The 269,387-nt window shown below is 35.0% G+C and overlaps 26 protein-coding genes, 2 long non-coding RNA genes and 15 pseudogenes across 35 annotated transcripts; 18 read left to right on the plus strand and 25 right to left on the minus strand.

Moving 5' to 3' along the window:
* Positions 1 to 552: 552 nt before the first annotated feature.
* On the minus strand, positions 553 to 8,467 carry LOC120201684 (MACPF domain-containing protein At4g24290-like). 2 transcript variants are annotated; one of them, XM_039202251.1, is made up of 8 exons: positions 8,069 to 8,467; positions 7,219 to 7,457; positions 6,942 to 7,143; positions 6,540 to 6,726; positions 6,193 to 6,359; positions 5,485 to 6,011; positions 1,140 to 1,141; positions 553 to 695 (listed from the first exon to the last, which is right to left on the minus strand). In XM_039202251.1, exons 1-8 carry the CDS (start codon positions 8,330 to 8,332, stop codon positions 568 to 570), a joined length of 1,716 nt encoding a protein of 571 aa, XP_039058182.1. In that variant the 5' UTR covers positions 8,333 to 8,467; the 3' UTR covers positions 553 to 567. The 2 variants fall into 2 exon arrangements, with proteins under 2 accessions (XP_039058182.1, XP_039058181.1); XM_039202250.1 differs by lacking the exons at positions 553 to 695; positions 1,140 to 1,141 and having other exon boundaries at positions 5,236 to 6,011; positions 8,069 to 8,463.
* On the minus strand, positions 1,147 to 3,379 carry LOC120201685 (annotated as a pseudogene).
* Positions 8,468 to 16,876: 8,409 nt separating the features above from the next.
* On the plus strand, positions 16,877 to 18,395 carry LOC120201691. Of its 2 annotated transcripts, XM_039202259.1 has the most exons (4): positions 16,880 to 17,013; positions 17,344 to 17,482; positions 17,519 to 17,674; positions 18,037 to 18,395. In XM_039202259.1, the coding sequence occupies exons 2-4, from the start codon at positions 17,443 to 17,445 to the stop codon at positions 18,273 to 18,275; spliced, it is 435 nt and encodes a 144-aa protein (XP_039058190.1). In that variant the 5' UTR covers positions 16,880 to 17,013; positions 17,344 to 17,442; the 3' UTR covers positions 18,276 to 18,395. The 2 variants fall into 2 exon arrangements, with proteins under 2 accessions (XP_039058189.1, XP_039058190.1); XM_039202258.1 differs by having other exon boundaries at positions 16,877 to 17,013; positions 17,344 to 17,674.
* Positions 18,396 to 19,598: 1,203 nt separating this feature from the next.
* On the minus strand, positions 19,599 to 22,165 carry LOC120201686 (phosphoribosylamine--glycine ligase-like). Its single transcript, XM_039202252.1, has 5 exons — positions 22,059 to 22,165; positions 21,509 to 21,827; positions 20,726 to 21,099; positions 20,102 to 20,632; positions 19,599 to 20,006 (listed from the first exon to the last, which is right to left on the minus strand). Exons 2-5 carry the CDS (start codon positions 21,789 to 21,791, stop codon positions 19,599 to 19,601), a joined length of 1,596 nt encoding a protein of 531 aa, XP_039058183.1. The 5' UTR covers positions 21,792 to 21,827; positions 22,059 to 22,165.
* An 839-nt stretch (positions 22,166 to 23,004) lies between these two features.
* Positions 23,005 to 28,409, minus strand: LOC120201688 (shaggy-related protein kinase kappa-like). Of its 3 annotated transcripts, XM_039202255.1 has the most exons (13): positions 27,620 to 27,697; positions 27,006 to 27,245; positions 26,744 to 26,836; positions 26,593 to 26,652; positions 26,229 to 26,501; positions 25,015 to 25,089; positions 24,692 to 24,748; positions 24,469 to 24,609; positions 24,339 to 24,389; positions 23,786 to 23,881; positions 23,612 to 23,695; positions 23,404 to 23,506; positions 23,005 to 23,192 (listed from the first exon to the last, which is right to left on the minus strand). In XM_039202255.1, the coding sequence occupies exons 2-13, from the start codon at positions 27,150 to 27,152 to the stop codon at positions 23,104 to 23,106; spliced, it is 1,269 nt and encodes a 422-aa protein (XP_039058186.1). In that variant the 5' UTR covers positions 27,153 to 27,245; positions 27,620 to 27,697; the 3' UTR covers positions 23,005 to 23,103. The 3 variants fall into 3 exon arrangements, with proteins under 3 accessions (XP_039058186.1, XP_039058185.1, XP_039058184.1); XM_039202254.1 differs by lacking the exon at positions 27,620 to 27,697 and adding an exon at positions 28,163 to 28,409 and having other exon boundaries at positions 23,404 to 23,695; XM_039202253.1 differs by having other exon boundaries at positions 23,404 to 23,695; positions 27,620 to 27,710.
* A 3,093-nt stretch (positions 28,410 to 31,502) lies between these two features.
* On the minus strand, positions 31,503 to 35,400 carry LOC120201689 (annotated as a pseudogene).
* A 2,539-nt stretch (positions 35,401 to 37,939) lies between these two features.
* On the plus strand, positions 37,940 to 40,752 carry LOC120201690 (KH domain-containing protein At1g09660/At1g09670-like). The gene is made up of 7 exons (XM_039202257.1): positions 37,940 to 38,153; positions 38,334 to 38,419; positions 39,011 to 39,150; positions 39,266 to 39,400; positions 39,474 to 39,590; positions 39,940 to 40,083; positions 40,168 to 40,752. The coding sequence occupies exons 1-7, from the start codon at positions 38,053 to 38,055 to the stop codon at positions 40,324 to 40,326; spliced, it is 882 nt and encodes a 293-aa protein (XP_039058188.1). The 5' UTR covers positions 37,940 to 38,052; the 3' UTR covers positions 40,327 to 40,752.
* A 4,459-nt stretch (positions 40,753 to 45,211) lies between these two features.
* Positions 45,212 to 47,397, plus strand: LOC120201692 (annotated as a pseudogene).
* A 758-nt stretch (positions 47,398 to 48,155) lies between these two features.
* LOC120201693 (ras-related protein RABD1-like) lies at positions 48,156 to 53,450 on the minus strand. Its single transcript, XM_039202260.1, has 8 exons — positions 53,337 to 53,450; positions 53,155 to 53,227; positions 52,890 to 52,937; positions 52,747 to 52,794; positions 49,548 to 49,619; positions 49,030 to 49,185; positions 48,712 to 48,815; positions 48,156 to 48,403 (listed from the first exon to the last, which is right to left on the minus strand). Exons 1-8 carry the CDS (start codon positions 53,348 to 53,350, stop codon positions 48,316 to 48,318), a joined length of 603 nt encoding a protein of 200 aa, XP_039058191.1. The 5' UTR covers positions 53,351 to 53,450; the 3' UTR covers positions 48,156 to 48,315.
* Positions 53,451 to 55,058: 1,608 nt separating this feature from the next.
* LOC120201628 lies at positions 55,059 to 56,157 on the minus strand (annotated as a pseudogene).
* A 961-nt stretch (positions 56,158 to 57,118) lies between these two features.
* LOC120201694 (probable serine/threonine-protein kinase At1g09600) lies at positions 57,119 to 63,349 on the minus strand. The gene is made up of 8 exons (XM_039202261.1): positions 62,618 to 63,349; positions 62,038 to 62,322; positions 61,290 to 61,607; positions 60,378 to 60,605; positions 59,403 to 59,503; positions 58,451 to 58,565; positions 57,825 to 58,310; positions 57,119 to 57,518 (listed from the first exon to the last, which is right to left on the minus strand). The coding sequence occupies exons 1-8, from the start codon at positions 63,098 to 63,100 to the stop codon at positions 57,333 to 57,335; spliced, it is 2,202 nt and encodes a 733-aa protein (XP_039058192.1). The 5' UTR covers positions 63,101 to 63,349; the 3' UTR covers positions 57,119 to 57,332.
* Positions 63,350 to 66,295: 2,946 nt separating this feature from the next.
* LOC120201641 lies at positions 66,296 to 67,877 on the plus strand. Its single transcript, XM_039202212.1, has one exon. The coding sequence runs from the start codon at positions 66,579 to 66,581 to the stop codon at positions 67,686 to 67,688; it is 1,110 nt and encodes a 369-aa protein (XP_039058143.1). The 5' UTR covers positions 66,296 to 66,578; the 3' UTR covers positions 67,689 to 67,877.
* Positions 67,878 to 69,661: 1,784 nt separating this feature from the next.
* On the plus strand, positions 69,662 to 74,414 carry LOC120201696 (annotated as a pseudogene).
* Positions 74,415 to 75,048: 634 nt separating this feature from the next.
* LOC120201611 (30-kDa cleavage and polyadenylation specificity factor 30-like) lies at positions 75,049 to 76,266 on the minus strand. Its single transcript, XM_039202192.1, has 2 exons — positions 76,179 to 76,266; positions 75,049 to 75,708 (listed from the first exon to the last, which is right to left on the minus strand). Exons 1-2 carry the CDS (start codon positions 76,179 to 76,181, stop codon positions 75,049 to 75,051), a joined length of 663 nt encoding a protein of 220 aa, XP_039058123.1. The 5' UTR covers positions 76,182 to 76,266.
* A 1,125-nt stretch (positions 76,267 to 77,391) lies between these two features.
* Positions 77,392 to 79,253, minus strand: LOC120201697 (cationic amino acid transporter 1-like). Its single transcript, XM_039202262.1, has one exon. It carries the CDS (start codon positions 79,206 to 79,208, stop codon positions 77,415 to 77,417), a length of 1,794 nt encoding a protein of 597 aa, XP_039058193.1. The 5' UTR covers positions 79,209 to 79,253; the 3' UTR covers positions 77,392 to 77,414.
* Positions 79,254 to 86,497: 7,244 nt separating this feature from the next.
* LOC120201698 (protein ALTERED PHOSPHATE STARVATION RESPONSE 1-like) lies at positions 86,498 to 90,043 on the plus strand. The gene is made up of 6 exons (XM_039202263.1): positions 86,498 to 86,671; positions 87,108 to 87,939; positions 88,324 to 88,505; positions 88,712 to 88,932; positions 89,036 to 89,366; positions 89,444 to 90,043. Exons 2-6 carry the CDS (start codon positions 87,153 to 87,155, stop codon positions 89,876 to 89,878), a joined length of 1,956 nt encoding a protein of 651 aa, XP_039058194.1. The 5' UTR covers positions 86,498 to 86,671; positions 87,108 to 87,152; the 3' UTR covers positions 89,879 to 90,043.
* Positions 90,044 to 90,282: 239 nt separating this feature from the next.
* Positions 90,283 to 97,813, minus strand: LOC120201699 (annotated as a pseudogene).
* A 5,977-nt stretch (positions 97,814 to 103,790) lies between these two features.
* On the minus strand, positions 103,791 to 104,472 carry LOC120201701 (photosystem I reaction center subunit psaK, chloroplastic-like). The gene is made up of 3 exons (XM_039202267.1): positions 104,354 to 104,472; positions 104,202 to 104,282; positions 103,791 to 104,115 (listed from the first exon to the last, which is right to left on the minus strand). The coding sequence occupies exons 1-3, from the start codon at positions 104,432 to 104,434 to the stop codon at positions 103,888 to 103,890; spliced, it is 390 nt and encodes a 129-aa protein (XP_039058198.1). The 5' UTR covers positions 104,435 to 104,472; the 3' UTR covers positions 103,791 to 103,887.
* A 2,783-nt stretch (positions 104,473 to 107,255) lies between these two features.
* LOC120201612 lies at positions 107,256 to 111,241 on the plus strand (annotated as a pseudogene).
* LOC120201700 (zinc transporter 1-like) lies at positions 109,695 to 115,191 on the minus strand. 2 transcript variants are annotated; one of them, XM_039202266.1, is made up of 4 exons: positions 114,498 to 115,191; positions 113,249 to 113,398; positions 112,288 to 112,608; positions 109,695 to 109,705 (listed from the first exon to the last, which is right to left on the minus strand). In XM_039202266.1, the coding sequence occupies exons 1-3, from the start codon at positions 115,119 to 115,121 to the stop codon at positions 112,303 to 112,305; spliced, it is 1,080 nt and encodes a 359-aa protein (XP_039058197.1). In that variant the 5' UTR covers positions 115,122 to 115,191; the 3' UTR covers positions 109,695 to 109,705; positions 112,288 to 112,302. The 2 variants fall into 2 exon arrangements, with proteins under 2 accessions (XP_039058197.1, XP_039058196.1); XM_039202265.1 differs by lacking the exon at positions 109,695 to 109,705 and having other exon boundaries at positions 112,205 to 112,608.
* Positions 115,192 to 116,144: 953 nt separating this feature from the next.
* LOC120201613 (carbohydrate-binding X8 domain-containing protein-like) lies at positions 116,145 to 118,827 on the plus strand. Its single transcript, XM_039202193.1, has 4 exons — positions 116,145 to 116,266; positions 118,238 to 118,317; positions 118,390 to 118,420; positions 118,587 to 118,827. Exons 1-4 carry the CDS (start codon positions 116,145 to 116,147, stop codon positions 118,825 to 118,827), a joined length of 474 nt encoding a protein of 157 aa, XP_039058124.1.
* Positions 118,828 to 122,670: 3,843 nt separating this feature from the next.
* LOC120201702 lies at positions 122,671 to 124,911 on the plus strand (annotated as a pseudogene).
* A 39-nt stretch (positions 124,912 to 124,950) lies between these two features.
* LOC120201704 lies at positions 124,951 to 125,694 on the minus strand. Its single transcript, XR_005523663.1, has 2 exons — positions 125,665 to 125,694; positions 124,951 to 125,341 (listed from the first exon to the last, which is right to left on the minus strand). It is a non-coding gene; the product is annotated as an uncharacterized LOC120201704 (long non-coding RNA).
* A 2-nt stretch (positions 125,695 to 125,696) lies between these two features.
* Positions 125,697 to 127,572, minus strand: LOC120201703. The gene is made up of 3 exons (XR_005523662.1): positions 127,486 to 127,572; positions 125,870 to 125,938; positions 125,697 to 125,763 (listed from the first exon to the last, which is right to left on the minus strand). It is a non-coding gene; the product is annotated as an uncharacterized LOC120201703 (long non-coding RNA).
* A 2,057-nt stretch (positions 127,573 to 129,629) lies between these two features.
* LOC120201705 (GTP-binding protein ERG-like) lies at positions 129,630 to 134,036 on the plus strand. Its single transcript, XM_039202269.1, has 8 exons — positions 129,630 to 130,281; positions 130,367 to 130,456; positions 130,856 to 131,001; positions 132,212 to 132,370; positions 132,471 to 132,537; positions 133,199 to 133,306; positions 133,459 to 133,598; positions 133,727 to 134,036. The coding sequence occupies exons 1-8, from the start codon at positions 129,760 to 129,762 to the stop codon at positions 133,812 to 133,814; spliced, it is 1,320 nt and encodes a 439-aa protein (XP_039058200.1). The 5' UTR covers positions 129,630 to 129,759; the 3' UTR covers positions 133,815 to 134,036.
* Positions 134,037 to 134,963: 927 nt separating this feature from the next.
* Positions 134,964 to 136,229, minus strand: LOC120201707 (protein UNUSUAL FLORAL ORGANS-like). Its single transcript, XM_039202270.1, has one exon. The coding sequence runs from the start codon at positions 136,227 to 136,229 to the stop codon at positions 134,964 to 134,966; it is 1,266 nt and encodes a 421-aa protein (XP_039058201.1).
* A 3,615-nt stretch (positions 136,230 to 139,844) lies between these two features.
* On the minus strand, positions 139,845 to 155,864 carry LOC120201708 (protein NAP1-like). The gene is made up of 24 exons (XM_039202271.1): positions 155,744 to 155,864; positions 154,843 to 155,288; positions 154,657 to 154,731; positions 154,268 to 154,348; positions 153,899 to 153,979; positions 153,641 to 153,723; positions 153,030 to 153,114; positions 148,197 to 148,322; positions 147,928 to 148,035; positions 147,297 to 147,341; positions 147,075 to 147,217; positions 146,220 to 146,352; positions 145,702 to 145,812; positions 145,372 to 145,450; positions 144,687 to 144,880; positions 144,025 to 144,170; positions 143,449 to 143,530; positions 143,258 to 143,368; positions 142,878 to 143,003; positions 142,659 to 142,798; positions 142,487 to 142,583; positions 141,213 to 142,204; positions 140,688 to 140,900; positions 139,845 to 140,570 (listed from the first exon to the last, which is right to left on the minus strand). The coding sequence occupies exons 2-24, from the start codon at positions 155,260 to 155,262 to the stop codon at positions 140,057 to 140,059; spliced, it is 4,185 nt and encodes a 1,394-aa protein (XP_039058202.1). The 5' UTR covers positions 155,263 to 155,288; positions 155,744 to 155,864; the 3' UTR covers positions 139,845 to 140,056.
* Positions 155,865 to 160,773: 4,909 nt separating this feature from the next.
* Positions 160,774 to 163,008, minus strand: LOC120201711 (glycine cleavage system H protein 2, mitochondrial-like). Its single transcript, XM_039202274.1, has 3 exons — positions 162,856 to 163,008; positions 161,308 to 161,567; positions 160,774 to 161,094 (listed from the first exon to the last, which is right to left on the minus strand). Exons 1-3 carry the CDS (start codon positions 162,932 to 162,934, stop codon positions 160,966 to 160,968), a joined length of 468 nt encoding a protein of 155 aa, XP_039058205.1. The 5' UTR covers positions 162,935 to 163,008; the 3' UTR covers positions 160,774 to 160,965.
* Positions 163,009 to 163,907: 899 nt separating this feature from the next.
* Positions 163,908 to 181,670, minus strand: LOC120201712 (glycine cleavage system H protein 2, mitochondrial-like). 2 transcript variants are annotated; one of them, XM_039202275.1, is made up of 4 exons: positions 181,661 to 181,670; positions 166,051 to 166,169; positions 164,289 to 164,548; positions 163,908 to 164,177 (listed from the first exon to the last, which is right to left on the minus strand). In XM_039202275.1, the coding sequence occupies exons 2-4, from the start codon at positions 166,127 to 166,129 to the stop codon at positions 164,049 to 164,051; spliced, it is 468 nt and encodes a 155-aa protein (XP_039058206.1). In that variant the 5' UTR covers positions 166,130 to 166,169; positions 181,661 to 181,670; the 3' UTR covers positions 163,908 to 164,048. The 2 variants fall into 2 exon arrangements, with proteins under 2 accessions (XP_039058206.1, XP_039058207.1); XM_039202276.1 differs by lacking the exon at positions 181,661 to 181,670 and having other exon boundaries at positions 166,051 to 166,181.
* LOC120201709 (tyrosine decarboxylase-like) lies at positions 173,376 to 175,215 on the plus strand. The gene is given in 2 exon segments (XM_039202272.1): positions 173,376 to 173,917; positions 173,919 to 175,215. Coding segments are annotated over 2 exon segments (1,527 nt in total). The 5' UTR covers positions 173,376 to 173,458; the 3' UTR covers positions 174,987 to 175,215.
* Positions 178,645 to 179,674, plus strand: LOC120201710 (BAG family molecular chaperone regulator 1-like). Its single transcript, XM_039202273.1, has 3 exons — positions 178,645 to 178,870; positions 178,975 to 179,231; positions 179,303 to 179,674. The coding sequence occupies exons 1-3, from the start codon at positions 178,660 to 178,662 to the stop codon at positions 179,600 to 179,602; spliced, it is 768 nt and encodes a 255-aa protein (XP_039058204.1). The 5' UTR covers positions 178,645 to 178,659; the 3' UTR covers positions 179,603 to 179,674.
* On the plus strand, positions 180,705 to 185,543 carry LOC120201713 (annotated as a pseudogene).
* Positions 185,060 to 188,827, minus strand: LOC120201614 (annotated as a pseudogene).
* Positions 188,828 to 189,426: 599 nt separating this feature from the next.
* Positions 189,427 to 190,800, plus strand: LOC120201630. 2 transcript variants are annotated; one of them, XM_039202205.1, is made up of 7 exons: positions 189,427 to 189,597; positions 189,688 to 189,814; positions 189,908 to 189,951; positions 190,081 to 190,197; positions 190,278 to 190,370; positions 190,447 to 190,553; positions 190,638 to 190,800. In XM_039202205.1, the coding sequence occupies exons 1-7, from the start codon at positions 189,578 to 189,580 to the stop codon at positions 190,709 to 190,711; spliced, it is 582 nt and encodes a 193-aa protein (XP_039058136.1). In that variant the 5' UTR covers positions 189,427 to 189,577; the 3' UTR covers positions 190,712 to 190,800. The 2 variants fall into 2 exon arrangements, with proteins under 2 accessions (XP_039058136.1, XP_039058135.1); XM_039202204.1 differs by having other exon boundaries at positions 189,466 to 189,572.
* Positions 190,801 to 191,036: 236 nt separating this feature from the next.
* Positions 191,037 to 198,604, minus strand: LOC120201615 (annotated as a pseudogene).
* LOC120201717 lies at positions 195,788 to 196,851 on the minus strand (annotated as a pseudogene).
* Positions 198,605 to 200,831: 2,227 nt separating the features above from the next.
* LOC120201715 lies at positions 200,832 to 203,228 on the plus strand (annotated as a pseudogene).
* A 1,392-nt stretch (positions 203,229 to 204,620) lies between these two features.
* LOC120201719 lies at positions 204,621 to 207,793 on the minus strand (annotated as a pseudogene).
* Positions 207,794 to 217,565: 9,772 nt separating this feature from the next.
* Positions 217,566 to 220,440, plus strand: LOC120201714 (ATP synthase subunit beta, mitochondrial-like). The gene is made up of 9 exons (XM_039202277.1): positions 217,566 to 218,095; positions 218,444 to 218,519; positions 218,609 to 218,697; positions 218,865 to 218,982; positions 219,064 to 219,167; positions 219,258 to 219,416; positions 219,512 to 219,736; positions 219,848 to 220,159; positions 220,321 to 220,440. Exons 1-9 carry the CDS (start codon positions 217,613 to 217,615, stop codon positions 220,432 to 220,434), a joined length of 1,680 nt encoding a protein of 559 aa, XP_039058208.1. The 5' UTR covers positions 217,566 to 217,612; the 3' UTR covers positions 220,435 to 220,440.
* Positions 220,441 to 221,803: 1,363 nt separating this feature from the next.
* LOC120201718 lies at positions 221,804 to 222,549 on the minus strand (annotated as a pseudogene).
* A 10,573-nt stretch (positions 222,550 to 233,122) lies between these two features.
* LOC120201616 (auxin-responsive protein SAUR61-like) lies at positions 233,123 to 233,512 on the plus strand. Its single transcript, XM_039202194.1, has one exon. The coding sequence runs from the start codon at positions 233,123 to 233,125 to the stop codon at positions 233,510 to 233,512; it is 390 nt and encodes a 129-aa protein (XP_039058125.1).
* A 1,301-nt stretch (positions 233,513 to 234,813) lies between these two features.
* Positions 234,814 to 236,785, minus strand: LOC120201617. The gene is made up of 6 exons (XM_039202195.1): positions 236,392 to 236,785; positions 235,435 to 236,273; positions 235,320 to 235,334; positions 235,130 to 235,204; positions 234,956 to 235,088; positions 234,814 to 234,908 (listed from the first exon to the last, which is right to left on the minus strand). Exons 1-6 carry the CDS (start codon positions 236,783 to 236,785, stop codon positions 234,814 to 234,816), a joined length of 1,551 nt encoding a protein of 516 aa, XP_039058126.1.
* Positions 236,786 to 245,649: 8,864 nt separating this feature from the next.
* Positions 245,650 to 249,894, plus strand: LOC120201720 (LEAF RUST 10 DISEASE-RESISTANCE LOCUS RECEPTOR-LIKE PROTEIN KINASE-like 1.1). The gene is made up of 4 exons (XM_039202278.1): positions 245,650 to 246,444; positions 248,295 to 248,327; positions 248,436 to 248,693; positions 248,776 to 249,894. Exons 1-4 carry the CDS (start codon positions 245,685 to 245,687, stop codon positions 249,750 to 249,752), a joined length of 2,028 nt encoding a protein of 675 aa, XP_039058209.1. The 5' UTR covers positions 245,650 to 245,684; the 3' UTR covers positions 249,753 to 249,894.
* The last annotated feature ends 19,493 nt before the right edge of the window (positions 249,895 to 269,387 follow it).

Genomic DNA, 269,387 nt, shown 5'->3' on the forward strand with positions numbered 1-269,387 from the left:
AAACAAAACAACTACTAAAGTTTAATAACTAAGACTTAATTTTACATTAATCCTAAAATCATTGTCTCAAGTAATCATTAATCAAGCCACTCGCTTTCTATCTTTTTATGTATTTGTTTGTAATGATTGATAGGGGTATAAATCTATTTGGTACCTTACTTTTTTTTATTATATTTTTATTTTAATCATCTAATTATTTTTAGTAAAATCATATTAAATAATATATTTTTATTTTGGTCTCTAGTCGTTAAATTTAAATATTAATTGGATGAAAATAATGATATGTTATGATATAATAATAATTTTAATTTTTAAAATTTATTTATTCTATCAATTTAATTATAATCTCATTTTATGTTAAATTCTAACAAAATATATTATTTAAATAAATTACAAATGATAAATATTTTTAAAGAAAATATAAACTAGCATAAATTGTGATGTTTGTAGCTTCAATACCATCCTCCCTTACCTCAACTTCAGAGTTTACCACTTGGAATCCAATAGTGCTTACGGTAAGATGTCGAGATCAAATCGCCAAGCACTCGATTTACGTCAGGATTTACCCTAAACCCTAGGCAGAGTTAGTAAGGAAAATTTTACCCTTAGAGCAATCTTGCCTTTCTCCACAGCCAGTCTTGCACCGGAAACAACCCAATAACCAGGAGGATCTTGTGGCCCTCTTGTAATCTCAGCTTTATTGACAAATTTCTCGAGTTTCGGAGTATGATTCGGCTTAGGAGGGCCACCGGGGTAAACTGCAGAATCTATATATATCTGAGGTTGTGATTCATCAGACTGGGTTACAGCTACAGGGACTATGGGCTCAGGTGCAAATTCCCACTCCGGACGCCTTACGATCACCGCTCCCGAAACGGTGGAGAAATGAAGTCGTAAGAAGAGAACATTTCGGAATCCATGTTTCCCCACCACCAACTGAGCTCTAGTAACTATCCTATCATCATTGGAAGCTTCTACAGGAGCTGTACAAACTCCAGAGTAGTTCTTCCATCGAACTTTTTCAATACATCTTTTATCATGGAACTCTTGATCAGGGAAGGTATCATTAGGTTCATCCACAAGTTGGAAGTATGCCGGTCGAGAACTAAGGTGCTGCATGCAGATAGCCAACCGATTACTTCTTTTACCCTCCAGATAGAGCCCAAGACCTGTAACCGGTCTCATCCCTACATCAACCTGCCATGAAAATGATAATAATATTAACTTATGATCTTAACAGAAGCAAAATGAAAACAATTGATAGAAGTTCCTTATGCTGATATTTAAAATATGAATGAAATCACCTCCCACCGGACTTTCTTGTAGCAAAAGAAACAGGAAAATGTTAATCTGACTAATTGTTACGAATTGAAAACTTCCCTACCAACTAGAGTAACTCCCTTATATTGGATTTCTAGCAAAAAACAGCAGAGTTTTAAGAGGATGAAGAAAACTTTACCTGAATGGTTCTAACATGAAGCTTTGGCCCCATGAAGCTGAACTGCAAAGGTGTGGTGCTTTGTTGCTTCCATTGCCGACCAAGAGGAAGTTCACTGTAAGTCGGTGCCCACTGTCTCGGAAGCTGAAGTTCCAAAAACGGGTGTAGCTCGTCAATTGGTGGTTTATCTGTATCATTTGCAGCAGTGAGCAAAATGAAGGAAAATGAGGTGGACAGACAGAGTAGGTCTTGCTTACATCGCAAGTATAGGTATATGGCATGGCTCAGATATCCAACACCCGGAACACCATTCAACAGAGAAGTAATAGAGATGAAGGACATCGAGATTACATCAGGCTCCGACCGAACCGTTTCTAACCAGTCATTGTGAGAAAGGTTTGTATCATCACTTCCACCTCTCCTTTTGCAAATGCTTATAATATCCTGCAAACTTTAGGTAATTATTAACAACATTGAAAGAAAACAAATTCTGCAAATGGTTCCGTTGTAAGGAAGATTAACAGAAAGATTAAAACCCATAAATAGCTCAGAAATATGCAAATGAAGAGCTATAATTTCTTTATTCTGTAGAGATTAACTAATCTCTAATAACCAAAGGCTATAGCAATCAAAGCATACAGTGTCAAAGTAATACAACCAAAAACAAAACTGCCAACATAAACATTCAAAACAATTTCCATACTAATACCCTGCCTTCCTGGCCAGTCACGAAGATCGTACACTGTTGTAAAAGAATAGTGAACTAGGAATATCGATTTCATTCCACCAAAACAAGAAGAAGCATGATTTATCTAGACCTACAGCTATATTCTAGATGAATATCATTGAAGTATATTGCAAACCTTGTCACCCTGGAAGACTTGTTCAGACATATCCTTCGATCCATTGGAGTCTACAAACCTCTTATCAGCCATATCATTCAATCTTTTCTGGATATCAGCAGGTTGAAGAGTAGAGGGGTGCTGCTGTTTTGTGTAAATAACATCCTTCCCTCCCATTTTCACACCAATAATTATATGGGTGCCATAAGTGCCAATAAACCTGAGATTATACAGCAGAGAGTAGATAACATTACATAAAGCACAGTAGGCAACATAAAATTCAGTCACCAACACAACAGGCAACAGCATTCTTCATACTTTCATTAAGAATATTCATGTTGAGCTACTATTAAAAGAACTCATTCTAAGAACTCAATGATAAAAAATGTATCGGAATTCACCTTGCCAATGCTGCAGGTTCCCATGTAGGTGGGACTGCTTTCTTGAATGATCCCACAGCTCCAGTTGGTATCGCTCCATTGCAACCGAGTAGACGGTGACGAACACCCCATTGAAAGCAAGTGCCTTGGTATTAGAAGCATTTTTTTGCCAGAAACCGGAGAATTCAAACATCGAATTGAAGAGGCCTGAAGGTATTCTTCCGGGTAAAGAAAGTTCTTGGTTGAAATACTCTGACATCTGGAGAAAATAAAAGAAGAGAAATCAGAAAAAACAGACATTCATGACTGACAAATTAGTATGAAAACATAACCAAATTGAAGACATTCATGCCACAACAACTGAATCACAATATACATATATGGATATTGATAGCAATGAACAAACAAACTATTACCTGTTGGAAAGAGAGAACATCGGATCTGAGCCGTGTACGTTCTCCTATAACACATTTTATTGAGTTGGAAACATTGGGTATTGAAATCCCACCAGGTAAAACAATCTCATGATCTCCATCTTCATCAAACTCAACAAGACGTGAATCTTTTGAATGATTCCCTTTGCAGTTCTTCAGCTGAAGATCCATTACAATATCGTATCCACATCCAATGGACCCTATGGCAATCTCAGCCGCCTTCGGAGCTGGCAGCTTAAGCGCCATTGCTCAGGCTATCACTCTTCTTCACCAAATTTGGAACCAAATTCAACCAATCCAAACTCTACAAATAGCTCAACATCTAAGAAGAAAAAAGAACAAAACCCATCATTCACAATTTTCTTTTCAAGTATATATTGATACAGAACAGATCACAGGTCCACAAATAGCTCAAACATTCAAATTCATATCAAACAAAATAAAAAGAACGCGTACGCTGCTGAAGAACAAGAACTACAGTTCATATTTGTGAATAATGTAGACTTGGACAATATTTTAAAGAGAAAAAAAAACTTTTTCCCCGAAAGTCAAAAGTTTGACAATTCAAAATATTGTGACGAATGAAAAATTAAATTAAACAATAAAGCAATTATATATCTATTAATGATGTATGATAAAGGATAGAATCAAGATATCAACTTAAAAGAGATAAAGTGTAATTATAAATAAATGTAAAAAGATAAAACTAAAATAAATTAAAATTAAGAGGTTTAAGTAGATATATATTTATACACATTCTTTAATAGTAAAAAATTTAGGATAATGATTCGATTCGATAATATTTTTTTTGTAATATTAAATTATTATCTATTTAAGACATGTTTAATATTATTTTTGAAAAGTGTTTTTGAAAATTGACGTGTAAAATTACTTTTAAAAAGTTAGATTTAAAATTTTAATGTTTGACTTTGATGTCATAAAATGATTTCATTTTTTTAATAGAAAATATCTATTTTAGATATAATATTATAAATTAACTAAAATTATATCTAATTTTATTAGTATTAGAGAAAATAACTTCAGTCACCAAAAATACCTTATAATATATGATTTTAACCAATTTTTTTGGATTTACCAAAATGACCAACTAAATCGCAATGCGATCGATAATTCGCAACGCGATCTCCGGTATCGCAAATCATAGTCGACTATCGCAATGCGAACTTGGAATATCGCAACGCGAACTTCGACTATCGCAATGCGAACTTGCGAACTTGGACTATCGCAATGCGAATATGTAAATCGAATACTATCTTTTTAGAGAAAATTCTTAAGAAACAAATGCAATTTCGCCAGTCGTTGCGATTTTGGACTATCGCAACGAATTTGGAATAAATCGCAACGCGAACTTGGACTATCGCAACGCGAACTTCGACTATCGCATTGCGATTTACATATTCGCATTGCGATAGTCCAAGTTCGCATTGCGATAGTCGAAGTTCGCGTTGCGAATCTGAAAACTGATTTGTGATACCGGAGATCGCGTTGCGCATTATCGATCGCATTGCGATTTAGTTGGTCATTTTGACAAATCCAAAAAAAATTGGTTAAAATCGTATATTATAAGGCATTTTTTGTGACTGAGGTTATTTTCTATTAGTATTATACATATGAAATAAGCCGATTTGAATTAAATAAACATGTAAAAACTGTTATAACGCATTAGTAATATAAATAATTATACTTTTACATGTATTAGATAAATAACTTTTTTATTCTTTATTTTGGATGACTCATAGCCCATAGGATTAATACAAATAATTGTCGTATGAGCTTTGAAGAATTTATAAGATCAACTTGCACAAGATTTTCAACTATGGGTTTTATCTTTATTAAATTTAACTTACTAAACAATAATGATAAAATCGTTTAGGGTTATCATTGCTGATTATGATAAAATCGTTTTTAAAATAATAAATTTTATTTCGACATAATAATATTATTTATTTTTATTTGATTGTTATAATCATGGCTAATATCTTCATTTTGCAACAGTATTTTTACTAACATAGCACAAATAAATTACAGTAGTGGAAAAAGAGAAAGTGAAGACCGAGTAATATGCCCTCTCTCTAGAGATGACAACTAGCCGGATGAAGGTAGAAATTGTATGTCGAGGACTAGGACAACTGAGCGTCGATACACCTGTCTGCCCCTTTTGGTTTCGCCCGCAGTGGCCACGGCTTGCCTAGATTCTCGTCAGCATAGTAAAAATGTGCTAATGCTCGTACGGTATCTCATCGGTTAACACGGCAGTTAGTAAGGAATACTTTACCCGTAGAGCAATCTTGCCTTTCTCAACAACCAGCCTTGCCCCGGAAACAACCCAGTACCCAGGAGGATCATGTGGCCCTCTTTTCATCTCGGACGTATCCACGAATTTCAATAGCTTCGGAGTGTAATTCGGCATCGGGGGGCCACCAGGGTAAACTGTAGAGCTCGTTGTATGAGGCTTAGGTTGTGGTGGAGGTGGCGTTAATGACTTACTCAACAGATCAGATAGGACACCGGACTGAGGTGCGAATCCGAACGATCCATCCCACTCCGAGTGCCTCATGATTACCGCTCCCAAAACAGTGGAGAAATGTAGTCGTACAAAGAGGATGCTTTTGAATCCATATTTCTCTACCTGTAGGTGTGCTCCGGTTACTATGGAATGATCGTTGTCAGCCTCTACAGGAGAGGTACAAACTCTAGAGAAGTTCTTCCACCGAACTTTTTCGAAGTATCTTTTATCATAGGACTCTTGATGAGGAAATGTATCAACAGGCTCATCGACGAGTTGAAAGAATGTCGGTAGAGAAGAAAGGTGCTGCATGTAGATAGCCAACCGGTTGCTTCTTTTACCCTCGAGATACAGCCGAAGACCTGTAACTGGTCTCTTACCTACATCAACCTGTCATGGAATTGGTAACAATAGTAAGTATTGATTTTAACAGGAACAAAATGAATACCACCTACCACAAAAGGACTTTCTTGAAGCACAAGAAACAAGAAAAATGCTCATCTAATTGTCATGAATCGAAAAGTAAAGAGAAAACCAGCAGAAATTTGAAGAGTATGAAAAGAAGCTTTACTGGACTGGTGTTAACATAAAGCTTGGGACCCCAGAACTTGAATTGTAAAAACGAATTGCTCTGTCGCTTGTGTTGTGAACCACGGGGAAACTCTTTGAAAACTGGTGCCCACTGCCTTGGTAGTTGAAATTCCAGAAACAAATGTAGCTCTTCAAGCGGCGGTTTATCTGTCATATAAATTTTTGACAGTCATGCATTTGATATAGTCTAAAATCTTTATAGTATTAACATCACAATGTTTCCTGCAATAAATGTGTTGATAAACTTGATGTCTATAAAACCAACAAACCATGACTGTTACAATGGCAGTAAATTAACAAACAATAGAGAAAGTCCATCGTGCTTACATCGTAAGTAGAGATTTATGGCATGGTTCAAGAATCCGCTCATCGGGATTCCACTTAACAAAGAAGTAATTGGAATGAAGGACATTGAGACCACCTCAGGCTGAACCTGAACAGTGTGTAGCCACTCAGTATGAGATAAGTTCATTTCCTCTTTCCCACCTCTCCTTCTGTAAATTACAGAGATATCCTGCATATAAAATTAACAAATAAGAGCATGCACTATTTGGAAAGAAGGCGTATAAGAAGAAGATGACCGGGATTTGTATTCGACAAACTTCCACAGTGGCTCTTTGAACAGGACTGATCCGATGGAATCAAATAGATGTTTGATAAATGTATTGCTTGATGATACAAAATGGTGAATCCATGGGTAAAGCACAGCATGTTTAGCATTGTAATAACCTGATTATTTAGCTTCACTTGTTCTGACTCGATCCGACTTTGTATGTTTTTCTTTGAAAACTTCTCATCAGCCAACTTCTTTAATTTTAAATATACATCGGCTGGTTGAACAATCGATGAGTGCTGCTGTTTTACGTATATTACATCCTTTCCACCCATCTCCACACCAACTATAATATGAGTTCCAAATGTCCTGATGAATCTGGAATGACAGAACCAAATGATCACTCTTGCATCACATATGATTGTAAACACATTTCGAATTCAATTACTTCACCTTGCTAAGGCAGCAGGTTCCCATGATGATGGAACAGCTTTCCTAACATGATCACGGAGTACCATTTGCGATTTCTCCAGTGAAGCCGTATAAAGTGTGATGAATATCCCATCAAAAGCTAGGGTCTTAGTGCCGACTGCATCTTTGTACCAACAGCCAGAGAAGTCGAACATGGCATTGAATAAACCAGAAGGAATTTTGCCACTCAGAGACAATTCATGGTTGAACTGTTCCGACATCTGCCTAGAAAGAGAAAAAAACAAAGGAAAGACTAATTAGAGAGAAAAGAAATAACAAATCATTCTGTGCTTTTTTGCCAGGCCAAAGACAAATGTTCCAAATAGTGAAAGAAATCTGAATTGGTACATTTGGGAAGTAAGAAACCAACAATCATCTGTTTTCAAAAGTTTAAGTGAACAATAAGAACTCAACCCCAAAGCCAAACCATCCTAATTTCCAAGTGCAGTATGTCATGGCCACTCATATATAGGGCCATGACCGAGTAATGTGCCGAGGGCCACACATGTATACGGCCATGGCAGGGTAGAGGAACCAAGTGGAGTGGCTAGATCTTTTGCATTTAGGAAATTCTCCCATTTCAAACGTTGTAAAGTTTCCTGAGAGATCTCTTAAACATCCTGGGATCTTCATAGTGATATACAATCAAAGGTTACGGGCAGCTCCACTGGTTAAGGTATGTTCTAGACTCACCATCGAGGGCTGCCCCAATGTCCCGATTATGGTGTGGGTAATCTTAAGTTATGGGTAAGCTTATGTTACTTTGGCTATCCTAATGCCCCTTACTATGTTGGAAGAAACAAAATTTACCGGCTGAAACAAATGAATTTACCTGCTGGAAGGAAATAACATCAGACTTGTTCCTCATGCCCTCCTTGCCTTGATTACATCTGATCAACTTTGATACATTCCGGATGGAGACTCCACCAGGCAAAGCTACATCATAACACCCGACATCTTCAAACTCGATCAACGGCGAATCCTTTCCATCTTCATAACAATATTTCAACTTTAAATCAAGAGCTAGATTATATCCACACCCAATAGACCCAACTGCAATCTCAGCCGCCCTCTGAGACGATACCTTGTGCACCATTTGACAGGTATTTGACCAGTATATCACTATTCTTCACCGAACAAGACTCCCACTCTAAACTTTATGGATAGATTTGGAACCCAAACCAAGCTCAAATTAACTAAAACCTGCCCATTTTTCACGAACACTAACAATTCAGAGCTCACCCAATACATTAGACAAAATATATCCCCATATTCCCAAATTTTTTAACCCCAGTTCACCTATGAAGACCTTTTGATTATAAACATTGACCAGGCAAGTGGACTTGCCTCAATGAACCAAAAATCTCTGGTGCATGAACATGGATAGACGACTATATGTATATGCATGCATGTATATCTGTACCCATCATACTAAGAATCTGAAACTAACCCAACCTTTGAGCTACTACTAGAAATGAAAAGCAGCTGGTTGTTCCTGATACCCATCTTCATTTTTCACCAGAACACACCAAAATTAATTACCATAACAGTTTTTCAAAGAATCAAATTTCACCATTACAAGGAGTATTTGGTGGATGTATTCAACTCCCAAGGATCCAAATAAATTACAAGGAAAATACAAAGAGAGAAGAGGTGGAAGAGATTACAGTTACCTGCCAGTGTGAAAGTCCAGAATGTCGGCAAAGATTGCATTGAATTTGTCTTGCAGACAAAAATATAAGAAATAATAGATGGGGTATTCATTGCCACGAGTTTGACTTTTCACTAATATATGGTTTAGTTTCATATTACACTTGGGAAAGAAAGCGAGTGTGGTTTTATAGGGAAGATGACGCTGAGCGGCGGGGATCAAAATGCGGTGAAGCAAACGTGTCCGTAAACTATTGACTGGGGTGGTGCGGTTTTGGAGAGCGGTCAAAGCCGAGGCGTTTGATGTGGTTTAGTTTCATATATATATATATATATATATATATATATATATATATATATATATATATATATATATATATATTGATTTTCCAATTTTGCCGCAGTACAATCAAGTTGCCATTACAGTTTCCATTAAGTGAGAAATTTCCACATTACATTGGGGCTTTGCACGGAAAATACTCTTTATTGACTTTTCTACCCGAGTTTTTACGCTTAAAAAATAATTCTATACAAAAAAAAAATCGAAATTTATTAATTGATCGATTAATGAAGAATATTTATGTTGCTTTATTTTGTGTGCATTAATTATTCTTTTATTTTATCTTAATCTTATGTAAATTATATTTTTATCTATAATTTTATAAAAATCAATATCATAGTTATGATTCGATAATTTTTATGATCATAAATTATTATTTAATTTTACAGAGTATGTTCATGAGATCAAAGACATGAAAAAGACGTGTCCAATATAGGAAAAGAATTCCAATTGATTCAATGTTGTTCCACTAAATTGTTGATAAATAGAGAATTGATGTTGTGAAAACGTTTTATGGAGATAGATATCTCAATTGATCTGATAGTGTTTTGATGAATTTATCATTTTCAGGCCTGCATCAGTGTTATATAAGATTGGAAACGAATGTCGTTAAAATTGTTTTTAGGTTCGAAAAATAATTTTATTTGAAAATCACTTATATTTTAAAAAATTGGAGTCGTCAACGGTTATTTTAGATTTAGTATGACCGAGCACCCATAAAATCACTTTTTCAGGAAAAAAAAAATCTTATAAAATTTATCTTTGAAAAGATAATTTGGCGGTCCACTTTCAAAACTATAGTAAGCTTGTGCTCGGGAGTCGGTTACGTGCATAGAATGTTTAAGTCCTATAACGTCCAAAGTTTTAGTACCTTTGTTAAAAGCATGTGTTGTCTCTATTTTTGAAAAATTATGAATATGAACCAAAATTTAATCTATAATCCTTTGAAATTAAAATATGCATGCAAGAATAATGGTTAAATTGACAAAATATGTAAATATTAAGGGTCAAGTTGACGAATATAATTATAACCATAATTTGTAGACATTCGAACAACTATTACCATAATTAAGCATTACAAAATACAATTGAACTAATAATAATCAAAATGCATATGAACTAGGCTTATACATAATAAAACTTATTCATTAACCATTATAAAATACAATCAAATTAAAAATCAAAATGTTTTTAAACTAAACTTATTTATAATAAAATTTATACGAATAAAACTCAACCTTTAAGATATCAAAATTTTAAAACCTTAAGCTCACTATGCAACTATGGACGAACGAAAATTTATGTACTAATTTTAGATATTATTATCTATAATGGACGTGATTTATTTTATGTTGGGTTAAAAGGTAATTTAAATTATTTTACAAATTAATTGATTTTAATGATTAAAGATATGAAAAATCGGAAAAGAGATTTAGTGAATTAATAATGAGAATTTGGAAAGACCACAATTAAAGAGTTCAATTGAATTTTTTTTGAATTTTGATAAAGAAATATTAAATTAGAATTTTATGGAATAACAATTTATCAACGTTAATATAAAATTCAATAAAGATAATTGACACCTTAATAAATTCATGGGCCCATTATTTTATTGAGTAAATTATGTATTTAATACTTAAATTATTATTTTTGGTTTATTTTAGTATCTAAACTTTCAATTTTTTTCAAAACCATACGTAAAGTTTAGTTTTTGTTTTATTTTATTACCCATCGTCAAAACTTTAATTTTTTATTTCATTTTAGTACCCATTCAAAATTTAACGTTAAGTTTTGAAATTTTCTGAAATTTTAGGTACTGAAACAAACAAAAACTGATAGTCAGGTACTGAACGCGTTAAATTTTTAACGAGGGGTATCAAAATGAAATTAAACTAAACGTTAAATATAATTTTGAAAAAATTAAAAGTTTAGGTACTAAAATGAATAGTTTATGTACTAAATGCATAGATTACTCTATTTTATTTTACAATTTTTTAATTTATTATCATAAAAATAAAAAATATTATAATAAAAAAATTATTTTGTGGGCCTTAAGCGGGCGTCTCTCATACTCTGATTCAGGGCCGGATCTATAAACGATGTATGTAAAAGTATTTAAACGTTTAATGTTAAATGATTAAATTTTTTTTAAACATATATTATATTATAATCACGAAACTCGCATTGATCGACGAACCACGTGACCCGTGATGAAGACTTGTCGACGAAAATGACACGACAGGTTGGAGGATCTGGCGCATCTATTCAAAGATACCGCGTTTAGTCAAACATATTTACTTACTAATTAATTCACAACTCACAAGCCATTTTTGTTTATGCATATTTTATTAACTATAATAATTCATTGTAGTGTGGCATACAATTATAGTTTAATGATTAGAAGTTTAATATATTTTCTGTTAAATGTCTCGAGTTAGATTTTATAAATGAATGCACGAATCAATCATCTCAGTAATTAAAGAATATTTGTTGTTCATAGAGATTTCAAGATTGAGTATGGGAAATTTTAAAATTGTTTGAGTTTTTACTGTCAATTGATTGTAAATTTTTAAAACATATACTATATTATTATCATTTTGGATTTATCAAAATACAATTTATAAATGAAAGAATTTGTTGAATTGTTTCATTGATAAAAGAGACTATTATTTTACTTATAGGATATGAGTTTGAACTGTTGCATCTGTAAGATATATATGTGACTAATAGTTTAATAAAAAAATTAAACAAATATTATCTTATAATCATTTGAACAGTTTAAAAAAATAGAAGATTATAATTTTATTTATATTTTATTCACTTGAAACTTAAGTGTTTTATTCAAATCTGAATTAAAAGTAAACATTATTAGTCAAATATTAGAATTTCATAAATAAAACTGGTAATATATTGGGATATTAAAAATTGAATCCATTATATACAATAGTAAAATAGATTTGAATAATAAAATTTAAACAATACATAATTATAAAGCGTATATTCACTTCAAATCCATTAATGTTGTGAATTGATACCTCTAATTTAGTTTCTATAATTTTTTTAATATTGAGATCATATATTATATTTAATTTAAAATTTTAGTCACGAACCAAACGACTTCAGTGATAAATAATTTTTTTTCCGGGTTTGAATACTAGAAATGACTAGGGTATGAACATTCAATATCAAATTGACGGGTGTTTGTGTTTATAATTATTCAGTATGTCCATTCCGATGGATTGTATGAGCTTATTCATTAATCATACAATTTCCCTTTTCAAAAATTATTTTTTTAATCTTTATTTTACATCTTTTATCAATTTTATAAACTTTTAAAAAATTGATAAAATTTGTAAACATATTATATTATAAAGATTATTGTACATTTCTTATAGCTGCCAAAGTTAAAAAATTAACTATAAAATAAAATAAAACTGAGAGGCTTTTTCTTTAAAAAAATTAATTCAATAAAAATTAAAAATTTAAAGTAATAAATATATATAAATTAAAGTATTTTTTAGTAATATAAAATAATTACAAGATATTATATGTTAAAAAATTTTAATTTATCAGTAAACTATACATATCTTGTAAATATATTTACTTGAATCCAAAAACTTTTTAAAATTTGTTTTTATCACCGACTCGACTTGTTCAATTATATATTTATATCAAAGGTTAAAACTCCCCCAAAAGTTCACCGGCTCGAGTCAAAGATATATGCGGCAACTGTGAAAAGTGCAGAACCTTTACTTTCGAATCTACATTCAGTAAAAGATACCATGAATCTTTCACTGTGAACAGTGCAGAACTTCCGAACCTACCTTCAGTAAAATATACTACGAATCTCTCTCTCTCTCTCTCTCTCTCTCATCTATAACATGCGTCTGGAATTTTTTTTAACCTTGTTTCCATTTCATTATTTGACCCCACTTTCACATCATCTTCCATATACAATATATATATATATATATATATATATATATTCGCCATTGCTATGCTCTTCTATGATCTCCTAGATCAAACCTCTCTATCAAACCCTACAAGCACAAAAAAATGAATGGATATCCATACTCAAAGATCGGAGGCGAAGTCGGAGGCCATGAAAGTTCCATATCCATGGAGTCTTCTTCTTCCTCAGATCTTATGCCTGAAACCCCCAAACCCACTTCTAATCCGACCCCAAACCCCATCAAGAACTCGGACCCCAACACCCAATGCTCGTCCGAGCAAGAAGACGATGCTAATGATCGACCTGAGGGCAAGGACAACAATATGGGGGAGAAGATGTTTGTTGTTGATCCCACGCTGAGAAGAAACAGCTCAGTTTCTTCGGTTTATGCACTCCAGCTCCAGGCTGCCGTGAAGAGAGCGTTCTCGATGCGAAGATCTTGTTCGGTATCGGAAAGTTATTGTAGAATCCATGACCAGCATGTGACTTTAACACCTCCCTTGGATGAAGATGAAGTATCGGATGTAACTAAAAGATCTGTGAAGAAGAACACAAGAGACAAGATCCTTAAAGCATGGAAGAAGATTTTTAGACTGTAATGTGTCTTTTAATTACTATAAACATTTTATATAACTACCCTTTGAATCTGCTTAGCACTTCTTTTTTATTTCTTTCTTTCGTTTAACAAAACAACTCCTTTGATTATTGCACTTTCCCTTTTTTGTATTTTAAATAGTGTTTTCTCTATTCCATATGGTGAGTATTTATATAATAAAGTAAAAAATATCTATCTATCTATATATATATATTGAATTGTGAAAAGGAAGACTAGATAGACATAGTCATACAATATGAAGGATCATATTCGTCTTGATCTAGTAATGCTAAAAGATCAGTAGGGGGCGAATCATAAATAACTAAAGCTGTGGAGGTTTTACTAGCAAGCCAAGCTTGGCCAGAGCATCGGCAGGTTGATTCCCTTCTCTTGAGCTCATTTGAAGTCAACAGTCCAACCTAGTATGGACCTAGAGGGGTTGATGTGATAGTCGTCAATCCCTACAAATTTTAAATTCCTATATATTTTAGATATTTTCTATTGAAAATATGTTTTTGTCATCTTAAAATTTTATAAGTTATTTCAGACTTAAAATTTTATAGGTTTGCTTCTCCTAATATAAAATTTTACGTCATTCCCTGAGTCAAAGTTCGACGAAAACGATTGATTATGGAGTGTATATAAGATAGTATTAAAGTTTTAAGTTAATTGACATTTAAATTATCGTAAACCTAAAATAATATTAACAAACTTTAAAGATCGATGTCCTTTCCGATGCTTCCATAATTTTTTTTAAGAAAATAATATGAGGTAAGTAAATAGATTCATTCGTTTATTAGCGGAGTCAAAAAAATATAAACTATGATGTCAAATTTTTAAAAATTACTATCAATATTCTTTTAAATTTACGTAAATTTGTTTTTAATATTTTTATAGAAAATTTATTAAAATATTTTAAAAAATTGACACCCCGATTTCTCATGTGGCTCCTGTTGTTATCAAACTAATTATCCTTTAATCTAACAATATTCATATTATTGATCTTTTTATTTTCAAGAAAATATAATTAGATAAAAATGAACCTTTTTAGCAAATAATTATATAAGTACTTTGTTTATAATTTATTGAAAAAAATATATTTAGGTCTCATTATATAAGTGGCGTAAGTGATTGAAAGTTGATTTTATCGTTTTTATTTTATGAAAAGAGACATAGAGTACAAATGAGAATCAAATGGACAAGACAAGACCATTGAATAACATGTGAATCTACTTAGACACATAAAAAGAAATTTAGTTTTATTATAAAGTCCAAAATTTCGCAGCATTTTCGTGTAAATATCGAGCATCGGATACTCTTCTTTGTGTAGAAGACAATACCTTGCATGTTGTTGTACCACTCGTTGGTAGTGTCCTTTGTCGTCGAAAGTTAGCCTCTAAAGGTTGGTCCGATAGCTCGGTCGAGGTGGCGGTGACTGCCACACCCGAAGGGAAAAAGAACATTTTTTTATGGTAACATGCCTGGTGTTTCGTAAACAAGAAGAGCATTTGATTCTTCCTCTTTGATCCCTACTAATGGTGGAGGTGGTGGCTGAAAGCCACGAACCCTCAGTCTATCTCTCTGGATCTGTTGTGCTAAGTGAAGTTGTTGTTCTTGGTGGCTTATGGCCGTTGTTCTCTCGAAGCCATCCGAGAAGCTGAAGACGCCAGCTACTTGGTGGTGGTCGAGGATCGTAAAAGAGTTGAGTCAAGTTTGAGTATTGTTGAGTTCGACTCGACTCGAAAAATTTAAAATTGAACTCGAATCGACTTGAAAATTCGCGAGCTTAACTTGAACTCGAAATAAAAATTTGAAACTCAATTCGACTGAAAAGCTCGCGAGCTTAAAATTTTCAAGCTCGACTCAAAATAAAAAATTAAAGTTCGATTCGAGCTAAAAAATGCTTGAACTCTAAACATTCTCAAACTTAGCTTGATTGAAACTCAAGCTCGAGCTCAAACTTGAATCTTAAATACATGAAATCATTATATTGTTTTTTTTAAAATAACAACATGTAAGTGTTTATATAATTAATAATTTAATTTAAAAATCTAAAAGTTTAATATATTATTTTTTTCGAGTTGCTCACAAGCTTTTTGAGTCAGATATCAAGTAGCTTACTTCAGCTCGTTAAGAATTCGAGTAGAGTTTAAACTCGAGACAGGTTTATTCAATTCAAATGTTGGTCAAACTTTGGCAGAATCAATCTCGAATTGCTCACGATTTGTCTTGTCTCATTTAGAACCCTAGTACTGGTGGTAATCTTGGGACATTGAATTTTGTAAAAAAAAAAATTGTTCTTCTTAAATTGAGAATTTAATTGTAATCTTTAAAATTTAATGAGTGGTCTTAGTGATAAAGAAAAATATTATTTTAAGATGTAAGTTTACATAGTGTGTACTTTATCAATAAATTAAAAAAATTGAATAAATAATATCTTGTAGTCATCTATCATGTTAAAAAAATTTATGATCCTTATAAATGAGTAAAATATATGTTCACGAACACTAAATGAACATGTTGATGGATATAAACGATATGTTCACTAACGCTAAATGAGTCAAATATGAACATCTTCAATAATAAATATATAAAAAACATGAATATAAATTGAACATGGCCATCTTAAAAACAATGAATAAACAACATGAATATATTGTTCCTTCAAGCCCAGTTCGTTTATACCCCTAGAAAATGTCAAAGAGCTAGAATGATAATAAATTGAAAGTTGAAGGGTTAAATTGATCAAACAAATAGTAAAAGAGTTAAAGTAAATTTCACTAAATTAGAGGGGCTATCTAAGATATTAAGCCTTGTATTTACTATTTTCGTTTACCGCCAATCTATTTTTCAATCACAATATAATTTCATCGAGAGAAAAAAGAACAGAATTCTGTTATTCATTATTTTCTCTAAAAGGAAAATATATCGTTTTTGCTCTGCTACAATTCAGACTCAGTTCTCGCCATCCAAACAACTAGTAATTTCATTTAGTTCTATAACTTCTTTATTTAGATTTTCTAAATTTAATTCAATATTTTTTTAATTTTAGAAATGCTTGCTCAAACTGATTTTTTTTCTTCTGGAAATGTAAATGAAGATTCTCTGTGATATTATCCGTTCAAAATATATACACACATATTAATTTGATGCAATTTATTTCAATAGATTTTGAAGGAGGCAATTGCTATAATTAAGTAATTGGTATTTGGTAGATCGAAGCAGCCTGAACTGGAATCGGTGAGTTTTTAATTCAATGCAATCAACTTTCTGGGTGTTAACCAAAAGGCTTTCATAACAAAATTGGATACGTTAATTTTCAGTTAATTAAAACTATTTGTTTCAATTAATATTATTCTATTTATTGAAATTACGGAGCATTTCTGATTTCTCATCTCAGTTTAATTCGTCTAATTATTTCAATAGCAGATTCATTTTTGAAATGTGAATTTTCTATTGTATCCGAAGCTTTGTGAATTTTCGGTTGTAATTTATTCCATTGATTAATATGCCTTTATTTCTTTATATTGAATCATGTTTAAATCAAATTATTTTCATTAAAAATCGCAGATCAGGGAGGAAAACGCTGACAGAAATAGATTTGGCGATCGGATGCGTCATTGAGAAGCAACGAATCCCCGAGTTGAATCACTTGGAGAGGTGACCCAAATGACGGCGAGCGAAACCTTTGTAAGCGATGAAGGGTTGGCTTCATTGCCGACGAATCCTTCGTCGCCGATGACTCCTTCATCCCCGATGAATCCTTCCTCGCCAAGGAATAGGATAAAGTTTCTTTGCAGCTATGGCGGGAAAATAATGCCCAGATCAAGCGACGGTAAACTCAAGTACGTTGGTGGAGAAACTCGAATGGTGGCGGTGCCGGGGGATATCAATTTTTCAGGTTTGCCCTCGTTTCATCTTTGTTAAGTTTTATGCCAATTCGACTTATTCCCAATGGTACTTTGGTCCTTGTTACGCTTCTCTTTTTGATACTTATAGAACTAGAATGAATTTTAGATTGATTTAGATTTCAAAAAATTGGTCTGTCTAATCATTTTCCCACTTTTTGGATTGATCACTTGTATTTCTAAACTTTAGTCGACAAAGCCACAGTTAGTGCTTAAAGATACTTTATGTTGGCATTTTGGCCAAAGTCCAAATCTTAGTAACCTTTCTACTCTTCAAATTCGTAATAAAAAAATGTATGTAAATTTAGAAGGAAAAAGAATCATAGCAATATGAGAAATATCTTAAAAGCTGAAGAATTGAAGAAGAAGGTGAACGGTATGGTAGAGGGGGACGTGATTCTGAAATTCCCGATTATCCCCGAGGAACTTGATGCCTTGGTAACTGTAAAATCTGATGAGGATGTCAAACATATGGTTGATGAGTATCGTCGTCTCGAAAGTGAAGGAATTCCAAAACTACGTGTTTTCTTGTTCCCTTCGAACCCGATCGTAGTTCGAGAACCAGACGAACCCTGTAGATCCCTACGCCATTGAGCAGCGTTACATAGAAGCCATCAATGGCATACATCTTCAGAGTTCAAATAATACTAGTGGAAGACAAACCTCTGTCAACCCAAGCAGCTCCAACTTCAGCACCTCTGCTTGCACTTCCCCTACATCAGCTTCTCCGGATGCTATGGCTAGCTCTTACCCCATGGAGCCATCATTTTTAGTTGCAAACCAACACAATAAACCCCCCATGCCTAAAGTCCGCAGTTCTCCTAGCCTTTACAACCTCCACCTGCAAAGTAATAACAACCATAGCAATCACCAAGTTTACCAGCTGCATCATCAGTATCACCAAAACCACCAGCAACCACAGCCCTATGGCATTCAATCTCCAGGAACATCCCCAGATTATTGGGCTGAAAAGGGTGCTATGGGGCACGGTCATGTTCCGGTAAACCGAGTCTATCCGGTAGGCAGACATAACATGGGGAATGGATACCAAGGATATCCTTGCTGCTGTGATGATATCATGGCTTATTCAAGTGGAGGGTCTTCTAGGAGAGGTAGCCCTTCTACAAGTGGAAGGCTCGATAAAACGGATAGTCCCAGTCACAAGAACCATATGCCGGAATAAAGCAGTGGCATCAATCAAGTAGTATATTGATCATCAGACTGAAGAACTGAAAGATAGGTACATAATCTTTTTACTTGTAGGTTATTTGCTACCCAAAGATGGGTAAGACGGTAAAGAAAGGATCTTTTATTTCCTTCCTCAATACATATCTGTGGTGTGAGTTTTCGTTTTCCTTTTATCCTTCGTTTTGAAAACTTGGTTCATATAAATAGCCAAGTTGAAGTGCTAAAACAAGATTTACAGATTTGTGAAAGATTATGTGCATTATATGATATATCTAAAGAACTTGACAGTTGAAAGAATGAATTCCTATGCTCTTTTGTTTTTACTATACTATCACTGTCCTATTGTGGATAAGTTAATTCATATCTCCCCCTTTTGATTGAGATGACTTGATTATATATAATAAAAAAATTCTTCAATCAGGTGTAATCAAAGTTCATAAATTTAATTGATCAGAAAAAATTAGACTTAATGAGCCCTTAAGCTTGAATTATACCTGCCTTTAATATAGCTTTAATTTCTCATTTTATGTAAGCAAGGATGAAGTAGGAATTTAGTACAAGAGAAAACGAGAAAAAATTATAATTTTAAAGAGAAAAAGATAAAGACTTAATGCACCGGAACAAGTATAACACTTTGGGTATGCCATTCATTCTACGGAAATTTAATTTGAGGTCACTTCATTTCTCAATTGGGGCAAGAGCCAGTTATTATGAGAGAGATTTTAATGTTTAAGCAAATTGCTTTTGAGGAAGTGCTCTCCATCCGATATCCTTCCGGTAGAATCCTTCCGGCCAGTTGATTTCTTCAACTGCTAGGTAAGCTTTGTCCCTTGCTTCTTCAAGATCTTTGCCTTTAGTAGTAATCCCAAGAACACGACCACCTGTAGCAATGAAATTTCCATCTGAATGGAGTGCAGTTCCGGCATGGAATATCTCGACCGAAGGGGCAACATGTTCGGCTTCCTCAAGGTTCCTAATCACAGTCCCTTTCTCGTATGAGCCGGGGTAACCCTTGCTTGCCATTACTACGACCATGGCCGATCCAGGAGACCAGTTCAGAGTCACCCCTTTTAGCTCTCCTCTACAAGCTGCTAGCAGAACTTTCGCGAGATCGGACTCTAAGCGGACCATCAGAACCTGTCGCAGAGCAAACCACAACAAACACCATCTAAGAATCTATTGGCTCATTGAAAAGCTTTAAAAGATGGCACATAAACCAGCTTATCACTGACCTGACACTCCGGATCTCCAAACCGAACATTATACTCGATTAGTTTAGGTAAGCCGGACTTCTTCTCTATCATTAGTCCAGCGTATAAAACCCCGACGAATTTGCATCCCTCCATTGACATGCCCTTCACCGTAGGGAGAATAATAGATTCCATGACCACGGATTGAAGTTCTTTAGTTAAGACTGGTGCCGGGGAGTATGCCCCCATCCCACCAGTATTTGGACCCGTGTCACCTTCTCCAACCCGTTTATGGTCTTGTGCAGACTCGAGTGGTATGGCATTCTCGCCATCCACAAGGGCAAAGAACGATGCTTCTTCTCCTTCAAGAAACTCCTCTACAATGACCCGGCAACCAGCAGAACCAAAAACGCCCTCTACAAGCATCGAATCAACAGCTTTGTATGCCTCCTCTATCGTCATAGCAACGGTGACTCCTTTTCCGGCAGCCAGTCCATCTGCTTTGATAACAATAGGTGCTCCTTGCTCTTCGATGTATCGCTTTGCAGCTGATGCATCCGAAAAAGTTTGATACTAAACCAAACATTTAAAAGGAGCATTAATCCAATGGCAAACATGTCTGATAATGTGTAATAACTTTTTTTTGGCAAAAAATTGAGATAAAACCTTAGCTGTTGGAATCCCATATTTGTCACATATAGTCTTCATGAAGTTTTTAGAACCTTCCAAGGCAGCAGCCTCAGCTGAAGGGCCAAATGTGGGGATCCCAGCCATTACCAAGTCATTAGCAAGACCCGAAACAAGGGGAGCCTCTGGTCCAACAACAACCAAACCGACACTCCATTTGCGGCAAAACGAAATCACGGCTGAGCTATCCGAGATGTCGAGGTCAGGAATACTAGTCGCATTCCCGGAGGCGGAAATCCCGACATTGCCCGGAGCACAGAAGACGGCATCGCAAGATGGTGACCGCTGCAACGCATAGCAAAGGGCGTGTTCTCTTCCCCCTCCTCCGATAACTAGAACCACCACTCTCTCCGCTGTTGCAATTAGCCAAAGACAACACAGTTTAGATGAAATTTTCACTCACTTCAAAATCATCTGCCTTACCATTTGTCCTATGGGTTGGATGATAATATTACTTGAAATTGGTTTAATACTATTAACTCCATCCGAATTAAAGATTAAAGCTTCAGTCGAAAACATGCCAATTAAATCAAAATTTGGCATATTGATATTTAAAGGTTTGATTTAAAAATTAAAATCCAACGGAAATAGATGAACTGCAGTAAGGACTAAATTTCAAGTTTGGGGCAAATTTAGACCCCTGAAATAAACAAAAAAGATTAACCAAAAACAAGAACATTACAGAAAAATGGAGGAAAAGGGTAACAATAAAAATAGATAAATTAATGGGAAAAGGGTGCTTCAGAGTTGTTGTTATCATACCGGAAGCACCATTACTGCCATGGTCATCGACCGAAACGGAGAGCTCTGATTTCAGGGAAACGCGTCGGAAGGCAGTAGAGGACCATCGTGAGCCGTCGCAATGAGGCCGAGACGATCTACGATGATCGACGGTGAAACTAAGGGATTCCACTGAGAAAGAAGAAGTCCCAAGGAACGATTTTGATCGTAAAAAGGAACTGTGAAAAAATTGAGAAGCAGGGAAGCCATTGTTGTTGATAGCAAGCTTAGGAGAAGGAGAGAGATTAATGGTCGTAAAGGCCATGCCTTCTTTGCCCACTTTTCTTGTTTCTTCGGAATTCTGCAAAAGGAATAGTCGTTACTGAAAATTCATTTTATGGGCTTAAAGAAACATACCAAGCCAGTTTTTGCACTAGGGTTCAAGGTTTTATTGTGGTTTTTTTAAGAAACTAATTATTTTTTAATCAAATCAAATATTACAATTCATATAACATAACCCTCAAATTCATAAAATTTAGCATCTCATAATTTATTAGCATATAATTAAAGAATAGAGAGAAAGGGAGCGTACCAATGAAACCAAGGAGTTTAGAGATAGCAGATTAGAGAGTGAACAGGCATAGAGAGAATTAAGATATATAGAGATGCGGGCATTGAAGAAACAGTGATCGTAGTAATGTGTGCTGCTTTGTTCCTGTGTGCTGCTCTCTGTTTTGTATTTGCCTTTGCATTTACCAAGTCTTTGAAATTGGAACCAAACACACAGGACGTTGATTTCAATCTCACCGTTGTTTTTGGGTTGAAACCAAAACCACTTTGTTTCAATTCTATTTTCACCAACACTTTCTCAGATACACCTTAATTTCAAATTCCGACAATTTGGTCATCTAAAATACAATTAAGGATATTATATGCTGCTTTAATGCTTTCCGTTTTTTTTCTTCTAAATTCTAATATCAAAGATCAAAGATTAAGCACAACCTACCTTATATTTACCCCAGAATAATAATAATAATAATATCAAAGATTAAATTTATTAATTTTTTTAATTAAAATAACATTTTATAAACGCTGAGGACTAAATTATTTTTTAATACTACTCACCCAATTCAAAATTGAGAGCTAAAAGATTTTTTTTAACCAAAATAACCCCCTAATTTCTAACAAAATTCAACTAAATTATTTCTCTTCCTTTTGATAGAGACTAACTTACCTTTTTAATTTTTTATTAAGCACGAATATCAAATTCTGACAAAATATAAATATATATAGCAGAAAATATTCGTTTCCATATTATCCAATTAAACCAAAAAAATTATAAATATTAAAATTTGATTTGTACAGTCATAGAATGACACATAGAGACGGAGATGAACTTAGTAAAGCAAATAAGTATACAAAGAGGGTTATAGAAATTAAAATCAGTCTTCAGGACTTGACAAGAACAAAAAAATAAAAAACCAGGCTCTTCAGCAATCAAAAGCACGGATGAACGACGATACGAGTGTGGGACATTTTTCTTCTTTTTACATGATGATTACATGTATGATGATGCAAAAGAAAATGGCGTGGCACCGATATTGGCTCGTAGAAGCAGAATAAATTTGGAAAGGTTACTACGTATGCAGCGCCATGAATAAATTCTGCTTACGAGCATGCTCCGGAATAAGTTTCTTCACAACATCAGGGGGGACGCCGGAGAGCTCTGCATATTTAAGGGGAATAAAGAGTAGAGAAAGAATTCAACCATGTATATGTTGTTAGAGTTTTGTTTTTGTACTATTTGTACTGTATTCAAGATACTGCATGCATATATGTAACAAGAAATCTGATTTCTCAGTAACGTAAACATGCAGCAGTGTATCTTGATGGCATAATTTGCTTTCAAGTATTTTTAACTACCAAATAAACCTCACCTTGCGGCTTAAAATTGAAGAGTGGTGGGAGAGGACGGCCATTGGGAAGTCGAGTGTTCGGGTCCCTCAGTTCATCAAAGAATGGGTGAAAGCAAGCCTCCAACTGCAGTAATATTGCCATCGGAATATAAATAAAAAAGCCGATTACTGAACGATAATTTTTGAAGTTACCACTCAATGCAGCATAAGCAAGAATATCACAACTTACAGCAGTGCATCGCAAATTGGGAGAGTACTGGAAAAACCTACAGACAAGGTCCACTGCTTCCGGAGGCAAACGCTTTTGGAAGACCTTTTGCAAGAAAATGCATTATGGAGTTTGATACGAAAGCTTATGATAAGGAGGCCATAAATTATGAAAACGAGAAAACTGCACACATACCTTGTGCCATGGATGGGGCTTTATCTGGGGAAACTTGAATTCAGTGTAGTTTGGATTCATGCACTTGATCTCCTCCCTGGTTGGAGTCCCCAAAACCTAAACAAAACATTCAAAATCATAGACATGTTATCGATCATCCTTTGGGAAACTTTGATGTACATGATTCCACACATTGTGTCAAAAACAACGGACAGACTGCATTCCGCAGCAAATGAAACTTGAGTTTTCTTCTATTTATGAAAAGGAATAATTGAAAAAAAATATTAAATTAAGCAACACTGTATAAACTCATTTGGAAATCAGAAAATGTAAAGTTATCTAGAATGTTTATCAAAGCACTCGAGCACATTTAATTTAATTCTCAACATAACCGAGTTTTAAGCAAAAGTCTAATAATTATCAAAACCTATGGTTTACTGTTGAGATATAATAAACTTCAATTGATTTTTCAAATGTCAGCAAATGTGAAAAGTAACTAATACTCTAATAGATTAATCATGCATTAAAAGCAAGTACTCAAAAAAATTATACAAGGAATGATAGAAGCCATCACCTTAATGATTTCAACAAGTTGGTCGACCCCACTTTCACCAGGAAACAGTGGCTGCATAGTATGGTAGCAATCAGAAACACGGTTAATGAAGAGATCAGTACCCTTATTAAACAAACTAGTCTAAAATTACCTGTCCAAGGAGCAATTCAGCCATCACACAACCAGTAGACCATATATCTATAGCAGTTGTATATTCAGTAGCACCAAATATGAGTTCTGGAGCACGATAATATCTTGAGCAGATGTAAGATACATTGGGTTCTCCCTTCACCTGAAACAGATAATGCATGCAAACTCGGGTGGTGAAACAAGATCCGGCAACAACAAAACAATTACCATTCATGAAAACTTACAAGCACTTTTGCACTCCCAAAATCACAAATTTTCAACTGATGCGTATGTGGGTTCACCTGGACAAAAACCATAGAAGTTGAGTCTCTCACCAAACCAAGGACTCCAAATATAAAATCTCTAACCAGATAGCATTTTTCTCACATGGAGAAAACAAAAAACAATAACATATAAAAGAAGTCAATAAATCTCAGGTTATTCCCAATATGGTCAAAAGACTTGATCGGCTAGAACAACAAACAATACAGTTACATGCAGGTGTACACTATTACATGGCTAATACGTACTTTGTAACAAACGTTTGATTCCTTAAAAAAAGACTTACAAGTAAATTCTGAGGTTTGATGTCACGGTGACATATACCAATGCAGTTGTGTATATAGGCAAGTGCTCTGCATATCTGCATCCCAGAAGAAGACAATTAGCCACAACTTTATCCAATAGACTAAATTTTGAGAGTTAAACTGAAGAAAGGGAAAAGAAAAGTAAGTTTATCTCTAGAAAATCTGAAATATTTGACTTATCTAATGTGAAGGTAATAGTTCAAACCAGAAATTGAAAGATGATTTCTCATTCCATTACCATATGATATAGCAGCAAGACCAAATAAATCATGACAATATATCATATCTGAAACAATTCTGGTCCATTCAATTACTCAATAAAAGGTTTCGCTCATAAAGAGTGTCAAAAGCGATGAGAATCCGAGTAACAAATTGGGGTTGCACACAATGGAGGCTGTGGATCAATCAAAGTTAAATATCGTGGAGCATCTAACCAATAAATCAGTTGATCATTCTGATGGTGTTAGCCTCAGGTCCTCGGAAGATGTTCTTATGATGGGTCTCATTACTTCTCATGGTTCATCTAGTGACACATTTCAATTAAAGGAAGATTCCCCAGTGGTGCCTATCCCTGGGAAATTAAGAACTAATCGTGTGGCGAAGAAATGCAAGACAAAGAAAAGAGTTCTGAATTAAGTGGCTAGGATACATTGATTGAAGGGAAGGAAGTGTGGTTTTGGTTATTTGAAGATAACTTATCGAGCTGATTTTTTTGGTGGTTTTGATACATGTTGGTATTTTGTGGAGTTCCCTTCAGAGGCGGATGTTTTTGGTTTATTGGTTTTAGGTGTTGTTTTCATGTATGTTATGTCATTAACTGTTGGGTTGTTTTCCTATTGATGGAGGTTTATCTTAGGTATAGGGTGATTGCCTTTGATTTTTGTGGTCGAGAAGGTGAGAGTTTTAGGTGATTATGTTTTTTGTAATGGTGTTTATCCTCGTTTGAGGGTATTTCGTATTTTCATATGTAATGGGTGTTTTATTCAATGAAATATGAGGTACTCTTTTCTTCCTTCCAATGTTCGTTAACATACTGCTTAGTATGTGGACGAATACGAAGGGAGTTTTTAATGAGACCTCCAGCTTCTATCAAATAAATAAATAAAAGGCTATTGGGAGAGAAACATAATCCAACACCATCTTTCCATATATCAATATAACATATAAATATATGCTTAATAGGGCAGAGAAGCACCTGATAGGTATAGAGTTTAACGTATATTAAAGACATTCGTGTGTTCATCCTGCTGTAGCTTCTAGCTGTACGGTGAACAGTTTCAGGTACATACTCAAGCACAAGATTGAGGTAGAGCTCTTCCTTGTCTGTTTTTGAGAAAAAGTAATGCTTAAGAGAAACAACATTTGGATGATCCAGCATTTGCATAATCTGCAACTCCCTATTCTTGTAGCGCTTATCTTGAAGAACCTTCTTTATGGCAACAATTTCTCCAGTTTCAGGACATTTTGCCTTCAGGAAACGGTCAACTCATTCAAGATTATAATCTAATTAACACAGTCAATTAAAGATTAATGATCAAGAATATTATAGAACTTCTTACTTGGAAAACAACACCGAAAGAACCGGTTCCAACTGCATGCTCAGCAATATAACTAACATTCTGTCAATCCAACAAAAAATATAGGTTAAGAATAATCCAAACAAATGTAGAATCTTTGGAAATTTTGCATGCTGATTTATTTTCTTTCAACCTGTTTTGATTGACTGTTTCGACCGCCAATGGTTGTTCTTATCACGTGTCCTGTTTCAGCACCCACTCCATCAACTATGTCTGGTTCACTATCCTGAATGGATAAAACATAAAGGATCATCTATAAATAGAGAAGCATCTTGCCGAGATTATAAAACTATGTTCAAGGTTTCAGTAGAACCTTTTAAAGCTACTTGAGAAGAAATTTTGACAAGTTAAATCCAAAAATAAAATAATAAGCAACTATAGATTGAGCTTCTTACTCTATCTTCATCATTTTCCACCTTGTCTCTCAGTCTCATTTCAAGCATTTCTCTCCCCAGCCAATCAACAGAACTAGATGAACTTTTGAAACCATTAATGGACCTGGAACTACCCACTCCTCCATTTCCTAGACTTGCAGATGCCATAATTCAGCCAGGTAAACCTTATAGAAACTAGTATTGGCTATCCACTAAACACTCCGTAGTCCAGCTGCCCATCTGATCCAAGCGCCTATCTTCCTAATAGATTCCCAAAGAAGAAGAAAAATCATTAAGGGAATGTAAAATAATTAATATAATAGGTTCCATGCAAAAATAACATATACGACCCACTGCCAAAGTGAGAGATCAGAACAAAGAAAAAAAGTGCATTAAAGAAAATAGTTTCCTACATAACACCATACAATATTTAATTCCTCAAATAAAAATAACTACAAGCTCTGGGAGATCAAAAACATATGGGAATCAAATGTTAACAATTACTTATTTTCTTCATATAGCATACAGAATATAAAGTATAAACTATTGCAGGGTATGAGCGTCAGAAAAAGAAAAAGAAAAAGAAAACAATTAAAACAAGGAAACAATAAAGAGATTTTCAGTTAAGAAACAACCTGTTAAGACAAATAGTCCAAGGTTTGACTTCAAGTTCAAACAAGTGAGATCAGCTACATAGAATATTTTGCCTTCGAACAGTTAAAATCCATGTCAGATTCTCTGAAACATACCCAAAATTCATTCTTTGTTTAAATCGTATGTCCATTACCATACCTTTATAAATGAATTTTCATCCTAGTGAATTAAAGCTTATTTTATCCTACTAGTTCCCAAAAAAATGTTGATTTTTCCATTGCTAAAACCATCAGTGTGATCTAATAATAAACGAAATAAAGAGGAGCAAATAGTACCAAAATTAATTACGGCGTGAAATTATTTGTTAATCTTACACGGAGCAGCGATCAGATCTAACCCTAATCTAGCCAATGAAAACACCAGAATCCACATAATTTTCCACTCAGGATATGAATTAATGAAAAGAACCCTGAAAATAAACCTTTACATACCATTTAAAAGAAATCAATTTTCGTCGAAAATTAAACCCAAACTATATCACTTCAAAAAGAACAAAAAAAAAGGATTCCCGTTTGAATACTTACTCGGAACGGAACGAAACCGAGAACAGATCAAGCGCATTTCTTTATCCTCTGAATTCGATTACAAAACTCTAGTTAGTTTTTTTTTTCAAAACAAAAAATCACTTATGGCATACAGCTACGAAATGTTTCTGATCTGATCAAAATTGCTATTTTCAAGATTTTCTGATATTTCCTGTAATTTTCCCTATATTTCGAGTGGAGACCGGAAAGAGAGGGTTAGAGGAAGAGAGTGTTCGAGCTTATGGATTTCTTTGGGGAATATATACTATAAATGAAAATTACTTATCTTTCATCTTATTATTACATTATTTACATTATTTTATTTCGGTTTAATTTCGCTCCAGTCCCTATAAATGAAAATTACTTATCATTTTCTAAGTTCGAAGTTATATTTCTTCAAGAAGGGTGCAATGCTTGTTTATTCACATCGCTTCATGCAACTTTAAATTAATCATACGAATAATTTTTTTTATAAAAAAACCAAATACAATTTAATAATTTTTTATCGTTAAAGAATAAGTACGATCATACTATTGATTACATATGTAAAATGAATAGAAATCAAATATAATTAATAATAAATCTGAAAATACTTCATGCATAATTTATACTTTTAATACTCAATACTAGACTTTAAGTACAGAACTTATAGAATTAAAAGTAAAGCGAATAAATTCTAAATGAATGAAGAGAGAGTATAGGGACTCAACACGTAGTTAAACCTTTTTATTTTCTAAAATTTAAGCTCTGAACTCATCAGACAATAATTAAAAAAATCAAGGTTTTACTATTATAATGTACAGGGGCCGTATAATATTAAATAAATACAATAAAGCAATCGAATTTTATGTGTGGGTTTCTTCCTATCCAATCAAATTATTTTTTTATTAGAATATTTTATAATATTCTTTTGAATTTATTGTATATTAAACAATTTATTTTAATTCAATATAACATTAACACAAATATTACATTATTAGTTATTTTTAATAATCAACGCTTAGGATGCGTAACTTATAATATTAGAGTAGATGATTAATTCAGATTGCTAGTTAATAAATAATCATTGGATAAAAAGTTAAAAATGTTAATTTGTTTCCTTTAATATTTTTAACATTCTTAATAAATTTTATTTTTCTAATTAATTTTTTTTAAAATCTTATTAAATTTTATTTTTTAAATAAATTAATTTTAAATTTTAAATAAATCTCCAAATTATTTTGTCAAGATTTATATAACTGATTTTAGGTATAAATAATTTAGTTCATGGATCTTCAAACTTTTTTCAATAAAAATACTTAAATATTATTTGTAGAATTTCCTTAGTATTATTGTAATGGCGAAACAAAATATTTTAATATATATAATAAATTAATGATTGCAGGAGGAGAGAAATTTGTCAAAGTTTTTTAATTCAATAATTGACTGTCTACCTGCTCTGCTCATCAAATTTGTTTTATTGCGAACCTTGGTCAAATCTATAATTGCCTATGAATTTCCCTTTTTATTATAGGTAAATGTACTTTTACATAATTTAAATTTCGATTTTAAAATTTTATATTCTGCAAGTCACTTTACAATTAAATTAATAATTTTTTTAAAAAAATTTTGAATTAAAATATATATAAAGTTAAGTGAAAATAAATCATTATCTTATGGTAATTATAAGTGTTAAAATCAACAATTAATTTATAAGCGTTAGAATCAACTATTGATTAACTTATTGGGATGAGATATTAGACAATTTTAAATTTTGGTATTATAAATAAATTATATTAGATTAAAATAATTATTTATATAATACATTTTTTATAATATCTGATTTAAATTAATTATTCTTAAAAAAATAGAAGAGTTAAAGGAGTGTCAAATGGCAACCTTCAAAGATAAATAATACTACTGAAATGAATTTTTTTTCGTCAATAGTCCAAACAAATCGAAAGCAATGCCATTTTCCCTGACACGTGGCAGTAAGATCAGGAGAGAAGATGACGAGGTCCCATATAACAAAACAAAGCAGAATATTTAGATTTTAGTTAGTAATTTAAAAACATCGCTTTAATGCATTAAATTAAAATTTAAGTTTGATTGAGTTGGCAAAGGTCTTAAGACGGTGCATGGAATTTCAATCTAAATTAAATATCGTTTTTTTAATAAAATTAAGTTAAATTGTATCAATTTTTTGTTACAAAAGTATTTTAAGTTATATTATAATTGATGTTATAAATATATTTTTGTAATTTAAATATAATTAATATACTTTTATAAATATATAATTAATTTTAATTAGAATTTAATTTAAATATTATATTTTTAACAGTATAATCAGGGATAGATACAAAATTTTATATTATGAGTGACGAACTTCTAAAACTTTAGATTGGAATGAACTTATGAAATTCTAGGGACGAAAAGATATTATTGGTAAAAAATATTTAAAATATGTTATAATTTAAAATTTTAAGGTACGATGGACCTAACTATTCTCTCCTCAATCTATCCTAGAGTATATCAACTTTCTTTTTCTTTTTTTATATAAAGAGTATAACAATTTTCTAGTTTTGCATATTGATTGGGTGATAGACTTCCATTTTTATTATTTATGATTGAGCCACAAATACAATATGTATTCTAATTATTTTCCTAAAAGAATAAGATGATGATATATATCATCTTATATGATTATATAATAAATAAAAATTTAATTAATTAATATTTTATTAAAATAATAATTTTTTTATTAAACTTAAAACATTAAAAATGATTTTCACATTATATGAAAAATAATATACAATTTTCCAGTTCATTCCATCCATAGTCGATTTATAATAATATGATGTGGAACCCATACATGATGTTAACTTCCTCAATCTTTTCCTGCATAATTCCAAGTGAAAAAGTTAAAACAATTTTTTTTTTAAAAAAAAAACTAAAAGCTGTATGATTTGTTCATAAAATACTATAAATTTTACTCGATTATCGAAATTTGAATTTGGACAGTTCCATATTATAGTAGCTATGTGACGGTGGTCCTCCACGGTTCATATGTACAGTCCCCATAATAATGATTGATTTTCTTACTTTCTTCACAACGAAAAAGAAAAAAAGAAGCATTGGGTCCTTTAGTGCATCAGAAATGGAAGGTAACATCTTTCATGTCCACCTCAAGTGACCATTTTAAGGAAAAGGAATGAACTTGAATCATAAACTTGTAGTTGGGAAGATCATGCTCGATGATTGTAATGATTGATTCTAGTGTTACTGATCGTAATTGTTGATATAATTGAAAGTTACAAATTCGAACAAAATCGAGGCTCGAAACAAGAAGGAAATTACTATAACAGTTGAAAGTTGGAAAGATTTTAGGAGTATTCAGATTCCGATGGCATCGAGAAGTTGGGAGTGTTGAGAAACCGATACTAACGAGTTGGCAACGATGGCACCACTAGCAGCGACTGCAGGAACTCCAATGCCGGGAAAAATCGAATCTCCACAACAATAAAGCTGTGGAATGGGTGTCGGATGTCCCGGAAACGAGCCTTGACCGGCTTGTATAGCCGGTCCGAAGGTTCCTCTATTCCTTCGTAAAAACCTTTGATGTGTCAATGGAGTTCCAACCAGTTTCACCTCACATTTGTCGCGGTTGAAGCCCAAGCCAAGTGCACGTTCAACTGCTCTCCACATTACCTGGTTTACAAAGCATCAATGTGCACAGGCTTTTCACTTGGTTTGAGCTTTGAGTTCTCTTAGCTATGGTTTTTCCAGAAACAAGAAGTAAAATATAAGCTTATTAGCATCAGAAAGCACAATTTGTTTACCTCCGATCGTTCGGCTTTAAGCTTTTTGTATTCTTCACTTCTACGGTCGAGTCCTTCCCACAATTCGAATGGTTCAGTTCCTGGTGTATAAGCATGCAGAACATGTTTACCTGGTGGTGCAAGATTCGGACTAAGTACGCTAGGTAAAGAGATTAAAACAACATTCTGATCGGCGTCAGACTCCTCGTTCCCATTCATTAACAACAATGTGATGAATTCCCAGATCATCGCGCAGACCCTGGACATTATGATGCTTAAAAAGGTTAATAACATGCATACAGATGAACAAAATTCAAAACCTTGTAACATATGCTAATATCTCCAAACCTCTGCATCAAAGCCTAGATGGAGATGCATGAATGATTCACATTGTGGTGTCGTCTTAACTCTATTGATGTATGTCGTCGGAAGTTGATCCTTAGGTAGCAGATTTAAAGTGTTCCACATGAACGCATTGCTGACAACGGCCTTTTTAGCACGTATAAACTGCGGGATCAACATATTTTTCCGGTCAATACTATTTCAAGCAGAGATCATTTGCTTAAGTCAATAGAGAGTTTAGTTTCCTCTATGTTCAAACTATGTTTACCTGACCCCCTTTCAGCTTAACTCCGGTAGCTTTACCATTCTCAACGATGATCTTTTCCACATGACTTCCTAGGGATATCCGACCTCTGAAGTTTTGTAGTCCTCGAACAAGAGCGTCGATAACAGCCCCACTTCCATTAAGTGGATACTCTAGAGTACAACCGGGCTTGTACCATTCTGCAAACATATAAATTTGCATAGACGATGCATGCACATTCATAGCATTTCACTCTTCAAGCATGAAAAAGAAAAGTAATTCGAGTATAGAAGATTCACAATGACATTCTTGGAACATAATTCGAAATAGTCGTTTTGGACCTGTTGCATGCTAAAGCAGACTGATTAAAATCTTTAGAAAGGAAATCTAAAATCTCAGATATCCATATAGTTACCATCTCTGCTGAGAGTATACCATTGGATTTCACCCCAGCAAGCAGGAAAGCTAAAAGGTCAACCCAATTCCTAATAATAGGGTCTTTCAGCTCCAAAGAATCCATGATTTCCGAGAAGGGTCGCAGAAGTTTAGGTGCGCCGAGAGCCCCCTGCAGTCCCATTCCAATAAACGATTTCAACAGAGAAGGTGCATATCTGGTGGCAGCGGTCGAAAGAATGCCCAAATCTCCCCGGATTGATAATGGAGGCAGGGCCATTGCAGCTGCTGATAATGGAAGTATTGCATCCTGCAGCCAAATTCCATTCTGAATTTGAGAAATACTACCTAGTCTTAAAGCAAAAACGAACCGATCAAAACAACAGTTTCACCTCCCTATAATTGATCTGAATTTGACCACTGACAATAATATGTAAAATTATCATCGGTACTCACAAGTAGTTTTTTCCATTCTTGCACTGCATTCCGACTAGCATACTATTCAAGGTCCTGGAAAAACAAAATACTCAGCATAATGCCCCTTTGGACATAGGATATCTTCATTGCATGATGCTTCTCTTACATTTGCTTCTCAAAAAAATGTATCAAGAACCAATGTCATAAATATTTTCAAAGAGAACTTATACGGTGTAAGATACTGGCTAATTACATCAAATAGTCAACATTCCGTTGACAAGTTTCAAGGCTACACAAATCAGAAGCATGAACCCTTGAATACTTAGATGTGGTAATCTTCTAGTTCATGCCAAAAGGTTCTTTGGATGCAGAGTAATATGAAAAAGGCGTAACCTCTAACAAAGTTAACAATGGCAGCTCACCTTGTAGAACTCAGTTGGACCTATGCGTGATAAGAATTCACCTTCAGGAATGTAAACCATCCAAGAGTCATTTTGCGCATGGAATTGACTCACCCAATGCATCCAGGACCTGCAACTCAAACATATATACATATAATCAAAATGAAGGAATGCAGTTCCCAACCAATATCAGCCAGGGAAATCATAGCATAAATTGGCGATACTATTAGATTGTAAATGAACCAAAATTAAACGAATAAGGTTATATTCATGTTCATTTATTTATTTTTGAATGTATTTATGATCGGTTTGTTTAAATTTTTAATATCCATATTCATTTGTTTATTATTTTGTAGTGTTCATATTCGATTCGTTTAATGTTTGTGAACATATTCATTTAATGTTACAAACAACACTCTTTTCTTACACTTTTGTTTGCAAATCAAAAAAATGATTAAATTATGCTACTAGTCTTTAATTTCCTTAGGTTTCACATTTTGAACTCCAAAGTTCAACGTGTTCAATTTAATCCATACCTTCATCCCAATTTAAAATATAAAAAAATAAATAAAAGTATAATAAGAATCGAATAAAGGAACTTATAAACAAATTGATAAACGAGCTTACAAATAATATAATAAACGACTTGTTCATAAACATAAAAAAACCAGACACACATGTTTTTTTGTTTATTAAATAAAATCATTTATTTAAATTAATAAACGAACAAAACAAACATTATAATAACGATTCACAAATAGTTTACTAAACACTATGTTAATTTACACAATGCTATCTGACCAATTGTTTCTTTTCCTTTTCAGGTTCATAGGGGAATTATATCGAACAGGTATGGTCTGACATTCACACTCAACACCCGTATAGACAAGATGAAATCATTATGAAGAAAAACCTTGAAAATGAATAACAGATAGACAAAAGACCTGTGCAAGAGGATTGGCCTGGAGACCTCTTGACTGGAACCCAGAGAACAAAGAAGGACCAGAATCAAATTTGTAGCCCATAATCTCAAAAGAATGGGCAGCACCACCAGGAAGATCATGACTTTCCAACACCAGCACATCCTAGTTGTACCTAGCAAGAAGTCCAGCACAACACAGTCCACTAATACCACTCCCGATCACAACAACATCAGCCTCCGGCTTCCCTGCAAAACTCATCAAGCAAGAAAAAGCTCAGTGTAACCAGTGATGGACCGAGGTGTGATTACTCTGAAAATTTCAAATTCTCATATATTTTAGATATTTTTTTTATTTTTTCTATTGATAATTTATGCTCCTCGCGGTAGTAGAAAGGGGTATGTGTGAATTTAGAGAGAAAGAGATAACCTGGGACAGATTTAGTAGGAGGCTTGACAGAGAGGGAGGTGGAGGCAATGGAAGAACAACGAGGAACGATAATGTTGTTTGGGGTCAAAACGGTGTTTGTGGAATTTGGGTATTTGGAACCTGGGAACAAAGGAAGGCCAGATTGATGAATCGATGCCATGGACGTGTAAAGTAACTTGAAATCAGCAGCGACCGGGAACGGGAAGAGACAAGTAAGAGATGAGATAATTGAAAGGAGGTGTTCATTGTTTCTGCTAAAGAAACTAGCCACGTCATTCCAGTTCCCACCCCAGATGTTTCAGAGATTGCCCATTAGTCCGTTATCCTCTATATGTCTCTACCGTCATATAACTCTAAAATTTAAAAGTTCTACACATAATGTCATTCGGACTCGTTTATGTTCCATCTTTATGTCTTAATGACATTTTCTTTTAAAGAAAAAACAAACCTCTTTATTTAGTTCACAAAAAAGTACAAACAAAAAATTTAACAAATTTTTAATCGTCTTTTATGATAATTTTTGATAAAAATTTTCAAAAATCCCTTGTAATTTTAAATTTAAAATTGATAATTTTTGGTAAAAATTCTCGTAAATTCTGTATAATTTTAAATTTAATAATTATTTTTTATTATAAAATATTTTTAAAAGTAACATGACTGCTGTCTACCGTTAAACTTTTTACTCTCCACAGTAAAAAATGAAGGAATGATGTTCCCAACCAATATCAGCCAGGGAAATCATAGCATAAATTGACGATACTATTAGGATGTAAATGAATCAAAATTATACGAATAAGGTTATATTCGTATTTATTTATTTATTTATTTTTGAATGTGTTTATGATCGGTTTGTTTAAATTTTTAATATGCGTATTCGTTTGTTTATTATTTTGTAATGTTCGTGTTCGGTTCGTTTAATGTTCGTTAACATATTCATTTAATGTTACAACCAACACTCTTTTCTTACACTTTTGTTTGCAAGTCAAAAAAATGATTAAATTATGCTACTAGTCTTTTATTTCCGTAGGCTTCACATTTTGAACTCCAAATTTCAATGTGTTCAATTTAATCCACACCTTCATCCCTATTTAAAATGTAAAAAAAATAAATAAAAGGATAATAAGAATCTAATAAAGGAGCTTATAAACAAATTGATAAAGGAGCTTATAAATAATATAATAAACGAACTTGTTCATAAACATAAACAAACCATACACACCTCTATTCGTGTTCATTCGTTTATTAAATAAAATCATTTATTTAACTTAATAAACGAACAAAACAAACATTATAATAACGATTCAAAAATAGTTTACTAAACACTATGTTAATTTACACAATACTATCTGACCAATTGTTTCTTTTCCTTTTCAGGTTCATAGGGGAATTATATCGAACAGGTATGGTCTGACACTCACACTCAAATTTGGAAGCAACAATCTTCCTTGATACATAAATTTTGATTTTTTTTTTATAATTTCAAATGCACGTATGAAAATTTGATTATAATTCAACTGAATACATTTTAAGAAATAAATATAGTCTTTTTATTTTTATGGTGGACGATTATAATTAGGACTAAACTAAAGAGATTTTATCAATTTGACTACTAAAGTTTAGAACACTTGAGTTATAGTTTTGGACTTTAATTTTGGCTTTAATTATAGTATTAAGTCACGTTAACGGTGTGATGACGTAGTCGTTTTCTCCTATGTGAACTTTAGTTTATGTATCGATTATGTTATTAAACTTAAAAAATCATTTTATACACTAAATTTTAGTTTATGTATCATTTGGATCCCTGTAATTAATTTGATTTTCATTGTCGATCAATCATCGTAGGTCACGTCTAGTTATTTGCAACAAGATCGATAGTAAAATATTTATATTTCACTCATCTTTCTCCTTCTCATATTGATTTTCCACGAAGTCCACTTAAATCGACAAATATCTATCTAAAGATTTGACAATCTAATACTCTGATCTCCTATGATGACAATTCGATGAGGCTAATTTTGAGGTGTGTTGTTTGTATTCTCAAAACAATACTTCTCATCATTTGAATTTAATAACGAGCACCCTGAAACCCTTAAATATGAAGCCCATCAAAACCCGAAAATTAAAGAATTATTGTTCAAACTTTATACTATTTAGTCTTATCAGATCGAACAAATCATCATAATTGTGAACAAATATAATTCAAAATAAAAATAATCAATTATTTTTTATAGTTCTATTGTACGGAGGGGAAACCTAATACTAATTTGTGATGGATTTTAACATAAAATATTATTTTATTTATTTTAAAATGTTACACAATTGATAATAATTCTGATTACAATCGAAAATGAACTTTGTGTTGAGTTTTAACTTAAAATGTTAACATGTCTACTCTGAAAAATTACACAACTAATAATAATTTCAGTTACAACTAAGAATATTACATGAATTTTTAACGATAAATTTTTAGGTTATAATAATTAAATTTACGTGATTTGTATTTTCAATTTCAGCATAAAATGATACTTAATTTAATTTAAAAAATTAATTACTTAATAAAAAAATCTCAACTACAACTAATTACAATCTCATCTTATATTAACCGATTATATTTTAAACTCCCTCGTCAGATTTGCTTTACATATCAAATATAGAATAAATCAATGATTATTGAAACGTATGTATAATAAATAAATAAATAAATAACATGAAAATTGGAAAAGAAAAGGGAGAGAAAATGGTAAGAAATTCAAGAGGGGGAATATTATACATGTTATTAATATATATATAGAAGAAACCGAAGAATGGAAGAGTCCTCTTGGAGTAGGGCTTCGATCTCTCATTGACACTCTTCTCCTTCACATAAAGGGGCAGCAGCAGTCTTTGCTTCAATCTCTGCCCCTTCTCTCCCTTTCTCTTCAAGCCTCATCAAAGTAAGTTTTGAGTGATGGGAGACAGAATACTACCGGGAAGTTACTTTCAGTACCCACCTTCCGGACTCCATGCTTCTACTCACAGGCCTTCTTCTCTTCCTTCAGATCGTGAAAGGTTTGTCATTTTTTTAATCGAATTGCTTGAATCAATCGAATCCCATATTTTCTTTTGATTTTGGGAATTTTTTAATCTAATCATTGATGAGTTGTTTTGGTTTCATGATCAAAGTTGGTTATTGGCTTACTGTGTATTGGTTTTTTTCAATCTTTCTTACAATTGAAGTAACAATGGCAGGTATTTAGCTGAATTATTGGGTGAGAAACAGAAGTTGGGGCCTTTTGTGCAAATTCTGCCTCTATGCACCAGGCTTCTTAATCAAGGTTATTGAATTATCTGTTTATATCCTTTTTTGTTTAATGTAGGATCCATTAACTGTTGGGATTTGTATAATCAGAAATCGGGTGTGATCAAATATAAATCATTCTTAAATGATTAAACGAAAGCTATCATATCAGTAAATGTTGCATTTACTCTTTTGAAGGATGTCAAATCTTGCGCCTAAAGCTTACGATTTATATCATCTTCTAGTTAATGTATGTTTCAATCTGCCAGATTCTTATCATGTATTCATTACCATGGTTGTTCTGTTGATTCTTTTCCTTCGAGGATAATCGCTCGCATACCGATTGTCACCAAATGAACTGAAGTTCCAGACAAATAACAACATAGAACTAGTTGTCATCCTGTCTATAATTGTCCTATTATAATTCTTAACTGGCAAAACATTTGGTTTTAAGTGATTACAAGCTGAAGTATTCTTAAGCTAGATACTTATACACTCTTTTATGTGCTTTTAAAGTGAGTTCTACTAAAGCATGTAATCAAACATAAAGCCAAATGACGACTTCTACTGCCAAACATGATTTGGACAACATATCAAGTCACTTCTGTTTTTTCTTATATCGCTGCAGAGATTAGAAGGGTCTCGGGTCTTAACCCTGGTTTTGCAGATCATGAGAGATTTAAGCATGATAGTCCTTTAAGGTCATTGGGTCAACATCCTAATGGGAGACAGATGGATTTGGAGGGATGGTCTGTAATGCAAACTGAGGTAATGCCATTTAATAGTTTATATAGAAATTTGTTCTCAACATAAATGATTTCTTTTTCATTAATGTTGAATCAAAGGAAAATGAAAATTCTTTAATGTATTTTTCCTGATTCAGGAAAACAGGCATCTGCAACAAGTTGCTTCGATTCAAGATGCATCAATGGGTTGGCCTGGTTTGCCAGGAGTCCCTACAACACCAATTGTAAAGAGAGTTGTTAGACTTGATGTACCAGTGGATAAATATCCGAATGTAAGTTATTTTTAAAGGTCATTTTTTGTTTACCTCCTTTTAAGTTAACAGTTCCGACTCTGCGGCTTTTCAGTATAATTTTGTTGGCCGAATTTTGGGACCACGAGGGAACTCCCTGAAGAGAGTTGAAGCCGTGACCGAGTGTAGGGTTTACATAAGAGGCAAGGGTTCCGTCAAGGATTCCGTGAAGGTATGGATTCTTTTAATACCAAGATGTGATTTTGGTAACACATTGTGTAGTTGGATGTATATCTTATGTCAAGTCTTAAGCTTCTTCTTGCTCTGTCATTTGTTCAGATTCGGATTATAATGGAAGTGTTGTCTATTTTCTTCAGTATTGTGCTTAGTTACTTGCTAGATATACAATTATGCATAAGCAAGTTCTAACCTAATTAAAGATAGGCAACGGCTAGCTAAGCGAACTGCAAGTTGAAGTGGAATGTTTATGAGATTGAGTTTTCCATCGTTGCTTTGCTTCAGTTGTTATTCGTTTGTACTTCATTTAAAATTCTCACAACTGGTTGGTTCCCTTTCTATAGGAAGAGAAACTGAAAGATAAACCCGGATACGAACATCTTAACGAGCCACTGCACTTGTTGGTGGAGGCTGAATTTCCTGATGATATGATAAATTCTCGTTTGGATTATGCTGTTGGCATACTAGAAAACCTTCTGAAGCCTGTGGTACAAACAAAAGCAACTTGTGTTTCTCTATTTTATGTTACCCTTCTTTTTTCTATTTGTTCTAACTCTTCCTTTTATCTCCAGGACGAGTCCTTGGATAACTATAAGAAACAGCAGCTTAGGGAGTTGGCTTTACTCAACGGTACGTTGCGGGAAGAGAGCCCGAGTATGAGCCCTAGCATGAGCCCAAGTATGTCACCCTTTAACAGTACCGGAATGAAACGGGCCAAGACAGGAAGATGACCTTTTTGACTATAAATCTTTGTTTCTTGCTGGTTCACTACATCTGCTAATTAATTGCGATCCCGATGGCTGTGTGATGGATTCTTTTTGCCTAAACTTAAGGATGTTGAATTAGGAAGATCAAGTGAAACTCCTGTCGGTTTCTGCACGTCGATGGTTCTCCATCTCGGTTTCCTTATCTGTTGACCCCTGTTTCCTCACTTCCCACCCCCTCCATAAAGTTGACTATATTGCTTTATTAGTTACTGCGAATAGCCTCTTCTGTAATTATTTTAGTCATGTTCTTTCCGCTTCCGTGTCTCTAAACGCCGAATATACTTGAATATTCTTTTGCATTGACAGTCTCACAATATTTCCATGCATATTTCTACGTATGCATGCCTTTGATTATAAGATAAGGTCAGTCATTGTATTGTATTTTGACTTTACAATAAGTAATATTGTCTCTATTGTGTTTATTTTGGTTTCTCTGCTTGCAACTGAACTGAGATGTATGTATTTGGAATGCATCTATTCATAATAGCAGAACTTCAGGAATTTGTTTTCTGGAGGGGCGGATCTGATTTGGTTTATATTTTAGAGAAAAAAATAGGCTTAAATATAAAAAATGTGTCCAAATTATGCCTTTTTTTAAGTTTAGCCTAAAGTTTATTTTGTTTCAGTTTTATAACGTTTCATTCCGTTACTCAAAATGAGTTAAGCCGTGACGGATCGTTAGTTTTCTCTATTAAGTGACACGTGTTACAATCTGATAATTTTGAATTTTTTGTTTGTTAAAATATTAAAAATATTATTATATTTATAAAAAAAACTCTTACAAAAAAAACCTCAAAATCTCTAAAATCCTAACACTAACTTGTTGTCGCCGCCGCCGCTGTCCTTTCCGGCCACGACCACCGTCATCGATGTAGTCATTGTCATCACCTAGTTATAAGTCGTCGTAGTTGTCGTCGAAATTTCTTGGGATTGCGATTTTTATCATAGGGTTCACAGGGTATAAAACATCGATTCACCATCGACCAGTTACGATTTCATAGGGATTTTGATCGCTGGGGAGGTAAGGTTGGGTAGAGCTTTATCGACGGCGAAGGGCGACGGTCAGCGTTAAATTAAGGGTTGAAATGATTTTTTTTTTAATTTTGGGATTTTTTTAAAATTCTTTTGTTTTATTTTTTAAAAAATTTATAATTTTTTTTAATTGTATATAAGAATTTTAAAATTATCATATTGTGACACGTATCACTTAACGGAAAAAACTAACAGTCCGTCACAGCTTGATCCATTTTAAGTAACAGAATGAAATGTTAGACACCAAACTGAAACGAAATAAACATTAGACATTAAACTGAAAAAACAGACATAAATTAGACATCTTGTGTATATTTCAACAACAACAAAATTTGGTAAATTTTGTAGTTAATGTTCATACTATTTTGTTAAGTTTTTCTCCTTTTTTAATTTTCTTTTCGAACTGTCTTTAAACCTTTTGAAAAAGTCATAGCTTTTTTTAACGAAAATATTAACCAAAACATTAAATCCTTAATGGTACTAAAGTAAAATTCACATGAATAAAGTGAACGTAGATTGAACGTTTAGTTAAATCAAGTGAATGATACAACAATTTATGTCGTTAAAGTGAATAATGAATTAAATTGAGTGACAAGATTTTAAATTAAAGATATTTAAGTTGATTGAAGTCAATTAAAATTATCTAATTTAAATTTAAAGCTTAGAGAAAATAAATTTAAAACCATTTGTTTGTCTAATTTAATTTTTTTTCCAAAGTAATAAACTCGAAACTCTAATTCTACGGGAAATCCTAATCCTAAACTCTAAAGCCCGGAAATGAGGTGGCTTTCATTTCAAGCTTTAACTTTGGTACGGTAGTACACACTTGAAGTCACAAGCAAATGTTTTATTACTAAATTGAATCAGAGGCAGACAATGAAGGAAACTCAACCACTACAGGATAAGGGTACCTCCCCTCTGAACATGTGGTTGCATATAGTTTTACAAAAAGTGAACAATCATTACCAAAAGTACAGATAATGGTTGAAAATTTATCTAACCTCACCACTGGGAAGGATGATATATGGCCACTAGAAAACCAAGTTTTCTAAAACAACACGAGCCAGCGATGCTATTTCAGCGTGCAAATCAAAAGTTAAAAAGATAAACATAAAGGGAGGATAAAATGCAAAACCAGAAAATGTCATCAGATAACAACAATCAATGAATAGGATCAATATGAAGTAGCCCAAACAAAAGATGTATTTTCTCTACCACCTTGCATGGATTGGAACTAGAAGAACAGACTGACAGATGCATATGGATATGACTTGAGTTTCAAGCTTTAAACATGCATGAGGAGTGCATATTATGTTGAAGCTCAAATTTCCATATCAGTAGAAAGAATTATGATGTTCTTCCTTTACCATTTACTCAATCATTACGTGGTATTCAACTACTAGAATACAGACATGGATAATGAAAAACTATATCCTCCCATCAAACAAAACAAGGGATGCAACTAATCTAAATAATTGAGGACCACCGAAAAAGTTTACGTACACACCTCAAATAGGACGAGCTCAATTTACAATGATGCTGTCAGTCCCGAAGGCCAAGTTCAAACTCAAGTTCATCATCTTCTTCAAACAACTTCAAAAGACGGGCATATTGTTCATCTCGTTTCTTCTTTTGCCACAACTTGAAAAGGAAAAATGAAATCAATCCTACTACAGCAAGCCCGAACAATACGATGACTAATATGGCCGCGGTATTACTATTTGCTTTTGAGCTGTTGTCTGAATTTTTGGAGTCATCAGAAAAACCTGAAGAAAAGGAAACAATTCGAAGCAAATTGTTTAACAGATTCAATATGAACAATCTTTACTTTTAATGTCCGTTCCAGCAACTTAACCAGTATCCCAATAAAATTCAGCTGCAAAAAGGTTCAATGAGACTAAAAAGCACGTACACCAATAATAAAGAACAAGGAACCCTTACCCTAACGAAGTATGCAAGAAAACTACAAGGACCTATTTCAAAACAAATAGTTTCATGTCGACTCCTTTCAATCTAATACCAAAATTTCATGGAAATTGGATTAAGAGGGTTAAGTTTGAACTTTGAAGAAAAAAACTTAACCTTAATCATGCTACTTATACCGCTACATAGCAGATTTATTATATAGTTTGAGATCCACAAAATCAGGTAAGATCTCGGAATCACATTACATATCTATTCAACCTTCAAAGTAAAAAAAAAAATCAACATTTTATTAGTAAAATTTCTCCTAGCAAACTGTCAAAAAAAGAACAACTCAAGTTATAGAATTTAATTAAAATAAAAAATTCTTTCCACAAATCTCACGAAAAGATGGGTACAAAATGCTTTAATTTTCACGTTCGTTCTATGTTCATTTCCTTGAAGCCAAACAGATAATACTAAGCAATATTAAAAAGCAATCAATACATAAATCTTCCGATCTCGATTCTCGAATACGTAACCTGAACGAATTGACAATACAAATAAACGTGATCTTCACGCTGTCAATGATTCGAATGCGGACCAAAATAGAATAATGTTTCAATTAAAGAATATAAAATTCTTTCAAACAACAGCAACAAACAAAAGCGAGTAAAAAAAGTGATCTAGAAAGAAACCTGGAGTGAATTGTAGATAAACGGAAGCGAAAATCAGTAGGAAACGAACCGATCTACTCCTTGAAATTTCAGTCATTCTCTCAATCTCTCTTTCCCGCGGCAGAGAAAGAGGAGTCGGTCTTTTCCTCGACCTACAATCTTCCAAATTCTCTGACAAAAGAAGCCGATTTTTGCAATGTTGCCAGGCCTTTTATATATATTTTTTTAGTAATTATTATCATTTTTTTTAATTTTTAATAGTTAAGAATTCAATAAAAATATTTTAAAATTAAAATTATTATATATATTTTTTAATAATAGAGATTCAACAAAATAATATTTTAAACTATTATTGTATTTAATACCTTTAAATTTTAAGGTAAAATACATAAATAATACATTGACTATAGATATTGCTTGTTATTCTCGATTAAAAATTTAAAAATGATTTTTTGACTATAAGACGTTTTGTTGAGTTTTCCGACAATTAAAAGTTATAAAATGATCAATTGACTATTTATATGTTTTTAATTTGTCATTTTCTTTAAAAAAATGACGGTAGTTTGAATTGAATGTTAACATGCTGACTAAGATATAATAAAATTTGATTTCATCATCTCAAACGACTATCATATCTCAGTTAGCATGTTAACGTCCAGCTCAAACAACTATTAATTTTTTTAAAAAAAAAGAATAAATTTGAAACATAATGAATAATCAAATGATCATTTGTTAACTTTTAATAGCCAAATGACTTAACAAAACAATATTTTATAGTCGAAAAAATATTTTATAACTTTTAATAGTCGATGGACTCAATAAAATAATATTCAGAAGATCATTTGTTTACTTTACCTTAAATCTTATTAAACTCATTTTTTATTAAGTAAAATCAAATTAATAACTAAATTGTATTTACACATATTATTTATATACGGTAGGATTCAAATTTAGGATATTAAACAAGTTACTAATTATTTTCTTACCACATGATTTTTGACATCCATAATAATGGTAATTAACCATAATACTAATTTTCGCAGAAACTACGTCGTATTACTTTTTCCTTTTACCTATTCTAAATCATAACTAATTATCTATTAAAAAATAATTCCAATTTCTCATATTACCCCTAACAGCTACCGCCGATACGTAGAACTGTTTAGGGCCTTTTCGTCATATTGCACACCAAATCATTATCAACGCGCAACATGAGCGGTATATTTGGCACCAATTCCAAGTTCTAACCAAAGACGTAAACGAAAAAAATGGCGAGGAGAACGGACGACGAATACGATTATTTGTTTAAGGTTGTATTAATCGGCGATTCTGGTGTAGGAAAATCTAACTTGCTTTCCCGATTTACTCGGAACGAATTTTGCTTAGAATCTAAATCTACCATCGGAGTCGAATTCGCCACCCGCACTCTACAAGTAACAGTTCTCCCTCTCCCTCCCTCTCTCTCTCTTTTTCATTTTTGTTTTTATTTTTAATTAGTTGTATTTTTCTAATGAAGTATAAGTTTGATTTCTTTAGGCAAATTGTTTCCAGTCCTTAACATGCAGTAGATCTGATTAGTTGCTTGTCTATTTGAATTTCTCTTAATATTTTTGTTTGGATTCCAATAATAGTGTAAATCGAGTGATAACAAACATCAGTGTAAGATTCTTGAACATTTCTTAAATCTATGAGTTTGTTGGATGTTTATTAGTAGTGAATTTGGTAAATTCATGGTTTTTAGACTTTCCGAATATTCAAATTTATTGTACATATATGCGTTTCGTTCTTACGGTTTTTATAGCAAATGAAATCCTGAATTTTGAATTCGTGTTCACGACATAGTACTAAATTGTGGTTGTGGATGTGGTGTCGCGGTTGCGGATGTTGTGAACGTTACAGCATGTTTTGTTTCCTAAAATTAACTATGTTTCTAAAATACGATTGCGGAGTCACGGCAACTTAAAAAACATTTACGATGTTACAATTACACTGCCTTGCGGCCGCAATTTAGTTCTACGGTTTCGCGAACATAACATGAAGAAATGAAGTTGGTTAAATCTTATTGTTCTGGTTTGGTCATCTTTAGTGGGTTCTCTTTGTATTATGAATTTATGATTGGAAATTGGGTACCAAATAGTGTTCCTATATGAGAAAAGTATATGTTTGAAAACATAAATTTAAAAATTCGGGTTCGGATTTCATATGCTATATGAATTGTGAGAAAGGAATTCATACATTCTATATAATTTATAAAAGTTCAATATCATTATTGTGATAGTATGAATTTCGATTGCACAAATATGTATAGGTAATTCAAGTTCATTACTGAAAAAGCATCACAAATCCATACATTTGAGAAATAGGTGTTGTTGATTGGCTAGTTTATTCATCATTTATCACCTCAAGTTCAGGAGATGATTATGGTCTTATTTTTGTAAAAGAAATGCATGATAAAGTGATAGAACTCTGGCGATGCTAATCCACATTTTGATGTGAAAAAGTATGCAACTGGTGTTTAAGATTGAAGGGTATTCTTTTAATTACTAGAACATGTTGAATTTGAGTTGTAATTTTTCATTTGAAAGGGTCCCAGCTTATGGTGCAGTGATAAAAGTCTTGCGTTGTTGCTTTCGAGTCATGTTTGTCATTAGGTCCAAGGTTCGACCATCTTAAAACTGATCGAAGGTAAATAAGTTTAGATTTTAGTCCTATTCATCTCGTTCGGAAACGATATGCGTGTGTTGATCTGTCTTTCTTTTTTTGCTTTTTTCTCATGCATGTTAGCCATAAGAAATACAGTCATGCCCCGAGTGTGATAAGGCAGATGTTCCTCCTGTCAGGTTGAGGGAAGAACTGTGAAAGCACAAATATGGGACACTGCCGGTCAGGAACGGTACAGAGCAATAACCAGTGCTTACTATAGGGGTGCCCTTGGAGCTCTTCTGGTCTATGATGTTACCAAGCCGACAACATTGAAAACACTAGCCGATGGCTGAAGGAACTCAGGGACCATGCAGATTCTAATATTGTGATTATGTTGATCGGGAACAAGACTGATTTAAAGCATCTCCGAGCAGTTGCAATGGAGGACGGTCAAAGCTTTGCCGAGAAAGAGGGACTTTCGTTCATCGAGACGTCTGCACTGGAAGCAACAAATGTTGAGAAGGCTTTACATACCATTCTCTCTGAAATATACCGTATAATTAGTAAGAAATCACTTTCTTCAGATGAACCGGCACCTGCGAGTATTAAGGAAGGGAAGACCATCGATGTCGGAACTTCGGAGGTCAACATGAAAAAGGCTTGCTGCTCATCATCCTGAACATGATCTTTTTATTCACTACAATCCTCAGTTCTTTTTGGGTATTAAATTTGTGCTTTATCGTCCAAGTCTGTATTTTTTGTGACTATTACAAACATTTGAACCATTCATGCGCTTGTATCATTTCCAGTTATTGATGATTTTGTTTTGAAGGGATGGTATTTCTACAACCTTTTTGTAAAATCCAAACCCAAATTTATTTTAAAATTTCAAAATTGTTATTTTATTTTCACTAAATTTAAATATTAATATTTTAATTTTAATCGATTAAATTATTTACCAAGTGTCCTCATTCATAAAAGGGAATATTGTTCTCTTTTGAGATCTTACAGCTACATCTCAAGAAGAAAAAAATATTATACGAATCCACAAGCAAATCAGATATCCACCTAAATTATAAAACATAACATCACTTGTCTTGAAAATTTTACTCTTTCTAAAAACAAGCCTAGTGAACTGATTACATGCTAATCCAACAGAATAAGACATTAGACCATTCAAGTAAAATTGATCATATAAATCTTGATATTTGAACGGAAAAAATTAAATTAAGAAAATAATATTTACAGTAAATCTTTGTAATATCCAATTTAATTCAGCCAATCAATGACCCAAATTCTGATGACAATACCAAAACTACTTCTAGTGAAATGTGTCAGCTTATATGTCCAAAAATAAGTTTCCTTTTTTAGCAACTCTTTCTAAAATGCTTTGGCTTAATAAAACGGAGTTACCAATAAGGAACCGTTATTTGTAAATTGTAACGGTTTGAATCGCTCTGCCCATTGATGAGTTGGGAGGTCATAGCAATCCACTTCAGTTCCATTTAAATTTGGCTTAGTTTAGCAAAGATACGCAAATGGTAAGTAATCCAAATATTAAGAAAAAAGTTATTAACAAGCATCACAACTTGTACTTACAACAGAGGGTTCAAGAAGGTAGAAGTTTTAGTGTCTGAAAGGTTCATATGACATACATGTTTATGGTCTCTAAAACAGAGTTATATCGTTACATGGTTGACTAGCCGCAGCAGTTGTTCTTCTCAATCGGCTGTCCCTTCATTTCAACGGCTCCGGTTGACCTGTTCGCAGCTGGCTGGCTACCCATTCTGCAAAGATTTTGATAACAAACCATATAGGTAAAGTTCATTAAGAATATAAATAAATAAATAAAAGGTGGAGATCTGGACAGGAATGAAATGATTTTTTGGACAATCTAGGCGGGTGAACTCCAGAAAAAACAAGCAATGCAAGAGCCAAGTGCTATGAAGTGCAGTGAGGAACTATTGGTCAGTGACAGTGGTGAAATCTTACTAATAAACAATAATCAATTACTAGCAAACAAGTAAATAACTCGTAGCAATTTTTTTTTCCAAAAAAAAAAGAGGAACATATGGAAGAGTTGAAGTCATCTTACTTTTTCTTGATTTCGCCGGCCATGGTTAAGAAAGCCTGCTCCACATTAATTGAATCTTTAGCACTTGTCTCCAGGAAGGGAATCCCAAGTTCATCAGCAAATGCCTGAAGTTCATTGAACAAAAAAATCGCCAATTAATCAAATTATGATGCCTGCAGTAAGTTCTCATCAGCAGCAGCAGCAGGTTGCATTTGTTTATCAAATTTCTTATTTTAACAATAATCAATATCCACTAGTTTTGAAAGTAGAGGAACATCTCTGGCAAATAAGAGAATTAACCTATGATAGAAGTTTAAACATTAAAGTAACAAAATATACCTTCACTGTTTGCGTGTCAACAACCTTGTTCTCAACTAAATCACATTTGTTGCCAACAAGAAGCTTGCATACACTGTCATTCGCATATCTATCGATCTCATTCAACCACTGCTTGACATTATTGAAGCTCTCCATCTCAGTAACATCGTAGACAATCTGTTGCAATCCCAATACACAAAAAGGCTAGTGAAACACTTGAGCAGAGAGAAAAAAAAGTGAAATACAAAAGTGATATCCTTAACAATCATTTCACAAGAAAAAAAACATAATCTTGTTTTGAGCTCTTCAATATGCTAAGATCTGAAAATATCTTAAAAAGTAGACCCCTTCTTTCACCAACTTGAGAAATGCATGATAAGACAGGCAGTTCTGGAACAAAATCCGTATTTGCAATAATAGAAATCAACTAAAAGACTAAAAGATGATCAAATTTGTTTGAAACACACCCCAAACCCACCACCAAGGTCTATTTTGATAAATTTTTATGATTCAAAGATCAGTCGGCTTCAGTTTCTTACTATTATCCCATGTGCTCCTCGGTAATAACTGCTCGTGATAGTTCGAAAACGCTCCTGTCCAGCAGTATCCCACTAAACAAAGAATAGTAAAATATCACGTGTTAACACTAGACAGCCATGGTCAATTGTCAGGGAAAAAGAAATTGGATAAACAAATTAAACCTGTCCTATAAACACCACCAACACCATCCCATTGGCCACAACTAAAATTCCTGCATCAGTTACACAATTTAACTCTCTTCTTAGGTCATCAAAACTTAGGTTAGTTTAGCTATGAAAGCCCTCACTTCCTATTAAACTCATAAGTAAAGACAAACATTCATAGTGGCCTGTGGCCCTTTAACATCAATGCTGAAAAATATAGTATAGTTCAACCACATAATATATAGGCATAGATTCTTTTTTATGTTATAGTGGCTAGTGATCTGAGGGGGAATTCTCCTCCTCTCTAGGTTCTCTCTAGGCAGTGATCTGAGGGGTTTAGTGTTCCAAATGGCTCATAGTTCAGGGAAGGAAGGTGAGATAGTAACTTTGTTTGTGCAAAACATACCACCTTCTTATCATTGGAGTGGGTTGAGACATCTTTTCGGGAGGTATGGTGATGTGATTAGTTCTTATATAGCAAGGAAAAATGAAAGAACAGGAAAGCGCTTTGGCTTTGTTAGATTTTACAACAGAGGTGACACAGTTAGAGCAGTCCAAAGATTAAATGGATTCTGGTTATTTGGATACCGTTTATTAGTCAAAGAAGCTCGGTATGGAGCCAAGAATCAAATTTGGAAACTGAAATATCCTTCAAATTCCAATGCTACAACCAGGGTAGATCAAGGAACAAGCGTTAGTGGAGAATGTCCGGAGGACCTAGCAAGAACGAGGACCAGGTTAATACAGGGGGATGTAGATGAGGAAGTTGTTCGTAAGCTCCAGAAGTGCCTTGTGGGAACGATGGCAACGGTATGCTCTTCAAGTCAGGTAGATGACAGACTACAAGCAGGTGGCCTAGGAGAAATTAAGACCAAGTTCCAGGGAGGGAGAGATTTCTTATTACATATAGTTGATGAAGAGTTATTCAGGACCTTGAAGAAGGAGAACTGGTCGATTTTAAATGAAGTTTTCTAGGTAGTCCATCCTTGGTCAGAATCATACAGAGCATCGGAAAGAGTAACATGGATTAAATTGTTTGGAATGCCGCTACACTGCTGGAACCACAACACTTTTAAAAGGATAGCACAGCAATGGGGAGATTGCTTAGCGATGGGAGAAAACGCATTTCAAGAATTGGGTTGCGAGGAGATGTCTATTCTGATAGCAACTAGTAGGAAAAAACTAATTGATGAAGTGGTAGACTTGGAAGCAGGTAGAGATATATTTAGGATTAGGGTAGTGGAATCTCCCACAATCAGTAGTGATTCATTGTTTCGAAAGCGAGAAGAAAAAGGAGGTGCGTTTGTAGTCGATTCTGAATCTTCGACAGGAAGAAGTGCGGACTCATTGGAAGAAAAGAGTTTCGTGAGGTGTTCTGAGGAAGAAGACAGTCAATTTTGCTATATGGGGAACAGAGCTAGAGGCAGTATTTTGTCGGGTGAGGACGAGCAGGAAAGGAATATAGGGGAGGAATTAATTATGGGTTTGAGGAATATTGTTGTTGGTCAGGGGAAGGCTCAAACGCAAATCGAGGTAGCGGTGGAACACGAGGATGTGTTGGAGCACGCGGAGAGAGAGGCAGAAGATGACAACAGGAAAAACTGTGAGGATGCACGTGATTTTGAGGGAATGAAGGATTATTTTATAAATTTTCCCATCTTGGATGGTCGATTAGAGTTAAAGGTGGGGGAGGATGTGTCTAATATGGGCCTTTCAAATATTGGTGCTATCAATAGATCCAAGGGAGAGGAAGTCCAATAGGATGGGGCTGTGGTAGATTGAGTGGATGGTAAACCCAAATCGGGGATGTTTTGTGAGGACTTGGACTAAAGCCTTTGCTTGTCAACACAATTGAGGGCCAATTTTTTCACAAACAATTCCAGGCATAACCAGAGAGCAAAGGAGGGGAAAAACAATAAACATAGCTCTCTCCAAATAATTCAAGAGAAATTTAAGGCTCCTCAAAGGAAGTCTACATTCGGCCGAAGTAAGAACAATCAGAAGAAGGTGCAACGTGAGGAAGAAGTGGGTATAGGGTCTAACGGTTCACAAGTGTTTTTGATTTCGGAAGACTATGGTAGTGGAAGAATTGGAAGGTGTGTCACATTCCCTATTTATTGATCTCTAGCTGTTTTCAAAGGAAGTAGATTGAGATGAGGATCTTAGCTTGGATCATACGAGGGATGGGCTCAAATGTTTTATTTTTCTGAACTGAGGAGGATTGTTGGATACATAAGTATGAGATTGTGATGACTCAAGAAATAAAATGAAGTGAATATTTTCAGGTGATTCACTTAAGTTTACTGATAATGGAGATGGAGGGTCAAATGGTCTCCGACAACAAGACAAGCATTTAGTGGTAGAAAGGCGGATAGAGTGATTTCGAAGCTTGCTTTTTGGTACACATATCGTGTGGAAGTTCATGGCTTTTGTGTTAGAATTTGGCTTCTTTGGAATGAGTCAGTTGATATTTTTGGCCTCTATTATAGTTGTATTGTTTTGCGTTGTATTTCAGGCCAAGTTTAGGCTTTAAGCCTTTTTTGGTGTTCTTAGATTGATTATCTAGTTAGCCGAATTAGAGGCAGTTGTTGTAGCTAAGATGGATTAGGTTGTGTTAGTGTTGTGGTATAGGGTTGTTTTCAGTTGGTTTTGGTTTTATGTTTATGTTGGGGGTGGCTCTCTGGATGTATCTTATGTAATTTTTTATGTTTAATGAAATCTTAAGGCACTCTTTTCCACCTTCTGCTGATTAAGGAGCTTATCTACAAGCTCCTTTAATCAAGAAGGAGGTTTTTAACGAGTCCTTCAATTCCTATAAAAAAAAACCCACATAATATATGTTTTGGCATATTATTTCTTCTATGAAACCATCATTCGAGAGTCTCACAGTTCAACTAGCTTTACTGGATGGAATGTAAAATTATAAAGTCTCGAAAAATACTAATTGAACAAGTTTTGAGCAGAAACAAACTTCAAAACAACAATTTTAGGCTTAAATGAGCATGATCCCGAATACCTAGCACCACTTTCTTTGAAGAAACATGTTTATACTCACAATTTGCAGCTTGATTGTCTTGCCATCCAGCCCCACAGTTCTGATTTTCTAAATATAAACAATTAAACAAAATAAATTCTCACATTCTTTAATACATGAAACAAACTTCCATGCATTTGTGCGACAGAGAGAAAGAAACTCACAAAATCAACACCAATGGTACTGATGTAGCTATCCACGTAAGAATCATCCTGGAAAAATTAAAGAGGGAAAAAGCACTTAAAGTCCTTAGCTCCTAATTAACGTAAGATTAACCTTAAAATCAAGCTCATCAATCACTATTCTTAATTAAACGATAAAAAATTAACTAAAAAGCAAATCTACGATGTCAAAACAAGTAAAAATAAATAAATGAAAAGCAAATTTAAATTTAGAAAAACAATAACAGTTACAAGAAATTAAGCTTACAGCGAATCTGAGAAGCAAACAAGATTTCCCGACGGAGGAGTCGCCGATAAGCAGAAGTTTGAACAGATAATCGCTAGAAAAAAATATACATATATGGAGAGGGAAAAGAGCAAACAATCAACTTTTTCAAAAGAAATGCGAGTAGAAATATACAGAAAATAAAATTAAAGAGGAAGGCTCACTATTCGTTGCTCATTTTGAGATCCAAAAGACTTGAAGATTCTTTAGACGTAGTGTTGAGCAGAGAAAGGGAAAGTTCGTGTTTTTTTTTTTTTTGGATAATTATGTTTTTAGTTTTTATGTCAACACTGAGAAGTTTTCTTTCGATTTCCGCTCTATCAGTTTATCCGTCCAACATTAATTATTTGGGTAAACTACAGTGATAGTCACTTAACGTTTAGAATGAATTCACTTTGATCATTAAAATCTAGGGGGGTGTAAATGAACTGAGCTTGAACGAACAAGACTGTGATCTTGTTCCGTTTAATTATTTTTAAAGGTTTTCCTGTTTGATTCGTGTTTGTTTAATTTTTTAATATACTGCTCAGGTTAGTTAGTTTATTTTTGAAGGTATTTGTATTCGTTCATTTAGCGTTCACAAATATGTTCGTTTAATGTTCGCAAACATATTCGTTTAGCATTCGTTTATTTGTCCATTTATATATTCGTGAACATCTTCAATTAGCGTTTGCAAACATGTTCATTTGTAAGCTAAAATGATAAAATTATGTTACATGCTTAAACTCCTTAAGCTTCATAGTTTAAAACTCTAATTTTTATCATGTGCTCAATTTAGTACTTACATTCACTAATATTTAAAATGTAAAAAAATAAAAAAAAATAAACAAACTTCTAAACAATCCATTAGGCGAGTTTGTTCATTAACATAAACGAACGAGCCGATAAACAAGTTTGTTCGTGAACATAAACAAACTAAACACACCTATGTTCATGTTCGTTCGTTTGTTAAATAAACATAAATTTTTTGTTCATATTCATTTAATTAGTTACATAAATGAACAGTTCACTTAACATCGTGTTAATTTACATCCCTATTAAAATCTAAAAAATTTCACTATAATAATTGAATTTAATAAGTACTTTTATTTCGATTAATTTTACGTTAAAAGCTAAGTCATCATGTTCACATATTTAACGTTAACTTAAACAGCATGTCTATTTATCATTTTTCTTCTTTTATTTTGATCACATGTCATTTAATATCAATATATTATATTTTTTATAAAATAATATCCTCGAAATAAACACATGCAATTTTTATTACGTTTTATTTATCTTCTTCATTATTTTTTAGTTTACTAATAGAAATTTTAAATAATTTTTATAAAATGAATATATTTTAATTTATAAATATATTTTTATAATATTTTATAATTTATATTATAATTAATAATTTTTATAAAATAGAATTGATTATTTTCAAATATAATTTAATCTAAATGTTATTTATTTCAATTTTATAATAAATATCTAGTTTAAAATAATGATTAAACATTAAATTTCTTCAGGGTATCATTACCATATTTAATTTATTTTTTATTGACTAATAAGATTGTAATATTTTATTACTTTATGGTGACATGTCAACATCATCGTTAAGTTTTTAATGGCAGGATACCAAAATGAAACATAAACTAAACATTAAGTATGATATTTAAAAAAAGTATGGGTATCAAAATGGAACAAAAGTAATAGTTTAGGTACTAAACATGTAATTTATCCAAAAAGAAATAAAGACTATAAAACATGGGATTTATATTTTTATTATAATTTCTGCGGTTCTAATATCTCAGATCAAAGAAATGTGAGAGAGCTCATGCAGCATCAGCATGCATGCATGGACAGCAATTTGCACTCCGATAAATAATGCTATGCTTCCTATTTTCATTTGAAATTAATATATAGATTCCAACAAAAAGAAAGGGATAATTCCCCACGAGACAGCATCAATCAGCAATATGATAAACTTGTAAGATCATCACTCTGGGCAGAATGGCCTCTCCAAGCTATCCTTGTGGTTAGGGATTCTGATGTGTCTAAGCCTCCCTTCTTGCTTTTTCATGTACCCTTCACTTAAGAATGCCATGGATAATTTGTCTTCGATGGCTCGGTTCACATCGTTCACAAACACATCGGTCTCGCCTTTCTCTTTATTCCTCGCCATCATACCCGCGGTGTATATGGCGTTCATCCTCCCTGGAGCGTCCTCGTGGTTCCGGTCGGGGCGTCTACCATTATCAAGTCCCATTTCATCTCATAAATTTCACTTGGCAAACCTTTCAATGCAAGTTGGCACATTGAGTATTTAGGGTCGACGATCGCCGCGCATTCGGATCCTCTGCATACATCCATGAGATTATCGGCTTGGTTCACCTTGCTGTCATATGTGACATGATAGGATTCTAACATGGGAAACCGACGACGGATTTGATCGATCCAAGCCTCGTCTTCTTCGAGGAAAACTGTCCGTCTACCGAAGTTGAGCGAACTCCACATAAGGCTGTCGTGGCCTAGGCCGAATATTAGGAAGTTGCACGGTGACTTTTTCTCTAGGATTTTCGCCATGACCGAGATCTCTTTCTGCGTTTGCTGTGGAGTGATACTAGAAGTCGCATAGTGGATGAGAGCTCGGGCGAGAGCGCGGTATCTTGTCGCATGACGGCGAGCAATCAGCCGTGCTTTTGCTCTCTTTGACAGCACTAGATGTTATAGCCGGTGCAAAAGTTCGTAATGTGCTCGTAGACAATGTGTTTTCTTCATAAGACGACGATAAACTTGATCTCGACACAAAAAGGAGGAGAAAAGCAAAGAAAACCCCCAAGAGAAGGACCTTAAAATTGAGTTCTTGACTGGTCTTAGGCCTCATGTTTTGTCTGAAATGTTTGAAACAAACAAATATTACAAGAAACTCGAGAACTGGTTTGGCCTTTTGTCCCTTTCTCTGATATTTTAAACAAAAATGGTGGTGCAGGGTATGATATTTGGTTTCATTATGCTTGGAAATGAAGTGAAGAAGCATCAGATACTTGACGAAGACATAACATCTACAAGGATTGTGAATGAAGCGACACTGTGGTTGGCACACATCTACAAGTTTGGTGGATTTCATTAAATTAGGGTTCTTCTTTTGTTTCTGTTTGGGATTTCATGGATTTGACATGCTTCCTCTCTTAATACCCAAATTTGTTGCTTTATGAGATCATTCATTTTTAAGGTGTAACAGCAATGCTTGATTTGGGAAGCCTTAGTTTTCAGAATTTGTTGGCTGAATGATATTTCAAACAATAATAGGTTATTGAGTATTGATACGGACTTGGAAGTTAAATTTTCTATTTCAGCAATGGAAACTTTCATGATATCCAATCTCGATTCGAAATCAAAATTAATAAAATTGGACTCACTCAAGTTAAATCAAATTTGGATCAGATGAGGCTGATAACCTGCCATTGGAATAAATTAAGTGATAGTACATTGTTTAGTGATATATATGCTATTGTCTTGTACAGAATTGGTTAGTGATATATATATGCTATTGTCTTGTACATAAAGCAAGACAGATGACTGCAATAAAAAGTAGTGCATCCTTGTACAAAAGCATGACAAAAATATGCTACAACAAGTTTGTAAGGGTAAAAATATCAACTGAATTGAGTGATACGAAAGCTCAATACTTGTTAAACAAGGTCTCAAGTTCAGGTTATAGCCTTTAAGATTCCAGTAAATTCGAGATAATGATTCCGCCATTACAAAAACAAATGCAGTGATCTTAATAAATTTATACGAAAGCCAATTTAGCTGTACAAAGCATAGTTCTGAAAGTTGGAACAATGACAGGCCTCTAACTAAGGTAACAACAAAATGGCCTGTAAGTAAATTTCAAAAAAGATAAATCACCAATTCCCCAAATAGCAATCAATATTGTCGGTCGTCCGAAGGGTGGAGGGGTTAGAACTTCTGAGTGAACTTTGGCGGGAAAGGTTATCCTTGCTGCAGGGTTGAAAATCCCTGGGAATTTATTGAACATCATCTGGTAGCAAGATTTGTCGAACCTCCAAAAGAAAATAATTCTTCCTAATAACTATACCATGATATACTGCTGAGCTTCTGGACCGGAGTGGAAGCTTCTTACCGGTTTGTCTCCTGCCTTTTCTCAGGTGTTAAAGTAACGATTCAGTCTGTCCATTGTGATCAAGGTTAGTTTTCAACTTTTTCTTGTCTGAACGAGCTCTGCGGAAAGCATTCTGAATCCGTCTCTCTTGCTCTTTAAGCATTTCCTCAAGGTTCCCACCATGAGGCAACAATGGTCCAGAATAATGGATTCGGTTATTCATGGAAACATAGCCCTAGATTCACAGACAAAACAAGTGTTAGCAACTCCAGACAGTTGAAACTGATAAATTTTGTGGTTCATTGCTCCACGAATATTGTAAAAGCAAATGTTATAAACTATTTTCTTTGCCAAGAATTTGCTTTCACCTTCAGTTATCATGGATTTTCTAGGAAATGGCTATCACATAAAAACCTTATATTCAGAAATCAGTTGTCACAATAATGGGTGTTGAAACTATCAGTAAAGGAAAAGAAACAGGATGTCTAGGGCAAAAAAACACGAATGATAAAAACCGATTCTGTTTACCAAGTTCCCTTACCACTGCTGATTCCTTGTAAGATGGTTGTTCATCCTTCACATTCGAACCCTTTGGCCTATTGAGTAAATGATGGGACAATTCATGCTTTTCAGAGGACTCCGCATTACCCAGAAGGTTATATCCGGCATTAAAATGCTCCTCTGGCCAGTGAGGATTTATGCTATTCTCTTTCGTCATATCAAACCGTGAACTGCCTCTAACTGCAATTGAATTAGAAAATCTGGACAATTCCAATGTTGCACGATGGACATGTGTTGTTTCAGATCTCAACTCTTCAAGCTTCCTAGGAGTACCAAACGCTTGAGCTGATGCCTTCATAGACTCAATCTCATTCGTTTTCTTATTCCGTGAAGAGCCAAATCTACTAGGCTGCATTGAACGGTTTTCTGTTTCTTTTGGAGGCTCGATAGGGAATGCAGCACCCCTGTCTTCTTCAGTGTAGCATACTTCACTGGCACTTTTTCCATTGAACTGTCCTCGCCGCTTCTGTATCAAGCAATATAGTAAACATCAGTTCTGACCAAAAGACTGATTTTCTGTTGGAAAGTGTTTAAACACGACATTGAATGCCATCATAAGCATATGCATTGCGCAAAAGCAAATAAATCTTGCAAGTAAGAAAGAACCTGTATGGATGTTTGTAACTCAGCATTGAAATCTGGGGCAGGAACAGCTATAGATTCTCTTGAAACCCTTCTAACAGTATCATGTGCATGTACTTTTCCACCAGCAGCTCTTTGCCTGGTTTTCCAGTTAACACAAACAGGAAGAACAATTGTTTTATACCTTTTTAAGGGAAAATTTAGAGAGCAAGAACATAATCAATAACACAAACCACGAGTCAAATTGAGAATTTCATCTCTTACATGTGCAAATGACAATATAACCCAAACCAGTTGGGTTACGCTATGCCTCGCCCGACTCTTTAGGGTCTTTTTCTTTCCGGAAAATTGGCTCAGGAGATGGGGTGGATTTTAATTAAAAATTTTCAGTATGGGGTGGGCATGTTTAAATCAAACCCGTCAGCAGCGAAAAGTTTATCAAAATACCCCTCTTTTAATTTTAGAATATTTTAATTCATATAATATAAAAGACTTATGTGATATTCTGAGGCAGGTAGAATTGGATTCGGGAGAGTTTTTCTTTTTTTGGATCGGATGTCGGATTTAGGTGTTCAAGTTTTTTTTTTTAAAAAAAAAATTGGGTTCAGGGCAGAGTCAAGGAAGAAGATATACAAGTGAGGTCAGTGGCTGGCTGAGCAAAAAACAGTCCCACCGCACTCGGTTGCTATCCCTACTTTCTTGTGGAGGAGAGATTTAGTACGTTCAGTTTCCTTCCTTAGTTTTTAATTAGCCATCAAAGTTTATGTTTAGGATATGATCCAAAAATATAACAATTTTCCTAATTCGACACAATGTCCAATGTAGATCACAAATAAATTACAAATGCTTCCAGCATAATGAACTAAATGGCCAGAATATCAGTAAAAGTTTAATAAGCCACAATACAATTTTCACACAATCTTGTTTAAACATTGATTAGATAAAAAAATCAATACAAAGTAGGAGCAGATAATACCTTCTAGATTCCTCTTCTCGAAGCTTGACACCAAACTCCTGACTAGGTGGATACTTCGGCAAACTAGATGGATCACAGGGAAGAGGTTGTGTTGTAAAGAACTGGAAGAGAAAATTTGGATTTAAAACAAAATAACTAAAATGAAATATTTTCAATAAAAAGAATGTTAAGATGAAAAGGTAGGATAATCATAAGCAAGCAACATAGTTGTCATTCTAATGAACTACCCAGCAGGACCAAGACACAAGCTGTGCAGTAATAATTTCATAGTTGACATACCGAACATGTTATTTCTCAAGTAAGAGAAAGAGCTAAAGGATACCAATGAACCAAACAAACTGGGCAACTATAAAGAAGCAACTGATAACATTTCAAGCGCAGAAACAATATGCAAAGAAAGGCTTCTTGCTTACTATAAACAAGAATTTCTTCCCATTCTTAGCAAGTTAACCAAAAGGCATATTTGAATTCCCAACCATGAAAAAACATTATGAGTCAAATAATTAGTTGACCCTTAGTCTTAATTTGGTAAATACTTGTTCCAAGTTCACTATATAATTGTAGATGGCACTAACTTACGGGTATGTGAAATGTACCAAATGTACTCTCCCCCTGTTCTCTGATTTCTTCTAAAAAATCGCTATCACTTATCTCTTCCTTTCTTCTTTTTTCCTTCTTGCTCACTGTCTCTTATCTATTGTCCATATGGGATTGCATCTGAATTAGACTCTTATGAAGATTATGAATGGTACTATGTTCAAGGCAACAACATAGGGATTGAGACTTGGGATGATTCTTTTATCTTCTTTCTTGTATAAGAAAACTCACCAACTTAAATAGTTCTCAAGGACATCGGTTGAACTAACAGACAGATTGATCCCCAAAAAGGCTGTAAATATGGTAACAAGTAACAACTAAAAGAGCTTTGTTCTTGATGAAAATGCACACCTTAGAGGAATACCACATTAACTTTACCTCACTCTGAAGTGCTGAAGCAGCAGTTCCACGACACTCAGGTTCTATTGCAAGAAGAACCTCCAATAGGACCAAAGCAGATACAGGTAAGTCCTTGAAAGTCTCAGGGACACTACGTTTATAAGGACGTTGAGGTTTGAAAATGGTTGCATGTGCCAATTTTGATCTCTTCCAATACTCTTCAGAAGGTGATCCACATAGTTTGAAGATTTTATGCAGTTGTTCAACCTAAAAAGGAGAAATGATCATATGTCACACACGATAAATTAAACTACAAAGCTCAACTGCAAGTGTACTTCTATGAGTAAGTTTCAAATAATACCTTGTAGCTCAGATCCAGAGTAGATATTCATTGCATAATCATGCCATTAGAATGACAATTATATGGATAAATGTTGAATAACTTGTAGCAGTACATCAATTAAACCATGGTCCAGTAAATTATCAACTAAATTAGATGACCTCTGTTGGTTATATAGAATATGTCTACACCAGCAATACCCCCACCCCAAACCCACCTTAAAAGTAAACACAGACCCAACACAAACACATAATGAGAAAATAATTGGCTTCAAGATTATGTACCTAGATCATTGCAGAGTGCTGCTAGTATGACTTTCATGATTAATTTTGATATCTAGGTCTACCAATGTCATAATATAAAAAAGGGGCCCAAAATTCTTGTTGCATTTATATTTTTCCATCTTGTTAAGCGTGAGAACCAACATGCACACATCCACAAAGACACAACTAATATATATAGCCATGCATATACAAATGCAGTGATAATTATGTCATCATAAGAAGGAGGTTTCTTATTTCTATCATAAGAACAAAAACCTTCAAAGAAGCTACCATGCACTAGAAGTTTGAAATTATAGGTGTCGACACCCCAAAAAATGAAATAAGTACCTCAGTTCTTCCAGGCATGATAGGCTTCCCAGCAAATAATTCAGCAAGTATGCAACCAGAACTCCACAAATCAACAGCAACTCCATAATTTGTAGAACCAAGCAAAAGCTCAGGAGGGCGATACCATAAGGTTACTACACGACTTGTTAAAGGCTGCTTCTGATTGGGATGGAAAAATGTTGCCAGTCCAAAATCACCAATCTTGAGGTTTCCATTACAGTCTATCAAGAGATTTGAGCCCTTGATGTCTCGGTGCAGAACACCATGACTATGGCAATGGTTGAGTCCTCGGAGCAGCCGTTGCATATAACATTTGATCTGCACAGTTACACATAAAATTCAACACTTGAACACCCTAACAACCGAGTCCCATGTCTTTCATTTGAGTGAAAAAAAGGCTAAATATAATTCTTCACCATCAAATATAACACAGTATAATTAAAGGGTGCAACTTTGACAAAAATTGCTTCTATTTGTACAAGCAGCTAATAACTAAAGAAAGTAGTTTCAACCAAATTTGCTTTCCTTTTTGAGTTGTTAATTGTAACCATTTTTATCTATTTGCACAATATGTTCCATCAAAACCCAATGAAAAACCCCTCACAGTTCACAGTGCCACAGACTTCTAATGAAATTGTTTTCTTCCATCATGACTATACTCCTTTGAAGTCCAGAAAATTATAGGATCACATATTTTATGCTGATCTAAACAACATTAATCAAATAAACATCGAAGGTATGAATATACCTGAGTTTCAGTGAACTTAACCTCAGGTGCTGCTAAAAGCCCTGCAAGATCATGCTCCATGTATTCAAATATAAGGTATAGGCTTCCAGATGCCCTAGAAGTAATTAGACCTTCAAGCTTCATGACATTAGGATGATCAAGCCGACGCAAAATAATAATTTCTCTTGCCATGAAACAAACACTTTCAGGGTCCATATTAACAAATCGAACTTTCTTCAAGGCAACTAACTTATTTGATTCAAGGTCACGGGCTTTGTACACACTGCTGTAAGTTCCTTGACCAATCTACATTATTTGCAGGACTGTTAACTATATTTACTGAAAGAAGAAAAATAGTATACCATAAAAGATTACATCAATAAATCAAAGAACTAAACGACCTTACAGATTGCCATAATTTGTAACAAGATGCACATTAACAAAACACATTTTCATTTTGTCTGCAACGTAGTAGCTAATTCATGTATTATATATTTCAAAGCAGATATGCATAAGAAAACCCCGAATTTCTGGAATGGACAGAATACAAGAATCAAAACTATAATAAATAAGCAATAAAAGATAAAGCTATTGAGCAGACCTTCTCCAACTTCTCAAATGACTCTGCCTTCCGAGGTATCCATCCATTGATAGCTTCCCCAGCTACTGCTGCTAGCCAAGAAGGCCAACCGGCGACCACCTGTGCACCTCTCTGGCCACCAGTTGCATTCACAATCCTGGATATCCTTGGCTGCCCTTGTCCACCCATTGCCTCGGTCTCCATTGTTGAATGCGTTTGCAGCTGGGATGGGGTCCTCTTAGACCTATCAACAACCGCCGATGCTGCCTTCTTTTCCTCATCATCAGAAGAGGGTGAAGGCCCTGAAACGGCACTATTGTTTGGCTGTTGATCCGAGATCAACCTTGCAGTGGCATCTATCTCAACTACCCCATTGTCCCTTTCAAACGAAACAGATAGCTTCTTCGCGGTTTTTCTCGAGTTCTTGTGGGCCTTGTCCCTTGTGTCATGGCTATTTTCAACATAGTCATTTGCTCGAGCGCCTTTGGAGCAAATGCAGCCCATAATTTAGAGCCCCTGTAGTTTTTCCAACCAGAAACTGCCTCATTCAATGTAGTCTCCGTCTTTGTTACTATCGGATTCGATTATCCTCAAAGAAAATGCGTCCTAATTTTCTCTCTTAAAAGAAATGCAACTTTCTCTAGTGAATGAGAAAGACCCAGATCCCAAATCAAAAGGATATCCCAAAGAGATCATTAATTCGACAGATCCCAAAAAGCTTATAGCCAACTCAACAAAAACCCAGATCTCCAAATAAAAAAAAATCCCAGAAAACGGATCAAACTGAGAATTTTATGAACCAAATTGCAGGCTTTGCTAAAAAACAATTAAAAACGATAATACATATAACTTAAGCAAAAATGAAAAAAGAAGAAGCAACAATTAGTTTTCTCACAATATCAATAATTGAATTGTCTACAATTGTTGAAGACATAAAACTGAAGTAAATGCGTCATACAAGTAAATTGGAATTCCAAAAAAATTGGTTTTTTCTTTTTACTTTGACAGATATTACTCTTCTTTTTTAGAACAATTCAAAATGTTTAAAAGTTCTTACAAAAGAAGGAGATGAATACGGATCTGCATATCAGTCCAGAGGTTAGGAATAGCCATTGAAAAACAATATTTTTTGGTTCCCTTCCCTCCTTTCGTTTTACAACTTGAACAAAATCAGATTTTATCTATTTTTAATCTATAAGACAAGAAAGAAGAAACTAAAATGAATGTAGTACTGTGTTTTGAAACGGAAAGAGATGTGTTGCTGTGGTTTTTTGTGTTTGGTGGAGAGGAAAATTAAAAACAGAAACAAGAGGAATGTTTACAGTGGAGGAGTATAGAGGAGAGGAAGGAGAGTGGAAGATGGAGGTTGAACGCGCCGCACGAGTGGAGGGAGAAGGTGGTGCAGCGTGGCGTGTAGTGAGGGCCAGTGGGACCCGGAGAAACAAACGACCATAAATATCGTGGCTGACAACGACGTGACTGTAAAGTGTATTTTCAACTATTTTGTCGGCCCACGTAATTGCCTTTGGGTTAGGCACTTAGCCTGCTTCACTTTCGGATCTAGAGCCTAACGATTGTGATCCAATAATATGAGAAGGCTTAATACTATAATAATAATAATAATAATGGGTCGGGTTAGGTTTTTGATCCACTCGATTTGAGTATAACATCCCTCTGCCTGTTACTGTATTTGGACTTGAGGAATATTCAACTGACTCAAAATTTGACTTGCTTTAGAGGGTGAAAACTCGCACCAAATTCAATAATTGATAGTTATCGATCGTCTTTCGCAACTGATGCCATTAACAGCTAATGATATCAAAGCATATTTTATTTCAAAAAATTTTAAAAAGGACAGTTTAGTTTTTTAATAATTTTTTATTTTAAATTATTTTAGTTAATGACACGGCAATGTGAAGAAACTTTTTCCACGTGTCCTGTTTTTATTCGTGTATAAGAGTTACGTAGGTACGAGAAATAAACGAGCCTAACGCTTCGAGGAACTCCGAAGCAAGAGGTTCGAATGACATAGCTCGCGACAGTCTGTCACCAACAAAATCCCACGTACCTAACGGTTGTTCCCCTAAGGCCCTAACTACGTTCTTCCCTATATCTTCGTTTATACTTAGCAACCAGTTTTTAGGGTTCCTGGATCTTCATTTTCTACGTTTCTGTCTCCTGGCCTCGCCGGATCAAGATTATCCTCTTTGTAAGCTCTTATTTTTTATGAATTTTTCTTCATTTCTGTTTTTTTTTTGAATTTTTGAGTGTGTGTAGTATTATTGAACTTTTTGGATTTTGTGTTAAGAAATTTAGTAGCATTTTTGTTTAATAGCTGTGTTGCATGCACTGGTGATGACAATGAGCGTTAGAATTTTGAAATTAATTCGTTTATTTTTTGTTTATAATTTTTTGCACGTTTCTTATATTAGAATCATTTGTTTCCTCAAGGGATATAATTTTTTATTTATTCGAGTAATTTATAGTTGACGTCAAATGAAAGGAAAGGAAACGAAACGAATAGAGATTTATACATTTCGCAGCTTATCACTTGTTAATTCTTATTAAAATTAGGGACAAACTTCTATCAAAAAAAAATTAGGGACAAACATGCTTGTATAATTCGATGCCAATTCTCATAAATTGGGAAAATTGTTTGGATTAGCGATGTTTTATGCAATTTATGTTATGTGTTTCTTTGTGACTTTTAGAAACAAAGTTGCAGGTCTTATCATGGTGAAAATTTAATATAGGGAGGGACATTGATATATGTAAGGTGAAGTGTTGGTTTCAAAATAATTCGTTTGACTGTTTGATTCACATGATATTATGGTGCTATTTTGGGTATTATTAGTTAATCATGTTTTCAGAGTTGTTTGTCAATTTTTTCTCATAACCAATTTTGATATTTTAGTCGACTATATGCTGCATAAGTTACTATTATAGTGTTACTCTTTATGGTCAGTGGCCGATTATCAAAAAGTAATTTTTACATCATTCTCTATATGGTAATGTGTAGATTTTGATTTACTAATGTATGAACTTTAAGTTGTCTTTCTTACACAAACTATTTAATTAAATGTTTACGATCTTACCTAATATTTTTATTCTCATCTAGTCAACACACAATGTAAATTTTGTTTTTGTTGATGTGGAAACTTAGGGCCTTTCTTGTGTCTCCTTTTGTTGTCTTAAATATTCAATTAAGATGACATGCATGTGTTTTCCTTGTGACCTAAGCCATTATTATGGAAATGAATGGCAGTAGATTCTTGTGTTTTCCTTATTATAAATGAAGACATTTCCTGAATGCTTATATAAATATTTGTGTATAAATGAGACTATCATTTATTTTGATTTATGTGTTAGCCCGAGTGAGTTGACAAATGTGAAGTCCCTTATGATAATGTCTTGTGTATTAGGTGATTGTGCAACTTTGTCGTAATGGCTTGCTATGTGGTCATATGAATCTAAATGTTCTTTATTTTTTATGAAAAATTTATAAAACCATAAATTCTGGGAACATTTTTTGTGTTCTTTGGAGGAAAATGCATGCAGAAAGTGGTGGATTTGGCCATATCTTATGCATACTATGGATATTTTTATTTTTTGTTATCAAGTTTTATTCATCTTTTTTGTTTTTGGTTATTAGTTTATTTCTTCCTCTTTCTTGTTCCACAGGTTCTTGGATCAAATGATTAAAGTTGAGCTAAATCTTGAAGATTAGTTGTTTCAACAGCAGTCTAAATGTGAAATTTATATGTTTTGAATTAGTTAATGTTCAACTGACTTGGATCTGGTAGCCTGGAAAGAAGATAAGGAATTCTGTTGATGATGCCTGCTTGGTCATCTTCTCACACTGTTTATTTCAGTACCATCTAATACTAAATTCAGTTATATCAGAAGGTAGCTTGTACGCTATCAGAGGATCCTTTTGTATCCATGCTCGGAGAGGGCATGCTTGGAATCTGTGTTTTGGGTAATGCCCCTGACGAGAAATTCTGCCGAAGCATTCGGTGTGTTGACAATTTGTCTAGTTGCTCTCCTTATTCTTCTTGGTTTAGTGTGCATAGGATACTTGTTTTACCTACGTTCGCATGTTCTTAGACAAGGATTTGTTCAGGTCAATTATTTTACCGGTCCTTGGATCATCCGAATCACATTCATTTTGTTCACCATCTGGTGGGGTTTTGGTGAAATTGTAAGGCTAAATTTTCTAAGACGACAGGGAAGAGTGTTGAATGCACTAAATTTGAAAAGGCAAGAAAACATCTGCAAATGTTACATTGTCTTGAATTTAGGTTTTGCAGAACCTTGTATCTTCCTCACTGTTGTTTATCTTCTTCGTGCTCCACTACAAAATATGGACACTGGAATTCTACGCAAAAAATGGAGCGGGAAAACTGCAGGCTACGTTCTTCTCTACTGTCTCCCGGTTTTTGTTCTTCAACTCATTATTATTTTGATTGGACCAGAGTTACTCAAGGATAGGAGAGAATGGCCGCCATATTTCACTAGAGCAGCCACTCCAGTGATGCAAGACTCCGATAACATCGCTCTTTGCACTTACCCGTTGCTGAATACAATTATTATCGGACTTTTTGTTACCTTCTTCACTGCCTACTTGTTTTGGCTTGGAAGACAGATTTTGAATTTGGTTATCAACGAGGGTTTGCAGAAGAGAGTTTACAGATTAATTTTTTCGGTGTCGAGTTTTCTTCCATTAAGGGTTCTGTTACTTGGTTTATATATTTTATCTAAGCCAGGGGAATTTCTCTTTGAAGCTCTTGCGTTCTCAGCTTTTCTTGTCCTGCTGTGTTGTGTTGGGATTTGTATTTGCATACTTGTACGTTGCCCGGTCGCGGACTGTTTAGCCTTGGAGAATCTTCATGACCTGGAAGCTAGGAGAAGGTTGGTTGTTGATGATCAAAATGACACTGTTTCTCTTATGGCTAATCAGAGGAATTCTGATGCCTCTTCAAGGCCTGGGTCAATTTCTTTACGGACTTTTGAACAAGATGCTACAGCGGCTGGGGCCTTAATGGAACCGAGCCTCTTCTTTCTTAACCGAGATGCAATGCCACCAGGATAACCTCCTCTTTGGGACTGGCCGATGCGACCTTCAACACATGTTCATGTACCCTAAAAGTAAGCAAGAATCTGAGTCGCGAATATTAATTGTAAAGGGTTTTAGCTTCGATACATGGTTTGCTTTTCAAACATTAGATATGGTGATTTTGCTTGATGGAATTTATATCCCCCCGACATTAACATCTGAATAACCCAGTTTTTATATGCATTAGATTTTTGGTTTATTTTGGTACGTAAATTAGTGGTTTGATGGTTTTGATCGCAGGTAATACGACACCTGCACTGCCTCATCAGAAATTAAGGATTATGCTTGGTCTCTCTCTATGAGGCAAAAGTCTTAACAATATTTTTGAAATATGAAAGTCCTGATTTAGACAAATAAAAATAAATTAAACCCTCTTATAACTTTTTCAATAAGGGATTAATATCTGAAATTTGAAGAACAAAATAAAATAAAATTTAAATAATAAAATGTACTTATAAATTTAATTAATTTAAAATTTTCACTTAATTCGATTAAATATTTCATTCTAATCTTAAAACCCAAAATCAAGTTCATTTGTTTCTTTCCTTTTCTAAATTGTCCTTTTCTTGGGGGCAATGGGTAGATAATGGTGATTGGTGAGTGGGAAATGAAAGATACTTTTCTTAGAATAATCTACACACGATTTGAATATGATTCCATTATTCAATTGTTTTCTTATATAAATGAATATGATTAGCTGATGAAAACTTTATGCAAGAACATCTCTTCCATTAATGAAGGTTAGGAACAATTGATGACACAGAACCCAAAATAAGATGATGCAAGACGAACGATAAAATGGTAAAAGCATTTGTCAGTTCCTTTTATTAGGAATTATATCAATTTAGTCTTCTTTATTTATTAATAAGATCGAATCAATACATCTATTATAAAAACTTATTCACATTTTCCCCTCTACTATTAAATGAGTTAACTTAGTCCTTATACTAGTAAAAAGAAATAATGCATAAATTTTATAGATTTAACGTTTATAGTTTAAATTTTGATAGCAAATATAATGGTCAATTCTAGAAATTTCAAAAGTTTGATGATCATTTTGTAATAATTTGATAAATTTAATAATTATTTAGTAAATTTTAAATTTTAATGACTAAAATAATCATTTAACATATGGGTAGCATTTAATGTGGTAGTTAACAAAATTAATAGGATTACACATTTAATTTATATTAGATGGTGACATGTGTCACTAGTGCATGTCATGACACATCATCAAATGATTGAATGGTTAAATTTACTGAATTAAATTAAAATTAAGGTTAAATTGATTAAATGTGTAAGTAATATGGACTAAAAGTGTAAGTATATTAATTTTATAACTACCACGTTAATTATTAACGATATGTGACTTGATTGGTATCATTTAAATAGTTAATTGATATGATTGATAAAATTAAATGATCAAAGTCAAATTAAAATCTCCCATAATGGTCATGGGTGTAGTTTATCCTAATAATGAAGGAGATTAAATTGATCTATTTGATAATATAGGAACTAAATTAATATGGTCCTATAATAAAGGGACCTGACATGTACTTTGACCATCACAAAAGATAAAGACGAACCTTGCAAAGGTTAACCCCTTTCCTCTTCTGCGCATGGGTAAAGTGAAAAAAGCTCGACACGTGGCGTATAAAAGTGGCGAGTACAGAATGGTTGTAATACTCGACGGACCACTCTCTCTCCATTATCTCCCACGTTCTTACAATATCCCGTTGAAACCGGCGCGTGCGTCTCTTTGTAACTTACAAGCTTTTACGACGACAGAGCAAAACGCAGTAGAAACATCATAAAGGAACACGACAGTCAAAGCAAACACATTATATTAAAATAAATATTAAATATACTCAATAAAAAACGGCTTTTTATTCTAAAACGACTCCATCTCTTCTTCTACCTCTGCTCAAAATTGTTCTTTTTCTGTGAGGATTTTTACCTTCGCTTTCTCATTACGACGCCGTCTTCTGCCATTGCAGAAGTTGACTACTTTAGACTTATCCTTTCCCACCTTTTCACTCCTTGCTTTTTTCTGTAGACTTTCTCATGTTGTAAATTATAGCCAAAAAAGAAAACTTTTCGTTCTTTTAAGTTCGGGTATCTCTCTATCTCTTATCTGGGTATTGATTTTTTCATGCAAAGAAGATGTCTTTTAGCTGTGTAAGTTTCTTTAAAACTCTCTGTTCCAGCAAGGGTTTGATTTTTTCCCCTTCCTTTTTGGTGATTTTCTGCTTCAGTTTCGCTTTTTTTTTTGTTAATTTTAAGTTGAGAGATTAGTACTTAATAAAGTGGGAAGGTTTGATTTACTAGTCTTATACTCTTATTCGGTTGCTAAGAGAAGAAAGAGCTGTAGCAGATTTCACAGCAGGTTGAGTCTTACAGTTGCTTGTTGTTTTGTCAATGAGAGAAGCCTATTCGGTTTGGTTCATAGTTCAATTTTAGTTCTACTTCTCAGTTTGTGGTAATTCATCTGCTTGATTGAGGTTTATTTTAGTGCAGTTCTGTAATCCATTGTTTAATTGGAGCCTGGGGGAAGATGAGAGAGCAAGAAGGATATTGAATTTTGAATATATTATGATGTTTATCATTTGCTATTAGCCTATTATGATAACTAGAACTGACCAGAATCTTAAATTGAATGAAGATATTATCTTGAGATTGTCAGTTTTTACTTGGATTGTATTGTTTTCCATGATGATTTTACCTGTGACTTGCCTGATTTTCAGTTGGTGGTCTCCGTTCTTTTATGTTTGTTTACGTTTGTTTGATCAATAATTTCTTGGACAAATTTAAAAGATGCACATCGACTCGGCTGACAGTTTTAGGATGTCTCAAGAAGTTTGATAGTTGCAATCTTAATTTGAATGAAGATATTTGTCAGTTTTTCCTTGGATTGTATTGGCTTTAAGGATGATTTTACCTGCGGCTTGCCTGATTTTCGTGGTCTCCTCTCTTTTATGTTTTTAACATTTGGTCCATGGTGATTCGATCAATATTTTCTTAGTTAGACAAATTTAAAGGGTGCATTTCAACTAGTTGATTATGTGAAAAAGCTTGTAAAATGACTCGAAGAAATTTGATAGTTTCTCTGTCTTAGGACTTCCTTTCAGGTTTTCTTCCTTTATTTTTTTTTCTGTCTTATTTGACTATCTAATCTTTATAATGGTATGGAATGTGAATATAATTTCCTCTGCTTTCCATTACAGGCTTCTGCGATGTCGGATTCAAAGAGTAGGGCGTGCCTGTGCAGTCTCTTTGTTGTAGCTTCTTTGTTTTATGGTGCTTATTTCATTGGTAGTGGATTTATCGCTAAGGAATACAACGATGTATGCGTTTCTGCTTTTGCAATTTATTTATTTTTCCTGTTGGAATTTAATTTTTCCTTTCTGGTGAGGAACTGTTTTATTATACTCAGTGATGCTCAAGGAATGTGAAGAGTAGTTAAAGCTGATATAGGTTCTTCTAATTCTTTTAACTTCAGCAACATGGTTGTGAAGTTTAAGTTTGGTTCCCACTTGATGCATGAAATGCATGAAAGCACAATATCACCTTTTATTATCGGATGAAAATCGAAACTATAAAAACTTGTCGCGGATGGGAAAAAATAGCACATGCACACATGAAAGGTATCTCACACATCAAATGAAGTTCAGAACTTGAATTTAACTAAGAATCACCAAAAAGGAGACTTTGCGGTTCAATGTGACTTCGACTTTTCATGAATGCTCTTTTTCTTGGATTACCAGGGCTGAAAGATTTTTATCTCATACTATATATTTCTGAATCATGTATTCAGAGATTGTCGAGATGGGAGGTTATTAATATGCTTCAAAATTCGAAATCTGCTATGTGCAAGGTTGGTCTTCTTTTTGAAAAAAATAGTCTTTAGGATAGTGCATCAAGTCCTTTTAAATGTTTTGTGATATACTATTCTCTTCTAAATCTTGTTCTTTTCCATATAGGTTCGGTGTCGGCCTCCTGGAAGCGAGGCATTACCGGAAGGAATTGTAGTCAAAACATCAAACCTGGAAATGAGACCTTTATGGAACGACACTGTGAAACCTGTACTGTTGAAAATTTTCTATACTGACACGCTTCAAACGCTTTCTTCTGCTACTCGGTAAACATTGTTTGATTGTCTTTTATGCTTACATTTTGAGTTTAGGGCAATCTAGAGCCATCTGCAAACTTGATAGCCATTGCTGTTGGAATAAAGCAAAAGGAAATTGTGGATCGAATCATTAAAAAGGTACCTCGCTTCTCAAATGCCTTTTTTATTTCAAATTATCATTTTTATACTCGGGCTTAACAATGATCATCGATTTACAGTTTCCTGCAAGAGATTTTGTTGTGATGCTTTTCCACTATGATGGTGTTGTGGATGAATGGAGAGATTTGGAATGGAACGACAGGGCCATACATTTATCTGCAGTGAATCAAACAAAATGGTAAATGTCGCTTTTTCCGGAGATGTTTATCTTTCTTGTTCACTTCTGGCTGCATGTGCAAGCATGTCTTATACATGCTAATCAGCTGGAAAGATATGTTGTTCTAGGTGGTTTGCCAAACGTTTCTTGCATCCGGATATAGTTGCCGAATATAAGTATATATTCCTCTGGGATGAAGATCTTGCTGTAGATAACTTTGATCCGACACGGTAAGTATATCCTACATTTATGTGATTAAGATTTGATCTTCCTTAAGTTTTTCATGTCATAGTTTAGAGTTGGCCTCTAATCGTATTCGAGTATTACAGACGTGCATGCGCACAGAAACTGTGTCCCTGTTTGTTTTTCACACATTTGTTAAGTCTGAATTTTGGATTCTGAGCTTAAAACGTATCAAACTTTCTGTAGATATTTGTCTATTATTGAAGACGAGGGACTTGAGATATCACAACCTGCACTAGATCCTGCTAAGTCCGACGTGCATCATCAAATCACAGCACGCAAAAGGAACTCAAGATTGCACAGGTTCGTTGTGTAAACCAGTAGGAAATGTCCTTTCGGAACAGTTCTCCTGTTTTACTTAAAAGACAAATTTAGCAGGGAAATTGTACTGACTCGGACCCTATCAACCGTTAACAACAGTTCAAAATAGTTTCTTTCAAGACTCATTCTTTGTGTATACTATACCGTTTTCTAACAAACAAAGCTGTCTTATGATCTCGCTTTCCATGAATATCAGACATGTATTTTCCTGTATTTCTTAAGAATGTTCTATTAATCTTTGTTAGTGAACGATACATTCAATTTATCTTGTTCGAACAGAAGGATATACAAGTTTAAAGGCAGTGGAAGGTGTGAGCACTGCTCCTCCATGTATCGGGTAAACTAGTAGTAACTTCACAGCTCTTGGATGCTATGTTCGAAATTCAACACCTTTTGCATTGCGATAACTTATTGTTATTCTTCGGCAGTTAACAAAATATGTTTTGCAGATGGGTGGAAATGATGGCCCCGGTGTTCTCAAGAGCTGCCTGGCGCTGTGCTTGGTATATGATCCAGGTACGAAGTATTTTTCGTGAGTACAGTCATATTGGTCAAACATTGACCGAGTACTTTTTTTCACAATGTGATACTTCTGATAAGATCTGTTTACATCTGCCTAATATTCCTTTGGCCTACAGAATGATTTGATCCACGCTTGGGGCCTCGACAAGCAGCTCGGTTATTGTGCACAAGTAACTTTTTGAATCATATAATATAAAGTTTGTTTCCAATTCACATGGGCACTCGGGTGATATTTGGACTCTCATGCAGGGGGATCGTATGAAAAATGTCGGAGTGGTTGACGCCCAGTACATAGTTCATTTGGGTCTTCCAACACTAGGCGTCGTGGCCAAAACTGAGGCAAGTATTCATCGAAGCCCATGTAAATGGAAGGGGATCATAGGTCTAGACAGAAACTCGACATTATACTATGAAAACGACTAGAAGATAAAATAATTCACTTTGGAATTCGAAGTTGTTTAACTTCAAGCAAGCAAGACACTCTTACCCAGCATATTCGTGTCGAATTCGCTGTTTGTCTCTAACAGTCTTTCATCTTCTTGGTGATGCAGTTAAATTCCAGGCAAGTGAACATTACTCGGACTCGGACGGAGCACTTCTCTAAACGAGAAGCATCAGTATGTTTTTGTGAATATCATTTTGCCAAACATAAGAGCCATTTTCGACAATTTATAACACTATTCGTCTTTGAAATTGCAGGCACCATCAGAATCCCATGAAGTTGACAATAGGCCAGAAGTAAGGCCGCTTAGACATTGCTTTATAAGTTGTTCAATGCTCTTATTATATGCAACCGTTCTTTACATTTGAATTATAATGTGGTTTCAGGTAAGAAGACAGTCCTTCATCGAAATGCAAATGTTCCGTAAAAGATGGGAAAATGCTGTCAAGAAGGACAAATGTTGGATTGACCCTTACCAACAATCATCACTTAACTAAAGCACCAACTCTGAACATGTACGTCTTTTTTCTGGAGGCAAATTTGTGAGAGACAACTGAGGTCAGTGAACAGCTCAGTATATGAAATCACCAAATTCGGAACCACAGCGAGTAAAGGAGCCTTGTATTATAGATAATTGATGCTTGTAATCTTGGTTTTGATTGTTATTCATTATTCATTTAATGACAATGTAAATGTGTTTTTGTTGTTTGAGAAATGTTGCTGTTTCGCAGTGTTGCTTATTAAGGCCTCGATCACTTGGAGTTGGTGACCAGCATAAGCTTTGTTTCTTTGCTTCATATTGCTTTGTTTTCCTTGCAAGAAAAGGTTTTTAAACAGTGGTTAAATTTTAAAACATTCTAATTACACAAATATATTTCTAATCCATAATGGACTAAACAAGCCAGTATAATTTAGTTATTCGAATGGGGCATTCAACGGAATGTCTATTTCAGCCATATTCATCCATTTAGAGGTTGGAATAGGCATTCTTGAGTCTAGTGCACAATTATAACCATTTATAATATCGTTCGACAATTTGGAGCAACAATGTCGACCAAAACACAATTTAAACCTAAGTTTTCTCTCAGCTCTTGAAAATGGCAATTGGAAGATGGAAAAGATCTAGATATGCAAAGTACGACTGATGGCAATCTTTCGAACAACTTCCAAGCCATTCAAGTCGAGGGTCACATCTTCTAAGCTTCTTCGTTTCTTCTTCCTTTTCCATGTCTTGACCTCTTGGGTGTCTCGTCCTCACTTTCACTGTCTTCGTTTCTAAAGCTGTTTCCAGCAGCATGTGAATCTGCCTTTTGTACTTCATGTTGATACCGTGTCTTGTCATCCAACCCACCCCCGGGACCGGTCATGTCCTGACCTCTACCCTGCTCCGATACTGCATTATATCTGTCATTGGTTGGTGTCCCTGATCTCTTTTAATAGGCCTATCAGAATTATGTGAGGAAGATGTTGGAGGTCCAGGAAACGTAGGGGCCATGCCAATGAGCCGGCCACCTCGAGGAGGATTTGCACCTGTAGCCATACCCCCCATAAACGAAGCATGCCCTGGACCCATGATCATCCCTAGTCCACCACCTGGAAACATTGGCCCAGATTGTGGAGGTCGTCCTGGAAACATCATGCCAGATGTGGAACCTCTAAAATCCCCAAAAAACCTTGGTCCATATGGAGCAAATGGACGAGGAGCACCAAAGACATCTGGCATCCCAAAACTATCAGGTGTAACTGATCCATAAGAAAAGCCATCACCACCCATAATCATAGGTGGAAAACCACGCATCCCGGGCATGGGTCTGGCTCCACGGGCTAGTGGCATGTGAGGGGGCCACATCATTCCTCTGCCCTGATCTGCCCCACCAAAGCTTTCATCCTCCTCACTTTCTTCCTCTTCCTCGTCTTCATTGTCCTCAAATGGAACGATGTCTGGATTCTCTCCTCCAATATCTGAATTGACTCCCTTTGCTTTCTCTTGTTCACGTTTTGATTCTGCTGCCAGTGAAATTGCCTGTATCCATGGGAATAAAAAGATGAATACAGACATAAAAAATCATTCATTGTGGACATCCAATATGCTTAACGCTCTCAGTCTGTCCGTATTTAAACAACCTTCCCATGGAAAATGAAGTAAACATCGCTCATCAGTCAACTGAGTCTAATCTCATGAGGATAACATCATCGTTCAACTCCCCACAAGAACGTGTACACATTTATCACTAACACCACCTGCATAGTATGATTTATTAGGAGGGCTATATGCCTGCCTTAAATACATCGTATACGGACCTCACATTTAGGTACATAAACGAAATCATACTAATTAGCACAAAGCAGTAGAACACAAGATTTTTTTCTTTTACTTTTGCCATCCCTTTTTTTTTCTTTTTTGATTCGTTACTTTTACAACTCTTATTCTAATAATTAAATTTCAATGTGTTCAAACTCAGAAATTATAAAAAATAAATAGAATAAGCATACCATAAGCTCACTATCTGGATCATGATAAAGCAAGGAGGCTAGCTGTTCCCCAACGGAAGGCTCTAACTCCTGACAATCTCTACTTATCTGTCAGATCACAAAGTAGACCGATAAGTTTAAACTATAATCAACCGAGAAATTATATATATAATTCACAAACATTAATTGACAAAATTATAACTATCTGGCTCAAGATAAAGCATGGTGCTTATTTTGAAATTTCTGTTTGTGAAATCTAATTTTTCTACATTTTTTAGTTTCTGATTAGTTTAATGCCCCCTATTAGATGAATTATTTTTATTTTTTGGGGGATGCATAAAGATTATTCTGTACAAATGTTACGAGCTTCTAACTAGTAACTGCTATTCTTGATATGTAGTTATGTGAGCTTTCCTTTCACAAAACTCGCCATTTGAGGAACCCCTACAATGAGAACCTACCAGTAAAGGTATAATTCCTAGCCTTTTCAAGTTAAAGCCTTCACATTGGATGAGGATAATGTTACTTGACCAATAATTTTGTCAATTAATTAGGTTAATGATCTGGTTTCTTTGATTTATATATATATATATATGCTTTTCAAGTTAAAATTATAATCTCGTATACGTTTATTTATTTTTGTAGGTGGTTATATTCATTCTTTTAGTATTTACAAACATATTCGTTTAAGTTCGTAAATATATTCGTTAAACATTTTCGAACATGTTGAACAATCAACACTCTCATTTTATCCTTTTATTTGCAAGCCAAATAAAAGTAGTAAAATTACACAACTAGTCCCTAATTTCTTTAGACTTTATAGTTTAAGCTCCAAAGTTCACATTATGTTCAATTTGATCCCTACTTTCACAAATATTTAAAATGCAAAAAAAAATGAGTAAATGAGCCAACAAATCAGTAAACAAGTTTTTCCGTAAATATAAATGAACCGGACACACGTCTATTCGTGTTTGTTCGTTTATTAAATGAACATGAAAATTTTATCCATACTTGTTTATTTAGTTTAATAAACAAACATAAATAAATTATATACGAACATTTCGCGAATAATTCGTCAAACACTCTATTAATTTACACCCTATACGTTATCCATTTGAATGACAATTGTTTTAAGTGAACTGGTCTTTTTTCTAAAAAAAAAGTTGCATTAGTCTGATTAACCTCAAATGTAGAAATAATGAAAGTAAATGAATGGAAGCGTATATATAAAATCTAGTCTTAATTTATAAAAATATTTCAATGGTCAACTTGTGATGCTCCTCCAACCTCGATGTTTGTAGCAGCTGCCATTGATATTGTATCAGTAGTTTCCTTAGCTGCATCATACGAAGCATGTAGTGCGATGAAAACATAATAGACCAGCAAGAGCAATGTCCAGATTCCGAATCTCATATATGATGCACTGTCGATCGAAGCCATGATGAACACGTTAATGGCGATAGAAGCCGATGGTATCCAAGGCATTAATGGCACACCCCACAGCTTGGGATTCTTTGCTTCCTTCACTACCAATTTTAGCCCGAGTGTCGCTAAGAACCAAACCGGGACGGTCACGGTAAAGCCGATCCATCCGTTGTTTCCCACTGCCCAATTCACGGCAGTAGCAATCGAGGATCCTACGATCAACACCAAGAATCCTATCAGCTTGTTCCTATCGGAGCATGCCGTCTCGCCTCTGGCATAGTAACGTCTAACCAGAAGCGCCAATGCAACCAGTGAGAAAATGAACAATGTTGCTAAAGAAAGGAGGTTTGCCAACACGTCAAGGCTCGTGAAGAATCCAACAATAGAGTTTAAGATAGTCATGACAATCGTGGCATTAACCGGTGTTCCAGTTTTCTCGTTAATGGCTGCGAGGAACGGTGGCGCCATATGAGTGCGACCTATGTGAGTGAAGTACCGAGCTTGACCGAGTAGGTTGGCTAGCAAAACTGTTGTCATTCCCTTCAATGCACCTATTGCAACAATATAGTTTGCCCATTTCATGCCTACGGCTTGGAATGCCAAAGTAAATGGTGCATCCACATCAATTTGGTCGTATGGTTGCATGAAAATCAAAGTTGCTGAGAGAAGGCAATACACTACTATGATAATCGACATGGAGCCTATTAAGCCAATCGGTATATCTCGACCGGGGTTCTTAACCTCTTCTCCGAGTGTTGCCACACCATCGAACCCGACGTAAGCAAAGAAGAGAACAGAGGAAGCTTTGAGAATACCATGGATTCCTTTAGGGGCAAAGGGTGAAAAATGCTTTGGGTCAGCCTTCGTTAAACCAGCAATAAGAATGAAAAGCAGAACTATTAGATGGACAATGGTGGTGGTGGAATTGAACTTCGACGACATTTTTGTGCTCAGACATGCGGCCATGCAGATGATTACGGAAATAGCAACTGCAATAGGGTCTAAGTGGTTGTAGCCTTCAGCAATCGATGAAACATGGAACCGGAAACTATCCGGATCTTGGTTGAACAGAGTAGCGAGATACGAAGTCCAGGACCTTGCCACACTAGCACCGGAGACAACGTACTCGAAAAGAATGTTTCCAGCAGCAATATAAGCAACGAAATCACCAAGCTCGACTCTAAGATACGTAAACGAGCCACCGGCAACAGGCAATTCGACGGAGAATTCAGTGTAGCACAGAACCGAGAGCAGTGCAGTAATACCTGAAATAAGATAAGAAACCACAACAGCAGGGCCAGCTTGATTCCTAGCAGCTTCACCAGTGAGGACAAATATTCCAGAACCCAATACGGCTCCAATGCCGAACCAAATCATGTCCCACCAATTCAGGGTCTTCTGCATTTCATGCCGACTACGATCGCGTACCTCGTGCAGCTCGATGTGGTCCGTGGAACGCGCCAGTAGACGGTCTTTAATCCTGGATTTTGTGTTGGACAGTGCATTCAAATAGCTTTTACAACTCTGAAATGACTGTTCAGGCAAGAAATCTTGCTTGGTGCAACCACATCCCCTCCTCTTAGAACCACTTCCGTTGCCATCAACACCAGTACTTTCAATTGCCATGTTATATGGTACTCTGAAAACACTAAAATCCACCAGTTTGAGGAATTAAATGACTAATTATCAAAGACCATGTGAAATATCAGTTCAATAATCATTGTTAAAAAATGGGGGATTTTTGAATGATCCCCATAAGGCCTAGCTCACCCTAGAGGAAGAAAGTCCAATAAATTATTCAATAACAATGAAAATCATCTGTTATTCTCTACAAATTTAGGGGGTTCTCCAATACATTTTGGGTTATTCTCAACAGATCTCATCAATCTATGATGTAAAAAAAAAAATACCAAACAACTTTGCCAAGAAAGCAGATTGCATGCATGCATGCATTTAAGCCATGAGAGATTCTATTCATTCACTGTGTTCTTCCATGGAAGATTTCATTTCTTCGTATACAGAGAAATAGACAAAATATACATATATATAAGCAAAAGAAACCATGATTTCATGTGTGGCTGAAACTGAGATAATAGTTAATACAGTGTAAAAAACCATACCTTGAAAAAGATTGAAAGCTAAGCAGAAACAGATGAACAATAGCTATTTGGAGGCTGTTAAATATACAATGGGATTGATTTCAGGTAACTTCTTTTTTCTTTTTCTTTTTTGGTTAAAAATGGTGAGGGCTGTATATATATATATATGGAGAGAGAGAACGATAAATTCCTATACGTATGGTAAGCTTGATCCAATATAACTGTTTGATATTTTATAGATACTATGTACTGTTTCATTAGGTATGATATATCTCTACGTGCAACTGCACCCCACAAGGCTTTAAGTTTTAAGGTAAAGTACACAAATGGTCCCCCAACTATAAGATTAAGTCACCAACTATTAAAACCCATAAAATGGTCCATCGACTATAGTGCATTGTTTTGTTCAGTCCCTCGATTATTAAAAGTTACAAAATGATCATTTGACTATCCATTATATTCTAAACTCGTGAGTTTCTATTAAAAAGTTAAAGATCGTATGAGTTGGATGTTACCATACTAATTGAGATAAGATAGTCGTTTGAGATTATGATATCAGATTTTATCATATATCAATCAATAAATTAACGTTCAGCTCAGACTATCGTCAATTTTTTAACAAAAAATGACGAGTTTGGAACATATGAATGTCAGACATTTTGTAACTTTTAATAATCAAGGAACTCAACAAACCAACGCATTATAATCAAATAACAATTTTATAACTTTTAATAGTCGGAGACTCAACAAAGCAGCGCCATATAATTAGGTCCATTTATATACTTTAAGTTTTAAAACCCTTACAAATAATATACTGTAGTTTGATTGATATGATCACTGTTATATCATACATAAGAACGTGAATTAAATATGAGATAAAAAAGGTTGAATACTGTAATTATTATACTAAAAATTATATGTTTAAAAAACAGTATATTCAATAATAATCTTTTAAAGAGTATATTTATATTTTCTTTATAAAAAAAACAATTTCAAATGAATATACCTATTCTAGAAACTTCTAAATGATAAACTTCATCTTCTTTTCAAAACTTTTTGAATTTGATAGGATGATTAGTATAGTAACAAAATCTATTAAAAAAGAAATTTTGGTATAACAATGAATAAATAACCAATAACGAAACCATATACTATAAATACAAAAGCATTCCATTTAAAACGTACAAGAAATATTTCTTTTAAATTATTCGAATTTGAACAACTTTATTTGTAGAACATACGTGAGAACAAATACTATCTTTTGATTTTATTAAGAACGTAAATATATGTAATATTATACTTAAATTAATCAATTAATAATTAGTTAATATTTTAATAAATTTAGAGTAAAATCAATGTAATATATATTTAATTATCTCAACAACTTAACCATAGACACTCGTACTTCTATACATGTTGTACTTCAAATTAGGACCTTAAGAAATAATAAAATTTTATTAATTACTGAGATTATTTGGTTCATACATTAATTAATAAATTAAATATTTATTATTAAATGGAAAAAATGGTGCATTGATGAGTCTATTAATTAAGGGCATGGATGATTCCAAGCTGAATGAATTGTTCATACTGTCAATTGACAGAGTTTGGAGAAAAGGTTCCCAGACATTAATGGTGGGGGCATAACAGTAATTCACATTCTGGTAAATATGTACAACTACCAACTAATTTTGCAGCAGAATCCAATGGTGAGGGTTTGTATCTTATTTCCAATGTTTTTAGAATCGGATCAGATCTTGAATCGGTGAAGGTACTGATTTATTAGTTTAACCGATTTCAATCGCGGTTCAATCGGATTTTATATAAAATTTTACATAATATTCAAAGCAATATTAATATATATATATAACAATTTTTTTAAGTTTACAATATTAAAAGGTATAAAAATATCACAAGTCATAACATATATAAGTTAAAAAATATAAAATCAAGTGAAACAAAATGATTAAAATCAAATACAACATAATATTTAAAGTAAAACATATTAAATAATAAATATAATTATATAACTATAATCAAAATATAAATTTGGGGCTGAAAAAAAATCATAGCAAACGATGTCGTTTGGTTTAATTTTTTTTAAAAACAATCTCACATGGTTAAGAAACATAGAAGAGCAGCCCAAAAGTCTAAAGAGTAAAAATATGAGAACAAAACAATCACACATGGCTAAGAAACATAGAAGAGCATCCCAACTGACTTCTATAAATACTAGAAGTAATTTGACATTCAAAATCATAGAGCCTTTTGGTGAGCACGGAGCGAACTATTCTTTCGCTTCAATTGAGCTCGAATTTCAGGCTTCAATCGAGCTTCTAATTTTTTTTTTGAGTTTGAGCCTTTTCGAGTTCAAGTTTCAATATTATATTTCGAGTTCGAGTTGAACTTGATAATTTTTAGCTCGTGAGTTTGTTAGTCGAGTTGAGCTTACTTTTAAAGTTTTCGAGTTTGAGTCGAGCTCAGCAGTACTCGAGTTGAACTCGACTCGTTTAACAAATGACGTCATTTGGTTTAATTTTTTTTTATAGAAAAAAGAGAACCGGCGATTCACATCGATTTTGTCGGTTTTTAACCGGTTCACCCTGATTTTTCCGGTTCTCAGCCCGTTCTTCCTGTTCTTTGCTCATCCGATTTTGGAAGTTAACCGGACCGGACAGGTCATCGGTTCACGGTTCAACCGGTCGAACCGGCCGATCCGATCTGATTTTAATAACATTGCTTAATTCTAACCAGTTTGAGCTTTTATGATGATTAGGCTTCATAATTAATATATTATATTGTATTTTCTTAAATGAAATTATCCTTAAATTAAATCGTGATGATTCTGAACTGAATTAATTCGATTATATGGTTGATTGTTGAAATTTTTTCGGTTAGAGATTGGTTAGATAAAATTTTAAAACTCAATTATTAGTTAATTCAATTTGAAATTTGTTAATTGGTCCAATCACGTGAAATTTTATTATATAACTAATATATTTTCAATTTCGAACCCAAAATAAACTCATTTTCTATTTATCATTAACGTAGTTGCCATTTTGAATAAAAAAACTTATTAAATTTTTTTATTAATTAAAATTGACCCAATTAAATGCAATCATTTTATTTTAATTCGATTAATAACTAATAGTTATAAAAATAGCATTAATTCGATTAATGTAATTCAAACACATAATTAGGTCATTTTTATATAACTATTATATAAGAAACTAGTCACGGGGATGATACAAAGATCATATAAGAAAAAAGTTAAAAACCTAACAAAAAAACTTGAAAAATGATCGATACAAATAAATCTGACTGCATCAGTAAATAAATTATAACAAGTGATGAAAGTCATGAAACTATTGAAAAACTATCGACAATTGCAAATTAAAGTCGAGTGTCATGAAAAACTAATCTTTAAACAAAAACCGCATATCTAAATTTAATATGATGATCTAAAGCATAAAAAATCAATTAACTAATAAATAAATATATATTAATAAATCGAAGCGATATCAAATCTAATCTAAAATAATTAAATAAAAAGAACCACGAGACAATCAATAAAAAACGATCGAAAACGATCCAAAAGATGAGAAAAATATAATATAAGAAAAATACGTGTAAGAAAGATATACTTATTAAAAACTAAAATATAAAGAAAAAGTAAAAAAGATTGGTGACTGACAATCTGCCCTAAGACTGCCGCCGCCTGTTAATGAAAATGAAAAAGCAAAGCACATATTAAAGGTTGAAAAACTTTCTTCCTTTCTATTTTCTTAAAATAGTATTGAAAATTTATTAGATAAAATATGTTTAAAATCTTTTTTTTAACCATTGATAATATATGTACACATTATTAATTTAATTACTCGGATTCAACCTTTCGAAAAAATAATATTTTTTAACTACTAAAATTATTTGTCGAGTACTCGAGTAAAACTAAAATACTTTCTTTTCCTCATAGACAAGAATACAGTTGAGGTTCACCAAGAGGATAGGAACACCCTTTTTAAAGTTGAGGAAGGCTTTCCCATCTCATTAAGGGAATTTTATTTGAAAATAAATCAATTCAATGAAACATAATTTGTTTTATAATAATTCTATATAAATTAACAACAAAAAATTAAATCAAACAAAATGAATTAAAATTTTGAGGTTTTCAGTCCGGGATAGAGGGCAGGAGGGAGCAATCATCTGAAAAATTAAAATTATCATATATTTTAGAGATTTTTCTATATATTTTCTATTGAAAACCTATTTGTTGGATATATGAACTACTGAACTACAAAACTACACTGTTAGCACCAATGTTATTAAAATCGGACCGGATTGGCCGGTTGAACCGTGAACTGGTGGTCTGTCCGGTCCGGTTAACTCCCAAAATCTGATTAGCACAGAACCGGTAAAGAACCGGAAGAACCGGCTGAAAACCGAGAAAATTGGGGTGAATCGGCTGAAAACCGGCAAAATCGGTTTGAACCGCCGGTTCACTTTTTTTCTTTTAAAAAAAATTAAACCAAACGACGTCGTTTGTTCAACGAGCCGAGTTAAATTCAAGTATTGCTGAGCTCAACTCGAACTCGAAAACTTTAAAAGTAAGCTCAACTCAACTCAAAAACTCACGAGCTAAAAATTATCAAGTCGAAATATAATATTAAAACTTGAAGAAAAAGCTCGAACTAAAAAAAATAGAAGTTCGATTGAAGCCTAAAATTTGAGCTCAATTGAAGCCTAAAATTTGAGCTCGAAAGAATAGTTCGCTTTGTGCTCACCAAAAGGCTCCATGATTTTGAATGTCAAATTACCTCTATTATTTATAGAAGTAAGTTGGGATGCTCTTCTATGTTTCTTAACTATGTGGAATTGTTTTGTTCTCATATTTTTACTCCTTAAACTTTTGGGATACTCTTCTATGTTTCTTAGCCATGTGGATTGTTTTTTTTAAATCAATTAAACCAAATGACATCATTTGTTATAATTTTTTTAAGCCACAATTTTATTTTTTTGATTATAGTTATATAATTATATTTATTATTTAATATGTTTTACCTTAAATATTATGTTGTAGTTAATTTGAATCATTTTGTTTCACTTTATTTTATGGTTTTTCATTTATACATGTTATGACTTGTGATATTTTTATACCTTTTAATATTGTAAACTTAAAAAAATGTTACATATATATTAATATTGCTTTGAATACTATGTAAAATTAAAAAAATATATTATTTTATATAAAATCCGGTTCAATCCCGTTTGAACCAGTAAACCAGTGAATCAGTACCTTCACCGGTTCAATGTCCGGTCCGGTTTTGAAAACAATGGTTAGCACTGACTGGAAATATAAACAGTAATTAAAAGGAACAAATTCGTAAACCGTGTCATGGCAAAAACCACTGCCTTAGAAACGAATTCGCCCAGATGTGTGTAATCGCTGCAGTAGGCGGACCGTCCCCCGAGGTTAATACGGTCGCTCCGAATTTCGTACACTCGAAACCGGAGTGGATTGTTGGTGGTATTGCTCTTCTGATTGGAAAGCACTTAGAGAGAACTCACAGGGGGAACTGTATAAAACACTTTTGTAAGTGAATTGTGAATGTTTGAGAGTGAGTTGAGAGCCCTCTATTTATAGGCTAGAAATAAGGTTAAAATCGTCTATAAAATTTCAAGATTAAATCTATTCTTTTTTAACAACTAAAACGTCTAGATGAACCTGACTAAAAAATAGTCCAGGTTCATTGCATCATTGTCCAGCTGTTATAACTCCCGAAATTATATCATGTAACTCATGGAATTAAATCAAATAACTCAGGATATTAACAGCTTGTCTCCTCTGTACAAAGCTGTAAATCAGTCCAGATACATCTTAACGTTTTTTATTTAATTTAAGAAAAGTTGTTTAATTTCTGATAACTCTCATAAACCAGCTGTTATCATTCAAAATTAAACAGTCCTCAGCAGCCTATAAATATCAGTTGAAATCTTTCATATTTTTCCATTTGTTTCTTTCAAAGACGGACGGCGGCAACGGTGCGCGAGAGTCCCCCTTATTCTCTATCACTTAACAAGGAAGTGAGAAAGTCAAGCCTTAAATATCATTCTCAATAGTATTTCCAATACTATGTGAGATTGAGCATTACCAACACTATTTTTATAATTCCAAAATTTTATAAATTCGTCTCTTTTTAAAATTCTAAAAGTTTACCTCTTCTCTAAATTTTGTGTTCATCCCAATTTTCAACGATCGATGTAGAAATATTTTTGAGGATAAATATATATATATATATATATATATTAATAATATAATTTTTATATATAATTAAATATGAGTTAATATAAACACAATAAATAAAATAAATAATTCATATATAAAAACTCAAGTTCTTAGAAAAAATACTTTATCTACCTTGATAATAACGTGCATACGCCAATGAAGGTTTCTAATATGGAAAGATCCTTTTTTTTCTTTAATATTTTAGCTGTAGGAGAATATGGTTATATGGATTCAAACTTCCTTAAGCGTGCCTCGTCAGTGAGGTGAGATTTGGATAATTTAGATATTAAATTAACAAAAAGAGAGATCATGCTAAAATGTACCCTGGTATCATACTAAATTACGCGGCTACCCAGGAGACTAAAGTACGCAGTCAGCGACAGACGTGGACCTATTTGGAACAAAATAATAATAGCCCATACCTAAAAGGTGCTCATGCTAGCGTGGAAGGCAGGGTTCAGTGTGTTGATTAAAGGTAGCAAAAAATGCGCCAGCTCTCCCTCCCTCTGCTTTGGATGCTTTTGCTGTCTTTGGGCCTCGAGTCACTCTTCTTCTCTCTCTGGAAAAGCTAACCAAACAATATTTCTTTAAGCTTCCCTTTTACTGGGGAGTGTTTTTGCACCTTCCAACTCTTTTCAAACCATTTGCTCTCATTTCCCTTATGTTTCAAGCTTTGACATTTCTTTGATCTTTGTTTCATTCACAAGGTATATGGGTTCATTTTGTTTCAGCCATGATCATTTTGAAAGTTCTGATCTTTAGTTTATGGGTTTTGAAAGTTTGGATCCTTGGTTATAAAGATCATCACTTTGAAAACCTTGTTTGAATCCGTTTGCTATTAAGCAACACATTGTAGTTACGAGTACCATTTTGACATAGGGATTTTGCTGTTGTTTTGTTCATCTTCGAGATTTGTCTGCTTACTTTGCCATGACTCCTGTTATATTTGAAATCTTTGAAAATTCCCAGAAAAGGATTTCATATGTATGGGAACTACAAATTTGGGTTTTAGAAATTTGGTTGTGTTCTTGAATGTCTGATATGATCAGCCTTAGGAATAAGCTTGGATCTTACTTTCCTTTTTCTACATTATAAGAAGCGTTTAAGGCATTGAGAAATGAGTTTGCTTTTTGTGTATTGTAGGTTAAAGTAGAGAAAACATATACTTAAATGATCCCTGATTGAAGAATGGGCTGTGTTGCTTCGAGGATCGATAACGAAGGGAGGGTTCGGGTTTGTAAGGAGAGAAAGAAGCTTATGAAACAATTGGTGGGATTTAGAGGAGAATTTGCAGATGCTCAGTTGGCATATTTGAGGGCATTGAAGAACACTGGTGTGACTCTTAGACAGTTTACCGAGTCGGACTCGTTAGAACTTGATAATACCTCTTGTGTCCAGACATTGCCTCCCTCTCCGTCTTCTCCGTTGCATCCACCTCCGCCGCCACCTTCTTTTAGTCCTGATTTGAGAAAGCCTGGTGACAATCTTAAGGTAGAAGCTGCCAAAGAAGAAGGCACAGAGATCACTCTGGATGATTGTTCTACCCCACCACCTCCTACTGCAAGCTCATCATGGAACTATTGGGACCTTTTCGAGTCTAATTCACCTATCCATAATCCGAGACAGAGTGAAACGATAGAATCAGTTCAGGAGGAAAGTTGGGCAGAGAGTAAGATGGAGTTTGAGGATGAAGATCCAGGAGAGTTTGTCGAAAATACGACCATAAGTCCTCTCCCTGAGAGGCCCAACCCTAGGGAAATCGTCGATGATAGCTCGTCAATGATGAGCTGGTGCGATAAAGACTCTACAGATGTGTCCGTGCTAGTATCGAAGAACAAGAAGACTTTGGAGGGAATTACAAAGGAGCTGGATGACTACTTTTTGAAAGCATCAGCTGGTGGGAAGGAAATAGCTGTTTTTACAGACATTAATGTAGGAAACAATTCTCTTCCATGGAAACTCAATGAAAACAAAAGTAGGTAAACGGTTCGTTGTTATTAGTATCTTTTACCCTAAGTCTAATCGCTGCTGGAACTTTTATGGTAAAAGCTTGGATAGCAAGTTCTATCTGATGTAATCGGCTGCTTTAGCAAGCACTTACGATCTTCGACTTGTTATCACTTGCTATTTGCTTACTTGCCTTTGAAGTTGAACCGAAGGTGGAATTAGATTTGCCATCTTGCTTCTGTGCTTTTTGTTGTCTTGGCAATACGAATCACAGTGCAGGCCTTACGATGAATTCCGATGAATTTTTACTTTGATAAATTGATGTTTGATCTTGTAATAAGTTATTCGAGCATAAAATATTGTTGGCTGCATTGTGTTAATAATAAATATTCATTGTGTGTCCACACTATAGGGAAGAGGAGCAACTCTGCTAAGGTTTTTAGTGCATTGTCATGGAGCTGGTCTTCTAAGTCCCTTCAGCTTGCGAAAGATGATTTTCAGTGTGGATCTAGTGAGCCGTGCAAGCCTGGAGCTCATTGCATTACTCTCAATAAGCTATATTCGGCCGAGGAGAAGCTTTACAAGGAATTGAAGGTAAGAGTGATACATAGCCTAGTCCTTGCATTAATACATGAATAATTAGAATATATAATATTTGATTCTAATTTCTGCATCAAATTAGAATACAATACTTGAATAAGTTGCATGTATAATGACGATTTTATGACTATGCTTTGCGTCGGTCTCTATTTCATATTTGGTTCTGTTTTCTGTATTCTCATGGATAATGATTTTTGTAGGAGGAAGAAAATACCAAACTGGAGCTTGAAAAGAAATTTATGTTGCTGCAAAAGCAAGACGAAAACCATGACTGGACCAAGACCGAGAAAGTCCGATCGAGTGTTGAGAATCTGGAGAATGACATGACACGCCTGCAACATTCTATAAGTGCATCCTGTTCATCTATATTGGAGCTCATTGATGAGGAGCTTTATCCGCAGCTGGTCGCATTAACTTCGGGGTAAAATCTGGTTGCGATGCTGCATAATATTTAATCATGGTATATATTTTATGTGGTGTACAAGATTGAATTTACTCAAATTTGATAATCTTCCCGATTACAGTCTGATGGAGATGTGGAAAATGATGTACAAATCTCATATGTTCCAGAACCATATTTCACAGCAGTTGAATAATCTCACTGATAAAATAAGCATGGATCTGACTACTGAATCCCGCCGCCAGGCTACGGCTCAGCTTCAAACCGAGATTTCCTTTTGGTATTATAGCTTCTGTAAGCTCATAAAATCTCAGCAAGAGTACGTAAGAACACTCTATCGGTGGATCCAACTTACAGATTGCCTCGTAAACGACCAGCAGCAGAGTCATTACTTGTATGCAGTTCGTAGGCTCTCCGAAGAATGGCAGCATGGTTTTGTAAAATTACCTGATAAGGTAACTCGAGCAGCATTTTAGTTGACCCTCTATTCTATCATTTGGAGTTCTCTTTACTAATCTCCAGTGTCATGCAGGCGGCCTCAGAGACCGTTAAAAGCTTTCTGTTGGCAGTCGAATCTATAATCCAACAGCAGGCCGAAGAGCACAACCAGCAAAGAAAATTCGAGAAACTCGAGAAAAGGTTGCAGAAGGAGTTAATTTCACTGGCTGAGATGGAGAAAAAGGTCGAGGGCGATGTGAACTCCATGCTGAGCCCCAAGCATCCTTTATCGGTTAAGCGTGCGAAAACCGAAGTCTTAAAGAAGCGGGTTGATACAGAGAAGGCCAAACATCTAAACTCAGTCCAGGTAAGCAAGGCCATGATTTTAAACAGCTTGAAGACTAGCCTTCCCAACGTATTTCAGGCATTAATGGGACTCTCAAAAGCTTGTGTTCAAGTCTTTGAGGACGTTCACATCCGTTCACAGCCGGAAGAAACTCCCCAGACCTCGGAGAACTCGACAAACTGATTTTGATTGAACGGTGTTGAAATTGTATGAAATGTTTTGTGCCGGGATTTGTTGAGTCTAAGCAAAGGTCTTGCTATTCGAGATAATGATAAGTATGAGTTTGGACAGGTTTCAATCTTCAACATAGCACATTATCCATTTTGATGCAGGGCTTGTTTTCAAAGCTTCAACATGATCCAGCCACTATATCATATAAACAATATTTCCGATCGGATGATGTCACGAGGATTAATATATATATAAGAGGCATAATCGTTTATAATGTGTAAATTTTTTAATTTTATATTATACCTTTTTAGGATCGAATTGAGAGTTTTTGTTGGCCAAGAAACTAAGAGAAGCTTCATAATAGATTGGTGGAGTTATAATATATATATAACATGCATCTCAGTTTTCACCAGGAAATGCGAATCTTATACTGTCAATAAAGTCCGAACAAAGAATAAATAGAAAAGGCAAATTAAAACGGAACAACTTCAAAGGTAAACGTCAGCAACAGATCAGATCAATGCAACCTCGTTAGTTCCTCGACTCTCTTGGAAAGCTCCTCCACCGAAACATTGACCGCCTTCGAAATCTCCTCCATCTTACCACGGCTCAGGTCAAGGAACGATTCGATCAAATCACCGTCCAAAAAAATTTTCGCTTCTGCAGTTCTCTTTTCATTGTTGAATGATCTCCATTGTTCATGGCTCAACCCGCCAACACCCTTTATTACCTTTCTCAAGCTCGACTGCAGCTTCTCCAAAAAGATGTACTGTTCATGAGGAAGAGAAGCAACGACACCTATAACACCATTGACTGTGCCAAAAATGACTGTTGGGATTTGGCCCACATCAGAATCTGGGGATCGCATGACGAGAGAACCATGACGGAACCGATTGACAAATTCCCCAAGGTGGTACTCACCAACCACCTCAAGGCGTCCCCGTTCCTCATCAGTAGTTCCTTCACTATTCTTCCTGACCGTGAATAAGTTGAAGTTGTTTTCAGCCCCGAGATAAATGTCATCATCAAGAATCTCAACAGCTGACATCCAGTTGGCATTATAGTCACGAGCTCGTTCCTCAATTGCACCTTCTTCATGCTGAAAGCAAAGAAAGAAAGAAAAGATTGAAGAATTGGAAGAAAAACTTAACAGGGTGTGAAGACTAATTACTTACCTTGTAGATCAACAAGGAAATTGATTTCATTAAATCACCGACAACGATGAAATCACCACGAGTTTGTACATACAGGGCAAGTATGTGGCCATGATGTCCACATTCAGATTGGAATTCCCGGGTGCCATCCTCCCGAAGCATCCACTTGTAGAGTTGGATCTTTTGATTAATAGCAGCCAGTAGTTTGCCATTGAAAGCATTTAAAGTGTAAACCGCCCCCTTAGTTTCCTTCTCAGCAATAAGCTGTAGCTTCCCGTCTTCAACAACAAAAACCAATATACGGCCCTGTGAAGAAAGTGCAGGTTTGGAATTTCCCTTATTCGCATCAAAAGCTTGATTTAATACCCGATATTAGAAAAATGTAGAAAACAAGAGATTGCACCTTTGTAGGCTCATTTTCTTCTGGCAAAACATATGCAGTCCCCACACAGTAATATACATTGGTGTCATCCGAGAACGAACAGCTAAGTATGGAGCAACCATACTCAAAAGTATCAAGAGGGTAAGTCGAGATAAAGTCAAACGTTTGATCATCTATCAGGCGGATCAAATGCATTTCAGATTCATCGGCACTAGACTGGTTTTTCAAACTACATATTGCGAAGGTACGAGACTGTTCTTGATGGCAAATTCGACGTGCATGCTCACCAAGTGGGATAGTGCGGATATGAAGCTTTTGAATATCATCAATAGTGCCAATAGTAAGTTCTCCTTCTTTTGCAATTGCAAGGCTGGAGGAAAAAGACAGCTCGGTTAAAATAACATGGGCTAAATAAATACAGAACATCATATGAACCAATAAAATGACTAGGATATTCTTTCTTCCCAAATTAAAAAGCCGTTTCAAGCAAGAGAAAAAAAGAAGCATACCTGTCTGGGAAAGCAGCAGAGTTGAAAGGACACATATGACCGACTTCCTTCAGATTGACGTTGCTATACAGCAGTTTTTTGTTACTAACTATAAATGACAGTTGGCCTATCTGATGCAGCAAATACATGTGTGGAATTCTTGGAGGAGAATGTACAAAGCGTTATAGGTTGTGTCCCAAGAGAAACCTTTTTCCGATCTGTTAACTCACCATTACTCAAATTTAATTGGAAATTTAGAAGATGGCCATCTCCAAGGGCACACAGCAAGTAAGAGATCTGCAAAAAGGGCAAACAAAGCAGCAAATACATGTGTGGAATTCTTGGAGGAGAATGTACAAAGCGTTAACCTTTTTTTCCGATCTGTTAACTCACCATTACTCAAATTTAATTGGAAATTTAGAAGATGGCCATCTCCAAGGGCACACAGCAAGTAAGAGATCTGCAAAAAGGGCAAACAAACAAAGCTCTAAACATATTATGATAAAAATATTACACTACAATGTATGGTGTTGGGAACATAGAAACATAAATGCCAAATATCATAGTTCCAAGTGACAAACAGAGGTTTAATAGCAGTACTCTTAAATAGATCAGTTTAAAATGAATAATCACACATATCAGAAGAGACTCAAAATATATCAGCAAGATAAAAATAAAACTGAAGAAATATCAAATAAACTTGTACCCATTTAAACATATAAAAAGAGAAGCAAAATAAATCAGCAAGATAAGATTAAAGCTGAAGAAATATCAAATAACCCGTACCCCTTCAAAGGTGCAAAGAAGAACTGAACGAGGAATAATCTCTCCTCCCAATTGTTCCTTTGTGATGAGATTCAGGTGTGGGAGTGAAAATATCCTCACACTTATATCAGTCCACATTCCAACCGCAGCCAACTGGCTGGAGTTAGGGTTCTCACCGATGGGGTTAATGTCAAGACATGAGATTTCATACTCCAACTGCACATGTTTTACTTCTGTCAATTTGCCATCGTTGATTTCCAAATAAACCAAATGGCCACCCCCTGTTGCTAGTAAAATCTGTAATACAAAAACAATGAGAAGACTTACATAGGAAGTCCTTTATATTAGAGGTATTTGTTAAGGGTAGAAAATGCAAGAAGATATTAAATCAAACCTAAACATTCCATTCCAAAAGCCATATAAAAAGACAATTATTTGTTAGATTATAAAAAATAATAATTTGAACACCTACATACAAACCTAATATCCAATCTCAACATTAAACAATACAGGAAAAACTACCTGGGTAGCATTGGCAGTGGCGACATTGATCGAATACCCAGATGGCGCATTCCATTCATCCCGTAGCTCTCTAGATATTGAACTCACAAGCCTTACAGAGCTTGAAGTGACCTGCCATGAGGGTCATCAGTCAAGCATGAAGCACATATGGTTGTCTCTTGTTCCCATATGTAATGGGGTAAGAGGGAGGTAAGATAGTAGGCTGCCCTCAACACTAGGTTGAGAGCAGCTTCCGTAGGAGACCTCCGAATTATGAAATGCCCTCCATGGGACTCGATCCCACGACCTCAAGGCTAAAAACCTTATGCTCTACCAACTGAGCTGGATAGTCATCTCCATGAAGCACATATAATATGTATTTTTCATAATTACTGATCTAACCTTTAACTGGGCAAATAGCAAGACCCAGTGATCATCTCATAGAATTTTCTTTGTATAAGATTAGAATAAAAGCTAGATTATATAGATGCTAACACTGGAATAAATAAAAACAATAATATAGATGCTAACACTGGAATAAATAAAAACAATAATATAAGACGAACAAACTTCATCTACCGTATGCTCGTTCTCACTGCTGCCAATATGATGGCAAGCCTCACCTGTACAAGTTGATTGTAAACAGCATCATGGCAGAACAGAGTCTGCACTTGAGAATTAAACCCATCAATCTCAGTTTCTTCCAACTCATCCTCAAGATTCATAGCCAAAATACGTGTCTCGCTGATAAAACTGACAACCAGAAAGGTGTCAAATGGATCATCTGTAGAGGATCTCAACGACCACATTCCTTTCATACCTTGAAGTTCTACTGAGGCCTAACATGCATAAGTGAACTAAGATGTGAGCTGATGCAAGTATAAAATGGTAAACTTACTGAAGTGTAAAAGAATTCTATAAAACACAAAACAGACCTGTTCATTGATTCCTATTCCATTTCGAACTATGCGAAGAGAACCATCTTTATAAGCTCCAGAGCAAGTTACAACTTGACCCTGCCCTTGTCTCTCAAGGTCAACCACACAGAAGTCAACAATAGGCCCCAAATTGACATATGTGTCTAAAACTTCTACAAATGAACCTTTTGCATCAGGTTGTAGATTTAACTTTATCAACTGCATTAGTACAGCAAAACATAATGCCAAGGAAGAATGTTATTCACTTGAAAGGAAATACTAATTTAAAAGATGAGAGCAGAATGGTAGACTACGAGAAAGAGGTTTCTCTTTCTATTCTATTTGGGAATTTTTTATTATGAGGGGAGAAAGGGCCTGCGGATAAACATATGTATCACAAGGCCCCAGATTAAGTTTGTATTCCACATAATTATCAGCTTGTGATCCCTCACTTACCCCTCAGGACTTATCTTAGTAATAGTTTTGAATCAGGTTAAAATAGTACCCTGACTACCCTCAGAACTTACTCTAGTAATAATAACTCTGAATAAGGTTACACTGGTAATAGAGAAGAGTACGAAATATATGTACCTGTGAATCTCCATAGCTTGAGCCAATAAAGACAAATGCATTATCAAGATATGATATTGTGGAAGCAATAGAAGTTTCTCCCAAGAGTTCGATCTTGAGTCCAGTAACCCTGCAAGATGCACTAACTATATCTTAAGAAGGCCTAATTAGTGCATACTACTTTAAAACTAAAATCAAGCTTTGATACTGATATATATATATAATTCAGTCAATATTTTTTCTCCAAACTGTTCAACAATAACATTTGAAAAGAATAATTACAACATACTTTTCTTTCTCATGGGTAATGACCAGGAGGTGAAGAAGACCAGCATGATCGCCAAGCAAGTACCTAGAGCCATCAGCATCCACTCTTCCATAAGCTTTTGTAATTGACTAGTAGCCCACAAAAAAAAATCAGCAAGAGAGTGTCAACTCCACAAGAGTATTATCAACAATACTTAGAAAACTTATAAAAACGTAACAACAACTTGATAAGTGACCTACAGGTTTGATTGGAATTGCTTTGAATGTATTGGCACTACAATAGACAATCGTTTCTTCCCCAATAATAAGAACACCACAGAGAGGTGGGGGTACAGGGATGAGCAAATCAGCTCCATTGTCAAGATTGTTTTGGGACCATGGTCCCTCAACAAAATCCTTCTCCTTTAAAGCAACCTCATATGTTTTAACATGGCGTGCATCTTTGTTATCCTGTAAGAAAGAGCATAATAGAAGGGAAAACATAAGGTTAATTCTGTGTATTTCTAAGTAAACCTTAGCATATGAAATAAATGCTAGAGAACTAGATCATTACCGATAAGTATAACTGAATGATACAATCCTAATGACTCAAGCGTAATGGCATGCAAAACCACTCTTTCTTTAGTAATTTTAACTATGTTTTCCAAAAGATTTTAGCTCAATGATACATCAATAAATTATTTTTATGTCTAAACTAAGAAGAAAAATTAGGAAGAGTGAGAGGGAGTGTCCACAAGTCCACAATATGTATTTGCAAGGAAAATGGAGACCTGGTATAGAACTACAATTGTAGGCTTTAAGCAACCGTAAAGAAACTTGATATCCAAAACTTGAAGTTCCTCAAGCCTGAAAGATAGGGAGAAATCATAAGTACCAAGGAAATTGCATTGAAACGGTATCTGGTGCATATTTAATTGAACATAACATCAAGTAATATAAACAGCTAGGCGTATAATGAAAAAATAAGCCACAACTAAACTGTAGCTAATCAATGAAAACTAGATCATTGAAGCAAAATTTAAGCAGTATGTAACAAAAAGAGAGTACATTATTCACTCTGAGTTCAAACTTAGTACAACGACCAATCTATTCAATTATTCAAAAAGAATCTTGATTTGTCAGAATGATTGAAGAAGAGGAAAGAAGATTCACCTAATATTAAATGCTTCTTTGAGTTGCCCTTTATTATCGAAAGGAATAACCTGAGACAACAACAACAAAAAACATAGTGCACAACATTTTCTGGAAATGCAAATAGTGTACAAAAAAATATATAGACCTGCTGGTGGAATTGAACCAGCCAGTGTTCATACCTTAAACAACCCATCATACAGATGAAGTCCAATTAACCTACAATCAGGATCTATTATGCCAATCTGCATAGAATGCAAAGAAGTGGAGGGAATCAATGATTCTTGATGGAGAGTTTGACGAAAATTATGTTAAACAACTTTGCAGTGTTGAGAAACATTTGCACCCACAACAGGTATCAGTTTCCTATGATCAAAAATTACCTGTCCATTGTCTGTGGGGCGACCAATACGGTCTGAAACATCCCCCATTGCTCTGCAGGTAATAGCACATGGTCTAAGTGGCAATATGTTTACTAAAAAAAACACCCCACGAATTCTGATAGACATCATCATGGCAAATTGCATCACTAAAAGACTTATAGCCAAGATTGTAAGGAAAATAATAAAAAGAAATACAATGCAGAAAGACAAGATAAAATTCCCCACAGCTTTATACAAGGTACAGACAACCTCTGTCTACTTCATCAAACAATGCAGGTTGTAAGCAGCAGAATAAGAGAAATTGTGTCGAAGTGAAGGGAAAATGTTAACAAATATGTCAAATAATAAAGGTATTAGAGAGGAATTTCCAACAGATATTAGTAGAAACAAAATCATAAATAATCGAAAAAACAAACAACTAAGGCTCATATTTAAAAAAAATAATAAACTAAAATCAAGTTTCCACGGGTGCAACCAATGTGAGCTTGATACTAAAAGCCTAGAACTGATTGTTCGAGGCAGAATGAGTGCAGCAATAAAAAGTATGCACACATCAAGTCAGACAATCCAACAGATGAGAAAAAATAAGTCTGACAGATGAGCAAAACAACAAAATGAAAATAAGTACTGTGTATGCATATTCTTGTTTAAACCTTGTAATAAGCTCAGATGTCTCAGCATCCCATTGAAGGACACAGAATTTGTATCGTTCGGTTGCAATAAATAGAAAATCCTGCATTTCACCCTGTAAGGTATCACGAAAAATATATCATTAAATCACAAATTATCAAATTATCAAATTAAGTCCGAAGAATATGTATAATAATTATAATAAAGACATTACATGAGGACGGAAAAGTTCAAGTGTAGCAATTCTTCCATATATTGGCACATCTAACATAGGCTGCAACACAAGGCAAGACATAATAATCATTTCTAAATTCAAATTGAAAATAAATATGAAATCCCACTAATTGTCGTATCAAATTCCATCAAAATATGCACCTGTAATCCTTGCTGGGTAAGCAAACTGATTTCAATACGAGTACATTTCCTGCAAGCAAGCAATCAGAAGAAAAATTAATTGTACGAATACTAAAATATACCTAAAAGAAATTGTTCGACTATGTTAAACCCTAACACTTCTATGATAAAAAAATTATGTAAGTTGGGGCAAATACATAATAATCAAATAGAAAAATAAAATTGCGTACGCAACAATGAGATTAAGCTCTTGATGACTGGTGAAGTTGCCAACGCAAGAGTGGGTAACGTTCGTGGGCTTGTGAGCCGTTACGACGTAGTTCCATACACTCATCTTCTTTTTGTCTTCGGATCTCTATAACAAAGCGTGAAGCAAGTGTATCGCAACTGAGTTTATTTATTTTTTGTTTTTTTATTTTATTTTTCTGGAAGTATTGCGAAGCTTTTAGCCTTCTGGCTTCTGGTGTGGTGGCTTCGCTTTGTTGTTGAAGAAATGCTTGCTGCTGATGGAGCTTAAGAGCCTCGGTGTACAAGTGTAAAGGGTATTAAGGTAACACCGCATGGCTTAATTGCTAGCTTTAGTAGTTTTCTCCGCAGTTTTTCTCGAAAAATCATCGGTGATCGGTATATTTATCGATCTAACATCGGTAAGATTATATTTTTTGATCTAACACCCTTAGCAGTAAAGTGCGCCTCCTGAACCGCGCTATATGCTGATTTGACACCACATAGAGTAAAGCGCGCCCCCTGCACCGCACTATATGCTGATATGGGATACACGTGGGTATAGCGCGGATCAGAGGCGACGCCTTACCTGTGTATCTGCTACGCGTTAGAAAGGCGCGCTCCCTGCTACGCGTTAGAAAGGCGCGCTCCCTGCCCCGCACTATATGTTTAATTACCCCCATACTCCGACGCTTCACACCCTAATCCTCCCTATAAATAACCTCATCATTAATCATTTTCATCACATCAAATTCTCTTAATTTTTTTCAACTTCTCTCAAATACTCTTATATTATCTGTTTAAGGTATATTTTATTATATTTTTAATATTTTGTATTTAATTTATTTAAGTATTTTAATTTATTTAATATTTTACTTATATAATCTTTTTGTAGATATATAATGGAAGGCGGTCTACTTCACTTGGATGAAAATTATATATCTCGACATTTTGCTAATACGATAACATTTTAACGTTTTAATTTAATTTAAATTATTAGTAATAATTTGTTGATTTATTTAATACATGATTATTAGATTAATAATTAATTTTTGTAATTATTTATTTTTAGGAGAATGGTCGTGTATTAGATCCTTTTATTAGAAACATTAAGTTAGTGATACCTAGATGTGTCTTGTCGTATTTAGTAGAGGTTGGATTTAGTAATGGGAAATCGTTTCTGCTTCCCGAGGATGCACGAGGGCATACCTTTCCGCGACGTCGACAGAGACGTTCACTGACACAGCACCATTGTCCCCCGACTCGTTAACGAAGAGCAGGTGCTTCCGGTTCATCCTCAGCTGCACCAGCAGGACCTTCACAGCAGCCACTGTATCCAACGACTTACATATCGCAGCCATGTATGATGCCGCCGCCGTCTTTCCATTACCAGATGTCGCCGCCTTCACCTGGTTTTATGACCCCGCCGCTGCCACTGTCACAAATGATCCCTCCTGGAGGCTATTATGGGTCTATGTTTGTATATCTGACTTGGGGTTCATATACATGATATTTGGCGGGTTCAGCCTCATCACCCATGGCCGCAGCACAAACACCTCCTGTACAGTTTTCACACTCAGCGATGTCTGGGTTTTATGAGTTTTCACAGGCCGGTGGGATAGTCAGTCATACACCTCCAGGGTCCTTATTTTATGGAGGTGCTTCATCGTCATCAGCTCCTCATCAACCTAATGTACCTACTCAGGACGACGACGACGACGATGATTGTGATGATGATGACAACGAGGAGTCACAACCAGTGATACAAAGAAATCCTCCTTGAGACCGACATCCACCGCCCTGCGGAACACATTCGCGTCGCGGGCATCAATAGATTTTGTTTTTATTATATTTGTATTTAGTTTATTGGACTTTTTAATTGTAATTTTTTATTATTTCTCATTTAATACTTACTTTATTTTGTTAAATTTGTTGGACTTTTTTAATGTATTTCAGTTAATTTTATTTATTATCATTTAATATCAGTTATTGTAATTTGGTTATCATTTACCATTTAATACTTATTATAAGTTTGTTGTATTTAAAATTATTTTGAAATACCAAATTGTTATTAGTTTGATAAAATTGTAATTATCTGAAATGACACAGATGTTTTCCCTTCGTGATAACATGTGCACATAAATTTCGGAGGAAAAAAGCCAAATAATATGTATCTTCTCCTTCGACAAGAGCAAAAGCAACTGGAAGAATGTTGCGATTGCCATATTGGACAACTGTCAATAATAAAACTTACTTTTATTTTACATACAAGAAAGTCATGTCGATCTAGACCGCAGGCTTGCAGTATTTGACAACATTAACGCACTATGGGTAACTCTAAAAAACTCGGTAGAATTAGCATCGATCGCGAAGAACTCGATCATTATGGTATTCATAGGAGGTTTTGAAGTCCACAATTGTCCCATGATTCAACGTCCGCACCAACCTAAACCAACCTAGAAGTTCGTTGTAAGATGCATCTCATTCGCCATGAAGTTTGACAATGTCATTTAATTTTACCAACCAAGCTTTTTTATAGGAGATAGTGTACTCATATTGCGATTGTATAGCTAAAATCAACACTGCAACAGCTATATGAGAGCTTGTTTTTACCATAGGCATGATGGTTTGGCATATCATTTCAGAGTCCAAGTTGGGATGATATTGGTTGACCCCTCCAGCACAACATGTGTGAAGACCGTTGTATACTGTTAGTTCCCATATGTTGTTTTTCCTCTTTATTTTTGATACGCGAACCATCCAATTGCATCCGTTTTCGTGTCGGGCACAGTTGCATACATATTTTTCGGTCGTGGATTGGTTGACTCTGGACTGAACAAAATTACGGATATTGTATTTTTATAGCCATCACCGCTTCTTCTTTGCTTGAAAACTCCATGCCTAAAGATAACTTACCATTATTTATTGATGAGTAATATCCATAGTCACTGAGATGAGGCATATCCGCAAATTCTGACCCGTACATTGCACTATAATCAGCTTCATACATGTATGCAGGAGGGTCAATTTGTGCCACATTTCCTGGAACTTCATCATCATCGGAGTTGAATTGCGGTGATTCTGAGTGAATGAATAGTCCAGTCTCAGCATCATCCGCACCAGGCTCACGAAGAGGTTATTCTGGTGGAGATGATGGTTCCTCCATGCGCTCCACATTTAAGTCAAAGAACCTACTACTTGCACGTCTTCCCTTGAACTAGAAGGCATATCGACATTGAGATCGAAAAAGCTCGCAATCGAATGCCTCCCCCTGGAGCTTGAAGCCATCGTGTCAAATGGAAATTGCACAGATGGTGTCAAATGGAAATTACACAGATGGTTGCGTCGATGACATCTCCATATGGTCAAAGAAATTTGCAGATGAATGTCTTCCCCTTGAACTAGACGCGGTGTTGCCATACGGATTGTTCGTGGACCCACCTCGGTATATATCGTAAGGAGTTGCGGATGAATGTCTCCCCATTATGGCATTAAAATCATTACACATTACTGTAGTCGGGCTGTCAACTTGATCAACTTGTTCAGCCAGCCCATAGTGGGAGCTTAATGATTAACCCCGAACAACACACACTTAAACAATATGTGCATACATCTCAATATCGGCATCTGAATAATTACTTTGAGCTTCAACCATCATTTCAACATCATCATTGTTCGAAAGTTCGAACGCTGTATAAGTTAATGGCAACAATGATGTTGGAAATCTGTACTGCAACGACGACATTCTTCTACTACTTCCAACATGAATCTTACTCGAAATCTTCGTTATCATGTCCTCAATAGTTATTTTTTCTTGAATGATATTTTAACACGCTCATTTGATACGAAAACAACTCTGGTTTCATGTTCTCGAATTTCACCATCATAATAAACAATAGCTGAAAGTCGTGCCATTCTTTGAGTTTAAAAGTGCGACAATATTATATCTGGAAAAAAAATAACTGAAACAAACCTGATTAGATAAATAATAAATGAACGAAAATATAACACAATAAAATTTTTACACATCAACGTAAATAATTTAAATAATATAATTTTATACTATTACCTGCACCGAAAATCTATTTCGACGTATGCTCCCGCTTTCCAATTTTACAAACACAAAAATTAATTGAAAATAATTAGTATAATATTTTTTCAAATAATCATAATAAACAATAAGTATAATAAAAAAATTATAATAAAATTACCTTATAACGAAAAATCGCACGAACTTCTAAATTAAATATGAGAAAACTGTCAGAATTATTGACTCGTTGACGGAATTGTTGTATTAATTTATAAGTTGAGAGGAGAGATGTGAGAAACTTAACCGGGGGAGAAGAGTATTTATAGCCGAGAAAAGTTGCTATAATTATACAAGACGCGGTACCTGCACTGTGCCTTATATAATTATATCAGTTAAAGGTATGGCGCGGCCCCTGCCCCACGCTATATATAATTATGTCAGAATTAAAGGTAAGGCGCGGCCCCTGCCCCACGCTATATATAATTATGTCAGAATTAAAGGTAAGGTGCGGCCCCTGCCCCGCGCTATACCCACGTGTATTCCATGTCAGCATTTAGCGCGGTGCAGGGGACGCGCCTTACCCTACGTGGCGCCAAATCAGCATATAGCGCGGTGCAGGGTGCGCGCTTTACTGCAAAGGGTGTTAGATCGAGAAATATAGTCTGGCCGATGTTAAATCGGTAAATATACCGATCACCGGTGATTTTTCGGGAAAAACGTCTTTTTTCCCCTTCATTTACGTCATTCCGTTTTAATTATATAATGAACTGTAAATAATTTTTCATATATATCGTTAATTGTATTAAAACTAAAAAATATTCAAATTATAATGAAGGTTTACAATAAAAATCATAAATTAAATAAATAATAAATACGTTTTCATAAATAAATAAAAATTAGTCACTTAAGATCATACGATGACTCTACAAGGAAAATGTTAAAAAACATAATCAAATAAATTCGAACAAAAGGTAAATACAAACATATCTGATTGTATCGATAAACGAACCACAAAAATGAAGAAACTATTGAAATACTACCGACAAACTGCAAATTAGAATCGAGCAACATGAAAATACTATCCACGAACACAAATCGAATTCTAAATTCAATCAAAGGGTCCAAAGCATGGAAGATCAACATGATAACAAATAAATATCATCTTAATCAGTCGTGGTAATGTCAAATACAATCCTAAAAAAAAAAAACAACGACCAAACAACTAAAAACGTGTCATAAAGATAAACATGCTATAAAGTCAAGAAGAATAAGTACTATAAAAGCAGAATTATTAAAAATAAAAAATTAAGATACATTATAATAACGCAAAGGAAAAATAATATTGATGGTCGGTAATTAACACCAAAGTTAGTATCGTCGTCAATCACAAAGATGAAAAAGAAAAAAGACTAAATGTGACTAAAGAAAAAGAGATAAAAATAATAATTTTTCATAATTAATTTAATGAATTGTATATATTTAATATTTTTATTGAGTTAAATTAATAAAAATATGTGATTATATTAATATTTGTAATATGAAACCAAACCATTCTAAGTTATTTTTAAAAAAATATTTTTAAACTTTTAGATTATTTACTAATGAAATACATCGAATAAAAAAATTTATAGTAATAATCTAATTGAAAATAATTTATTATTGTAATTATCCTTAAATATATAAGAGATATTTGTAATATTATGTCGAATCGATTTGTCACACTCAAATCAACCCAATCACATCCTTAAAAAATTCAACCCGATCTGATCCAAAACTGAATTTTAAAATAAAAATCAATCTGCTCGAATCAAATTGAAACCTGTTGGATCCGGGTGAAATGATAACCAAGGGTATGTGTGAATTATTACTTTTAAATTTGATGAAAAAAATATTTTTTAATCATTTTTATTGTTAAAATGTCAATCTAACTATTAATAAGTATTTGATATAGTGAGATGAATATTGAATTCCTTAAAATAAGGAATTTCAATCTGTCGTATATTTGATTCACATTAATCAATTAATATTGGCTAAATAAAAAAATGACAAGCTATAAATTTGTAAATTAACCAATTATTTTAAGAAGCCACATGACCAGTTCTGGACCTCTGGTGAGGAATAACCAAATTGTGCAAAACTACAAACCATTTGTTATCGTGCGAATACATAGGAACGGCATAAGAAACATATCAACTGTTGAAAACAGATGCTTAAAATCTCGTTTCTACAGAGAACCGATGTTCTTGAGTCCAAGCACGACCCCAACGCCAATAATGTGACCAACTGTGCCACAAGCCAACGTGTCGGCAAGAGTAAAACCAGCCGGGTCGCCGGTCTGCAAGCCGGAGTCCCTTGCTTCGAGCTTCAGTCCAGCGGTGGCCTTCCGGTTTGCCGATGGAGCCAACCCGAATCTCCCCGCGAACAACATCAGTGTAGTACTCGTCACCATTATCTGTTCAATACACCAGATCCGTTTCAATCGGTAAGTAAACAAAAAAAAAGAGGGGGAAATTCTGGGAAAATGAATGAAATCCTGACCAGATTTGTTGGAGATCCAATGAAATCACAACGAGCACCTAAAGCACCATTTCCCTTGCGCCTCGCCGGTAGAACTGTTGCCTGCTTGTTTTCCCCCCACATGATTAGTAATTAGTAAAGATAATGAAAACATAAGTGAGGAATTCACTAACCAGGGTCCTGGCTGGAGTTACAGAGATTTGGGGTCTTAGCCCATTGAATTGGGGGAGTGTTGTCATCGAAGTTGCTGCCATTGGTGAAGCTCAGAGGGCGAATAATGGTAATCAGAAGCAGGTCATATTTATTTGTGAGGCTCAAATAGTCCATGGAAGTAGCCTACACTTCACTGGGGCCACATGAGCAATTTGTGGCTTTGGGAAGATATATTTCGATACGTTTGGATATTTGCTGGTGACTTGGCAGTGCTCTATTGGGCTATGCTTCATTTGGATAAGGAATCCAACTGATGAATAAATTTCGGTTTAATGCTATATAAGACACTCAAACTTTTCTAAGAAAACCAATGTGACCCCTGAATATTTTTTATACTTAATATGGCCATAAAATTGAGATTCTGAGAAAAAAAATAATTTGGCCCTTTGACCAATAAAATCAAATGTTGACTGTAATGGTACCAACGTGGCTGTTCACAACACTAATTTGATGGTTCCTAGTAGCTTATGACGTGGTAGATGCATTAATTAAATTGGATTTGTTGGTTGAGTTTGAGTCTCAAATTGATTTTTTTTTAAGTTCAAACACTTATTTAATTTTTAGTTTATTGGTATCTGAAAGCCTCAAATTTTTCAAATAAAAATAATAATGTGACCCTCTAAAGTTTTTTTTTACTTAATGTGGCCTTTAATTTGAGAAAAAAAATAATTTTATATTTTGACCAACGAAATCAAACGTTGTTTGTGACGGTGTTAATATGACAATTCATGACGTAACGTGATTGTCTATGGTGACTGATGACGGGGTCGGTTCTGACTATTTTTTTGGCTCGAGACGAAATTAAAAAATTGAGCCCTTAATTCAAAGAAATAAAAAAAATATGTAATATAAAATTTTAATTGGAGTTTTTTTTGGGAAGTGAAACTATTTATTAACGTTAATATAAAAATTCAACAATTATAATTGACAACTTAAAAAAATCATGAGTCTCATTATTTTATTTTTATAGTTTTTTAAGTTCTTATCAAAAATAAAAAATATTATACTAATATTTTTTTTTAAATTTGTGAGCTCTGTGCAGATGACTCTTTTTCCCTGACCCATGGATGGGCTTAACTGATGACATGATAAATAAGCTTAATCGGTTTCTTTGATTGAGTTTGATGGTCAAAATGACTCTTTGACTAACTAATTTTGCCTTCGAACTCAAAATATTAGTTTAGTATCATGTGATCAACAATAATAGACCGTCACATGTTAATATTATGAACTATCATGTCAGCACTGTCACAATCAATATTTAGTTCCATAGTCAAAGAGTCAAACTAATTTTTTCTCGACTTAAGACCTACGTGACATTAATTTAAAAAATTAAGAATCTCATATATCAATCAACCTAAAATTAATGTATAGACTAATAATTAATATATATTTTATTTATTTATCACTTTAATCAAACAAACAAAAAAGGTAAAATATGCCTACAGCCTTTTGCATGATTTATAATTTATCCATCAAATATAAAGTTATTTATTCATTATGTTAATTTATTCAAGTCTTAATCAGCTTAAACTATTCAGAAAATCTTAAAATGGCAGTCTCTCAACTAATATCGTCGCTTGCTCCTCCTTTTTTTTTTTTAATCTTTATCGAAAAGTGATAGTATTAATTTTGATATTAATTGCTGATCGTTGATATTTTTTGTGTTTCCTTTCTTTTATATGATATCTTTGATTTTTTTAGTTTCTAATAATTTTATTTTTATTGTATGATTTTTGCTATTTTTATGCCACATTTTTCCTCTGTTTTTTTGTTCATTTTTGGTCTTATATATCAATCGTTTGATCATTATTTTCGTGTAATTTTTGTATCTGACTTTTATTCGGGTTTTTTAGATAATTTTTTTAATATTTTCCTTGTATGGTTCTTATATGATTTTTAAGTGATTAGTTTATTGTGTCAATAATTATAAGGAAATATCTTAATTATGTGTTTATTTTACGTTTATAATTAAAAACATTCATTGTAATTTTGAATACATCAATAACTTATATTCGAATATATTTGTATATATATATAACTGGATTTATTTTGATTCAAAAACAACTACTTCTCTAGCGCCTCTGGCTTTGCTTCTTTCAGAGGAATATCCAGAGACCATATGTCAATTGGATTCTTGGCTTCAACAAATCAATTGGCATAACAAATGTTTTTCAAGTTGAATTATGGGAATTTTATATTAGTTTGCAGGTCGTATGATCGAATGGTTTTGAACTGCTCCAAGTTCAAAGTAACATCTTGGAGGCCGCAAACTATTAGATGACTCCAACGCAACAACGAGTCATTTCTCATTCATCCAAGCAATACACAAGCTTCTCCAACAAAGCTAGACAACCGAAATTGTATTGGTTCCAAGAGAAAACAACAAGCTAGCTGACAAATTGGTAAAGTTGATGAATCTTACAACTCCATAAGCAAGATTTTACGAGACTCCTTCTATGATTCTTCATGGATTGTTACTATGTGATCTGTTTAGTTTCATGACTTAAGCCTCTCCTCAATTCAAAAAAAAAAAAAAAAATACAACTACTATCTTAATTGTAAAGAAATAATATAAGTGAAAAATAAAACTCGAAAGGCAATACGATTGGGCTGGGCAACCCAAAATTGGTCCAATTAGAATAATGAATGAATATAATCAAAAGCAGATATATAACGGGCGAACTTGAAATAAGCTCCCGACGGGTTCTCTTACTCCAATATCCCGAGGGAAGATCATACACACAGGCACGCAGCAAATTAGATCGAGGTAACATCCTTCTCAGATATGTAAACACCGCTAGCTTAATTGTTAGTTTAGAGGATAACAAATCTATACGTGTCGAAATTTTTAAAATGGTGATGGCTGTATTCAGTCGTACTGTTGTTTCCTTTTTTTCGTCGAGTAGCCTAATTTTTATTTTTTGTAACATTATTCCATTTTCTTGGCTTCCAAACGCTGCGGATGGATTATTGATATTTGCATTTATATGCATGTTTCTGTGTAGATCTGAGGTGGCCGATCTATTTGCTGACTTGATCTTCTGATTCGTTTTTGTTTCTTCATTTTTTACACATTTATTATACATTTCGTTTTTGGATATTCCTGAATCCTTCCTCTTTACTTTATCTTGATTCCATTTCCAGATTCTAATTTTGTTTTTTTAATCCTTAATTGATTTCCGTTGCTACTAGTTTCTCTAATAAAGCATCAATTTCATATTGGCTGGGTAGTTTGTGCCGACATCCAAGATGGTATATACCTTTTTCTTTATTTTCATTCTCCTTTGTACGTTTTAGTTGAATTGTAGAACATGATAGATCCTCATTTAAGTTATTTTTATATCGTTTATTCATAAATTGAATTGCCTGACGATTTAGGAGTAATTGAGAATGAATACTGAACTTTCCATTGCAACTTCAAGCTTCATGTTCTATTTTCGGCAATGATACAATAGTTTCTTTTATTTTTGTGATTCAGGTTGTACTTGTTGCTTCTGTTTTAAGCAAGTCCGGTAAAGGTCAGTTCATTTTTCTTGTTATAGTCGATTTTCTCATGTCATTGTAATTGAATTGGTGACGTGCAAAATTTGGTTGTTTCACTGACATTCTTTTTGTCTCTCATTTCAGTGCTTGTCTCCAGGTAGTTTGTGGACATGACTCGCATGAGAATTGAGGGTCTTCTTGTAGCCTTTCCCAAGTTGGTGGGCACTGGAAAGCAGCACACTTATGTTGAGAGTGAGAACGAGCGATATGTTTATCAACCAATAGAAGCTCTTTATTTGCTTCTTGTAACCAACAAACAGAGCAATATCCTTGAAGATTTGGAGACCCTGCGACTGCTCTCCAAGCTGGTGTGGTTCAGCTGGTCTTTGATTTTTTTTTCTCTCTTTTTAAAATCTTTGAACATAATAAGTTACATAAAAGTAAGACATTTGGTTCTTTATTTCTTTGATCACCTTCAGAAGTTGCAAGTTGACTTTTATTATGTAGATGAATGAGCACCAGTGCAAATATAATCTCAGTTTCTTTTATCTGTGTATTTAGCTAGTACTCATTCCTTGTCACTTTTCTATCAAATGAAGTTTTGCTGTTACCTGAGGCATTTTCAATTTTTAGCCTTTGTAATAATATTTTCTGTCTCAACTGAATTGAACGAAGCACTTACTTTATTCCTTTTCTTCCCCTAGGTACCTGAATATTGTTACACTTTAGATGAGGATGGTATTTGCAAGACTGCTTTTGATGAAGTCATCTGTCTTGGGCACAAGGAAAACGTGACAGTTGCACAGGTTATGCAATATGCGAGATGGAGAGTCATGAAGAGAAATTGCACAAGCTGGTATTGCAGAGCAAGATTAATGAAACTAAGGATATCATGAAGCGTAAAGCTAGTGAGATTGATAAGTGCAAGGTATATATTTATTGCAATATTTTTGGCTCTTGTACTAATTGGCCTCTTTGTTATATACTCTATTGATTCATGTTGTGTGTGCTGCAAATTGATAAGAATAGAGGTGATAAAGGAGGGTTCATGTCTATGAGCTCTGGAAGAATTTAAACTAGCTTTAGTTATATGGGCATTTCTAGCAGTGGAAGTGGTTCTGGGTTGGGAGTAACTACTGATGTTGATTCCTTTTCTACTAAGTCTAAAGGTTTGTCACATGAGGATTCCACCACATGTATTGGATATGACTTGTTTGCATGTATTTAATGGATTGAATGTGTCAGTGTCATTCCATAAGAAATTCAAGATTTTTCTCTCTCCTAGGTATGTTTGATGTCAAACAAACATTTTCTGACCTTATGCTCATATTGCCAGGCTGCCAACCTTCATCTGCAACTGCTCCTCCTAAAGGTCTTGGCATGCAGCTTGGTAAATCACGAAAAAAAAACCAGTTCTTGGAATCCCTGAAAGCAGAAGGTGGACTGGTTGTTGAAGATGTGCAGCCAAGGGCAGGGCAGTCCAGAGTGGTTGCACCTGCACCTACTGATCCCATCACTTTGACTGCTGAGGAGAAACTCAATGTCACTCTGAAAAGAGATGGTAGAATAAGTGATGGGACCAAAAATGTGTGATAGGTAGTTTCCCATTTGGCACCAAAAATAAGTTTGTTTTCCATATTGAAGAATGTGTGAAGAGACAAGAATGCTGGTTTCTCAAATCTACTATTTTCCACACTTTTTAAGGCCAATATCATTTTTGGGGTCGTGAGATGTGATCTAAATTATTTTTGTCAATCAGGGTAGATACCACTTCTATTTTCTTCCTTCTTTTTTTATCTCTCAATTGGCTAATGCATCTCAAATCCCTGGGTACATTTGCTTTAATCCATGTTGGCCTTAATTGCCATCGAAATACATCCTATTAACTCTATCACGTTACAATAAACATGTCCTCAAAGTGCAACATGTATTTCTTCTAAAGTCTTTATTGTGTTGAGTTAACCATTTTTATTGCATGCTTTGTCTTCAAATTCTGTCACAATACCATTTTCAGGTTGAAACTGGGGGTAACCCTGGCATTCTTTTCAAGATGCATCCTAACATGAGCAAGGAGTTGTTTGTCAATGAGAACATTCTAGGATTGAAGGACCCTAATAGGCCTTTCCCCACTGGTCCAGCTGGGGATGCAGCTGGTGTCGGCCTTTTGAAGTGGAGAATGCAAAGTGCAGACGAGTCAATGGTGCCATTGACCAGTGGGTCTTGAATCTAATGCTGCTTCTTATTCTTAGTAATATGATTTGCTATTGTATGCTTTGATGGTTAATGAGTTTTCTTTTTGGTTTGTTGCAGTCAACTGTTGGCCTTCGGTTTCTGGAAATGAAACTTATGTCAGCATTATATTTGACCTGCGAAATGTTGTGATATCTGTACCTCTCCCAGCTCTTCGGGAGGCGCCAAATGTCAATCAGATTGATGGTGAATGGAGGTAAATTGAGATCATTTGGTAATTCCAAGGAAGCACAAATTTTAGCCGCATGAGATTAATAAATCGAATTCAACTCAAGTCAGCCAAACCTTAATCCAGAACTCTTTGGGTGCCTATCTTTATAAGATGTTACTAACTTTGGGCGTTAGTGAAAGTACCATAATGTTGTGTTTCATAAAATGTCAAAAGTTGGAATTAGTTTTTATCTGCACTATCATCTTCATTTTCCTGTTTATCTTGCAGGTATGACTCCAGAAATTCTGTCTTGGAATGGTCCATAGTTCTCATTGATAACTCCAACTGCAGGTTGCTACATTTGTAACACTTCCAAGCCTCTTATTGTGTTTAGATGTTTTTAAGATGCTATTGATTTATACGTATTTTCTTGCTTCTGACATTGGCAGTGGATCGATGGAGTTTGTTGTGCCGCCAGCAGATTCATCTGTCTTCTTCCCCATTTCTGTCCGTTTCTCGGCAACGATGACCTGAATGTTTGATATGCAAATTTACTCATTTATTTGTTTGTTTGTTTTAATTTTGGATAGTTGCGGATGTTTCCATTCTCTCGGTTCAAAATCAGGCACCTTTTTAAGTGCAGAAAAGAAAAAAGTTGTTCCTTCACGTTATCAAATAAATGGCACAGATTTCACTTATTTGAGAGAATTATTGGTATAGATTGCGAACATCATTCCCCTGAAAGGTGGTGGAGCTCCCCCCAAATTCTCCCAGAGAGCGAATTTGATTACGGAGAATTATGAAGTTGTGTGAACGATAAATACTTGAAACAGTAATAAGAGGCGGTGAGTTCCTACTGCAGTTTTACGGTGAGTTCACTTCTATCTATGATTCAAACAACAGCTGCACCTTTCCTTTTGCATCTTTATAGTATTATGGACTAGCAAATCTGTTGCTCCAAATCTATGTGATGTTATGCTCATTTACACGGTGTTATATCATATAATTGAAGCTTTGCAGTGAAAGGCAATCGTGTCTTTCTACTGGTAACCCTGCTATCATTTTTTAACAATTTATAATATTTTTTTTCATCGAGAAAAACTTGAAGCATTGGCAAAATAGATCCGTTAGCAGCCCCTGATTTCTCTTAAAAGTGTCCTAATGAAATTTTTTAAAGTTTTCAAGGGGTTAAATTAAAATTTTCAAAACTTTTTAGAGGACTTGAAGAAAATTCCTCAACATCCCTCAGGCTCCCATTACCACCTGCCCCTGTTTAGTTAGGAAGAGCCACCCAATTAAAAGTACCTGCTTTCATATCAAGCATTGCATTGATTCATAACTGATACACTAATCCGTACAAAACCTTTAATTCTAAGGTACAAATTAAAAGAGAATACACCATTGCACTGTACTCCCCCGGAGTCCCACTACGGGTGGCACCGTTCTCACATTGACTACCACTATATAGTCAAATCATGGATCCGGGATTTTCAACACCACCACTTTGTACTTTACATTATATATTATATTCACGCATTATGTAAAAACTAGTCCCAACGTTTATATGAATGATTACTTTAATTCATATTTTTTATTATTATTTTAGTTTCTAATGCTTCAATTTTTTTTATCAAAATGACTTTTAATTTATAAAAAGCGTTAGTTGACTAATGATCAACATATATTGTTAATGTGATAGTTCTTTGTGTGTAATTATTAATGTAATACATATCATGTCATCACTTTGGATAAAATGATATATATTATGTTATCATTTTGGATGGTATGACATGTGACACGTCAATAACATACGTTGATCGTTAATTAACTAGCAATTTTCATATAATAGGATTTATTTTTGGTTAATTAACTAGCAATTTTCATATAATAGGATTTATTTTGACCAAAAAATAAAATATCATGATTAAAATATTCTAAAAATATATATTAAAATGACCTTTCAAACAAACGTTGGGGTTATGTTGACATTTATCTATTATATAGTACAAAAACAGGAAAAGCTCAGGACCATTTAGCCAAGAGTGACATGGAAGCTACCCCAAGGATGAGTGAAAGATTAGACCCAACCTGCAATTTAATATTGCTTTGCATTATGGGGTTCATGAAATCAACCCCGAGCAGATCCACAAGAGACATGTAAATCAAGATCCCAGCCGAAAGGGAGTTGAAGATTCCTTCCACCACTAGTGCTTTGGGGCTGTTCTCGTCGTATACTTTTGATACACCCATGCCTATAGCTATGCCCATTGGTGTTGTCAGGGAGAACAGCACTAGCATCATTGCAGTGGCTCTGTTCTTGAATTTTGCCTGCTCTCAGAATGTTTGATTGAACCATGATCAATCATAATATGCAATAAAGATGGTGATTATTTTGACATAAATTAATGTTCTTGCACTGTTAACGTACTGTACTGGATAGCTAGGCCTAGGGAGAACAGTTTTCTTTTCCTTTTTCTCTAGTTTATTATTGTTATTTGACTGAAATTAATATTCCCCTACTATTATTGTATCATATGATAGTTAGACCCCATTTAATTATATATTTAAAAAGTACTTTTTGTATCATAATTAATTATTAAACATATAATTTTAAACAATAAAAAGTAAATTTAAAAAACATTTTTAAATCCAATGTAAAAATCAAAAAACCCAATTGAAAATTAATTTTGAAGATAAAACTCTATAATTTCAACTTTTATTTGTCATCTTATGGTGTGTTTATTTTATAATTCATAATTTTTTTTATCGAAATGTTATTATATGATTAATAAATTATTTATGAATTTAAAATTTTTGAATTATATCATTGTAATCCTTTTCAGATTAAATGAATTCATTTAATGATAGAGGGACTTGTTGCGTAGTTTGACCATTAAAATACTGTCTCTTTAAATAGGGCAGAGTAGTAAGGAAAAGAGTAAAAGATTGAGAAGAGAGAAGACCTGACCTGAGAGATGCAACCACCAAGACCCATGCCTTCAAAGAATTGATGGAAGGTCAATGCTGCAACAAGAGGCCTGATTGTTTTGGCACTTTGGGATGCACCCAATGCTATCCCAATTATTACCGAATGAACCACTATCCCCATCTCCAACACCTATTCATTCCCATCTTTTTAATCTTCATACTAATAATAATAATAATAATAATAATAGAATTGGATGTTTGTAGACGGAATTAAAATATAATACTGAGAATGGTCGAATTACGTATTTAAATTGCAATTAGATTAAGAAAATCGGGGCACATAATCCATTCCTCTTTAGTTCTTTCCCTACTACTAGTAATTAAGGGAGTTCATTAAAAAAATTAGAGAAAATAGATGTTGGAAAAATAATTCAGAGATTTGGAGTGGCATGGGATTAATTAGGGAAATAATATTGTTTTTATATTACAAATAAAGTTGTCCACAGTTAAAATCTAATTTGGTAAATTTATCAACAGTTTTCGATGATTTTGCTTTGATTTTTTTGTCATTTTAGGATTAAATTTTAAAAAATTAAAAGTACATAGATGAAATGAAAATTTATAAAAAAAAATTGATTATAGTAAAATAAAGGATAAATTGCAGTTTAGTCATCAATCTATTCTTGCGATTCCATTTTGGTCATTAAACTATTTTTTTTCAAAACCATTCTTAACATTACATTTTGGTTCCGTTTTGGTCACTCGCCGTTAAGAAATTAACAACAATGTTGTCGTGTCATCATTAAAAAAATTATCACGTCAATAGTTATGTTTATTTTTTAACAATAGGTGATTAAAACATAACCAAAACGTAACGTTAAGTATGGTTTTGAAAAAAATGTTAGTTGAGTGACCAAAACAAAATCGTGAAGACAGGTGGGTGATTAAGTACATAGTTTACCCTGAAATAAAATATTGAATTTAAAGAAGGTGCCAAAATTTAATCTACTTTCATTTTTTAACAACATAATTTCAAAATGCAAAAGAAAAGAAATGAGTAAATCGTCGGTAATTTTCTCAAAAGCGTGCTCATCAGTAAATTATTTTACTAATAATTATAAAATTCATATTATTTGCTTAAATAATTTCTTATAATCCTTGTTTTCACAATTTCTTATCATCTATTTGTAAAACAGAGACAAGGTAGTGTTTTTTTTCTTTGTTCATATATAACCTAAGCCAGTAAGCTAAGCATAGAAGTTGAATGCATTTATAAATAGGATATTTACCTGTGAAATAATACGTTGTCGAATAAGATGATGATGAGGAGAAGATTCAGAACCCTGTGGTACCACAGCAGATCCATGAGCATGTCCATGAGTGGCATGCGTATGAACATGAACATGTCCCTCATGGTCCCCCGTCATCTCCTCGTCCCCATTCACCGGCAAAGCCTTGTTGAAATGCGACTTCTTGTATAAACTCGTCGCGAACGTGTCGATCATCATCGTGGCTATGGCCGAAACCATGGCGAGAAACCCGGAGAAAGGGAAAACACCCCAAGGCTTTTCGCTGAGGCAAGGGCTGGACAAGGACTCGTATCCGTCGGGGAGTATATGGACGAAGGCGGTGGCGAGAATCACACCGGCAGCGAATGCTTTGATCAGGAAGAAGACGTTGTTTTCCGGTCGAAACGTCGGGATCTTCTTGGCGAGAATCGGGAGCGAAACGCCGAGGGCACCGGCCATCAAGATCGATGCGATGGCGACGAGTTTGTATTTCAAAGCCTTGGTTCTGTTGCTGGCATCGTGACGAGGAAGCAGCTCGTCGTCACAGGTACAGTCTGCAGAAACCATGGAAGGAAGATAAAGAAGGCAAAGAAAGAGAGAACAGAGCAAAGTGTGCTTCTTCATTCGTAAATTTTAGAGAAATTAAGAAAGAGATGGTAAGTTGGTGTTGTAGGGTGCGACCTGAAGTTGAATTTATAAGGGTTGGTCCGAGAGATACGTATAATTCGAGTCGGAAAAATGATTGAGATTAATAATAAAAGTACTAGGAACATGAATAAATAATTAATTATATGCAGACATGAACTAAAAGGTGGATAGGAATAAATAGGTAAAATTTTCGAGATAATGTTTTAGAAAAAATTAATTCACGAGATAAAGCACTCTCAAGATTAATTGTTCAAATAAAGTGAAATCCACAGTGTTGGTCGTAGGTCGCTATGCCTTTCGGGCGACCTACTAGTCTTCCCGACGAGCTAAAAGAGATTGCATATGCCATGCACGTCCCAACACGCTGGGCATCCGAGGCCATCCGACTGAGGCCATCCGACCGAGGCCATCCGAGAGCATCCGAGGTCATCCGACCGAGGCCATCCGAACGAACTATGCGAGGGCAACCGAGCGAGCTATGCGAGGGAATCCGAGGGAAGCCGAGCGAGGGTAGGTCGCCCGGAGTGCATGGCGACCTACAAGGTCGCCCGGAGGACATGGCGACCTATGTGTTGGGACGTGCGTGTGCCATGCAACACGTTTATTCTCTCTGTTTGAACAAGGGTAGGTCGCCTGGAGTGCATGGCAACCTACAAGGTCGCCCGGAGTGCATGGCGACCTACGGCCAACACTGTAGATTTCACCATATTTGAACAATTAATCTTGGGAGTGCATTAGCTCGTGAATTAATTTCTTTCAGAATATTATCTCGAAAGTTTTGCCGGAATAAAACGTCTTCTAATTTTTTTAAATTTTTATATATTTTATATTATTTTTATAAATGAACTATTCTTATCTCTTATAATTCTTACGAGAAACTCTTATAAATTTATCATTTCTCATAAATTCATGTATCGGTCTACGATTATATATGTTATGAACTTATTATTATATTTAAAATGGAGTATAAGTATAATTTTATATATAGAATGAGAAAGAATGCTCAAATTGTGCACCCAATTGGGTACCAGGAAAGAAACAAATTGTAAAGATGCTGGAAATGGCGACATGCAACTCCATGCAGGGAGCATGAGAGAGTGTTTGGTGGTGACAAGTGTATGGTAAGTGTACTGAATGACGACATTATGAGAAATCCGAATCATTTAATTAATTAAAATTAAATAGATCAAATGCCTTTAATTATTAAATTCTATTGTCTTTATGCTCTTTTTAGACGGCTGATCACTCATCAATCACATCACCCACTCACTCACTAGGATTTTCTTTGTTTTTTTTTTCGATCGGGACACACTAGGATTTTCAATATTATGGTTTTGGATTGTTTTTTTGTGTGTGGATAAAGTGCTTTTTTAGTCTTTATTATTTTTTCACATTTATCTTAAATTTGGTACGTCTTTTTTCCACTTTTATTTCTTGGGTAAACTATCAATTTAGTCACTCATCTATCACTTCGATTTTGTTTTGGTCAACTTTTTAAAAATCATACTTAAAATTACGTTTTGATTTTATTTTGGTAGGTTGTTGTTAAAGAATAAACAAAACTTTTAACGTGGTAATTGATTTTCATTTTTTAATGATGATGATCACATTTAATTTTTTAATAAAAGGTATCAAAATAGAACTAAAATATAACTCCAGGCATGATATTGAAAAATAATAATTATTAAGTAACTAAAATAGAACCAAAGTGATAGTTCAGTGATTAAATTCGTAATTTATGTTATTTCTTTCTATAATATGCCATTCTAAGCTTAGGCTGTTGGTAGTTTGGTACCAAATTTGTCTGGCCCGAAAACCAACCCCCCCTAAAACTCTACCAAGCCCAACTCCTACGGGCCTAAAACGGAAACTCTCATTCAATCTCAACTCAATTAATATATTTTTAAACCCGAAGGATCCATTCAACAATCAATTAATCCTCTTCTACTTAACATCTCCTCTGAAAGCTAGGAAGGGAGAAGTTCTACCGTGTGGTAGCTTTTATATACGGTTAAGAAAATGATTTATTAGTTTTGTTATTATTTTTTTAATAAAATCGATAAAAAAATTATTTAAAAAACTATTATTTCTATCTAAAACATTAATGTTTTTTAACATTTCCGGTAAAGTTCCCAATAATAACAAAACCGATAGAAAAAATAACAAAACCGGTAGCGCTTTATCGGATATGTTAACAAAACCGGTAAAGCTCCCAGTTATAACAAAACCGGTAGAAATAATAATGTTTCCAGTAATTTTTTACCGGTTTTGTTAAAAAAAATAACAAAACCGGTAACGCCTTTCCTTAACCGTATTTTAAGACTGTCGCACGTGAGATTTTTCCTAGGGGGATGGACACCCCACGGGACGAGGCGGTATTTTAACCGTTTTGATGTTGCCTTGAAAATATATTGTTTATATTTAATCTTGTGTCTCGATAAATACTAGTTTTTTTTCTTATCTCGAACTTGTTCTAATTTTTAGATTAAAAGTCTGATTTTGATATGATTCGACCCGACTCAAATATATTAATATTTTAAAATAATTAAAATGATATATTTTATAATTATATATTTTAAATGATTATAATAATATATATTTTACTACATTTTTTGAAAACAAAAGGGGAAAAAACCGAAACCTAAGCTACATCAGTATTAGATAGCATGTCTTGGATAGCAGCTGAGAGTATCCATAGTTGCCCAAAGGGAGGAACCAAGCTAATTTATACTGGGTATGGTCTGGTCTAGGAGTGTAAACGAGCCGAGTCGAACTCGAGTATTGCTAAGATCGACTCGATTCGAAAACTCGCGAACTTAAAATTATCAAACTCGACTCGAACTCAAAATATAATATTAAAACTCGACTTGAACTCAAAAAAACTCGAACTCAAAAAAAAATTAAGAGCTCAATTGAAACTCAATTGAAACTCGATTCAAGCTCGATTCAAGCTCGAATTGCCCCTAGCGTAAATATGTTTTAAACTTGTGTATCCCTCTCCTTTTATAATAGACTCAAGATTTCTAGAGCTATTCACCAACCGATGTGGGATTTGGCCAGTTGAAATATCACTGCAACTACGTTGTCAATAGTTATTTCCAACGATACGGTCAAGCTCAAGGTAGCTGTGATTTTTCAGGCACTGTAGCTGTTAGCCCCAATCCTCCTCCAAGTAAGTCTCTCGAAGCACTTTCTTCCTTCCATTTTTTGGGTTTCCCTAACCTTTTTCATGTGTAATTTGCAGATGTTGCTTCAACTTGCAGCTTTCCCTCAAGGTATGTTTTCATGGAAGTTTTTCCCTCATGAACTATTCTCTCTGGTGTTTTCATACTTTCAATCTTTCTTTTGGGAAAAGCATCATTGTTTATGCAAATGAGCTGCCATGATGTTGAAATTTCTAAAGTTATTTGTCTTTTTTGACATTACTTTTTGGTTTTGCAGTAGCACAGGGGCAAACACAGGCACCACACCAACCGAGACAACCACCACCGGGTCAACCACCAATGGCTCAACCACAGGGATTCCAACCACCGTGTTTGGTGGTACGAGGATAACACTGGGTCCGACGGGGACCACAAGCATCAATGATCCAAGCAGTGCTATGGGTCTCTTCACTAACAACTTGTTTTGCACTTTTGTTGCTACGACAACCCTCTGGATTTTAGGGTCATCTTGGCTTTGAATTGAAGAAAAAAGGGGGGTTGAAAAGGGATTTTTGATGGGATTATGGTGTAATATTAACCATTGGTGTGTGCTTAATGATGGGAGCATCTATTAGTGACAATGACAAATCCCCCACCACTGCCATCTTCTTCATCTTCATCTTTTGTATATTTAAAGAGACTACTTTTTATATTTAATGAAAATTTGTTTAATAAATTATATAAATGCACTTTGTTTATTTCAAGCTTTAACAAGTAAATGTACGTTGCATGGCTTTAAATTATACATAACACCAAAAGTAAATGATCATTTAATTAACCTGAATTGTTTATTTAATGGTTCTATTAATTAACCAATTAAATAGAATGATTACAGATTTTTTAACACCCCTATATATATATATATCCCAACATCCCAACACTTCATCGTTCAATCAATTTCATTTAAAATTTCAAAAAAATTGGTAAAACTAGTAATTTTGTATTTAATTTATTATCAATGTAATTAATATATCATATTTTATTCGATATGATCACTTGATTGTTAAGTATCTAATGCCATTATTAAAATGTTGTGCTTTAAGCCTTTTTATTTTTTATTTTTTTTAAATTTTAATATTCTTCTTTCTATAATCGATATTATTTTTCAATGTTGTTCAAACTCTAAATCATAAATCCTAAACTCTAAATTATAAACCCTAAACTATAGACCCTAAACTCTAACCCTTAAACCTTAAACCTTAAACCCTAAACTCTATCACATAATTAGAAGGAATGAGATGACTTAGTGAAAGGAAAGAGAGTAACTTATTTTTCTTTTGCTTTATGAAGAACAAAAATCTAATAAGAAGTTTCAGTCTTTTTGTTTTTGCTTCTCTTCTCTTCTTAGTCTTCTCTTTATTTACTGTTTTGATTTTCCAACTCTGTAATTATTATTTTTTTTTAAAGTAGAATATAGTAATGCATATATATATGTTTTGTTTTATTTTATATGGTACAAGTTAGTAGTAGGGATTATAGATGATCATTTTCTCTCAAATATGTTTTGATGCCATTAATTTTGTTAATTAAGATGTTAATATAAGTTTAAATGAGTTTTTTCTTTCTTAATTCTTTATAAAATCGGTTACACTATATTTTGATATATATATTTAAATTATTAATATTTAAATTGAATCATATTTTTATTATATTATATTATATTTATTGTCAAATAAAAAATTAGTTATGAGGTAATTACAATATAATATATTGATATTAAATACACAAACCCTTGATATTTATGATATTTGAACCTGAAACCTCAAAATATAACAACAATTTAAAAAATTAGTTATTAAAAATATTATCATTAGAAATATATTAAATATTTGTAGTTAGATAAATATTTTTTTTATTAATATGTGCAGTAAAAAGAAAAAAATCAACCAAACACGTGTAATATAACATGTGCTTAATTAAATGAGCTTTTATTTTTTTTAGTAATATACAATGTAATAATTGGACTTTGACTGGTTAATTAAAGAAATTAAAATTTGAGGGTAGGTGTACTATATAATTTTTAATATATTTTTAAAATTTTATAATCATCAATAATTTATTTTTAATATATTTTTAATAATGTAATTTAAAAAAATTTAAAAATATAATATAATATTTTTTTCGAGCTGCTCACGAGCTTTTCGAGTCGAATATCGAGTAGCTCGTTTCGGTTCGTTAAGAACTCGAGTCGAGTCCATTTAATCCGAGTATTTATCGAGCCTTGATCCAGTCGATCTCGAGTAGCTCGCGATCTGTCTCGTCTCATTTACTGACCTAGTCGGGTTAATGTTTTCTTCTTCTTTAAATTTAGCTCCATCCTACTTTGATCCTATTTACTATATAACATGTATCGTCTTTTTAAAAAAAATCGCTTTTATAGGATCGTGTTAAGATCTGTCGAGTTCAAATATTTTGACTATCTCTATTGAAAGCAAACTATTCAGTTTTGGTGGTTTTCGACGATCAATGTTTTCATTCGTGAATTTGAACAATAAAAAAAATGAAATCAACAAAAAGGACAACATACGTCAATTTTATTCCGATCAAGTGACAGAAAAACAAGATCGACGAAAAAGAATTCAAATAATTTTAATTTATATTTACAAGTTTTAGGATCATTTTGAGTTAATTTAGTACTGAAATCATACCTTTTTTTTTTTTTGAAAATACTGTAATCATACTTGAAAGAGGAAAGGAGTGGTCTTTTTTTTTTGTCTTGACGATAATAATTTGAGTATTGATTATCGATAGCCAATATTCATTATTTTTTTCCTATATCACATGTTTGTTTGTTTTCTTAATTTCTAATGACTTTATATTTATGGCACGTTTCAACTTTTTTATTGCTTTTTGGTTGATCTCATCGTTTAATTTTCTCAATATTAGATTTGACATCACATCGACTGATTAAGATGTCGCTTATATATTATCTTGTTGATTTGTCATGCTTTGGATCTCTAGATTAATTTGAATATACGATTTACTTTCGGAGATAGTTTTCTCACGCCGCTCGACTCCGATTCGCAATTTTAGGTGGTATTTTAATAACTTCACTCTCTGTTGTGATTCGTTTTATTTCGGTAACTTCACAATTTTCTATTCACATATGTATTTTATTCATTTTTTTAGATGTGATTTTAATTTTTTCTCTATATGGTCCTTATATGATTTTAAATGATTAGTTTTATATTAATGATAAGAAATATTATAATTATGTATTTAATTTATACTTATAGTTATAAATCATAATTATAGTTTTAGATTTTTTTTAAATAAAATTAACTGCTACTATTTCTATAAAAAAAATTGAGTCGCTGCGGGGTTTTGATTTTAATAGTAGTATCACGAGTAACAGGAAAACTTAAAATTATTAATTTAATAAATAAAATATTAAATATATTTGATTTTATTTTGTAATAATAATAATAATAATAGTTTATGTAAATTTAAAATTTTAAAATTAAATTAAGTACGGTTGATCGAATCAATTTTCAGATTCAAATTAAATGCATAGACTTTACCATTGTACATACTTTCATGCATTTATTCGTGGTAGGTACCGAGTAATAAATGAAGAAAGTTTAAAGCATATGAAGAAATGTCCTAAAACTTCCCAACCGCCCTTGACCCAACCAGGTAAACCCATTCTGCCGCCGTGTCTCCCTCCGCCGGTCCGGTCTTTGCAATGCAAATTGCTCTATCGGTCTTTGGTACAGACTCAGAACAACCGTAGAAATACAGAAAGCCAGTCCCTTACAAGCCAAGCCTAGCATTTATTTTTTCTGTTCTTTAAATATCTACTTTTTCTTGTCTCATTTAACATTCCCATCTACTCCTTACTTCAACCATACCCCCTACCTCTCTTTCTAGCAAATACTTTTTCTCTGTTTGGTTGCTGAGAAACCCTGCGAAAATGAATTGAAAATTGGATTCTCTAAACTGTGGGTGTCTTCTATATACTCATTTACTAAATCCAGAAGAACCCAGAATTTTGTTTTCCTGCTTTGGTCTCTCAGCTTTTCCTTGTACCTGCACATAAAGTATTAGGGCTCCTTAGGGGAGTTCTGAATGATAAGTTTTTTGCTATTTGGCTTTGGAGGTTAGTATATATTTTTCCTTGTTGATTGAATTACTTTAATCCTCTGCCATATTGCTTAGCCTTTTCAATGCATCTTCATTTATTTCTTTCCATAACCCACATTTTTTGCTATGTATAACGTGTTTGATATTTTTTGTGTGTTTAATTGTGACCAATTCGTTAAAGCTTGATTGGTAAGGGACCAATTTGATAGTTTTGATATTTTTGTTTTGCCTGTTTCTAGGATTAAAGGGAGTTTTGTGATGGCTGTGAAGCTTGTGCGTCTGCAATTTGTTCTCTTAGTTTCTTCTTTTGCTGTCCTGCTTATGGCTTCGGACACTGTAAGATTGTACAATCTTATCTTTTGCAGAAATGAAAATACCTGTATTCAGAATATGAAGGTTTCCTTTTGGTGTGCCAGGCCTCCAATGGATCGGTTGCGACATTTAATTATTCTTCCAAGCATGAAGGTAATGAAGGTGCTGGATTTGCACATTTGCTTGTCGAATTTGTTAATCTTCGGTTGTAAACATCGACGATTTTGTTGATTAAGCTCTTTTATTTTGTTGGGTCATGTAGCAGCAGGATGCCCTTCTGGTTGGGTTGTTTCTCCAAATAAAAGTGTGTGTTTTGGATACGATGAAAGTTTCCAGTCATGGGATGAATCAGAGATCCACTGTAAACAATATCGTGGACACTTAGCGGCCCTAACATCGTACGAAGAACTAAGCTTTGCACAACATCTGTGGCCAATTTGTCGATGGTTGCTGGGTTGGAGGAAGAATTAGCAATTCGACGGTTGGTTCTGGTTGGAAATGGTCTGATAATACATTGCTCTGGAATGAATCAGCTCTTAGATTACCTGCTCAATCCATTTGCAACAAATCATCATGCTATGTCGACAATTCATTCGATTTATGTACATTGGTGAAGAATGGATCGGAACCTCTTGTGAGTGTGAGATGCAATGCGTCTCATGCTTTTCTGTGCATGGTTGATATCGGTAAGATATATGGTTGTTTTATATTTTTCCGGAGTAGTTGCTCGATAGTGGTCTTGTCACCCTATTAAGTTGTTATATAGATCTTTCCGTTCTACTATACGTAAGACCCTTTTTTTTCGTTATTAGATTATATTTTCTGGATTGCAGAGGAAAAATGTCACTACATGCATTGCCATAAGGAATATCTCATTATCCTAGCCATTGTTAGTGGGTTGGTTCTCTGCACAACATTTGCTGTTGTTGTTTGGTTGCTTGCATATAAGCGGAGTAAGAGGCGTAGAAGATCGAAGAAACTATCTAATCCTGCCACTTCTGCATTAGTTCCCCCCTCATGGAAAATCTTCACCATTGATGAATTGAGGTCGATCACGAAAAACTTCAGTGAAGGAAATAGGCTTCATGGGGATGCGAAGACAGGTGGTACATATAGCGGCCTTCTGCCTGATGGATCAAAGGTAGCGGTTAAGAGGTTGAAGAGATCTAATTTTCAGAGGAAAAAGGAGTTCTACTCCGAAATTGGTAGGGTCGCTAGGCTTCGTCACCCAAATTTAGTTGCTGTGAAAGGATGCTGCTACGACCATGGCAATCGCTACATCGTGTATGAGTTTATTGTAAATGGACCATTGGATAGATGGCTATACCACATTCCAAGGGGTGGTAGGAGCTTGGATTGGACCATGAGGATCAAAATTGCTACAACTCTTGCCCAGGGAATTGCGTGAGTACAAACACTAGATCTTTCTCGGTTAAGTGGGACTGTAATAGATACTTTCGGCATCTCATTGCTGCTTTTGCTTATTTGATTATTCCTGGTAATAAGTGTCTAACATGTTAATATTTTGAAACAGGTTCCTGCATGACAAGGTCAAGCCACATGTTGTACACCGGGATATACGTGCGAGCAACGTACTACTCGATGAAGAGTTTGTAGCCCATCTGATGGGGGTTGGTCTTTCAAAGATTGTTCCACTGGAGGTAATGCATGAGAGGACTGTGATGGCCGGTGGAACGTATGGATACCTTGCCCCCGAGTTTGTTTATAGGAATGAGCTCACAACAAAGAGTGATGTGTATAGCTTCGGAGTGTTGCTGCTCGAAATCGTTAGTGGGCGTAGGCCGGCTCAGCAAGTTGATTCAGTCGGATGGCAGAGCATATTTGAATGGGCAACACCTTTAGTGCAGGCACATCGATATCCAGAGCTCTTGGATCCTCCCATATCTTCATCAACTTCTGATATTCCAGAAGCTAGTGATATTCAGAAGGTGGTGGACCTCGTGTATGCTTGCACGCAAAATGTCCCTTCTATGCGGCCGAGAATGTCTCATGTTGTTCATCAATTGCAGCAGTTGGCACAGCCAGCCGTCGCAAAGTAACTTAATTTATTTCCAGCTCCGGGGCTTTTTGCCGGAGCTTAATTTTCTTAGTAATAGTTTAGAGCTACCTCAATTTTAGTAAAAACTAATTCCAATTGAAGACACGTATTTTGCGCTGTTGAAAATGGTTAAAGAAGATATTGTCAATGTTACAAAAGATAACTGTTTCTGTATGACAACGTCTACTGGTTATATATCAATCAATATAAATAAGAATTCACAAATCCCTCTTGTTTATCAATTTACCCAGCAACTTCTGCCACCCAGAAACAACAATGAATTCAACGTTTGGCCTAACCTTTGCCATGCCAGGTAAATTAAATCAACAAGCTTACTTGGGGATATCGGTAACATATTCTCCTTTGCTCCAACATCTTTTCATTTAAGATGGATGTGACTAGTACCAGCAGTCTGCCACATCGTTCGGTTGTTGTAACTGCGGCTTAGTACTAGGGGGTCCTGATGTTTTAGGATATCCTCTGAATCGGCCTTTCCCAGGTTTTGCTATTTCAACATATATCTTCCTGCCATCAAATACCTGACAAACATAAAACCCATATTAAAATCTAAGTAGAAATGTTGCCTGCAGATCAAAGTTATATTACTCAGAATTTCATCTGGGTTCTCAAATTCAGATCATAAAAGTAAGTTTGATGAACTAAGAGTTGTAAACAGTAGTAGCTTAACAGTAAAGGAACCTATTCATCTTGTAAAGAGAACTAGAATCTCTGAAATTATGCTTCACTCAAAGGGATGACAGAAGGTAGGTGTAATCTACGAATGATCTACAAATAGTATTCTATATGTCTGCTTTTACGATACGAGCAAGTTGGCAATAAAGAAATAAAGGCAACATGAAACCTGTGATCCATCTCGACCATAGCCTCATCCAGAGAGAAGTATATTGAATGAAAGCATATCCTTTTGATCTTTTTGTGAATTCATCCTTAACAAGCTTAACTGTTATAGATAGAAGTATGGTTATAGACTTTGAAGCTCACACAAGATTGGAGATGAAACATATCATCCATTAATTCCATTTAACTATGAGAAATGTCCCTATCACCTTCAGCTATTTCGCCAAAATTGGAAAATTCCTTCTGCAAACGCCTTTCTTTGGTAGAATATGGCAAATCTAAAGCAAATACACCCAAAAGATGCCAGGACATAAATTAGGGAAAGACTGAAAAATACAAGAGCAAAGAATATCTGATGGAACTATTGCTATCTACTTATCTTCTTGTAATAGCATCAATGAATCTAATTCGACTAAAACGAAGCTAGGAATTGATGGTTTTGTTCCAATTTTTCCTCTCAATAATGGATTCCACCATCACAAACAAATCTACTAAGCTCTTTCCAGTTGTTTTGGTATACATAGTGGAAAAAACTAGTAAAATCGCAATATTGCCAACAATCTTTCCAAACCTGCATTATTTATTGGAAAATTACTCTTAATTTGCATACCCTTATATGAGAAACAATACGAAAAGTTCGATGCAAAGACAAAGAGGGATCTCCTCTAGGGATGTAAACGAGTTGAGTTAATCTCGAGTATTGTTGAGCTTGACTCGAAAGCTCAAGAGCTTGACTCGAAAGCTCAAGAGCTTGAAATTGTCAAGCTAAAAAAAATTTGAACTCAAAATTTTCAGACTTAGCTCGAATTCGAACTCAATTTAAGCTCGAACCTGAACCTGAAGTACATGAAAACTTTGTATTATATATTTTTTAAAACAACACATATATGTTAATATTATTAATAATTTAATTGAAAAAATAAAATAAAATATATTACTTTTTTCGATTTGATCACGAACTTATCAAGTTAGATATCAAATAACTCACTTCGATTCGTTTAGAACTAGAGTTAAGCTCAAATCAAGTCATTTGATTTGAGTGTTGACCGAACTTTGACCGAGTCAAACTCGAATAGATTAAAATTGTATGTCGTCATTTACAACCCTAATTCCTCACCGACTCGAAAGCTCAAGAGCTTGACTCGAAAGCTCAAGAGCTTGAAATTGTCAAGCTAAAAAAAATTTGAACTCAAAATTTTCAGACTTAGCTCGAATTCGAACTCAATTTAAGCTCGAACCTGAACCTGAAGTACATGAAAACTTTGTATTATATATTTTTTAAAACAACACATATATGTTAATATTATTAATAATTTAATTGAAAAAATAAAATAAAATATATTTTTTTCGATTTGATCACGAACTTATCAAGTTAGATATCAAATAACTCACTTCGATTCGTTTAGAACTAGAGTTAAGCTCAAATCAAGTCATTTGATTTGAGTGTTGACCGAACTTTGACCGAGTCAAACTCGAATAGATTAAAATTTGTATGTCGTCTCATTTACAACCCTAATCTCCTCACCGAAGTCAATTCTCTTGCTTAATAAGGATGTATTTGTTTCTACACAAAATCTGATTTCCGAAATTGCAAAATCAGCCTATAGAGCTATTCTTATTCCTAAACCTTTTTGCCTAGATTTTTATCATCAGAGGAACAAAAACAATCAATATTCATGATAACAGATAAGAGGTATATCCTGATGGCATGTGCTTAAAAAGAAAAGCTATTTGACAGCAATTACTCAAATTTTGGGAAAAGAAAGCAAAATTACAAGTAGGAACAAAAACAATCAATATTCATGATAACAGTTAAGGGTTTTACTCGTAACGAAGATTCTGCTAGCAAGAGGATAGTCAAAGAGCGATGCTCTTAGGCCGAGGTTGAAGCTTTTACGTGTTCGACAATTTGCCGAAACCGCAATCTGACGAACTAAAACGCTGCGTTTCCATACGACTCGTAATCATTTCTTATTAATTAATTAAAAGGTAAATTACCTGTGTAGTCACTAAACTATAGGATAGCTTCTGACATCACTACTACCACCCACGATATCGATATTATTTGTTTGAATAAACAATAAATTGATTATTATAGTAGCGAGTTTAAATAAACGTGATAAATTTTATTCGAATTAATTTATTCGATTTGAGATTTTATATAGATTAAACTCAAAATAAATTGAACTGAATTAAAATTAATCTAAGTTTAAGTTGGACCAACATGGATCCATACTCAACTGAAAACAAGTTGAGTGGACTTGAATTTAATTTTTTTAAATTCAATTCAAATTTAACATTATTTCGAATTTAATATGACAATTAAGTTGAAATGAACTAATAGTTTATTTTTATTTTTATCTATTTTATAATTATATGATAAATAATAAAATAATATACATTTTATTTTCCTTTTGTATTATATTAATAATTAATCGTCATATTTGATAACAATTTAATGATTCAATAATATTATATTACTAATTAACCATCATTTTTAATTTAATTGGAGTCATATCAAACTCAACGCGAATTAACTTGAAAATTTAAAAGTTGAGCAAAATAAAAACTAATCAATTTGATATTTATTTGAATATAAAAAGTAGACCGATTTGATATTGACTTACCCGAAAATTAATTAATCCAATGTTAACTTAACCTAATATCCGATTTGATTAAATTTATTAAGGATATAAATTAAATCTATTTAGATCTGCTCTAAAAAAACTTAAATCAAATACAATTTAAGTTTAAAATAACTCGATTGCGAGCAGTGTTTTGAAAATCGGACCGGATCGGCCGGTTCAACTGGGAACCGCTGTTTGGCCGGGTTCATTCTACACCGGCTAAACCGCTACTAGTGAACCGAAAGAAATCGTTGAACCGGCTGTGAACCGTTTGAACCGAACCGGACCATGAACCGATTGAAAATCGGTATTCTGTTTTTTTTTCTAAAAAAAAATTAAATCAAACGACGTCGTTTGTTAAACGAGCTGAATCGAACTTGAGTATTGCTGAGCTCGACTCGAACTCGAAAACTTTAAAAGTAAGCTCAACTCGACTCAAAAACTCACGAGCTAAAAGTTATCAAGTTCAACTCGAACTCGAAATATAATATTGAAACTTGAACTCAAAAAGGCTCGAACTAAAAAAAAATTAGAACCTCGATTGAAGCCTGAAATTCGAGCTCGATTGAAGCGAAATAATAGTTCGCTCTGTGCTCACCAAAATGTTCTATGATTTTGAATGTCAAATTACCTTTATTATTTATAGAAGTCAGTTGGGATGCTCTTCTATATTTCTTAGCCATGTGAGATTGTTTTGTTTTTATATATTTTTACTCTTTAAACTTTTGTAATCCTCTTCTATGTTTCTTAGCCCTGCGAGATTTTTTTTAAACCAAACGACATCGTTTGTTATGATTTTTAGCCCTAAATTTATTTTTTGATTATAATTATATAGTTATATTTATTATTTAATATGTTTTACCTTAAATATTATGTTGTAGTTGATTTAAATCATTTTGTTTCACTTAATTTTATGGTTTTTAACTTATATATATTATGAATTTATTTGAATATGATTTGTGATATAAAAAATTATTTTTTATAAAAAATGTTTTTGGTATTTTTATTAATTTTTTTAAATAATTAATTAATTATGACGTCGATCAGTTCTTCCAACCAATCTAATCGGTTCAATCAGTTGAACCAATAAATCGATAACACGACCGGTTCGCTTACCGGTCCGATTTTAAAAACATGATTGCGGGCTCTGAATTTAAACAACCATAAATTTTAGTAAGCATTCTTGCCTTTCAGATCTAAATTGGGAACCGATGTGTTTTTGGGTTATATTTGGGTGAAAGCCGCCTCTCCTCCTGGGCTATTGGGCTCCTGAGGAGCATTTTTTTTTTGTATTAATGATTCGTTGAAGCCATAAAACTACAACCCCTAAGTGATGAAACGCTCGATTCCAAAAACCCCCAAGTGCTTCTCATCTTATGCATTCTGCAATCATCACCACCGCAAACACCCAACAGGACTCGTATCTACAGAAGAACAACAAAAAATAAGCACAGCCAAGTAAATAGGAACCGATGAATACAACAAAAAGGGCTTTGAGAGCTCTCACGTATCTTACTTCTCTTCACACTTCCCGAGTCCATAGTTTCCACTGCCAGCAGCAGCAGAAGCATCATCATCTTTTATTTGTTCGTTTGCTTTCAGCCCAATCCCAGCAACGCCAAGATGATTCCGACGACTCCCACCACTCTTACCTCAACAACAGCCCCGATTCTGTCTTCGACAGTGCCCAATTCTCTATCCCTGATACACCAAAACCTACTCGCGAACAACCGACATGGGATGTCCAACATAGAAAACGAATAGAGCGTGGATTATTCAAAAACGACATCCAAGACCGCTACTTTAAAGTAGAGGACGAGGAAGAGGAGAGAAGAAGAAGGGTTCTTGCCAAGGCTTTGCTCGAGGCAGCCTTGGAGGGGCCGGACGAGGACGCCGAACAAGACCTAGAGGTCAAGGAAGAGGACCAGAAGTCTCTCTCCGTTGGGATTATTGGCGCCCCTAATGCCGGGAAGTCGGCCCTTACTAATTTTATGGTTTGTTCATTAGCCCTTTCTATTTGGAGATTAGTTCATTAATTCGTATCGGAACTAATTAAATGTCTGATGTGTTTTCCAAAAGGTTGGGACTAAGGTTGCTGCTGTGTCACGGAAAACGAATACAACTACTCATGAAGTGTTAGGGGTCATGACCAAAGGGGATACCCAAATTGTATGTTTCTTTTTCATTTATTTCTATTAATATGCTTTGGCTACTTTTTGGGTTGATAAAGTTCTAATCTTTACTAATTTAGTTTCCCTTACAAGTGTTTTTCACCTCTCTGTTTACTCATTTGTGACATACAATACACTCTGTTTTACTATAGGACAGAATAATATTTGTACAATTTGTTTTACTTTTAAGAATTTTACAGGTTTCATAACTTGTTATTGAGACTTATTGATACCAAGTTTGGAATTAAATTTCAGAACTTGGATTGTGAGAATTCCCTTTTTACTTTTCTGGGCTCCTGGGAGTTCATGTGTGGGGAACGCATTTTTTACCCTTACTTTATTGTTGTAATGCTCTTTAGGAATATCATTCTACTAATTTCAAGCATGCATTATGCAGTGTTTTTTTGATACCCCTGGACTGATGTTAAATAGCAGTGGACATCTTCACAAAGATATGAAGTTTCGTGTCGAGAGTGCCTGGAATTCAATTAATCTCTATGATGTACTCATAGTTATTTTTGACGTCAATAGGCATCTTACAAGGTTAGTGGTCCGATACACAGCTGATATTTTCATCTGTATTTACTTTTATATTAATTTTTCTGTTGGACAACTTATTTTTGATGTGCTTCTGAATTGGTTTATCATTGATTATTTCTTTTACTGCCCAACATATATTTTTGTTTATTTAACTTGATCCCAATTTTTCTCAGCTTCCCTTCTTCCAATTATTCCCCCTGCTTACTATGCTTCTTCATCTGGAGTGGTTGCCGATTCTATTAACTCTTAGTCTTCGGTGTGTGTTTTAAAATCCAGTGTAGTTCATAGCTTTTCTGTTACCATTTTGTCATCATTGTAGATTTAATTTTCCTTCGGTTAAGGGGGGGGGGACTTCAACTGAGATCTATCATCAGCCATCTGTTATCTGTAGACTACTACAGGTTCTTATCTTTGTGTGATTTTACTGAACTCTGTTCATGGGAGAAGCCTTTTTTGCTATCTTGTTAACAAAATAGTAATAGCAGGTTGATCTAACCTACTCCTAAAAGGATCAAGGTCTTCAAGGATGATACATTTGATGTTCTGGCTGGAACTTTGTGACTTAGAATGAATGATGAATGGTTGCGTACTATTTCTTGGTCAAGTAGTTTGGTATGCCATGAACATGATTAATGCTGTATTTTTTTGCTTTGGGTGTTGTATGCATCCACTAATAATGCAGGCAGTCTTCATCTTGTACTTCTGTGAGCTGCAAATAAGTTTTTTTCTTGGGCCTTCACCTTAGAAGTATATAAATAAGAAAGATTGTCCTCCTGATAATATCATAATTTATTATTTTTTTAGCATGAGATTGAAATGGCTTTTAGTATGTTCCTTCTGTAATGCTTGGTTTTCCATTTAAAAAAATTTAGTAATGAATTTTTTTACTGCTGTCATTTTAGCTAAACGAACACATATCCTCTTCAGTAATATACTTCATATGGACTCCACCCTCTTACTTACAAAATGTATAATATCTCCCCAATTTTTCTATCTTGTCAAATTTAATATACTGATCTCTTCATGTATACCTTATATCATAAAAATTTGGGCATTTCAGGTGTGTGGATGTTTGTTTGATGGTATAACATGGTCATTATGTTGTCTAAAGATTTTTATGTTATCTAATACCTTTTTAAATTTCTTGTCTAATGCTGAGGTTGTTTCCTTCATCTTGATTGCTGATCATGTATATAACAATTCATCCATACAGACCTGATTCAAGGGTGATAAAATTAATCAAACGTATGGGAGCTGAAGCAAGTCCTAAACAAACACGGATTTTATGCATGAATAAGGTAGATTTGGTAGAAAAAAAGAAGGATTTGTTGAAGGTTGCTGAGCAGTTCAAAAATCTTCCTGGCTATGAAAGGTAGCTTTTCATGCTGAAAGGAGTAGTAGCTCCTTTCAGGATATAAAAACCAAGCGTGCTTAAGTTAGCTTCTGATAACTTTATTTTATTTATTCTCCAGGGTTTTCATGATCTCAGGATTGAAGGGCTCTGGGGTAGAAGATCTTTCTCAATATCTCATGGAACAGGTTTCTTTTTTCACTTCTATGGAAAGTAATTATATTCTGTTATGTACTTGATACATACGATTTATTCTACTTATGCAAAGTATCTGGATTCTGTATTGCCTTTTGACATGGCATTGCGTAATATCTTTCTAGTTAACTAAGTTGTTCGTAAATATGTCTTCTCCCAAGATCATTTTAGCATGATGGTAAAGATATTCAAATGATATGTTGCCTCTGGGCTCTTCTGAAGGTGTGGTGTTATGTTTCTGTTACCAACTTTGTTTGTCAAAAGTCTATATCTTCATCCTCTGTTATGATTTTTCCTTATTCAACCTATTGTTTTGAAAAGGATTTATATGCATTTTTATTTCACATTGATTTGCTTAACTGGATGAATGGATAAAGAATAACATAGCCGGTGGTCATTAGGTACTGGGATCTGTCATTGCTCCATTTCTGCATTTTCCTACTTTTGGATTCATTTTTTACCTCGAGTCTGAATGGTAAAGCATTACATATTCCATTAGTAACTTCTTTGACAATAATACCTTCTTAGAATTGCCTAAGTTTTCTTCTGTGGAATGGTGGAGCTTGCCTAAGTTTTCTTCTTACCATTGCATGTCCTCTTTTCTTCTATAAAGTAACACAAATTATTCAGGATCACTGGCATTTTTTCCCTTAGGCAGTTAAAAGGCCTTGGGATGAAGATCCGTTTGCAATGAGTGAAGAAGTCATGAAGAATATTTCATTGGAAGTTGTCCGGGAAAGGTTACTAGATCATGTGCATCAGGTAAAACTTGCATGTTCGTCTATGACTTGACTTTTGATTCGTACTCTCTCGCGCTAGGTTTTTTCCCCTCCTTTTTCCTTTTCCTTCGAGGGGTGGCTGGAGAGTTCTGTAATGTTTTCAGATCACAAGGGCTAAAACTTTTCTTGCTCCAGGAAATCCCATACGGTATTGAACACCGTTTGGTAGACTGGAAGGAGTTACGAGATGGGTCTCTAAGGATTGAGCAGCACTTCATTACCGGTAAAATAAGCCAGCGAAAGATTCTCGTGGGGAAGAATGGCTCAAAAATAGGGTAAGCTAGTTATGTATCCAGTTAATTTCTTCTCAACGTTCCACTGGTATTTTGATCGCAGGCAACAGCGTCGCTCTGAAATCTGAATGCAATCTCACTATACAACTATTATTTGATGTAAAACACAGGAGAATTGGGATTGAAGCTAATGAGGAGCTAAGGTCTATCTTCAAAAGGGATGTGCATCTCATTCTTCAGGTTAGAGTTAAAACATAAACTCTGCGAAAATATCAAAGAATGTCCCGGACCGCACACATCTGCAATACCATCTGATGTGTATATACCAAGGGTAGGCAATGCAATTGTGCCATCTTTTCCCTAGGGTCTTAGGTACAATTGGGGGCCTTAACGTAAATTATCAAAAGATCCCAATTTTTTTGTCCTACAATGTGCTAAAATTGTGTAACCCAAAGTGTTGTATTCATGTCTGATTGCATGAAAGCTATAAGGTGAGGGATAATTTATTTAATTCAATTCCAACTAGTTTTTTGTTATTTTGTTGTTCTAAATAAAGATAATTCCTTATTTTTCATACCTTTTCCATGTCTATTTTAGTTCCTCCTCATTCTCCCTCGGTATTTGCCAAGATTTTGTGGAGACAAAATTGTTGTCTCGTGTTACAGTAACTAATGGTATTAAAGGGTAAAGTATTCAAATAGTCATCCAACTTTTGTTTAGTCATCATATTTAAGAGTCATTTTTCATTTCAGTTTGTACCGTTAAATTTCCAACAGCGCTTGATTTAACATATTATCTTCAGAATTTTCATTTCAATTCTGACGGTTAATTTTTAGCGTTTGATTTAATATTTTAAAACTTAAAAGAAAAGAATAGAATTTACATTTTGAAAGAATAAATACAAACGATTTATGGTCTAAAATTTTATTTAATAAAAAATTGATTCAAATTTCATAAACTCAAATAAATAGAATATATAATTTACTAAATATAATTATCTAAGATTTTAATAAATATATTTATTTTTATTCAAATTTTATAAATTTGATTCAATTTAAAAAATAAATAACATTTTAATTGTTAAATAATATTTATAAATTTAATTATTTCATATTTTTAAGATTCGCATGTGTGTGTATGAATGAATATACCTTTGGATGACCAGAAAGCAGGAAGAGAAGGCTTGTGAATAGAAAGGACAGACAAAACGAGAGAGAATCAGAGAGATGATCTTCCGTTGGACTAATTAATAATTTAGGGAGAATATATTCGTTAGAATGTGATACACTATTGGCCACAGTGAAGGGAAAAGCAAGAACAAAAGCTTCATACATCATGGCATGTTCAATACTAAACAGTACAACAGCTGCTAATTAAAAGGCCAACTAGCTTTAAAACCAGTGTCAATCAACTAAGTAGACTAATAACCGGTGTAGCAAGCCTAGGCTCATAAGCCAAACCACGCAATTCAACATCTTCACCATCATTATTATCACAGCCAAGGTAAGGGCATGCCGGAATCCACTGCCACCTCTTCCTACAGATATCAAACAGTAGCCCCTTATCGGTTCCACGAATCATTATCATTATGAATTCTCCATGTCCGACAGAATCAAAACCATTACCACCTTCAAGTTGAGCAAATTGCATGTAAAGTTGCATTGGCATTCTCTCGATTTCCACCCATGTCGTCCCACAATCTTGCAAGCCCCAAAGTCTTAAACTTTTGGGCACATTAAGCTTGCTTTTCTCCACGGCGGCGACAAGGACCAGCTTTCCTCGACTCTCAACCAGGCCCGGTGACCGGAGGAACCTTCGCATGGGAGCTTGAATCTTGGACCACTTGTTTGCTGCTATGTCGTAAGCTAGGACGCTGAAGGGGCTATAATTCATGCAGTAGAACTTACCCTCGACGTGAACCATTCGACCTGATTCAAGGCTACATAGGCGTGGCAGTGAAGAAGTGTCGCCCCATATGGAGTAAAACCCACCCTCATCGATGTGAAAGGTTTCAGTGGATAGATTCTTGACTGCGTATGGAGAAATCATGTCATCTCCGGCGACTGTAACGTCGATCGATGTGGGACTGACTGTTAAACCAATTGAAGGGAAGAGACGGGGCCTTAGCGTGGGCGGCAACTGGCTTAAAGAACCGAGTAAAGGGTTGAATATCATGATATTTTTTGTGCCGGCTTCGTCAGAAACCCAGCAAACCAACCCACAGGAGGAAGAAGCCGGATAGAATCCAGAAGGAACCGAGTTGAAAGAAAGGCGGTACCATGAAATATCATAGGGATCAAAGAGATACCCTTCACAGTTAGTTCTGTTGTCGTCCCCACTGGTGGTATTGTTGGTTCTGTAGATGTAGCTCTTCAATGGCTTATGCTTTAAGAACAGAAACCAATAGTGGCGTGGCGATATCTGCATGTACAGTTCAAGGAAGCTGCTGCAATAAAGGAGGCCGTACCATCTCTTACAAATGGAACGAGCTCGGAAAAAGGCTGGAGGTGGAAGAAACGCAATGACTCGATCGAGCAGCCTTTCTGGTAACTTACTCCATATCCGAACGTCCATCCAAGGATTCGTGTGAGTGCTGCTGGTAGTCGAACTACTGCTCGTGATGGTGAAAGTGTAGGAGAAAGGTAAAGGCGTAGATGTGTTAAAGGCGTCCATGAGAAACATAGAAAGCGCTTTCAAGCAATCTTTTTGCTGGTTGGTTAGTGGTTTTCAGAAGAAGAAAAAAAGGTTAGGACTTGATGGAGAAAGCTAGAAGACAACGAATAAGAAGAAATAAACGCTTTTGAAGTGTATTCATTTGGTTGGAGAGACAGCAGGTGTTTTTATATCATAGAAGTTTTAATTACAATGTAGGATAAACTATTAAGGTGACTTAATTATAAGTAAGTCAAATTTTACAGTTATAAATACATAATTATGATAAAATATTGTTATAAATAAATCACTTACAGTTAAATATTATATATGAATAATAACATAATTTGAAATAATAGTAACTTGTCTTTAAAATTTATATAATTTATCGATTTAATCATAATTAAAAAATATTAATATATTTAATCATTTATATTGAAAAGTTTCATCTTTTCCTAAAAATGTTATGTTGTTTCTATTAATTTTGTGACATAATAACAGTTTAACAACAATTTGTTGTTAGTTTATAACAAATATAATTATTTAATTATTATTTTGATCCGATGAACAACTTTACATAGATACTGATCCGTAAAAGAATCTCATATGGGGTGCATAAGAAATTATTTGTTGAGATAGTATGAATGTTAGAGTATCTATGGAAAATCACATAATATCCCAATAGTTTTACCAATCGGATGAGCTCGTTTGTTTTCATAGTATCGTTAAAAACATTAAATTGATTGGATTTTTAAATATGAATGATTAAATTTATTGAATTATTTTAAATTAATATAAAATTAATAGATTGCCTAAGTTTAAAATATTAAAACTATTATTATACCATACAACATTAGATGCCCGTTTGAAATTTAAAGACAAAATAGTATGTTTATAATAATATTTCAATTAGATGATATGTTTATAACTTTTAGACTTAATATAAAAATAAGTGTCGAAATTATATTTTATTTTTTATTTAGATACTTAATTTTTTTATCATTTTAAGTATTCCAATGTTATCATTTAATATTAAACATAATTAAGTCACCTTGGGTTTAGTTTACCCTGTAATTGATATATTTTGGTGTATGTTGTTGTCTTTAGTGTGACAGTGGCAGTAACTCTGATGGTTCCATCTATCTATTCAGTGTCACGTTTTGTTGTGAAGGGCAAGGAAGGAAGGACATTAGAGGTCCTTTTGGCTTTCCACTTGGCATTGATTTATTCAAAGGTCCCTTTTCCAACTAATGAATGAAGTGATAAGAGACCAGACCAGAAACAAGTCCTTGTTGTTGGTTTTTTTACGTATTGTCTAATCTGATTTCTTATGCTTCTACTATTTTGTCATCGATGCATCCTATAAATGGATAAAAGTGAAGTGATCAGATATGGAAATCCCTCGTCCTTCAAACAAAAATAAAACCTCTTTTTCTTTGCTGCTTGCCAGCCTTGGGTTCCGATGCTGTTTGCTCTCCCCTTTGCACTATTTTTTACATGCATTTGTTAAGTAAATGGCCATCCCCATGCATGCTTGTGCTTGAAACTTCAAACCTCTCTCTCTCTTCACGATGTTATTTAGGTCGGATTTAATTAGGTTTTAGTCCATTTAAATCTGATTTGATCCGAGTTAAGAAAGACTTCATCAAATTAAAAATTTGACGTGATTTTTAAGATAAAAATTTATACTATGAGCCAACTAGACATGAATATATTTATATAAAAACTCATTTTTATTAGATAAAATACGAATCTAATTTGAAAAATATAAAGAAAAGAGTATTATCGTAATTATTCCTAAAGATATAAAAGTCAATTATACTATTATTGTCGGATCGGGTTGGATTAAATCAAATAATTTATATCAAAACATACTAATGCATGAAAATTAATTACATTGTTTAATAAATATATCTACGGTCAACAATGTAACCACCCGTAAATCCTAAAAGTATTGTACCCTTTACGTTATGCATTTTTTAGTGAATGCTTGCAAGAACCTCTTACTGTCAAACGTCATCTTACTCCTACTAACAGTTGTTAATAACCCTTCATTAAAGTGGAAAGGCCTCAAAAGACACAAAAATAAACGTTCTTTAATAAATTTATTTTATGCTTTCAAGTCGACCATTCCAAGATGAATTATAATTGCTTGCTTTTCTCCACCGCGGCGACCAGGACCAGCTTTCCCCGACTCTCCACCAGGCCCGGTGACCGGAGGAATATTCGCACGGGAGCTTGAATCGTGGACAACTTGTTTGTTTCCATGTTATAAGCTAGGATGATGAAGGGGCTATAATTCATGCAATACAACTTACCGTCGACGTAAACCATTGGATCTGATTGAAGGCTACATAGGCGTGGAAAGGAAGAAGTGTAAAACCCACCCGCATCGATGTGAAAGCTTTCAGTGGATAGATTCTTGACTGCGTATGGAGAAATCACGTCATCTCCAGCTACTGTAACGTCAATCGACGTGGTGCTGACCGTTAAATCCTCTTGAAGGGAAGAGACGGGGCCTTAGCGTGAGAGAAACTTGCATAAAGAATATTATGGAGTAATTATAAATTAATATTTATTTATAATTATTTTAATATATAATAATACAAAATAACAGTTTGAATTCCATACTTTAAAAAAATATTTTTTTATCCTTAATGGGTTCACTGTATTTCAAAATAAAAGGTTTAATAGCATGATTTTTGTTTTGCTGTTTGTTGTTGTCTTTAGTGTGACAATGGCATTGACTCTGATGGTTCCATCTATCTATTCAGTGTCAAGTTTTCTTGTGAAGGCCAAAGGAGGGAAGGACATTACAGGAGAAACAGAGGAGTGCAGATGATCAGATATATATATATATATATATATATATTTAGTGTGAAAATGAGTGTCCTTCTGCATTCATTATTCAGAGTAGCTGTTCCTTTCCAACTAATGAGTTGACAGATACGAGAGCAGAGTAGAAACAAATGCTTGTTTTTACGTGTTGTCCAATCATGTTTTGTTTTTCTGGTTCTACAATATTGTCATTGTTGCACCCATAAATAGATGAAAGTGGAGTCATCAGATTTGGAACTTGAACAAAACAAACCTCTTTTCTTTGCCACTTGCCACCCATGCTCTTTGCTCTCCCCTAGTATTTATTAAAATAATTAGGTTTAACAAATGAGGATGGAAAATGAAGATTGTCCCATCTTCTTTCCTCCCACTTTTATTTCTTACAAAGCACATGTAAAATTTATTTAAATAAAAATAATAATATACTTTAAACACTTATCTGTGATATAATTTAAAATAATAATGATAAAATAAGAAGACTTATACATGCTCTCAATCTTAATCTCATTACCCTCTATTTTTCTTTAAAAAGGCTCTTGATATGATTTCCATCAATAACAATATAATATTCTGATTACGCCCTTTGTTTGATTTTGTAATGGTAAATAAATTCATTTGTTTTTATTTATAGAAATTATATTATATTATTGAATAAAAATGTTATATAGGATGATAACGCATCTTATCGTACTTATATTATTAAGAGCGTGATGATATTCCAAAATATGGGGTTTTCCTCCAATCTTGGAATGGAATCGATTTAGGTAGTTAAATAATTCTAATTTATCTTATTTAGGACCATTTTTTAATTTTGAAAATAAAATTTATCTAATTTGCAAGAACAAGTGCAGCGTAATTGAAAGCATCAAAGTAAATTTACATATACATTTTTGGCAAAATTTGTGTGAGCTAAACCCTAAACCTACTTTTATGACCTAATTTCACATAATCATTGACAAGAGGCAGAAGGGATAATTTACGATAGTAATATTCCATATTGAAGTGTACCATCAATGATGCATCTTATTGTATGAGATAGGACCAGATCTCGATACCGCAAACCTTGGCAGTGGACTGGGACCTGTACCTGTGCCTCCGGAGGCTGATCCTTCGGGGTGCTTTACTTTACGGCTTGAACTGTAATCCAAAGGCCCTGACCGTCGAACGTTTCGATGTTTGTATTCGACTCCTCGTGCACTTGCATTTTCAGCATCATAAAGCTGCTCTTGGCTGTGTGATGATGAACCTTTAAAGTAACCGGAATCATTGGTGCTGTACTGTGGAGTCGAATCTCCACGGGGTTGCCTCATGATAGGGGATGCGTGGGCCAATGATACGGCAGGTGAATGGCGCGGTGAAACACTTAATAATGATATCGGCATCGACGGAGAGTTTCCGTAGTACTGGCTATATATCGAACGGAGAATAGTGTAAGGAACGTAGGTCTCGAGAGAGCTTCTTGGAAGGTATGGTGAAATGTCACAGAGTTGGTCCAGAAAGATGAGTTTTGCAACAAGATGAGATCTGTACATACAATAGAAATAACGGATAAATATACACGGTTTGCATTAGTAGACACATACAGGAGATGTTTGGCTCTTTATCAAATAAAAAGAAACTCGATCGATAATTATCATTTACCTGTTAGCTTCGTTCCACGAATCTAATACGATTCCTGCCGAGAATTTAACAAATAGCTGCATTGCTGATTTTATACTAGCATCTGCTGACACAGACATATCGGGATCCAAACCGTCGGCATTACCAGCATGACCGTTTGATAGCAACTGTCTCTGGTGATGTTCACGTGCCAATCTAACATGCTCACTTCCAGCAATAACAGCACTAATGCACCTGCCAAGTTAAAACGAAATAAAGAAGACAACCCCCTCTTTTTACAATAATCCATACACGAGCAAAGCTTGAGCAGTAATGATAGTGTGTACTAGAAGGTCGTCTCCTCAACGACTTCATCGGAAAGTGACAATTTTGACAAAAACAACCAAAGTTATTAAATGATAAACAAACTGATCAATATTTGTCGGGTCAGACAAGCTAGCTGCAAGGCAATCGGTTTGTAATGTAACATCCATCGATCTCCGGAACTCATGGTAAACCCCAAAGGTTTTTTCTTTTTAAATTATAAGAAAACTAGAAAGGACTCACCTTGCCAAACAATGAATATTGTTATTGAAACCCCCCGTGTCAACATTGAAGCCGGTTGTGTTCCAGATATTTGATGTCATGAAAGTGGCAAATAAATAAGGCAACAAGCTCCAGGACACATCATTAGCACCCCCAACTTCTTCCAAAATAGATCTAACCCACTCAGAGTCATGATCACCAGCAAGAGCAACACTGTTTGCGACCCCCCTCATTCTTCTTATTTCCCTCTTTCCGGGTATTTCTTCAGGTATATGCTTAACTACTCCGGCAAGCAATGAATAAATTAGAGGTGCACCTTCTTCGAGCACAGCACCAGCAGCTTCAGCTAAAAGTTTATCAAAAGCCAAAGCCTGTCCTGCCTCGATACAAAAACCAATTATTGTGTCCAAATCCACAATTTGCTTCAAACAAGGTTCCCTTTCTATTCTGTCACCAGAATGCATGCTGCTGGCAACTGCTTCTAACAATTCACGACTTGACCGTAATGATGTGTCTATGCAGTTCAACAGAGCAGCAGTGTGTTCTTTCATCATCCTATCTAGTCTGTCAACTCCATAACCGCCAAAAATACGGACAAATGCCTGCAGTTCTTCGATATCAGTGACTGACTCGGCAAAATATCCACCAACTGGCCTCGTGCTTTTGAAGCATTTGTGCATAGGTGTAAACAGAATTCCAGCACCGGACATATCCTTCACAATGTTTTCTATGTACCAGTTACAGACAACTTCAGCGGCTGATCCAGTATGTTGTTCTGCTTGTCTGTCAAATAATTGCAGAGAAGAAACTGGTCCAGAGAAGGACTCTGAGAGTAGAACTTCTCGGATTCCTTGTGTTAGATCCATGCTAATATGTTGTTCTGCTAGATGGACTATATTCATGTGTCTGCGGATCAGCGATTCTAGAATAGAAGGCCTTTGAAGATCATTATCAGTTTTCAGTACTGCAAGTAATCTCCTTCTGAAGTTCCCAAGGATGCATTCCCTCATATACTGCACATATGATGAGAGTATTATAATTAAAAAACATGAAAACCTAATGGCCTGCTTGGAATATTTGACCACAAATGACAACACCAGTGGCTTAAAAAAAATCACCCAATAAGTTAAAAAAACAATTTACCAAGCAAGTTAGCAGAATATAAATAGGCAACTTGGAACCTATAAGTAGAATTCTAAATGGAAAGGAAACATATTCTAGGAAACTAACAGGCCGGGCCTCCCATCTAAGTACTGCTACATAAAAGGGCATGAGGCAGATTAAGCATGACTCACCTCCCTCAAAACAAAGACATGGTTCAGAACACATATAGGTTCCATATCATTCAAAACTGAACACAAATTGGTCAGCCTTTGCATTGCAGCCTCCAACCTAAAACAAAACATAAGTTATTGACAGTGATAACTTATTGATTCGTATGATCAAAAGTTCAGGCAAGCGCCTTACATTTTGATTGAATTGTTATTCTCCAGATAACTCTCATGGCCTGGCAAAGGATAAGCAACTGGTCCTTTTGGGGATTTTACTGAAGGAATTGAAACTCTAGATGCATTATTCAAATAAAATGCTGCTTGTTCTGGAAGAAGCTGAGAATACTTGAAAAGTTAGGTTTACAAAATGTTAATCTTCAATTAATTTATATTGAAACAAGAAATAGATAACAACCTGAATCTCCAAAGCCCCAAATCCACCATCAGAATCAAGGATGTTAATTAGACCTTCCAATCCTCCCATGATTGATTCAATGAGAGACTCAACATATAGGACTGCATCTCGCCCAATTTTTGTCACCTTGATAATTGAGGTACATATAAAGCAGCCATCAACTTTCCAACTTTAATATTTCCTTCTAATGATATAGGGGTAAAAAGGGGGAAAAAAGCTAGAGACAAAGCATTACTACTCCCAAAACAATATGGGGTAATAAGTCATAACTTGTCAGAATAATAAGTATACCAATGTCTAGAGTTTTTTTAATCATGTGGATAATATCGGATAAAGACTGAAATTTAGGGGTATTTCATGCTGCTAGTTTAAGTCATTACCTCCTCTGGAACAATTGGGGATGCACACTCTGGAAAACTACTAGCAACACCAAGCCATGCACAACAATGCTGTGGACGCCCCTCTGGGCCAAACATAGTGTTCCTAAAGATCTATTACAACAGGTATACAAAAGTCAGCATTGCATGCAGGGTATTTCAAAAGAGAACATGAAAAGAGTTTCAAAGCATACTGCTGTAAGGTGCTGGTGATAGAAGTATAACTTTTTGAGACTACCATGCTTTGATAATTGAGACTCTAGTTCATCAACACATCTGCAATAAAACAGATCCATAGATTTTATCACTGAGTATTCATACATGACAAAACAAAACTGTATGAGTTTGTTTAGCAAGTGTTAGAATTTAGATCAATAGGCCTTCAATTCTGAAGAATAATAGTTTATGCGCAGGAGAGGTAGGTTTATCTTGAACTCCATCAGTTTCTCCATTCATAAAAACCTTTAAATATGAATTATTCGAGATAAGATACACTAACTGCGAACTGCAATGTTGAAGTATTATCATTTTCAACATCTTTTAACCCATGCCACACCAGCTATGCAGAAACAAAATAACTTTTCCAATATATAAAACACACATGAAAAACAACTGTATGATTCCACTTTTCTTTTGTAAAATTGTTCTCTAGAAATGAAATGAAAATTTTATTTTTCATATCATGAAACATTGATTGCAGCAAACATATTTGGCTGAACTATCAAATATAAGCTAAGCCTCAAGAATCATGTGAATCAAAGTCAGCGCACCTGGACCAATTGTATGCTGCATTTCCTTCTGATAGTAACCCCTCTTTACCGGTAGAGACAGTAGCTTTCTCCAAATGCCTTATGTTTATAGATGATCGAGCAGACGTAACAATCATCAATATAGACAACCAATCTTTACGGAAGTCCTGGTTAAGAATCACAAATTATTTTAGATTAGGCATACAATCATAAACAAGATACTTCTAGATGCGTTTTGCTAATGGCAAAGTGATAACAGCGGCATAAATAATACTAAAAGGACAAATTTAATAAAATGGATGTAGAAGTTCTCAAACACATATATCAAAGGTATTATATATGCAGAGAATTAGTTGAACGTCCAAGGTTCCACACAATCAGAGAGGAAACAGTGTAAATATTTTTGCAAACTTAATAAAAAGATGCGGTAAAACATGGAGTACAAGTTAGAATCATAACACAAATACACGTGTGTGTATATAAATATATATAACATATACATATAAATTTTTCCTTGTGGCTTCATATATCATTAGCTATAACCAAAAGGCTATGCAACTAAAGAGACCACATTAGCCAATACTAGGCAGTAGAGATTACTCCAAACTCGTTCCTATTTTCATTTGATATAGATTTATGGCTTTATGTTTGAAAGGGAAAAGATAATTTTATAGGTTTCTTACAGACAGGTCACACGTGATTGCAGAAATATTTTCACCCAGTGGCTTGGGTATATTTTCAAGATGATTAACAATCTGCTGAAAGAGAGTTTTTAAGGTTGCATCAAGATCAAGAGCCACCATTCCAGGAGTTCCAAGCAAAAACAGGATTCTACCAGCACACGAAGAGAGATATGATAATGCATAACCTCGAATAGCTGCATTGAAAGATGTAAAATATTTAAATGCAGTTCAGATATTGTGAAGTTTTTCTTGCAGTAATAGATCACCACAGTGTAATATAAGCACTAAAAAGCATGCGACTAATATTTATACCAGTGACAGAAACAGAGTTATATGTTTAACTGCATCATTAACATAGCACCAGTGCCTACAGACACTAGGTTTAACGGATTTTATCCCAGTAACAGGGAGTAGAGCTGCTGTGGCCTAGATTTTTGCTTAATAAATCCTTGATGGATTTATTATGCCATGGAGTAGTCTGCATCCATGTTCCAATTTTTTGAGGCAATGCTTTTGCATTCTCTCCTTGGAAGGTGCATTTCCCGTACTTATGCCTTTAACGCAAGAAATGCCAGCATCTTGACAGTTGCACATTTACATTGACGCGAACTCAGAGATCTATTTATATTTATCAAATGCATCTTCTAGATGAAAAGTAAACCTCATTTAATTGCCTTCAATATACCTGCAATATACTTGCGTACTAGACAGCATAGATGGTCCATTCCATCCAACAAGAACCCAATAGTTGGATCATTTGGATCCTGCAACAAAATCATTTCTGGCCAAGTTAAGCACCAGATTATGTTATCTTAATCACGAAGATTGATTTAGCAATACCATAACCATATTATAATTTGTTCATTCATTTGAAGCAGGAAAATTCAATAAAAGACCACCAACATCAAATATTAAAACGAGCAGAACCAAGGACAAGAAAAAGTTCCAAATAAGAATAGCAAAGTATCTTCAAGGAAAAGGTTTATTAATATAAGGACCAAAATACTGGACTTACTATGTCAACTGGAACCATTCGAGCACCTTTCGATTTTGATGATGCAATTCCTACATGTTGAAAATACCAGATAACCTCACATTGCGCCAATGCCAAGGCAGAAAAAACCATCTGTGAGGAAGCAGAAAATTATTAGATAACGTAAAAAAATGAATAATTCTCTCTTTGTAAGTTATTCGAGTAAATTTCTTAGTTTTAGGCCAACAAAGTTAAGATGGTCGTGAGAGTAAGGTGTTGGATATCATCTTCATTGGGTAAATAAATTGCAAAAAGTACCAATAAAAGTTGCAAGGCATGTTGCCCCACAGATGAAACACTTTGGATAATGGTTGTTAACACCATTATCTTCCCAACCAGTAAAAAATTAAGGTACAAGAACCACTGCTTTCAACTACAGAACTTAGTTGAGAGGCGAACAATTGAGTATGTGCAAATGAAGAATGCTTTACAAGGAAAGAAACAAAGAAGAAAGGTTTATGTAGGAAGGAGTTCGTAAAAGAGTGTGGTATCAATCGTACCTGAATGTTTGGAGCCAATAAACTAGGTTGATCGGTGAAAAAGAGAACCATCCTGCCAATTTCTTGCTTCAGTAGAATTCTCCTCTCATGGTGTATAGCATCACATGATATCAATGCTTGCTCGTGTACTTCACTGAAACCACAAACCAGTTTACAGTTTAATATTAAAGCTGAAAATGACATCTAGACCAGAAAATAAAAGAAACAGCAGCTTTAAAAAATATATGGAAATCTTATAAAATATTTGTTAAATGTATAAAGAAAGATCAGAAAGTTTCCATGTCTTGAAATTCTTAGAATTGCTTTGTTCTATGGATTAACACAATTCAATCCTCTCAGTGAACATATATGGTCAAGTCTTCTAAACTTCTCTGTTTTTCTTTGGCATACACCTTCGTATTGCCATCCCCCCGTTTATGTTTCCTCTCTTCTTCCACTGCCAATGTATATCAACTTTATGTGAACTTGCAATGTGATTTTAAACATCGCATTATCATGAAGTTTATTTTCGTTCGCCCTAAGAACTTGATCTTTAACCAAGTACACATTTGAATTACATTCTTAAGAACTTGACTTCTGTGTCCTTCTCACATCCAGAAGAGGGGCTGCTATAATGGCAAATAGCAAGACCCATTTAGTCATAGTTGCACCTAAATTCAAAATTTAACAAAATTATCCGAAGTACAGACTGAAGGTGAGAATTAGAAGTTTCTGATTAAAAAATATAGCCAGAAAATTATGGTGTCGCTGGGAAAAGGAAACCAATAGAATGATAAGTTCTCTCATCTGCAATTTCTAATCACAGCTCATAAAAATAAAATGAGAACATAGTTCATATCATGGCATTAATCATACCCTATCATTTTCTCAACTTGTTTGGCCACACTATATTCCAAATCTGCTTCTTTTTGTTTGGTCCGGCCCGACTTTGCCATCTTCTTTGACTCCAGTATCCGAGGCAAAACATATAACTGATAATCCTCATGCAATAGTACATACTGCATGCCCAAAGTTACAGGAAGAGTTTAGCCATTAGAAACGAGAAAATTAGTTTCAACATCAGATATTAAAACTAACCTCATCCCTGAATAATGTAAGCACTAAATTTTCCTTCAGTACAACCTGAAAACCATTAGGAAAAATAAGCAAACAGAACGACGCAACAAAAAATAATGAAATAAAAATTAAGTTCTTTGAAAAAGGAAAAAAGTCACAAATAATAATAACCAATAACTTTCGAACACAATAATCCAAACCCAAAAGGGATGCAACTGGTTTACCAAGAATTCAACTCTAAAATTTAGCCTTCTCAGATTAATGATAGCCATAATCATTTGTTTATATATACCCAGAAAAAGTTATGTTCAACTAATAATTACTTAACGCAACCAAAATACATATGGTATAGTGTCCAGAGATCTGTAGGTGGCTGCCTTACTTGTAACTTGTGTTAAGGAATACAATTGTTATTTGGTTTAGTGAAGAGAGGTAAAGAAAAACCAATGATCAAAGTGGTTGAGGTGCCTTTTCTTGGGAAATAGTTAGTTTATTTCACAGAACACATTGTTGATCCGGTATGTAGATAAAAGGCAATTTTTATAAGATTGGGTTATGAAAAAAATAGCTTAAAAATTCATTAGCAAGAATATTTGACATTACCAATCTAAAGTACAAAATTGTTAAAACAAAGGAATTATCAGGGAGTTACCAGAGCAATATCAATGCCAGTGACACGAAGCAGTTCATCAGGACAAACAAGATATCCAAGTAATACCCACTCCCTGTAAGCAGTAACATTAGCCAGATCTTGGGCTCTCTGCAATATGGAAAATGATGTCAGAAATGCAGTTGCAGAAAACACTGTATTTGATAGGAAAAAGAAACCTCAGAATTGCTAAAAAGACTAGAACAGAAATGAATTGAAGAGGACAAACATCTTATAATATCCAAAAATCTTTCCCAAGTAACAGTACTTACCATTGGATGAGCGGAATTTGTAAGAATATCTGGATAACGAGGATGATATGGACTTAAAAATCCCTCATTTCGCAGCTTTCTTGTGTCTGTGGATAGGAAAATAATAGGACCCACAGCCTCTAGAACCTGGAAATGCAGAACAAAAAATCAGTGCAACTATCTCCAACAACGAAGTATTCAACTCTTGGAATTACAGCTATTGAAAGCTAAGGTTCTGGAACAATCATTCAACTTAATAAATGAACAAACTTAAAAAAAAGGTTGTTATTATTTACTAAAAAAAATATTGAATTCCATAGGAGTTTCAGTTGGTTTGCAGCCCAACAAACCAACTTTTGAAAGCAAATCGATAACATACTTTCTTGTTGGGAGATGGAAATACCTGGCTTAGACCTTGCTACCTCCATTCCAAGAAAGTATCTAAGATTCCCCAAGTCCTTAAGTTCGAATTCAGCACTAAGAAACTCTTTTAGCCTTTTAATTTCTCTTGAATCATCCCATGTTAATATTATATCGTCCACATAGACAATGAGAATGCAACATTTTCCACTTTTCGAGTGTTTGTAAAACATGGTGTGGTCAGCCTATCCTTGAATATAGCTTCTACTAGTCATAGCTTTGGCAAATCGGTTGAACCATGCCCTTGTAGATTGCTTTAGTCCATATAAGGACTTCTTTAGCTTACACACTTGGCCCTTGCTCTCTTTAAACCGGGTGGGAAGTCCATGTATACTTCCTCATTTAATTCCCCATTGAGGAAAGCGTTTTTTACGTCCAATTGGGTCAAGGGCTAATCCAAGTTAACAACAAGGGATAGGAGAACTCGAATGGTAATTAAACGTCTCGTCGTAGTCAAGGCCATAGGTTTGAGTAAAGCCCTTAGCCACAAGTTGAGCCTTGTATCGGTCGATACTGCCATCGGGTTTAAATTTTGTAGTGAAGATCCAATTGCATCCTACGGTCTTCTTACCACTTGGTAAATCCGAGACTTCACACGTTTCATTTTCTTTGAGAACCTTTATTTCTTCCATCACAGCTTGCCTCCACTCAGTTGATTTAAGTGCTTCTTCTATGTTTTTCAAAACTTCCACAGTATCAACATTAGACACAAAGGCTTTATAAGACTCAGATAAATTTCCATAGGACACAAACCGAGAAATAGGGTGTTGAGTGCAGCTTCTTGTTCCCTTTCGAACTGCAATTGGAAGATAGATGGATGGTGATGGAGGTGAGACATCTGTTTCAGAACAATCCTCGGTTGGGGATGAAATTGGCACTGCTGCTTCAGTTTCAGGAGAATAAAGCCGTCGAGAGTATACTCGAAGTTCTGGAGCATGTTCTTGCTGCCTTCCTAGATCATGTTGCTATTGTTTTTCGGTGGTGTGATTGATTATTATAATTTCTTGCTACTGCACATGAGAAACAATCCCTAAATCTGAAATTACAATGGTTGTTGGATTGTTAGATTTGTTTGTGATAGTAGAGGTAGGATCATGAGGTATAATGAGAAAGGTATCAAGGGTCTCATCTTCATTGAGAATCTCCCCCTGAAGATGAGATGCTGCAAAGTATGGTTCAGTCTCAAAAAAGGTGACATCTCGAGAGAAACATTTTGTGTTAGGTTGGTGAGTAACACTTATAGCCCTTCTGAGTGGGGGAATAGCCAATGAAGACACATGTGTGGGCTCAAGGATCAAGTTTGGATTGATTAGGTTGACGATTGTGGACAAAAGTTTTACAACCGAATATTTTTTGTTGGTAGGTTGGGAACACAAAATAAGGGAAAAGTCTTTTGAAGTGTATGTAGAGGTGTTTGAAAATTTAATACCTTTGATGGTAGACGGTTTATGAGGTAGCAAGCAGTGAGGACAACCTCTCCCCACAACTATTTGGGACACCCATGGTGAACATTAGGGCTCAAGCCACAGCAAGGAGATGTCGGTTTTTTCTTTATGATATCCTGTTTTGTTGAGGTGTGGCGCGGCAAGAACTTTGATGTATGATGCCTTGGTCAAAAAGGTAAGGGCTTAGGAAAAAGTTGAAATATTCTCTACCATTATCAGTTCGGAGAGTATGTATGGTAGAATTAAATTGGATTCGAATCATTGAGTGAAAGTTTTGGAAGATTTTGGATGTTTCAAATTTTTCTGAGGAGGTATACCCAACAAACCCTAATATGGTCATCAATGAAAGTTATAAACCATCTAGCCCCAGTGAAATTCTTTACACGGCTGACTCCCCTCCCCATAGATAAATGTGTATTAACGAGAAAGGTTGAGATTGGACTTAATGGGTATGGTACACGGGTGTGTTTGGATAATTGACAAATTTCACATTCCAAGGAGCTCAAACTTATATTGCGAAATAACAATGGAAGATGTTTCTTCAAATACAAGAAGTTTGGATGTCCTAGTCTACGGTGTCATAACATAATTGTGTCATCTTTTGAAGTAGATAGAGTAAATCCTTCTTGTGTACCGTCTTTATTCCAAACATAAAGTTCATCATCAACTTTAGCAGTGCCAATCATCCTCCCCGATTTTTGTTCCTGTATCACACAACCAACCGCATAAAATTCAGCAAGAACATTTTCATCCTTGGTAAGTGATACACAACCAACCGCATAAAATTCAGCAAGAACATTTTCATCCTTGGTAAGTTTACTGATTGAAAGTAAATTATAGGATAATTTTGAGACATTTAGGACTTTATCAAGGGAGAAATTTTCTGCTAACTTTACTTTTTCAATTCTAGTCACCAGTGTGTAGGATCCATCAGCTACGCGGATTCGAGATTGGTTATGACAAGGTGTATGAGTGTGAAACAAATTGGGGTTACCTGTCATGTGATCTGAAGCACCCGAATCGAGTATCCAGGAGGATTTGTTAGGTTCAAGGATAATGTTGAGGGCAGTACTTTGGGTGGCTAGAGAATCACTAGCAGTAGAAGTACCAAGCAACTTATGGAGTGTCTCAAGTTGGGTTTTGGTTAGGCGAACATCGAGAGAATCATCTGCAGCAGTGGAGGATTTAGTGGACAACATTGCAGTCTTATTCTCCTGGTTTTTTCGAGGATAACCCTGGAGTTTGAAACATTTTTCCTTGGTATGTCCTACACGGTTGCAGTGGCTACACCATGGCCTGGTTGAGTTCGAATCATTTCCAACATGGGGCCTTTGTGGTTGTGGGCCTCTGAAGATAAGGGTTGAGTTTTTCAGTGGGACAGTAACCAGCAGTTGTCACAGGTTTAGGTTCCTTTAAATCACCCATCATGACAAGTCGACGCTTCTCTTCTCTTTTAACTTCTGCAAATGCTTCACCAATGGTTGGCAGGGGGATTATACCCAAAATTCGACCACAGACCTCATCTAGCTATCGGTTCAGTCCTATTAGAAACTCATAGAGACGTTCATCGTTGAGGTGAGTCATAAACTTGGTGTGTTCCATGCCTTCTCCCCAGTCTGCCTCATAATACATGACCAGTTCCTGCCACAAAATTTTTAGATTATTGTAGTAGTGAGTTACTTCAAGTTTTCCTTGTCGGATGTCCTTCAACTTCAATTTGGTCTCAAATACTTGGGAGGCATTTCCAAGATCCAAGTAGTTTTCTTTGATTGCATCCCACATATCTTTTGCAGTTTTAAAGAAGAGGTAGGTGCGACTAATATGGTCTTCCATTGAATTAATTAACCAAGCCTTTACAATTGAGTTGTTGAGTTCCCAAGTGCCATAAGTTGGGTATGTTGTGGCTGGTCGTGGGATGTCTCCATTGATATATCCTAGTTTGCCACAAATCACCACACTAGAAAATTTTTCCCATCTAGTCGATGGTTAATGATTATAAGAGAGGAATTAAGGTCCCCTTGAGGGGTTCCTTGATTGGTATTTGGAATCATTTTAGAGGTTTCAGTCTCAAACAAAGTTTCGTCTGTGTCACCCATGTGAAGGAATACAACAGGAGGCAAGAGAGATTAAAGAGGAGGGACGATTGGGACGAGAGATTAGAGATGACAGGATCAAAAAAATTTAAAGCTCTGATGCCATGAACAAACTTAAAAAAATGTTATTATTTACTAAATAGTTTACAGCCTTTATAGAGTAATCTAAGTGTAAATAAGGAAACAATCCCTAAAAATCAGTAACTCCCTAAAAATTAGAGACTAAGATTAGATCCTGTTGTACAAGGAACTCCTAGGAATAAGGTCTTAATTTTAGGAATTCCAACAATAAAGAACCACTATACCACATAAAACTAGACAAAAGCATTCTAATGAGAATTTATATATGTAGTAGAACTTTATAAAAGGATGATGATGTATAAGAAATTTGTCCCCAATTACACAACTATCAAGCACAATATCAGGCATGATTAATATTTTTTTATTTCTTTTTTCCTTTGAAGGGCAGTTACAAACATTTACATCATATATAATCCACCCTAGAGAGAGATGGAAAACTAATCTTAAAAGGAGATCTTCTCTTCCAGATTTTCATAAGATTGTTGACTAAGCCTTTCAGCATTTCCAAAAAATCCAGAGCAGCGACCAGACAAAAGAAAAAGGTAGAAACTTCATAAGAGGTAAATCAACACAGATAGCAAAAAGGTAAGAGGAGGTTTCCTCATTACATGGGCAGGGGTACTTAATTTTTTTTGAAACTTGAAAGAAATTTTCTGGCTAAAAGACAAGGATACTACAAAGCATATACTTGGACAAAAAATGGAGCAGAAACATAACAGACAATGATTATCTTGTTCTATATAAAAAAATATGTGTAAAAGAAAATAAGGAACTTTACAAAATTCATGTTTCATAAGATAAAGCATGAAAATGACCTCTCCAATACGTGGGCTGACAAAATTGAGATCTTCTTGTAATCCTTTCAATGGCGGATCATAAGAATCAATGAATTGAATCAACCTGAAATTCAGAGAAAGAAAATTACTGATATTACTTGCAAGTTTGCAGATACGTCAGAATACAAAACATATGGTAATATGTTTGTAAAGAAGATTTAAGTTAAAGAAGTATCAACCGTATTATAATCATAATTTTTTAGCATAAAAGTGGGGAGGGGCTTTGGTTTATATCCTAAAGAAGATGATTTTTCCCTCATGGTAAATATCATGTTCTAAACAAACAAATTAACTAATCATCATTAATACATTATACTAAGTAGTAAATTTTTATGCTCATGCCATTTATACAGAATTTTGTTCAAGCACCAGACTTCTAATCATAGCAGCAAAATAAATAAAGACAACAGTATATTTTAAGATCAAAATTAGCGATATAGTAATACCATTCAAGTTTCCTCAAACAAAGGTAAATTCCTAGAGGCCTAGACCATTTAAATATAAACAGCCAGAAATTAATTAAATGTATTGCAAGTTGCAACATACTTGAATCAAACTGCAAGATTAAAAGGTAGTGAGTGAATCCATACCGATGATAAAAATCACAATCTCGGTCGTTTCTTGACATAGCATGCAAAAGATTGTAAACTTGCAGCATCATTTTCCTTGGTAACTGTTATTAAGGCATCAAATCCATAAACGAACCGACAACACCTTTTTTAGGCACTGATACTTGTTTAAGAAAACAGATATAAGTTCTACAGAGTAATAGTGATTCTGTCTCTCAGATACAAAATCCATGCATACTAGCGCATGTGTGCAAGGAAATATAATCATGGCAGAATTACCTTCTCAGAAAAAAGATTGACATGAACGAAAGAACAGAAGAGATCCATAAAACCATGTAGTATTAACGAATTTTGATGAGGCTGCAAAAAGATCGTAACAAGTTAACAGAAATAATGCAGAAAACTAGTCAACATTTTATTCAACATCACCCAAACAACAAAAATTTCAAGATTCTTTCAAGCAAATTAAGAAAGATAGAGCAACAAAAAAAATCAGAAAGACCTATTTAGATTAGGTACATTTTGTGCCTCACATCACTTCCTTTCATATCTCCCATATAGTCAAACAACAAAATGCAGGGGAATCAAGTTGTTGCTTTTAAAAAGCAACATAAAACTTGCTACATAGAAGAGCGAAGTCACACTTACCAACAAGGTGATAACAGTACTGCTAAGGTCCAATATGAGTCTCAAAGCTTGTTCTCGAAATGCCATCAAATCAAGAAGTAACTAATCCAAAGAAAAGAATCAATTACTATTAGAAAATACGAAAAAGGATAATTTTCATAAACTAATTATACATAAGAAAGAAACTAACAATAGAATTGAAAACCAAGAAAAGTAAGGTTATCCAGCCTATATAGCTACTAAAATGCCTGCAAGACGATATGTAACTTAAATCGTGCAGCGACACGTACAGTTCCTGAACACTAAATCCTAGAATTTGAAGTCTTAAACTAGGAAGCAGGTGAAATTATGATAAGTCTTAAATCCCTTTTTTGATAATTTATACTTTTGCAGCGCAATTAACCTCTCACCTGAACCCATGGTTCCAAACTCTGCAAATGAACTTCTGCATTACCACTCAAAGCATCCAAAGCAGCCTTATCAACCTGCAGCATTATTTATCAATGAGACAATGACAGTACAACAGTTTGATACTCTCTAGTAGGAAAAGGGTAAAAAATTTCCACCTATAGCAACATGTAAAATGCAGTTCTTACCCGCTCAAGCTGCAGTTTGCTGAAGTGCTCAGGAAACTTTTTCGAGAGCAATATACAAACCCTTGGATGGTTGGGGAAAACACCTGCTTTCCAAAATGCTTCTGAAAATGCATGACCTATAGGATCTGGGTAGTCCAAGATTTGGTTCAATCTATACATTTTGGCCATTAGGCCGTCTGCAACTTCAACAAGTTGAGCTACCCACTGCATGTTCAAGCCCTTGTTTGATCCAACACCCAAACTCTGGACCTGGCCATCAGAATTCATGTGCCTAGAGCTTCTAGTTGTGAAAGGAGAAGTCGTGTCAGGACCCAAATACTCACTCCACCTCGATGGACCCTCCCAATCCCTTGATCTCCCACCCCTAGGTGATAAAGATGAATCTTGAGAAGATGAATAATGTTGCCGCGATTTCGCCATGGATGAATCAATTCACTCAAAAGTTTCTGCAAATGGAAGTTCAATTAGGACCATAATTACATATAGTCCCACAAATTGCACTGTAAAGAGCTTCTTTTCTCCTACTTTTCCCACTTTTCAGTTTACTCTAATTCAAAGAGAAAGAATCCAACGACTTCAAAATCTTGGAAAAGAAAAAAGCAAAAAGAAGAAGAAGAAGAAAAGAAAGTAAAATACTAGTAGTAGTTGCTTTTAATCTTCCAATTGACACAATTACCCATTTCATCAAACGTTTGGATGTATTATCAACTTTCATTTTACTTTCGACGAATATGCTGAACAGAGAAAATTAAACTAAACTTACAAACATTTCAAATTCAAAGCAAACAACTCAATATTGTTAGCTTCCCGTGCAGCAACTCAATTTTAAAACAAAATTACCTAAAAAAACCCAGCAACCATAATCCAAAATTAGAAACTGAAGAGGTTGAACTGATTTTACCAGAACTCAGCTTTACCACATTTTTGTGAAGAAGCAGATACAGAGACTGACAGCGACAGAAAATTTGTCGTTGACAATGCAAGAAAAAGGGAACGAAGGTTCGGTTATAGAAGTTTAGATTCGAAAACATACGGGGTTTTCTTCTTCTTCTTGGTTGTAGAGCATCGAATCCAGATCTGAGGGGAAAATTAAAAAAAAAACAGAGCTGAAATCGTCAAGGCTAAACTAAGTGAGGGCTTATTTATAAATGAAATGGTAAATCTTGATAATTTTACAAATTTTCGTTTTTACATGTGTTGCGTATTTGATTTTATTTTAGGGTAAAGTACAAAATGATCCCCTAACTATATGGAAATGCTTTTTTTAGTCTCTCAATTATTAAACCTTACAAAATAGTCTTACAACTATATGATGATGATTTATTGAGTCCCTTGACTATTAAATGTTACAAAATAGTCAGTTGATTATTCATTTATTTCAAACTCATCATTTTCAATTAAAAAATTAACGATGGTTGAACGTTAACCTGCTGACTAGTATATGATAAAATATAATCCCAGAATCATCTCAATTGCATAGTCGTTTGAGATTTCATGATCATATTTTATCATATCACAGTAAGCATGTTAACGTCTAGCTCAAATAAACGTTAATCTTTAACAGAAAAATACGAGCTTGAAACATATGAATAGTCGAGTAACTTTTAATAGTCGGGAGACTCAACAAAACAACATACTATAGTCAATGAATCATTTTATAATTTTTAGTAGTCGAGGGACTCGATAAATATTATCATATAGTCTGGAGACCATTTATGTAATTTACCCTTATTTTTTAACAATGATAAAATAGCGCCTACATTGGACCATTTTATCTTAATTTTACCTTCACCATTACCATCCATCTTCGTATTAACCAAAACAATACCAATATATATTTCTAAAAATTAAATGGCCCATGTAACATCTAAACCCTATATACAACTTAAAGCCTACAAAATAGAGAATCATAAAATTATGCATTCGGATTTTATTTCAAAATAAATGAGATAATAACGATGATGAGATTTTGATTAAAATTTAAACTTTCTTTTTTAGTCTTTAACATTTCAGGTATTGAACAATCAATTACATCAATAAAAATATAGGAAAGCAAGAGAAGAAAAATATATCGCCGTTCAACGATGATCTAACAGTATCAAAGATATATTGGAACTTGAAATATCTAAAGATTTGAAGTTATATTCAAAGTATTTGGAATTTTTTATAAAATTGTGTAGGTAAAAGGAAGAATAAAGTAAGGCGAAATAATAAAAACGGTAAAAAAATACCTGAAACATTATTAGTTCTACCAATTTTATTATTATTGGGTGTTTTTCCGATTTTGTTATTGTTGGACATTTTATCGAAAATGTTAAAAACATTGATGTTTTAGGTAAAAATAATATTGTTTTATGTAATCTTTTATTGGTTTTGTTATTTAAATAATAACAAAAGCAGTAACATTTTTTTTAATTGTATATTAAGGTGTCGCACCGTAAGAGTTCATTTGATAGTTTCCAGTCTACAAAAGGATTGATGATAATAATCGTATTATGGTGATGATGGGAGAAGTGATGTCAATTTAGGGTTTGACTAGAAAAGAAGAGTTTTACGGCAAGGGAAAAAAATAGGTGACTCAAATTAGTATTTTGCTTAAAGTTTAGGGATTGAATTAAAAAATAATTATTTGTTAACGTATCACATCATCAATTTAATTGGAGTTAACAACTAGGTAGTTAAAATATAATAAATCTATAGCATGAATAACTAAAATATTACTTTTTAAAGTTTAATGGTTAAAATAAGAAAAGAAACTCGAGTAAAAACGGTATAGGTGTAATTTACCCAATAATTAATGTAAAGGAATAAATTCACGGCTAATGCTAAATTATATAACATGAATATACTTTATAATTAGTAACTTAATTTTACACAAACAAAATACAACCTTTTAAAATCAATTTTTTTTAATTATTTAAAAAGAAAAAACACCTTTTTTATTTTTACTCCAGTCCTCATTATTTTTCACTTAATCCCAAATTTCATTTCTTAAAAAATGTTGTGTATAAATATTTTTAAAAAATTAAAAATTTTAAATTAGTGATGCATATTAATTAATAAAATAATTTGGGAATGGTAGTGGCGTGGCATGTACATGATTAAAAGTCCCGATCATAGTAGTGGAGCACATGAAATGGGATTCTCTAGCTCAAAGGGAAATAATACTTTTGGTGTGTTTGAGTAATATAAATTAGGGTAAATTACATGTTTAATATCTAAATAATTATTTTTATTTCATTTTGATATATTTTTTTTAAATCATAACTAACGTTTAGTTTAAATTTCGTTTTGACACCCACCATTAAAAACTTAATGGTAATATTAAAGTATCATAATAAAATAATATCACGTCATCATTGAAAAATGTCACGCTAGTAGTTCTTCTAATTTTTTAACGGCGGTGTATCAAATTAAACCTAAACTAAACGTAAGGTATGATTTAAAAAAAGTAAAAATTGAGTGCCAAGACAAAACAAAAACAACAATTTATATACTAAAGTTGAAGTTTGCCCTATAAATTAAAAGAGAATAAGGATTAGGTGATATTTGGTTTGGTTTATGACTTAGTGGAGGACATACTTAGCTTCCACATTAAGCCGCCACCACCAATCCATCATTCCTCTATTTTCTTTTTCTTTTTTACTCTTAAAATATAAGAATGAATGATTAACTTATCATCCATTACCATTATTAAAGATTCCATCAACTATATATAAAGAAGTCAATATCATATAATAATTTTTGTGATAATTATAGTACATATCAATATTGATATATTTTGATACACATATGAACAAAATCAAGATTAAATTTTGAGAAGATAGATTAAATATTTTTTATTTATATTTAAATTCGATGAATGTCAATCTAATTTAATTTTATATGGTTTTTTTTAATTCATGATCAAATTAAACTAAAATTCTTAAGGATAAAATTGAGTTCGAGTTTAGAGTAAAAAATCCCATCATAAATCACAGAGTACAACATTTTACTCAAATCAAAAGGAATGAACCATATAATCGTTATGATCCAAAAGTTATTAGGTTATACTACACGTTAAGTACCTAAAATATTACTTTTGTTCTATTTTAGTACCTAAAATTTATTTATTTTTTCAAAATTACACCTGGCATTTAGTTTAGGCTTCATTTTGGTACTCTATAAAAATGTGATGTTGGTCTGTCACCAAAAGATAGTGTCACGTTATCATTGAAATAAAATTAAAAAAATATAACGTCAATAATTCTGTTAATTTTTTAATGGCGGTGTATCAAATTGAAATTGAAATTAAATATTATGTATGGTTTTGAAAAAAGTAAATATTAAATAGAACAAAAGTAATAGTTTATGTACTAAACCTATAGTTTACCTATGTTATTATCAACAAATAAGCCACAATAATCTTACTTATTTTGTGTTGTGTAAGCAACTATATATATATATATATATATGTGTGTGTGAGAGAGAGAGAGAGAGTTGCGAGTAAAAGAGAAGAGATTGGCAGTTGGCCGAATAATCTCTGTTTTGAATTATTGAATGAATTTGCAAAATGTATAAAAGAACAAAAAAAAAATCTTAAAGTGGTAGGAATAGTTGGCACTGCCATCGCATCCTAAATATATATAGAAAGTTCAGTCCGTGGCAGTTGCTACGTGATAAAGACTACAGTTATTGATATCTGTAATAATTTATTTTATTAATATTCGATCAAATTCGAATATTTTATAACACAACTTCAAATAATAATTATTGATAATAACATTGCTGTTAGGACGTTATAGACGTTCATCTCTTTTAATTTAGATATAGAGTCGTCGTTTGTGATTTATGGTAGAGTTACAGACAATCAAAGGTGTCTAGTTAATAACAGTTAAGAAAATTTAAAAAAGAAGAAAAAGAAAAGCATTAATATGGTATGAGATTTATATATAGACTTTTAGCGTTGGGATTAAACCTAAGGTAACTATGACTATTCGTAGACTTGCAAGATGAAATAAATCTAACTGTCATGTAATATATTTGTTCTAACAGATCATGCGAGTCTATCAAAAATCACATTAAGAGATTGTTTATTACTCGGGATGTAATATTCCAGAGACTTTAAAAAACTTTAAAGGATATAAATATTCCGAAAGCTTCACCTTTCAATGGACAAATAAGTAAAAAAAAAAAACTGTTAGAAGAGGATGTATAACGATAATGGTTAGCTTAGGAAGTCCATTATTTTTCAAATTAGTATATGTTTTAGATATTTCTTTTGTATTTCTAACCGATACTATGTTTCCACCTTCCTGGAATTTTATAAGTTCGTTTCCTATTAAAATTTTAAAAATTCGTCTCCCTAAATATGATACTACACTCGTTCCTGCTTCTAAAACCAGATTCAAGTTTTTAGGAGTGGTTAGTGTTGAACCAGTCCAATTCTAGACTGAAAAATTATCTGATATCAATCTGGCATGTGCTTTTACAACACATTAGAGGAAAGAAAAGAGCTCACCAAATGGTAGGTACGAGGTTGTTTTACAAACGCAACCATAACAAATTAAACATCTTATTACACTAATTATCTTCTTGGTCTTTGGTCTTCTTGTCGATGTCATTCATAGTCAGCATCGACGTCATAAATGGAAATAAATAATTAATAAAAGGGGAAATCCAAATCATATAATTTGGGACATCAACTTTTCACCACAATTAGGTAAAATCCTTGTTGATGAATCATGAGTTCATCATATCACAACATTAGTAGTGCCATTTATGTAATTAACCAATGAAATGAGAACCAACTTTAATCATGCCGTATCGATAAATGTGTCATCTTCGAACCAATATTTATATGTATCGATACTCGTATTAGTATGATTCGATGTACCGTTTCACTATTAGTCCGATTTCGTATTGTCTAAACTTTTATAATCGTTATTGAATCGGATGATGAAATCACTTCCGATACACTAATTCATTATTCCTTCGTCTAAGCTTAAAACAAAAAACATGATATCAAATCCGAAACCCGACATAGAAACATCAACATGACAACAACCTTTCCCAACCAGTTGGCTTCACATAGCATCTCCGTCGGCAAAATGCCTCGATAGCGAACATATTGAGCAAGTCTGATCAGTGCTTTGAATCTTCTTCCTCGCAAAACTTGGAGTATTCTTCCGAGTCCATCAAGTTTTTCAAATCCCCGGAATCATTCATCTCAACCTTAATAATCCATCCATTCTCATATGGACTTGAGTTAACCTAAATCATGATGAACAAAGATTGCTGACACAAGCAAAAGTGAATGTTCAATGAAAAATAGACAATAAAACATCCAAATTTTCCTTCATGACTATAGCTCATGCCGGGAAGAGACACACGAGCACGCATGCACACATGCAGAAGGCACGGTTATGCAATTAGTACAATCGAATCCAGAAACCATACAAAATTTGGAAAGGTAAGAGTGCTAACCAGAGCAGGAGAGTTGCTGAGCTCTTCATTAACTTCAATCACTTTTCCCGAAACAGGAGAATTAACATCACTAGTAGCCTTGACGCTTTCAACCGCTCCAAAACTGTCACCCTGCTTTACGGCAGCTCCAACTTCAGGTAATTCGACATACACAACATCACCTAAATGATCTTGAGCATGATCGGTTATACCAATCGTGGCTGCATTACCACTGACCTTCACCCACTCGTGAGAATCGGCATATTTCAGATCCTTTAAAACTGCAGGAATCGAAGAGAGGTGTTTAAAACACCCAACAAGCTATAACACAGGATATAATAGATAAAGAAGCCGATTATGTGATCAAAGGAATCGCATATCCTTTTCATACACATGCATCACAGGTAGTACACCTAAAATAAATATCACAATAACATTTCATCATGTATCATGGAGGTAATTTGCTCTAAGGTGCTGCTTCGACGAACAATGAACTTCCACAAAGAGCAAAGTTTGAAGTTATATCATAGTTAACACAGTCTAATACTGCTCAGACATCTTAATTCCAAATAATAGAGCTAAACTACACAAATCCATCATAATTAAAGCACTTTTTTAATCTATATATACCGATACTAAAAAAAATTCAGGGTCATTTCAGTTTCTGCAATTTTCTACAGCACTCTTTTAATCTACACACACACACACACAGAGGCAAATATCCGAGCTTCTGCTTGACTAGGATTAGCAAAATATTGCACCTAATAGCAATGACAATGCATAACATTATGAATCATAATCAATATAAGGGGTTAATAAACAATTTATAGCATATAATGAATAGTATCGGTTGGTTTCTTGACAATTTCCTTTTCTGTTTTTCCAAATCCAAATAAGGGAACAATCAGACGAAACTCAAAAGTCAATATTTTCATGAGCAACTCAACCATTATTGCTTCAAACACCTGCACCAATACTCGGAAGTTGCCCAGGTGCAACTGTCCCGAACCTCAACTCAGGGTCTCAATCAGGGACCGGCAGGAGTTTATGCCAATGGATGCAAAATTTCAGGACTGCAAAATTAGATAGTCAAAAGTACCTAAACTATACGGGGATTTGAAATTTATAGGGGATGCAACCGTACCCCAAACACCCCCTCAGTCCTTCCTGGTCTCAACCGCACCGATTGAATCACCTATTATCATCACTTTTAATGCTATAATGTCTAGTATTAATCATGTTTCTAGCTATACAAAAGCTGTATACATAAAAAGTGAAAGGCTTTAGGCTCCTTTGATGGCTTTGAATTGATCATAAACGAAATGACATAATTACGGACATTTGGAACTTTTATATCTACAAACAAAATAGAATCCCAGAACTCTAAAGCTACACATTAACATTCAGCATTACACAAAATAAAAAACCCATTAACATAAATCAAAATCTTATCTTTTTTTCTTCTTCTAAAAGGTAAGATCTTGGATAAAAAAACAAAAACGATATCCCGAATGAAATCAACACCCAAAACCATGGAAATGAAAAGTTATAGAAAGGATAATGAATTACCAGTGGAAAACCCTCTATGGAAGACGGAGATCCGAAGGTAAGAAGCCGCCCTAGAAGCCCACAACATTGTTGAAGCCATTTCTAATGTAAATCTCGACAACCGACGAAGTGCAGTGACTGCCAGATTCTTGTTTTTGTTTATATATAGTATATTGTTAGGGGTTGGTCGAATGTGACTGGGTGAGCGTACCTTTTATATTTTATGTGCCAAAAAAAATTGAATTGGTAAAACAAGTGCTTAGATGATTAAATAATACTTTTTATTTTAATATTTTTTAATAAAAAATATTAGATAAAGACTGAATATGTTGCTTAAAAATAAGCAAAAGGAGCATAAATTGTTGGTAGGTGAATCTGTGTCCGCAAACCCACCTGTTAGTGACGGCAAAATGCCGTAGTGAAGGTTGGTGAGAATGAGATTGAGCTCCAGTTTAATTAGGGTTTTATGTTTTTATTATTAACAAATATTTTTTAACGATAAAAATTGACGATTTAATGGTTATCTATTGTTGATCATTAACAATAATTAAATCATAAACAATAGCCATAGAAATTAATAATAATTTTTTAATGATTAATGTTTATGATTTAATTGATGATTTATGGTTATCTATTGTTAATGGTTAATTTTTAAAAATGACATAGTGAAGGTTGGTGAGAATGAGATTGGGCAATTTAGACGGTATTATTATGGCTGAAGAACTGAAAAATTAACCATTAAAAAATTAAGTAACCTTTTTTAAAATTGGATCAATTAAATCATCAATTTTTTTATTGGACTATTTGTTAACTGTTTAAAAATGAATTAAATAAAGATATATAAAAATAAAAAATTAAGAAAATATGGAAAATTGTAAAAATTATAAACATATATAAATATGTGATTGATTTGGAAAATTGACTAGATTGACTAACAAATGGACTACTTATTATTTATTAGGTTTATTAATAAATATTAATAATTATTATAATATTATAATAATAGACAATTGGGCTTTTTTATTTTTTAAATATAAACTTGTCTTGAATGCAGCCGATTTCCCATGCTTTAATCCGAAACCCCAAATAGAAACATCAACATGAAAGCAACATTTCTCAACCAGTTGGCTTCATAGATTCAGCCAATATCTGTCTCTGGGCACGGCATCTCCACGGCAAAATGCCTCGATATCGGACATGTCGAGCACATCCTGTCAGTGCTGTGAATCTTCTTCCTCACAGAACTTCAAGTATTTTTCCGAGTCCATCAAGTTTTTCAACTCCCCGGCATCGTTCATCTCAACCTTAATAATCCATCCATCTTTATATGGACACGAGTTAACCTAAATTGCGATGAACACAAATTGTATACGAAAAAGTGAATATAAAAAAAATACTTAAAAAATCCAATTTTCCGGAAATCATACAAAAATCGGAAGCGCTAGAGTGCTAACCAGAGCAGGAGAGCTGTTGAGCTCTTCATTAACTTCAACCACTTTTCCCGAAACAGGAGAATTAACATCACTAGCGGCCTTGACGCTTTCAACCGCTCCAAAACTGTTACCCTGCTTTACGACAGCTCCCACTTCAGGTAATTCGACATACACAACATCACCTAAATGATCTTGAGCATGATCGGTTATACCAATCGTGGCAGCATTACCATTAACCTTCACCCACTCGTGAGAATCGGCATATTTCAGATCCTTCAAAACTGCAGGAATAGAAGGGAGGTATATAATAGATAATGTAGCTGTAACTCTAGACAGAAATAAATTTGTAGTGGTTTATGTGATCAAACGAATCGAATATCCTTTTCATACACAGTCATGAGTCATCATAGGTAGTACAACACCAAAATAAATATAAAAATAACATTCATCAAGTACCATGGATGCATTTTGCTTATACGGTGCTGCTTCAAGGAACGATGAGCTTATATAGAGAACAGAATTTGAAGTTATATCATGGTTAACACGGTCTAATACTGCTAAGACAATTTTATTCCAAATTAATAGAGCTCAACTATACTAATATGTCAGCACTAAACCCTAAGATAGGATAATGTTACGAGCCAAATCTATGTAAGGAAAGTCCGTTAATTCGAGTTAATTTATATTAAGGCTTAGGTTAAGTTTTTATTTATTTCCTTAACAATGCAATTGTAAAACTCTAAGCAGAATTTATACCAAAAACACTAAAAGATCTGAATTTCCCTATAACAAGTCCTAAGATTTCAGTTTCGTTCGAATAGCTGAAATATCAATCCCAAACACATGATCATAATAAATAACATGCTCACCGCACGTTGAGGACAACATAAGTTTAGGGTCTTTTCAGTTTCTACAAATTTCTATAGCGCTTTCCCAATTTATAGTTATAACAATATATATATACACAAACATACATATACACAAACATACATATACACAAACATACATATACAGCCAGATTAGCCACAGACTGCACCTAATGCATAGCATGATGTTTCATAATGAATGCGAGGGACTCATAAGCAATATCTACAAAATTCATATCCCATTATTCGGTTGCATTAAATTGGTAACCAGGACTTCAATGAACTGTTATTTACTGTTTTCTTGAGAATTTTGTTTTTGTTTTTGTTTTTGTTTTCAGAATCCAAATAAGGGGATATCAGGCCAAACTAAAAGTTATTTTTTTTCAAGAGCAAGCCAACAATTATTGCTTCAAACACCCGCACCGATACTCGGCAGTTGCCCTACACAACTATCCCCTGCCTCAACCACACCGATCAAATCACCGCCAGATTACCATCACTTTTCATGCTCTCTAGTGTCTTGTAGTAACCATGTCTCTAGCTCTAAATTGATCATAAACAAAATCCCATGTTTACAGACATCTGGAGCATGTATATCTATATATTATAATTCCCAGAACTCTAAAGTTTTGCTTGATACGATGGATAAAAGAGTGAGGATATAAAATTTGTTACTGAATTTTCCATACTCACACGTTTCTATACTTCTACCAAGCAGAACCTAATACTGTGCATTAGCATTAAAAAAACACACTTAACAACCCAATCAGATAAATCAAAATCTAATATGTTTTTTCCACTAAAATGTAAACCTTGGATAAAAAATAAAATCAACACCCAAACCCGTGATCTGGGTATAATTGTCTTCATGATCATTTAACAACATGAGAAAAATAATGGAAAGGATAATGGAATACCAGTGGAAAAGCCTCTATGGAAGACGGAGATCCGGAGGTAAGAAGCCACTCTAGAAGCCCACAACATTGTTGAAGCCATTTCTAATGTAAAAATCTCGACAACCGCCGAATTCCAAGTGGGCGCAGCGCGAATATGCAACCACCGAACTCTCTTTTTTCGGTGGGTTGGTTGGTTGTCAGGACCCAAGGTGAGGGTACCTTTTTTTTTTTTAAGGAGTAATCATATATATTTCATATATATTAATTAGCTAACCCTATTCCCATATCTAATGAGGTAAGGAGAGGTTGAGAGCAACTTCCGTGAAAAACCTCCGGCAATTGTGAATTGCCCACCGTGAGACTCGATCTCACGACCACAAGATTAAGAGCCTTGCGTTCTATCAACTGAGCTGAACGGACAATTATTGTTATTTGAATTATTATTGTTATTTTTAAAGATTTTAAATTCGAGTATCGAGGGTATATAATTATAAATCTTTATTATAAAAAATTAAAAAAAAATAACAGATATTATCTTACGTATAATTTTAATAAAAAATAGTTGAGGAATCATAACAAAATAAAAATAATAATTTGAATATTAAAAGTTAGGTATGTGTGTTTTTACCCTATGTATTATTGGTCTACTTGTGCTTTCGGTCTATATAATCATGGAGTATTTGAATTTAGTCTTGTTTTAAATCTTAACAATTTAGTCCCTCTATAATTTTAATTTATAATTGAACTCCACTTTATTTTACAACTTAGAGATGTTGGGTGAAGGTAGGTGTGCAATGCTTACTAGTTTTCACGCAACTTTAAATTAGTCAAGTGAATTTTTTTTTATTATAAATAAGAATAGAAATCAAAATGACCGTTTGCACAAACGTTGATAAATAATTTTATCATTATACCTTTATACTTTTATATAGTTTTTAATTAAATCATTTAAAAAAACTCATTTAAGAATTAAATCTATATCGAAAATTATTTATATATTAATGCTTTATCATTTAATTTGAATTTTTAACCATATTTTTATATGAAATCCCTTTTTACTGAGAATCATAATGTGACAAAATCTAATGATATTAAACCCATATAAAACTATATTGTTTTATACACTTTCATGGACTTTGTGTAAGCTTAATGTTTTAAGAATTTTATTGTTAAATTTATTTATTTATTATTATTTTTTGAAGTTCGGAGTTCGAACATTATAAATGTCTGAAATATTAACGTTCAATCAAATGATTAAATACTTAATCAAAAATCTTAGCATGCATAATTTAAACCATTAAAATGATAATTTAGCTATTAAAATATTAATTATACAAAAATTCTATAAAAAAATTCCGCATAAAAAATAATTCTACAAAATCAAATCAAACCTTATCGCATTTAAATCTCGTATCCATCCAACTATAGCTATGCATGTATACTTGTCGGGAGGCTTTCAAATCGTAGACAAACAAAATTTAGGCAGACGACTCCACTTCAACTTCATGTTTCAATGGCAGGCTGTGTGTTGTAGGGGTGTACGTGATATTATGTGTTTTTTTAATAGTCTAAATTGATTACAAAATAACATATATTTAGAATTTTTTTAATTTATTAATAATATGCACACACCTTACAGATACAACTGTTTAAATCTAGTACGAATCAAGTGACCTCAGTGGTAAAATAGTTGTTATTCCTTGAGGATCCAGGTTCAAGCACCATAGATGTCAGGGGTGTGAGCGTTTAATATCGAGAAATTAAGAGTTATATTTGAACAAATATTGTCTTGTATTTACCTAGAAAAAAAAGTTATTCAAATCTAAAATCTCTAAAAATAAATTAACTACTAAAACACTTGATAGTTTGCTGATTTCCGCCCGATCAGCCTTTGCACGGTGCTTTATAACTTACTTACTGAGCTTGTCGTTCGAAGACTTAAATCAGTATTTCCTTTGTTTATTGGAGCAAATCAAACCAGCTTCATTTCGGGACGATACATCACGAAAAATATCATTATCAATCAGGAAGCTATTCATTTGATGAAAAATTCAAAGCTTAAAAAGGGATGGATGGCTATAAAGGTCGACTTAGAAAAGGCTTTCGACATGCTTCATTGGAGCTTTATATCAGACTCTCTCGTTGACGCTGGCTTCCCAACAGACATTTGTCGGATTATTATGGACTGTGTCTCCTCTTCAAGCATTCAAGTTCAATGGAATTGCAAACTCACTCGAATTTTTCAACCTGCGCGAGGCATCCGACAAGGGAACCCCTGTCTTCATAGTTATTTGTCTTAGCTATGGAACGATTGGGACATCTTATTAACCATTCAGTTTCTACGGCTTCTTGGGAACCATTCCATTTTGTTAAAAATGGAACCACCTTATCTCATTTATTCTTCGCGGATGATCTGATCATGTATGCGCGCGCATACATGTCTCAAGCTGTTGATATAAAAAAATATTCTCGCTCTCTTTGGCAAATCCCCTGGTCATCGTGTTAATGCGAGAAAGACAAATGTTTAATTTTCGCCAAATATTGATCCTCTTTTGCAACATGAAATAAGTTCGTATCTTGGTTTTCAGCTCGTCGATTGCCTTGAGAAATATTTGGGTGCCCCGGTCTTACACAAAAGAGCTAAGTGGGCTGATTATAATTTTATTGTAGATAAAATGAAAGCTCGCTTTAGTGGTGGGCTGCTCGTTCTTCATCCATGGCTGGCAGGATCACCTTGGCCAAATCAACTCTTTCGGCGATCCCAGTTTACTTCATGCAATCAACGATGTTACCCAAAAAAGGTTTGCCTTGACATCGAAAGAATCATTCGAAATTTCATTTGGGGATCCACCACCTCTGCTAGCAAAATTTCTCTAATTAATTGGGAGGCTCTTTGTCAACCTGTTGATTGTGGAGGCCTTGGCTTGAGACGAGTTCATGAATATAGCTTTCATCCTTAAAATTGGTTACTCTTTGCTGACTGATATTGATACTCCCTGGGCTCACCTTTTGCGAGAAAAATATCGAGTTCATGACCTTTGCCTTGACTCAATAGTTCGGCCCCGTTGTACTCCCCTTCGGAGGGCTCTCGCCCCCCACTGGAATGATCTCCGGGCAGGAATTGCCTAGTCTCTAGGCAATTGTAGTTCTGTCCGACTCTTAAATGATATTTGGGTACCGTTTATTGGACCTTTGCGCGATAATGTAGCCATCCCATACAACCTTGTCCATGATTGCTCTTTCTCGGATCTGCTCAATAGTAACGTAGGTTGGGATTATGGTAAACTTTCCTCGTATTTCCCTGCTGATTCAATTCCCCACATTTTGGGAATTAAAAGTCCAGACCCAACGGATTCTAATGATGATCGTATCATTTGGAGATGGAATCCCAAACATAACTTCGATGTAAAATCAGCTTACTCTCAATTGGCTTCGACCACGTGGGATTCAAATAATTCTATTTGGAACAGAATATGGAAGTTGAACGTGCCACAACGCCTTCGAGTATTCCTTTGGGTCGCCTACAAGAACCGCCTGATGACTAACCTTGAAAGATGTCGACGCTCTATTGGTCAACATCCATTTTGGGATCAAGGTTTACTCTAACTGTGCAGAGGCGGTCAAAATTCTGAGCACTCCAAATATGAGTAACAGCCCCCTTTCCCTCGCTCGTGCAATCAATGGAATCAGAATGAGAAGTTGGTCTACTGTTATTGCTTGGATTCCTCGTGAATGCAACCTGCCTGCTGATATTGCAAATACCTCTAACTTGGAACTCATCTTGTTAGCTTCTCCTCCAGCAGTTTTATGTTATTTTTTTAGCTAAAGATGCAGTGCATCTTTCTACCGTACGACCTTATTAAAAAATTCAAATTATTATACATTTTATATAATTTCTATATTTTTTATTGATAATATATTTTCGTCCTCTTAATATTTGATAAATTTATTAACTTTTAAAAATTTTAAAAGTTTATTTCTAATATAAAATTATACATATGTAACTATTTAAAATTAATACGATCAGATTAATTTTTTTTTAATTTAAAGTCAAATCAGGTTCTATTAGTAATTGTAATTCACCCTTGGTATTTTATTCTAGTTCCCATATAACAATAAAATGGTTCTTAATAAGCAAGTTTGAAACCGAGGAAGGGTAATGGCGGCGCTGTAGGGTACATAAAATCCAAAATGAAAGAGTCAACGAAGAAAACAGACAAAGTGGAAATATATGGGACATTAGGATGTTAAATGCCCTTTGCAGATGCAGACTTTGGGTTCCTTTCAACCAAGTGGATATATATATATATATATATATATATATACTTTTTGTTTGTGTCAAGTGGATGTTACATATATTTTACACAATGACTAAATTTTTTAAATCTCTTATTAATCCAATAGAATACTGAATTCTTTTAGGGTATATTATGTATTCAGTCATCAAACTATCATTTTGATTTAGTTTTAATCATGGAGTTATTTCTTTTTCAAAATCATTGCTTATATTATGTTTTGATTTCATTTTGATCACTCGTTGTTAAAAAATTAACATAAATATTGATTTGACATGATCTTATGGTGACATTTCAGCATCATCTTTAATTTTTTAACGATGAGTGACTAAAATAAAATCAAAATGTAACTTAGTGATGATTTTGAGAAAAATAATTAAATAACTAAAATGAAATAAAAATGATATTTGATTGAGTAAACACGTAGTTTACCCATTCTTTTATGGTCTTCTTTCGTTTTCTTTAAGAATCACAAAGATTTTGTGGTAGTTGGGAGATGGGGGGTCTCTCTCAGCTCACGACTTTCACGAGACTATTGAGCGACTTTTCTTCTCACTTTTCCGCTTCTCATTTCTCACGTTCTTTGAAACATTCATTTAATTATGATTTTTTTTTTGCTTTTACAATTGAAGTAATAATATCTTTTATTTTGTTTAACGTTTTAAAATTTTAACCTTTTGATATTTGTAATTATCCTTTTTTAATAATATTATTTGTAATATTTAACATTAAATTTCTTTTATTTTGTTGCGTTTGATTTCGCCGTTGAAGGACTGTCGGACACGAATGCGTTTGTCAGTGGTTGAAGAACGGCTGACATCAATCGAGTTGAGCAAATCGATGTTGATATCAAAAGGTTTGCTGGTTTGGGTGAATTAGTGAGTCCGGTTCGAGTTAGACGATATTCTCATCCTTTTTTAATATATTATTTGTAATATTTAACATTAAATTTCTTTTATTTTGTTGCGTTTGATTTCGCCGTTGAAGGACTGTCGGACACGAATGCGTTTGTCAGTGGTTGAAGAACGGCTGACATCAATCGAGTTTGAAGCAAACTCGATGTTGATATCAAAAGGTTTGCTGGTTTGGGTGAATTAGTGAGTCCGGTTCGAGTTAGACGATTATTCTCAAACAACGATTATTATTCTAAATTTTTCCTTATGTTTTTTAATATTTTAATTCCATCCCTAAAATATACCTTTCATTATAAATTGGTCCTCAAAGTTTTTCAACATTTTAATTTCATACCAAATTTTATGTATATACTAATCACATTCCATGTCAATAAAATCGTTAAGCCAATCTATAATATTATACGTTCGAAAAAAAATAGGTTAAACTATGGTTAAAATTAATTACATATTTGGATGAATTTAGAGATGAAATTGGAATATATAAAAATTTTGGGATCAATTTAGAATGAGGGTCATAGTATGAGGATGGAATTGGAATGTTTAAAAGTTTAAAGACCAATATAGAATGAGTATCATAGTTTGAGGATGAAGTTAAAATATTTAAAAATTTAGAGACCAATTTAAAATAAGAATCATAGTTTAAGGACATGCGATGCAATTAACTCTTATAGTAATTGTTTTTTCATCTCCATTGGTAGGGACAAATCTGAGAAGGGTTGGTTGGTCTCCATATTTTTTGATTCAATAATAATTTAAATATATATAAAATTCTAAATATTAGATAATTTTTTTTAAATTGAGGTAAATATAAGATATTATCTCTTCAAAGATTATGAATTACACGACATTGAACATTCATATCCATACATACATGATATTCAAATTTGAGACCTCAATAAATAACTATTAATTTCTTAAATAAATTAATTTTAAATATTTAAGAAATACTACAAAAGTGGAGATAAAGTCGATAAAAATAAACGAGAAATTTCGTTAGAAAGTTTGCGAAAAGGATAATTTTTTTAAAGAAAGATTTGAGAACTTGTCTTCGGCTGCTACTTGTATGCGCGTCTGCAGATGTTCCCATTGAAATTTTGGGCAGCTTGCTCTACATTTCTAGTTGATAATAAATTTCTTTTTTACTTTCTCCTAAAAAAACGAATTAATATATTTTTCATCGTCAATGGAATTGATAAATGAAACTAACAGATTTTGATTTCAAAATATTAATTATGAAGAATATTAGACATAACAACAGTTTGGATCGAATTAGATTAGATTTTGACGAAGATGTATTGTGGTAAACCAATCGGAAAGGAGTTGCTGAGGTTCCGCCTTGCACGGCGGTTGCAGGTGCGGTGCAGCAAGAAGCTCAATGAAGCATTTAACCTATCATACAATTTGTATAAGAAAAAAGTGATTTTAATACTAAATTTAAATGAAAAAAAAACTATATGTGAGATTTAACATTAAGATAAAATTCAGTAACACAATGTAAAATTAAAAGGTTTAAATTGATTTAGGATTGTTGGATCAGCGAGAATAAACAAAAGAATAAAACAATAAGGCGATCTATTTTATCTATTTTTATTTGTCCAATAATTTTAAAATAATATAAAATCAAAACGAAATTATAATACTTAACCCTTAACAATCATGACGGTGGGAATGAAGATGTCAAAAAGTTTATTTTCCACTGACATAGATAAGCCTGCAATTAAAATATTAACGTTAATTTCAGTAGCCAAATTTGCTAAGGAATGTGTTAATTAGGCAGTACACGTGATGAAAATGTCAACCAACACCAACCCATCAAAGTCTACATATGTTACAAATGTAATCCTGCCAACCCAACCATTATCATACGTATAATATGATGTAATTAATAATTTATTATATGCAATCAAGATTAATAATAAAGCAAAAGCAAAGGCAAATAATTCTACTTTACTAATAATATGCATGCACGGTTGTTCATTGAACGTTGCCATGGGGGTAAGTACCAAGAAATTGTGGGAATAATTCTCATAAATAAATATTTCCAGCTAACGCATACAATTAAAAGATAAAATAAAATTCTAACCATACGTAATTTTCTGGCTGTGTCAAAAGCTATATAAAGCAGCTTGGGAGAGAAACTAAGCACAACACAATCAGCTCCCATTAGGTGCAGGAGAGAAATTAAAGCTTTCAAGTGTTAGTTTGTTTTCAATATTTCAAATGGGCAGCCTTGCATCTTTTAATGAACTAGGGAACGGTTTCAGCAACAACGTTAACCCCCTAGATCCCGATGAATTCAGGAGGCAAGGCCACATGGTCATTGATTTTCTAGCTGATTATTACCAGAACATCGAGAAATACCCGGTTCTGAGTCAAGTCGAACCCGGATACCTCGCGAAACGATTGCCGACCACCGCACCATACGTTGCCGAGCCGGTGGAAGCGATCCTTCAAGACGTGCAGCAACATATTATCCCCGGGATAACTCACTGGCAAAGTCCGAACTATTTTGCGTATTTCCCTTCGAGTGGTAGCGTTGCGGGCTTCCTCGGTGAAATGCTTAGCACCGGTTTCAATGTGGTCGGATTCAACTGGATATCGTCACCGGCTGCGACGGAGCTGGAATCCATTGTCGTGGATTGGCTTGGACAAATGCTTGATCTTCCTCGTGCTTTCCTTTTTCGCCGGAAACGGCGGTGGTGTTCTGCAAGGAACGACTTGCGAGGCGATTTTGTGCACCGTAACAGCCGCGAGAGATCGGATGTTGCTCAAAGTTGGGAGGGAGAACATCGGGAAATTGGTTGTCTATGCTTCCGATCAGACACATAGTGCTCTAGCAAAGGCAGCTAAAATCGCCGGTATTGACCCTAAAAACTTCAGGGCCATCAAGACGAAAAGGTCGGCTGCATTTGGTCTGTCACCGGAATCACTGCGACACGCAATAAGCACAGACGTAAAAGCTGGACTTATCCCGCTATATCTCTGTGCCACGATCGGGACAACGTCGACCACCGCCGTTGATCCATTGATCCCACTCTGCGATGTGGCCAAAGAATACGGAATGTGGGTTCATGTCGATGCTGCATATGCAGGAAGCGCCTGTATTTGCCCTGAGTTCCGGCATTTCATCGACGGCGTCGAAGGAGCAGACTCATTCAGTCTCAACGCTCATAAATGGTTCTTCACCACACTGGACTGTTGTTGCATGTGGGTAAAGGATCCGAGTAGTCTCATAAAATCACTCTCGACCAACCCCGAATACCTCCGGAACAAAGCTAGTGAGTCTAATCAAGTGGTTGACTACAAAGACTGGCAGATAACTCTCAGCCGTAGGTTCCGAGCCATGAAGCTTTGGCTCGTCCTGAGAAGCTACGGCGTTGCCAACCTCAGAAACTTTCTGAGAAGCCACGTCAAAATGGCGAAACGCTTCGAACAGCTCGTAATCACAGACAATAGATTCGAAGTCGTGGTCCCACGGTATTTCGCTATGGTGTGTTTTAGGGTTTCGCCATCTGCATTGCCGTTTCGCAATGCCGATGACGACAACGAGATGCGTGCAAACGAGTTTAACCGGAAACTATTGGAGACGGTGAACGCGGAGGGGCGAATTTACGTGACTCATGCACAAGTCGATGGGATTTACATGATACGGTTCGCCATTGGCGCCAGTCTTACGGAGGATAAACATGTTCTCATGGCTTGGAAGGTGGTCCAAGAGACGGTAGATGCCATGCTCAACACTCTATAGTTTTGTTCATCAACCTCGTATTGTATTTCGGCGTACTGCATTACTTAAGACCCTGTTTTTTAGATGACAAGATCGGCTTGTTTGTTTATTGTACGATGAAATAACTGATGTTTGGTTCTGGTTTGTAAGAGCGTTGAACCATAGCAAGTTGCCGCCGCCTTTCATGTTGACATACTAAGTGTACACGTTGTTGGCAATTTCCCACTTTTACTATTCCTTCTTCTAATTTCTTTGTAATATTTTTTAATATTATCTTTACTTTTAAAATAAAAATATTTGGGTTAAACATTAGAACCAAAGTTTAACGTGTCTCTATAACATAGACGGTGACAGAGATATATTGTAGGTGGGAGGGATAATACCCTAATTTGTTATAAGTTAATTACATTTTAGATCATTAATAATTTTAAATTTGTTGTAATGAAATCATCGTTTTGTTGAATTACTGTTTATTATTTTATTAATTTTAAAATTAATAAAACTAAATTTTGATCTCTAATTTTAATAATTTAATTACTTCTTAAATCTTATTCATTTTAAAATTAAACAATGTTTGTCTTTATAATTCAATTCTAACTCTGAACCAGAATATGAAATATATTTACAGTTGAAAAAATCTGATTTGAGTTAAAAAAGTAAACCTAGTTGTATGAATTTGGACATGTGTGATGTTAGATTATAAAATGGTGCAGTAGGTGAGGCATACTTTTAATATTAACTTTAAGAAGTTCAATGAAAATGTGATAAGGTTAATCATATATTTTCGGCCTACTCTACTCTACGGGTAAAATTACACCTTTGGTCCTCCTCATTTCCCACCCATATATATGCATTTTGAAAATTGAAGAGGCGTGTCATTTGGTTGGTTACCCATGGTTTTTGTTTTCTTTAAAGATTGGTTTGGTGGAACATAACCAGAAATGGTAAGAAATATTGGATGCGTTTAGGTTAGGTAAGAAATGAGTTTGACTAAAATTATAGCTTCTAATTCTTATTTTTTTAATATTATTATTAATTAATCAAAATTCAAATTAATTATCTAAAACAAAAATCAAACTTAAATGACTTCCAAACAATTATCTTTTCAAAATGCAAATACTTGAACCAAGAAAGAGCCTCCCGAAACGGCATAGCCTCCGCCACCCTTGGGTTGGTGGAAGATAGCCATCAATTCATCACGCACAATAGTCATGTATTTTTATTTATTAAATAAAACAAATGAATTATTTAATTATCATTTTAAAAATTTTGGTTTCCTCTAATCATAGAATGATATTTTAGATATTTATTGCCAAGGTTGCCTCTGTTGATCACTTCAACCTGCGTACTTTTAGCTTGCCACCAATGGTCATTGCTGATTTGCTTGCCGACGATGCTGCCACGTCTTGTAACCACTGCTGTTGCGGATCTATACATTAATATTTGATGGACCAAATAGATTCTGTTAATTATTGAAAATTAACCTTTTTAGTTTGGAAGGAGAGTATATCGGGTGTCAAAGTACTCTGTCTTCGTCATGAAGTAGAGCACAGAAAAACAAGGATGAGTAAGTTTCATAGAGGTTGTATTCTATTTTTCGACCATAATTGAAAGATTTTACAATGACCCTTAATGTTTGTGTCAATTGTAGGGTTATAATGATTACTTATAGATTAACATGCTAAGTGGATACAATCAGGTGACGATAAATTTAACTCTAATAAATCACGTGGACTAGTAAAAATCTCATCAACTAGGTCATAACATTGGTTGTAATGTGTGCTGAGGGAGCTGAACCAAACTTAGCATGAATTGCTACTTAATTATGGTTGTAAGCAAGTCATTTTGAGATTATATTTTGACTAAATTCTTAAAATATTCCTAGTAGGATGTTTGTATTCGTTCTTCCATTTTGTTTTTATTTCTTCTTTCTCCTCAAGATGAAGACCAATTTTTCCCTCTCTTTTATTATTTTATTTGGGGTCAATCTTTATCCAAATGATCATTCTTTGGTCTATGGGTAGGTAAAAAGACGGTTGATATTATATATATATATATAAGAATATACCTATTTGCATATTTTATGCTGAAATCTATAGTTGACTTATAACTAATTGCTTTGCAAGATTTCCCACCACCCATTTTAGCAATGTTTTCTCCTCGTTTGGAAATTGTGATATTGGGTTGTTAGGTTTTCTTTTTTCTCTTGTATCATCTTTTCCATGTTTTAATTGGTTTCATGTATTTTTTTAATAAATGTTCAATTCAATTATAAAATTTAGAAATAAATAAAGATAAATTAAAAATTAATTTTTAGAAAATTGATAGATAATTTCTCGATACAACAAACAAAGGGAACCAATCTCTCGAATCCTTTCTCTCTATTTTTTCTCTTCAAAATAATTAATTACAACTCTCCTTTAAATTATAAAAAGTAATTACTAGACAATATTTGTTCAAAGACTCTCAATAAAATGTGTTATGTTGGGGAAGAAAATTTGTAGAACCTCTTTTTGGTTATGGAAAGATACGAGGGACTAATTTTATGCTTTTTGTATAGTATATGGAGTAATAGAATAATTTGACCAAAGAAAAATCTATGTAAATAACATATTGTTAAGACATAGTTATCTCAACAACCACAATCGACACCACCTTTTTCCATTGATGTGATCAGCATGCGTCTTTAACTAATTTATCTCTTTGCTTAGAATTAGCTTTTCCATGTGTCTCTACCAATGAAAACCAAACTTAACTCCATGCCATTTAATTTAGAGATTACGTTAACTTAATTATAAATATATCATTCATGATGATTACATATAAATACAATCAATATAATATAAATATATATATAATAATTGTCATATACTCTCATAGGTGATTTTTGAAAATTACCTAATTTCTGTCAAGTTTTAGCGTATATTATATGTAAACAAGACCTAATTAAAATCTATTTGAAGCTTATATTATGTGTCATAATAAAACTTATATCTACTTAACATATCGATCTATGAATAATTACCATAGTTCTGTGATTGACACATACACTAAATACCATAATAATACTTCTTCATATTACTAAAGACTGAAAGAGGTAAACACCATTTACAAACATCCTTCTTTTTTTTATGATTATTTCTCTACCATATTTATATGGATCTACGGTCATTCTTTTACTAACCATTCAATCTAAAATTAAATAGTTTACAATCAATGAATTCAAAATAATATCATAATTTAAATATATATATATATATATAATAGTTATCAGCACTATTGATACGATATATTCCTTTATATTTCTTTGACGTATATCACATATACGATGAACGAATACATCACAAAATATAAAAAAATGAAGAACCCTGTTTTCCTGGGTTTCTTGAACTGTCGGCAACTATTGCTTAACTGTTATTACGGACTGCTCAGAGACAGTTCACACGTGGCAGACTTCCCATTGGTCAAAACACTTTCCTGTCATTTTTTTCTAATGTCTTTTAAGCAAAACCTTAAACACCGCACCCCAACATATAAAAGCATCCATCCCCGACCTTGTTGATGATCGCTGTTAAATTTACTGTCGGCAGAGGAAACTCAAACTAGCAAGACTAGTTCATTTCAATGCATTGAAAATATATTATTTTCCCGATAAAATTAGTAAAAAAAAATTCCGGGAAAAGCTTTCTAGAAGATGATGAAGAAGAGAATGTCCGGTGGGTATAGAAAAATGGGCGAAAACTCAAGAAATAGGGAAGGAGAAATCGACTGGGAAATGAGACCCGGAGGGATGCTGGTGCAGAAAAGGAACCAGAACGGCTACGTTTTGTGTCCTGATGTTCGGTTACGTGTTGTTTACGGTGCCGTGCGTTACGACATCTCCGAGAACTCCCAAGCCACATTCGATAAAATAACCTGATCTTAATTTTCTCACGATTTTCCATTTTCTTTGACTTTCTCTTTGATGCTTGGCTGATGGAAAATCGGTACTTATTTACGGGGTAAACAGGGGAGGTGAAGAAGCGACTAACAGCAGAAACAGGGTTAAAACCGAGTGAACAGAGATTGATATTCAAAGGGAAAGAGAAAGAAAACGGTGAGTATTTAGACATGTGCGGCGTCAAAGACCGATCGAAACTCGTATTAGTGGAGGATCCGGCAAGTGTAGAGCGACGGTTCATCCAGAGGCGGAGAAACGCCAAGATTCAAACAGCTCATCGGGCCATCAACCACGTTTCCATTGAACTCGATAAGCTGGCAGACCAAGTAAGTAAGCAAGTTCTCATTTTTCATAATAATATTATCCATCATCGCATAAACTTTATTGCTTTCCCAAGGTTTCGGCAATAGAGAAATCGGTCTCCAGCGGAGCTAAAGTCCCAGAAGTTCAAATCACGACACTGATCGAGATGCTAATGAGACTAGCGATCAAGCTTGAAGATGTGGCTGCCGAGGGAGATGCTGTAGCCCAAAAAAACTTGCAGGGCAAGAAAGTACAGAGATGTGTCGAAAGCCTCGAGACGTTGAAGATATCGTCGGGAAGAGCTAAGGCAGGTACCAGTGTTATTGTGACAACCCAATGGGAGAAATTTAATCCTTCTCCTCCGACGATGGCGCTGTGGGAAGTTTTTGATTGATCCCTCCGTCCATTCCATTAAAAGGGTGAAGATAGACACAAATTAACGAGCTATCTACCTGTAGATTTACAGTCCTCCCTTTACCATGTGTTGTGCCGATAAGCATTTGTGAAGGATTATACGAAACTAATGTACTTATTAGATGAATGAAGCTGGGTTCAGACCCTGCGTATCGATAGTCGTTTGGTAAAATTGCAAGCAGCTGTCCTTTCTTTGAAATGGCAATGGGGTAAAGAAATCTAGAATCCGAGTGATAATTTATATATCTTATAATCATCGATTACGACTCTCTATTTAAATAAGAAAAAGTAAACCGTCAATAAATCTATAATAATTTTATTTCTATCAACAATATTCCAGCTAGTTATTGGTGTAAGCAAACTAGCGTGGTGAAGATATTCTAGCTTGATGTAGTTGGCTATGAGTTAACGTGTATATGTATATACTTTTGGATTGAAATAGGAAGGAGCAGGATACATAAGAAGCAAGCATTTGGTATATTTTTGTTCTCAGTCCTTGTACTCTTTAAACATTTCAAATTAATTTTTATACTTTTAATTCTAGAGATCTAGTCATACTCTTTTGATTTATTAATTAATGTCCAATTCATAACACTTTCAAAGAACTTTCTTAAGAAAGAATGTTTCAGTTTTTAAAATTATTCTCAAAATCAGTTTGAAGTCACATAAAAATCATGTAAAAAGCGTTTCAACTTTCATTCTACTTATCTGAAATAGTGTTAAAAGCCTTATAAACCCAATTCAAAATAAAAAACCTTATAGTCCTAGATTTACACAAGTATAATATTGATCATATGGGTATTTTATTTTAAAAATGTTAAATAATCTAATCATACGAGAAAATTTCCGAGGTATTATCAATTTTATTTAAATTATTAAATTGAAAGAATAAAGAGTTAAATTCATAAGATTAAAAATAGAAGAGTTTAAATTTCAAATATATGAAGAGTATATGTACCTAGAGCAGAATTAGACTAAAACACTCTTCGGGCCTGGTTGCTACAGTTTTAAATAGCAGTAATTATCTGGCCCAAGGTAGTAAGTAAAAAAAAAATGTAAAAGTGAAAATGAATCAGAAATTGAGCGCCAACGGCAACGGGTAAGAGAAGACTATGGCGGGTTGAAATTTGAATTTGGGATTTTGGGTTTTGCGCTTTCTTCCGACACAATCTTCCGCCGCCATTTATATCGTTCCAATTCGATTCCTCTTTTCAGTTATTGACTTCTTTCCGTCGCATAATCTCCAGAAGAAAGAAAAACTCACCAAAAATGGGGGATCCCAGTCACCTCGAGAAAATGGGCAGGGAGCTGAACTGCCCCATTTGGTATTATTCATTCTCGTCGCTTTCATGTTTCTTTTCATTGTTTTCTCTTATTATTATTATTTTTTAAAATTTTTAATAAAAAAATTCCGATGCAGCTTGAGTCTGTTGAACTCTGCGGTTTCGCTCACATGCAATCATGTCTTCTGCAAGTACGTTTTATAGCCCTTTAATCCCTTTCACACTTTTTTGAATTTACATTTTGTGTGTGTTTACGCTTTCATCGAAATCATTGAAATCCCTTATTCATTTCTGGTTCTTTTCAGTGCCTGTATATTGAAATCGATGAAATTGGGTTCCGATTGTCCAGTTTGTAAAGTACCTTACCGGCGTCGAGGTATGCTTCATTTCTTGATTTTCAGTCCTTTTGAATTATCGACTTGTTCATTGTCAGTGAGATTTTTTTTAAATCCATCTATCTGTTTGATTGAATGAAAATGAGGCCAGCGATATTGTTGTTTGGTTGTTTATTTTTGTGTTTTTTTCCTACTATATGAAACGTAATTGTTTCAACTGGCACTAAATTTTACCCATTTGCTTATATTCAACAATTGCTTTAAATTTATTGAGACAAGAAGTAAATGACAATAACTAATAATCAAGCTTCAATTGACTATAACTTATTTATTTAATGTTCACGGTGTAGAGGTTCGTCCAGCTCCTCACATGGATAACTTGGTTAACATTTACAAAAGCATGGAGGTTGCTTCAGGTTTTAGTATTTTTGTCACTCAGAATCCGCCTCTCGATTGTAGTGAAAGACCGGACAATCAAGGAGCAAACCAAAGAAGAGGATCATGTGTGGCTAAATTGACAGAAAGTTCTGATTCCATTCCTGCGAAGCCTTCTTTTCCAACCAACAAAAGGGTTCAGGTGCCACAATATCCCCTGTCAGAAACACCCATGCGGTCTGCAAAAAAATGGAAATGGGGTGATAGAAATCAAGGAGGATGAATCAAAAAGGAGTACAGATACTACAAAGGAGACCTACAATTTAAGAGAAAACGGGGAGCAAACACTTTCACCCCTTTTTTTGGTTGAGGGAGGAGGATGTAGAGAGGCCAAGTCAGCTCACCGATGGTGATCAATGTGTGTACACAACACCGCCTGAACTTCCCTCCTTCAGTGATATGAAGGATTCTGATGATGAAGGGTTTTCTAATGTAAGTTTTCACTTGCTTTTGGCATTGCTAGCTAAGTGCATTTAGTAAAATTTGCTACTCAAGCATCCAAAACAATTTGTATAAATAATATATGAATCTTCCTTTTAATGACAACTTCTCTGATGGCCGTTATCTAGTAATGGTCTGCAACTTTTTTACTTATGTCTTCATAAAATCATATAGGAGGAGATGAATGGAAACCCCGACCATGTGAATCTTTCTGATAGTGAAACGTTTGAATGGACACAGAGGCCTTGTTCTCCAGAACTTCTTCCAACTCCTATTAAAATGCAGGTAAACATAATCTCATTTTAAACCCCCACCTAAAGCTCGTTTGTATTTCTTCATTTCTGGGGGTTTTTTTTCATAACGTTTGGTCATTCTAATTTTACTATTATTTCAAACAAATGCAGGTTGAAGACACTGAAGAATCAGCATTACAGGTTGAAAATACAGTTACATCTTCCAGAACCAAGTGTGTTAGTCATAAGATTGGTCGTCGTAAATCCTGGGAGCTGGCTACTAAACAGAGAAAGACTTCCCCAAAGAAGATGGTTGACAGAACTAGCAGTCATATTTCTGGAGATCATGTCAATCTGGGAAAGGGATCTGAAGATTTTAACAAAAAACAAGAAGCTGACTGTAGTAGAAGTTCTTTATATTTGGCTAAGACTAGGAAAAATCGTAATGTGGCTGGGTTGGGTCACCATGAAAATGCTGAAATTCCTAAACAGGATGACAGACAATTGCCTTCTGTAGTCGATAAGGGAAAATGTGGTGTCATATATGAGAATTTGAGTTCAGCAAAAAGTTGCAGGAAGGTCACCGACCAGTTCCAAAAGAAATCGTGTTCGAAGTCAAAGAAACAAAAACCAAGTTTGGAGAAGGTTGATATCCCTAAAGAAGTTTCAACGGTTCAGAGTCCGACAAATGAAAATATGATTCAACAGAAGCCCTCACTTCCCATCCCCTTAGCTCATGACAGTGGTGCCAAACAGGTTGGGAAAGGATCGATTAAACGTGCTACGGAGGTAAAGTTGACTACAAGTGAAAAGACCTCAAGTTGTAAGAAAAAGATGAAAGTTTCTTTAATCGGTGACACGAAAAGTGGGCTGGCTGAAGGCCAACAGCAGCAGCAGCAGCAAGGAAATAGTAATGTGTTTTCAGAAAGACCAAATGAAAAGTTTCACGGGAGTCCAACTGGTGGAATTTCAGATGGTTCAACGGTAAAGAAGTTGCCTTTAGCAAACGGAGTGACCTTGTATAAATGTGAGACCATCACAAATAAAACACAATGTGCTTTCTGTCTTTCTACGGAAGAGACTGAGGTTTGAGCTTTAGTGTTTCCTCCTAAGTCCATGATATGATAAAAACTTCCCATCTTTTCGATCAAATTGCGAAGTTTATTTGCTAAAAAATATTTGCAGGCTACAGGAGAGATGGTTCATTACTATGAAGGCAGGCCTGTTCCTCAAGATTACAATGGTGGCTCTAAGGTCATACATTCGCACAAGAACTGCACTGAATGGTAAAAGAGTTTGTAACTGAATATACTCGTTCGAATTAGATTCTTTGAACTTGCAGTTTATGGCATTTTTAATATATTATAATGTGATTTTTTGCAGGGCACCTAATGTTTATTTTGAAAATGATAAGGCGATCAACCTTGAAGCTGAACTCTCCAGAAGTAGAAAAATAAAATGCTCCTGTTGTGGACTTAAAGGTGCAGCGTTGGGCTGTTATGAAAAGAGTTGTTGCAAGAGTTTCCATGTTCCCTGTGCAAAATTAGTCTCACAATGCCGGTGGGATACTGTAAGTGATATACAGATTGGGCAGTTTTATGGGCTAGATATGATTTTTGGGAAGTTAAAGACTACGTTCCTTGTTAACGAGTGTATTTATTTTGGATCACAATAGGATAACTTTGTAATGTTATGCCCTCTCCATGCCTCTTCTAACTTGCCTAATGAAAAGTCAGAATCTCAAGGTAGCAGAAAAAGAAGTGCTTTAAGAGGGTATGCTGAACTTTCATTCAGCTTATTCTAGATTCCTTACAAACTTCACCATTTCATCCTCATGAAAGTTTCATTAAGTTCTTGCTTCATTTGCAGACATTTGCCAATTCACAACAATGAAAATCCTACAAAAGAAGTTAGTATCCAGAAGAAATGGAATCTTTGTGAATCACGCAACAAATTGGTTCTCTGTTGCTCAGCTCTCACAGTTGAAGAAAAGGTAAGTGTCACAATCTGTTGTCCTTGTGTTTTTTTTATCGTTCACAGAAGGAAAACCCTTGACGTTTACTCTAAATTTGTTGAACTACAGGAAATCATATCTGAATTTGAGAAGCTAGCTGGTGTTACAATGTTGAAAAAATGGGATTCAAATGTCACCCATATCATTGCATCCACGGATGAAAATGGAGCATGCAAAAGAACCCTTAAATTTCTTATCGGTATCTTGGAGGGGAAGTGGATCCTGAATATTAATTGTCAGTACCTTGCTACCAAAAAATTGCTCGAGTTTATTGTTTTAAGACTTTTATAAGTCTATGTGCCTACTGCATATTCTGTAATTACAAATGCATATGCCTGAATAATCTCAGCTTGTATTCTAAACTTCTATTTGTGCAGGGCTCAAAGCTTGCATCAAAGCCATGAAACCTGTTGATGAGTTACCATATGAAATTAGTATTGATGTTCATGGAATCAGGGACGGTCCACGACTTGGAAGGCTTAGGCTCCAGAACAAGGTTGGTCCCTCTTGGTCTTTCAAATGCTCATTATCTGTTATAAATTATTGTTTTAATCCTTCATGGGACATGTTCATTAAGTAAGACCTTTTCTTTTGTGGCAACTTTTCAATGTCATCTGCAAAAATAAACAATTTATGTAGTAATATTTACTCTGTTACTAAAAGATAGTATCTACAGCGGCTTCTTGTAAGAATCCTGAAAATGATGCTTTGATGTGTATGCAATCTTTTAACACTGAACTTACAAGTTAATTTGGTTTTGTTCTGACAGTTTTTCTTTGTTGACAACTTTAATCTTTGCAGCAACCAAAGCTTTTTAACGAGTGTAAGTTCTATATAATGGGGGATTTCAAAACTTCTTACAAGGGATACCTACAAGATGTTGTAATTGCTGCCGGAGGCACCATTCAACATAGAAAACCTATTTCGGGTGATCTGGGAGCCCTGGTATCTGGTTCTACTATATCTTCAACCTTCATAATTTACAGTGTTGAGTTGCCTGATAAGTGTGATCCCAAGAAGCAGCAAATGATTTTAAGCCGCAGGCAATCAGATGCGGAAGCTCTGGCAAATTTAACAGGAGCCAGAGCAGTAAGCAATTGTTGGGTTTTGAACTCCATTTCTGCATGCAAAATGCAAAGTCTTGGTTAATAATGACACGGGTTGTAGTCTCTCTCGCTTTTAAATGTCTAAACAGTTCTATAGTTGTACCCTATGTTTAATGTCTTAATAATAGGTTTTATATTTTATGCATAGCTGTGGTTGTAAGTATCATTATTTCTCTCAGTTGAACTACTTTAAGAACCGACAATATGCTCTTGTTATGTGCTAGAGTGTTAGGCACAGCGGGTAACTAAAGAACTGGAATTGTTTTCTGCGCATCATGATGATGGTATTTCTATCTGTTCTATCTGTCTGAATATGGCAGTAAAAGATAATGCAGGTTTTGTAAATGACAATATCTACAACACAACAAACCAGTAAAAAGTTAATTAAATGATTGTCCATGGAGAAAATATAAAGATTATATGATGGATTTACTTTGAATGTTGAATGTATAATTGTCATGGAAGGGTTAATATTCATGGACTACTTGATATCATGCGCAACAAGCTAAACATCAAGAGGAGAAAAAACTCCAGTCACTCGAATGTTCTTTTCCTATCATGTGCATAAAGATTCAGTGGGAATTACCCTACCTCTCATGGTAAAAGCAAATTGCAAGAATCACCAATAGTCATTGCAAGAGCATTTCCCCGAGTAGAAGTGATGGAATCTGCATGAATCTCTAATAGTGATTCTGTGTCCTGTAACCATTGACACATGTTTTGCAAAATCATGGCAGTGTTTACATGCCCTGAGATTCTTGAAAATAGTTATAGGAGCATTGCTTGGTGCGGATATGAGCCCAAATGCTATGGCAAGTCTCTCACTGTGCTCCATAATCTGCTGTTTACGCTCCGGCAGACCAAATGACACATCCTCTTCTGTTAAAAGGATACTTTCAACGTCGGTAAAAGAATGGCTTAATTCTTTTAACTTTTCATAAATGTTTTGTGTCTGAGGATGATGTTTATCACCAACGACGAATCGATGTACCTTACCCTTGACGGTAATCCAGCTACAACTAAGTTCCTTTTTCAACTTTCTTGCACCCATCATACTTCTTATACGGGCCGCTTCTTCCCATTTCCCATGTGAAGCATATAGGTTAAACATCAGAATATAACCTGCAGTATCATCAGGATCCAGCTGAAGTAGATATTTGGCTGCAAATTTTCCCAGCTCAAGATTTCGGTGGATCCAACACCCACCCAACAAGCATTTCCAACTCATTGCATCCGGTTCGAAGGGCATATTCTTTATCAGTTCATATGCTTCCTGAAGCAGCCCGGCACGAGAGTATGTGTCGATCATACAATCATAATGATCAATAGTTGGTTTCACACCATACTCATGGCTCATTGACTCTAAATACAACTTAGCTTCTGTAACAAAACCAGAATGACTACAAGCAGTTAAAACCCCCACAAAAGTAACTTCATTTGGCTTCGCTGTAGAGTTCTGCATCCTTTCGAAAAGCTTTAGGGCTTCAAAAGCATTGCCATGATAAGCATGACCACATATTATCGCGGTCCAAGCCACCGTATCTGGTTCATCTATAGATTCAAAGGCTCGATTTGCATAGTCCAACCTACCACATTTTGAGTACAAAGTGATCATTGCACTCTCTCCATGAAGATATGAAACCAACCCTCTTTTTATTGCATCTGCATGAGCTTGGGCGCCCATGTTATAATCTGCAAGAGCAGAACATGCTTGGAAAATGCTAGTGTAAATAAATGAGTTTATTGCCATATCTTTTATCCTCAATGATTTAAAAATCTGCAGCGATCTCTCAAATTTACCCATTTGACAATAGCCAGTTATTATAGCACTCCACGAAGCCTCATTTGGTTCCGATATCCTCTCGAAAGCTCGACAAGCAGAATCAAAATGCGAGCATTTGACATATAGATCCACAACAGGAGTTCCCACGAAAACCTCGGATTCCAACCCGAGTTTAACAATATAACCATGAATTTGCCTCCCTAAGTTCAAATCCTCCAAACCAGCACACGCTTTCAGAGCAATTGAAAACACAAACTTGTCCACTTCAATACCTTCCTTCAACATTCTAACAAATAATACCAAAGCATATTTCTCTTTGCCAGCTTGAATATATCCCATCATCAATCCCGTCCAAGCCACGGCATTTCTTTCAACCATTTGATCAAAACGAGCTTAGCTCTCTAGCGCCCCGCATTTCACGTACATATTGGTGATTGCTGTGATAACAGAAACATTGGTGCTTAATCCAATTCTTATAACGAGAGAATGTAGCTGTTTCCCAATCTCCAAAACAGAAGGATCTAATAAATTCTTCAGAGGCTGGTAAAAATGGTAGAATGCGTTCAATTCCTAACTCAATCATTTGACAAAATAACCCAAAAGCTTTCTTTAAATGTCCCTTTTCTGTGTAAGCAAATAAGTATAACCCAAGATGCTAGATTTTTGTCAGGCATTTCATCAAAAGCTTCTCCGCGTCCCAAAAGCTCTCGCAGATACAGTACATTTGCAGGACATAGTTTCGAGAAACCTAGACGTATTCCCATCGTTGTTCGCAACGTTGGTGATCAATCTGCCATCCGAAATGATCTCATTGCTACAGGTTTCGTAAGGGATTTAGGAGTTGGGGTTGACGGGAACGCCAGCTTCGTCCATTTGTTGAGGAAGTCACGAGCTTCTTTGAGTTTCCCTTGTTTAGACAAAGAAACCAAGTGTACGTTCTCGACTTGGCCTTGCTGCAGTTGGTTCTAATCCTTTTACCCGCAATTTTCGGCTGAAAGAACACAACAAAATTTTATTGCGAGGAAGGTCAGAGAATGATTATGAGAATATTGTATTTGTGTTTAGTTGATTTAGTAGTAATGTAAGATTATCGTATTTGGTTAAAAGAATAAAAAAATATTAGAATTATTTGATTAAATTGTCCTTATTATATATTTATTTTTTTAACAAGTTGAAAAATATTTATATATTTTTTAAAAAATTTAAATTCATAAATTTATAATTTTTTTATAAAATTAAAAATATAAAGGTTTAATGAAATGGTAAAATTTTATTTTAACCCTTGAACTTCATATAAAATTTTAATTATAGATTTTTTTTTAAATCTAAAATAGTTAAAGGATAAATTTGTAATTGAACATTCATAAAAGTTTTATTATTCAATGATAAAAGAATGATATTTTTGAAAAAAAATTAAGGGTGTTTTGGATTAAAACGCCGGTAATCTAACAATACCTAAGGAAAGGGAGGTAATGACATTCCTGATAATATACCCCAAAAAATCCACTATTGGTAATCTTACATTACCGGGTATGAGATTACCGGGCTAACCAAACGATAGAATGTGGATTCCATTATCATGGGAATCTCACATTCCCAAATCCAAACGTTCTCTAAAAGTTTATATATATAAATAAAAACATTAGATAAACTATAAGTTTAATATTTAAATTATTATTTTTGTTCTTGTTTGACACCCAAAACTTATTTTTTTTTTCAAAATTATATCTAATGTTTAGTTTATGTTTTAATTTGATTTTTTCGTTAAAAAATTAACAGAATTAATGACATTATATTTTTTAATTTTTTTCAATGATGATGTAAAATTACGTGTTGGTGACACATACATTAATATTAAATTTTTAACAGTGAGATAACAAAATAAAATCTAAACTAAATATTAAATATAATTTTAAAAAATAAAATTTATATACTAAAATAAAAATAATAGTTTAAATACTAAACATGTAATATACTTATAAATTAATAAAGTGAACATTCTGTTCTTGTTCAAAATGTACTCGCACAGATTCACTCGGTCTATCTTTTCAGTAAGAGGACTAAAATCTAATATGATATATAATACAAGGATTGCTTTTGTACTTTTACCGTATTTTTCTTACAGCTTTCGTTAAGCAAAAAAGTATTGCTCACTTCATTGAACACAGTCGATCAGTCTTCAGTGAGCAGCGAGTTTCATATATCAACGTGGCCAGAGTTACAGCGGGATAATGGTAGAGTGGTTCTTTTTGACCAAACCGTGGGATAGTCATCTGCAAGTGGCCGACTCAATTACACTCCTCTCGGGTCCCCCTTCCTGGTAAAATGCTCGTCCGTGAAGTCAAGTCTGCTTGTAATTTTGTCGAACACATAGAAGGCTGTTTCTTTTGTTTTTCACTTAACAGCTTTACCCAATATCATATAAAATTGTGCAGTGGGAAGACCTCATTGCTATTTCAGTTCGCGATCAATTCAGTATCACGGTGCCGCTCTGGCAATTCTAAAGTGGTTTTCATATGTAGCCGGCGAAGGCTGGAAACCAAGCCCCCTTATCTTTCCCAGGCATATATTATATCTTCCTTTTGAACCTGCCTTTATGTTTTGTAATTCTGATTAAGGTTTTACGTTTTTTTATGGATTTTTGAAAATTTTCAGGGCATTGATCCAGATTCGGAAATATTTCAGCGAATAAAAATGAAGTGAGGGATCTTCCTTATAACGTATTAATTACATTAATCATTCACAATACATATAATCATATAGAATGTTCAGTATTAGCTACTTGTGTACTCAATATTTGAATTCTGGTGCTCTTAATTTCTTTGAAGATATATTGACGACGATGATGATGAGGGAATCAAGAAGTACTTTGCTGCATTTCACCTCAACGACACGTCTCCAGTTGCTGTTATCGTCGATGATTTCGGAGATTTCTTTGACGAAAGGTAACTTGAGTCCGAGCAGCCTATTTTTGAACATCATTGATTCAACGTTCATCCATTTTTTAATCAGCAATCGTAATCAGGAGCTGTCAAGAGAGACACGGTAATCCTCGTGGACGAGACTTGGCCTTGGTTAGGACTCTAGCTTTGTGTCACAATGCCATAATCCATGCAAAGTAGGTACATTCGAACCCGAATCAAATGTTTTACCATGTTGGGATTAATGGCAAAACACTGCCTACATACATGCAGCAAGAAAGGGCCTTGCAAGCTTGTATTATCCGATACACACCATGGGGACTCTCCAAGGTCTCTGTTTATCTACAAGAGGTGGATTCCCTCTATTTTTACGATCAAAGGTTGTGTTTTCAACTCCGAACCCACTTTACCTTTCATTTCGGATAGGCAATAATATATCATTCCTTGATGTCTCTATGATAAAGGTGATGGTTCGGGATCGTTTCATTTGAAGTATAACAACTATTGGGAAACGGTAGCACTAAGAGCACAAGAATAGCAAAGTACTCGATAGCGTTCCAGTATTTGTTTCTGGAGGGGATTACCGAGGAAGGTGAAGAGCAGTGAATTACTGAACTTCGACTCTTTGATCTTGTAGCTGAATGGTATGATGTTTATCGTGTTGGTTTCTTCCTCTTGAACTTGGTACCCTACTGCCCTGTCTATGCTCAAAGAAATCAAATTGATTTTATTGATAAATGTGATGTACGTTCAAGTTGTGCTTTAAGAATTCCTTAAAAGTGGTGGAAAATCCAAAATAATAAATTGAATCTGGAAAATGAGAAAACAACATGAAACTCTTCTGAATATGGAACAGTTCATACTCAGATTACAACTGAGACAGGTTTGGGAAAATACAAATGCCTATTGGACCAAATCAAATGATAAAAAAAGCTTGATATCCGGCTCAACTTTGGATATAATCGAAGATCCGAGTTCGGGAAAATTTTGCCACGTTGAAAATGGTGGCAACCTGTAAACTTGCGAGCTTGACAATAAACATTCCTCACTATCCTAACAACAAAGAAAAATATGATCTTGCATTTCACCATTGATCGTATGCATCTGCACAATTTATAAAGTGATGCGTATATACACCAACAGACATTGACAACAGCAACCAAAGAATAGCTTATTCCGCTCGGTGCTAAAATTATTCTCTTTTTTGTGCGACTCAGCTGCAATTTTGAAGACCAGATGAGAATGAACGAAACAAGGGTTGCTCCGACAGATAACCATAAAATTACCAACCATTTTGGCAGTGGCTTAGGATATAAACCTTATACGCGTGAAATGGAAAAATAGAAATGGTTAATACAATACACATACTAGAACGCAATTGGTATTACTGTTATCATTGGCGTATATGCAACTAAGACAATTCGAACCAAAATATCGGCATCGTGTTGGAGCATACCATGTCCAAACTTGATGCAAATGAGCAGCTCAATAATGCAAATTGCAAAGGAAAGCCAGCAAAATGATCCAACCTCCTTAACTGGTTTTCTGAGAAAAAATGACAAAGCATTAAAGGTGAAGTATAAAAATTCTTCAACGAGCTCTTAGGGTAGAAAACAAATGGAGAGAAAGAGAAAGTACCGGTCTTGGAGGTATGAGCTGTACTCACGAATTGTCGGTATTGCTATTAGCCACCACAAGATCAGTCTATACACAATCACATGGTTTCGAGGAGGAATCCAGAGACAAAGCTTTAGAAAGAAAGTATTAAGCTCTACTGTCAAGAAGACAATGCAAAGGCTGAGAACTTGAATGAAACGCCATGGATCAAGCAGGGGCTGCCATTCGTCTCTGTCCCACTGTGCTCGTGTGAATTGTAGTAATGTTTGTTTAACCTGGACAAAAGCAAAGAACAATAAGCATTGACAATTAAAAGGTGAAGCGAAGGTTACATTTACGAGCCAAGTGAATAATATGAGAATCGGGAAGTAAAAAGAAAACTATATTTGAAAGAAGGGCCCATATTTGCATTTCCAAGCAGACTTGAGTTTAAATATTGCAGTAGTTTTCACATTAATGGAGGGCAATCACACAACAAGAAAAATACTTTGCCGCTGATGTTAGGCTGGCGACTTATGCCAATCCACTCATAAGTTCTTCCGTCAAAGTATCCAACGGTATGCATTCCAGCCCAAATGCCTACAAGCAAATCAAATATGTTGTCAAAATAGACTGAAGAATCACTAAATCTTAAATTCATGTTAGCAGCAGAGACAACACACATGAGCTCACACCAATATAACTGATAATCGAAACGAGACATTTAAAAAAAATGCCATTCCAAATTAGATTGCATGTTACTTAAAAAGTTATTTAAGGGGTAACCATCAGTGAAGGTGACTGAGGACTATAATCGTAAGCGGCGCTAGAAAAAAGGATTCCACACCGACATTTGTGTAATGCTTATTTTTCAATTGCTTGTGCAATTATGGCATTGTCAGTTTTAATGATTCAGATGCAGACTCATGATATCTCCTAGATCACAGGAAAAGAAAAATAAACGAGAAAAAGACAGCAATACAGGATCTTACCGAACCAGTTACACAACAAATATCAAAAATGATGCTGTCCCACCAGCACGCATTGAAGTTGGACAGCATGTGTCGGAAGGTAAACTGTATATGCCAACACAGTCGTTAGATTACAGATGCAAAACAGACAGCAAGCATGTGAACTTACCAATAGCATGTCTATATGTGAAATTAGAACATGGAAAACGATAACCGTGTCTGATGAAAAAACTAACCTCCATCAACTCAAGTCCAATTGAGAGGACCCATAGAAGTTGCTGATTGCGGATTAATATGGCCTTGCCCCACCAACCAAAGATGTGGGCTAGAACAAATTGATCAAAGAGTGTTTCCTAAAAATATTTTTAAAATCAACATAAGAAAATTAAAAGTCCAAAATACAAAACTATGGTAATGTGCATCAAGAAACGAAGGCTAAAGCATACGATAAAATAGCTTGACCAGGTTATGCCAAAAGAACCATACATAAACATTCTTAAACCTGCTAGAGGGATTTTCAGGAGTATATATGCGACAATCAGCACCATAGGACCTTTCTGGAAGCTCTACATGAAGGAGCAAACAATAATCAGGAAAATGAAATAGAGAATAAATAATAGTAGAGAAGAACGACAAAAAGTCTTCTAGAGTCAAAAGTAGTACCAACACCAAGGTCCGGATGGAGAAACTTCATTAATTGCCTAGCATCATCACGCTTCTGGAAAACAGAATGTAGAGCAACTATCACTAATCCTTTATTCAACTTTGGATGACAGCATATGTACACGGACAAACATTCAAGAACATTATTGAGCTGCAATGTTTTATGCATACATGTACGTTCCATGTTTTTTTTCAAGGCTGCCTGCGAATAGAAAGAGAGAAACAGATGCAATTTGAATTTGATATTTGTGTGTAGTTCACCTAATTTACCTTTGGCAAAGGTGGACATCTTCTGATACTCTTAACTAATGACATGTTAAGAGTAGCAAAAGCTTTAAGTTGTAGAAGGGAAAAGATTTTGATGTTTATGCTCATAATTATGCGCTGCAATGCTTTCTATGCTCATCTAAAGTGGTGCGATATCAAATGTAAACTAACAAAAACTAGAAAAGCTGCAACAGATAAATGAATATATGCATATAAAGTATATAGAAAAAGTAAATAACATTTCCATGGACAAATAGTAAAAAAGCATAAGGAAATTAACCAGAAAAAGCAAAAATGTGAGTGCGACAAGGTAAACAACAGCCATCCCGTGAACTAAACACCAAACTGCAGGATGAGGCCGAACAAGGACCCTGCAAAGAAGTTTAAATTTTGATCACTTAGAGCAATAAATCTAGTAGCTGACCAACCATACTAATACAAAATGTCGGTTTTACTGATTAAAATAAATTACAGAAAGCAGATTAACACTAAAACCATCTGCAATTTTTTTTATTGAATCCTGTCGCTATCTTCTCCAGCCAGCATAGTCTAGTAGAATTGCCATGACATCATCAGAAACCAAGTTTTGTATAGGACATCAAAGGTAACTGCTTTAATGCAAGCCAAGATGATGAATATGCCCCATTTTAAACTTTAACTCCATATTTCTTCCTTAATTTAAAGCAACAGATAGATTTCCATAAACCAAGTGACTGACTGCAGAAATATAATATAGTCATATATACCCACTAGACACAGAAGCCAAGTTAAACAGACCAAGTTCTACAGAAGAAATCAAACTGATAACTTACGTAGGAGTCCGCAGCAAGCAATAAGCAAGAAAAACAGCAATCATTACCAATACACCCCTACAAGAACAGCACACACGAACCATTAAAATATATTAGCAAGTGAAAGACCAAAGACCGTAAACTACCAATAGAGACAAATAGAAACCTTTTTACAGATGTTACAAGATCGTCAGATCGGTGCTCTGAGGATCAAAGGTTCCACTTGCCCAACTGGAAAACGCATACAGACATAAATAAATGAAAATAGAAAAAAATACTAAGTTGAGATATGACTTTAAAGAAGGGTGAAAAAGAAAAAAATGAACTATAATTGAATAACATGATTGATAAGAACCGAGGTTCTATCAAAGGAAATATTGGAAAATTAACAAGAGAAACTAAAATTTGATCACTTCCAGGGGATCAAATCCAAAAAGTTGTCAAAAGGTTTCTTTGGTTATATTTTATTCCTTGGTGACCAAGAATTATGGTTCTCAATCAAAGAAATAGAAAACATTAAAGGAAATTAAAAATTATAATATAAATTCATAAGATTAAAGAATCGATTATTTAAAATAGTAAATTCCTAAAATCAAGGATCCTATCAATGAGTTTGATGATTAAATTCAAAACATGTACCTTGGCTGGCATGATATATTCCTATAATTTACAATGCATTATAATTTAAAAGCAAAGATATAAACTCTAGGTATATAAAAAAAATTCTATGAGCAAGGAAAGATGAGTGGCCAAACATATAAAGATGCATGCAAAATCTAATAAGGGAAAACGCATAATTCAATGTTAAATATCAACTAGATATATAAAGCATACACTCACATAAGAAAGCATGCACCAATAAATAATAATGAAATGGTACGAGGATTGTACGCCCATGCAGTCCATGGATTTAGTTCATCGATGAAACATAATAAACCATCATCTCCATTTTCTTGAATAAGGTGATCCCTTCTCCTCACTCTAGTATGACCATTAGGTTCCATAGGCCTTGGTGTTTCAGAAAATACAACTTGCCCACTGCACAACAACATCAGAAGTAAGATTCTAGGAATGTTCAATAGTTGAGAATACTAACAATGACAATCTTACCATTAAATGAGAAAAAATTGTATCTCGATAAATTACTGTACATACAAAAGAGCAGCACCAGAGACAAAAGTATTGAACCTAAAGGAGGGGACCATTAACATATATGATTGTGGCATCATATAAATTCATTCACTACACAACATTAAATTAGTAACTTTGCAGTACTTAAATAACAATTGCTACAACTGGAGTTCATTGGTTATGCACCAATTTACAAGAATTACGCACCACTGGGTCTTTGAGAGCAAGAAAATTGATCGGAACACCACACCCGGAGGTCCATCTTGATCTGCCGAGAAGCACTGAAGAACTGACTTGGAACCAGGAGAAACCCTAATGACTGTGGGCTATCAACCCGTTTCGGACTGCTCTTTGTGGAGGATTGTAATTTAAGAGTGCTTACATCAGCCTGAGCTTTCACAATTAGTTCATAGAAGAAACCTCTCTCGGTTGAGGGTCCAATCCGGCTCAAGGTGACTACATTCCCCAAAGTCTCAACCTTGTTGTGGAGAATGAGTAAAGAACCTTCCATCTTCTCCCGAAGAATAAGTGACTTTTCAGAAACTCCTATGGTGACGGTTTCTAAACAATCGTAAAGGAAACGTGTTGCAGAATACCTGTGTACATTACCAAAGTGTGCACTTAATTCTTCTGATGAACCCTCAAAGCAGCACTCGGAAAGTGGACATGAACATGGAGCAAAAGAACATGTCTTTTCATGTTTCTGCTTCAAGCTATAACTGAATGCTTCTTTGCAACCGTACTTCAAGTTTTGGCATGACACTTTGACGGATTCCAAAACCTTCTCAATCGCCCTGCAGCGACTGTAGCCAATCGGAGTTGAACAGGATGGACATCTATTCCACATTTTGATACAAAAGTAGAGCAAGCATATGCCCATTCTCACACTGAAAAACAGGGATACTCAAGGCCTCGTAACAGATGGAACAATCAAGAACTTCAGGGTCAGTTAACGTAATTGAAATAGATCCATCTCGAGTAGTCTGAGGGCTCATTGCTCCTTGCTCAGCTCCACATTCCTCCAATTCTTCTTCTCCTTCAGATTCTTCTGCTCCTTCTTCTCCTCCTTCAAATGCTTCCTCGCCTTCCGATTCTTCGTCTTCTTCGGATTCTTCTTGACCTGATCCTTCTATATCAAGAACACGCTCCGCCCTCTGACGCTTAGGGACACGGTTGCTTGGCCCTTCTCCGTCTTCTTCGAACCCCACAGAGAACTTTGCCATTCTCTTCTCTCTTTTTATCCTACACTTTCTTTTTATTTTACGTTTGTTACTAAACCACTCGACTCCTTATCCAACAACCAACTATGGGGTAAAAGACAACCTTAGCATTAGCATTAAAACATTTTCATCACAACAATTTGATTAAGAAATGGAAGGAAAAAGAAAGGATGGAAAGCTTTTCACATCAGATACATCCCTACTCTCTTTATTTCCCCCCCCCCCTTAAAAATGAAAACAAATTTCCTCAAAATGTGATACCATGATATAATTCAACATTCAGTGAATATATATATATATATATATATAAATTGATGGAAGTATGGTAGTTAAGTTCCAAATTTACATAAACCGCAATTAGTGTTGGTTTAGTGGGACGACTGAAGTTTATGTCATCTTAACTGTGGCTGATGATTTGGGTATTACTAAAGCTATAAACACTGTAATGCAGAAGCTTAATCTGCATGACAACCAAAGCCAAAACACATGTTGGGTTGGAATGGGCAAAATGGGGGGACCAATTAAGATCTATTGTAAAAATGTCTAATGAAAAATGAAAGAAAACAATCCAGTAAAGGATGGAAATAAACTAGTAAATCCTTCCTAAAAGCTATGGTCCCTACAGCTTGCCAAGAATTGGAACTCATACTCAATAGCAGTTCATATGATGTGACAATCCACTTTAGTGATATTCTACATCATAATCTATCTACCACATATAAATTATCAAAATATTTGCTTTATAATCTTTATGGTATTTCCAAGCTACCAGGCATTTCAATCATCAAAAAGAAAAAATGTTCACTGGAACAACAAGATAAAAGATGGTTCACACTTGAAGGTGCCTCTCCAAAATTATCATAGAAAAGTGATATTCTACATTGTAATCTATCCACCACATAATTATTATCAAAAACATTTGCTTTACTATATCCTAAGCTACCGGGCATTTCAATCACCAAAAGGCAAAAGAAACCGCGGCACGGCAAGATAAAAAAGATTCATACTTTAGGGTGTCTCCCCAAAACTTATTTGAAAAAGAGAATTTCCTAGGACCATTAAATATGTAAATAAGAATTAAGTTTGCAATCAGCTTTACTGTCCAGGCTTGTAATCATTTTTACACTTTTAAGCAAAAGTATATATATATATATCCCATTGATAACGATCATAAAATAACAATAATAAAAGAAAAAATTAACATCAAACCTAAGAAAAAATAAATATTAAAAAATCAGGAAAAAAGATAAAAAAAAAATCTAAACAACACCCAGCAAAAAAATTCCATATTCACTATTATATAAAAAAGAGTATAAATGATAATTCATTCTTTCTGATAATGGAAACATTAAACACTTTATTTCAATTCAGATCACAGTTTAAACTCATAAACCCACAAAGAAACTGTAGGGTTTAAGACAAATCAGAGTTCAGCTCATGCTGAAAGTTCTTTAAGTTGAAGAATAAATACAGAAGGTTTATGATTAAAATAATCACTAAAAGAGGAGTGTGGATAAATATATCTGACCCATAACTGGAAAAAGGAAAAAGAAACAAATCTGGAAATGCTTCATTGCGTTGCATGTAATGTAATGTAAGCTGAGCAGCATTGATAAAGGAAAGAAATTAAGCAAAAAAAAAGTAAGCTATGGAAAAAGAAATACTCACAGGCACGGCGGATTATTGAAAGAGCATATTTGTTGGAGGGAGAAGACGACGACGTAGAAAGAAAAGAAAGTGAAAGTCTCACTCCCCTCCACTGTAGACTGTAGTGCAGAAAGAGAGATATAAAGCAATATAATATAATATAATATAAATTGAATATTTATATATTGAACAGAGAGAGAGAGAGAGGGGGAGAGAGAGTTGAAAAGTTTGGGATAAAAAGGAAAGCGATTTTTAGGCATTGATTGAGTTTTAATAAAAAGGAATTTTAGCAGCTTCAGGTTCACCTTTCAGGTGCTGGATAGAGACAGGGAAGAGTGGAAGACTTGACCTGGAAGTTCAAACACCAAACATTAATGATAAAACACAATATATAATAAAGTACACAAATTTTCGTCAATTTTTAAAAGTCGATTTTCATTTTATGAATTTTGGTAAACAATAATTTTGGTATAAATTAAATATGAATTGTGGCGAATTAATAATAATTAATTTATTGTAAAATATTAAATATCCGAGAAAAATCTACTTAGTAAATCAGTAAAAATGAAAAAAGAAACAAAATTTATCACCGAGACTCTCAGCATTACAAGTTTATAACAGTTCCTCTCATCAAACCCTAGCATCTCTCTGGAAGGCCAAATTGATGGCTTCACGTCGACTCCTCAGTTCTCTCCTCCGCTCAACTTCTCGCCGATATCTGTCTATATCGTCAAACACTAACCCTCGCCTTTCCTCTCCAATTCCTACGCGCTGCCCTGTTCCCTGCCCTTACTTTCTTTCACGCGATGCTGAGTATGCCACATCTGCAGCTGCAGTTGCAGCTCATGCACCGCCGCAGCCTCCTTCTGCTAAGCAAGGCGGCGGAAAAGGTAAGATAACCGATGAGTTTACTGGAGCAGGAGCAATCGGTCAAGTTTGTCAAGTGATCGGTGCCGTTGTTGATGTGAGATTCGATGAAGGCTTGCCTCCTATTTTGACGGCGCTTGAGGTGATGGATCACTCGATCCGACTTGTATTGGAAGTAGCTCAGCATTTGGGTGAAAACATGGTTAGGACCATTGCTATGGATGGAACGGAGGGACTTGTTAGAGGGCAGCCCTTCCTTAATACCTGATCTCCGATCACTGTAATTTTCCTCTTCTATTTTCAGCATTATATTTTTATTGGAAATAAGATAATGTCGGAAATTAGAACTTGGAGATGCATTGAAATTAATATGGATATCTAATTGAATTTTGGATCTGAGTTATGTTATGAAATTAGTGATATTATTTTGTTAAACAAGCTATAGATTGCATTTTTCAGTGATTCATTTTTCTGAAATTATTAGGCATCTTATTGAAATCCATTACTTTATTCTTCAGTTTGCTACTACTGAGCTTTTTTTTACCATTGTCACTTCTCTTCCGTATCATATTTTTGTGCTTGAATTCACCAAGTTCATAAAAAATTCAATTTACACATTAAACTTTTGATTTGTTATTGTGTTAGTCACTCTGGTATTGGTTTTTTTTTATTTAGTCACTCTTGTATTAAATCGTAAATGAAATGGTGATATAACAACCACATGTGTTGACGTTAATTGATTTTCATTAACATGGAATCCATGTGTTATAGGTTATTTTTTTTGTTTTTTTCCTTTGTTTTTTTATTTTTATTTCCTTCCTCCAAAGATAAAAATTTTACGATTTTATCTTTGTATCACGTTAGTGTTGTAATTATCTTTTTTTAATTTATTCTCTGGCTGTTCAAGATATTGGCGAACTCGTTTTATTATCTCTTATCACTTTAGATTTTACCTAAATCACTTTAAAACTCAACCATAAATTCAAAATTCATAAAATCTCAAACCACTCTGATGTTTGGTCTATAATATCTATCATTTGATTATCGTGAAATCATAATATATAGTTCGTTTCTTCCTTCCGTACCTCCCTAATATTGAGAATTAGAAGAAGATGTTTCATTAAAAAAAACTAAAATAAATTCAAAATTAATAATCTTTTCACAAAAAATAAGAAAACTTTGAGGTCATCTCATAATTAAAAAAACTTACAACTATAATTCTATTAAATATTTAACAATAAAATAATCAAAATAGAAATAAATTGAAAGTTTGATGAATAATTTTTTTTAAATTTTAGTGATTTAAATATAAGTAAAAATAAATTTGAATGAGAGAATAACCCTAAATATCCTTCCTACCCATCAAGATGTCTTCTTTGATCTGCCTGTTGGGTCAACTGAAAGTGCGTTTACTTTACTCTTCCAACTCTCCAACTCTCCAACCCCCTTTGTTAGAAAGGCCAAAATCTCTTATTTATTTATATTCTCACACCCTCCTTTTGATCCCCCTCATCTTCTCTATGGCAACCATTTCCAAGCTCTCTACCCCCAACCCACCCCCTTCTCTTCCTTCTTCTTTCAATGTTCCTTGGGTTCCCTGCCAAGCCTGGTTTTAACTCTAAGCTGGTTTCCTCTTCTTGCTTCTCCTTCAAAAACGACCACCCTTCCAAGGGTTCTTTTGTGTAAGTATATTTGCTTCACATCAACGCACTTTTCTCATAATGGTTTTTTTTTTTGTCTCGTTTTGTTTTCCGTTGTTGCCTGACTTATGAAACCCCGTTTGCTTGCTTTGATGTTGATTGACCTTTGTGTGTTGAACCTTTTTTTTTGTTTTTGTTTTTTTGAAGTTTTTGGTGATGCATGCTGATGTTTTTTTTATTTCATTTCTTTATTTGATGTTGAAATAGCTATGCTTATTTTATTTGATGCTGATACTTTTTGGAAGATTGTTTTCAAATAAGTCGGTCTGGGTTTTGACCTATATGGATTTTTACAAGTAACAGGGCTTATTGCTATTCAGTGTGGTTGTTTGCTTGATATTTTTACCTTTCCTTTTGATTTCAAATGTGTTTTTCTTATTGCAGTGTCGTGTGTTCTCTTGCTGATGGAAATGGTAGTTCAGTAAAGAGGACCACTTTACATGATCTTTATGAAAAAGAAGGGCAGAGTCCTTGGTATGACAACCTTTGCAGGCCGGTGACTGATCTGCTTCTGCTGATCGAAAATGGGGTTCGAGGTGTAACTAGTAACCCTGCGGTAAATACCTGCTATTTTGTTTAGTTCTTTGTTGGTTTATTTTTCTGTATTTGCCTATTTTGTTTTGCTGTAACAATTTTGAAGTATATGGTTGTAGATTTTCCAGAAAGCTATATCAACATCAAATGCTTACAATGATCAATTCAGGTATTCTTGGGGACCCATAATTATAAGAGTTTTGATGAGTTGCATAAGAAGATTGATTGAATGCAAAGTAGATAACTATATTCATGTTTTGCAATTTTCGTGTCATAATATGCCCTGAACTCATTGCCTCGAACAAAAAAAAGAATGATCGTAGAAAATAGAGAAAAACTGAGGCATGCTCATCCATCCTTAGTTTGCTGGCTATCATTATATCCTTACGGTTCGAGAATTGAAATTTTCTTCTTTTTCGTTCTCGTATCTTGACCTTTAAATTACTTGAATTTGTAGGGAACTTGTGCAGTCTGGAAAAGATATTGGGAGTTAGTTGTGAAGGACATTCAAGATGCCAGCAAGCTTTTTGAGCTGATCTATGATCAAACAGATGGAGGTGATGGTTATGTTTCTGTTGAGGTTTCTCCCAGACTTGCTGACGATACTGAAGGGACCATTGTGGCTGCCAAGTATCTTCATAAAGTGGTTGATCGTCCCAATGTGTACATCAAGATCCCTGCAACAGCACCATGCATTCCTTCGATCAAGGAAGTTATTGCAAAGGGCATAAGTGTGAATGTCACTGTATGTTATTCCTAATATCCTGGTTTAAGTTGGAGTGAAAGATGTTGTTTTGAGTTGCATATCATGCATGTATGTAAATTTTGATTTCATTTTTTCTTCACCTGCAGCTCATTTTCTCACTTGCGAGATATGAAGCTGTCATTGATGCTTACTTGGATGGCCTTGAGGCTTCTGGGCTTACTGATCTCTCTAGGGTTACAAGTGTAGCTTCCTTCTTTGTCAGTCGGGTAGACACCCTCATTGACAAAATGCTTGAAAAAATTGGAACACCAGAGGCCCTTGATCTCCGAGGAAAGGTAACTAAAACTGCAATATACATGCATTAAGGTTTGAAAATTAACTGAAGTATATGTTGGGATTTACTTGCATCGTGTCATGGTTACTATTTTTTAGGCCGCAGTAGCTCAAGCAGCTCTGGCATACCAGCTCTACCAGAAGAAATTCTCTGGTCCAAGATGGGAGGCTTTGGTGAAGAAGGGAGCTAAGAAACAGAGATTGCTGTGGGCCTCAACTAGTGTAAAGAACCCTGCCTACCCTGATACTCTATATGTCGCACCTCTTATTGGTCCCAACACGGTGAGCTTTCTTTCTTGTTCAATGAAGACATTATCTTCATTTGTTGGTGAATAATCATGTCACGTGTTTATGCTAAATTTATGTTGTTGCAGGTTTCAACCATGCCTGACCAAGCACTCCTAGCCTTCATCGATCATGGCACAGTTTCAAGGACAATTGACGCTAATGTGTCTGAAGCTGAAGGCATCTATAGTGCACTTGAGAAGTTGGGGATCGACTGGGCCTATGTCGGCTCACAGCTGGAAGACGAGGGAGTGGAGTCTTTCAAAAAGAGCTTTGACAGTCTTCTCGACACCCTGCAAGAGAAAGCAAACTCTCTGAAATTGATTAGCATGTAAAAAAAACAAAAGCCATTGTAATAGGGTGGGTTGAGTTGTTACTGCGTCCACGAGTGAATAAAACAAGCAGGTCTTGGTTCCTGCTGTCAAGTTTTTAGTAGGTGAGCGTTTTGTGAGTGAGGTTCAAATAAATTTGGTTTGGGTTAGTTTTTGTTAAATGAATTTTTTTGTGGGTGTTTCCGTCAATCAAATTCTCTGTTTCTGCGATGATCATGAAATTGAATATGTAAAATCAGCTTTGGAAAAAAGGTTCAAACTTGCTAATTTTGAAATGTTTAAACTTTCTTATATATATAATTAATTATTATGGTTAATGTTCTCTCAAATTCTTCAACCCTACCAAGAGATAAAGAAGGTTCCAAACCTAGGGACGTCCATTGTTGGATAACTTCCAAGGTTTAACGTTCACAGTTCCGATTGCATTTCAAAACAGGTTTAATTTCCATTCATTGTATGCCTTCGAGGAAAATCCATAGCTGTCAAGGTTCTTGTCCCTTCTTTTCTGGTGGTGGCCGTGGACTTCAGCAGGCTGGTTGCCACCTTCGGTCGTTGCCCATCAACTCTTGTTTTTCTTTGCTCTGTCCCCGTCCTTTGATTTGCGTTTTCAATTGTTTTTTTTTTCTTCCCCTCCCATCTTTTTCTTCTTTTCAGACCCTCCACCACTGACCTTTTGGCTTTTTCTTATTCGGCACCCTACCTTTGCGACTTCCAAGTCTCCAATGTCACCCTCTGCACTACTCCTCTCCTCCACTTTTGCTTTATGCTTTTGCTTCCCACTTCCTGTACGAGTTTTATTTTCTCACTTCTCTTTAGGTGGGACAAGCACACATCGTCACCGAACTCCTCCCGAGTGCTGGCACTCCAATGCATCCTGCTGTTGGATTCGGTTTCTTTTGCTCACGACACTTGGAATGGTTTGGTTTTCATCTCCACAAGTTTTGCATGTTATCCTTTATTTGCTGGTTTTAGATCGTGTAGGATTCTTCCTGTGAGAATCGGATCAGCTCATGCAATATACACACCGGTGAGGATTTTTCATGAGCGGTGGAGCGGTTGGAGGCATGACTCTTCTGATCTCACTACGGGCGGGTTGAGGAAGCCTTTCGATTCTGGATATGGGCATCAACCCTTTCGATTCTGGATCCGGACTGCACTTTGCTCTCCGTTATCGAAATGATGAGAAATGGTCTAACAATGCCCCTACATCATTCTGCGCTCCGGTTACCAATTTAGTTTGCCGTGTGACTTTCCTGCTTCGGCCTTGGTGCTGAGGGCTCAGGCCCCATTAACCTTTGTTTTGCCTGTTGAATAAGCGATGCATATTGCTAAATCACGGTATTCATTTCATTTCGATGAATAAAGGCTTTCTTTACGGTAAAAAAAAATTATAAGTCATGATAACTTGTCATACTGCGTTCTTTAAGGAACCAGGCAAAATGTACACATCTGCTTTGAGTTTTCACTTATTAAATACTAACAAGTAAAAAAAAGAAGGTTTTGGTTTCCATTTCCTCTTTAATAATCGAGGAAAATCATCTGGAACATAAATCAAAAACACACTCTGGTACATTTAATCGCAAAAAAAATGAAGTCTCTCCGGCAATGGCATGGTCGACACTATCTAGGTTATTTTTGCAGCTAACCAAGAGATAAAATGAAGGTATCGTCATAATCATGTATGGATGTACTTAAGCTGCGGATTCCTTGGCAATCTTGTCTGCCTTAGCAATGACCTCCTCTATTCCTCCAACCATGTAAAATGATTGCTCTGGAAGATCATCATACTTTCCATCCAACACACCCTGTGACAATCATCATGATTATTGACAATTAATGCTACTCATAACCACACAATATACAAGAAGTTGAAATGTATGCCATCCCACGACCAAGGAATAAGCATTTTCAATCTATCTGGGTTTAGCCAAGTGTTGCATAACTCAGCCACTTATTTTAATAATGAAGGATATCATTCAATGTATACACCCATTACAAATAACTAGTAACTTTGTCATGCATGCCACAACATACTATAACAGAAGCCAGGCAGAGATAAAAATTGGTACCTGGAAGCTATTGATGCTCTCTTTCAACTCCACATACTTGCCGGGAGCACCAGTGAACACTTCTGCTACATGGAAAGGCTGACTCAAGAACCTTTGGATCTTACGAGCATGAGCAACAGTTAACTTATCGTCTTCACTGAGCTCATCCATTCCCAAAATGGCAATGATATCTTGCAAGTTCTTGTAGTTTTGGAGAACCTTCTGCACGCCACGAGCAATATTGTAGTGTTCCTCACCCAAAATATGAGGAGAGAGCATACGAGATGTAGAATCCAAAGGATCAACAGCAGGGTAAATACCAAGCTCAGAGATCTGATAAAATAAAGGAACATGTGATATGAACAGAGAGCCTCAGGTAATCATAAAGTAACATGGGATAGAGCATCACAAAAAATGCTACATGTAACAATACCTGCCGGGACAACACAGTTGTAGCATCCAAGTGAGTAAAGGTTGTTGCAGGAGCTGGATCAGTCAAGTCATCAGCAGGCACATAAATGGCTTGAACAGAAGTGATAGAACCTTTCTTGGTGGTGGTAATACGCTCTTGAAGGCCTCCAAGATCAGTAGCCAAAGTTGGTTGGTAACCGACAGCATATGGAATTCGACCAAGCAAAGCAGAAACCTCTGATTTTGTCTGAAAAAAGAATACAAAGACACAATTCAAGCCATCCGCAACATATAACATGTCATAAAGTGTTTCAAAAGCATCCACAATAAGCCAACTCACTTGAGTAAAACGGAAAATGTTGTCAATGAAGAGAAAAACATCCTGCCCTTCGGCATCACGGAAGTGTTCAGCAACAGTCAAACCAGTAAGGCCAACACGAGCACGAGCACCAGGTGGCTCATTCATTTGACCATAGGCAAGAGCACGTTTGCTTTCGGCCTGGAATTATACAAAAGCAAAAAGCAACAAGGATAACATACAACAAAATAAAGAAATCTGGACAAGATGAATAAGATATTGGGTATTTACCTGCTTGTCACCTAGCTTGATGACACCACTCTCAATCATTTCTCTATACAAGTCATTGCCCTCTCTTGTACGTTCTCCAACGCCGGCAAACACCGAGAAACCACCTATGTGTAGAAACTAGTAATATAAGAATAATAAACAATGTGCAAACTCTAAACCAACGGCAAATATAACGTAAAACCAACCATGAGCTTTAGCAACATTGTTGATAAGTTCCATAATAAGCACAGTCTTTCCTACACCAGCACCACCGAAAAGTCCGATCTTTCCTCCTCTTTGATAGGGGGCAAGGAGGTCAACAACCTGCAAAAAAAACAAGAGAAAGATTTTGACTAACATAATCTCATCCATATTCAGACAACAGAATATGTAAATAGAAGTTCATCCTGAAACTGCATAAAATCTTTCCACAAGAAAGGGAAGAAAGAATAGCATGGCATAAAAGAAATAAATAATGATTACCTTAATGCCAGTGACAAGGATCTGTTGTTAAGTCGCTTGGTCGACAAAAGCTGGCGCCTCTCTGTGAATGGGCAAGTAGTGGTCGGTTTCTATTAAAAATTAAACAGTTGGTTAGACTTTTGCACCAGTATACGATACATTGTTGAAAGTACTAAAATGTTAGTAAATCTCTTACTGAGTTCGCCTTTCTCATCAATGGGCTCTCCAATAACATTTATGATTCGACCAAGAGTAGCTCTACCAACAGGCACCTGACCAGAGCAATCAAACAAGATTGAGCAGCTAGTCAAATTCAAGGAAAAATCATTATACGGTAGAGACAAGCGAAAATGGTAAAAAGCTCAGTAGTAGCAAACTGAAGAATGAAGTTAAAAATTTCATTAGATGCCTACTAATTTCGGGAAAAATAATCACTGAAGAAAAGTAATCTTTAGCTTGTTTAAAAAAAACTTATCACTAATTCCAGAACATAACTCAGATCCATAATCTAATCAGATATATATCTTAATTTCACTGCATTACCAAGTTGCATTTTCCGACATCTTATTTTTAAAAAAAAGAGAAGAGAAAAGTTACAGTGATAAGAGATCCGGTATTGAGTACGGGCTGCCCTCTAACAAGTCCCTCCGTTCCATCTATAACAATGGTCCTAACCATGTTTTCACCCAAGTGCTGAGCTACTTCCAGCACAAGCCGGATCGAGTGATCCATCACCTCAAGAGCCGTCAAAATAGGAGGCAAACCTTCATCGAATCTCACATCAACAACGGCACCGATCACTTGACAAACCTGACCGATTGTTCCTGCTCCAGTAAACTCATCCGTGATCTTACCTTTTCCGCCGCCTTTCTTAGCGGAAGGAGGCTGCAACGGAGCAGGAGCTGAGGCCGCGGATGTGGCGTACTCAGCATCGCGTGAGAGAAACTAAGGGCAGGTAATAGTGCGACGCGTAGTAATTGGAGGAAACAGACGAGGGTTAGAGTTTGACGGCTAGACAGAGATCGACGAGAAGTGGATTGGAGGAGATAACTAAGAAGTCGACGTGAAGCCATCAAATCGGCCTTCCAGAGAGAGGCTAGGGTTTGATGATAACAACTTTTCTAAGAGCGATGTCGGCTAGCTGATTTCGTTGTAATATTGCTGAGAGAGTCCGTGATTTTTTTTTCTTTTTTACCGTTTAACTGTTTTACTTGGAGTGTTCTTTTTTCGAATAAACCAACTTTTAGTAATTTTTAAAAATAATTTCTTATTATTCGGTAAATTACACTTTTTAATATCTAAATTATAACTTCTGATTCATGTTAATACTTAAAATTTATACTTTTAGATTAAATTTTTAATTAATCCTTTTATTTTTAAATTAATTTATTTTGATCGAAAATGTAATGCATACAACCCTAACAACACATAAGAGTGAAGAGAGGAAGGATATACAACCCTAACCACCCATCAATAAGTTCCTATAGAAAATTTTAAAGATAACATATTTAAGACTCAATTGAGATTTATATAATTGCCCATTAAAAGTGACGGTAGTCAGATTCGAATATGGCCTTACAAGTTCATATTCTTAAATCTCAACCACTTGTATCATCACTTGTTGGCTAGATAACAAAATTTTAGTTACAGTTAATACGAATATGTCGTGAACATATACAAATGAAATATTACATCCAATATAGAAGTATGAATACTTTATAGAAAATTCAGGCAAAGCTTCTGATCACAAGATTGAATTTTCCTGACTATGCAAATTTAATTAAGTTAGTTATATTCCTATAATCAAAATGCCATTGGGATCAAATTTTAATGTTCAATTTAAAAGCAAAATAACTAAAAACTTAGTATGTGTAAATAAGATAATTATGAATCTGGATAATTCTAAATATACAACCCTACAATATCATATTAGGCAAATGAGACAATCTTGACTAAGAAAAAACAAGTCAACAATGACTTACAAAGAGTTTAGAAGAGGTTTGGGGAGTTCGAAGAGAAAAATACAACTTAGTGAGGCTTTGATTTTCTACCGCAAATACCCCTGAACCATAGCGAAAAATCGACAAGGAAAGACTCGAATATCAAGTTTTATTGATTATAAATATAGTATATTTATAAAATTCATAAATTTGGTTAATGTTACTGTTGATATAGAATGCATAAATAATTGAAGTAATTAAATAATTTTAGTTCAACTGATTAAATTGATTTTAATCAGATTTAAATATTGGTTTATACCTTCACAAAGAAAAGAAAATCAAAAAATAACATCAGTGATCAAAAATGTCTTATAATATACGATTTTAACCAACTTTTTTTGGATTTGCCAAAATGACCAACTAAATCGCAATGCGATCTATAATTCGCAACGCGATCTCCGGTATCGCAAATCAGTTTCCAGATTCGCAACGCGATTCTGATTATCGCATTGCGATTTCCTAAATTCGCGTTGCGATTTTCCTAAATCGCAATGCGATTACGTAAATCGCAATGCGATTACGTAAATCGCAATGCGATTACGTAAATTGCAATACGAATTAGGAAAATCGCAAAGCGATTACGTAAATCGCAATGTGATTACGTATTCGCATTGCGATTTACGTAATCGCATTGCGACTTTCCTAATTCGCATTGCGATTTACATAGCGTCATTCGTATTAACGCGTATTTTTTTTTTCAAATTCCAAACACGAATATATTAATATATCGGAAACTGAACCGTCCACAGTATATCCCGTAATCGCAACTCATAACCTAAAACCTAAAATCACAACTCAGTCACTTCTCCATCTCTCACTCTCTACGGCGAAATCCGTCCCCATTTCCGAAGATTTCCGTCCCCATCTCCGGCGAAATCCCTCACAACCATTCACGGTCAGAAATCTCTCACAATCATTCAGAAATGAAAAATCAACCTCCGAGGGTTAGTTTTTTTAATTATTTTTATTTTGAAATTTTTGCATTATTTTAGGTTTTTCATATTGAAATTAATGATAAGTTTACTGGTAATTTCAATAATAGATTAACCATTTCACTTAGATTTCTTATTAAATTCATTCGATTGCTGCTAATACTGTTAAACTATTTAGTCTTTAACCCTGTGAAGTTAGTATTTGTCTTTGTTTTGTCTTTTGGTTGAAGTAATGCAGAAGAAGAATAGTTTCTAAACTTAAAATCGCAACATTAAAATGAAAATCGCAACACGAAAATGACTATCGCAACGAGAGAAATGAAAATCGCAACGAGAGAATCATATATAAACAAGTTATTAATAGTAGACGTTTAACTTTGTTTGAGTTTTTATATTTTTAGGATGCCAACACTCCATTAATGAGACTGACACCCACGGAGGCTGAGCTTGCCACTGATTGGTGACAAGCTAGTCAGCGTTTTCTTGATGGCACGAATGATGAGCAGCCTCCACTTCCTCCACTTCGAGAGCCATCACCTCACCGAGAGCCATCACCTGATCGACCCGACTATACACCTCTACAACGAGAGCCATCACCTATCCCGTCACATCATCGAGCCTCTTCTCTACCATCACCTCATGATAGGAGACCGGCAAAGATGCCACGACTTCTATCTCCATGTTCTCCACCTCTACCTCCACGGGATGAGTCAAGGGAGTTACGTGATGAGGTCAATGCCTTGCGTGAGGAGATCGGTACTCTACGCGATAACGATGGTGCATGGCGTGTGGAGGTGTCTACTTTACGTGGTGAGGTTGCCGCTCTACGTGAGATGGTAGTATCGTTGCAGAATGAGGTTCATACTCTACGCAACGAGGTAAGTTTAAGATTTTCCATATTTAACTTGATGATAAATTTACTCGTAATTTCACTTAGATTAACCATTTCACTTAGATTGCTTAGTAAATTTATTCGGTTGCTGCCAATACTGCTAAACTGTTTATTAACACTGTGAAGTTAGTATTTGTCTTTTGTTGTCTTTTGCTTGAAGTAAATTTATTCGATTGCTGCCAATTCTGCTAAACTGTGTATTCTTTAACACTGTGAAGTTAGTATTTGTCTTTGTTTTGTCTTTTGGTTGAAAGTAAATTTGTTCGGTTGCTGCCAATTCTGCTAAACTGTGTATTCTTTAACACTGTGAAGTTAGTATTTGTCTTTGTTTTGTTTTTTGGTTGAAAGTAAATTTCTTCGGTTGCTGCCAATTCTGCTAAACTGTATATTTTTTAACACTGTGAATTTAGTATTTGTCTTTGTTTTATCCTTTGGTTGAAAGTAAATTTGTTCGTTTGCTGCCAATTCTGCTAAACTGTGTATTCTTTAATACTCTGAAGTTAGTATTTGTCTTTGTTTTGTCTTTGGTTGAAGTAATGCAATCCATTCAAGTTTCAATTTGCAGAAGAAGAAGAAATAGTTTATTATTGAAACTATATTTTAGCAACACTATTTGTTTTTTGGTTGAAATGAAAATCGCAACGAGAGAATGAAAATTGCAACGCGAAACGAAAATCGCAACGAGAGAATCGCAACGCGAAACTATAATCGCGTTGCGATTTTCATTCCGCATTGCGATTCTCTCGTTGCGATTTTCATTTCGCATTGCGATTTTCATTTCGCATTGCGATTTTCATTCTCTCGTTGCGATAGTCATTTTTCACGTTGCGATTTTAAGTTCCAGAAACTATTCTTCTTCTGCAAATTGAAACTTGAATGAATTGCATTACTTCAACCAATAGACAAAGACAAATACTAAGTTGACAGTGTTGCAAGTTTGAAACATATTTGTCTTTGTTATCTAATGCATTTTGTGAACTATGATAGAATAATGACTTGGGTGAATTCAATGCAAGTTTGAAACATATTTGTATTTGTTTTCACCGTTTAAATATCATGTATGTTTATTTACTGATTTTTGTATTTAATTATTTAGTGGCCCGATAAGGTGGATGCTTTACGTCGGGTTTTTCTTGCACGACAGAGTTCACGCATCAGACGGCGTGCACGTGCTATTAAGTCTCCGTACACCCCAATAGTGCGAAGACACCGCAAGAAGAAGCCCGACTCGCCTGTCATCCCTCGAGAGTCCACTCCTATCGTTGAAGAGGCCCCTATCATTCCTCGAGAGTCCCCTCCCACCGTTCAAGAGGCCACTGTCATCGTTGAAGATGTCCCTCCCACCATTCAAGAGCCCGATTCACATGGCGTCATATGTAAGATTCTTGAGAAACCATCTGACGTGCCGGGCATGATGGATGATAGTTGGCTCTCGTATGAGTTACCAGCCAGTACCATTCCGGTATCTGAAGTGGAGAGGAGACAACTACCGGACACAATTCTGGATAACACCCTTTGGGCTAAGACCGCAGTTGATTTTTATCTACATGAGCGGAGCCAGGGGTGTTTCACTGACATATGCAAGCTCAACGATGATATCTATTTGTTGCTTGATCGGTCTTGGTGGGGCGTATTATTAGGGGTCGAAGACAATGGCTATTTCGATGGAGGGGTAAGTCTTATATTTTTCTTATATTTCAATTTGATTATTTTTTTAAATTTATGTAAGTTACTAATATATGTCTTTTTTTGTAAAATAACATATCGATGCGTGGGTGTCACGTCTTCTAATAATTAGGAAACTTAAGGAAAATAAAAGAAATACACGATATACAATTATGCCGACATCTTTTAACGCCGTTCATTGGAAGAATCAACGAGATGAATCATTTGTGTTGGGCAATGGACAAGCTAAACTTTATCCTGCATGGTGGGAGGTCGATAAGGTTAGTATTTATTTTAGATTGAGTTTAAAGGTATTCATAAATAAGTGCGCAAATGAATGAATTATTACTTATGATTGTAGGTGTTTATCCATGTTTTGGAACGTAAACATTGGCTTCTCGTCGAGCTTCAGCTCCCATCCCTTAAGGCAATAGTATATGACAGCATGATAAATTATATATCATTGGCTGATTTAAGAGATATTATTAAGGGATGGAGCTCTCATTTGGCAAAATTCTTGGATGCGATAAATTATTGGACTCGTTCTGGAAACAAGAAGCCAAAGAAGCTCAATTACAGTTAGTAGAGACGAGACCGCACCTCAACAAACGAATGGACCCAGAGGGGATTGTGGTCCTCTCGTATGCTTGGCGTTGGAGCGTTTGATCACAGGAAGTATAAAGTATCTACCTCCCACCGATAGAGATAGAGTTGCAGTAGGCTTGTGGTTTCGGCATTATATGGCTAGATCAATATATACGAGACGCTGCCTACCTGTATCCGTGTTATAAAAATATCCATAAACAATTGGTAAGTTTATAGGCTTTTGGTTTGAAAATGTTTGGTTAAGTACTTAGAATTCAATAATTTGCTATTTATAGGTTTTAGATGTGTAGAAAGTGTTGTTTGAGCAAATGTTTGGTTTCTGCATGTTAATCTCAGAAGTGAGCTGCGTGAAAATGATGTATGGCTACAAAAGTTGATTCAATAGTAGATGATGAAATAAGAATTATTGCTTATTTTTTGATTGTTTAATTGATTTATAAAAGATGATTTGTAAAAGTTGATTTGTTTAATTGATGTGAACATAATTCTTATTTGTGCTTGTTTAATTGATTGAAATGTAATGGTTGATTTTGTTGATTTCAATCTGCATTATGTTGAAGGCAAAAATGACTAGCGCAATGCGAAATGAAAATCGCAATGAGAGAATCACAATGCGAAATGAAAATCGTAACGAGAAAATCGCAATGCGAAATGAAAATCGCAACGACAAAATCGCAACGCGAAACTAAATCCGCATTGCGATTCTCTTGTTGCGGTTTTCATTTCGCATTGCGATTCTCTCGTTGCGATTTTCATTTCGCATTGCGATTCTCTCGTTACGATTTTCAGTTCGCATTGCGATAGTCATTTCCGCGTTGCGATAGACATTAAGATGATTGCGAACGTCATTTCCATGTTGCGATAGTCAAATGAATGCCTAATAAGTGATAACAACTGAACATATCATAGCAATTTTCAAACTCAAGTTACTAATACATGCCTAACTGAAAATGTTAAAAGTTCACACATAAAATCCACATAATACAACATTTGCATTTAAAAATCACCTAAGTTAACAATCCCAAAAGGTGAAGCCGGTTGTGATTGGGATTTTAAAGATGATTGCGATTTTGATTGCCTTTTGCTGACACCATATGAGCTTTGGATTTTGATGAGGATCCATATTTTGGTATAGGAAAAGATGATTGTGATGACACTGGTGATCCACATGTCAACATTGTATGACCACTTTCCTTGCACCGGCTACATGTCAATCTCTTCTTCTGTTCACCCTTAGACGTTATACGATCATGACTTTTTGGTCGGCCAGGTAGCCTTCTGTCCATGGCTGGTGGCAAAACTGTTTGTAAGTCATCTGGTATGTCCCACTCAGAAGGATATGGAATAGGGTAGACAATCTCGCCATAAGTCGGTCGATATACTTCTGTAGTGTAGCAATCCATAGCGTATGCGCTTGAATCATCTTGGTTTAGATGAAGATAAACTTTTATAACATGGCCACACGGATAACCAGATGTTTGCCATTTCATACAACTACACGTCTTTGCATTTAGATCGACAAGCCCATTTAAGTTATTATCCAGTACTTTAAACAAAGTGTTTGAACATGGTTCAACTCTCCAAGACGTTGGCTTCATAACACGTTTCGTTTTTTCTTTTTTATGTCCATGGTGTAACACGATGTTCCAATGTTCCTGTAAATTTAAATAAATAATACTTAGTAAAATATATGATAAGTTACGAATTTAAAGAAATAATACCTGCATGGTTTCTTTTCTTGCAGTACCACTGTTGAATAGAGGCTCGAAAAAAATCCATTAACATAGTAATGGGTAATTTCCGGGAATGACGACTTAGAGCGTTGATTGATTCTGCACTATCAGACGTCATGAAACCATATCTTGCTCCAAGTTGATGTACTCTTGACCATCTTTCAAACCCGACACCTTCTAGTGTTTGAGCACACTGAGGCAAAACACGTCTTAAACAGTTTATATGCTTATTAAAATCCACTTCCCGATAAGCTTTTACAGCCTTCCAATATGTCCATTTGTGATTTTTTATACCAACAGACCTTGATTTTAGATTTCTATACAAATGAACACCACAAAGTCCATGAAAAATCTGGGAAACACCTTCTAACAGCGTTGTCAATTGAGTTTGCCCTATCAGATATGAATGTCAGATCTAATAGGACCTATACAATCCCTAAGATGCCCCATAAACCATGTCCATGAATCAGAGGTTTCAGATTTACCAACCCCGTAAGCTATTGGCAGTATCCCATTGTTAGCATCCATGGCTACTGCTAATAAGTTTACTCCAAGGTATCGACCTTTTAAATGTGCTCCGTCAACTATAATAATTGGGCGCATGCAATTAATAAACGAACGAATCTACAAAATCATATACACAAGAAATATAATCATTTAAATGTGAAATGCATGTAACTAACAAAAATGAGTTAACAAAATTATATTGATTTACTAACCGCAGCACCAATGGCGATAAACAACAACTCAAAGCGTCCATCTCTATCTGTTTTGATATGAGTTACCGACCCAGGATTTTTCAGCTTTAAATTGTGACAATAAGCCGGCAGTTGGGCAAACGATGCTTCTGGCGACCCCCTCAACAATTCCAAGGCATAACATTTGGCTCTCCAAGCTTGAGAATATGAGATACTAATCTTGAACCGAGCATTCATATCAGTCATAATTTCATGTCCCCGAAATACCCTACCATTCAAAAACATTAACTCAGCCAGAAAACCACCCAACACCTTTTTGTTTGCCTGTCTATGGTGAGGAAAAACTTGGGTTCTTGAACATGTATGTTTATCAATAAAAGTCCTAACTTGAAACATTTCACAATCTTTTATCCTCTTTGCAATCATACGCCACATACAGTTTTTGTCAATCATACACCTTGTTTCGAAATGATCTTTGCTTGATTTGTTAACTTTTAGTTGATAACCATCTTCCACACATTTCGTATACAAAGCTATCTTCAAGTCTTCCTTTGTATCAAAACAATCATCTTTCTTGATACGAATAATTTTTGTGTAATAATCAACTGCTATCTTTACCAACTCTTCTTTCGGTATCTGAAGTAATTCTGGCATATTCCAGTTATACTCCCGTGGCATTTTCTTCGGGGACTTTTCTTTGGAGATTTATTCTTCTTCTTTTTCTTCTTCAGTGTTATATGAATTACATAATGGATGTTCAACATGTTCATTTACAGTCATAACTTCCTCCTCATTATCATCAACATCTTCCTCGGCAACGGCTGTTTCATCATCAAAATTCGGGTATTGACCAATATCAAATCATTACACGCAGGGTCTTTTTCTTCTTCTGAAAAATCATCAAAATCCGAGTATTAACCAAGATCAAAGTCCGGGTATTGACCAAGATCAAATTTCGAATACTGACTAGTACTCACAATTTTTTTGTTGGCTCATCATCGTCTAACTGGTCAATACGAAAATCAGAATTTGGTGCTGAAAGTTGATTGGGATTTGGATTAGGGAAAGGTTGTGGGTTTTAAGATTGTGTTTGGTATTGGAAATGTGGTGAAATAATATTTGCTTGGTGATGAAATTGTGGTTGAACCATTAAATTTTGAGCACCATAAACTGGGGTTGAAAAACTTAGTTGATTACTACCCGCTACTGACCCAACTTCACTACTTCTAGGTTCAACAACATACAATGTAACATCATCACTTGAAACACTAATGTAAGTAATGAATCGTTCAACATCTTCATTGTCGGTTAACAAATAAACTTTACAATTTCTCTGATAAGATAGCCTAAATCCACTTAGGGGCTCTAAATTCAATTTATTTGCAACACGTAACATTAGAGTTTCATAAGTTAATTTTTTTAATGACAGTTTTAGTTGAAGATTCATGGGTAAAGGCATATATTGTAAAACACCATGAACATTCTCCCATGACCCTCCAAAACACAAATATATCCAAACATGATCAGCATTAGATGATTTCATTATTGTAAATTAATTTACTAAACAAACGAGCTGCGAAACTAAAACCTGTTGCCGGATGGGGAAAGATGTCGTTGGATATGAACGAATATCGCCAGAGAGAGTGATAGATGGAGATGAAATGAGTTGCGATTAGGGATTTAGGTTATGAGTTGTTGCTGCTGCGTAATTATATACCCAAAACATTTGTGTTGCGAAATTAAAACCTGTTGCGAATTCAGAAATCGAGTTGCGAATTTGAAATTCAGTATTGCGATAGTCAGAATCTCGTTGCGATTTACTAAATCGCAATGCGATTACGTAAATCGCAACGCGAATTTGGGAAATCGCAATGCGATAGTCAGAATCGCGTTACGAATCTGGAAACTGATTTGCGATACCGGAGATCGCGTTGCGAATTATCGATCGCGTTGCGATTTAGTTGGTCATTTTGACAAATCAAAAAAAAATTAGTTAAAATCGTATATTATAAGACATTTTTATCACTGAAGTTATTTTATCAAAGAAAATACTTAATACAAAATTTAAGTATCATTTTATTTTTCTTCCATCTCTTACGTGTCCTACTGTCCTTTTAAGCGAAATAATTGTAGATCAACCCGATAAACAGCTGATTCAGCGAAATAATTCCCCAAAGTGAGGGTCAAATAGAAAAGCTAGACAGAGCCTAACCACTCAAAATTAGAAGAAAAAAAGAAAAAGTATTTTCACGTATTAAAACAGTAAATATATATATAAAGCTCTCCGAGTACTATAAGCAAGTCACTCAACGAGCTGAGATCGCTCTCAAGTACAGAGTTCATCTCATCAAACCCTAGCCTCTCCCTGGAAGCCCGAATTAATGGCTTCACGACGACTCCTCAGTTCTCTCCTCCGATCAACATCTCGTCGATCTCTTTCTAGACCGTCAAACTCTAACCCACGCCTATCTTCTCCGATTCCTACCCGTCTCCCTATTCCCTGCCCTTACCTACTCACACGCGATGCCCAGTACGCCACATCCGCGGCTGCAGCTGCTTCTCCTGCTCCCTCACAGCCTCCTTCCGCTAAGAAAGGCGGCGGAAAAGGTAAGATCACTGATGAGTTTACTGGAGCAGGAGCAATCGGTCAGGTTTGTCAAGTAATCGGTGCAGTCGTTGATGTCAGATTCGATGAAGGTTTGCCACCAATTTTGACGGCGCTTGAGGTGACGGGCCACTCGATCCGGCTTGTTCTGGAAGTAGCTCAGCACTTAGGTGAAAACATGGTTAGGACCATTGCTATGGACGGAACGGAGGGACTTGTTAGAGGGCAGCCCGTCCTCAATACCGGATCTCCTATCACTGTAACTTTTATCTTCTCTTTTAAGTGTTCTATTTTTTTAAAGTAAAGATAATGTCGGAAAATGCAACTTGGTAATGCAGTGAAATTAAGATATATATCTGATTAGATTATGGATCTGAGTTATGTTCTGGAATTAGTGATAAGTTTTTGTTAAACAAACTAAAGATTACTTTTCTTCAGTGATTATTTTCCCGAAATTTGTTGGCATCTAATTCCTATGCTTTACTTTATTCTTCAGTTTGCTACCACCGAGCCTTTTACGGTTGCTTGTCTCTAGACTCTCTACCATGTAACTTTTTTTTGCTTGTAATTGACTACCTTCTCAATCTTGTTTGCTTGTTCTCTTCAGGTGCCTGTTGGGAGAGCTACTCTTGGTCGAATCATAAATGTTATTGGAGAGCCTATTGACGAGAAAGGCGAACTCAGTAAGAGATTTGCCATTATTTTAGTAGGTTGAAGAACATTGTATTTTATACTGGTGCAAAAGTCTAATTGGCTGTTTAATTTTTCATAGAAACCGATCACTACTTGCCCATTCACAGAGAGGCACCAGCTTTTGTTGACCAAGCTACTGAACAACAAATTCTTGTCACTGGCATTAAGGTACTAATTATTTCTAGGAATTATGCATCTCATTGACGCCATGGTAGTCTCTTTTTCCCCTCTATCTAATGGAAAGATGTTCAGGATTAACTTCTATTTACACATTCTGTTGTCTGATTCTGGATGAGATTATGCTAGTCAAAACCTTTCTCTTGTTTTATTTGCAGGTTGTTGACCTCCTTGCCCCATATCAGAGAGGAGGAAAGATTGGACTTTTCGGTGGTGCTGGTGTAGGAAAGACAGTGCTTATTATGGAACTTATCAACAATGTTGCTAAAGCTCATGGTTGGTTATACGTTATATTTGCTGTTGGTTCACGGTTTGCACATTGTTTATTATTCTTATATTACTAGTTTCTGTACATAGGTGGTTTCTCGGTGTTTGCTGGCGTTGGAGAACGTACAAGAGAGGGCAATGACTTGTACAGAGAAATGATTGAGAGTGGTGTCATCAAGCTAGGTGACAAGCAGGTAAATACCCAATATCTTATTCATCTTGTCCAGATTTCTTTATTTTGTTGTATCTTATCCTTGTTGCCTTTTGCTTTTGTATAATTCCAGGCTGAAAGCAAGTGTGCTCTTGTCTATGGACAAATGAATGAGCCACCTGGTGCTCGTGCTCGTGTTGGCCTTACTGGTTTGACTGTTGCTGAACACTTCCGGGACGCCGAAGGGCAGGATGTTCTTCTCTTTATTGACAACATTTTCCGTTTTACTCAAGTGAGTTGACTTATTGTGGAAGCTTTTGAAACACTTTAAAGTACATGTTTCATGTTGCTGATGATTTGAATTGTGTTTTCATTTTCATTTTTCAGGCAAACTCAGAGGTGTCTGCTTTGCTTGGTCGAATTCCATCTGCTGTCGGTTACCAACCAACCTTGGCTACTGATCTTGGAGGCCTTCAAGAGCGTATTACCACCACCAAGAAAGGTTCTATCACTTCTGTGCAAGCCATTTATGTGCCTGCTGATGACTTGACTGATCCTGCTCCTGCAACAACCTTTGCTCACTTGGATGCTACAACTGTGTTGTCCCGGCAGGTATTGTACATATCTATATGTAGCTTTCTTGGAGGTTCTCTATCTGATGTTGCTTTATGATTACCTTTGGCTTTCTGTTCAAAACACTTGTTTCTTTCTTTATTTTATCAGATCTCTGAGCTTGGTATTTACCCAGCCGTTGATCCTTTGGATTCCACATCTCGTATGCTTTCTCCTCATATTTTGGGTGAGGAACACTACAATACTGCACGTGGTGTGCAGAAGGTTCTCCAAAACTACAAGAACTTGCAAGATATCATTGCCATTTTGGGAATGGATGAGCTCAGTGAAGACGATAAATTAACTGTTGCTCGTGCCCGTAAGATCCAAAGGTTCTTGAGCCAGCCTTTCCATGTAGCGGAAGTGTTCACTGGTGCTCCCGGAAAGTACGTGGAGTTGAAAGAGAGCATCACCAGCTTCCAGGTACCAATTTTTATTTTTCTGCGGGGCTTCTATTATGGTGTCTATGGCATGCATGAAAAGTCATTTATCATTTATGCGTGCATCAGCATTGGTCGTATTTTAGTTGTATATTGTGTGGTATTGGTAGCATTAATTCTCAATAATCATGTTGATTGTTGCAGGGTGTGTTGGATGGAAAGTACGATGATCTTCCAGAGCAATCATTTTACATGGTTGGAGGAATAGAGGAGGTCATTGCTAAGGCAGACAAGATTGCCAAGGAATCTGCAGCCTAAGTATATCCCTACATTGATTATGATGATACCTTCGTTTTATCCCTTGGTTAGCTGCAAAAATAACGTAGGTGCCAGCAACATGACAGTTCATTTTTTGCAGAGTTTTTTTATTTATTTATGTTTCAACGATGTTTCATTGAGCATGGAGGAGGATATAGAACCCCGAACCCCTCTTTTTTACTTGTCAATTTGACAAGGGAAAACACAAAGCGGGCGTGTACATTTTTTTTCTGGTTCCTTGAAAACCGCCGTATGACCAAGTTGTCATATGATTTCTATTTGTTGCGGATGTGATGCTGTTTTGAAATGCAATCGGAACCGTAATGTAATATCCGTTAAACATTAAACTGTGGAATGGACGTCCGTGGACTTAAAACATTTTTTTTGGGAATGGATAGGTACTTTATATCTCACTTTTGCTTTTGGAAAATCTACTATATGTCCTTTTATAGCGAATATAAACTTCTAACTGGGAAATTTAAAGTATAAATTTCGTAACTATACGTGAGCTTACATCTACTCTGTTTTCCATTTATTATTTATATCAATCCAACGTTAGAAGTATTATGATTATTAATGATTTATTAAAATTAAAATTTTATGTGCATTATTGTAAGTTCTCATTTCTATTGCGTTTGAGAAGATTTAGTTAAACCATTATGAAAGCAGACCTTTTTCAGACAATCCCAAATATGATCGCATGGTGGTTACGGACACGACTCCTATAAACCCCGAAATTTTCCCACAGAACCTTATGGCCCATCTCTTAGAAAACCAGCTACAACTCCCACATTCCTGGAGCACCTCCAGCCTCCGATCTTCCATACGGTTCTCTGCATGTTCACTATCGTATGCTCCATAACTAACAAGGAATGGGCCAAGAATGAGGAAGATGAAATCCGACTGATGTTCTTTTCTCAAATTTGACTGGGCGAATGTACAAGTATTATATTAATCTTAGGTTATAATGTTCACTTTATGATTATATCGACTATAATAAAATCATTTCGACAATAATTTATATTACGATTTAATACATTTATTTTATTTTGTACTTTATTTTTAGTTAATGTTTTGTATAATTTATGTTATTCTGTGTTATGGGAATGAAATTTATTATTAATATAAGATATAAAAAATACTTAAAATATGAGAATTTAAAATTTTCAAGAGAATTACTCTGTTAGTTCTCTTGATCCATGCTAATGCACGGTTGATCACATGCTGTTGTCTTAATTAATCATAAGGATGAAAACCAAATCCATCGACAACCCAAAAAGCCATTGCTTTACATAACTACATCCCGCCGAAATCATACTGATGCAATTTTCTTGATAATTTTATAGTTGTAGTAGTTGCAGTACTCTTGATTATTTCTGTTGGCAGTTATTTAAAGAAAGTAACCCGACGATGAACTCAAATCAAATGCGGTGGTTTCCGCCTCAGAGTTCAAGCCTAGAAAGGTTCCACTCACCCCCGAGTCGAATCCTTATACGGTTTGATCCGAGAACCCAAAAACCCTGTATCATTCCAAGTTCCATAGCTATATCAAGTCCGGAGGTGACATCCGGAGGCAAAGGTGGCAGCTCCGAGTCATGGCCAAACTGCCAAGAACCTCCGTCTTCGACATCCATGACACCGGTAATGGGCCTGTAAGAATCAACTGTGCCATTGCTAGTCTCTTGGATCCACCCGGAAGAGAACTGGCTTGCAGTGAAAGGGTCTTGAGTAGTGAAGAAAAGCTGGTTCTGGTTTGCATCAATTTGGAAAAGGCGGATTAATGGAGAAAACGTCGTGCTGTGATTCGTCAGGGGAGATGATGGAGGTGACCGATGAACCGACGGGCATGTCGGAATAAACAAAGTTGGTTCGAGCCTTGGAGTCGCGCATGGACCGAGCGGCACGGTCGTAGGCCAAGGCAGCTTCCTCGGCCGTGTCGAATGTGCCGAGCCAATGCCTTTCTTTAGTGGATAGATCTCTTATCTCGGCTGCGTACCGACCCCATGGCCGTCTCCTTACTCCCAAGAACCCTGTTCCTTGTTCCTGCTGCTGCTGCTGCTTTTTGCTTCTGGAAGAAGAGGAAGGCGAATTGGTTTTTAAGTTGTTCGAATCCATCAAGATAAAGTGTTCGTTTTTATAATTTTTCCTTGTTATAGACAGACACAAAGATAGTAAACCTCTTATATACTATCGAAAAAACATCCAACACGGCATAAACTCGAAACATAAATCATAAAATCTACATAAAAAAAAGAAGGTTTGGCATGCATGCTAATGATCCTAGTGTGGGCCATTGGTTCCTATAGAACCCTCGTAAACTCGCATGAGCGTAGTTGCTTTTCATTATGAGTCACTCAAACGATCACTTTTCCAATGTCATAATTACGGTGATTATTCATTCGAGTTAAGTTAAAATATTTTAAATTAGTTAAGTTGATGAATTTTATTATATAACTTAAATTTTATTTGAATTTTTTTAGTCTATTTGAGTTTATAAAATTCAAGTTGAGTTATTTGAGTTTCTATTTAAATTTAATTATAAATATTTATAATGTTATAGTACTAGCTAATTTAAACGATTTTCTATATGATATACGATATACATATATATTTATATTTTTCATATGTAATGTACATATATGATACATAATTGAATGATTCAACTCGAACTTGAAAATTAATATACTAATTAATAATTACTAAAAACTTTAAGTTATTCAAATCTTATTTTATAACTTGAACTTTATTTAACTTATTTTAAGTTGAGTCAAAAGATTTTTTTTAATTTAAATCGAATTTTACCCATTCCTAATTCCTAACAATAACGGTACTATGATCTTAGAGAATGCTTCACCATAGGTGATCAAACTGCATTCATAAGATTATTCAGGTGATTTATGATTAGACAACTCATCACCGGTCATTCAATCATATCCATCGGGCCATAAGATTAAACTTTCTGATGATTTCTCCACTCTGCAGGTGCCCACAGAGAAAGTGCAATCATGGGCTCATCAGCAAATAATTATATATACGCATTTCCATGATTGACATGTGCTCCCTTATGAACTTTCTGTTATAATATGTTTTTATCCGAACAATGGACTAACCTGCACCATATGATTGCCTAATGCATGATTATCATTCCACCATCATTTAATTGTCAGTAACCTTCATTTTCCACATGTATATCTTTAACCGACCATTCATCTTCATCTAATTAGAATTAAAGTATGAGAAGTTTTCTTCTTCTTCTTTTTAGTTTTATATGAACCGAAATTAAATAAAAAAGTTATGTTCGTGTTCGTTTATTTATTTTTGAAAGATATTCACATTCGATTCATGTTCATTTAAATTTTTAGTATCATGTTCTCGTTTTATTTATTTTTTGAGGTGTTTGTGTTCAGTTAATTCAACGTTGGTGAGCATGTTCCTTTATATATTCAGTGATAAAATTACACCACTAGTCCTTCTGCTCTTTAGCCTTTATAGTTCAATCTCAAAGTTCATCATGTATTCAATTTAATCCCTAATTTCACCAATATTTAAAATGTAAAAAGATAAAAAGAAAAGGAGAATCAAGTAAACAAACTTATAAAAAAAATCAATAAGTGAGCTTTTAAACAAGCTCGTTTGTGAACATAAACAAACCGAACGCACATCTATTTGTGACCGTTCATTTATAAAATATACATAAATTTTTGTTCATACTCATTTATTAACTTAATAAACAAACGTTATGCAAATGGTTTGCCAATAATTAATCAAATGGTCTCCTCATTTACATCCCTATTATATATATATATATAAGGCATGATCCAATTACATAGTGTTAAACGTTTTAGTTTTATACATTTTTAGGATCGTTGGATGAGAGAAATCAAAGACTGAAATTAATAGTAGGAAATGTGAAGATGTTCACTGATATATATATATATATATAGGGGCAAGATCCAATATATAATGTAAAACTAAAAGTTTTACATTGGACGTAAGTGGATCCTAACTCATACCTATTATATATATATATATATATAGACTCATGAATATGCAGAGCCTTTTTACGTGGAATATATACATATATAAAATCAGAACCATGTGCATCCAATTTAACCCAAGAAATATATGATAGGTTTCACAATCTTTGTCAGCTTTTGAAGCTAAAATTGGTTCTTTTTTCCCATCTTTTTTTAGAATGCCTAATTTTATAAGATATAAGTGAAGTTTGGTAGTATAGATCAGTATGACTGAATACACTCCGATCGAATGAGGCATGTTGGGTTGCATGTGAGGAAGGGCATGTAGGCATCCTTTTCTTGAACAAAACAATTCAGTAGGATGACCTACTCACTACTCATTCATTTATTCAAATCACTAAATAAATTTAATTACTTATGTAGATAGCATGCTTTTGACTCAAAGGGACCCACATATATAAATAATTTTTTAATATATGTTTAAATAATTCAGACTCTAATTCATCCACGAATCAAATACAATATGTGTATATATAGCTCAAATTCAGATAATGTTTACGTTTTGTTTAAAATATAGATTTTATATGAGCTCAAATTCAGATAATGTTTACGTTTTGTTTAAATATAATAGATTTTGTCACTAACAATATGAGTTATAACTATTTATGTTAAAATATATTTGTTTAACAAATGAATAAAGATTAATGATAAGAGATTTGTATATGGATCCATGATTCTCAATGTTTGAATCTTACGTGATGATTTTTAATTGTTTTATTTAAATATTATTTAAAGTATTAAAAAAATAAAAATCTCTTTGAAAAGACGAAATAAAACACTTAATTGAAAAGCCAAAAAATATATATAAACGGTTGGGACTGAAGTAAAGGTGTCAAAGCTAAAAATATTAAATTAAATTAACAATTTTCAAGAGGGGTTTAAAGACAAAACTGTCACTTCATCCAAGGGAGGCTAAATGTTTTTTTTTTATTTTAATTAAATTAATATTTAGTTAATTCCATCAAATATTTTGAATAGGATTATGGTTAATTCTTTAATCTTTTTCTTTTTGAAAAATAAGAACCTTAAATCGAGAATTTAGGTGTATTATCTCTGCTTACGTAACCCCATGTGAGTAGTTATTTTTATATTACGAAAAGGAAATATAAAGTAATATATTAAAAATAAAATAGGAAAAATGATCTAGGTAGCATTAGGTTTATTAAGGACACAATGGCGTTATTTTATTGAAAGATCATGATATTAAGAGGGTTTTAGGTTGTTACTTCTTTGACTTATTTAATGACGGTGTCTATCCTGTAGAGATAGTACCGTCAATAGGTCAGTCGACCATCATTCAACGGCCAATGACTGCCCTACAAGTAGGATTGGGTTTGAGGAAGTCAAAATGGCTCTTAAAAAGATGGGGAGGGACAAAGCTATTTCATTCGAGTTAAGTTAAATATTTTAAGTTAGTTAAGTTGATGAATTTTATTATATAACTTAAATTTCATTTGATTTTTTTTAGTCTATTTGAGTTTATAAAATTCAAGTTGAGTTATTTGAGTTTATGTTTAAATTTAATTATAAATATTTATAATGTTATAGTACTAGTTAATTTAAACGATTTTCTATAATTATATACGATATACATATATATTTATATTTTTTCATATGTAATGTACATATATGATACATAATTAAATGATTTAACTCGAACTTAAAAAAACAATATACTAATTAATAATTACTAAAAACTTTAAGTTATTCAAATCTTATTTTATAACTTGAAATTTATTTAACTTTTTTAAAATTGAGTCAAAATATATATTTTTAATTTAAATCAAATTTTACCCATTCCTAACAATAACGGTACTATGATCTTAGAGAATGCTTCACCATAGGTGATCAAACTGCATTCATAAGATTATTCAGGTGATTTATGATTAGAACAACTCATCACCGGTCATTCATCATATCCATCGGGCCATAAGATTAAACTTCTGATGATTTCTCCACTCTGCAGGTGCCCACAGAGAAAGTGCAATCATGGGCTCATCAGCAAATAATTATATATACGCATTTCCATGATTGACATGTGCTCCCTTATGAACTTTCTGTTATAATATGTTTTTATCCGAACAATGGACTAACCTGCACCATATGATTGCCTAATGCATGATTATCATTCCACCATCATTTAATTGTCAGTAACCTTCATTTTCCACATGTATATCTTTAACCGACCATTTCATCTTCTATCTAATTAGAATTAAAGTATGAGAAAGTTTTCTTCTTCTTCTTTTTAGTTTTATATGAACCGAAATTAAATAAATAAAGTTATGTTCGTGTTCGTTTATTTATTTTTGAAGATATTCACATTCGATTCATGTTCATTTAAATTTTTAGTATCATGTTCTCGTCGTTTATTTATTTTTTGAGGTGTTTGTGTTCAGTTTAATTCAACGTTGGTGAGCATGTTCCTTATATTTCAGTAAAATTACACCACTATCCTTCTGCTCTTTAGCCTTTATAGTTTCAATCTCAAGTTCATCATGTATTCAATTTAATCCCTAATTTCACCAATATTTAAAATGTAAAAAGATAAAAAGAAAAGGAGAATCAAGTAAACAAACTTATAAAAAAAATCAATAAGTGAGCTTTTAAACAAGCTCGTTTGTGAACATAAACAAACCGAACGCACATCTATTTGTGACCGTTCATTTATAAAATATACATAAAATTTTGTTCATACTCATTTATTATACTTAATAAACAAACGTTATGCAAATGGTTTGCCAATAATTAATCAAATGTCTCCTCATTTACATCCCTATTATATATATATATAGGCATGATCCAATTACATAGTGTTAAACGTTTAGTTTTATACATTTTTAGGATCGTTGGATGAGAGGAAATCAAAGACTGAAATTAATAGTAGGAAATGTGAAGATGTTCACTGAAATATATATATATATATAGGGGCAAGATCCAATAATATAATGTAAAACTAAAAGTTTTACATTGGACGTAAGTGGATCCTAACTCATACCTATTATATATATATATATATATATAATAGGTATGAGTCTGCTCCTATATTGAAAAGGCCATGTTGCCCTAGACTCATGATATGCAGAGCCTTTTTACGTGGAATATACATATATAAATCAGAACCATGTGCATCCAATTAACCCAAGAAATATAATGATAGGTTTCACAATCTTTGTCAGCTTTTGAAGCTAAAATTGGTTCTTTTTTCCCATCTTTTTTTAGAATGCCTAATTTTATAAGATATAAGTGAAGTTTGGTAGTATAGATCAGTATGACTGAATACTCCGATCGAATGAAGGCATGTTGGTTGCATGTGAGGGAAGGGCATGTAGGCATCCTTTTCTTGAACAAAACAATTCAGTAGGATGACCTACTCACTACTCATTCATTTATTCAAATCACTAAATAAAATTTAATTACTTATGTAGATAGCATGCTTTGACTCAAAGGGACCCACATATATAAATAATTTTTAATATAATGTTTTAAATAATTCAGACTCTAATTCATCCACGAATCAAAATACAATATGTGTATATATGAGCTCAAATTCAGATAATGTTTACGTTTTGTTTAAAATATATAGATTTTGTCACTAACAATATGAGTTAATATACTATTTTATGTTAAAAATATTTGTTTAACAAAGATAAAGATTAATGATAAGAGATTTGTATATGGATCCATGATTCTCAATGTTTGAATCTTACGTGATGATTTTAATTGTTTTATTTAAATATTTTTAAAAGTATTAAAAAAATAAAATACTCTTTGAAAAGACGAAATAAAACACTTAATTGAAAAGCCAAAAAAATATATATAACGGTTGGGACTGAAGTAAAAGGTGTCAAAGCTAAAAATATTAAATTAAATTAACAATTTTCAAGAGGGGTTTAAAGACAAAACTGTCACTTCATCCAAGTGGAGGCTAAATGTTTTTTATTATTTTAATTAAATTAATATTTAGTTAATTCCATCAATATTTTTTGAATAGGATATATGGTTAATTCTTTATCTTTTTCTTTTTGAAAAATAATGAACCTTAAATCGAGAAATTTAGGTGTATTATCTCTGCTTACGTAACCCTGTGAGTAGTATTTTTATATTACGAAAAGGAAATATAAAGTAATATGTATTAAAAATAAAATAGGAAAAATGATCTAGGTAGCATTAGGTTTTTAAGGACAACAATGGCGTTATTTTATTGAAAGATCATGATATTAAGAGGGTTTTAGGTTGTTACTTCTTTGACTTATTTAATGACGGTGTCTATCCCTGTAGAGATAGTACCGTCAATAGGTCAGTCGACCATCATTCAACGGCCAATGACTGCCCTACAGTAGGATTGGGTTTGAGGAAGTCAAAATGGCTCTTAAAAGATGGGGAGGGACAAAGCTATAGGCCAGATCAAATTCCTATCATTGTGTGGTTAGCCCTAGGAGAAGAGGGAGTTAATTGGTAAACCAACATCTTTATATTTATTTTAAAGACTGCCAAGATGCCAGAGGAGTGGAGAGAGTATACGGTGATACCAATCTATAAGAATAAAGGAGATCCCCAACGTTGTGGCAACTACAAAGGTATTAAACTACTCAGCCATACCATGAAACTATGGGAAAGGGTGATAGAGCTAGGTTGAGACAGGTTACTAGGGTTTTTAGAAAACCAATTTAGCTTTATGCCAGGCATGTCTACTATGGAGGCAATTTATACTTCGACGGCTTATGGGAAATATAGGGAAAGAATAGAGATCTCCACATGGCGTTCATTGACCTTGAGAAGCGTATGATAGCGTTCCCCGCGATACGATCTGGAAGACCTTGGAAACGAGACGGATCCCAACTGCTTATATCCGGCGATTCGTGATATGTACTGTAGATCTACTACTTATATCAGGACTAGTTGGCGACACCGAGGCATTCCCGGTGGAAATCGGACTCCACCAGGGGTCGGTTCTTAACCCTTACATCTTCGCCTTGATTATGGATGACATCTATTGTGCGACCCAGACTGTATTCCATGGTGTATGCTTTTCGCTGACGACATTGTCCTAGTTGTCGAAACAAAAACTGAGCTGAATAGAAGACTGGCTTCCTGGAAGACTACTTTGGAAGCAAAGGTCTACGAATCAATATTGAAAGACAGAATATTTATGTTCAAACTTCAATGGGAACCAAACGATGAAGATGTAGAAGTCTGCATAGAGGGACACGTTATCCCCTCAAAGAAATGTTTCAAGTACCTAGGGTTATGATACATAAAGATAGGGGTGTAAATGATGACGTTACACATCGTATAAAGGCGGGATGGATAAAGTGGAGGGCTGCAACTGGAGTTTTGTGTGACAAGAGGGTGCCTCTAAAACTTAAGAGAAAATTTTATAGAATGCAATAAGACCAGCGCTGCTGTATGGATCAGAATGTTGGGCAATCAAGAAGGATCACGTAAGGAGGATGGAGGCCGCAGAAATGAGAATGCTTCGATGGGCATGTGGTAGAACTATGTGGGACATGACACCAAACTATGCTATTAGGATGACCTTGGGGGTGGTGCCTGTATCTGAAAAATTGAGGGAGGGAAGACTACGGTGGTTTGGGCATGTCCAAAGGCGACAACCGTCGGATGCGTCAGGATAGTAAGTTGATTACAGTCGACGGTGCCAGAAGGAGAGGAAGACCAAGGCAGAAGTGGGAAGACTGCTTGAGATCTGATGAAGGATTTAGCCATTATCGAGGACATGACATCTGATAGGAAAGTATGGGAGACTTAAGACCAGGGTAGCCGAGTAGTGCGGTCACAGACATATGTATAACATCTCTGTCTTCTTTTTAACGCCTTTGTAATAAGTTCCATGACTTCTACTTTATATACGTTTCTGTCATTAGATTTTATGAAGGCCTAGAACTAGGGTAGCGGAGTAGTGTTGCCTTAGTTTAGGTAACCCATTTGACTTTATTCCTTCTCGTAGTTTGCTATCGTTAACTATTGTGTATCATTCTCTTCTAGTTTTCTTTTTTAAATTTAGTCGAGTCTTACGTTTTCTGTCTATATGCAGAGATTTTTACTCATGAATTTAATTACAGGGATTACTTCCCATTACAGACGCGCATATGAAGCCTGCATATGAAGACTGTTTAACTATGTATTTATTTATTTACTTATACATGCATTACATTTAATCTTTATCTTTGATTTTCTGACTGTCAGAAGTCTTCCACGGAAGCTGCCCTCAATCCCCCTTACCCCATTGCAAATGGGAATATGGTTTTGTTGTTGTTGTTGTATTAAAAAATAAAATGTATTTTTTTTATAATTATAGAGTGAATATGCAATAGTATATTATCAGATCCTTTGACAGTAAACGTTCATATCCTTATATATAAAATATTCGAATTCAAAATCTCTCGTAATAACGACAAATCTTTTATCCATCAAATTTTTTTTTTTTAGGAATTAAAAACTTTTATTAGATGTGACGGTTTATTCTTAATGTTATTGAACATTATAATAAATATGGGTCAACTACACTTGTGGTCAATGAAGTTTGGAAATATTTTATTTTATTATTGAATTTTCAAAATTTATATTTAATCACTAAAATTATCGATAATGACAAAATGGGACGTTAATTCCCATAAGAGTAATGATATGGGACGTTAATAACATCGATTAATATCTAATTTGACTTCTAAACTTAGTTGAAACACCAATTTCATCTCTACAATCTTTTTAACTCTATAAGCTTCTTCACTAACCATCATACACGTCCCTAGCCCTCACCACTCAACCACCGTACCACTATCGTCAGTTCTTCTGATTGTTTAGACTTGCCTTCTTTGCTAGCCCTTTGAAATTGCATCTGAAGATTAAGATAAAGGTTCTTGGCCTGTAAAATTAGTAACATATTCATAAATATTGAGATACAAGAACGAACAAAGATTTTATATTAAAAAATAAATTTATAATATTTTAATGATAAAAACATATTATCGATAAAGAATATAAAGAAAAAATATTTAAATTAAATTTTCAATGAGACAATTCCAATGATCTTCTCAAACTATCATGTTAGCTTATTAAATTGCATATTCAAATCGGGAAAAACTGTGTATCCCAAGTTATAGATACGACTTTTAGACCCTTTTTATCCGTAAAGTGTGTGTGCATTATCAATATTAAAAAAAATTATGAACAAATACTATCTTATAATCACTCCAAATCATTTAAAGAATTGGTATTCGAATAAAATATTAAAGAAAATCTCATTCAATCATAATTTGGCGAAGTTGCCATTTTGTTCAAGTCAGTTTAGGATAGACTATAATTAGTCACCCAACTATTCTTGTAATTATATTTTAATCACTCAACTATTTTTTTTAAAATCATACCTAAAAATATGTTTCCGTTTCGTTTTAATCACAGTAGTAAAAAATTAACGATGACGTTAACATGCCACCATAAAATATAGTCACGTCGTCATTTAAAATAAATAAATTATCACATCGATAGTTCTACTTATTTTCAATGAAAGGTGACTAAAACATAATAAAAACATAACTTTAAGTATGATTTAGGAAATAATAATTGAGTGACCAAAATAGAAACACAAAAATAATTGGGTGACTAAATGTGTATTTTACCCTTTTTACTATTATTTATTTATGAGAATTAAATTTTAAGGGTAAACTACACAAATGACCACTTAACTATGGTGTTGGTATCGATATGACCACCATATTTTCAGTTTTGTTAATATCACCACATAATTATTTAATTGGTTTCAATCAAGCCACCTGCCATTAACCTTTAACGAAAGTGTTGATGACAGTTAACAAAGTAATATAATTACATTTGATTCTTAATACTTGTACATTCAACTAATTTGATCGTAAATTTAATTTAATAAATTAACCTTTCAATCAAGATGTAACAACTGATTGAATGTACAAGTATTAAGGATCAAATATGTAATTATGCCAACCTTGTTAACTGCCACGTTAGCACTTCCATTAATGTCAACGGCAGGTGACGTAAATAGCTATGTGATCATATTGACAAACTTGAAATATGATGGGCATATCTACACTGATCCTACAAAACTGGTCATTGGAGTAGTTTATCCAAATTTTAAATGTATAGACTAACATCTACCCAAAAATCTTTAATAAAAGAAGAGGCTATGGTCCAAAGTGGTGATCGGATTAGCCAACCGTTACTCATACACCTCACACAATTATCAGCTCCGCAAGAAGCAAGCTGGAGGCTTGTACAATTTTCATTATTCTCACGATTCTTCCACGCCAAACGGTTGACTGCAGAAACATGGCACATGAAAGGATCGAGCTGGATGATCGGAGTAGAGGTCACCTGGTGTCGGAACGCTGTCATCGCCTCTTTCAACTTGAAGGCTCCAGACCTGGAGGAGTCCAGTTTCCATTCCGACTGCAAGAAGCCCACAATTTCTTTGTGGCTCGATTCCAACCCAAGAGATGGCATTGACACTGCTGCTGAACGGTTGTATTGCCTCACGTCAAGCACAACAACTGCATAGCAATCAGAGTTCTAAGACCTAAAGATTTCTTTTCTTTTCTTCCTTTTATCTCAGAGTCCTAACTCCTACCTACTAAGCAAAGCAAAGCAAAAAGATAGCAAAAATGGCTTCTATTAGGAGAAAAAGAATCATATTACACAGAACCCCAAGGGATTATGAAACAAACAATTGCAGCACATCATCAGTGGTCGACAAGGGTCACGTTCTATACAGTGTGGATCGGGAACCCTTTGTGCTTCCTTTGGAATATCTAAATAACAACGTTGTGATGGAGCTATTCAACTTGATAGAAGAAGAGTTTGGACTACCAGGCAACAGGATTGTCCTCATGCCTTGTGATGCGAACTTTATGGAATATGTAATTGCTTTGATAAAAATGAAACCAAATAAAGAAGTTGAGACAGCATTTATCATGTCAGTAAGCAGCGGTCGTTGCTCATCGCCGTACCTTTACCAGCAAGAAATGATCCAACAATTTCCAATATACTTCTGAAGCAATTTTTTTCCTTATCTTGAGATTGATCCACACCTATGTAGCTTAAAGTATATAATGCAAAACATCAAAAAAAGATGGTTCTCATGCATAGTCTTCTTGAACCTTGGCAGTACTAAGAAGCTTATCGAATTCTGATTGACTAGCTTAAACATTCATATCATCATAAATTAGTTCAAATAGTTTCAGTTAAATAACCAGAACCCAATCAATTTATATTCAGTAATTCAGAGCCAAAAAAAAGAAGAAACCGAACTTTTAAAAACAAGTCCTTTGCAGCGACACTTGGTCTGCTCGGAACATCATTCACATCTGTTCAATGTTATATGTTGTTCAAAATCGACAATATGAAAAGCTTACATACGCCACAAGCAGGGTAAAAGGAAATTTAGTTGTGGCTTTTACAAGACATCGCCAAGATGTACACATGAAAGTCGAAGTTGATCTATCAAAACATTTGAAACCTGTAAATTGAAGACTTTCTTTGATTTCTTCATTTTCTGCTATATGGTAAGCATTATTCACGTGTAATCTTAAAGCAGCAACAAGCTGAAAATCAGTTTGTGATTGGTTTCCATTCGGTTATGTTTGTTTCATGACTAGATATGTCAATGCCTGTACACTTTGATCTTTTCTTGGATGATCTGCAAACCTTAACCGTGCAAGAAAGAACCAGGGGACAAATGGAACAGTGTAATGCCAGAAGCAATCGAATGCGACGGAAGAAAAAGCCTTGTACATACCACGTAAGAAAATGGAATGCTTTTTTACCTCCAATCCGAACCCAAAGACGATTCTAACTCGAGACAACCCATTAGTACCTTTGTTTTGGCAACCTAGCCTTCCTCCACTACCCGTTCCCTTGTGCAGAAAACAAGTGTTTCTAGCCTTTTGAGGTTTCAATCCACGTGAGAGAAGACAAATGAGAGGCACAATATTTAGAGAAAACATAACCTACTAGCACAGATTGCAGTTTAACCACAATGACAACTTCCTTAAGGTTTCCATTGTCATCTAAGTGAATCACCATTAGAGGTCAACCATATAAACAGCTTCAGTTTATGATAATCAAGCTCGATGTAAACGAATAAAGTGAAGGGGATTGTTATTTAAGATTTTCAGCAGTCCAAGTACACAGGTATACCATCAAAGTTTGTTCATGTAAAATCGAGAACGAACCATATCTTGTTCATCACACATTTTTGGTATAATTATTCTCAATACATATCAGAAACCATTAAATGTGTTTTCATTTAGCAGCGAGCAATATCTGCGCCCAAGCATAGCGTCCTAATTCACTTTCAGGAGTCATTTTCAGCAGTTTCCCTTCTTAGTGCCTGAAGCCTTTCTTTCAGTTTCTTACTCTCTTCAAAATTGACCTTCCTCTTCAAGCTTTCTGCCCAACAGAAAAACATAAGTATGCCAGAGTGACGACAATGATACTATTTCCCCAGAGCTGAGAATAACTCACTTCTTGTCGGAAACAGCGATCAAGCTTTATCTTTAATTCTGTACATTCATCGAAGAATTTGGCTATGGGATGCTCCAAATGACACTTTTGGAACTCTTCGATAATCTGTCAAAACATAAACTCAAGATTATTTAACAAGAACAAACCTTTCCTTCCAATCCAACAACTAAAAACTTTAGATTCAACACCAAGATTGTACTTACTTCAACACACATGGATGCCTATGCAATGTCAAAGGAGGGTGCATTTTTCCAGCAGAAAATATGTTAACGATCTGTATTATGAAATATAGACCAACAACATATTTTTTTTTTTGGATAATTTGATTTTTATTACCCAAATAGTAAAAACCTGCTACAAAAATCAGTGTTCAGAATACAGGGATTGCCCTACATACAAAAATAAACAGCAATCAACCAATACCCCAATTTCTACATAAAGTAATATTTACACTATCAAATCTATTAAGGTTTCTACCCCTTAGTTGCAAACCAACTGTTTCCTTAATAGCTTGTAGCAGTTCTTCAAAAGTCCTAGATTTATCTTTGAAGATCCTTTTGTTTCTTTCCTCCCATAGGATGTAGATTAGAGCGGTGGAAGCAATCTTCAAGATATAAGTGATCAACGATTTACCTTTCCAAAACATAGAGGCCCAAGCTAAGAAATCATTCCATGACAAGAGGTGATTATGTAAACCATTCAGACCAGTAAGGGAGAAGACTGCTGCCCATAGAGAAGCAGCAGTTGGGCAATCAAAGAACAAATGGTTTCGGTTTTCCATAACATCACCACAGAAATTACACGTGCAGTCATTGATAAGTCTCATTTGATGCAATCTTTCCTTTGTAGGCAGCTTATCAAGGAAGGCCATCCAAGCAATTAAAATGTGCTTTGGGATGTGGAGAGGGAACCATAAGAGCTTTTGCCATGGAACTTTGGTATTCTTCACTCTAAGCTCATTCCAAATGTCACTAGTTTTCTTCGTTCCAGAGAGCAAAATAGGGAAGGCTTCGGTTCTCATTTTTAAAAGTTGCCTTAAACTCCAGCTCATGGATGGCTTGATTTCAGCAGTCCAAAAATCAGTAGCATTGAAAACATAGCTTCGAAGCCATGCCACCCACAAAGATCCATCGCCTGCCAGAATGCTTTTAATGAGCAACATCATGTTTGCTTTATTCCAGGTCTTTAAGTCTTTAAGACCGATACCACCTTCAGACTTAGATAAACATATTTTTTGCCAACTCACTCTTGCTCCAACTGCTGATTTGTCAGCCCATAATCTTGAACAAGCTGTTCAATCTTTTTAATGACCGAGGATGGAATGAGCAAACTGCCTGCACCAGTAGTTTGCAATGCTAAAAACCCTCTCGAACTAATTCCAATATGCCTACATAACTTAGCATTCTACCAGACCAGAAATGGAGCCTAGCCTTGATATTATCAATGAGGGAAGTGCAATCCTTTTCAGAAATCTTTCTAGTGACCAAGGGAATACCAAGGTATCGAACAGGGAGGCTACTAAGATTAAAACCAGTAAGCAACTTAATTTCCTCAAGATCAGCAATGGGAACACCAGCAACAAACAGTTCACATTTAGAAGCATTTAATCTCAGGCTAGACATTTCATAAAATAAGTCCAAGACAGAAGTAACACCAATAATAGAATTCACAAAGCCTTTGCAGAAAATTAAAAGGTCATCAGCAAAAGAGAGGTGAGTAAGCCCAATTCTTTTGCATTTAGGATGGTAACCAAAAGTACCTTTTGCAGCAACCAAGTTAAGGAGTCTTGAGAGAACATTCATTGAAAGGATAAAAAGGAAAGGGGATAGAGGGTTTCCTTGCCTAACACCTCTTGCACCTTTGAAGTAGCCAATCAAGCTCCCGTTGAAGGAAATAGAGAATTTGACAGTGGAAAAATAGATTTTAATCCAAGTAATGAAAGCATTGGGAAGACCTAGTGCCTTTAAAACAACAATGATAAAGTCCCAATTTAAGGAGTCAAAGGCTTTGTGAAGATCAATTTTCAAAGAACATCTAGGGAGATAGATTTTTACTGTAACCTCTAACTAATTCCTGATCCAAAAGAGTATTATCAACAATATTTTGCGCTTAACAAAAGTAGTTTGGTTAAGAGTGATAAGGTCAGGAATTAGTCTGGTAAGTCTGCTGACCAGAATTTTTGATATCGCCTTGTAAACCACCGAACAACGGGAAATAGGTCTGAAGTCTTTGACCTTACTTGGATTCGAAATTTTGGGAACCAATGTGATGGCAGTGGCGTTAAAGGCAGGGTGTAAAAAAGATTCATGGAAGAATTGTTTAATGGCAGCATTAATATCTTCAGCAATAATAGGCCAGAACTTTTAGAAGAAAAGGGGAGTGAACCCATCCGGTCCAGGTGCTTTATCATTCCCTTGACTGAAGAATGCTTCTTTAATTTCTTCACAAGAGACATCCTTAATAAGATCAACAGAGAAATTAGAGGGCAAGGAATAATGGAGTAGGTCTTGAAGAAGAAGAGGATCAGGAGCCTTTACACAAGGATCAGAGGTGCCAATCAGGTTAGAGAAGAATTTAATCACCTCAGAGGACATTTCATCAAAGGTCTCTAATCTGTTCTCTTGGTCATCCACTAGAACTCTAATGGTGTCTCTTTTCTTCTTAAAAGCGACAGTAAAGTGAAAAATCTTAGTGCACTTATCACCATCTTTAAGCCATTGCATTTTGGCTTTTTGTTTTAAAAACATAACTTCAGCATCTTCCATTATCTTTAATTCAGTTTGCAAAAGAAGCTCTTCCTAAATAACAGCCTCACCTCTAAGCGTCTTTAGTTGTTGATGCTCTAATTCAGTTCTCTTTTGTTTTACCCGATCAGAAAGATTACTATAACAGGTAAGGTTCAGATCCTTAAGGTGAACTTTCAGTCGTTTCAGTTTGGTAAAAAGGATTTGCATAGGATTACCAGCAACAGGCCATTTCCAGGATTAAGAGACAACATGTAAGAAGTTCGGGTGTTGGGTCCAAAAATTAAAAAATTTAAAGGGCTTTGGACGATTAGCATGTACCTCTTGTGAAGCCACAAATAGCAAGACAGTGATCAGAAGTGCAGGGAGCCAGGAACTCTACATCTGAAGAAGAAAAGGAATTCACCCAATTTTGGTTAATAAGAACTCTATCAAGCTTCTTTGCAAGGTATGAATGTTGTTGTTTGTTGCTCCAAGTAAAAAAAGGCCAAAATAAGGGTGATCGAAAAGGTCAAGGTCAGAAAGGGTATCCTTAAAATCTCTCATATCAAGAGAAATATAAGGACCAAGGATTTCATAGTCAGACCTCTCATTTGAATTAAGGATTACATTGAAGTCTCCTTCAAGAACCCAAGGAAGATGACCATAAGTTCTATCTAAATCTTGAAGTTGCTGCCAAAGAAGCTTCCTAACTCTGCCATCATTGTTGCCATAAACAGCAGTAATGATAATGGGTCTACCAAGGTGAGTACCTTTAACAGTGATGCTCTGCTCAGAAACATGACAAACAGAAAGCTCAATGTCTTTCCTCCATAAGATCCAAATCATACCATTTATGCCAAAATCATAGTTGGTGCAAACATTACAGTTTTCAAATTTTCTACCTAGTATATTTACAGACTTATCAGCTTTTACTCTAGTCTCCAACAGACAAAAAACATCAATCTTGTTCTGGTTTGCTCTTTTTATAACAATCTCTTGTTTGAGAGGGCAATTAAGCCCTCTAACATTCCAAAAACCTATGATCATTGGGAAGATATGTCAAGGGAACCTCCACTACCACCCACTTCAGCATTGTTAGCTTTTGTAAGCTTGTATTTTTTCTTTAGTTTGAGCTCATTAATAATACTGGAAACTCCTAAGGAAGCTGCTCTAATCTTTTTATTCTGGCCTTCATGAGCAGTGGGAATATCATAAACATTACTAAGAATTTCAAATCTCTTTTTGATCCTGAAATATCAGCTTTAGATTTATTCTTTTCACGTCTTCCCCTACCCCTTTTAGAAACAGTAGGTTTAGAGACAATTTTACCATCAGGAAGAGCATCTACAGTTTCAGAGTTAGTAGTTTCTTTCTCTTCGTTGGGTTCATTACTCATAGAGGCAGGATTATTAGTCATACCCAATGAATCAGTAGGTTTCATGTTAACTCCATCGGTATCATTAGAGACTTGCGATTATTTTTCCTGTAAAACCTCAATACCACCACCAACATTTTCAGCTACTGTAATCGGGGTAATATCATCCTTCCTTTTCCAGATTTGCTTTTTAACCGGAGCTGGATTTTTTAGTACAACACAATTTTTCTCAGAGTGACCAAAGACATTGCAGTGTTTGCATCAAGCAGGGAGCCAAGGTACTTCAACAACAACAGAAGTGGAGTTCCCATCTCTAAGAATGACCTCAACATATTTGGGAATGTCCTGGTTTACTTCTAGTTCAATGTATTTTTTAGCAAATTCTAGGTGTTTTTAGTAGCAGTTACAGTGTCCATGGAAATTGGGGTTCCTATGGCATTAGCAATATAACTCAAGCCTGCCCTAGAAAATAATTCAAGTGGGACATTATACAAATGAACCCAAACCGGAATCTTAGAGAGATCAAAATTTAATCTTGTCAAATTAGGCTCCCATTTTCTAAGAATTAACGGTTTATTTAGAATGTGCCATGGTCCATTCTCAAGGACCCAATCTCTTGCTGATTCAGAATGAAAAGAGAAAACATACAGGTTATTTCCCGCAAAACTAACCTGACCAGTGCTTCCTGTCAGAGCTTTCTTCCACAGAGTATCCACGATGCGTTGCATAGCCGCGAAGTTTGGAGCAGCACTGAGGAACTGCCCAACAAGCGAAAGCCTCCATTCAGAGATACTTGCTTCATAAACTTCTGGAGGGGATGGACGGTTGTGACCCCATCGCTAACCCTAGGCGGGAAAAAAATCAGATTTTGCCTCGCAGCACATCCAAAGAGTTTCCTCCAATCCATAGAACCCTCGATAGGAGTAGTCAGAAAGCAGCTAAAACAACCACTGAGGACACAACGAGATGAACGGAGAAGAAAACCGGAGACTCGACGGTGAATTTTAGATTTTCGTTAGCCCTGCTAACGTGCACCCAGAGAAATCCTAATCGTGCGCCTTAATGAAATTTTTTCTGAACGAGAAATTGAGGGGGAAATTACCAAAATAATCTCACCAAAAGTGTTCAAAATCAATTTTTGTATTTAACAAGAATATTCACATTAAATCATGAAACAATTAATATGTGAGTTCTCACAGTAAATTAAAAAGACAACACAAGAAAAAACCCAAAGGTATATTGATGGAGATGGCATACAGTTCTCAGTTCGTCGCGACTTGTAAACCTGAAAGTGAACTTTCTGACTACTGCAACAAAGAAGCAAGACGGTAACACCAACACTGCAAGGTGAAGAGGTAAATGAAACTGTTAAATATTTGAGTGCAATCCCTAAATCTTCCTGCTTCCAAGTTTTTATAATTGTTTAAATTCTATTATTAGTTCTTCTATAATGTGAAAATTAAACATTTAGTCTTTATAGACTAATTTGGTTAATTTTGATCTCTATTCTTTTATAACTTTAAACTTCAATCATTACTCAAATAGTATATTAACAATATTATTAAAAGCATAATGACTAAAAAATTATAAATTTGGAGAAAAATAATTAAGGGTATATTTGGACATGATAGGCTGCAAGAATATGTACTTGCTAGAGCAGTAATTACTGTGTGCAAAACCTAAATCCTCATTTTCTTAGTTTTTATAGTTTCTCAAATTCTATTATTAGTCCTTCTATAATGCAATTATTTCACATTTAGTCCTTATACACTAATTTGATTAATTTTTATCCCTATACTTTCTTAACTTTAAATTTCAATCATTACCCAAATGATATATTAACAATATGAATAAAAGTATAAGGACTAAAAAATTACTAAAATGGAGAAAAATAAATAAGGGTGTATTTGGACATGATAGGTTGTGAGGATGTGTACTTACTAGAACAGTAATTATCGTGTCTTGTAGGAATTCTAATTCCATAAACTTGTTCGTTTAGCAAACCGTAATTACGTACAATTCAATAGACCGATAAGGCCACAAATTATAAATGAATTTAAAAAGTTTGACTGTCATTATAATTAGTTATCACAGTTTCATTTATTCTCAATCAACCCCTATAAGAAATGATGAGTTAAATCGAGTTACTCAAATTACACTCAATTCAGCTGAACCCACTAGTTCCAATGATTACTGAGGCATGCCACACAAATATAATTTTACATGCAAATACATCTAAATCCAATTGTGGCTACGCGAACACATCCTAAATCAACAACTTACATGTAGCATAATAACTAATAATAGAATTTGACTTATGCAATGACTTCAAATATTTAAGTAAAACTAGAATGAAATGACTAAATATGCAACTTACGCGTAGTGCATGGGAAGCTTAATTTGAGTCGAAACAAATCAAAGAGGAAGCTTCTAGCATAAGTTGTCAATCTCTATATTGTTTATTATGATTTGAAGTGTTTATAATGCGCAATTTCTTAATCAAACTTAATCTCTATATTTTAGTTGTCTCAGTATAAATCTAAACAATTCGTCTTGTTTTTGATTAATTTGAGCCTAAACAAATCAAAAGGGAAGCTTTTTCTGCAATTATCTTTGGAAAAAATAAGCATGATTTTCTCTAATAATTAACAAAAGTAGCATAATTTTACTATAATTAACAAAAGTTAAAAAAACTATAGATTCATTTTCTTTGAAATTTCCCCACCATTAACAACAAATAATTCAAATAATAAAGAACTACAACCTCTGACTAATCAATGGCTCAAATCTAGATGTATGAAAAAAATGAAAAATAATAATTATTTAACTTCCAAAAATTCATTGTTCTCACTAGTGTATGCAGTATAATTACTGTGCTAAATTGCCACCAAATTCCATCAATAATGTTATTAAAAAAAATAAAAAAAATATCAACAATAAAAGATAAAGGGCGGAAAACCATAAAGAACAAAAATGGATAAAATGTTAGATCGGCGAAGAGCTTACAAAGAGAAGAATCTTGATCCGTCGATGTCGGGATACGAAACGGAGAATCGGAGAAACCCTAAAACTGAATTGCAAAGTGAAAACTAAGATCCAGAGAGAGAGAGAGAAAGAGAGAGAGAGAGAGAGAGGATGAGAAAAATAAAGGAAGAACAAAGTGAGCAGGACTTTGTTGGGTGACTGCCTCCAACTTCCAAACCTATATGAGCGGGATTTTGCCTCGGCGGCGTCTACGGCTATAACGGATTGCTTTTTCTTATCAACCACTTCTTATCAACCACAAATTACTTTTCTTCTTGTATAAAATTAAGTTTTTGAATTTTTATGATGGTTTTATTTTGAAAGAATTTATGTGTTAATTTATGGCAATATTTGTAAGTAGCTTGTAATGATAAAAAATTACAGATTACGGAGTATGTGAATGAACTTTAAAATAAATTAATTTTTTATATACAAATATTATTTAAATTTAGTTTGATTAGTGTTATTATCAATATAATTTTTCCATCCATATTAGAAGGATAAATCACTTTAAATCATTCTTTCATATGTAATTTTTTTCAATGATGACTTGTCATTATCTTATGGCGACACATCAATATCACGGTTAATTTTTTAATAGTGGTTGATTAAAATAAAACTAAAACTAAACGTTATGTATGATTGCTAAAAAATAATTAGATGACCAAAATGGAACAAAAGTGATAGTTAATGTACTAAAAATATAGTTTACCCATAGTTATAATAGACACATATCATGGTCATATAAAATGATGCATAAACTAAATCATTGTGTAATGCACATGCAATAGAATAGATCACAGTGTAATATATTGCATATGGTTATTTTATGATAAAATATTAAATTGATAAATTTATTTATTTTTAAGATTAATTGTTATAAATATAATAATGATAATATTGAAAAATATTGTATATTCATAATAAATGTCTTTTAAGTTTGATTTTATAAACTAAAGTTTGGTTTCTTCTCAGTTTTTTCTTCTTCTTCCAAATAGGTTAAATGATGTTTTGATCTCTAAAGTTATATATTTAATTATCATTTCAATATTTGATTTTTTTTTAGATTTGACCTGTAAATTTTTTAATAGTGATACATATTATCGTAACATAATTTTCTATTAAAAGAAATTACTATATGGTATTCTAAGAACATGATACGTAGAACATACCATTTTTTAAAATTTATAAAACTTCAAAAAAATTCATAAAACCCCCTCAAGTTTCTCAAATTATTTTTCATATTTTTTGAATTTTTATTAGAATTAATATATATTATGTGTCGTGTGATACATTTCTAGAGTCATTTGACTTTATTTGTAATAAAAAAATAAGTTGGAATAACGTACTTTATAATTAAAAAATTCATGAATCAAATTCAATTAAAAAAAATCTTCAAATATCTAAAAGATAAAAAAATACAACTTCAAGGACAAAAATATTAGTTAACCCTTTTTCATATTTAAACATTGAACTTTATAAGTCAACTTGAATAGGATTGAAATGAAACTTTAATTAGGTGACAAAGACTTCAGAACTTGGCTGCTTTTCCAGCTGTAATAGTAGATTAGAAACTGTTCAATCTTCTATGATAAACAGGGATGGATCGATAGAGTACAAATTAGGGTAATTATTCTTTTAAAAAATTAAAATTATTATATATTTTATATTAATAATTTTTTATTTTTAAAATTTTATAAATTTATCTCATCATAAAATTTTAAAGATTCCTCTGCCTAACATAAATTGTGCATCAGTCCCTTACCATAAAATTGTAAAATCAAAACAATATCAATCAATCCAAGCTTACACGTGTTTATATTGTATTTTATCATGCAAAGATAATAAAATATAAGTAAACTATATAAATAATCACCAAACTTTTAAGTATTTGTATTTTAGTCACTGAAATTTTAAAACCCGCACCACAACCATTGAACATTTAATTTACTTTTATTTCTGTCCATGTCATTAGATGTTATTAAAAGAACTGATGTGACACGTTAAAGTCAATTTTAATTTTCTTTTTATTTTATTTCTTTTTGTTATGTGTTTCTTTTCCTTTCATTTGTATACAATAACTCAACATTAACGTAAGTATGGGCTCATCTCTGACACCCATCAACTATCATTCTATTTATCAAAACTCTTTAAAGCTGAGATGGAACTCGCAATTAGGTTAAAAAAAAGAATGAAAGCATTCATTTGGGTGATTGGGCCTGCACTCGACTTCAATTTGAAAGCCAAGTTTAGGTCGTAATGGCTACTGCAAGGGTTTAGATACCGAATGAATACGAGTAACCGAGGGTTGCAGGTGAAAAAATGGGCATTGCAACTGGAGATATTGTCGCATTTACCGATCGGGGCATTTTAAGCCATTGTGGGTGGAATTCGATAATGTAAAGCTTGAGCTAATAGGTGAAGATTATAGGGTGGTTGAAAACAGCGAAGCATGCTTGTAGCAGCATGTGATGTTGCAGGAAATCTCAAGCCAGGTATTTTATCATGTGAAAATTATCACGATGGAACCATTAATACCAGTCACAGTTATGTCAAGCCTGATGTTGAGTTGGATAATGATGGACTATTATTAGTAGGCAAATATGGCTTAGTGGTACTGGAATGTGATATTGCAGGCAGTGCCAAACTTAGCATTTTTTAAGATGGATAAGTCCAACTCTTTTTTTTTCATGCTAGGTTATGCCAAGCTTGGCATTAAATTTATGACGACAGTTTGATTGTAGTTGAAGGCGAAGGTGTAGGTTGTATAAAGTTTGGTGTTTTTTTGATGCAGATGAAAGAGTAGACGCCATAAATGATATTATAAATTGCATCACCTTTGTAAGTTTCCGATGAACGGAGCAGTTATTGGTGGATGTTAGAGAATCAGAGATAAGCCCAAATTATTGTTGAGCCTAACCTTTGACAAGATTTTTTAACGAATTTAAACCAAAAGAAAGAAAAAGAAGAAAAGAAATTTGGTGATTCTTTCGACAAAACCTTCAAAGATGATAAGAAATGATGATTAATGGAGGCAATGGTCAATTTGGAAGAAGAGATTTAAGATTTTCTTTTGTAGAAGTAAAAAGAACGAACCAGATATTATAAAGTTAAAAATTCAGTGATTAAAATAAAAAATTTCTGAAACTACAATGACTATCTATATAATCCACCTTAAATGTACAATGATAAAACATATTAAATTAATCTATATAATTGTCTGTATCTAAAAAAATAATATTATTATAAAGAACAGACAGTAAAGAAATGATAATATTGATCTCGTGGCTTAAAAGAAAGTCAGAAAGAAGGATTGAAAGCTTTATGTGGGTCAACTTATGCAACTTTCCGAAAGCGACTCCCAATTATGAAAATTGCCTTGAAATTCAACGGTCTAAGATGCGTGGCAGATAATTTGGACAAGTCTTCTTAAAAGTATATTAAGAGACAATGACTAAATATTCAAACCTCAACTCTCCCATTACTTCTATGCCCACTTGCTCTCTTTCCTCCTTTATATGTTATATTGTCTTCTTCCACCCTACCATCTCTTTTCCCCAACATCAAGATCCACAAATGAATCAAATCCATCCCTTTAACCTTACATCAACGTTGTTTCCAGTGGTATACTTGGTTCTCTTCAGTTTCTTTTTCCAGCCAAGAAAAGGTTTAGCTGTGGACGAGAACTTCACAATCTGTAGCGTGCAAAGATATTGTGGCAGACAATTGATAAAGTTCCCATTTTTCACCCAGGAGCTGGATGAACCTAGATGTGGCTATCCGAGATTCAACATCTCCTGCAGAAACAACATGACCGCAGTTCTTAAGTTGCCTGATGGCGATTATATTATCCAAGATATCTTTTATCAGAACCAATCTTTTCTGGTTTCGAGAGCTGATGGAGATGCCGTGTGCGGCCACTCGATCCGGAATATAACGCTTCCGGATTATCGGCTTTATCTGCCTGAGAACCAGAGAGCTATGGTTTTGCTGTTTAATTGCAGTTTAAGCTCGGGGGTGATGGCGGAGTTTTCACGGTACAGGGTTGATTGTGGTTCTGGGAATGAGAGTAATACGACGTTGGGGCTGTTGAATGGCGATCCTAAGGTGAGTTTACTTTCCGGGAACTGTAGCAGAAGTGTGTTGGCGCCCGTGGCTTTTACAGACGGAGATGGAGATGTGGAAGATGCGGTTCGGAGAGGGTTTGTCTTGAATTGGATAGCGAGTAATTGTGGCGTTTGCGAGACGAGTGGTGGCAAATGCGGATTCGATTACGGGTCCTACCACTTCAAGTGCTTTTGCCCCGATAGGCCTCACGCCGCGCGCTGTCATCCTGGTATGTCTTCGTGATCTCGACGATTACAGTGAATTATTATTCTTTTCATTCATCATTTTCAAGTAAAATTAAATCACGTTAAATATTGTCCTTTACCGTCTCATTCGCCCCTTTTTGTGCCATGCTCGGTTCATTGAATCAATTCCCTGGCTGCTTAATCGGCTGCGCTGTTTCATAGCCCCATTCGAATTAATCATCATCCTCTAAGTGGACTCCCACACTTTCTTCTTTTAGAAAAAAGAAAGTACAAAAGTAATTCGAACATATCGATTCAGAATTTATCAAATCATTAGAATTTTTTTATAATAAAGTGAATTTGATTTGAAAACATCATTAACTTATGAATGAAAGTATAAACAATGTACTCGGGCATATCATTCTTAGATATTTTTGTTTGGCCAAACCTGTCCTAGACTGCCCTAGTTGCGTAGTTAAGGTGCTTAAATGCATCATTCTTTGACCATGTCCAAGTATTTTACCAATTGTTTATACTTTTTTCTTAATTGATGCTGACCGTTGATTAAAAATTAGAAAAAATGGGTCCAATAACTGCGAACATAAAGTTTTCTATATTAGGAAGCGATACGCTAAACAAGTGTCACAGTAATAAAAAATGCTGGTTTGCAAGTAGCCATAGAGTAACTTGATGATCATTAATAACTACACATGCAATCCCCATGCAATACAGAGTCTGGTGTCTACATATCCAATTCTGTTAATCTGTTTCCCTCTTAATCTCGACTTTACAATTTCCTTTAGTTGCTTCACAACCTCTATTGTTATAGCTTGTTGATGGAAAAAATAGGTAGTTGCGATAAATAATGAAGTAAATTAAGATAGAAGCATTCCGAAAGAGAGAGCATGTTCTTTTTTTTTAATTTTGCATGATGATTTATATACTTACCCTTAATGTTGGTGATAGGATTAGGGCCATCAGAGCTATTTATAGGTTGGTAGACTGAATAAATTTGACTCTAACAAAGTACGTGAACCTGTCAATAGTCTTGTCAAAGAATTGTATCAGACTATCTCCGCACATAGAAGAAAATATCCATTATAAACATAAAATTATAAGGAGTTCAAATACATAAAATTTCTTATTATTTCATAATAACCTAATAAATCTTAATAGCTCGTTTTTTCTCAACAAAAACAATTTATTAATCAAACCTAAGTCAAAAACCTCTTTAAAAACTTACGAAGAAAAGGAGTATTCTCAACTTTAGGCAAAGGAAAAACAAAACAGCAGTAAAAACTTCTGCCACAGCAGTTACCCCGCCCTCCCTGAGGCCACGCAGAAACATTCCCAGCTACACAATTGAAATTGTTGCATGGAGACGCAAAGGTAAAAACACACCGACCAACACAAACATACTACCCCACCCAACATTGAAATACCACTCCAGCCGTGCCACAGTAACCTATGAAAATAACTCCGACCCACAACAAGCAGTGGAATACATGAAGACAATTAAAACTGAATTAAACCATGAGCAACCTGGAACAAAAAAGACCAACTCCAAGACAGCTAGCACTGCAAAGCACCAGAATGCAGCAGACAAGCCACTAAACAGCTACACAGGACATCCACAACACGGAAAGACCAATCTCCATGTGAAGGATAAAAGTTTAGCTTCCCAAGTCTACCCAAAAAGACCAAATCTTAATAACTCGTATGGGTCACAAACCCGATGCATCGTATCAAATCGGTCTTTTACCAAAATTATTCCCAAGTCTCTATAGAACTCATCTCTGAAAACAAAGATCCATGTCTCTAATAAACATAGATGCAACCTACTACATTTTTGTGTGTGAAAATTGACTGTATTTCTTTGTAAATTCAATTGCAGAGAAGAAGGAATTGTGGTTGAAACTGGGACTTGGTAATCTCTCTTTCTACCTTCTCAAATGATCAATTATGTTTTCAAGAAATTATATGTCATGGATAAATTTGGTGATTGACCACTCTCCTAATTATGCTATGCCTGTAGGAATTGGAATCCCCATTCTGGTAGTACTGCTCCTATCCATCTATGTCATCTGGGCTCGATACAAACGGAAGGATGCTTCATCAATCTCTTTAGGAGGAAAAGCTTCACCCGATCCCTCTTCGAGATCGGACCTTGAATGCAGTAGTATCGTCTGCTTCAAGCTCCCCATCTTCTCTTACAGTGAACTCGTCGAAGCAACGAATAATTTCGACGACGATAAAGAACTCGGAGATGGAGGTTTCGGGACCGTATACTATGGTAAGACGATAAACAACATCTACATTAACATTTATAAGATCGGCTGCTAAATAGACACACTGTATTTTTGTTTTTGAACTAGGGAAATTACGTGATGGTCGAGAAGTGGCGATCAAGCGACTATACCAGCACAACTATAGAAGGCTAGAACAGTTCATGAACGAAGTCGAAATCTTAACCCGGTTGCGTCACAAGAATCTGGTGTCTCTCTATGGCTGCACTTCACGCCGCAGCCAGGAACTTCTCCTTGTTTATGAATTCATTCCTAATGGTACTGTTGCGGATCATCTGCACGGAGATCTTGTACAGTCCGGTTTGCTCACATGGCCGATTCGTATGAACATCGCTGTTGAAACCGCAAGTGCATTAGCTTATCTCCATGCCTCGGATATCATACATCGTGATGTTAAAACCAACAACATTCTCCTGGACGCTAAATTTTCTGTCAAAGTAGCAGATTTTGGGATTTCTCGGCTTTTCCCCAATGATGTCACACATATCTCAACTGCACCGCAGGGGACCCCTGGCTACGTCGACCCCGAATATCACCAATGTTACCAGCTCACAGGAAAGAGTGATGTCTATAGCTTTGGAGTTGTTCTCATCGAACTCATATCATCGATGCCCGCGGTTGATATCAGTAGACATAGGCATGAGATTAATTTGGCTAATTTAGCCATAAATAAGATTCAAAAGTGTGCATTTGATGAGTTGATTGATCCTAACCTCGGGTATAACTCGGATGCCGAAGTTACAAGGATGACGACTGCGGTTGCGGAGTTGGCTTTTCGATGTTTGCAACAAGAGAAAGAAATGCGCCCTTCAATGGAAGAGGTTTTGGAGGTACTGCAGACAATACAAAGTGATGGTCACAGGTTGAGTTGCGTGCAAGAGGAAGAACATATTGATAATGAGATCCCGGGGAGCATACCGCCACTTCCTTCGCCACCAAACGGCGATAAAATCGCATTGTTGAAGAATATCCGACTGCCACCGTCACCGGTTTCGGTGACAGATAAATGGATTAGCAGGGATACTACACCTAATGCTACTGGATAGGTTTTTCTTTACCATTGCCAACAGCAAATAGAGGGTAAAAAATTTCATTGTTCTCCTCATTTGCTCATTTTCTTGAGGGAATGTACATAGTAAATGGAGCAATCATTATAATCATAATACATTACATAATGTTCATGTTCTGTAAAGCTAATATTTCTTCATTAGCAAAAAAAAAATTGCTGAATAATGCTAATATTTCTACAAGATTGTGCCATAAACAAAAAATTGCTGGGAATTCTTCTGCCATAGAACACTGAGCCATTAGGCTCGGTGTAAAAGGGTCGGATCAGCTCGAAAGCCCATTCGATTTTTTTTGTGAGCCACTAGTGTAATTATAAGGAGTTTCTGAATAAGTTAAATAAATTTTAAGTTTTAATTACAAAAAAGTATCTAAATTATATTTATTGTCTTGTTTAGGTGTCTAACGTTCTTTTGTTAAAATAGGGTGGGTAACACTTTCGATATTACCATTTTAAGTACTTGATCCGTTAATAGCAAACTCTTGTGGGTTTGTGCATATGTCCCATTCCAACCCTCGTCGGCAGGTTAAGATTTAACAAAGAAAAAATTGAACATAAAATTCTTAAAACAAATTTTACTAACAAATATCAAGTCTTGAAGACTTTAGATCGATTCTCAAACAAATATCAATAAAATAATTGGCAAATTTTATTTTAAAGATCAAGTCTTCACAACCCTTAAAGTAGACAACATCCATCCAATATCAAATCTAAACTATCCCTAAAATTGAAGCTCCATTAAAGAAGAGAAACAAATTATTCTTTTTATAATTAAAAAAAATCATCTAGAGATTATACCTCAACTTCATAAAATCATTAATATCTTAAGAAAATCATATATAATGTCAACAATCTCTAGAGAAAGTGATTAAAAGTACAATCGGTCCCAAACAATGAATAACCCTATATAACACTTCAAATGATGTGAAATTTTTAGAAGGTACAATCGTATTCTAACCCTTTTCGATCTATTTATTTTAGTATTCGTTGATCCATTCCTGATCTTAAATCAAACCATTTGTGGGGAGTGAGAAGAAAATACCCACGGGAGAGAAAAATTAAATCATTGGATCCACATAATAAATCAAATGGTTGGAGAAATGGGGTTAGGTTTAATAAAGGCGAAGGGTTTTTTGTTTTTTTATAAGAAACTTTATTTGGAAACTAATGGAGATCCAATTTAAGACCTAAATCTATGTGCATAGTTGACAACTGTCGTTTCGATGTCAAAATAATTTCATTCTTCTCGGATAATAAATAAAGGAAAATTCGTAGCGTAGAGAAGTAGGGTCGAATCCACAGGGACTTGGAAAATTCTTAATTTATGTTTGATTGGTCTATGTCAGGCGTGAAAGATAGTAAAATGGGGGGTTTGGTAGAATGAGATTTAAGTAGAAATAAAAACGATTAAATAAATAAAAGCGATTAAAATAAAAAAAATAAGAGAATAAAGGTTGTGAATAAATACGGAAAAAATATCCTCAAGCCTTGCTTTGACTCAATTTCCTTTAGATCATCGAATAAGATTTTCTCTTCGGGATTCATGTCGGTTACTTTGTCTACGAGGGCTATCCCAGTGACTCTATCTTGTATACCGAATACCCAAGGCAATCTTTGATTCCGGCTTCGGGAATTGATTCTATCAACATCTATTGTCGTAGACCAATTATCGTTTAAGTTTGTGGCGACCAACTCGGATTGTTGCTTCTATAACCGTCAATTCCGATCTCAAATCTCTCTTGGCGAAGCTATCTCGCCAAATGAGTTCCCAGGAAGTCAAATTGCTTTCTATAAGGCGAATCTTCCTCCCACACATTTAATCGCAACAACCTCTTGACCAAAGTCAATCTTTGATTTTGAAAACTGTTTTGATTTTGAAAAAGAATAAGCACAGAGATTGAGAGAGATTTTTGAAGATATTAGGGACCTGTTTCAATTCTCCCGTTGGAATTGAGTCATCGCGACAGCTCTCGGCTTATGAAAAGTTTAGCTAAGCATGACAAAAGTCATACTTAGCATATTAAAAACAAGTTTGAAAATAAAGAAAAATAAAAGAACTTAAAAAGGAAAAAGAGAACTTTTATAAAAACTAGAGAAAAAAGAAGAATGTATTCCGAATGATGAGTTTAGGCTTACCCCAAGTGGGTATTTATAGCATCTCAAAGCCTAAAGGATAAGCAAAGAAAATAATAAAATAATACAAAAGATAATTGTTTTTAAATTTAAATTCAAACTGAAACTAGTCTCATAATACAACTCTATTCGTCAATCCTCCAGAAGGCGTGAGGATGAAGTCTTCTAGAAACCGCTGTTGACTGGACCTTCTAGAAACCGCTGTTAACTGGACCTTCTAGAAACTGCCACGTCAGACCGCGTCGTGCCCAGAATCGTGTCCATGTCTCCAGCCATGACCAAATAATAAAAAAATGCAGAATTCGCCCGTTTTGTCACAAATTCTGGAAAGCAAGGACCTGTACAAAAATAAGTATAACACGACCAATTCAGCAGCAATAATTCCACAAAATCGAAGAAATAACAAGCAAAGATTAACTATTCTGAACACTCATCAAATTCCCCATCACTTATCTCATGCTTGTCCTCAAGTATGATTAACCAAATCAGTCAAAAACTTCATTAAACGTTCTTTTGTCAAGTTTCACATTCAAGGAAGCAAGGTAGAGACCACAATAACTATTTAAGTCAAGAAATCAATCAATTAAAAATCACCAATTGGAGCAAGTCAAGTGCAATTGTAATATTTATTCATTCATTAATCTCAATGCTCATAACTCAACACCTTACCGGGATTCACTCAAATCACTTTATGTGTTTGGGGTAAAGAAACTCTCAATGTCAGAATTGACACGGTATTACCATAAGCCTGCAAGTAAATCAAATCTCCACTACTAATAAGAACAAAATGCATAAATCAAAGGGTCTTTTATTGGTTGTAACGGGGCTTAGGTAAAGGTGGGGAAAAGGCTAAAAATATGGCTAAAAATTCAAAGCAAGGAACTGACAAATAATAATCTCAACTCCATCAAAACATTAAGCACAACAAGATAAAAAGACGACATATCAAACAACAAATTTCTTGTCGAAATGCATTTTTTTCTTTTTCACACTTTTGTTGTTTTGTTTTCCATTTTTTTCTTTCGAACAACTTTTTTTTCGAACTGTTGTTTTTTTTCATTCAACATTTTTTTCCGATGGAGAATACAACGGTAAAATTATTCACTTGCCTTGAAAAATATAGAAAAGAGGAATAAAATAAAAAAGCCTCGGGTTTATTAACATGGTGAAAACAAAGAAGCGGGAATAGGCTCAAAAGCGGTTAACTAAGGGGGAAATGTATGTGTAGGCAATTTAGTGGGGAAACGGAATGGTTAATCCTAAGGTGCTAAAATCATCTTTAAGCATCATGTTCATGTGTAATCTCGACAGTATTAAACATGCAGGTTCTAGAATACCAATGTCAAATTCGACACACTGAATCCAACAAAATGAGAGCGAAAATGATATGCTCATAAAGGCTTAAATCTCACCAAATTATTTCATGCATTGAGCTAATCACATTTCAACCAATAAAATCACGGAATATCACAAAAACACCAACTTATCACAATTCATGCTATTCGATATCAAGAACATCTTAACCTAAACAATTATGTGTTCCCAAACAAGCATAGCATTCTAAAAAAATTTCAACAAGACAAATAAATTCAGTGAAGTTTCCGCAAATTCAACCAACACATACTTGAATCGAAACATAAGGATAAGCAAAGGGAAATTCAATCCTACATTCTACTCTACTCCCCCTCACTTAAAGCGTTTTGCCTTAAAACGAAAAAAATTAAAGTGTAAGAGAATGAACAGAGTACTCATCGGATTTAATGTCGACCAAGACCACGTCCTTGGCCGTGATGAGAGGCGCTAGGACGTAGGTAGGAGAGGATCTCTGTGATGTTCGTCTCGATGGAGTGGAGGCGGTCATGGACTTCATCCATTTGGGTTTGCATATCCGGGCGTGGTGCTGCAGGAGACGGCGCATGTGCGTTTCGACGAGTGAAGACTCGCTCGCTACGAGGAGTAAGGACACCTGGTGGAACGAAGTAAGGTGCGCTCGGGGTTCCGGCAAGTAGGCCCATTGAATCCAAACATCGCTCATCTAAAGCATTTACAGAAAAAAGCATAAGTAAATCGTGTTACATCAAAGTGAGCGATGCGAGAAGCTAAATGTATAATGTAAGGGCCAAGGATAAGTGGGCGATTAGATCGGATAACGATCTCAAAGGCCCGAGCAAACCAAAATCCTAGGTTCACATACTCGCCGATGGTCATGCACCATAAAAAGAATAGATCGACTCGGTTTAAGGAGGATGATGAGTCGTTCCGGCCGGAATAGTTGTAAGTGAGGAAGCGATGGATATAGCGCAAGGCTGGGTCGTGGATAAGATGGGCTCGCGTTGAGCGGGCATTGAATGCGTATCCGGCTAAACCCGTAAGTCCCTCATAAGCCATGTCAACATCGAAATTCTGCGGAATCTCAAGCAAATTGGTTAAATACGAATGACTCGTGACATTCATCACGAATCCCATAGCAAGATTAAATTCTGATATAGACATTGAGAAGTAAGTTCCACATAGTCGGAATGATACAACATCAGACGAACTAACATTAAGCAGGCGTTGGGGCAAAAAATTAAAAGTGACATAAAATTCAAACACAAGTTCATAAAACGTTCCACAGTTAATCATCGGATAAAATTCCCAACCAATGGCAGCAAAGTATGCGTGAACAGACTCACGTAAATGCAATGTTTCAAGAGTACGAGTCGGAATATATTTAGCTACACGGAAAGGGCGGTGTCTCACCGACTCGAAACGTACCAGTTCGTCATTGGAGAATTGCAAATACTCGTGCATCGTTTCTTCGAGAGGGACTGCATATGATCAACCCCGACGGTTGCGCTCCGAGTTGTCGTGGGCTGGCGGCGGGCTGTCAGGTGCATCCTCCGGGCGAGGTGGACGGTTCGGCAAAGCATCACGTTCGTGGTGCTGTCGTGAGCTCGATGTTTCAGGCGATGAGTCCGGTGGTGGAAAACCAGCAGTAAAATCCTCTGTAAAATCGTAAATAGGATGATACATTAGTAACGGTTGTATTGAAACAAGACTAGAGTTTAACTCGGGAGCGTTATACGATTCTGCCGAATGCATCAAGTAAGACGGGAATATCGTCCGTTGTGAGCGTGAAGGTGTTGTTTCGGTCGGAATTGAATGAAACGATGGAGATCGTGGAGGGGACGAAGGCAGTGGAATAGAGTCGGAGTCGCTTCGGTCGGTGAAAAAGTCGAGTGATACGGTGATATCGGTACTTGGCCACGACCTTGCATCGGTTGGGTCGGCTGAGGCAGTGGAATAGAGTCGGAGTCGCTCGGTAACTCGACGAACGCCGACGCGTTTGAACGGCGTCGTCCTCCTAGGATGGTAGGCGGAAGAGCGTTGGTGTTCTCGGGTCGGTTTCGCGTGCGCATCATAGCTGGTTAGGGATGAGTGTTTGTCGCGAAAACGTTGAAGCGAGTTGACTTGTTTGTTGGTGCCACCGGTTGTGAGCAAAAAGAAGAGGAGCGATGGAGTGGTGTGCGATTGGGGGGTTATTGATTTGAAGAAGGTGAAAGGGGTGGGTTTAAAATTGGCTTCTGGTTTTAGAGTTGGAAGTAAATGAGGACTTTGGGTTGGATATTTCTAATTTAGAAAAAGATAGATTTTGAAAATTGAAAAAGTGATTGAAAAGGATAAGGTGGGGTTCATGGCCAAAATAAAAGATGAAGAGAAGGGATTGGGCGGCATGAAGATATCACGAGGGGGAAAGAGAAAAATTGGGGTTTGTTAACGTGCACCGACCCCCTCCATGGGTTCTGCTATCGTGCGTCATTTAGTAAAACGGTGTGCATGACTGGGTATATTTTTTTCTGCTTTGTGCGATTTTTCACTGCTTTATAGGTTCCGAAAGTTACACTGTTCGAATGAAATTTCCGTAATTTTAAGTTCGAATAAAAATATTCGGTTCCTGCAAAAATTTAAAAAATAAATTAAATTGAACATGCTTGATCGAAGAAAAAAAATATAACGAAATTGAAAACAATAGGTTGTCTTCCTTGAAGCGCTTTTGTTTAACGTCGTTAGCTCGACGACCTGATTCAGACTACATGTTCTTCTAAGTTGAGATCTTCAATTAAGAAAACTTCACTATTCGCATAATACGGTTTAATCATGTGTCAGTTTACTTTAAACCGAGTGCCCGAATTGTCTTCAATTTCGACTGCGTCATGAGGAAATATTCCAGTTACTTTATAAGGTCCGTTCCATTTTGATCGACGTTTACCTGTAAAAAGTTTTAATTTTGAGTTAAAAAGAATAACTTTTTGTTCGATAGAAAAAGATTTAGAAACAATTTTTTGATAATGGAATTGTTTTGTTTTGTCTTTATATATTTTGGCGTTGTCGTAAGCATCTCTCCGGATTTCCTCAAGCTCTTGTATATGTAACTTCCGTGTTTCGCCAACCGTTTCTAGCTCCATATTACACTGTTTTACGGCCCAATATGCCTTGTGTTCTAGCTCGACTAGTAAATGGCACGGCTTACCGAACACAAGACATTATGGTGATATGCCAATAGGTTCTTTGTATGCAGTCCGATAAGCCCACAAAGCATCAATTAATTTCAAGCTCCAATCCTTGCGATTTGGCTTAACTATTTTCTCAAGAATCATCTTTATTTCTCGGTTTGAAATTTCTGCTTGTCCGTTTGTTTGTGGATGATAAGCAGTGATAATTCTGTGATTCACTCCATGTTTTTTCATAAGAACATCAATTACTCGATTGATGAAGTGTGTGTTGCGGTCGCTTATTATTGCTCTCGGTGTACCAAACCTGGAAAAAATACAATTCTTTAGAAATTGAACAGTAGTTTTAGTATCGTTGTTTCGAGTGGCTTTAGCCTCTACCCACTTCGATACATAATCAACCGCAAGAATTATATAACAATTGCCAAAAGAATAAACAAATGAACCCATATAATCAAGTCTCCAAACATCAAATATTTCACATATATATATAGGATTAAGGGGCATTTCGTTTCTTCGACTCAAATTACCTGCACGTTGCAATTATCACATGACTTGCAACACAAGTAAGCATCACGGAAAATATGAGGCCAAAAAAATCCGCATTCTAAAATTTTATGAGCAGTTCGCTTCGGTCCAAAGTGTCTGCCACACGAATAGGAATGACAAAATTTTAAAATTGAGCTTACCTCGCTTTCAGGAACATACCTTCGAATTACATGGTCTGAACAATTCTTCTAGAGATATGGATCATCCTAAATGAAGAAACGAGATTCTCTCTTGATGCGGTTTACTTCGGCTCTCGTTAAATCAGATGACAATTTACCTGTAGCTAAGTAATTAACTATATCTGCGAACCAAGGTGTTGACTTCTGCGTCATCATCAAGCTTTCTTCCGGGAATTCTTCACGAATGGGAGGATCAACTGTAGTGATTGGAAGCCGGCTTAAGTGATCGGCCACTAAGTTCTCACATCATTTCTTGTCCTTGATTTCCAAATCAAACTCTTAAAGGAGTAAGATCCAACAAATTAGTCGTGGTTTCGCCTCTTTTTTCCTGAGCAAGTACTTCAAGGCTGCATGATCAGAGAAAACACTAACTTTAGTGCCAAGAAGATATGATATAAATTTATCTAATGCAAAAATAATGGCGAATAATTCTTTTTTGGTTGTTGAATAATTTCGTTGTACGGAATCCAAGGTACGAGATGCATAAGTGATAACGTGAGGTTATTTCCTGATCTTTTGTCTGAGCATAGCCCCAACACTTCCATCCGAAGTATCACACATAACTTCGAAGGGAAAGTCCCAATTTGGCGGTTGGACTATGGGTGCCGAAACTAACTTTTCCTTTAATATGTCGAATGATTGTTGGCATTTTTTGTCGAAATCGAAGATTTTATCCTTCTGTAATAGCTCGCACAATGGTTGCGCCACTTTAGAGAAGTCCTTAATGAATCTATGGTAAAAGCCTGCATGACCAAGGAAAGAACGAATTTCCCTCAACAAAGTGGGGTAAGGAAGTGAACGTATTATATCAGTTTTCGCCTTATCTATCGCAATTTCTTTAGATGAAACAATATGTCATAGAATCAAACCTTTATCAACCATAAAGTGACACTTTTCATAATTCAAAACAAGGTTAAATTCTAGGCACCGACGCAACACATTTTTCAAATTTAATAGACATTTCTTGAATGAATTACTGTAAACAGTGAAGTCGTCCATGAAGACTTCAATACATTTCTCAATAAAATTAGAAAAAATACTAATCATACACCTTTGGAATGTGGCAGGTGCATTGCAAAGTCCGAAAGGCATACGTCGGTAAGCGAAGGTACGTCGGTAAGTGTCCACTATTTGTGAGTACTAAAATATGATGCGGATATGTGTGCAAGTATACACAATCGAACAAGTAATAAAGTGATAAGTAGAGTATCGTCTCCACAGGGAATTGGGGAAATCAAATAGGTTTGTCAAGGCACTTTACTTTGTCACCTAAGTAAAGTTAGTTATGGTATATACAGATGAGAATGCAGTGGCAAAATGGAATGGACGTAGTGGAAATGGAGTGGTGATAGTGTGGTAGCAGATGGATATGTCGTGGCAAATTAAATTGTGATACGTGAAAACAAATGGAAATGTCAAGGCAAAATAAAAATGCAAATACTAGATTTAATATATGTAGGACTTTAGCTTTCTCACAAGACAAACAGCAATGGAAATGAGTGATGGGAGACACAAGGAAAACTTATGTTTATTTCTCTGAATGGTGCTTCTTCTATGCTTACCCTGCCCGACAGAGTCTACTGATGTGCCCTATGCTATCTCTAGTAAGGGACTCGACAGACTAAAGATGTCCTGGCAAAACCGATTGGCGTAAGCCCATGCAGTGATCCTATTGACTCAGCTAATAGAATATGTCTCGGCAATACCTTTTTGCGGCAGTATTAACATCTAACCTATCGTTTATACATAACTCTTTTTAGTCGAATGAAATCCTATTCTTATCTCTAAGGTGGATTAGGCCTAGTTACTATCTAGAACCCGTTGTTTATGTAGTTCCTCCCTAGCTTCTCTCGAAGACTAAAGATAAATTGCCAAGGCATTCTCTCGAACCTCAAGAACCCTCCTAAGGAAAGGCTACTCTCGTAGCTCCTACAACCTCAAGACTTTAAGCATCATAAACAAAACAGAATAGAGCATGAAACAACAACCATTCATTAAAATAACAACTTAAATAACCATGCAAACTCCCACCAAATAGGATTAGTTCATGGTGGGGTTCGAAATCAACAAGCACAAAGCAAGATTCATTCGTTCCTTACAACCCAACAACAAAATATAAAAGCAAGTACAAGGGGAGGAGAAAAAGCCTTCAACGTGCACTGCCAAATGCCTTCCTCGGCCACCAAGGACTGCTCCCAGCGGACTAGCTCCTATCGGATGCTCAGAACGCCACTCCCTTCTGCTAGTCAATGAGAAATGCCACGACAAGTGGGATTGACGGAGAAAGATGAGACTTTCTCTCTCTAACTTTTTAAGATCAAATGTGGCTGGAACTAAAGTCCTCTTCAATATGGCTTCCTCCTCTATTTATAGGGGAAAAGAAATCCTAAGGTTTGGTGTTAACCATCCTAGGAAACCCCAAAATCATGGTTGAGTTACTTAGGAGTCTAGCAGACTAGGCAATGATACAACCTAGGTAGCTGGCTAGAGACCGGTATAATCCCGCTACAGGCACCCTAGGACCGACAGGATCGGCAGGGTCAGACTAGGCAACGTCATCAACAGAACCGGTGGTTGAAGCGCCAAAATACTGCGGTGGGTATCTCGGGCAGAGCATGCGTAAAATCCGGGACAACTGGCTAGAAAATATCTTCTCTCTCCTTGTACGCTCCTGAAATGCCATTTGAACTTGGCATTTTTATTTAGCTCAGCAATATCCTTATGTCACGGCATTTTAAATCCTCTTTTCCTTGCTTTCAACACCTGCACATCATCAGACAAGTACCTTTCCCATAAAGCAGCACCGCTGTAAAAATAAAATGCCACGGAAAACTGAAATCCACCACATGCAACTATATGCTCCTAAATGCATCTAAATGGTCCTAAATGGGCTCTTAGACATTCAATAACTTAAGTGAAAATGTCCCAAAATATGACCTTTTCAAGGAGTTATCATACCCCCAAACTTAAGCTATTGCTTGTCCTCAAGCAATGGATAGTGATAAGCAAAACAAAATTACCATGACAAGTTCAGAAGCAGAATAGTTATGTGGGATAAAATTTCATCCCTCAGCTCATATGGCTTCAACATGCTAGACTAGTTTGAGAAATCAAGTACCGTCCCCTAGGGCAAGATTCTTTATGTGGGTGTGTGCGTGTTTGTATCCAGTCAATGCTTAACAAACCTAAAAATTTTCTACTCAAGCTTTCTCAATTTACCATGACATTTTCAAATTACTACTCCCCTTTGTTTTCTTCTGCTACGAGGAGAGTCAACCCATCACTCTATCATCCCACACTCTAGATGAAAGGGAGCATACCTTTCACCCTCGAGCTAGTCAGGTAGAGTCATCCTGTGACTACTTTCATTCACTCATATGCCAAGATATAGCGGAGTGTTCCTCTACAGATATGCCAAGGCATTTATTTATAACTTCTATTTCTTCTTCTTTTTTCTTTTTTTTATGTGGGGTTTTCATCATTAACAGTTTTATGCCACGACATTTAAGAATTCTCTTATAAAAAATTTCTAAGTTTCTCAAGCATGGAAAACATACACTCGTGTTCAAGGGTTTCAAAGAAGCAAGTCCTAGAGTTGGTTCTATCATCCTCAACCAGTCATGTACATTCTATCATAGCCATCAAGAATTCTTCATCATCGGGCATCCTCAATTAATTCCATAAAACTAATTCTATATTTACTAATGTCATGGCATATTCATTTTAGTAATACTATCATACAATGATGCGAGAACCCTACTTTCCCCAAACTTGAGAGAAGCATTGTCCCCAATGCTTACTAAATCTAAGAAAAATGAAAACTACATGCTATGAATGCAATGCAATGCAAGGTACCTTGGCTTCATGGTGGTGGTGCAGCAGTCGCACGGCGAGTGCGCTTGCAGAGCTTAGAGGGGCTGGAATGTTTGGAGTCAGACGCGGGTGTGACTGGAGGAGTGCTAGGACCTTCTGGGGCGGCTGGGAGCAGGGTCTCCGTACGCTGAGATGCCTTCCTAAGGCGACGTCGGCTCCTTCGCAAAGGAACTTGTCGTGGCATCTCATATTGTTTCTCCTCCATTGACTCGATGGGCTGCATGGGATGGACCTTGCAAAGAAAAATAAGCACTTAAAAGAAAATAAACTAAAACGATAGCATAATAAAATATTATTTATGCACAAGAGTAAATCTGAAATGTCACGGCATCTTCAAGATGCTTGGCCGGTATCGACATCGTCCAATAAAAGTGCAGATTTGTCACGCTCGATCGGAGCACCAGTGTAGACCAAAATGTCCCACACATATAACAGTTCTGCCTTAAAAATAAATTGCCTTGGCATTTCGGGTCTTTCACATCTAAATTTTAAGACCTTTGCAGTAGTCATCTCTCATTCAAAGTGCTCTATGCATGAAGTTGAATGGTAGTGGAATGGGATCTCTTTTCGCTCCTTTTTGCTGTGGCAACTTGAAATCACTTGGGCAGCAAATTCGTTGGAGAGGTCGAGGTCATCCCTATGCCAGTAGCCACCATCGTGTATGACCTTGTTCTTTCCTAGGCCAGTCAAGTAAGGAAGCAAAACAACACTAACGAGAAATTTGACAATGTCAGCATACCACGAAATTACCGCGGCAAATAATAATTTCTCATTAGTGAAATTTTTTTTAATCTCCATTTCATTCCTTAGTTCTTTCACAATTTCTAGCCTAGAAAAATGAGCAGCTAGTTGAGGTTTAGGATGAGTAAATTCAATAGGATTCAAAGGTTCAAATTTCATACCCGGTCTAGCTATGGGTGAGCTAGACTTACTCATCTCCTTTGGAATATCCTCGAGCTCCTCTTCGTCTTCTTCATCAAGATTGAAGTGATTATCACTGCATAAAAATTTGTTGTGGCAAAATTCTGTAGCTTTCTTTTGGTCATCAACTCCTACTGATGGGTTTTTTCTTTTGTCGTGGCAAATTTTTTCTTCTCTTCATTGGTTGTATTCTTCGAACCCTCATCATTATTTTCCAGCGAATGTGAATCTTCTTGCACCTTCGGATCTTCGTGCATAATCTCATGATCGGGCTCTCCGAGAGTCTTTCCCCCAAACTTAGCATCTTTATAGATTTTGATGCCACTTCTTGAGCTGAATGTACCACAATGCTCCATGTCTTGATCCTTAGTGACTTCAGTATCACTAGGTAGACTGCCATGTGGGCAAAAATGTAATGTCGTGGCAATTTGGCCAACCTGACCCTCCAAAGCCCTCAACGACGAACTGTGGCTCTGAAGCAGAGCTTCTTGACTTTTTATAGAGGTCGCATGGTCTTGTAGCATGGTCTTCATTGTTGCGATAAAATCTTGCATCTTGGCCTCCAAAGAGCTTGTGTTAGATGAATATGGTACTCCCTCGTTAGAATTATGCCATGACATATTCGTTTGAAAACCCTGGGAGTCACTGAAGTTCTGCTGCCTAGCGGGTTGACTAGAGTTGCTGGTTCCTTGATCGTTAGAATAGGGGTTGTTGTTACCTCGATAGTAGTTCTCTACAAAGTTGATGGACTCTAGATTGGTCGGGCAGTCACTCTCATTGTGATTGCCGTGGCATAATAGACATGCTGAGTTGGATGCCCGAACATGTTGTCTTGCATCCTCATGAGGAGCACCACCAAACTGTCCAATAAAGTCCAACATTTCGAACATAACCGGTTTGAGCTCAAAGTGGGTTGTCTGAATCATGGGTGCCAAAATTCCAGGATTTAGTTCGTCCATGATAATATTTAAATGATCTCGAATACTACGAGGCCTAGCTGCATTCCCAGCATTCGGAATTGCCTCGGCATGTTGATATTCCTCTTGACTTATTCCTTGATTTCCAATTTGATACATCTTTGCTGGAGCACTTTGAGTACGTAAAATAAAAACCTGAAAAAGACAAGGAAAATAACAAGTAAAACTATACAAAAAAATTGAACAAGTAAAATAAAAATGCTATGACAAAACTAATTAACTTCCAGTTGCCAATTCCCCGGCAACGGCGCCAAAAACTTATCCGCTGTTTGTGAGTACTAAAATATGATGCGGATATGTGTGCAAGTATACACAATCGAACAAGTAATAAAGTGATAAGTAGAGTATCGTCTCCACAGGGAATTGGGGAAATCAAATAGGTTTGTCAAGGCACTTTACTTTGTCACCTAAGTAAAGTTAGTTATGGTATATACAGATGAGAATGCAGTGGCAAAATGGAATGGACGTAGTGGAAATGGAGTGGTGATAGTGTGGTAGCAGATGGATATGTCGTGGCAAATTAAATTGTGATACGTGAAAACAAATGGAAATGTCAAGGCAAAATAAAAATGCAAATACTAGATTTAATATATGTAGGATTTTAGCTTTCTCACAAGACAAGCAACAATGGAAATGAGTGATGGGAGACACAAGGAAAACTTAAGTTTATTTCTCTGAATGGTGCTTCTTCTATGCTTACCCTGCCCGACAGAGTCTACTGATGTGCCCTATGCTATCTCTAGTAAGGGACTCGACAGACTAAAGATGCCCTGGCAAAACCGATTGGTGTAAGCCCATGCAGTGATCCTATTGACTCAGCTAATAGAATATGTCTCGACAATAACTTTTTGCGGCAGTATTAACATCTAACCTATCGTTTATACACAACTCCTTTTAGTCGAATGAAATCCTATTCTTATCTCTAAGGTGGATTAGGCCTAGTTAATATCTAGAACCCGTTGTTTATGTAGTTCCTCCCTAGCTTCTCTCGAAGACTAAAAATAAATTGCCAAGGCATTCTCTCGAACCTCATGAACCCTCATAAGGAAAGACTATTCTCGTAGCTCCTACAACCTCAAGACTTTAAGCATCATAAACAAAACAGAATAGAGCATGAAACAACAACCATTCATTAAAATAACAACTTAAATAACCATGCGAACTCCCACCAAATAGGATTAGTACATGGTGGGGTTCAAAATCAACAAGCACAAAGCAAGATTCATTCGTTCCTTACAACCCAACAACAAAATATAAAAGCAAGTACTAAGGAGAGGAGAAAAAGCCTTCAATGTGCACTGTCAAATGCCTTCATCGGCCACCAAGGACTGCTCCCAGCGGACTAGCTCCTCTCGGATACTCAGAACGCGACTCCCTTCTGCTAGTCAGGGAGAAATGCCACGGCAAGTGGGATTGACGGAGAAAGATGAGATTTTCTCTCTCTAACTTTTTAAGATCAAATGTGGCTGGAACTAAAGTCCTCTTCAATATGGCTTCCTCCTCTATTTATAGGGGAAAAGAAATCCTAAGGTTTGGTGTTAACAATCCTAGAAAACCCCAAAACCATGGTTGAGTTGCTTGGGAGTCGAGCAGACTAGGCAATGATACAACCTAGGTAGCTGGCTAGAGACCGGTATAATCCCGCTACAGGCGCCCTAGGACTGATAGGATCTGCAGGGTCAGACTAGGCAACGTCATCAACAGAACCAGTGGTTGAAGCGCCAAAATGCTGCGGTGGGTATCTCGGACAGAGCATGCGTAAAATCCGGGACAGCTGGCTAGAAAATATCTTCTCTCTCCTTGTACGCTCCTGAAATGCCATTTAAACTTGGCATTTTTATTTAGCTCAGCAATATCCTTATGTCACGGCATTTTAAATCCTCTTTTCCTTGCTTTCAACACCTGCACATCATCAGACAAGTACCTTTCCCATAAAGCAGCACTGCTGTAAAAATAAAATGCCACGGTAAATTGAAATCCACCACATGCAACTATATGCTCCTAAATACATCTAAATGGTCCTAAATGGGCTCTTAGACATTCAATAACTTAAGTGAAAAGGTCCCAAAATATGACCTTTTCAAGGAGTTATCAGTAAGCGAAGGTGCCAAAGGGGCATGTGAATGTCGTTTTTTCTTGATCTTCAGGTGCTACTGGAATCTGGAAGAAACCTGAAAATCCATCAAGACAATAATAGTGAGATTTACCGGCTAATCGTTATATCATCTGATCTATGAATTGAAGAGGAAAATGGTCTTTTCGAGTTAAAGAATTCAACTTCCTGTAATCGATGCAGACTCTCCATCCATTCTGAACTCGTGTTGGCACAAGTTCCCCTTCAGAATTTTCGATCACAGTAACTCCTGTTTTTTTAGGAACTACATGTATCGGACTTACCCATTTGCTATCCGAATTGGATATATAATATCTGCATCTAGGAGTTTTTGTTTCTCCTTTTTTACCACTTCCATCATTGGTGGATTTAGCCGGCGTTGACCCTCACGTGTTGGTTTTGCGCTTTCTTCAGCTTTAATTTTATGCATACAAGTAGATTGACTCAATCCTTTTATGTCAGCGATGGTCCATCCTATAGCCTCCTTGTATTGGCGTAAAACCGAGATCAAGTCTTTTTCCTCCTCTTTGGAAAACCCTTTTGATATGATTACTGGCAGAGTGTTGTTTGATCCGAAGGCGTATTTCAAGTGATCAGGCAGTTGTTTAAGTTCAACTTCGGGTGCCTACAGAACAGAAGGTAAGACTTTAGAAGAAATCAAATTCAATTATGTATGATCATAATTTATGTTTTCATCTTGACCCTCCAGCTCCCTGCATATATCAAAGGAAAAAATAGTCTTTAAAAATTCATTAGCCAAATGATCAATTAAATCGATAGAATTTAAACTTTCCACTTTATCAGGATATCTTATTTCCTTATATACATCAAATTTAACGATCTCACTGTTGAATTCCATAGTTAAAATTCCGCTCCTCACGTCAATTTTTGTGTGTGCAATGCTCAGAAAAGGGCACCCCAAAAGAATATCAGACGATGTACTCATGCGATCATTCTCCATGTCGATTATATAAAAATCGACGAGAAATATCAAGTCGTTTACCTCCACCAATACATTCTCTAAGAGTCCTTCAGGATAGATCACTGACCTGTCGGCAAGCTGTATCGAAATCTTTGTGTTCTTCAAAGGATCGTTAGTGACCATTTTATAGACAGATAGAGGCATTACATTAATTGATGCACCAAGATCACACATAGCTCGTTTAATCTCAACCTTACCAATTTTACAAGGGATTGCGAACATACATTGGTTATTCAGTTTATGTGGTAACTTTCGTTGGAAAACGGTTGAGACGTTTGCTCCTAGGCTTACTTTCTCAACTCCGGTAAGCTTTCTTTTTGTTGTACAGAGATCCTTTAAAAATCAGGCATACCTTGGAACCTTCCGGATAACCTCGAGGAGAGGTATTTTTTCTTCCACCTTCCGAAGCACGTCTAATATTTCCTTTTCCTCAGTTTTGTTTATCCTTTTTAACTAACCTTGATAGGAAAGGCGATGGCACGCCGTAGGGAGATGGTGTCGGATCATCCATTTACTCATCATCATTCTTTTTCTGGGGTCCTACGTCATTTATCTCCTTCTTTTTTTGAACTTCCTGGTCTGATGGGACAGGAGAAACCACTATTGTACCACTCCGAAGAGTGATGGCGCTAACGTTTTCCCTCGGATTTACTTTAGATTGAGACAGAAGCTTACCTTGTGATTCCAAACGGCCTAAGGTTTGCGCCAGTTAGCTTATCTGTTTGTCCATCTCTTGGAAGTGGGTTTCGGGTGCGATTCTGAAATTTTTCCTGAGAAAGTGTTAACCTCTCGACAATTGATTCTAGTGATGTCTTCTGTAGCTGTTGTTGTGGTGGAGGTGATCTCGATTGATAGCTTTCATTTGGTCTTGGGTTCTTAGCATAGCTGAAATTCGGATGATCCCTCCATCCTGGGTTGTATGTATTGCCGTAGGGATTATAAGCTCTTTGGGGAGGTCTCGGGAAATTCCCGACTGCATTGACTTGAGCTGTTGCATAATTTTGAATCAATGGACAACCGTCTGTCGGATGATCAGGCAATACACATATTCCACATACTCGGTTTTTCCCTATCTTTCCTGAAACAAGAGAGTTTACGACTTCAGTTAGCTTATCGATTTTATTTTCTAAGGAATATGAACTTATCTCATGAACCCTTCGAGAATGTTCATTATTTGTGCAAAATTGTTGGGAATTTGCAGCCATTATCGATATTAAGTCTCTAGCCTCAGTAAGAGTCATATTTACCAAGGCTTCACCGCTGGCTGCATCGATCATCTTCATTTCCAGGGGGGTAATCCTTCATAAAAGTATTGAATGAGTATTTGTTCAGTTAACCCATGTTGTGGGCAACTAGAACATAACTTCTTAAACCGCTCCCAATAGTCGTAGAGTGACTCTCTATCAAGCTGCTTAATTCCAAGTATTTTCCTTCGCAGTTCACTTACTTTTACCGCAGGGAAAAACCTGTCAAGAAAAAGGCGAGTCATGTGAGCCCATGTAGTTACAAAATTAGGATGAAGATAAAATAACTACTCCTTAGTCTTTCGGCTAAGGAAAAAGGAAAAGCTCTAAGTTTGATTTGGTCATCGGTTACTCCCAGTGGCGTCATGCTGGAGCACACCATGTGAAATTCTTTGAGATGTTTGTGTGGATCTTCGTTCGACAATCCGTGGAATCTAGGGAGGAGATGAATAAGGCCAATTTTCAGCTGGTATGGAGTTTCGCCTTGGGGAAAATCAATGCACATAGGTCCTTGTTCAGTGGGTGCCGCGGCTAACTCCCAAATAGTAAGTTCGACCATCGGATTTGTATTACCTGAATTTGATTCTTCTTCTGGATTTGTTTGTTGTCTCTTTCTTTCCCGAAGTGTCTGTGCGTGGAGTCTCCTAGCTTTAGCTTTGATATCCGTGTCATACTCCACTAATGTGCCCGGATTAGTCCTGGTCATAAATCAAAAGCAAACAAAAATTAGTAACTTTGGCGAAGTCCCCGGCAACGATGCCAATTTGACAACTGTTGTTTCAATGTCAAAATAATTTCCTTCTTCTCGGATAATAAATAAAGAAAAATTCATAGCGTAGAGAAGTAGGGTCGAATCCACAGGGACTTGGAAAATTCTTAATTTATGTTTGATTGGTCTATATCAGGTGTGAAAGATAGTAAAATGGTTTAAGTAGTAATAAAAAACGATTAAATAAATAAAAGTGATTAAAGTAAAAAAAAATAAGAGAATAAAGGTTGTGAATAAATACGGTAAAAATAGCCTCAAGCCTTGCTTTGACTCAATTTCCTTTAGATCATCGAATAAGATTTTCTCTTTGGGATTCACGTCGGTTACTTTGTCTACGAGGGCTATCCCCGTGACTTTATCTTATATACCGAATACCCAAGGCAATCTTTGATTCCGGCTTCGGGAATTGATTCTATCAACATCTATTGTCGTAGACCAATTACCGTTTAAGTTCATGGCGACCGACTCGGATTGTTGCTTCTATAACCGTCAATTCCGATCTCAAATCCCTCTTGGCGAAGCTATCTCACCAAGTGTGTTCCCAAGAAGTCGAATTGCTTTCTATAAGCCGAATCTTCCTCCCAGACATTTAATCGCAACAACCTCTTGACCAAAGTCAATATTTGATTTTGAAAACTGTTTTGATTTTGAAAAAGAATAAGCACAGAGATTGAGAGAGATTTCCGAAGATATTAGGGACCTGTTTCAATTCTCCCGTTGGAATTGAGTCATCGCGACAGCTCTTGGCTTATGAAAAGTTTAGCTAAGTATGACTTTTGTCATACTTAGCATATTAAAAACAAGTTTGAAAATAAAAAAATAAAAGAACTTGAAAAGGAAAAAGAGATAACTTTTATAAAAACTAGAGAGAAAAGAAGAATGTATTCCGAATGATGAGTTTAGGCTTACCCCAAGTGGGTATTTATAGCCTCTCAAAGCCTAAAGGATAAGCAAAGAAAATAATAAAAATAATACAAAAGACAATTGTTTTTAAATTTAAATTCAAACTTAAAGTAGTCTCCTAATACAACTCTACTCGTCAATCCTCCAGAAGGCGTGCGGATGAAGTCTTCTAGAAACCGCCGCTGACTGGACCTTCTAGAAACTGCCACGTCAGACCGCGTCGTGCCTAGAGTCGTGCCCATGTCTCCAGCCGTGACTAAATAATAAAAAATGCAGAATTCACCCGTTTTGTCACAAATTCTGGAAAGCAAGGACATGTACAAAAATAAGTATAACACGACCAATTCAACAACAATAATTCCACAAAATCGAAGAAATAACGAGCAAAGATTAACTATTCTGAACACTCATCAAATTCCCCCTCACTTATCTCATGCTTTTCTTCTATTTTCATTTCATTCCTCACACGAAATATTATC

This window comes from Hibiscus syriacus, unplaced genomic scaffold, assembly GCF_006381635.1.
Source record: "Hibiscus syriacus cultivar Baekdansim isolate YM2019G1 unplaced genomic scaffold, ASM638163v2 tig00007895_pilon, whole genome shotgun sequence".
NCBI classification, from domain to species: Eukaryota; Viridiplantae; Streptophyta; class Magnoliopsida; order Malvales; family Malvaceae; genus Hibiscus; species Hibiscus syriacus.

What these genes read in the sequence shown, in the direction of transcription:
- LOC120201705 (XM_039202269.1), top strand. Translation starts at nt 129,760, where the DNA reads ATGAATACAACAAAAAGGGCTTTGAGAGCTCTCACGTATCTTACTTCT. An exon ending in CGGCCCTTACTAATTTTATG is followed by an intron (nt 130,282 to 130,366) that starts GTTTGTTCATTA and finishes GTTTTCCAAAAG; the next exon opens with GTTGGGACTAAGGTTGCTGC. An exon ending in AATCTTCCTGGCTATGAAAG is followed by an intron (nt 132,371 to 132,470) that starts GTAGCTTTTCAT and finishes TTTATTCTCCAG; the next exon opens with GGTTTTCATGATCTCAGGAT.
- LOC120201711 (XM_039202274.1), bottom strand. Translation starts at nt 162,934, where the DNA reads ATGGCTTCAACAATGTTGTGGGCTTCTAGGGCGGCTTCTTACCTTCGG. An exon ending in CCATAGAGGGTTTTCCACTG is followed by an intron (nt 161,568 to 162,855) that starts GTAATTCATTAT and finishes CGATTCCTGCAG; the next exon opens with TTTTAAAGGATCTGAAATAT. An exon ending in TCAGCAACTCTCCTGCTCTG is followed by an intron (nt 161,095 to 161,307) that starts GTTAGCACTCTT and finishes ATCATGATTTAG; the next exon opens with GTTAACTCAAGTCCATATGA.
- LOC120201688 (XM_039202254.1), bottom strand. Translation starts at nt 27,152, where the DNA reads ATGGCATCTGCAAGTCTAGGAAATGGAGGAGTGGGTAGTTCCAGGTCC. An exon ending in TGGAAAATGATGAAGATAGA is followed by an intron (nt 26,837 to 27,005) that starts GTAAGAAGCTCA and finishes TTATCCATTCAG; the next exon opens with GATAGTGAACCAGACATAGT. An exon ending in CTTTCGGTGTTGTTTTCCAA is followed by an intron (nt 26,502 to 26,592) that starts GTAAGAAGTTCT and finishes CGTTTCCTGAAG; the next exon opens with GCAAAATGTCCTGAAACTGG.
- LOC120201616 (XM_039202194.1), top strand. Translation starts at nt 233,123, where the DNA reads ATGGCTTCTATTAGGAGAAAAAGAATCATATTACACAGAACCCCAAGG.
- LOC120201712 (XM_039202275.1), bottom strand. Translation starts at nt 166,129, where the DNA reads ATGGCTTCAACAATGTTGTGGGCTTCTAGAGTGGCTTCTTACCTCCGG. An exon ending in CCATAGAGGCTTTTCCACTG is followed by an intron (nt 164,549 to 166,050) that starts GTATTCCATTAT and finishes CTATTCCTGCAG; the next exon opens with TTTTGAAGGATCTGAAATAT. An exon ending in TCAACAGCTCTCCTGCTCTG is followed by an intron (nt 164,178 to 164,288) that starts GTTAGCACTCTA and finishes ATCGCAATTTAG; the next exon opens with GTTAACTCGTGTCCATATAA.
- LOC120201694 (XM_039202261.1), bottom strand. Translation starts at nt 63,100, where the DNA reads ATGGGCTGCATTTGCTCCAAAGGCGCTCGAGCAAATGACTATGTTGAA. An exon ending in CATTTGAGAAGTTGGAGAAG is followed by an intron (nt 62,323 to 62,617) that starts GTCTGCTCAATA and finishes CAAATAATGTAG; the next exon opens with ATTGGTCAAGGAACTTACAG. An exon ending in CTTACAAGGAATCAGCAGTG is followed by an intron (nt 57,519 to 57,824) that starts GTAAGGGAACTT and finishes CTGTGAATCTAG; the next exon opens with GGCTATGTTTCCATGAATAA.
- LOC120201714 (XM_039202277.1), top strand. Translation starts at nt 217,613, where the DNA reads ATGGCTTCACGACGACTCCTCAGTTCTCTCCTCCGATCAACATCTCGT. An exon ending in TTCTTGTCACTGGCATTAAG is followed by an intron (nt 218,698 to 218,864) that starts GTACTAATTATT and finishes TTTTATTTGCAG; the next exon opens with GTTGTTGACCTCCTTGCCCC. An exon ending in ACATTTTCCGTTTTACTCAA is followed by an intron (nt 219,417 to 219,511) that starts GTGAGTTGACTT and finishes TTCATTTTTCAG; the next exon opens with GCAAACTCAGAGGTGTCTGC.
- LOC120201690 (XM_039202257.1), top strand. Translation starts at nt 38,053, where the DNA reads ATGGGAGACAGAATACTACCGGGAAGTTACTTTCAGTACCCACCTTCC. An exon ending in CTTCCTTCAGATCGTGAAAG is followed by an intron (nt 38,154 to 38,333) that starts GTTTGTCATTTT and finishes TAACAATGGCAG; the next exon opens with GTATTTAGCTGAATTATTGG. An exon ending in CCGTCAAGGATTCCGTGAAG is followed by an intron (nt 39,591 to 39,939) that starts GTATGGATTCTT and finishes CCCTTTCTATAG; the next exon opens with GAAGAGAAACTGAAAGATAA.
- LOC120201710 (XM_039202273.1), top strand. Translation starts at nt 178,660, where the DNA reads ATGATGAAGAAGAGAATGTCCGGTGGGTATAGAAAAATGGGCGAAAAC. An exon ending in GAACTCCCAAGCCACATTCG is followed by an intron (nt 178,871 to 178,974) that starts ATAAAATAACCT and finishes CGGGGTAAACAG; the next exon opens with GGGAGGTGAAGAAGCGACTA. An exon ending in TCGATAAGCTGGCAGACCAA is followed by an intron (nt 179,232 to 179,302) that starts GTAAGTAAGCAA and finishes TGCTTTCCCAAG; the next exon opens with GTTTCGGCAATAGAGAAATC.
- LOC120201707 (XM_039202270.1), bottom strand. Translation starts at nt 136,229, where the DNA reads ATGGACGCCTTTAACACATCTACGCCTTTACCTTTCTCCTACACTTTC.
- LOC120201700 (XM_039202266.1), bottom strand. Translation starts at nt 115,121, where the DNA reads ATGAAGAAGCACACTTTGCTCTGTTCTCTCTTTCTTTGCCTTCTTTAT. An exon ending in GACAACGTATTATTTCACAG is followed by an intron (nt 113,399 to 114,497) that starts GTAAATATCCTA and finishes GGGAATGAATAG; the next exon opens with GTGTTGGAGATGGGGATAGT. An exon ending in TTGGTGGTTGCATCTCTCAG is followed by an intron (nt 112,609 to 113,248) that starts GTCAGGTCTTCT and finishes TTCTGAGAGCAG; the next exon opens with GCAAAATTCAAGAACAGAGC.
- LOC120201691 (XM_039202258.1), top strand. Translation starts at nt 17,443, where the DNA reads ATGACGGCGAGCGAAACCTTTGTAAGCGATGAAGGGTTGGCTTCATTG. An exon ending in GGGGGATATCAATTTTTCAG is followed by an intron (nt 17,675 to 18,036) that starts GTTTGCCCTCGT and finishes TAAAAGCTGAAG; the next exon opens with AATTGAAGAAGAAGGTGAAC.
- LOC120201720 (XM_039202278.1), top strand. Translation starts at nt 245,685, where the DNA reads ATGAATCAAATCCATCCCTTTAACCTTACATCAACGTTGTTTCCAGTG. An exon ending in GTGGTTGAAACTGGGACTTG is followed by an intron (nt 248,328 to 248,435) that starts GTAATCTCTCTT and finishes CTATGCCTGTAG; the next exon opens with GAATTGGAATCCCCATTCTG. An exon ending in TTTCGGGACCGTATACTATG is followed by an intron (nt 248,694 to 248,775) that starts GTAAGACGATAA and finishes TTTTTGAACTAG; the next exon opens with GGAAATTACGTGATGGTCGA.
- LOC120201630 (XM_039202204.1), top strand. Translation starts at nt 189,484, where the DNA reads ATGGTAGAGTGGTTCTTTTTGACCAAACCGTGGGATAGTCATCTGCAA. An exon ending in CTCTCGGGTCCCCCTTCCTG is followed by an intron (nt 189,573 to 189,687) that starts GTAAAATGCTCG and finishes AAAATTGTGCAG; the next exon opens with TGGGAAGACCTCATTGCTAT. An exon ending in AATGCCATAATCCATGCAAA is followed by an intron (nt 190,371 to 190,446) that starts GTAGGTACATTC and finishes ACATACATGCAG; the next exon opens with CAAGAAAGGGCCTTGCAAGC.
- LOC120201617 (XM_039202195.1), bottom strand. Translation starts at nt 236,785, where the DNA reads ATGAATGTTCTCTCAAGACTCCTTAACTTGGTTGCTGCAAAAGGTACT. An exon ending in TTGTTGGATTGGAAGGAAAG is followed by an intron (nt 235,089 to 235,129) that starts GTTTGTTCTTGT and finishes ATGTTTTGACAG; the next exon opens with ATTATCGAAGAGTTCCAAAA. An exon ending in TTCTCAGCTCTGGGGAAATA is followed by an intron (nt 234,909 to 234,955) that starts GTATCATTGTCG and finishes TCTGTTGGGCAG; the next exon opens with AAAGCTTGAAGAGGAAGGTC.
- LOC120201701 (XM_039202267.1), bottom strand. Translation starts at nt 104,434, where the DNA reads ATGGCAGCAACTTCGATGACAACACTCCCCCAATTCAATGGGCTAAGA. An exon ending in TAACTCCAGCCAGGACCCTG is followed by an intron (nt 104,283 to 104,353) that starts GTTAGTGAATTC and finishes GAAAACAAGCAG; the next exon opens with GCAACAGTTCTACCGGCGAG. An exon ending in TTGGATCTCCAACAAATCTG is followed by an intron (nt 104,116 to 104,201) that starts GTCAGGATTTCA and finishes TGTATTGAACAG; the next exon opens with ATAATGGTGACGAGTACTAC.
- LOC120201684 (XM_039202250.1), bottom strand. Translation starts at nt 8,332, where the DNA reads ATGGTGCACAAGGTATCGTCTCAGAGGGCGGCTGAGATTGCAGTTGGG. An exon ending in GAACCTGCTGCCTTAGCAAG is followed by an intron (nt 7,144 to 7,218) that starts GTGAAGTAATTG and finishes CTGTCATTCCAG; the next exon opens with ATTCATCAGGACATTTGGAA. An exon ending in TTTATGTTAACACCAGTCCA is followed by an intron (nt 6,012 to 6,192) that starts GTAAAGCTTCTT and finishes ATTCCATGACAG; the next exon opens with GTTGATGTAGGTAAGAGACC.
- LOC120201697 (XM_039202262.1), bottom strand. Translation starts at nt 79,208, where the DNA reads ATGGCAATTGAAAGTACTGGTGTTGATGGCAACGGAAGTGGTTCTAAG.
- LOC120201693 (XM_039202260.1), bottom strand. An exon ending in GTACCATTGGTGTTGATTTT is followed by an intron (nt 52,795 to 52,889) that starts GTGAGTTTCTTT and finishes GTTTATATTTAG; the next exon opens with AAAATCAGAACTGTGGGGCT. An exon ending in AGACAATCAAGCTGCAAATT is followed by an intron (nt 49,620 to 52,746) that starts GTGAGTATAAAC and finishes TTCTTTGTTTAG; the next exon opens with TGGGATACTGCTGGACAGGA.
- LOC120201708 (XM_039202271.1), bottom strand. Translation starts at nt 155,262, where the DNA reads ATGGCGAAATCGCGGCAACATTATTCATCTTCTCAAGATTCATCTTTA. An exon ending in GTTTGGAACCATGGGTTCAG is followed by an intron (nt 154,349 to 154,656) that starts GTGAGAGGTTAA and finishes TCTTTGGATTAG; the next exon opens with TTACTTCTTGATTTGATGGC. An exon ending in CAATCACGTGTGACCTGTCT is followed by an intron (nt 144,171 to 144,686) that starts GTAAGAAACCTA and finishes ATTCTTAACCAG; the next exon opens with GACTTCCGTAAAGATTGGTT.
- LOC120201641 (XM_039202212.1), top strand. Translation starts at nt 66,579, where the DNA reads ATGCCCCTGACGAGAAATTCTGCCGAAGCATTCGGTGTGTTGACAATT.
- LOC120201613 (XM_039202193.1), top strand. Translation starts at nt 116,145, where the DNA reads ATGCTCAAATTGTGCACCCAATTGGGTACCAGGAAAGAAACAAATTGT. An exon ending in TAGCCCCAATCCTCCTCCAA is followed by an intron (nt 118,318 to 118,389) that starts GTAAGTCTCTCG and finishes TGTAATTTGCAG; the next exon opens with ATGTTGCTTCAACTTGCAGC. An exon ending in ACTTGCAGCTTTCCCTCAAG is followed by an intron (nt 118,421 to 118,586) that starts GTATGTTTTCAT and finishes TTGGTTTTGCAG; the next exon opens with TAGCACAGGGGCAAACACAG.
- LOC120201698 (XM_039202263.1), top strand. Translation starts at nt 87,153, where the DNA reads ATGGGCTGTGTTGCTTCGAGGATCGATAACGAAGGGAGGGTTCGGGTT. An exon ending in GAAACTCAATGAAAACAAAA is followed by an intron (nt 87,940 to 88,323) that starts GTAGGTAAACGG and finishes TCCACACTATAG; the next exon opens with GGAAGAGGAGCAACTCTGCT. An exon ending in AGCTTTACAAGGAATTGAAG is followed by an intron (nt 88,506 to 88,711) that starts GTAAGAGTGATA and finishes TGATTTTTGTAG; the next exon opens with GAGGAAGAAAATACCAAACT.
- LOC120201686 (XM_039202252.1), bottom strand. Translation starts at nt 21,791, where the DNA reads ATGGCCTTTACGACCATTAATCTCTCTCCTTCTCCTAAGCTTGCTATC. An exon ending in TGGCAGTAATGGTGCTTCCG is followed by an intron (nt 21,100 to 21,508) that starts GTATGATAACAA and finishes TAATTGCAACAG; the next exon opens with CGGAGAGAGTGGTGGTTCTA. An exon ending in TTGGAGATCCGGAGTGTCAG is followed by an intron (nt 20,007 to 20,101) that starts GTCAGTGATAAG and finishes GCTCTGCGACAG; the next exon opens with GTTCTGATGGTCCGCTTAGA.